The sequence below is a fragment of the Arachis ipaensis genome, chromosome B1 (assembly GCF_059453495.1).
Source record: "Arachis ipaensis isolate K30076 ecotype BB chromosome B1, ASM5945349v1, whole genome shotgun sequence".
Classification (NCBI taxonomy): Eukaryota; Viridiplantae; Streptophyta; class Magnoliopsida; order Fabales; family Fabaceae; genus Arachis; species Arachis ipaensis.
This window is the reverse complement of record NC_142436.1, coordinates 141,726,101-142,014,458: the sequence shown is the minus strand read 5'-3', so window position 1 is coordinate 142,014,458 and position 288,358 is coordinate 141,726,101. Positions and strand designations below refer to the sequence as shown.

General features: G+C 34.8%; 19 protein-coding genes, 4 long non-coding RNA genes and 8 pseudogenes across 40 annotated transcripts; 24 read left to right on the top strand and 7 right to left on the bottom strand.

Annotated features, from left to right (window-relative positions):
• The first annotated feature begins 6,826 nt into the window (after nucleotides 1-6,826).
• LOC107637260 (polyadenylate-binding protein RBP45) lies at nucleotides 6,827-10,897 on the top strand. Its single transcript, XM_016340694.3, has 6 exons — nucleotides 6,827-7,360; nucleotides 7,806-8,274; nucleotides 9,894-9,949; nucleotides 10,024-10,154; nucleotides 10,248-10,344; nucleotides 10,432-10,897. The coding sequence occupies exons 1-6, from the start codon at nucleotides 7,085-7,087 to the stop codon at nucleotides 10,603-10,605; spliced, it is 1,203 nt and encodes a 400-aa protein (XP_016196180.1). The 5' UTR covers nucleotides 6,827-7,084; the 3' UTR covers nucleotides 10,606-10,897.
• A 1,091-nt stretch (nucleotides 10,898-11,988) lies between these two features.
• Nucleotides 11,989-13,548, bottom strand: LOC110263208 (uncharacterized). Its single transcript, XM_021104167.2, has one exon. The coding sequence runs from the start codon at nucleotides 13,409-13,411 to the stop codon at nucleotides 12,158-12,160; it is 1,254 nt and encodes a 417-aa protein (XP_020959826.1). The 5' UTR covers nucleotides 13,412-13,548; the 3' UTR covers nucleotides 11,989-12,157.
• A 2,836-nt stretch (nucleotides 13,549-16,384) lies between these two features.
• LOC110263212 (uncharacterized) lies at nucleotides 16,385-17,206 on the bottom strand. The gene has a single exon (XM_021104182.2). The coding sequence runs from the start codon at nucleotides 16,998-17,000 to the stop codon at nucleotides 16,566-16,568; it is 435 nt and encodes a 144-aa protein (XP_020959841.1). The 5' UTR covers nucleotides 17,001-17,206; the 3' UTR covers nucleotides 16,385-16,565.
• Nucleotides 17,207-20,243: 3,037 nt separating this feature from the next.
• Nucleotides 20,244-21,706, top strand: LOC107637270 (uncharacterized). 2 transcript variants are annotated; one of them, XM_016340711.3, is made up of 2 exons: nucleotides 20,244-20,595; nucleotides 20,694-21,706. In XM_016340711.3, the coding sequence occupies exons 1-2, from the start codon at nucleotides 20,374-20,376 to the stop codon at nucleotides 21,429-21,431; spliced, it is 960 nt and encodes a 319-aa protein (XP_016196197.1). In that variant the 5' UTR covers nucleotides 20,244-20,373; the 3' UTR covers nucleotides 21,432-21,706. The 2 variants fall into 2 exon arrangements, with proteins under 2 accessions (XP_016196197.1, XP_016196189.1); XM_016340703.3 differs by having other exon boundaries at nucleotides 20,682-21,706.
• A 45,207-nt stretch (nucleotides 21,707-66,913) lies between these two features.
• LOC148578682 (uncharacterized) lies at nucleotides 66,914-67,469 on the bottom strand. The gene is made up of 2 exons (XM_088501248.1): nucleotides 67,413-67,469; nucleotides 66,914-67,318 (listed from the first exon to the last, which is right to left on the bottom strand). Exons 1-2 carry the CDS (start codon nucleotides 67,467-67,469, stop codon nucleotides 66,914-66,916), a joined length of 462 nt encoding a protein of 153 aa, XP_088357374.1.
• A 2,332-nt stretch (nucleotides 67,470-69,801) lies between these two features.
• Nucleotides 69,802-73,125, top strand: LOC107613509 (uncharacterized). The gene is made up of 3 exons (XM_016315546.1): nucleotides 69,802-72,005; nucleotides 72,090-72,387; nucleotides 72,694-73,125. The coding sequence occupies exons 1-3, from the start codon at nucleotides 69,802-69,804 to the stop codon at nucleotides 73,123-73,125; spliced, it is 2,934 nt and encodes a 977-aa protein (XP_016171032.1).
• Nucleotides 73,126-77,240: 4,115 nt separating this feature from the next.
• On the top strand, nucleotides 77,241-78,316 carry LOC107637251 (protein S40-6). Its single transcript, XM_016340686.3, has one exon. The coding sequence runs from the start codon at nucleotides 77,415-77,417 to the stop codon at nucleotides 78,042-78,044; it is 630 nt and encodes a 209-aa protein (XP_016196172.1). The 5' UTR covers nucleotides 77,241-77,414; the 3' UTR covers nucleotides 78,045-78,316.
• A 4,743-nt stretch (nucleotides 78,317-83,059) lies between these two features.
• On the top strand, nucleotides 83,060-87,170 carry LOC107613502 (uncharacterized). Its single transcript, XM_016315533.3, has 6 exons — nucleotides 83,060-84,187; nucleotides 85,090-85,764; nucleotides 85,846-86,036; nucleotides 86,185-86,391; nucleotides 86,469-86,529; nucleotides 86,604-87,170. Exons 1-6 carry the CDS (start codon nucleotides 83,987-83,989, stop codon nucleotides 87,168-87,170), a joined length of 1,902 nt encoding a protein of 633 aa, XP_016171019.1. The 5' UTR covers nucleotides 83,060-83,986.
• A 1,046-nt stretch (nucleotides 87,171-88,216) lies between these two features.
• PRXR1 (Peroxidase superfamily protein) lies at nucleotides 88,217-89,807 on the bottom strand. Its single transcript, XM_016340677.3, has 4 exons — nucleotides 89,536-89,807; nucleotides 89,277-89,465; nucleotides 89,019-89,184; nucleotides 88,217-88,932 (listed from the first exon to the last, which is right to left on the bottom strand). Exons 1-4 carry the CDS (start codon nucleotides 89,758-89,760, stop codon nucleotides 88,505-88,507), a joined length of 1,008 nt encoding a protein of 335 aa, XP_016196163.1. The 5' UTR covers nucleotides 89,761-89,807; the 3' UTR covers nucleotides 88,217-88,504.
• Nucleotides 89,808-93,775: 3,968 nt separating this feature from the next.
• LOC107637231 (Met-10+ like family protein / kelch repeat-containing protein) lies at nucleotides 93,776-100,368 on the bottom strand. Of its 2 annotated transcripts, none has more exons than XR_002348398.2 (9): nucleotides 99,564-100,368; nucleotides 98,894-99,290; nucleotides 97,400-98,596; nucleotides 97,138-97,267; nucleotides 96,494-96,739; nucleotides 96,170-96,305; nucleotides 95,173-95,249; nucleotides 94,464-94,570; nucleotides 93,776-94,341 (listed from the first exon to the last, which is right to left on the bottom strand). XR_002348398.2 is itself a non-coding variant. In XM_016340668.3 (9 exons), exons 1-9 carry the CDS (start codon nucleotides 100,312-100,314, stop codon nucleotides 94,235-94,237), a joined length of 3,138 nt encoding a protein of 1,045 aa, XP_016196154.1. In that variant the 5' UTR covers nucleotides 100,315-100,367; the 3' UTR covers nucleotides 93,776-94,234. The 2 variants fall into 2 exon arrangements, 1 of the variants encoding a protein (XP_016196154.1); XM_016340668.3 differs by having other exon boundaries at nucleotides 96,494-96,729; nucleotides 99,564-100,367.
• Nucleotides 100,369-100,465: 97 nt separating this feature from the next.
• On the top strand, nucleotides 100,466-103,003 carry LOC107613496 (uncharacterized). Its single transcript, XM_016315520.3, has 2 exons — nucleotides 100,466-100,728; nucleotides 100,851-103,003. Exon 2 carries the CDS (start codon nucleotides 100,888-100,890, stop codon nucleotides 102,850-102,852), a length of 1,965 nt encoding a protein of 654 aa, XP_016171006.2. The 5' UTR covers nucleotides 100,466-100,728; nucleotides 100,851-100,887; the 3' UTR covers nucleotides 102,853-103,003.
• Nucleotides 103,004-104,801: 1,798 nt separating this feature from the next.
• On the top strand, nucleotides 104,802-108,018 carry LOC148578681 (phosphoribosylaminoimidazole-succinocarboxamide synthase, chloroplastic-like; the record flags this gene model as incomplete). The annotated part of the gene is made up of 12 exons (XM_088503146.1): nucleotides 104,802-105,047; nucleotides 105,222-105,323; nucleotides 105,419-105,548; nucleotides 105,915-106,007; nucleotides 106,095-106,183; nucleotides 106,551-106,631; nucleotides 106,959-107,048; nucleotides 107,140-107,229; nucleotides 107,368-107,418; nucleotides 107,498-107,544; nucleotides 107,818-107,875; nucleotides 107,959-108,018. Coding segments are annotated over 12 exons (1,137 nt in total), but the record flags the coding sequence as incomplete, so codon positions are not given.
• Nucleotides 108,019-108,577: 559 nt separating this feature from the next.
• On the top strand, nucleotides 108,578-114,081 carry LOC107624686 (glutathione transferase GST 23-like; annotated as a pseudogene).
• A 52-nt stretch (nucleotides 114,082-114,133) lies between these two features.
• On the top strand, nucleotides 114,134-137,824 carry LOC148578679 (uncharacterized; annotated as a pseudogene).
• LOC148578680 (uncharacterized) lies at nucleotides 124,807-126,052 on the top strand. The gene is made up of 2 exons (XM_088502096.1): nucleotides 124,807-124,924; nucleotides 125,013-126,052. Exons 1-2 carry the CDS (start codon nucleotides 124,807-124,809, stop codon nucleotides 126,050-126,052), a joined length of 1,158 nt encoding a protein of 385 aa, XP_088358222.1.
• A 6,974-nt stretch (nucleotides 137,825-144,798) lies between the features above and the next one.
• On the bottom strand, nucleotides 144,799-151,645 carry LOC148578678 (phosphoribosylaminoimidazole-succinocarboxamide synthase, chloroplastic-like; annotated as a pseudogene).
• LOC148578677 (uncharacterized) lies at nucleotides 151,365-155,845 on the top strand. Of its 3 annotated transcripts, none has more exons than XM_088501993.1 (7): nucleotides 151,365-151,675; nucleotides 151,805-151,938; nucleotides 153,042-153,140; nucleotides 153,248-153,362; nucleotides 154,138-154,272; nucleotides 154,887-155,123; nucleotides 155,531-155,845. In XM_088501993.1, exons 2-6 carry the CDS (start codon nucleotides 151,835-151,837, stop codon nucleotides 154,995-154,997), a joined length of 564 nt encoding a protein of 187 aa, XP_088358119.1. In that variant the 5' UTR covers nucleotides 151,365-151,675; nucleotides 151,805-151,834; the 3' UTR covers nucleotides 154,998-155,123; nucleotides 155,531-155,845. The 3 variants fall into 3 exon arrangements, with proteins under 3 accessions (XP_088358119.1, XP_088358118.1, XP_088358117.1); XM_088501992.1 differs by having other exon boundaries at nucleotides 151,366-151,675; nucleotides 154,887-155,064; nucleotides 155,527-155,845; XM_088501991.1 differs by having other exon boundaries at nucleotides 151,366-151,675; nucleotides 155,527-155,845.
• Nucleotides 155,846-157,367: 1,522 nt separating this feature from the next.
• LOC148578676 (uncharacterized) lies at nucleotides 157,368-159,811 on the top strand. The gene is made up of 2 exons (XR_015902540.1): nucleotides 157,368-157,816; nucleotides 158,095-159,811. It is a non-coding gene; the product is annotated as an uncharacterized LOC148578676 (long non-coding RNA).
• Nucleotides 159,812-166,102: 6,291 nt separating this feature from the next.
• LOC148578674 (uncharacterized) lies at nucleotides 166,103-182,721 on the top strand. 2 transcript variants are annotated; one of them, XR_015902542.1, is made up of 6 exons: nucleotides 166,103-166,414; nucleotides 166,587-166,677; nucleotides 167,797-167,881; nucleotides 167,989-168,103; nucleotides 182,287-182,516; nucleotides 182,612-182,721. It is a non-coding gene; the product is annotated as an uncharacterized LOC148578674 (long non-coding RNA). The 2 variants fall into 2 exon arrangements; XR_015902541.1 differs by having other exon boundaries at nucleotides 166,544-166,677.
• On the top strand, nucleotides 173,442-180,246 carry LOC148578675 (uncharacterized). Its single transcript, XR_015902543.1, has 2 exons — nucleotides 173,442-177,578; nucleotides 177,751-180,246. It is a non-coding gene; the product is annotated as an uncharacterized LOC148578675 (long non-coding RNA).
• Nucleotides 182,722-189,293: 6,572 nt separating the features above from the next.
• Nucleotides 189,294-195,923, top strand: LOC107624680 (phosphoribosylaminoimidazole-succinocarboxamide synthase, chloroplastic). Of its 12 annotated transcripts, none has more exons than XM_088501986.1 (14): nucleotides 189,294-189,661; nucleotides 191,583-192,013; nucleotides 192,351-192,669; nucleotides 192,843-192,944; nucleotides 193,040-193,169; nucleotides 193,536-193,628; nucleotides 193,709-193,797; nucleotides 194,169-194,249; nucleotides 194,578-194,667; nucleotides 194,759-194,848; nucleotides 194,983-195,033; nucleotides 195,115-195,161; nucleotides 195,438-195,495; nucleotides 195,579-195,923. In XM_088501986.1, exons 3-14 carry the CDS (start codon nucleotides 192,355-192,357, stop codon nucleotides 195,636-195,638), a joined length of 1,206 nt encoding a protein of 401 aa, XP_088358112.1. In that variant the 5' UTR covers nucleotides 189,294-189,661; nucleotides 191,583-192,013; nucleotides 192,351-192,354; the 3' UTR covers nucleotides 195,639-195,923. The 12 variants fall into 12 exon arrangements, with proteins under 12 accessions (XP_088358112.1, XP_088358107.1, XP_088358116.1 ...); XM_088501981.1 differs by having other exon boundaries at nucleotides 192,344-192,669; XM_088501990.1 differs by having other exon boundaries at nucleotides 192,310-192,669; nucleotides 195,128-195,161.
• Nucleotides 195,924-196,197: 274 nt separating this feature from the next.
• Nucleotides 196,198-216,675, top strand: LOC148578673 (glutathione transferase GST 23-like; annotated as a pseudogene).
• Nucleotide 216,676: 1 nt separating this feature from the next.
• LOC148578672 (uncharacterized) lies at nucleotides 216,677-218,698 on the top strand (annotated as a pseudogene).
• Nucleotides 218,699-220,867: 2,169 nt separating this feature from the next.
• LOC148578671 (phosphoribosylaminoimidazole-succinocarboxamide synthase, chloroplastic-like) lies at nucleotides 220,868-223,870 on the top strand. The gene is made up of 11 exons (XM_088503145.1): nucleotides 220,868-220,978; nucleotides 221,074-221,203; nucleotides 221,570-221,662; nucleotides 221,750-221,838; nucleotides 222,206-222,286; nucleotides 222,615-222,704; nucleotides 222,796-222,885; nucleotides 223,024-223,074; nucleotides 223,155-223,201; nucleotides 223,476-223,533; nucleotides 223,617-223,870. Exons 1-11 carry the CDS (start codon nucleotides 220,868-220,870, stop codon nucleotides 223,674-223,676), a joined length of 900 nt encoding a protein of 299 aa, XP_088359271.1. The 3' UTR covers nucleotides 223,677-223,870.
• A 367-nt stretch (nucleotides 223,871-224,237) lies between these two features.
• Nucleotides 224,238-240,551, top strand: LOC148578670 (glutathione transferase GST 23-like; annotated as a pseudogene).
• A 52-nt stretch (nucleotides 240,552-240,603) lies between these two features.
• On the top strand, nucleotides 240,604-264,714 carry LOC148578668 (uncharacterized; annotated as a pseudogene).
• LOC148578669 (uncharacterized) lies at nucleotides 251,280-252,525 on the top strand. Its single transcript, XM_088502095.1, has 2 exons — nucleotides 251,280-251,397; nucleotides 251,486-252,525. Exons 1-2 carry the CDS (start codon nucleotides 251,280-251,282, stop codon nucleotides 252,523-252,525), a joined length of 1,158 nt encoding a protein of 385 aa, XP_088358221.1.
• Nucleotides 264,715-266,697: 1,983 nt separating the features above from the next.
• On the top strand, nucleotides 266,698-268,373 carry LOC148578667 (uncharacterized). The gene is made up of 5 exons (XM_088503144.1): nucleotides 266,698-266,920; nucleotides 266,987-267,136; nucleotides 267,296-267,708; nucleotides 268,021-268,207; nucleotides 268,267-268,373. The coding sequence occupies exons 1-5, from the start codon at nucleotides 266,698-266,700 to the stop codon at nucleotides 268,371-268,373; spliced, it is 1,080 nt and encodes a 359-aa protein (XP_088359270.1).
• Nucleotides 268,374-269,492: 1,119 nt separating this feature from the next.
• LOC148578666 (phosphoribosylaminoimidazole-succinocarboxamide synthase, chloroplastic-like) lies at nucleotides 269,493-278,533 on the bottom strand (annotated as a pseudogene).
• On the top strand, nucleotides 278,248-282,728 carry LOC148578665 (uncharacterized). Of its 2 annotated transcripts, none has more exons than XM_088501978.1 (7): nucleotides 278,248-278,563; nucleotides 278,693-278,826; nucleotides 279,930-280,028; nucleotides 280,136-280,250; nucleotides 281,026-281,160; nucleotides 281,775-281,952; nucleotides 282,417-282,728. In XM_088501978.1, exons 2-6 carry the CDS (start codon nucleotides 278,723-278,725, stop codon nucleotides 281,883-281,885), a joined length of 564 nt encoding a protein of 187 aa, XP_088358104.1. In that variant the 5' UTR covers nucleotides 278,248-278,563; nucleotides 278,693-278,722; the 3' UTR covers nucleotides 281,886-281,952; nucleotides 282,417-282,728. The 2 variants fall into 2 exon arrangements, with proteins under 2 accessions (XP_088358104.1, XP_088358103.1); XM_088501977.1 differs by having other exon boundaries at nucleotides 281,775-282,013.
• A 1,554-nt stretch (nucleotides 282,729-284,282) lies between these two features.
• Nucleotides 284,283-286,743, top strand: LOC148578664 (uncharacterized). Its single transcript, XR_015902539.1, has 2 exons — nucleotides 284,283-284,725; nucleotides 285,004-286,743. It is a non-coding gene; the product is annotated as an uncharacterized LOC148578664 (long non-coding RNA).
• Nucleotides 286,744-288,358: the final 1,615 nt, after the last annotated feature.

The window sequence follows — 288,358 nt, the reverse complement described above, 5'->3', positions numbered from 1 at the left end:
ACCTCCCTAGGTTACCCTTTTTATATTATGTCTTTCCTTTACTTATCTTTCCCTTTTACAATTTTAAATTTCAGAATTCGCCTAAGTGACAATCTCGGGTACTCTTTCCCACCATAGACGGAGGGTTTTAACGAGGCCCAACCATCAATAAAATTCCATTAAGCTATTTCCATCTTCTTTTTCCTTTTTAAAAGTGTCCCAAATACAGAACAAAAACACGGCCACCACTGGGGGACCGATCACCCCCCAGGCCCGAAATACGGATATCCATGAAAAACCGACCTCGCGACGGTCCGCTCACCCCAAACAAAGGAAACAAAATAAAAAATAGAACAGCTTAAAACGGAATACAAAAAGAGGCCCGAATGGCCCAAAAATCATTAAACGAAGTTTAAAACTACGAGTTCACGGTTACACGGCCCACGGCCAACCAAATACCCAAAGCAAAAACCAAGTTCAAAGCAAATTCAAAATACAAGATATAAAACTACTCAAGGTCGACAATTCGGCCATCATGGACGGTCTTGAAAGCCCCCATCACAGACACGTCCACACCCGGAGCCAACACCAAGGCCTGGGCCCTAATCGTCTCCTCGGTGGCAGCGATCGCACCCTTAGCATCAACCAACAGCTCCGTCTTTTCTTTCTTCAGGGCAGCAACTTCGGCCTTCAAAACTTCCAGCTCGCCAAGAAGCACAGCAGCCTGAGAACCCGCGTCAGAAGCCCGTCGCCGCTCCTCGCCCAGTTGGGAAAGAAGCGAAGTCTCGACCTCGGAAAGACGGAGGATCTCTTCCCCGGCTTCCTCGAAAGACTTCACTGCCTTCTCCTTCGCTACCTTGGCAGCCTCGAGCTGCTCTTTCAACTTAGCCACCTCAGCTTGCGAATGACGGAGCTTCTTGTCCAACAAACCAACCTGAGCCATAACGGGCTCAGCCTTCCGAACAACAACAGCAGATCGGAGGAGGGCACGATACACCGACTTAGCCTGGAACGAAACATCACAATCATCAAAAAACGGCTCTGTACCAGGCATCAAGTGCTGATCTATGAACCCCGAAGCATCAAAACATCGATCCATCACACTGGGCACAGCACCCTCCTCCTCAAAAGTCTCGCTGCTAGGTTCCTCAGGCCTCTTTCTCTTCTGAGAAGCCTCGGCATCCGTGACCATGACGACTTCAGGCGAATTCACGGGACCAGGCGAAGCCCGAGCGTCAGCCCTCACCCCCGACGAAACCACCTCCTAAGAAACAGCCTGAGAGTCCACGACGGGATTAGAGACAGGGGTAGCAGGAGACGACGATCCCTCCTCCCGACCCATCGCCGCCTTCAGCCGCGCCAGGGAAGTCAAATCACCAGCTATCTCAACTGAAAGAAACCAAAGAAAATTCAAGTTACAAAAACGGAAAAACAAACGTGAAAACCGAAAAAGAGACAGCCACACACCAATATACGTCCAACAAGCCTCAGGGTCCCCCATGACGTCTCGAGGATTTAACGAGCGCTCGCCGAACAAATGCCACAAGACACTGGCAATGTCCTTATCCTCGGGAGACAAACCATCATAAGTAACCTTAGTCAAAACCGACGGCCCGGCACGGAAATTCCAATAGGTCGGAAACCGGCGCACGCCCTCTAACGACAACCAAAATGGATGATGCCCCTGGGCGGGGCGCACTTTAAAGTACTCTCTCTTAAAACCATGGAAAGAGTCTTCAAACAAACCAAAAATACGGCGATGAGGCTGAGCCCGGAACAACATATACCCTTTCTTATGCTTCCCCTCCTTAGACGGAAGAGTACATAAGAAAAGAAAAAGGAAGACAGGAACAGAAACCGGAAGATCAAGATATTGACACACAAGCTCAAAAGTTCGAACGGCTGCCCAACTATTCGGGTGAAGCTGAGACGGGGCCACGGAACACCGACTCAGCAACTCCTGAACAAACGGCGAAAAAGGAAGCCGCACGCCGAGCCGAGTGAACATCGACTCGTAAGCCCACATCCAGTCCGGCACAGTGGGCGAATGGAGGTTCAAGTAACAAACGCGCTCGTCGGCATCCGGGAGGACGAGCTCATACTGCCTCTCCTCATCACCACCACCACAAATCGCCCCCTGATCACGGAGCCTTTGAAGATCATCCTCCGTCATCCGTGACGGAACGCCCCACACATCGCTACTCACCCAAGTGTAGCGAGTGGGGACGCCCCTAGAAGGGGCTATCGGGGCACCCACACCCTCACTTCTCCGCCGGTGCATACCTAAAACAGGGAGGAGCACCACCATCAGCCTACTAACCCTACGCAGAAGCAAAAAAAAAAAAAAACCTACCACGACTACCAACACGGCGGTGCTCAGCCCCTTCAAGACACGAAAACCACCACCCAAAACAAAAAAACGCAGCACAAAAAGGAAAATGGCAAGAACAATGCATGGCAAATACAGAACAACGAACATCACAAGAGTGAAAAACAAGAAAGAACAGAGAAAAACCAACCTGACAACGCAGAAAAAGCCTGAGAAAAAGCTGAGAAACAGAAGCTCCACCTCAAAGCAACACCGAAAATGCCACACAAAAGAAGAATAGTTTCCTTCAGAAGAGAGAGCGAAAAGTGAAATGAAACGAACGAAGGAAGTAAAGAGGAAAACCAAAACGGTTTTTAAAAGGGACAGCGAAAGACACAAATAGCCCTAAGCAATAAAGGCGCGTAGGGGCAAAAAAGGAAAACGTCCCCTCACATTAAATGCCCCCTCGAAAAAGGAAACTAATAAAGTATGCCTCGAAGAACGCAACGGATGCAGTGGACACAGAAGAGTCGCGTCAGACCAAAACGGATAGACGAACCTTCAGCGCGATCATCAAAGCCAAAGCCGAGATACCGACCTCCCTGCGAAGAACCAAACGACCGCCCGAGAAAAAAACTGAAGACCAAGCCCGCGGTCAAAGCCACATCTCCCAGCGACAGACCGACCTTGCTCGCTCTCCCGCTGCGGGGGCAACTGTTACGGATCCGGCCCTCGGATCCCGGACCCAAGGGTAGACCCGAACCCGGCTTCACGGGTCCAAACCGCCTCTCTTCTAGAAGGCCCGAAATCGGCCCTCTAGAACTCCTTACCGACTTTCGAAATCGAACGTCTTCCCTATCTTGGCCAAACAAGATAAGATAAGATAACTCCCATCACCTATAAATAAGAGGACCCAAGTCCCTACAGGTATTCATCCATTCCTCACACCTTATACCTCTCAGATCCATTCTGACTTGAGCGTCGGAGTGTCTTTGCAGGTACCTCCCCCCACTGCTTCAGTCAAATAATCCGGCATCCGCCTCGACCCGCAAGTTTCCGATCCATCTTTCAACCCGTACCGAAGACTTCCGGTACAGAAACAAATTATTTTTTTTAAAAAAAATATAATTTGCGAGAGAGTTGAATTGATTTTTTTTAATTTTCAATTTTTAAAAATATTATTCATTTGGGAAAATTAACCAAGAAAAAATTGTTGTTTGTAAATTCAGTTAACTATATATACATAAATAACAAAATTTTACTATTTTTGTATAATTCACATCACCAATTATCATATTAAAATAAAAAAAGTGATAATTTGGTAATGTAAAAAAAAATCTGATATATCATGGAATTTAATTTATATAAAATGTAAATTAGTTGAGGTCAAATCAATATTTTTTTTGGTGACTGAAATAAATTAAACAAAGAAAAACAAAACAAATAAAATAAAGAACTGCCTGAATAAAGGGACAGTCCCGTTCAAGACTACTCTTAAACTCCTCCCAAGGTGAAAGAAGCTCCACATGCGAAAGTTGTAACTTCATCGCCATCTTTGCCATAGTATCTGTCACCGTGTTTGCATCTCTCATAATCAAACGAAAGTCAACCCGCCAATTCCAATGCATGATATCTCTTATTTTGAGTACCAGTGGATCAATAAACCCAAAACCATCTTGAGTAACAAGATTAAATGCTTCCACACAATCCGTCTCACAAATAACATCTCGTTGACCCACATCCCAAGTTAAGAGATATCCTCTCCAAATAGCAAACAATTCCCCTTGAAGAATACTATTACTTTCAATCATTCCTAAACACCCCATTTGCCAGCTCCCATTACAATCTCTAATAACACAAGCAAAACCAACACTATCACCCGAACCAAAATAACTAGCATCACAATTAATCTTAAAAGTACCAATAGATGTGGGATTCCAAAAACCATTTAGAGTAGAGGGAAGGGACATACGTTGTAATTCAAAAATATTCCTAAGCTCCTTTTCTGAAGTTAATGCCAGACAAATCACTTTTTCTGGAGGCCAAGTTTCATGGGATTAAAGATGTCATTATTCCTTGCTCGCCATATCCACCAAAGTCCCGAAAAGAACTTGAACGGATGTTCTCTGCTATGATACAAGAACCAGTTCTTCAAATCCAAAGGATGACAAGAAATATCCAACCTATGCCAGACAAGCTGAGCTTTTAGACAATCCCGAATACAATGTAAAACCGATTCCTGGCTAGAAAGACATCTTGGACACCTATCCGATGACGACATCCCTCTTCTAAAGCGAAAACTTGCAGTAGGAAGAGCCTCCTTAAGGCACAACCAAGCCAAAAACTTATGCTTTCCGGAACAAGCTGACGCCAAAGCCAAAGCCAATTCTCCCGCTCCTCCCAACCAAACAGCTGCTTACACAACCACAAGTAACCATTGCATGAGTCATAGACTTTGGCAGCAGACCCACTCCAATACCAACCCACTTCCGGACCTGCTTGTTCATCTGGATTGTAAGAGAGAATATTATCTTTCAAATTTTGAGATAAAGGAGAATAAAGAGTATCCAAATGCCACCTACCAACCGACCAAATATCCTATATCCGGAGATTCAAATCAGAAATGTGAACATAATCCATCTCATTAGATAACCGTCCTTCTCTCCTCCAGCTAGAAAACCAAAAATTCTGGTTCAAATCTCCAATACACCAAGCAAACCCATCCTTCAACACTTCCCAAGCCTTGCAAAGACACCTCCAAATGGGAGAGTCCTTGTTCTTAGGATAACTAAAACAGTCATATAGAGATGATCGGTATTTGGCATCCAACAATTGGACCCATAGCTTGTTTGGCTGCTAGAAAAAAATCCAAACTAGCTTCCCAAGAAGAGCAATATTTACACAATAAGGATCTCTAATGCCCAAACCTCCATATTTTTTTGGAGTAACCAGTACCTTCCAACTAACAAGATTCAATCCTCTTCCATCAACTTGTCCTTTCCAAAGAAAATTCCTCATCATAGACTCCAATTTACTAATGATTCCTTTGGAAAAAATAGAGACCTGCATCTGGTACGTGGGAATAGCAGCAGCAACAGAATTAATCAAGCAGAGCCTACCAGCTCGATTGAGTAAACTTCCTTTCCAGCTTACTAGCCTACTCCGAATCTTATCCAGGACACCATTGAAAGCTGAACGAGTCACCCTAGAATGGCTAAGGGTAACTCCAAGATACTTGCCCAAGTCCTGGACAAATCTGATAGAGGATACCCCAGTAAAAACCTCTTTCCTTATTGCAGAGACATTCTTGGAGTAAAGTGCTTTAGACTTCTCGACATTAATCTTCATCCCAGATGCTTTGCAAAAAGTCTCTAAAACTAACATCACATTTTGCACTTGTCTCTTTGTAGCTTTACAGAACAGAAGCAAGTCATCCGCAAACATTAAGTGGGATATTCTTGGTCCCCCTCTAGAAATAGCAACCGGCTCCCACAAGTCCAAATCAACCTGATGACTAATAAAGTATGCCAATCGCTCCATACACAATACAAAAAGATAGGGTGACATAGGGTCTCCTTGTCTAAGACCTCGGCTAGGAGTAAAGCCCTTCAGACGACTCCCATTCCAAAGAATAGATAAGGAAGAAGCAGTGACACAATTCATAATCAAATTAAGTGTAGAATAGGAAAACCAAAGCTTTTAAGGGTATGAGCTAAAATCTCCAGTCAACTCTGTCATAAGCTTTCTCCAGATCAATCTTAAAGGCCAGTGTGCCTTTCTTTGATTTAGTCTTCTTCATAAAGCGGAGGACTTCTTGAGCAATAATGATGTTGTCAGGAGTTCCTCGTCCCGGAATAAATCCTCCTTGAAGAGGACCAACAATCTCCGCAAGATGAGGACGAAGCCTATTAACAAGGACCTTCGTGATGATCTTGTAAACTACATTGCAGAGACTAATCAGCCTGAAATCTTTCATAGATACCGGTGATTCAACCTTTGGAATGAGAACCAGTAAAGTCTCCAACATTCTCGGATCAAGAGGAACACCAGAGAATGCCTGCTTAACCATCTTCCAAACATCAAGACCAATGATCTCCCAATATTCTTTGAAGAAAAAAGCTTGAAACCCATCAGGACCCGAAGCTTTAAAAGAGTTCATGTGAAAAACAGCTGCTTTGACTTCCTCCATAGTAACTGGTGCCGTAAGGTTATTACAAGCTTCCCCATTCAGAGAAAGAAGAGGCACATCACCAAGGCAATCCAAATCAACATCATCCAAATGACAGAATAAGTTTTTATAGAAAAACTCTGCTTCTTGACTCAGAACTTCTAGATCAGTTTCCGGTCAAATCAATATTTAAAAGTTTAAAAGTAATTTTAATTAATTTACTTTAACTTTGTTTCTCTACTAATCTATTATGTTATCATTTTCAATAATTACAAGGAAAAAAAAAGATACACTTGAAGATTCTCCGTGTATCAAAAGAAAAGAATTTATATATATTCTTGGCTTCTTGCCATAGAATATTTTTCCAACCTGTAGAAGGTTTATTTCCGAAATATATAAGATTAACGAAATTGAATGAATTAAATTGAGAAAATTGTGCGAAGGGTAAGATAGAAAGTAGAAAGAGAACCAGCCACACGTCACGGACGGGGTTAGGGTTTGAGTCTCAACCACTCTTTAAAGCACACACCCATTCGAGAAACTCACTCTCTTCCCCCTTTTTTCTCTCTCCATCTCTCTCTCTCTCTCTCTCTCCTCTCAAGAATTCCAGATTCAAGCACAGGAAGAAGATGATGCAGCCCGGACCTGGCATGGCTCCTCCACCCAGCATGGCCCAGCAGCCCAACCAGCAGTACCAGCAGCAGCAGCCATACATGATGATGCCTCCGCAGGCCCAGCCACCACAGATGTGGGCCCCCTCCGCCCAGGCTCCGACACAGTCCGTGCCTCCTTCCCAGCCCGTTCAGCCCGCCAGTGCCGATGAGGTCCGAACCCTGTGGATCGGTGATTTGCAGTACTGGATGGATGAGAACTACCTCTACACCTGTTTTGCTCACACTGGCGAGGTATATATAACGTCTTTCTCTCTTGTTTTGCGTTTTTGTTCGTACTTTTCTTTCTGTGTCTTGAAATCGCCCTATCCGTTGTTGTTACTTTTATGTACTACAATTTCTATGCCATGCTTTTATTAATTTATTATAATTATTTTAATCGGCCGTGTTAATAGAATAGGGATTTGTTTTTCGTTTATGTGAATCAGAACGGGTAGATTTATATTCTTTTGATGTCAATTATAGGTCTTTTTTATTCCGATTTGGGTTTTGGTGTTTTGAAGCTCCATAATCTTATGAATCTTGGTTTAATTCTTTTAAAATTGTCCATCCCGTAGAGATTTTGATTAGCTTTGATTTTGTTTAAACAGCGTTTTGTTTAGATGGACTATATGTGTCGTTACTCATTATATTGTGTGTAAAAATGATAAATTAAGGTTATATATTTGTATGGTTGCAGATGGCATCTGTTAAAGTAATTAGGAATAAGCAAACTAGTCAATCCGAGGGTTATGGGTTTATTGAGTTTACAAGCCGTGCTGCTGCTGAGAGAATACTACAAACATTCAATGGCACCATTATGCCAAATGGCGGGCAGAATTTCAGGTTGAACTGGGCAACCTTTAGCGCTGGTGAGAGGCGTCATGACGATAGTCCAGATTACACTATATTTGTTGGAGATTTGGCTGCAGATGTTACGGACTACCACCTTCAGGAGACATTTAGGGGTAGATACTCCTCGGTTAAGGGGGCTAAAGTTGTAATTGACAGGCTTACTGGGCGGACAAAGGGCTACGGTTTTGTTAGGTTTGCAGATGAGAGTGAGCAAGTTAGAGCTATGACGGAAATGCAGGGCGTTCTTTGTTCAACAAGACCCATGAGGATTGGACCAGCATCTAATAAAAACCCAACCACACAATCCAACAAAGGTTTGTCTGAGTTGTTGTGTTCTGGCCATTTTGCTTCAAATTCTTACTTGATATTCTGCCTACAGAAAAGTTTGAGATGTTTTCCTTCATATGCCAAGATTGAGTTGGATTTAAGGCTTTAAGTATCTAGTTATCTTTCATGTGTGGATCCTTTATGTTAACACCCTTCAACTAATGATTAATTTCAGTTACGCTCTTGAAGATATACAGTCCAAACACATTTCTTCCTGTAGTTTCCTTTAAAAATTTGGGCAAAATAAATGATATAGAATAATAAAATCTTATAGAACTCCTGTTGTCTCGAAGCAGGGTGTCGAGAGGCTCTGTCATCCCGGAGCCTGGAACTGATTTCAGCTGAAATGGTTACCATTTTAGTGCATGGCCTTGTGTAGGTCAGTTATCCGTTTATGTACCGCGAGTTATTTTTGGTGGCATTTTCTTTTCCGCCTTCATTTCGCCACTATTCTAATTATAGTTTCTTCATTTCATTTCGTTGGTTTAGTTCTTAGCCCAGTTACATTGTGCAAGTTGTTTTTACTTATATTATAAGTCCACCATTCTTATTCTTCAGTCCATTACTTTAATTCCTTTTACTTTACTGGAAGAACTAGTTCTTTTAATTTCTTCTATAGCTTTCTTTCCCGTATTCAAGAGCAGATCTTGTTTACTTATTTGTATTTCTTTGTTCTTCTATTTAATGCCAAATGATTAAGCTTTACCTTCTCCAGCCATGGGAAAAATGGTCAGGTGCTAGTATTTACTGCTTTAATTTTCTAGGAATGCATTATGCATTGTGGTATCTTGTGGTTTTTAGTCTTGGTGTTTAGGTGTTGTCTCCATTCCATCCTTTTCTATTGCTCAGCACGATGCTATGCAATTAAAGTTTTTATTTTCTCTATATTGTGCAGTCTGTCAGCTTTAACGTATAAGTCCATAACTACAGGTCACTTGTAAAGTAGTTTTTATATCCTACACAAGCATTCACAGCCTCCTTTTCCATTTTGTTCACTCTACTCTGGCAATTTACTAAGGCTATTTATCTCTTACCTAAATTTTTAGAGAGATATATATATATTATACAATGCGATGAGGATTAATGCTTGTTAATTGTCTTTTTTTTTTATAGTATATAGTTGTGTTGGATTTAATAATTAAATATCCGAATGCTAGGTTTTGTGTGTTTTATTTCTATTTATGCATAGTTGTATTTGAAGTTGTGTGGTGTATGTAGGGATCGAATCATTTGATTTTGTATTTGTTGTTTATCAATATAAGCACTCAACTGAATCTGTTGCTTATGTTGTTGGTGTTAGTTAAATGTTTTAACTTTTCCCATCTTAAGGGTTGTTCTGCATGTAAGCCACCAGTAAGTTTGTTGATGTTATAAACTATATCTACATATTCATATTTTTTGAATAAATAAAGGGGCACCATTAAATTCATTGTTCATTAGTAATAGCCAATCAATATACTTTTCTTCAAAGCTGTGCCAATAAGTTGTGCCATTTATCACTAGAGGTTGTTTGGTCTGCTTTTGTTTTGGGTGTCGTACTGAATTCTATCCTTCTTTCCCTGTGTTTATGTGGTTCATCTTCTTTACTTGTAATTTGAACATGCAGCTTCATACCAGAATCCTCAAGGGGCACAGAACGAGAATGATCCAAATAATACAACTGTGCGTACTTCTTTGCAATATACAAACCACTCTGCTTACTTATTGTTTTCTGATGTTTTATTTTTTTGTTGCAGATTTTTGTTGGCAATTTGGATGCAAATGTTACAGATGATCACCTGCGACAAGTCTTTGGGCATTATGGAGAGTTAGTTCATGTGAAGATTCCATCCGGCAAGAGATGTGGGTTTGTGCAATTTGCTGACAGGTATTTGATGTTGGGTACTTTGGTATTTGTGGAGCGTGAAATTATTTTTTGCATAAGAATCTCTTGACTGTGATATGATTTTTAATGCATCAGGAGTTGTGCTGAAGAGGCACTGAGAGTGTTGAATGGAACACTTTTAGGTGGCCAAAATGTTAGGCTTTCATGGGGACGGAGTCCTTCAAACAAACAGGTAATAAAACTTGCCTATAATTGTTGTCTTAGCTGCATGTGTCGTAATTTGTTGCTGATTTTGATTCATGAACTTGCATAATTTCAGACTCAGGCCGACCCAAACCAGTGGAATGGTAGTGGATATTATGGATATGCACAGGGCTATGAAAATTATGGTTATGCTCCCGCTGGGCAGGACCCCAACATGTATGGAAGCTATCCAGGGTATGCAAATTACCAACCTCCTCAGCAGCAGCAGCAACAAATGGGATATAGTTAAGAAGCCAAACCCAGCTTCTATTTTTCTGTTACCAACTTGCCATTATGTATCCCTATAATACTTATTTTCAGTGCTTCTATGTTCGTGGAAAACCAGTCAACTCTGTTCCCTTTTTAATTTTTCCTTCTTTTTTCTTCTGGTTAGTTATCTATGGTTGCTATATTAAGATTTATATTTGTTGCAAACCTTGTGTATCAAATCATGCTTGGAGAGTACTTATTTACATTGAATGGTTAGTTCCCATTCTTCTTCTGTCGAGCATAAATGATAATTTGAAAATTCACTTCTAAAATTTATTTACATTGAAAGGAAACTCATAATTATTACTCAAACCATAACCTTTTAGAACATAAAATTGTGTTATAACAACATGGATTATGACTTGGGCCAACTATTGTCGTGTGATAAAATTCCAGCATATTAGGTTGTTGAGGTTTTATTGAGAAGTTTTGTTAAAGTCTGTTATTAGGGTAATACATGTTGCATTTTACGCAAGTTACGCTTGTATTAGTCCTCGTATGGTTGGTTTGAAATCTGTTTTTATAATTTTATATGCTTCATTTCTTTATTTCATAACTTCTCAAGCTGTCTAAAGAGTGGAGGAAGAATAGTGTCTAACTTTTTATTTTCTTGCCACCCATTTCCTCCAAGACACTAAAAAGACGATTTCATGGAGCATGTTGACATGATTAGAATGGCAATTATGATGCTTTTTTTTTTTGGTCTTATACAATACACACCAACTCACAAACATACACTCCTACTACTAACATGGGTTCTATAGTCCTCATTGAGGATTCAAACCTGGGTGCAGCTCCGAGTGAGGCAGGTGATGCTGCCATTGATCCAAGGCTTGGCTGCACGATTATGATGCTTAATTCAGCTTCCAAACGGCCAAAAAAACTAATCAAAGGCCCAGTTGGCGTGAACTACTAACATAAGAACGCACCAATCAAAATGAGCAATAACTTCTATTTTCTTGAAAGTTGGTAAAGTAGTATAGCGAAGAAGTTGATAAAATAGTAAAGTGAGGAATTAATCACTCTTAAATTAAGATAATAGGATACACATTTTATGTAAGTTACAAAATTAACAATAATTAATTTTTCATTTTATCACTTTACCAATTTTCTCATTTTAGAGGATCCAAATTCTAATCAATTCGAATAGTTTGTTATTAAACGATAGTATTTGATCATACTTGTTACATTTATTTTGCCTAATCTGTCCAAACGTATGCCAGACTTTATACTCCCAACACTTGCCACTTACCATGTAGTTTTCTAATATCAGTAGTATAATGTCACCAGATAACAAAAGATCACTGCAAAGAAAAACAAACTTATTCGACAAAGTAGTAGCAGAACAGGAATAGAACAAATAACCAATATGAAAGAAATAAAAAATAAATAAAAGAAAACAAATTCAATCAAGAATACTTGAAATTCTTGAAGCCATGCATTTGAAAACTCTACTCGATTTCAAAACTGTTAAATCTGATGACCAAATTAACCATGGTATACCACCTTCTCCATCCTTTCCTTTGCATTAACTAAGTAGGCTGATTCACGTCCACCTTACCAATGGCATCAAAAGCACATCCTTCAGATGAAGTCTTGATCTCTTCAGATACCATGGATTTTGGTTGGCTGCTGTCAGGGGCATGGTTTGATCCAAGTCCAACCATATCAATACCATTTCCAACACCTGTGTTTGATTTTCCATTTGAATTTGAGGAGTCTATTAAGCTCAACATCTCAGTAGTAGCAAGCTTTCCCACCATATCTTGTAGTCCTTCGGTTTTCGGCGAGGCCTGCTTCTCCATGAAGCTGTGAACCTGTTCAGATGGCATGGATTCAGCAGGGCTTTTGTTGAGTTCAATCTCTGATGTTTTATTCATCTCATCACGAATCGGCTCATTCAGCTGGGAAGGCATAGTAGTCTGCTGTGCAGTTTGAGTTTCAATTGTTGGAAGAAAGATGATAGGTTCAGATGCTGGCTTTGGATCTTGATCTTCTGTTGCTCCTCCATCAGCACCTGATTCTTTTACATCAGTTGAGGTATCAATCTGATGCAATGTTTCGTTGTTCCTAACAGGATTTTCACACTCAAAATTTGACACCATAGAAGAAGATTGATTCTGATATCCAGGCTCTGATATTACCTGAGGATTCCCTCCACCAGGAACAGAAATATCATTCTTGGGCAACTCGACCGCAACTGCCATAGCAGAGGCAGATTGATTCTCAAGTGAAAGTGGATTCTCAATTGGCAGCACTTGAGGATTGGGCAGATGCAACTCTGCCTCCTCCTCAGAAGGTTGCTTGCTGCATTGTGCTGGTGAAGGAATGTAATCATCTGTCAAAGTCTGTGGTGGTAAAGGAACATAATCATTAGTCAGAGTTTGCGGATTAAGAACTGGAATTGGAATTGGAATTTCTTTCCTTTGGATCATTCTAACTTGAGGAGCCACATCATTTTGTGCAGTGATAGGAACAACTTGGCCAGGAAGAAAAACAAGACCTCTTAACTGAGAATCAGAATCTGCCACCTTAACATTAAGCAGATATCCGGCACTGAAAGAGCCTTCTATGACGCCGGTTACCACCTTCCCCACCATTGCATCGCTATGATCGTTAGCTGTAATTCCAGCGCAAACTTGGCTGGAATTCATGACATTTTCAGAAGGAGGCATTGCCGGCATGATCTCTCCTTGAACTGCACTTTCTTCTTTCCGTGGCCGCCCACGTTTTCTCTTCATTGGAACACTTGATGGATACCCTGAAGCTTGGTTCTGCTGATTCATCTTCCACACACTCAAATTTCTCCAAAATTCTCTCCTTTCTGAAAATCATTAAGGCGTAAAATAAAACCAATCAAGGAGGTAACTCACTCTTCAGATTCAAAGAAACTTTTAGGCACGAAAGATAAATATTTCTTTACAAATCGCAAATTCTTGATATTTGAATGAAATATAACACACGATAAAAGAAAGAATCTGTGCGCATCTAATACATGAGGTACAAATACAATGGAGCTGCACTGAGAAATCACGAGCAAAAAATGAAAAATCACATTCTACTTCAACGATCAGAGGACAGAACACATGGAAAAATATAATTAAAAGAAAAAAAAAAGCGTTAAAGTTGTTTTTTTTTTTTCTCCTTAGATGCAAATGCGATCAGAAAACACGGGGATACTGTAATGTAACTAACACAAGCTACCTTGTTCTTGAATTATAAATGATTGAATTAGATTTGTTTGGAAACGAAAGCATGAATGAAAGGGAAAGGGAAGGAAGCTAATGAATAAAGATGTTTGTTCTGATTTTGGATTTCAGTCACTCTCTTCTGTTTCTGTTTCAATCCTCAGGCTGCAGTTCCAAGCTGCTGGGAAGGAGACACAACTGAACCCTCCACGTGGCTTGGTTTACAAATTTTTACTTAATATTATGGAATATAATGATGATAATAATTTTCTACTATGTACTATCTGTATTGTAATAAAGTACTAATAATATACGTATTTTTTAGAATTTTATATTCAATTCTTATTTGTCTTCTTAAATATTGAACTAAATTTTTTTTAACGTTTTGTTATATTTTACTTTCTATCATTCAATAATATATTTATTTTATTTGTTTTAAAATTTTTGATAATATATTGATAGTAGGAATAAAGTGGGTTATTTTTTCCGGTGTTGACTTGACCAAGCAATCGAAGAATGTGGAAATCATCACACTATTAGTTTTCTCAACTCTACCATGCACCTTCACCTCACAAAAAGAACTGCAGGATTCTCCTTCATTCCATGGTTGTGTTTTGCGAATTGCACTTTCAATTCATAGTTTCATACATGTCCTCCAACCATATGTATTATTCATTTCTATTTCATGAATTTTCAAGCAAATTTATATCAGTAGTATTTCAAATTAATTCTTAAAAAAATTTTAGTGGCATTTTATTTTAATTTATTAAACAAATTAATTCTCACATTAAATTATATATCTATTATATTTAATTTTTTATTAAAATTTGTTGTGAGAATCGATTAACCTAACAAAATAAAATATTTAAAATTAATTGATGATCAAAATTTGTTAATTAAAAACTAATTTAGCTAAGAATTTAATTAACATTTGTCTTAAAATTATATATTAAAATTATTATTAATAAAAAAATTTAAATTTTTACTTTAATAAATAAATAATAGATAAATTAAAAATTTAAATTTGAGTAAAGTATTGTTTTTGTCCCCAACGTTTAAATCGTCCTATTTGTATCCCTAACGTTTGTAAAAGTGATTCAATATTATGCTACCGTCAATTACACATCATGAGCGCTTTAGTTTGAGTTTTAAAAATCTCTTCTTGAAGTTAGAATACAAATGTCTGGGATAGAATCAATGATCTACTCCGAAAAATAGCTCATCAAACGTTGAAACTAATTCCTACAACATTTACATACATAATTGAATCTAAACACAAATAGTGGGTATAATATTAAAATCGAACACATTCAAGTGAAACCTAATTGAGAATGAATACATCCAAGTGAGAATAATCGAAAAATATAATCTGATTTGTTAGTATAATTGATAGTAAGATAACATTGAATCACTTATAAACGTTAAGGATACAAATAGGACGATTTAAACATTAGGGACACAAATAGGACTTACCCCAAACGTTGGGAACAAAAACGATACTTTACTCTTTAAATTTTATATTTTTTATGCACATTTTTTTAATTGGTATTAATAATATGGAAAAAAATTTAAGGTAGAATATATTATTTTTTATCAGCATTTTAACTATTAATTCAATTTAACAATTCAATAACATATTTTTAATTTATACTTTTAAACTTTACTGATTAACTATCGATCAAAAACAATAAATTCTACTGCTCGAAAAGCATTCTTCATTAATATGTGCACTTAGAACAGAATCACAGTATTCACACATTGTTTAAAAAAATTGTTGTTTACTTATACTTTTCTTTAAAATATTACGCAAGTAAATTGAAATTTGAGTATACAGGGACACGGCATATGGTCAAATTCTTATACATCATGTGTCGATATTTCTCGTTCAATGCTTTTACTATAGTGGGTCGTTTGACTTGACTCAGTTACTAATGTATAGAGTTCTAGTCCTCACACAACAACAGTATACCAAAATCAAACTAATGAAAGGGACAATACCATTATACATATGTATTATATTATCCTCCTCTCTTCCATATTGATGCCAGTACACTAATATAGATAGTAAGATGGATCCCCAAATATACATATAATAAGTTCTGAAAAGGAATGTTCCTGTCTTGCCTTCATACCCCAACATTAAATAATAATGGTATAGTAGTGCACGGAACATCTTTGATATGGTCTCTTTTCTCTAATCTCAATCCGGATATATATAGTTAAGTAGTTAACAGCGGCTTGTATACGCAGCATATACACATACACATAAACATTACTTTAAAGATATAATAACATTGGCTAATTTTGACGGCTTCTAGATTTTTGCATCAGCTGGTTGAACACATGATGAAAGAAAATTAAAGATCACTTCACTTGCGGCATTATTGATAATTAATAACTAATACAATTACATTGTCTCAAATTTACAACCATTTTTTTATCTCTATCTTACATGAAAATACATAAGTTATGAAAAATGCAGTTGTTTAATTTCTTAAAGGGAGTGCTAGGTAAACAATGACTATTTTGAACAACATGAACAACCACCAATCAAATAAAAACACACTACACTTCTAAATTACCCACCTAAATCTTAATATTAAAATAACCATCCGTACACCTAGTAAAATAAACATTCGATATATCTATTATTCACATTATTTAATATTTTCATTGTCTGCCTGTACTTTTCCATTTCTTAATTGTTATTTTGTACACGAAAAAAAACAAAGAAAAAAAGATGTAAAGCATACTATCTCTCCTCAGGAATACTCTCAAGCTGAGGCTTCCATGGTGTGTTTATGTGAAGAGAATCATCACGAGCCTTTAACAGCCTCAGAAGAACTTGTTCTGCAGAAGATCGATGCTGCAACTTCCCTTTATTGTGTTCTTGTATAGTAGTAGACGTATCATCACCCAACAATTTAGCCAAGTCTTTCTTGGAGATCCTAATCTTGATCCTGCTACCATTGTTATTGTTGTTATCGTTACATATAGTTGCTCCCAACTCACGAAACAGCTTCTCCTTCTCGGCTCTTCCAATACTCAACACTTGACCTTCATCAAACACCTTCTTTGATCTCCTCTTTATGTTCACCGTATTCATCTTCTTAGGGTTCAAATCACTCCAATCCTCGCCTCCCCATTCCGTTGATCTCGATGTTGCATTGCAGCAATAATTCCCCATAGATAAGATAGGATAATTGAGGGCTCTCTCTAGTTTGTGTATATATGTAACTGTTTACGTTAACTTTATAGAAATATGATTGATTGATTGATTAAGATAATGAACCTCTCTCTATGTGCTTTGATCTGTTATTTAACCCTGATGATATCCAAGTTATGATGGAATGAAATATTTGTGAGGTGGAAAGTTTGATATTTATAGGGTGCGTGGCATGAAGAGATAGAAATGGTGATGATAAAATGTTGACTTTTATTTAACGGAATTGGTTAATATGATTGAATATATTATTATTACATGTGGTGGCTCGCTCTGTTATGTTGTTGTAAGAACTTAGAACTAGTCTAATATCTATCTATGTTATATATATGCGTGCACGTGCATATCTATTTGCATGGAGCAGCCACAGAAGAAGACTGCTAGAAGAGGGGCCTCAATTTGTTGACCGAAGAAGTTATAGTCATTCTAGCCAAATCAGCCATGTGGGAACAATCAATTAATTTTGATGAGTTGTTATTTTAATGGGGATTTTGTGTGAACTGTGGCGCCTTTAAGGAGGACTAGGACTAGGGAACAACTGAGTGTGTCAGTGTGTGAAAGAGCATAGCCGAATGGTATCTTGACTGGGATAATTATCTTTCCCATTTCCTTTGATTAATTCCATAATTTTTAATCATTTTCCTTATCTTTTAGTTTAAGGAATTATCGCTTCTCTCCTATCCTACTCTTTCGCATTGTTTGGATTAATGGAAATTAAAAAGAAAGAAAATGCAAAGAAGGAAAACAGAAAAAAAAAATTATTTTTCATTGATTGGATTAGGGTTGTACATGGGTCGGGTGAAATCGGATTTGATGTGATTCAGATCCGGCCCGAAATATATACGGGCCTATTTATTAGACCCAAATCCAGCCCTAAATCCGATGAAACCTATATACTTTCGGGCCACGATTATACCGGGTAAAAACCGAGCCATTAACATTACGTTACCTTGATACCTTTTTATAAGCTAGCATGTGAAAATATCCAAATTTTCAAGACTCTAACCATTATTTGACATGGTAAAATTCACTTAGAAAAATATAACAAGAACCAACTCTTCTCTAAAATTAAAGCATAACCATAATCAATACTAATATTGTCTAATAACACCAAATATTTAAATCAATATAAATAACACAATATTATACATTAGTCTAAAATCTTATGCATTTAAACATAAAACATTAACTTATAGTCTTATAATAACTAATAACACAAAATATTAAGGTTTACAATACTTAAATTCCACATAAGAATAGCCATCATCTATTACTAATAACACAAAATATTAATTGTGTATGATGACCGGGTCACCGGGCCGACTTCGGGTGACCCGAGCTATGTCCCAGACCCGATCCGAAATAATGACCGGGTCTATTTTTGAGACCCTTACTCGACCCTAAACTCGGTAAAATCACACCAAAATAGCCCCTAAAATATTCGGAGCCGGACCGGATCTTCGAGTCGGGTCGAGCCATACACACTCCTAGATTGGATGAGAATGAAAATTGGAAGAAAAGGAAAAACAGTGGTGTGGGGTCCACCCTAAATTTTCTTTCCAAACTTGCGATAAAAACAGTTGGTAATTCTAAAATAAAAGTCAAATTACCAATTTATCTATGGTGTTAACATTAAAAACAAAAGAAAAATGAAGAGTATTAATGTAATTTCACTTGGTTATGATTTTTTTCTCCTTTTTTTCACTCATTTTCTCTTCATTATCTAAACAACATAAAAAAAAAATTTTTTTCTTCTCATTTTTTTTTTTCTTTTCATTTTCTTTTCTCTCATTTTTCATCTTCCATCCAAACAATACCTTAAGTTACAATTAACATAGAAAATATTGATCAATTGTTTACTATAGAATTACTTTTTTTTATTTTTATTTTTTAAAAATTTGATATTATAATTTAGAGTTTAAATTTTAGAATTTTAAAAAAATAGTAGATATTGACTAAAAGAAATAAATTTCCTAGTTAAACTCTTATTTTTAAAATGAGAGAATAATTTGTTTGTATTTTGTTTTTGGCACTTCTATTAAATATAAATTAAAAAATTATTCATTTACAAATAACTGAATTTTTTTTTTTTTAAACAAGCACATCGTACCTTAGAAAAATTAAAGCATTGTATTATTTAAAAAAAGACAACTTAGTATAAATTGTGAAATAATTATTATAATAGAACTAACTATTGAAATTATAAAGGGGAAATTGAGGGAACAAATTATGGATACTAAATTATTGTACTTATTATTTTTACTAGTTTACTACATGAATATTAATTTCTGTTATTCTAAATATATTTTTACGTGTGTTAAAATTTTAGGAGACAATTATTCATAAAAGTGAGAGATGAATGGTTGAAAGTACCTTTGTATGTTGTTCTGTTTTAATGCAAGTGTCATTCAGTCATACATTAATGTTGGAACTTGGAATAATCAAACAAAGAGAAAGAGGTAGCAGTGGATCAATGTCAAGCCAACCTGCATGATTATTGAGTACTACAATTGAATTCAACTATGCTGAATTGCTGATGCATCATGCATGCACGCAAGTTTTAATTAAGGGGAAAATCCCGCATTTAAGAAAAGAACGTGCAAAAACAACGTTACGCATATAGTTACACATATAATAAGTTAATGCAGAAATTTCTGTACACTTGTCACGACTCTTTACTATATATCTTCGTTAATTTAGTGCATAAATTAAAATTCAAGTAATTCTAGACGACTATAAAAATTTATTGTTTTTATTCATCAGTTAACTATTAATATTTAAAAGTGTGAAATAAAATATGTTGTTAAATTATTAGACTAATAGAATTAGACTAAAGGAATTGAATTAATGGATAAGTGATGATCAAAAATAATAAATTCTAATGAACTAATAACATTGGTTTTACAATTTAGAGTAACAAAATACCAAAGTTAAATAGTAATTAATAAATTCTGAAAGTAGCAATAAATTGAAAGGAGTGGCACAACCATAAAACGCCGCTGATACACTTGATCTATACATTACTTTCAAGTGAGTGGTTAAGTGGTTATTCATGTTAGGTTGATTCATCATTATGTTCTAACATATGATCCTGGATTTTAATGCAGTCAATTATATGTCACACTCAGTTTTGGCGAGTTTATATTATGTCCGCATCACATATAACCTCTTGTATTAAATTTTCCATCTAATATAATAACGTCTTTTGAGGGGGAGGGTGTCTTAAAAGCAGGTAAAATGGTGCTACTCTGTTTAACTTTTAAAACCTTTCATAAACTCTTCAGATTCCAAGCACCTGCCACTTATTCTTTTTTCATTTTCACTCACATAAAATGAAATGAACTCCTTCGGCGGGACCCACACTCCGGCGATCCCTCGCCGCCGGAAACACGAAAACTCACTCTTCGGAAGATGGTCATGCAATATACATCATGCTAAAGCCAATGCTTCTCCCGTCACCTTCCGCCACCGCTCCCCAAAACCCGACCTCTCTGCCAGGAAGCTCGCCGCAGCGTTATGGCACTTCTGCTTTCTCGAGGTTTCTGGTCTTGACTGCAAGGTATTATGCTATTCGAATTCGATTCCTAATTACTTTCCTTAGATTTATCCTATATATCTCTACTCAATTACTTCAATTGATACAAGCATGTTATGAAGGAAGATAATTGGGGTTTGAGAAAGTCGAATAAGGTGGCTGCTAAGATTGTTGAAGAAAGAAAAGCAACGAGTGACTCTGTTGTCTCTGCTTTGCTATCAGAGATGCTTCGAGCTCAAAGCTGCATCGATAACCTGAAAGCCGAAAACAAATCGTCTAAGAAGAAATTGCAACAATTGGCAGGTGAATTAGAGGAGAAGTTGGGAAGGGAAAGGAGAAGTAGAGAGAGGATGGAGAAGATGAATGCGAGACTGGTACATGAGCTTGCCAAGGCCAACCTATGCGTTAATCAAATTAGGATACGCTATGATGAGGAGAGAAAACAAAGAGAATTGATTGAGCAAGTTTGCAATGAATTGGCTATGCAGATTGGAGAAGACAAGGCTAAAGTCGAGCGATTACAAAGCGATTTCATGAAAATTCAGGAGGAATTTGAACAAGAGAGGAGCATGTTTGAAATGGCCGATCTGTGGCGCCAAGAAAGTATTCAGATGAAGCTGGCTGATGCAAGAATCTCCCTTGAAGACAAGCATAATCAGATGCTCAAGTTGGTGGATTATCTGAACAGTTTCTTAAGATCAAAGGGTGTTGAAAAGGCAGATGAGGAATTCAGAAGAGGCTTGGTTAATGAGCCAGTGATTAAAGTAGATTCCCCTCCCAATCTTAATGCTCTTTTTTCATCTACCATCCACATTGTAAGCCTTGATAATGAAGACCAACAACAGCTGCTGCTTCGTTGACTATCTGACACACAGAGTGAATCAAATTCCATTCACTTGTTTCCTCTTGCAGCTTCCACTTTTTCAGATTTGTTGAAAATAAATATATTTGTCCTTTGATCAGTTGTAATCATGCTAGAGTTATAGCAGACAGCATGCATGGCGAAATTTGTGTCCTGCTGATACTTTTCTGTAAAACCAAAACATTATGTTTTCTCTTTTGCCATAGCAATCAGTATTTGTTATTTGGAATCATGTCATGCATTATCTTGATATATAATGTGTTTAATTCATTATCAATGGCTGCAAAGAAACATTTTGATGGTAATTGGAAGATATTGTGGCAACTAGCACCGTTTTAAGTAAAAATAAACACATGGGAAGTAGGAACAAGCATCATCAATGATTCTAACCAAATTTTAAATGGAAAAATGCATCTTTTTCCAGAGAACAAGCAAGAGATTGAATGATGAACTTTGACTTATTAAGTAAAAGCTCATAGTAGTTTCTACCAAGAATCTTGATGGACATGAATGTAGCATTATTCCTGATGATGCGCCTATAATTTCTGCTATTTTCTTTGCTGGCATGTATGTATGGTTCTTTAGGATGGACCCAATTACTCTGCTTGGTCTTGCTACCATGCCGTGTGAGCCCCACAAGGGACAATTTTTCTTGTGTGCGTCTATTTACCATGTTGATATTAAAACGTTCTTCAAAGTAAAATTCGTGTTAGATGGATCCTAAATTGCTGAGCATCATATTAGGAACTTAAAAAAGGCCAAGGTAAATGATTACGATATTGCACAACGTAACTGAAGAGAGAATTAGGGGACTTCTTTATCTCTTTTTCTGTTTTGGATTCCAAGGGGAGCCCTCGTAAGTCGTAACCAAGTCCAACAATCTATTCACAAAACTATAGAACCCAGATACCAACCCCAAAAAACGTAAACAATAGAATCCAGATTAAAAAAAAAAGCTTTAAAAAAACTTCATTGGAACTTGCAAGTTTGCTTCATCCGCATTGTTTGGTTAAGTGAAACGTGTTTGAAATTTATGAAGGGTTGTTCTTTTTTATCGATGTAGTCTTAGCTTTCTCCATTATTTTGTATTTTAAGTAACCGTGTTGTTGATGAGGCTTATTATTCCAAGAGTAATGTTAGGGAATCAATTTTTTTAATTAATATTAATTAATTTTTTAAAAAATATTGTATTTATTTTAAATTTAAAATTATAAATTATAAATTATAAATTTTATATTTTAAAGTATAAACTCCAAAAAAAGTTAACTCATGCTAATTAACTAAAAGTTGATTGATGTAATTTTCCTTATTTGAATATATCAAGATCACATATGGATGGTGAAATGTCTATCTTACGTGTACATCAAATTTAACTATTAAAATTAGTTATTAGAATAAAATATATATTTGAATATAAATGCACATTAAAAATAAATTAAACTACATATATATTTATACATAAATATACTAATGACTGATTTTAGTATATGAATAACAATTTTAATTGTAAAAATGTTTTATTTTATATTCTACATAAATATGTACGAATGTACGGTGATATTTAAATTTTGGTCTTTCTTTAATTCTAATATATATACATGCAAGCTCTTAAACTTTGTTAGATATCTCACAATACATTTGGAGAATCAAATAATGCAAATATTGTAAATACTTCTAAGTATTGTTGTCAAACTCAGAAATTTATATTTCTAGGTGATGAAGTTGATTCGGACTCAACTTCGTTTGTGGATAGATTTGGCCGTACCAGGATAGATTCGGACAAATTCGTTCAAACTCGCGAGAGAGTGGGCAAGTGAATTATGCGTCGTTTTCACTTCCACTCTTTCTTTTATCCTTTGTCACTTTTATTTGGCCGTTGAATTCGTACGTTTCTACCGGCGTTCATCACGGTGCTGCCATTCCCACATCTACTCTCTCATCCTCCCTTGTTACTCTTCTCTTTCCAGAGCAAGCTTCTACAACAATTTGTCGTTTCACTATCATTACCAACTCCATTCTCTATTTCTTTGTACTCGTCATCTCTGTTCGCACGGGATGTGTACAGTTATTCGCCACTGCGCCTCCTTCTTCTTAGTGAAAATTGACTTTTTTATTCTTTTTCGTTCATCCATTCTTTTTCGCTACTTTTGCTTCTACATCAGTAGTATAGCCACGCTCCTGTTTTATGTAATTTTTTTAAACAAATTATTGCTATTAGCCTATGCCTATTTCAATTTATAGATTTACGGTTATAGATTATTATTTGTAATTTGTATAAATTATGGTCCATGGTTCTTATTTGTTAGTTTATAGTTGTTATTAGTTAGTTAATGATTTTAAATTTTAATTATATATGACTATTTGAATGATTTTGAATTGGTTAGACATTTTTTGAAAACTTTGAAAATGTTGGTTAAAGAACAGATCTTCAATTTCTAATGTTTTTTTGTTCAGAAGTATTTTTTATCTTCTGAGTTTAGGAATTACTTGAACAAAGTTGTAGAGAGTAGGTTAGAAGGTTAGAGACACGATGTTGTCGATATCTTCCTTTTTTTTTTAAGAAAGAAGCTCAACACATCAAGTCGAGCGTACAATAACAAACGAACCAAGTAAACCATAAACTAAGCTATCCAACTCCAAGTAAGACTACTGTTTATTCCATTGTCATCTCCGGCATTGCCATCAACAACAAAAAGGATCTACACCTAACCACTCCTGATAGTTCATGAAGGACATATGGATGACCTCAACAACCCCTTTTTCTTTGTTCTGAAAAATCCTTCTATTCCTTTCTAGCCAGATGTTTCAGATAATCGCACAAAAATCCATCAACCACCTCTTGTGCTCCTCCTTGCTAGCTGATATCTCAGTCCAACTTATAAAATGTTCCTTCAGCGTCCCCGGGCATGACCATTGCCTTCTAACGAATGCTAACCAAGCACACCAAACCTGCCAAGAAAAATCACAGCCAAGGAACAAGTGGTGAACATATTCAATACTCTTGTTACAAAACACACATAGAATATCTTCCTGGTGGATGACTCCCAATCGACTCAGCCTCTCCTTCGTATTAACCCTACCAGTCAATACAAACCAGACAAACAGTTCAACTATTGGTGGGACTAAACCTTTTCAAATTGTCCTTGTAAAGTTGTAGCTTGTTATATCCTCTTGAAGGTTGTCCTCCTGTAGTACCTGCATAAAAAATTTAGTAGAAAAGACCCCTTGTTTATCAAATTTCCATACAACTTGATCCTCACTACTGTAAGCCAGTTTGACCAGTCTTAATACCTCATGCAATTGGTTCACTAGATCCAACTCCCATTAGAATAGCTCTCACCTCCATTGGAAGTTCCATATCCACTCAACCCCATCCCAAAACCCGCAATCCCCTATAAAAGATCCTCTTTGGTTTGAGACTGAGAAAAGCCTCGGAAACTAGACTTTCAAAGCACCACCACGCAACCAGACATCCTCCCAGAACTGAGTCCCTCTTCCATCACCAACCTCCATAGCCAGCCCAGTGATTATCTTCTGTCTTACTTGCTGACTCGTGAATTGTATCTGGCAGATATCCTTCCAAGGGCCCCCTTGCTAGGTAAAGTCTGAGAGGACAGCAAGACATCTGGGTTAAGGTTATTACAAGCACAAACCACCTTCTTCCACAGCGGGCAATCCTCCTTTGAAAAGTGCCACCACCACTTAAAGAGAAGGGCTGTGTTCCGTAGCATGGCATCCCCAACACCCAACCCACCGAATTTTTTGGGCGCCTGCACCACCTCCCACCTTACCAATGCCATACCATTCCTACCATCCTCCTTACTCCATAAAAATCTTCTTTGTAAGGAAATAAGCTTATCCGTAACAGCCTTTGGCATCCTATACAGACTCAAATAATATACAGGGAGACTATTCAGTACCAATTTGATGAGTACCAATTTACCGGCTTTATTAAGAACCTTGGCTTTCCATAGGCTGAATTTTTCCTCCACTTTGTCCACAATTGGCTTCCAAGTCTTCACCAACCTTGGATTAGCTCCTAGCTGGATCCCCAAATATTTTATTGGAAGGGCGGCTTCCTGGCACCCCAGCACGCAGCACATACGTTGAACTCACTGAGCCTCACAATTAACAGGAATCAAGCTTGATTTATCAAAGTTGATGCTTAACCCCGACATCAACTCAAAACAGCAAAGTATTCTCCTGTAGTTCTTCACGGTCTCTTCCTCTTGGGGGCAGAACAGAATGGTGTCATCTGTAAACTAAAGATGCGACAGCTCAATATGATCTCTACCAACCAGTAGCGGAGAAATTTGCCCGTTTCTAACTGCCTCCTCAAGCATTCTATGTAGGACATCAACAACGAGGATGAACAAGAAAGGAGACAGTGGATCACCTTGTCGTAGGCCCCTTTCCATCTTAAATGGCTGAGAGGGCGAACCGTTTATCAATACTGACATAGAGGCAGTACTTACGCACTCCATAACCCACCCTCTCCACCTTCTTCCAAATCCCATTTTCTGTAAAACAAGATCCACGAAGCTCTACTTAACTCTATCATATGCTTTCTGGAAGTCTAACTTTATTATCGCCGCTTTCTTCTTTCTCTGTTTTAGCCATTGAACAGTTTCGCATGCAATGAGTGCCCCGTCATGTATTTTCTGCCCCTTAACAAATGCACTCTGTGTCTCACCTACAAGTCGTGGCATTATTGCTCGCATTCTCCTGACCATCATCTTTGATATGACTTTGTACACACACCCGACCATACTAATAGGCCTGAGATCTTTGATTTTCTTTGCTCCAGTAAACTTAGGGGCCAGCGCAACCCATGTGAGATTAGCATCCGCCAGTAATCTGGAAGACTGGAAAAATTCCAATACCGCTCCCGTGAATTCAGGACCAATTTCTTCTCAATACTTCTTTATGAAGTTCATGTTGTAGCCATCACTACCAGGCACCTTAGATGAAACACAATCCCACACTACTTCTCTAACCTCCTCAGAAGTTGGCTGTATCTCCAGAGCCATAGCATCATCCTCACTGATTCTCTCCACCAGACCGTCTCTAAACCCCACGAATGGCGACTTCTCCTGATGATACAAGTCTTTGTAAAAGTCCCTAATCGCAATCTTGATTCTAGCTTGATTCCTTATCAACCTTCCATTAATGACCAGTGCATCAACCTTGTTGTTCCTCCTTCTCGCCGAAGCTATGTTGGTGATATCTTCCTATTTCGAGTTTATCATTCCCAATGGTGAGGGTGTTCCTGCAAAGATTCCGTCACTCAAGTTAGCATAGGTCGCAAGAAGAACTAAGTTAGAGATCATACCTTAGTACACGTATTTGAAATAGTGCATATATTGTGAGGTTATGATGTTATGAGCGTCTCTTATGTGGGTTGCTCTTTTCATAAAATGCTTGATGTCTTATTCTGGTCTCCCTTCGTATGATGCTCTTAGGCCTTTATATAGTTAATATCGTAACATCCTCCTTTAATAATAGAATGATGGTTACAATGTAAGAATTAACCTCATAAAATTGGGTTATTAGACATTAGAATGAGTTATGAGAAGTTAATGTTCTCTTTGTTACATATGCTTTGGAATCCGAAAGAATACTTAATCATCAAACTGGTTCCTTAAAACTTCTTATACTCTTGAACCGGGTTCTTAGTATTGGGCTTATAGAAATATTCTAGAACAGATCCCCAAAGCATCTCATCCTTTAAGGTGGAGCTTTTTATTTTGCTTACCTTTTTTTTATAAAGTCTGAACTCTGACCATAACTTCTATCAATCGTAGGTTATCACCTCGATTTATGAGTTTGGGAATTAGATTTTTTTTTCTTTTTTTCAAAGTTGCATATTGTGATTCTTGGATCAAGAGTCGATGCTTCTACTCTTTGAATGTCGAAATGATTTTCTTGAATTTTTTTTATTTGGATTCATAGACTTCCCGTAGTGGGTACTCCCAACTCGTAGCTTATACTTGTAGGCTCGAGCTCCGAGTTTTTGAGATTCCGATAAAGACATATCAAAATCAACAATTATTAAATTTACTATGTATGAAATAAAAACTCAATCATAAAAATGTTGAGTTCAAAATAAAAAAATTATTTCTCTTAAAACAATTGCTTGATGAATTTTTTCATTTAAGTGCAATCTATATAAGTAAAACTTTTTCCGATCTAAAGCAATTATTTTGACAATTGAATGGTGGATTTTTCTAATTTAGATTAGTTGACTCATAAATTTTTTCAATAAAAAATTATTCAGAGGTTATTCCTTTATTTTTACCATAATTTTTATTTTAATATTTTTTTAAATAATAATATACTTTAAAATATTTTATAAAAATTTAAATAAAATAAATCATACATTTATGCATCTAAGTATGAAAGTAGTTTGGCTTCAAGGAGCTTAATTAGGATTTTCAATCTTTTTTTCTCTTAATAGAGAACAAATTTTCGTTTTTTGACTTTGTAAATTTCGATCACTAAATGTTAAGTAATGTTTCTTGTGGTAAATTTATAAAAATAAATTTCGATTTCTTGCTTCACAACTTTAAAGTTGTTACTAAGTCTCCAAATCATTGACCATTTTGGTTTAGCAATTCTAAGCATTTAAAGCGTAAAGTGATATGGTCACAAATTTAAATTTGTAAATATTTTCATCTCTTTGGTGAAATTTTTGTATTATGTGCTTTAATGCTTATTTTTTTTTACTATGTATTTTATGTTTTTTTTTCTACATTATTCATCTTGTAAACATGTGTTGTACTGAACTCATCTCGGGGTAGATCTTAGAACAAAGAGAATGTAACAAGCGACGTGTCCCGACAGACGACGCCATTATTCAGAAGTATTTTTGCTCTTCCAAGTTTAGGTGTTACCTGAACAAAATTATAGAGAGTAGGTTGGAGACACGATGTTGTCGACATCTTCCTATTCCGAGTTGTTAATTCTCCGAGTTCGTCATTCCCAATGGTACGGGTGTTCCTGCAAGGACTCCGATGCTCAAGTTACCATGAGTCACAAGAAGAACTAAGTTAGAGATCATACCTTAGTACACGTATTTAAAATAGTGCATATATTGTGAGGTTTGTAATGTTATGAGCGTTTCTTATGTGGATTGCTCTTTTCATAAGCTACTCTCATCATAAGATGTTTGATGTCTTATTATGATCTCTTTTCGTATGATGCTTTTAGGTCTTTATATAGTTAATATTTTAATATTCTCCTTTAAAAGTAGAATGATGGTTACAATATAACAATTAACCTCATAAAATTAGGTTATTAGACATTAGAATGAATTATGAAGAGTTAATGTCCTCTTTGTAACATATGCTTTAGAATCCAAAAGAATACTTAATCATCAAACTGATTTGTTAAACTCTTTAACCCAGTTAATGTCCTCGTGTGTTAATTTAAATTTTGTTAAATTTAAATGTTTGGATTTAAATGATTTTTATTTTATGTATAACATAATATTTTTATTTTAAAAAAATTGATAACAATAAATTCGTACGAATTTATGAATCGACTTAACGAATAACGAATCGAATCTAGATAACTTCTATGAGTTAAACTCGCAACTCACATGTGACAGTGGACACGCACCAGGACCCCACACACGAGTATCCTCTCTTACTAATCCAATTTTGTCACGGACACAGAGATGATAATTGGTAAGCATGCACATCACTAAACCAGTTAAATTACTTAAATATCTAACATTCATAAATGCATTGGCATGTTAATTAAGGAAATGATCGTATTTATTACTTATTATGTTTAATTTGCTGACTGAGATGATTAATAAGTACCTGTATTCTATGTTCTGCTATTGGCATATATATATGAACCTAATTTATGGAAAGTAGCAGCAGTTGGCAACTAATTTATGTATAGACAAGTGCATGCATGCATGAGCAATAATGTATGTTTTTAAGACAGATATGTACTTTTTTAACTTGGCTTTGAATCTACATTGTTATTAGGGATAAGTGCACAACCAAGCGTTTTTTTCCTTCTCGCGGCATCCTTAAATTTGATTCAATAAAAATTAATCCGGCACAAATTAAAATTATTTTTAAGAATTTATTATTGATCAATAAATGGCATATATATGCTTCAATTGTATCGGACTATAATAACACTAATAACATAATATTGGCCAACGATGCAAAAATTTTGTGGGGGCTCTAAAATATTACAACAATAAATTTTTTGACAGATATGGATATACCGTTTAAAATTGTAATTATATACATGTATAAAATAATTAAAATTATATATAAAAAATATATTAATCAGGAATAAATTAATATTTTTTACTGTAAGAAATTTGAGCACAGATAATTTTAATTGAGAATATAAATTAAGTTAATATCCATCAAATATTGGATTAATTTGACAAATTATCCAAAATGTTCTACAAAACTACCAAATGAACTACTTAAATTATGGATTCATTTATATCTCTTATGGTTAAATTTATATTCCCTCAAATTTTGGTTAGAAATAGTAATTTTTTCTACTCTGTAGTCTGTAATAATGAAAAGTAAATTTATAATTGTCCTTATCTCTTTGTTTTCAAAATGGTAAGTTTTCTTTTTATTTTTTCTTCGTAGTTTTTGCTTACAATGCAAGTGTTGTTGGGACTCTTAGAATATAATTAGGATCAATTAGGATCAATTAGTATTATTTAGTATATCTGAATATTTATTATAAGAGATTACGTCTTTATTATTATGATTCTCTTAGTACCTATAAATACCCTTTTATATTGTATCATTCTAGACAACTTGATTACACTCAATAATACACAAATCCTTTCTCCAGTCTAGTCTCTTATTTCTAACATGGTATCAGAGCAATGTTATCCTCCTTGAAGAGGATAGGTTGTTTTCCTCGTAGTTTTTGTATTTTTTTTTCTATGACATTCTTCTTTTCCTTTTGTCACTCTTTTGATGGTTTTTCACCTCATCGACTAGCCTATTTTCTCTGTTTTGTTTTTTTCTTTTGAGTCGTATGATCAAACACCATTGTCATCCGCTGCTTACCTATTCTCATGAAGAAATCATATAGTTTTCGCTCTCCTTCGACAGTTCTGTCTGCGTTCTCTCGTGGCAGTTCCGTCTGCATTCTCTCGTGGCAGCTTCATCTGTGTTCTCTCGTGGCAGTTCCATTTGCATTCTCTCGTGGCAGTTTCGTCTGCGTTTTCTCGTGGAAGATTCGTCTGCGTTTCCTCTATGTTTCCTTGTGGCAATTCCGTCTGCATTTTTTTCTGGCAGTTTTGTCTGCACTTCTTTCAAATAGCAGCAATTTCGTCTGCGCTTCCTTCAGACAAGCGGCAGTTTCGTCTGCGCTTCCTTCAGACTAGCGGCAGTTCCGTCTGCACTTCTTTCAGACAAGCGGCAGTTCCGTCTGCGCTTCCTTCAGACAAGCGGCAGTTTCGTCTGTGCTTCCTTCAGACTAGCGGCAGTTCCGTCTGCGCTTCCTTCAGATAAGCGGCAGTTCCATCTGCGCTTCCTTCCGACAGTTCCATCTGCACCTGTTTTATCAATTTATGCAGTTTTTTCCTCTTTATTTCGTGGTTTTAAATAAGTTTCAAACTCAAGTTGTCACTTGAGTTTGAGGGGGATGTTAGAATATAATTATGATCAATTAGTATTATTTAGTATATCTGAATATTTATTATAGGAGATTACGTCTTTATTATTACGATTCTCTTAGTACCTATAAATATCCTTTTATAGTGTATCATTCTAGAAAACTTGAATAGACAACTTGAATAAACTCAATAATATACCATCATTTCTCAAGTTTAATCTCTTGTTTCTAACAGGGACATTGGATAAAATTGTCATTAGTGAAAACTTCTAAATTTTTTCTCTTTAATAAGGCACATTTCAAATACAAAGAAAACTTCAACTATTTAGTTTTTCCATAAAATATTTATTTAATAACCACTTTATTAACTAGAAATTGTGGAATAAGTTTACTTATTATAATTTTTGTGGATATATTTTTTTTAAAACTAGAACAGTACAAGCAAGATTATATAAGTATTAAAATAAAGAAATTCTACATAAGTTTAAAATAAATAATATTGATAGATAAATAATATGTTTTAATTTCTTTTTTCAACAAACTCTAGAAGAAAAAAAGCAATAATAATTTCATTTATATTTAGAAAAGTAACCTTTAGTTTAGTAATTAACTATTTAGCTAGCTAGTATTACAACAGTTTACTATTAGCACTTCTTAATGATTTCTTTAATTGGGTTGATTTATTTATTTATAGTTTCGATATTAGATTAAATTTAACAAAATGGTTATTATTGTATATATGTTAAGTTTAATAAAAGAATTTTTTAACATAAAAATCAACAACAAAAGTTATATTTTAGAATATTTACCCATTTTAATCCCCAAAAAATTTCGGACTAGACACTTTAGTTCTTAATTAAAATTAATTATTCGATTAATCCCTAATAATTAATTCTGTCAGTCACTTAGGTTCTTTGTTCCATCAACTCTAACGAAGGACAAAATAGTCTTGGCAACTCTAATAGGGGACAAAATGGTTCCCGACCCCTCTGTTCGAAAACGACACTATTCTCTCCTAATTTCTATCATATCTTGCATAATCGTAACAGTCTAACACTGCAACTTCAAGTTAGACAATGCATACTTTGCAACTTCAATGTTCACAAGAAGAAAAATCCTCAATTTGTTCTCAACCAATTCATACTCAGGAAACTAATAATTATGTCTCTCAAGTATTTGTCGTCTTCAATAATAGATCCCATGAATCTAGACCGCAAGTTGGATTTGTTAAGTCTATCGCCGTTGCTGCCATCTCCCTCCTCCTCTTCTCTATCATCTTCATGGCCATATTGTCCACCAATCTGATCGCTTCCTTTAGCTTCCTCTCCGAACTAATGTTCGGTAGTCGTTTCAGTTTTCATTGAGCAGCGATGGCAACATTGCTCACTGTACTGATAGCTTGGATGTAAGGTCAAAGCTGTCTGCTAGTGTGGACTCCAGGAGAGAAGTAATGAAACACTCAGGGTCCATTCGAAATGAGAATTTGTATATGATGTCAAAGGAGAATCTTCTAATGATATCCTAATGTCCAACAATCTACATTGTTAGCTGGAGAGTGGAGAAATATGTGCCATTGGGATAGTTTGTTGAACTTGGTCTTAAGGATGTGGTGGACGTTGTCGGGGTTGGAGGTGATGCTGTTATCGAGGACGTAGAGTTGGATGCTTTTGGTGGGTGAAGTGCAAAGGAGGTGGGAGTACCAGTCACAGAAATTTGAGAAGTGTGTAGTCCATGACAGGTGGAGGTAGATGCAACACGCGTGGTAGTTACACTATGACTTGATCTTGGAGTTAAAGAGGAGAAAGGAAAAGATAGAGAAGAAGATTGTGAAGGTGAAGAAGGAGAGTATGAATGTTAGGGTTATGCAAGATATGATAAAAATTGGAGGAGAACAGTATTGTTTCGAACAGAGGGGGTCAGGGACCATTTTGTCCCCTATCAGAGTTGTCAGGGACCATTTTGTCCTCTATTAGAGTTGATAAAGTAAAAAACCTAAGGCTACGTTTATTTTTGTGGACAGGACACAGAGACATGGATAATACATATGTAAAACGTGTTTGGATAGAGAGACATGGATACTGGACACAGTGTCTTTGGGACACTTTTTTTCATTTTTGTGTCCGCTTCTAAGCGAAGGACACTGATGGACACGGAAATAGGAAATAGACACGTGATTTTTAATGAAAATTTTTCTCTTTTGTCCATAGTTATTTTTCATTATTTTCCTATTACCCCTTTTTATTATCTTATGAAAAATCCTAACCTAAATTTTTCTGCATCGTCGTTTTTAGGTACTTTCTCTTCTTCTTGATCTTTCTTTCTATTCTTCGTCTTCTTCTTGCTCTTTCTGTCGTCGTCTTCTACTTCGTTTTGTTCTTCCTCTTTTTTCACTTCTTTCACAATAATATCTTCTTCTTGCTCTCTGTTTCTGTCTCTCTTTCTTCTTTTTCCTTATTCTGTATCTTCTTTTTTCTTTTTGATTCTTTTCTTGGTTTTTTTTATCTGCTTCTCTCTTCTGATTTTGTATCTTGTTATCTTTTTTTTATTTTTTATTATTTTTTTGTGTAGTTAATCTAATAGCCAATTACTGCTTGTTCTTGTTACAATTTTTGAAAGCTTGTTCTTCTCTTTATCAGTCACATAATCAGGAATTACTCTACCTCTCCCCTTATTGCTTCTTATTTTTGTTTTTATTTTTCTATTCAAAAGAATTTTGTTCTTCTTTGTCTTCATGTTTTTCGTTTTTAATTTTTTATGATTTTTCAATCTGAAAATCATTTAAGAAGAAGAGCTACATTCTTTTCTTTGATAGAATCTTAAATGTTTACAATAATAATGTGAATGAATGAATGAAAAAATTGTTTTGAATTTTAATATGTTAATGTATTTTGTTAATAATAAAAGAATGAATGAAAAAATTGTATTGAATTTGTCTCTTATTATTAGTTTGAACTAAAAATTAAAATAATTAGTGAGTTATGTTGTTGTGGCTATGGCTGTTGTGCTTATTGTTGCTGATAATTTTTAGTATGTGTTAATTATATAAGTTGTTTTTTATGTGTTGATTCGGGAAGAATAGAACCATTGGATCGCTCTGAGCAATTTAGACGATTTTTTTTTATGATTCAGGCTGAGCTTGAAGCAGTTACGATATTAGTTTTGATGTTTGTATTTTTGTATTTGAAAAATAGGAGAAGATGACATTTGTTGATTAGAAATAGAGAAATTAATACTAATTCCTTAAGACAGAATGTATTAAACCGCATAATAGGAGGGGGCGATAGAAATTATATTTAGGAATTAAGGATGAGCGTAGATGCATTAGAAATATTATGTGAGTTACTAAAAGTTCAAGGTGGATTAAGAGATGAATGTCGTGTAAGTATACCTGAGCAAGTGATTACGTTTTTAATAATATTAGCTCATCATACAAAGAATTGCACGCTTCAAGTTAGATTTTATAGGTCAGAAAAAATAATAAGTAGGTATTTCAACAAGGTGTTATCCTCGGTCATACGTTTCCAAAGTTTATTGTTTGCAAAAGTTGTTCCTATTCCAGATGATTGCATAGATCCCAGGTAAAAATGGTTCAAGGCAAATGTAGTAAATAATTGAGGTAGTGATTTTGTATAATCTATAATTTTGTATAGAATTAGTCTTGACACTTCAATTTCTTTAGTTTAGGATTGTCTAAGAGCATTAGATGAAACATATATAGATGTGACTGCCCCTGAAAAAGATAAATCAAGATACCGAATAAGAAAAAGTAAGATATCAACTAATGTCCTAGGCGTAGGCAATCGAGATATGAATTTTGTTTACGTACTTAGTGGATGGAAAGGATTCGCTTCAGATTCAAGAATCCTTAGAGATGCCATTTCATGTCGTAATGACCTTAAGATACCAATTGGTATGTAAGTCTTAATTTTTAGGTAACAAAAATATTTTAATATTTTTAGTTCATTCAAATTCCTTAGTCCTCATAATGTATCTCTTTTGATTTATGGAAAATTATTATTTAGTGGATGCAGGTTATACTAATTGCAAGCAATTTCTAGCACCATATAGGCATACTCGATACCACGTACAAGAATGGGCTCATGGTAGAAATACTCCTAGGAATTTTTGAGAATATTTTAACAAGAAGCACTCTTCGGCTAGAAACATTATTGAGCGCTGTTTTGGTTTATTGAAGAAGATATGGACAATTTTGAGGAGTCCTTATTTCTACAAAATTAAGTCACAAAATAGAATAATTATTACTTGTTGTCTACTGTAAAACTTTATTCGGCTTAATATGGAATTCGACCCTGAAGAAGACACACTACTTGAAGAGGAGCAAGTGCTTATTGGAGAGGATCATGGTGGTAATGAAGATGGTGATGATGACATGATTGAGAGTGTAGAGGGCAGCAATGATTGGACTGCTTGGCGAGATGATACACGAAAACTTGTCTCTCAACAAATTTCTACTGGCAAGTGCACCAGATTGTCGTCAAGTAAAAACTCACTGTAGAGTGAGGTCGAATCCTACAGGGATTGGTTGGTTGATCAACGTTAATTGGAGAAATGTTCTAGTTGAACTGAATCAGAATTGAATTGGTGTTGCAGAATTTAAATTGGCAAAAAACTTAAAGAGCAAGAAATATAAATGAACAGAAATTAAATTGCAAAATGTAAAGGGCAGAAAGTAGAATTCAGGAAACTAAAGTGCAGAAACTTAAATTACAAGAAATTAAAAGGGAGTGGGGTAATTGAACATCAATTTAAACAGCAAAATGTAAAAGAGAATAGGAAGATTAGAAAAGGGGGATTCATTAGGCTTTAGGAGATATTGAATTCTCCGGATCAAATCATTTTCATCTCTTCCTCAATCAATGCATTCATTGACTTTGCTTGGCAATCTTAGGTGATTGGATCCCAATGTCTTGGCTCACCAATCTCTCTAAGCTTGAACAATTGCCCAATGTCTTGATTTAATTGCTCATGGGAAGAGATGAAGTTTGGTCACTGATTATACCACACAAATTCATAGATCAAAGTATTGGTAGGATTACATGTCACGATATCCATCCAACCCCCAATCTAATCCAATGTGAGAAAGAATTTCTAGCATGATTTCCTCATCCCTCTCTCAAGGATCAGAGAAAACCCAATTATGAATAGCTTCTCTGTCAAGACAACTATCCAATTGAATTAAGATCGAAAACTTTCTAACAAAATCAAGAGAAAAGATAGAAGAAGAAGATGAAAACTATTATTGATCCATTGAATTTACAATAGAGCTCCCTAACCCAATGAAAGGGGTTTAGTTGTTCATAGCTCTCAGAATGGAGAGTGAAATTAAAAAGTACATTGCAGAATTAAAGTGAAAAGTGCAGAGAAAGTAAATGGTGCAGAGAGTACAATTTCAGATCCAATCCATCCCCCTCTTAACTTAAACTCTAAGCTATTTATATAATTTCTTTCATTGATCTTCAAGTCTCTTGGATTTGGCTTTTGGCCTTTACTGAAGTGGGTTGAAGTGGCTCCAATACTGTTGAGAAGAGAATGGCTTAATTGCAGAGAGTTCTGGTATCAACGTTGGAGTCAACATTTTCAGAAAACGTTGAGCCAAACGCTCTCTTAAGGAAAATTGGAATCTGGGTGTGTTGAGCAATGTTTGACTCAACATTGGGCCACCAACATTCGCCTGGTCACGCGTATGCATGGGGTACGCGTGCACGTGGATGGCCATTTTTGCCATTCCATGCGTGCGCGTCACCTTTGCGTTCGCGTGGTTGGGACGAATGCACGCCCATGACGCGTACGCGTCGATGCAATTTTCCCATTTCCAGATTTTGAAAGCTTTTCAAAGACGTTAGACCCAGCGTTGGGCTGAGAACGTTCCCTCCAACGTTGACATACCCACGCGTGCGCGTCACCCACGCGTGCGCGTGGATTGTCAAACTTCCATGCTCACGCGTACGCGTCGCCCACGCGTGCGCGTTGGTGCCAATTTTCAAAACTCCAGATTTAAATGTTTTATCGCGCACGTTGGCCTCAACGTTGGATCAACAACGTTACCTCCAATATTGGCCTATCCACGCGTGCGCGTCTCCCACGCGTGCGCGTGGATCATCAAAATTCCACAATGCACGCGTTTGCGTCACCCACGCGTACGCGTGACAGTTAATATTTTTAATTTCCAGAAAGTAAACTGTATTGAAAAACGTTGGGGGTAACGTTGGCTCACCAACGTTCCTTCCAACGTTGGCACCAGATTTTGCAGATTGTAGCATTTGCCCTCTTCCAACATTTGAGGCAACGTTGGTGGGCCAACTTTAGCCACCAACGTTGCTTCCTTTCCTCTTTTTCATGGCTATTCTTCAACTCCTTTCCATGCCTTCCTACACCTATCATCAACCAATGCATGCATCAAAGCCTTGCTAAAATTATGAGAGATTGCATCATTCTTAGCACACAACTAATTATGGCATAAATCTCATGAAAATACATCAAATTAATCATGTTTGACTGGTTTAAAGTATACATGAACCTTTAACCCAAATGCTTACTTATAGTTCAAGAAAGTGCATAAAACCTAATGAAATCAAAAGAAAAAGGCTAGTGAAACTATCCTAAGATGCCTTGGCATCACGAGACAATTTAGCAAATAAAATGTACAACGAGTGGATGAATTCACAAATTAATTAGTTAATTTATTTGTCATATGTGTATTTTATTGAAATATTTCAATTTGTTTGGTTGGAAATTTGTTGTAAGAGCCAAATGTAAAACTTTAATTATGTGAACTACATGTAGCAATTTATTAAATATATTATATTTTATAAGTTATTACAATGATGACATCATGTATATGCAATGTTTTTTTGAATTTTGATTGAGTTAATCTAGATTATAGGGACAAATAGACAGATATGTCTGGACTGACGAAGAGACAGAGATATTTGTCAGTTTTATGGAGGAGCTTGTCATTGAAGGAAGAAGAGCTAATGCGGGTCCGTTTAGACTTGGATCTTTTGAAAATCTTGCTACAAAAATGAATGAGAAATTTTTAGGTGGTAGCTTTCAAATAAGTCATTGCAAGAATAAGGTTAAAAGGCTAAAAGAGAAGTATCAATTTGCAGCTGACTGGCAGCCTGTAGCGATTTTAGATGGGATGATGTGAAGCAATGTGTGGTTGTGGATAATAAAGAGATCCTAGCTGCATATTTGAAGGTTAGTTTACTAGTTTGAATTTACTAAATTATTTATATTCTGTTCAACATCTATTTCTGTCATTCTATGATATTTTTGTAATTCCTTTTCTTAGAAACAAGAACAAAGGTTGTATACTCCAAGGAAGCCCTTTTCCCTGTATCCGCGTTTGGAGAAAATATTTTGTAAAGAAAGAGCAAGTGGAGTGGATGTTGTAAGTGACAATGACGCTGAAGAAGAAGTACAAAAAGATAGAGATGAAGAAATGGATGACGATGAATTTTTTATGTTTAACTCAAATCATGATTTTAGTGAATCTCTTCCCCAACAATTTAATTATGTGGCTTCATCTTCTGAGAGAAAACAAGGAAAGAAGTCACATTCATCTAAGGCGACGAAGGACACCAACATGATGAAGGAGCTAACTGAGACCCTAAAATATGTGTTTGATCAATAGAGAAAGCGTTTGGATGCATTTGCTCAGGCTATGATAAACACTCATGAAGAAAAAAAGGTTGGTGACATGCTTAGCGAGCTTGGCTTTACAGATGATGAAATTATTTCGATTGCACTCAAGTTCTCCACAAATCCTCAACTACTAGAGAAAACCTTTTGGTCATTAGGACATAATCAGAAAGCTAAATTTGCCAGAGCTATATTGTATAGTTAGAGTTAGAGTTAATCTCTTTTCAAGAAATAAATTACTGAAATTAGTATTATTTTTTATGTGTAATTTGTGTGTTAGAATGTGACATGTGATATATTTAGTTATGTGGTTCTAATTTAATTTTTCAATTGAGTTTTTGTTAGTGCAGATTTCTAATGCAGAATTTGATTTTATGTTAGTGCAGAATTTAGAATTTTGTTTCAATTTTGCATTGAGTTTATAGTGCAGAATTTTGATGCAGAAATTGGTTTATTAGTGCAGAAATCTAATTTTTTATTAAGACAAAATTTGGGATTAGAAATTGGTTTAGTTACAGTATAAATCTAATTCTATGTTAGTGCAAAATTTTGACATAAATTAGTGCATACTTGATGCAGAATTTAGTTTAAGCACAAGTTGTTCATGTTCTCTCCAGGCAGCCATTGGCGGTTGCTGCATAATTCTCTAGCAAGTAGATAGTTGCTGTAACACCCCTTTAATTACCAGCTTTGGTTGGTGGTTAGTTTCGGCTTCATCTATCGTTGTAGTGTATGGTTTCATTAATTTTATGATATCAATTTAATTTTATTTTGATCGAGTTTTTAATCTTGTATTCAGTTTGATCCTTGGGAAACATGATTCTTTCATCAATTCTCTCTGAGCATCATAGTTAACCATGGATCAATTTAATATTTCTATATATACTCCTCCAACTATTTAATATTTCTAGTGAGAAGATTTCATGTATTTGATTGCATGTGATTGTCATTCTTTACAAGCCTGAATAAAATGAATCTTTTATGACCATGATAAAACAAAGTACAAATAATTTATTATTTAGAATTCATATTTTAAGTAGTATTTTCCAATTGTTTTTTAACCCAAGAATCATAATCTTGTAGCATCTGCTGATACAGGTATCATGGCGAATGATTTTGTATAAATCTGCAAAACACAAATGAACACAAGAAAATATATTAAAATATAATTAATGTAACACCCTAATATTCAAATCCTTATACTCGAGTCATAAGTCAATAATATAATGGTGGTACGACTCTCAGGTGGATCTTTAATACATAAATATAAGTATAATTGAGAGGAGTATTAATCGAGAAGTCTGAAAAGAGTAAAAATAAAATTGCAAAGTCGTATCACTCACGTATCGACAGCTAAAAGTTAAAGCGTGAAGTCGAAAGCGATATACAGATAAAGGTATAAAGGAGAATAAGAGAAAGACATTATATAGATATATAACATAAGTAAATAGCCACTAGTCGCGACCCGCGAAGTTTAGGCCGGCTAGGGTACAGTATAAAAGCAGTTTGACAACCATATCTCCTAATCTCTCCCAAAAGAAACATAGGAGCCTCTATAGGCAAATTTTCAAAAGAGTTCAATACATAATATAAGCTTTTCAAATAAAGGTGCAGAGATTCTAAGCAAAATATAAAGTAGAGAATATAAAGATCTTCGCCTTCTCTCAGATGAACCACAGCTTACTTCTGAGCACCTGGACCTGTATCTGAAAAGCAAGAGATATATACGGAATGAGAACCCCCGACCCATGGGTTCCCAGTACGGTAAAAGTGCCAAATAAATACAATGCATTGTAATAAAAACTCACTAAACATCCTAAACCTCCTTTCACCAAATATTCATCCTATGTTCTCGCTAATCCATGAATAGGCATCTGTCATAAGGGAATGCTAAATCTAATTCCTCTTCCTCATGCTTCCCAACTTATAACCCTCCAACAAATCAGAATCAAAATCATAAGCCAAACCATCACCAGTTATTTTATCTCAGCAATTCTATATCAATACTTCACATCCTCACCTGGAGCAAGTGAAATCACTTCACTGCGCCTACCTAGGGAGCTCAAAATATCTCATTCTCTACCTGGAGCAAGTGAAATCACTTCACTGCGTCTACCCAGGAAACTCAAATTATCTCATTCAATAATTGTCATTTTAAATTAATCATATCATTATTCTATTTCAACAAGAACAGCCCTCAGCGTCAATCGACACCAGCATGAGGGACCTCTCAGTTGTACAAACACAATCAATACAGACAAGTAATACACAATTAAGGTACAAGTAGAACAGATAGCATATAGTCAGGTAACATAGCATATATGATATAGCAATCCAAACAAATAGGCAAACCCAAACAATTCAAACATATGCAAATGATGTATGCATGCCCTATGCCTGATGATATCATCTGTCGGTTATATAGCCAACCTGACACGTCCTAGTAGCTAACCATGGACAGAAACACCCATCGCGGAACAAGTAGGTTTGAGCTACAACCCCCTTGCTACTACCCGCTCAACCCAGAGCCAGTAGAACAACCACTACTGCGGCTACTACCTAGGCGGGTGTTTAAAAGCTCAACTTGAAGCGAGTGGAATCACCACTACTGCCGCTACTACCCAGGCGTCACAATATCTGACCTGGAGTAAGTGGGACGAACCACAACCCTTGCTACTATCCAGGCGTCACAATCTCTAACCTGGAGCAAGTGGTACGAACCACAACCCTTGCTACTACCCAGGTATCTCAAACATTGATCTGGAGCAAGCGGGACGAACCACAATCCTTGCTACTACCCAGGTATCTTAGGCATTCATTCATTTATTCCAAATCAATCATCATTATTATCGAATCTCAAACACTAACTTGGAGCAAGTGGGACGAACCGCAACCCTTGCTACTACCCAGGTATCACAAATAGACATTCATCCATAATCACTCTTCATTATTATTAATTCTCAAACAATGACCCGGAGCAAGTGGGACAAACCACGACCCCTTACTACTACCCAGACATCTCAAATATACATTCATTCCAAACTCCATAATTAAACTCATTTATCATAATCCTCCTTCCTCATCTCATACCCAAAGTAAGTGGACAACGCCACTGCCTACTACCCGGGGTCACACGTCACATTCAACATTTTTCATCATTATTCATTTACCACATTTATTCACTAATCATATATGCATCTCCGGCATACTCGCCGCATGTTCAATCTTTCTCAATCAATCATAATCATTTAATCATTAATCATCTACATGTACATACTCAGCCATAATCCAATGCTTATCACAGCCATCTGGCTCATAACATACACAACACTTGCACCATCATCCTCAGTAATTCATACAATCGTCATTACTAATCATTCATCATTGATTCTCACTTTACTTCATCCACAAGTTACCACATGTCCTAACTTCTTTTCATTACTAGGCATACTATAAAGATTTAGGACTTAGAGAAAGAAAATGGAGACTTAGAAGTCTGAAATTCGGCTTTAAAACTCAAAAATCAATTTCTGCCGAAAACAAGGTCACGTGTGCGCGTCGCCCACACGCACGCGTGGAAGGTTGAAAAAGTAGAGTGATGCATGCGCGTCAGCCACGCGTACGCGTGGGTGCGTTTTGTGCTTTTCGCACAAAACCAGCACAGTACCCGCGCAACTCTCTGGATTTTCTACGAGGCATTCACATCAGTGCAGCGATGCGTACGCGTCGGCCAGGCGCACGCGTGGGTGAGTAAAAATCGAGATTGACGCATGCGCGTCGGCCACGCGTGCGCGTGGAAGTACGATATTCCAAAGTTTTTGCTAAGTTAAAGAGCTGCAGAATTACATTTTCATACCCCAAACTTCCAACACACATAACTTCTTCTACAAAATTTTTTTTCATCCATTTCTAAACCGTTGGAAAGATCGTTGAATAAACTTTCATAAAAATCTAATTTTGAAGAAATCCAAACTTTGTGGTCCGAGTTACAGACCACCAAAATTGGTCAAAAATCAGTTTCTACCCAAAAATAGAAATCACCAATTTTCCAATGTTCACAAGTCAAATTCATTTCCACTTATCCAAATGGCCACAACCCAACCACATCCACATAATTACACTCAACCAAAATTAAACCTACCTCATCTACATAATTTCATCCAAAACTATCAATTTCCACACCTCAATTCCTCAAACCTCATTATTCAATAATCAAACAAATTATTCACACATTTAATATCTAAAATCCATCCAATCTCTTATATCATCACACAATACACACATCAACTTACCTTCCTTATCTCTTCCTGGCCTCCGGTCCAAAATTCACGGCCTCCGACCCAAATTCACAATTTAAATGCATATTTCACAAACCAATACTCATTATCCGATTCATCAAATTCTCAACACACCAAACATACAATTCATACAATTCTCAATCAAATCATTAATTTACATTACATATCAACTATGCATATTAGTACCAACCATTTACACAATCCAAACTTAATCTTAGGGGCATCTAGCCTAGGAATTCTCATCACACCATACGGTACTTAAATGAAACTTAAACCGTACCTCTTGTAGCCAAAATATTTGAGCTTCTTCTTCTTGAGAGTCTCCACCAACCCTTAACTCCAAGCCTTATCAAGGCCCCATAAGCAATATCAATCTTCCAATTGTGCACAAAAATCACCCAATACTCTAACATAATCAATTTTTACACTTATACTCAACCTAGGGTTCATGAAATTGATAAATCATAAGGGTTAGAAGGTTCCTTACCTTAACCTACAAAATTGGTTGATGGAACTCACCAATGGCTCATACTAGAGTACTCCTAAACAACCAAAATCACAAGATTTTCTCAAAATCCAAACCAAATTTGAATTTAAAGAAAAAAACAAAAATTAGGCAGAGGACAATGAATTACTCACTACAAAACTTAAATAGAATCGAAAAGGATAAGAAGAGGAATGCGTGGCCACAAACGGCTCGTCAATTGGAGTTCTGGATCAAAAGTTATGGTGATTTGAAGTTTGATGGAGTTATGATTTTCTCTCTTCTTCCTCTCTTCTCCAAAGCTGCGCCCCTACCCTCTTTTTTTAGGGTAAATGAGCTGAAATGCTCATAAGTAATGTTTATATATGTTGGGTCTTGGGCCCGGTTCACTTGGTTTAGTCCGTTGGCCCAATTTTGGGCCAAAACCTTTAAGATTAGAGTTTTAAATCGTATTTTAAATATTTCTATCTTTCCAAATTATAAATTCTTATTTCTTAAAATTATTCACTTCTAATTAATTTTCTCAGCCGCAGTACCAAACAGATCGCAACCGGTACTGCCGGTCAAATTTTCAGTGCGCATTTTTATTCAAAAAACTATGTTTTCCAACTCAGAAAAATTCACTGAGTCCAAATATCATATTTAAATTATCAAATTCCGATTGCTAAATTTTCTAACCATATTCGCTCCTATTTAATTTATTATTGAGTAAAGTATCGTTTTTGTCCACAATGTTTGGGGTAAGTCCTATTTGTGTCCCTAACGTTTACATCGTCCTATTTGTATCCTTAACGTTTATAAAAGTGATTCAATATTATCCTACTATCAATTATACTAACAAACCAAATTATATTTTTCAACTATTCTCACTTGGATGTATTCATTCTCAATTAGGTCTCACTTGGATGTGTTCGATTTTAATATTATACACACTATTTGTGTTTAGATTCAATTATGTCCCTAGAAAAGTGAACTATGTAAATATTGTAGGAATTAGTTTCAACATTTGATGAGCTATTTTTTGGAGTAGATCATCGATTCTATCCCAGACATTTGTATTCTAACTTCAAGAAGAGATTTTAAAACTCAAACTAAAGCACTCATGATGTGTACTTGACGGCAGGATAACATTGAATCACTTTTACAAACGTTAGGGATACAAATAGGACGATTTAAACGTTAGGGACACAAATAGGATTTACCCTAAACGTTGGGGACAAAAATGATACTTTACTCTTATAATTAATTACGGTTTGATAAAGTTTTACAATTAATATTATAATAATTTTGATTGCAAAATGTTGAGCTATATAGTATATATGTGGGAGAAAACATCAAATTCCAACTATGAAGTGAGACCAAGACATTTTGAAGTAAAACTTTGATACAAGATCTATGTTTGGTCCATCGCAACTGTGTTTGATTCACAAATGAGCAATTCTTATAATGAAAATTCTTTAATCAACCTAAATACTATGGGCCAAATAGTGCATATTCTTATCCCATAAAACTCATACATAATAATTGATATACGATAATGAATATAGAAACCATGCCAAAGATTTTGCATTGTTCTTATAAAATACAATGTTGCTCTGGTACTTGAAGGGTGAAATAAAAAATATTATATCAATTGAGAAATATGGGTTGAACAACTATTCATTCTTTTTCAGTTGCAAGATTAATTTGCAAAAAATTGAGAGTAATACCAAATTTTGCTCCAATACAGAACCAAAAAGTGTGTTATTGGAGTAGGATCATTTAACTCAAATATCAAATTCATTGCTTTGATAAACTCATAATTAACTGGAAATCCAACTAAAATTATCATATAAACATAAATATCAATGTAAGGCTTTTCCATCTAATTTAGTAGTATAACTAATCATCAACAAGAACAACAGAGTCAATTTTCAATCACCAAAAAATAGAGGACAATTGAATCCAAGCATAAATAGAGTTCGACAATTGTATTCAAAATCACCTTAAAAAGCATTTGGGGCTGCTCATGATGACATAATCGTTAAACTTAAACGTGTTCCTTTTTTTTTTTCGTAGGAACAGTACAATGAGAATTGAGAACAATCATAGATAGTTAAAGAGATGTATTATACAGTATATTGTAATATATGGTTCAAATTTTCATGTTAAAATTGTGAACAATGAGCAATTGAGAAAAAGAATAATCGAAAAGGGAGCTTTCCGAAACCCTAATTTCCTTTCTCAAATAAACTTTTTCCTGACATGTTTCGTTTAAGGTTTAGGAAAAAACATCAATTTACTTGTTTTTTTTTTTTAATCAAATCAAGGGTTTAGAAACATATTGTGCAAATCTAATGAAAATCAAGCAGGATAGAATTTATAAAGAGAAGATTCAGAACAAGAGCCAAGAGGAGAAAGAAGAGAGACTGAGTTGGGAAAAACAGAAAACGAGTTAGAAGCGGCGCAGGAAACGGACAACGTCATGCAGGTGGAACAAGATTCATTCCTCCACCGTTCTTGGGGAAAAGTTAGGGCGGCAGCCAAGGAGTACAAGATAGAGACAGAGATAGTAAGAGGTGGGTATGAAAGTTAAAATTAGATAGGTATATTTTAGTAATTTTACATTATGTTTTAGTCTTGTTTATATTTATCAAAACATAATACTAGACATTACATTAGTGTCTTGTCCATTATATCCAAACATAATGCATAAAGAGTTTAGTGTCTTTGTCTTAATATTATGTCATGCCATGTTTACAAAAATAAACGCAGTCTAAGTGACTAACGGAATTAATTGTTAGGACTAATCGAATAATTAATTTTAATCGAAATTAAAGTGTCTCATAAAAAATTCTTTGAGAAATAAAATGGATAAATATTTTATATTTTATTATAGAGGATAATGTTAAAGAACTAACTAAATTTATTATTTTTGGTGAACAATTAATCATCAATATTTAAAAATATAAATTAAAAATATATTATAAAATTATTAAACTAAAAAAATTTAAATTAATATAATTAAAAATAATTATATAAATAATAAATTTTAATAGTCTACCAATAATATTTTTTATTATAAGAATAATTATATATATATTATTTAATTTTTTTTTTTACAAATTTTGAGTGGGACAAGTGCCCGTCCCCTTTGCACTTGGGTCCGCCCTGCTACCCAATATATCAAAAGATCATAGATGGATATTCCATCATTGATTTGATTTTAGAATATCTTTTACTTTGTGTGTTTTTAGAGTATTATTTTTTTATATTTTTAAAAAATAAATTAATTTAAAATTAAAATTTATATTATAATTTATTTATAAAATAAAACTGATATTATCTTAAAAATATGATATTATTTTAATGAATAATTAATAAAATTTTATTATTTCTATAACTATGTTGATGAAATAATTTAAATTAATATATATAAAATTCTAATTGAATTAATACTAAATATTGAAAAAACAAATTTTGATTTTAGTTTTAAATTATTGTTTATGATATATATAGTTTCATAAATATTTTTATAAAATTCAAAATGAAATAAAATCAGAACTACCATAAAAAATGCTCTTATATGTTCATTGCAAGGACATGTTTTATGGATCAAGGACAATATCAACGATAATTAAAATAATAAATAATTAATAAATAATATACATGATGACAAGTAAATGTTATTATTTTTTATTAGTATTTAACTAACAATAATTATATCCATATTTACAAATATTTTGTACATAAAAAATATATAATTTATATATGTATATTTATTAAAATTTTATACATATAAATTAATATCGTATGTATCCATATTTTTCAAAATTTATATATATAATTAGTAAATTTTATTTGTTAATTAAAAAAATTTAATATTTATGTTGACTAAATAATGACAAAAAAATATTAAAAATTATTTGCCTAAGAGTTTTTCTTAAATAATTCCATTGACTATAACAATAATATAGAGAGACCTTGATTGTTGAATTTTGATGAGCCTTAGCTTAGTACGTGAATGGTGACCTTTTAATGACATTTTTTTTAGAGGAATGTTAGGTGGCAGCAATTTTAGTATTTTGTAATTATTAATTGGTCATTAATAGTATTTTTAATGGTGTGAGATTATATATAATGATGAGAAATCACTTACTTTTATTTTGATGGTTAAGTACTTGGTTAGAAAACACAAAAATTGCTGTTTCCTATACTTTTCTTTTTCTTATATATCTACACTGATGAGATTCCACTCATTTTTGTTTTAATTTTATATGGCAAATAAAGAGAGTGGTGAATCACAATAATACAATGCTTCTCTTCATGATTGTACCATAGTCCATAGCCCCACCTGATAATGATGATCGAGAAGTGCGCTTGCCCCACTACACTATTCTCCATTCTCCATAACCACACACACACACACACACATATATATATATATATATAACTCTCTACACAGTCACGTACATGCAAAGCACTGCTCTTGCTACAGAGTAGAGTACAACATATATTCAACCATCATAGAGCAAAAAATGTTCACGTTATTTATTTATTTTCTATGATTATTGTAGCAGCAACTAACTCTTGCAGAAACACAAAATTGATTGAAGTTTCGGTTAACTATCACACCTAAAGAAATGATCAATACTTAATTAGCTGACACATACATACAGCTAAAACACGAGTGCATCAATGCCAGTTGCTTGTTACATGATATATATATCGAAAAGGACACTGTACCAAACAACATTTTCTCAGCTGCATAACATCATCATCATTATTATTATTATTATTATTATTATTATTATTATTATTATTATTATTATTATTATTATTATTATTATTATTATTATTATTATTATTATTATAGCTTGATCCATGTAATTATATTAAGTCAAATGAATTCAGGTCATAATTAATATTTGTTGATTTGATGTTTAATTATTATCAAGAGGGTGATGAAGATCAGAGACTATAAATATTGATGTGCTACTCTAACCAACTGGCTACGCGACTTTGTTAATGGGTCCATGGTTAATTGTGGTGTATGTGTTTCTTTTCTTATCAGTAAGACAAAAAAAAATAAAAAATACAAGTGTTATTCTTTAATAATGCTTTAACGCCATTTTTCTTTTCAATTAAAAGAAAACAAAATATTTCTAGATGATTAAATGGTATAGTCTATAAGATTCGGAGTTGTACTAAGCTAGAGTTTATATGTTTCAATGAACATTATTGATGATAAACGCAACCATGCTGTTACCACTGAATTTTTGGCGCAGAAATAATTAGGGGCCGAAATGTATGTGCAAGTGGTGGAATCCATTGATAGGGACTCATTTGGCTATATTTGGCGGGAACATGGCCTAGCTAACAGAATTTTATTTTATTTTATTTTTATATAGTATTTCATGTTTTATATTTATGTGTACTAAAAAGAAAATTCAATTATGATTTATGAAATGACCCCTCTGGAATCTTGAGAATGGATGGATACATGGATTATTAGATTATGGATATGTATGTAGATCCAAGTTCAACTTTATCATATATAGAATCCAAGATTATATATTCACAGTGTGATGAAGATAAACCTTATCATCATATTATAGAGAAAAGGCTGTCGTCAAATCCAATTAAATATAGTTAATAAGATTTAAATTTATCAGTATACAATCATGCACCTTATTACTTGATTATATGTTATACAATCATGCACCATATATTACTAGTGGTCCTCATCCATGGAAGAATCTCTCTGGACCTTAATTAATGTCCTGTAATGGATTGCTAAAGCTATAGATGTTTACCAATGCCATATATATCTGCATACCAGTACATGAAAATTAAAGTACCAACTGTTTAAACTGGTTTTCTTTATAAGTATCCATGAGTTATTCATTACACAAAGTGAATTAATAATAACAACAACAATTACATGTGTGTCAAAGTGAAGTCCTACTTGTGAATCATTCAATCCATTCCACTTGCAAAGTTTGTTATGTATGGATTGACTATTCAGCAGCCAACCTAACAAATTAACAAGGGACTGTGTATCCTAAGATGTGGGATAATATAATTTGAAGAGTGTTAGTATACAGCAAATTTTGTGATTTGTAATTATTAATTAGTTAACATGAATATTTTTAATGGTGTGAAATTATTCATTTTTTTTTATAGATAAGTGTTGACCAAATTTTAATAAAAGTGTTGGCCTATAGACTTTGTCAGATAATCTTACCAAAGTGGGGACATGCCATAGTCATTGTTCAGCCGCCAGTGCCTAATTTATTTTTGTTTTTTCTTTTTTAAAATGATATTATTGAATTTACCCAAGCCCATTCAGTTATTTAAGGTTGAGGCCATACTAACCAGAAAAACAACATAGAAATCATGAACCTCCAAAAAAGACAACAAAGGAAAAGTGCTTTTTGCAACTTTAACCAATTACAAATACAAAGTGCATTGATCATGGGAATGGGTGACGGGGAATTAAAGAACAGCATAGGATGCTTGGTTGCACTTATGTATTGTCCTCCCCCATTCAACCATTTTTCGTGTGGGTCCTAACTTGGTCACAGTGAAACTCATACATGACCCACTTAACAATCTAAGGCCCAACAATATTTGCTATAACTTCCAATCATACATTCAAAATCGGCAGTTATAGACACAGTGACCCCCCTTCCCTCCTCCATCAGTGCAGAAAGCAACACCGTACTCCAACATACACATCCGCAACCACCATTATAAGCGTGTTGGCGATAATGGTAAAAGGAGCTTTACTGATTTGTACTGGGCCTGAGCCCAAGCCCGTCATCCTATACCTTCATTAATAGCATTCACTCTTATATAGTAAAGATCGGTAAATTTATCCACTCATTTTGAAGATAGAAATTCTCTAATTATATTACTATTATGACATTGTTAGTTGTTTGTTTTTTCAATCGAGAATAGGAGAGTGGGTCCCACACCGAGAGCGATACGTAATTCTGAACCGCCGAATGTGGGTTGCTATATCTTAGTAGTGATATATATTGACAATATAAATAGGTCATGGAAGATATATCTTAAGTAGCTACATGAGAAGTGGGATTAGTTTAACTCTAATCATAACGGCAACTTACCTAAACCATCAATTATATGGGTAGAGGGATGCTGTCATTATCGCCATAATCATTTTCTTAAATTATTTTCAGTATTGATTTTTTAAAATTCACAATTTATGAAGAAAATAATTTTAAAAATTAAAATATAGTCATTTTTTACGTTTATTTAAACAAATAAATTAATTAATTATTTGACTATTTTAAATTTATTTAATAATAATCTTTTATAACCTTAGCTTATTTTCACTAAAATAATTAGAACCTATCATAGTGTGCCATGGTGGCAATATAGTGACAGGACATGGCGTCTCTAGTGCAAGAATCTTACACGTGGTGGGATGTTAGAGGACGTAGAACATGATAGTTGACACCCCCTTCTACCCACGTGGAGGGGTTGTCTTGCTTGGATGCATTTCACGTACTCTTCATATCTACAAAAATCAATCAATTCTGTCATGAATTTAGTTTTCTATATCTATTTTAATGGTCTCAATAGCTTTGTAGTTAGTTGATTAATGTATGTATATTTAATTTTATATCTCGACTACTAACAGCAGTTGTCGTTAGCTTGTATTTTAGAATAAAGAATGTTATATAATTAGTAAAATTTAAATAGGAAAAGCCCAGAGACCAACAACTTTTTCAAATTCTGGCCAGCATATAACAAGTAAGGAAAAGTGAGTTATTGGATGAAATTTCACACCAATCTCACACCATTAAAATCATTATTGATGACTATTTGATGATTATAAATCACAAAAGTTGCTGGCCCCTAGCATTCTTCAATTCTAATAATTTTTTAATTTTTTTTAGAATATCTTATTTATATTCTTAGTTTTACGTGAAATGTACTTAATTTATGCCAAAATGAGTTTAAAATAATAAAAATTATACCAACTCTTAAAGAATATCCTCAATTCAAATTGGAAAAACTTCTGCTAGTTACGAAAATAAATGTGAGTGATATTGATGATTATAAGACGTACAAGTTAAATAATATCTTTCTTCTATTATTGTCGTTTCATGAATGTAGACATGTACATGTACTCATCTCTTGTCACCCATAATTTATTAATCACTTTTTATTTTATTTTATCTCCTCGTGAAACAAAATATACTTATCAATCTTTATTTCATGGTTTAGTGACACACACTATCTTTCAAAATAATTAAAATGATATTAACACTTTTTTCTGGTATAGTTGTTTGTATTATGAATCAAACATTTTGCATTTATATATACGTGTTTTACATATAATCAATGTGTTAGAATTAAACAATTAATTAAATAGTAAAATATAAATTGAGTATTATTTGTAATATTGAATAAAAAAGCTCTTAGGTCCAGTTTGGGTAAACAATTTAATTAAGTTACTTTTGAATAAATAACTTAAATAATAAATTATTTTGTGTTTAATTTTTTAGTTCTAAAAGTACTTATTTTAAGAGAAAAGTGATAAAAAAAACTTTTTATTACGAGAGAAGTTATTTTTTTTAACTTCTCCTTAAACACCAAAATAGCTTTTTAGAAAATTGCAATTTTATTTTAAAAATTGTACCAGATATTAATACTGCACCTTTTTATAAGTTAAAAATTAAAAAAAAAAGTCACTTATGAATCTATCCAAATAGGCCCTTAGTCTCTTAGAGGCGTCAATTTCACCAAATGCAATAATTATTCATCAAAATTTAGAAAGGTTTAATTTGTAAGTGATTGTCCCATTAAAAAATGGGATTTGGATTCTCTAAAGTTAAAGTTTGAATTTCACTTTAGAGAGTAAAGTGTGATCTCTCACCATTTATTTTATAGGTGAAACCAAAAATAAATATGAGAGAGAAACCATTCAAGGATATAATATCACACTTTAACCTCTAAAGCACAAATTTAAAATTTAGAGAATCCAAATTCTTAAAAAATGGATCACATGAGAGCAATAGTTCAATATGAGAATGGGAAAATAAAATCTACAATGTTAAATACTTAAATTTTATACAATACAAAATTATTGCATTTTTTCAAAATAATCATGTGATCATCATACATTTAGTGACGACTGTTAACTTTAATTTAACCATTTGTTGTATAATTAATTAGTTATGAGAAAGTATAGGAAGTTAATTCTTGTATAGCAGATTTCAACTACTTTTTTTCTTAAAACATTTTTTTACCATTTCATTTTCTGCACTCATATTTATCAAGATCTAACTTAAATTATATTCCAAAGTCCAAACACATATTCATCTCTCTCATAGTTTTCAACATTTTATTATTTCACTTTCAGATATTCTTTCTAGTTGAATTTTAGATTTTTTTTTAGTATGTAGTTTTGGATTTTTATTTAATATTAATGTAAACAAAAAATAATTTTTTGAAGCAAAATTTGCTAATATTAACATATAAATAATTGATTTTTTTAGTTGGTCTCATTAGTTATATATTTGCCTCTCACCTTTCATTATAATTGGTGCTCTCATATATATGATAGCTTTCCTCTAAATGGTCCAAACTGTATTATGTTAAAATTAGATATTTCTAAACCTAAATTAATTCAATTTACATGATCACGGTATATATAGAAGTTTCAAAAACTAATAATGTCCGTCTTTAAAAATGGTAATAAAAGAATTAATATTATACTTGAGTAAAGTATAACCTAAAGAAAGAAAGTTCGTATAAGTTGACTAATGAATGGTTTAGAGATATTCTAGATAATCCTCTTGGGAATAGTTTTGAAATAGGCGATATTTCATTGGACAGCACATAAATCTCCACCACCACCACCAAGTATAATTTCTTGTTATATTTATTTCAAATTTCAGAATTCAGCATGGCAGAAAATGAGTGAAGGCGAGCCTCAGAAGTCAATTCAAGTAACTATAAGTGGAAACGAAAAATAAATCCTTTTATGCTAATTATAGCGACCAACGACTAAAATGGAAACTTAATTGAAGAAACACACGTCATATATATGGCGGAGTGGGCATATTTTTCTGAATAACCAATGAACTACACAAATAGAATAAGGCCACTAAATTGTAATAAAATCTTTATCATATACATGTATGTAACAGATTCTGACAATACAATGGCTAAAATAAATAAATAGAAGACACCGAATATTTAAGAATGAAATATATTTAAAAAAAAGCTTAAAATTATGTTATTAATTAAAATTTTGAAATAGATAATTGGCCATGTATTTTTTGTTGTGTTATCAATTAAAGATTGCCTTTTTACTTTTTAAGAGACTACAAAAATGTAACTCTTTCGGGATATTTTGTTTTCGAATTTATCCTTTCATATTTTCAAAAAACACGATTAAACTCCATTTTTGAGATTTTTACTCATTTTTATATCAATAAAAAGTTTTTAGCTGTATTTAGGGTATATTTGCTTTTGACAAAAGTTAAAATTTTAAAAAAAGTTTTGATAAACTAAATAGAATAAATTTATTAAAATCAGTTTTAATTTTTTTTATTTATATAAAGAAATCTGGTAGTAAAAGAAACGAAAACGCAACCTTAATTAGCATTTTTCATAACATTCTTCAATGGAAAAGTCTAAGGGCCAGCAATTTTGTTAAATTCTGGTCAGCATGTAACCAGCAAAGAAAAGTGAGCCATTGGATGAAATCTCACACCAATTTTACACCATTAAAATCATTATTGATAACTATTTGATGACTACAAATCACAAAAGTTACTGACCCCTAATATTGTTCTTCTTCAGTTAATGGGTTTGGATTTCATATGGTTAGCGTAAAACAGATGATTTTGAGGATTTTTTTGATAAATAATTTAATTATTTTATTTATCAATATATAATTTATTATGTATTTATTAATTTATATTACATTGATTTATCTTATTTACCTGATAAATAACATTTGTGTATTATTATAAAAAAATTACGATTAAAATAATATTAATTTAATTTTTATTTTTATATTAATCTAATTTTTTAAAATTATATCTTAAAATTAGTGATTTAAAATTGTGCATTTAAAATTAGTATATTATTTTTTTAAAAACTAATCCATTTAAATTAATATTAAAAAAAAGTATATAAAAAATAGATCAAACTAAATTTATTTAAATTTAAAAAAAAAAAACTAAGATGGTATGTGTTCAGGTTCCATAATAAAAAAAAGGATCCCGCTAGAGAGACAATGGATTATTTATACAATGTGTACAATGGGTTATTGAGTTAGAAAATGAACATCCTCCTTACTATATAGAATAACCATCCGAGTACTAGCGATAATAAACATCTTCCCAAAAATATTATACTTTACTATCGAACTCTTGACCTTTCGGATCTAGCGCTCTAATACCATGCATGATACCACTCATCCCAAAAGCTTCAACTGATGGATAAAGATAACACTAATGATTATATCTTTAATACTCGCTAAACCTCCATTATACACATTGTATAAATATTCTATTGGCTCCTCATACTTTCCCTAAAAAAATGCAGTAACTCAATCGTTTAGTACGTGATCAGGGATAGATAGTCATTATATTAAAAGTAGGAGAAACAATCATGTTTCACAGCAAGTTTTCAATTTCCATTCTTGATATTCTCTCATCGTGGAATTTCTCATCTCTAATACTCTCTCAGCCTTTATTTTATCTAACCATGATGGAAATTAAATCATATACGTTAAATTATTTAAGTTGTGATTTTAATAGTTTGATGAACCAAAAAAAATTGAGAGATATAAAAAAATAAGTTATTCTTGTTTTGAGAAGAATAACAAATTTTTTACAAAAAATATATGTTAAATTATTATACTTTATATATTATGTACTCTTTATGTACTCTCATTATAAAAAAATACAAATAAATTTATATCTACTATTAATAAAAATATATAATCTAAATAACAATAATCTTTTAATAAATTACAAATTTTGAATAAATTATAATTCTATAAAAAAAAATATAATACTTTAAATATGAATATTTAAATATATTTTTCACAGAAAATGAAGACAATATTTTTAAATGTATAAGTGGGGCTTCATCAAGAACGAATACTCTTTTATCAAGAACATACCCTTCACTAAGCTCGTTCCTTCTACAAGAACACCTTGGATTCCTCATAACTAGCATTGCAGGAGTGGGTACCATTCTCCTGTTCCTGTTGAGGCATGTGTTAGCCGAACAAAGGCAAGACTCGTTATAGAATTTCAGGCAATCTCTCTAATGTACTTTTATAACGGTAGGGTCCGTGAAAAAAAATTTTACATTTTAATTGTTAATGATTTGATAAATTAAAAAGGATTAAGAAGGAGAAAAAATAAATTTTTATTATTTTAAAAAAAAATAAAAATTAAAAAAAAATTGTTGAGTTATTATATTTCATATATAAATTTTTTTTAATGTTTTAATTTTTACATGTAATTTTTTATCCTTGTAAAACCTTACTCTTTTTTTACGTACTCTTTTGAGTACTAATTTAAATGAGTTAATTTTTAAGAAAATTGATATCATTTTAATCGTATTTTTTTATAATAATATACATGTCTCGTTTACACTATAAATGAAATAAATCAATGTAATATAAATGAATAAATATACTACAAATTATATATTTTAGTAAAAAAATAATTAAATTATTTATTTTAAAAAATCCCATAATTTTAATGATGCATACATACAAATACCGTTGGACCGTTTTTTTTTGTAACTGAAATAAATTAAACAAAGAAAAACAAAACAAATAAAACAAGGAACGGCCTAAATAGAGGGACAGTCCCGTTCAAGACTACTCTTAAACTCCTCCCAAGGTGAAAGAAGCTCCACATGCGAAAGTTGTAACTTCATCGCCATCTTTGCCATAGTATCTGCCACTGTGTTTGCATCTCTCATAATCAAATGAAAGTCAACCCGCCAATTCCAATGCATGATATCTCTTATTTTGAGCACCAGTGGATCAATAAACCCAAAACCATCTTGAGTAACAAGATTAAATGCTTCCACACAATCCGTCTCACAAATAACATCTCGTTGACCCACATCCCAAGCTAAGAGATATCCTCTCCAAATAGCAAACAATTCTCCTTGAAGAATACTATTACTCTCAATCATTCCCAAACACCCCCTTTGCCAGCTCCCATTAAAATCTCTAATAACACAAGCAAAACCAACACTATCACCCGAACCAAAATAACTAGCATCACAATTAATCTTAAAAGTACCAATAGATGGGGGATTCCAAAAACCATTTAGAGTAGAAGGAATGGACATACGTTGTAATTCGAAAATATTCCTAAGCTCCTTTTCTGAAGTTAATGCCAGACAAATCACTTTTTCCGGAGGCCAAGTTTCATGGGGATTAAAGATGTCATTATTCCTTGCTCGCCATATCCACCAAAGTCCCGAAAAGAACTTGAACGGATGCTCTCTGCTATGATACAAGAACCAGTTCTTCAAATCCAAAGGATGACAAGAAATATCCAACCTATGCCAGACAAGCTGAGCTTTTGGACAATCCCGAATACAATGTAAAACCGATTCCTGGCTAGAAAGACATCTTGGACACCTATCCGATGACGACATCCCTCTTCTAAAGCGAAAACTTGCAGTAGGAAGAGCCTCCTTAAGACACAACCAAGCCAAAAACTTATGCTTTTTCGGAACAAGCTGACGCCAAAGCCAAAGCCAATTCTCCCGCTCCTCCCAACCAAACAGCTGCTTACACAACCACAAGTAACCATTGTGTGAGTCATAGACTTTGGCAGCAGACCCACTCCAATACCAACCCACTTCCGGACCTGCTTGTTCATCTGGATTATAAGAGAGAATATTATCTTTCAGATTTTGAGATAAAGAAGAATAAAGAGTATCCAAATGCCACCTACTAACCGACCAAATATCCTGTATCCGGAGTTTCAAATCAGAAATGTGAACATAATCTATCTCATTAGATAACCGTCCTTCTCTCCTCCAGCTATAAAACCAAAAATTCTGGTTCAAATCTCCAATACACCAAGCAAACCCATCCTTCAACACTTCCCAAGCCTTGCAAAGACACCTCCAAATGGGAGAGTCCTTGTTCTTAGGGTAACTAAAACAGTCATATAGAGATGATCGGTATTTGGCATCCAACAATTGGACCCATAGCTTGTTTGGCTGCTGGAAAAAAGTCCAAACTAGCTTCCCAAGAAGAGCAATATTTACACAATAAGGATCTCTAATCCCCAAACCTCCATATTTTTTTGGAGTAACCAGTACCTTCCAACTAACAAGATTCAATCCTCTTCCATCAACTTGTCCTTTCCAAAGAAAATTCCTCATCATAGACTCCAATTTGCTAATGATTCCTTTGGGAAAAATAGAGACATGTATCTGGTACGTGGGAATAGCAGCAGCAACAGAATTAACCAAGCAGAGCCTACCAGCCCGATTGAGTAAACTTCCTTTCCAGCTTGCTAGCCTACTCCGAATCTTATCTAGGACACCATTGAAAGCTGAACAAGTCACCCTAGAATGGCTAAGGATAACTCCAAGATACTTGCCCAAGTCCTGGACAAATCTGATAGAGGATACCCCAGTAAAAACCTCTTTCCTTGTTGCAAAGACATTCTTGGAGCAAAGCGCTTTAGACTTCTCGACATTAATCTTCATCCCAGATGCTTTGCAAAAAGTCTCTAAAACCAACATCATATTTTGCACTTGTCTCTTTGTAGCTTTACAGAACATAAGCAAGTCATCCGTAAACATTAAGTGGGATATTCTTGGTCCCCCTCTAGAAATAGCAACCGCCTCCCACAAGTCCAAATCAACCTGATGACTAATAAAGCATGCCAATCGCTCCATACACAACACAAAAAGATAGGGTGACATAGGGTCTCCTTGTCTAAGACCTCGGCTAGGAGTAAAGCCATTCAGACGACTCCCATTCCAAAGAATAGATAAGGAAGAAGCAGTGACACAATTCATAATCAAATTAAGTGTAGGAATAGGAAAACCAAAGCTTTTAAGGGTATGAGCTAAAAACCTCCAGTCAACTCTGTCATAAGCTTTCTCCAGATCAATCTTAAAGGCCAGTGTGCCTTTCTTTGATTTAGTCTTCTTCATAAAGTGGAGGACTTCTTGAGCAATAATGATGTTGTCAGGAGTTCCTCGTCCCGGAATAAATCCTCCTTGAAGCGGGCCAACAATCTCCGCAAGATGAGGACGAAGCCTATTAACAAGGACCTTCGTGATGATCTTGTAAACTACATTGTAGAGACTAATCGGCCTGAAATCTTTCACAGATACCGGTGATTCAACCTTTGGAATGAGAACTAGTAAAGTCTACAACATTCTCGGATCAAGAGGAACACCGGAGAATGCCTGCTTAACTATCTTCCAAACATCAAGACCAATGATCTCCCAATATTCTTTGAAGAAGAAAGCTTGAAACCCATCAGGACCCGGAGCTTTAAAAGAGTTCATGTGAAAAACAGCTGCTTTGACTTCCTCCATAGTAACTGGTGCCGTAAGGTTATTGCAAGCTTCCTCATTCAGAGAAGGAAGAGGCACATCACCAAGGCAACCCAAATCAACATCATCCAAATGACAGAATAAGCTTTTATAGAAAGACTCTACTTCTTGACTCAGAACCTCTGGATCAGTTTCCCACACTCCATCCTTGAGAAAAAGGCCATGAATCTTATTACGCTTCCTTCGCGCAAGAGTTTGAATATGAAAGAATCTTGTATTCCTATCCCCGAACCTTACTCACTGCTCTCTGGACTTTTGGAACCATAGGAGCTCTTCTTGCACTAGAGTATTATTATAATCATCAAGCAACTGTTGCTCTTTCTGAAGCAAATAAATACTATCCACCACTTCCAAACGCTTTTGTAAATAATTAATCTGCTACTCTAATTCACATTTCTTAACAAAAATGTTACCAAATACCTTCGAGTTAAACTCTAGTGAATTCTTCTGTACTTCTGAAAGCTTGCCATGAATTCCTCTATTACCAGACCACCATGACTGGTTCACAATATCCCTATATCCAGGATGAGTAGCCCAAGCAGCAACAAATCGGAAAGGTCGATTCCCTTTAGGCTGAGGACGACCTTTACAACGCACCAGAATAGGGCAATGATCAGACTGAAGCCTATTTAAAACTTCTGCATAAGCCTCTGGAAAGATAGATAACCAACTACTATTTATACAGACTCGATCAAGCTTTTTTGCCACATCAACATAATTTTTCACCCTCCTGTACCAAGAAAACTGCCTCCCAATAGTCTTCAGATCAAACAAACCACTATCCCCTAATGAAGTAGCAAACATGTCGGCTCTTTGATGAGAAAATTGACAGCCCTTAGATTCATGAGAAAATTTGACTTCATTAAAATCACCAAGAACAATCCAAGGTCCTTGAAAAACCATGGATTGTGCAACAAGATAATTCCAAAGGAGAACCCTTTTATTAAATTGAGGACTGCCATAAATACCACTACACCTCCAAATTAAATTATCAAAGTGAACCTCAACAGTAACACCCTGATCAAAAGCATCAATGAACTTACAACAAACACCCTTCATAGAGGATAGAAATCAAATACCTCCCTTATGCCCCTCTGCTTCTACTATACCAATAGAGTGATACACCAACCTTTCCCAAAATAATTTTAAATGCTGAAAAGGGGAGTGAGTTTCAACCACAATAAAGAAAACAGGTCTAAATTTCCTAACAAGTTCCTTACAATGCACCCGGGCTAACTTATTAGAAGCACCCCTAATATTCCAAATAATCATATTTAAACTATCCATAAATAATAGGGACAGAATAAATAAGAACATAAACTCTAAACAGAATCACCAACCTCAATAGGTGGTTTGTCCTGCGGTACTGGCACACTCTGATCCTCAATAATTGCCACCTTTGGACCTCCTGACACTGCACCTGCCATGCTTCCATCTACTAAGGTTTCCTCCATTGTGCCACCATTTTTATCAACTGGCGAGTTCTGCAAGGAGGAAGGCCGAGGACGCTTCCGTAGAGAGATTCCACGACGTGCATGAGTTCTGCGCGATGGAGATGGCGCAATTTCATGTTTTTCTCGCTTCCCTATCCTAATGCCAATTGATTTGCCTCCATCACCATGCAAATTGGGCCTTGGAACCCTTTTCGAACCAAACTTGTGCTGCTTTCCATCTTGGTCCTTCAAACCTGATGACTGGCCCATTGTGAATTTTTCCTTACGCAGCACTTGTTGCCAGCCCTCTCCATCATCCATGCATGCCTCATTAACATGACCATCAGGTACGTGAGGAGCCAATGATCCCGTAACTACATCCTTCCCTTTAACAACTCCTAATTTCTCACCCAAATTACGAGGATTCTCACCCAAATCACGAGGTTCTGATTCAGCCTCTTGTTGAATCTCATGATTGTTGTGTGGCACTAATGTCGGGGCTTCATTATTTTTTTCATCACCAAAGGAATTTTCGTTTCCTTCCAAGGACTCCTTCTCCATGCACAACGATTTATCATGCCCATACCGTTCACAAGTAGCACAAATCAACTGTAAACTCTCGTACTCCACTTCATAAGTCACACCCTCCACTATAATATGTTTGATTACAGGCAAATCAAGATTAATTTGAACACAAGCTCGGGCATATTTTCCTCTTTCTGCAAGCTTAGTAGCCAAATCTACTTTCACCGGAATCCCTATTGCAGAAGCAATTAGCGCATTGCTTGTTCCTGGTAGCACCAAATTGGAAGTCCCGAGACTCGAATCCATACCAGCGTTGATCCAAAGGATTTTTCGCATGGCCTAAAATCCACATCCCATGACTTTACTGTAACATAGTGACTGTCTATCAACCACGGACCACCAAGAATGACTTTCTCACGATCCGCAGCAATATCAAATTTAACCAAAAAATATCCAAACCCCACATCCAACAAATCAAACCCTCCTTTGATGCGCCATACTATCCGAAGCTTATGCATGAGAGCCGTGTAGCCATAATGTTTATCTAGCACCTTGATCACGATGGCTTCCTTATAAGGTTCAGCTAGACAGCTCTTTGCCTCCTTGGTAAGACTGACACTTGGTGGACGAGAATCACCCTGCTTACCTGTCACCGGCGCGATACCATCACCCTACTAATGCAAAGGCCTTAGACTTTTCTGCACCAATGACTTTATCTCTAAAAGAGACCTTGGATGGCTTTTCTAACCCCTCTCGAGAAGAACCCTCCTTAACACCGGATACACACCCACCCACGCTCTCCCCCTTATCTCTTCCGATGGCATGGCCATCTTCCTCACCGTGTTTCACCCTCAACCGCTCGCCCCCGCTCTCTCCTTCTCTCATTCTCCTTGAGTACGTACTCTTTCTCTGCTAGGGTTAACTAATTTGTTACTTTAATTTAATATTACAAAATTTAATACCGTTGGACCGTTTGATCTTAGTGTCATGTCAAGTGACTACTAAAAGTATTTAATTTGTGCTTGTTTTTTATTGGATGGTATGTATTAAAAGGTGAAGTAACATGAGTGGAGCGTAAATATACACTCCAACTACGTTATGGGTGTGTTTGTGAAATGCGTTGGAGAGGATAAAATGCGTTTCAGTGCTTTAAACGCTGTTTTTTCATGTTTGACAACTTTTTTCTCTGAACGCCAATGTAATTCTGCATCCCAAAAGCTCGTTCACTGGAAGCAAGAAATTATAGATTCTGCGTTTACTCAACGTACGTTTAGGTTGTTGCTAGTTATTATTGGTTTTTCCATAATTTTTTCTAAATAAATACGGAGAATATTAAAACAATTATTCTAATTTTTGTGCACTGTTTATTATTTTAATTTTTTATAATATATATTATTGTTCCTATTAAAAATATTAAATTAAATAAAAAATTAATTATAAATAATAATAAAAATATAATTTGTAAAAAATTAGAACCTAAAATAATAATTAAAATAAGATTATTAAGAGTACTTAAAAAGAGTACTAAAATATGTTATTTTATATATTATTTTTAATTTAATAAATAAATATTAATTTTTACTATAAAAAAATACTTAAAAAGTTGTCAATTTTTATATGTTATTTTTAATTTTATAAATAAATATTAATTTTTATTATAATAATAAAAAATTATAATATACTAAAATAGAGTACTATAAAAAAATATTATATAAAAATACTAAAAAATATATAAAAAGATTAAATATACTTAAAAAAATAATATTATAATTTAATATTATATTTTTTAATAATTAATTAATTATTTATCTAGAAGTGATTTTAACTAATATTATCCAAACAATATTTATTTTATCAAAATCAATTTTAGTAAAAATTGCCAAACATAAATCATGTTGGCATAAACTCACTTTTAACCAAAATCAATTCTACAAAATCACTTCCATTCAAACTCCAGTTTGCCCAACATGAATCTAAAGACACACTAAACGTTTTTGTGTTTCTTTTTTCCTTTTTTTTTGTCTTTTTCGTATTTTTCTTACTTCTTCTTCTCATCCTTCTTCTTTGTGTTCTTCCTCTTTTTTCGGGTTTCTCATTATTCTTCGCGTATTTTCTTTTTATCGTTCTTTTATTCTTTTATTGTTGTTGCTGCATTTTTTTCTTTTCCTGCCTCCTCCTATACCTAGTAATTTTGCATCATTATACATTTTTTTGTTTGATTTTTTTGTTGTTTTTATTCTTGTTAAAAGAGTAAATGAGGAGGTAAAAGAGAAGAAGAAAAAATGAACAAGAAAAGAAAAAAAATATGGTAATGATAAAGAAGAAGAAGGAAGAGGAGGAGTTTTGAGTTATTATTAAATAATTTTAGTGCATTCTGGATTTAAATAAGGTGAATTTTTTGTTTGTGGTGATTTTGAATTGAGTTTGTTTGTGTTGTCATCATTAAGTAAATTTCGGTGCATTTTTCATTTAAATTTCAGTTTATTCTAAATTTAAATAAGGTGCACTCTTGGTTTGAACTTGTTTTGAACTGGGTTTATTTATGTATCATCATCATTAAGTAATTGCAGTATATTTTGGATTTAAATAAGGTGTACTTTTTATTTGAACTTGTTTTAAACTGATTGTGTTTGTGTGTCGTCATCATTAAAGAATTTTGGTACATTTTAGATTTGAATTTTTATACATATAAAAAGAAGATAACGATGACGATAATAATGATAATTAAAGAGAAAGATGAAAAAAAGAAGAATGAGAAAAAAAAAGCAACAACAACTTCTTCTTCTTCAAGTGTGTTAAAAGTCATCCAAATTTTTGAAACAAACTGACACAAAAAATACCGAAAACTTATAAGCACGACACCGAAAACAATTCTATATTATACCAAATTGAGTTTCAAAATGCACCGAAAATACTATTAAATGTAACATAAATAGATTCATCGAAAAAAAAAACAATTGAAAACTCTTACATTCCATTCAAATTCAAACTTTCAACCATGAACACTGATTTTTACCAAAAAAAAAAAAAAAATTATTTAACTCGTAGACAAAACAACTACACAAGCATCAACTACTAACGAAATGCATTAACTAAAAACGAACCAAACCTCATCTCCTTGATTTGATTCAAAATAATAATTCAATTTCCTCTGATTAAACTGATCTTAACTTACATTATTTTTGAACGAAAAATCTATATGAATTTAATTTTATTGCTTGATTTTACCGTCTGATCGAAAACGAATTCAGATCAAACAACATTCATTCTAAAAGCAAAAAATTATAGAGAAAGAGAGCCAAAATAGGCAGAGAACGCGTAGAAATAAAAAAAAAATAAAATTTGTAGAGAATGCAGAGAAATCAAACAAAAAAAAAACCAAATTTGCAGAAAATATCGAGAAAGAAGCCGTTTACGTTAAAAATCTGTTACACGTTAGGGAGCGTGTATATAAATAACTTGGTTAAACTTGGTTGGACAAATCTCTTAGTTGTAGAACATTATTCTATTTTTTTGTTAATATATGTTAGAGATATAATTATTTATGTTGCCTTTTTTCTATTCGTTTAAGTTTTTAAGAGAAGTAATTTTATGATATAATATTATAGCTCTATATTTAAAATGTTTAGAGTTCTATTATTGGTTAATCTTAAAAGAGAAAAAATAGCATCAGACAAATAAAAAAATTATAAAAAATTAAGCAAATGGGTTAAATACGATTTTGGTCTTTAAGGTAAGAGTTGAAATTTTTTTTCTTCTCCAATCTTTTTTTACTTACAAAATCATCCTTAAGATTTAACTTAATTTTAAAATCGTCCTTTTTACTAAAATTTTATTTTTTATTATTAAATTACCCTTGATTAAAAAATATATAATAAATATATAAAAAAAGAAAAAAACGGGTTAAATGGGGGAAGGGACCACCAGGGGGAAGAAGAAAAGGGACGGAATCACGAAGGGGAAAGGGCTCCGCGGGGGGGGGGGGTTGTTGCCGCCGTTGAGCCGCGTTGTGATACTGGACTCATCGTCACCGTTGAGCCACTGTTGCTGACCGCGAAGAGAGAGAGAGAGAGGGGGGGAGCGATACGCGAGCTGAAGGGATTCGTGTCCTCCACTGCCACGGTGCTTCGGGTCCTCGACCCTCACCACTCTACTCGTCGCCCTCCTTGCCGCTCGTCACTGCTTCCCGCATCCTCGTCGCTGCTCCACGAATCTCACCGTTCGCCGCTGTTCCGCTGGTCCTCCCCACTCGCTGTGCTGAATTGTGACTTGATCTGTAATTTCTGTTGACGTTGCTTGTAGCTGTTGTGGTTGAACTAGTAAATTGAAATCCGATCTTCCTCTTCTTCTTCTTCTTCTTTGTTGTGAAATTTTGTTGTAAAATTTGCTGTGCAATTTCTCATTGCTTGTTGCTTAGTGATTCTAATTTGGCCTAAAATATAAGATCGAGTTTGTCTATTGATGGTATGGGTTTTGAATATGTTGATGTTGCTGCAATGTCATATTCTGTTGATTGGGTGAATCTCTGCTTTTGGTTTGGCTTGAATCTGGAATATGGAAATCACTGAATAGGGATGAAGAAGATGAAGAAACAGAGAGGAGATGACGAAATTGTGATAAGGTGAGGGTATAATTGTTCAAAGGACGATTTTAAAATCAAGTTGAATCTTAGGGACGATTTTGTATGTCAAAAAAAAAAATTGGGGACAAAAAAAATTTTAAATCCGTTCTACCTTAAGGACCAAAATCATACTTAAACCTTAAGCAAACCCATATGAGACTCTTGCTTAAAAAACATATTAAAAATATATTTATATTATATTTTCTTATCCACTTAAACTAAAAAAAAAGTTGTTTTATGGCAATATTTGCTCATCTTTTATCTAAATTTTGTTCCAATGATAGATATAAATTATTTAATTAGTTTGATAACGTACGTTTTAAAGTATTTATTTTACATATGTATTTATCTATTAACTATAATTAATATATTTGATCATATATATAATATATGTTTAATAAATTTTAATTTATTATTGAATTATTTTAAACATTTCTAACTCTCTTAAATTACTTCCTTTTAATTTTGATAAGATATTTATTCTAAAACAAAAATTATACATATAAAGGCTGAAAATGTCTTGATTTCTAAAATATTCTTTTTTAAAAAATTAATATAATTAATTTCTATTTCTTAAAACTATTTGGTATTGGAAATAAAGATAATAAATACCACTTATATGTATATGCAAACTAAAAATGTTTTACTCTAATGGAAATGAAAAATGTTTTGCTATGTCACTACAACAAAATCGCCATTTAGCGGTGGTTCCTGGAGCCGTTTAGCGGCGGTTTTGAACCGCCGCAAAACATTTCGCGGCGGTTCTTGGGAACGCCGGAAGATAGGGGCGGCAAAACAGATTGCGGCGGTTTTAGTCAACCGCCGCAAAATGGCGTTTAGGTTTGGCGGCGGTTAGTAACCGCCGCAGTATGGAAAGGAAAATTGCTAATAACAAATTTGCGGCGGTTACAAACCGCCGCTAAATGTCGCGTAGGAAAAAAATTTTTATCCTTTTGCGCCGCCAAATTTAAATTTTCCATTAAAATTTTAAATTTTCTACTATTTTGACAAAGAATGCTTATTAAACTTTAATTTTTTTACTTTTTAACTAATTTAAACAAATTTAAACCAAGTAAAACAGCTCAATTAACATAGCAAACCAGATTAAAGTTATGCAAACATAACATATATAACGAAATTGTCATAATATCATCCAAAATAAAGTAACAAAGCTCAAGTTGGATAAAATAAGCCTAACTTACTAAACCAACTTAAATGTAAAAGGTATCCAAAATCATTAACTGAAATTCAAGATTTTTGTTGCGGGTTATGATTTCCAGATGAAGATGGCCCTGCGCATGACGAGTCCGGTGTACCGCCCACAAAAGCCAGCTCTTCAGCAATTTCAGCTGGCAAACTACCTCCTAACTGTTGGACTACATATCCCAAGACCTTATGTATTGACTGTCTCTTCGCCCGCTCTTCTTCTAACTTAGCCGTCAATTCTGCAATCATCCTCTTATCCTCTTCATTAGACTCTGCAGAACCCGACGGTTGTCCAGCAGCGTTACCAAAGACTTGGGTGGGACATGGTCCAGCACCTAGGGCACGAACTCTTCCTGGGTGCTCCTTTCCGAGAACTTGTGCTAGCGAGTCATTCTGTGAAATGTGCTTAGAGGATCCATCCTGCCTCTCAACATTTGCAATTGCTTCCTACAAATATACAACATTGGAAAGGAAGAAGTTAACAGTAGTACCATATATACAGTAACCTATATATTGCTTCAAATTTTCAAACATGACTTACACTAACAACACGCGCATCAGGGTGGATATACGAGCCATCTCTTTTCATATGAGTCATGATAAACAACTCTCCTCTACCAACGGGCCTTCCTTGCTCTCTCTCCTACATCGTTGATATTGACACAATTTAGTAAACAACAACATTTTCCAAGAAGTTTAATCAAAATCTTAATGCAAATGATGACTTATTACCACTTCATCTTTTTTTCTTGCCAAGGTTTTGGAGCCCCCAGTATGTGTGTAAAGTTGCTTGCTCCGATTTAAAGTGTTCTGTTTACACTTTTTCTATGAACAAATAACAAAACAAATGCAGATGAGAAAGATATGATGAATATCAACTATAAGGGAATTACTATGTATACACATGTTTTTATGTGGAAATAATAAAATATACCAAGGCTTACTTGCGTTTCCTCATTTAGGCGATAGTCAACGAACTTTTTCCAATCATTTTTGTCTATTCCTTTCTGGTGATGTTGAAGATTTTCCTCATAAGTCCTTATTTGTTTGTAACACCTATGAAACAAGTGGTGCCTTGAATCCTTCCAGTTCTTTCCTATTCTCTTCAAAATATCACGCTTTATTTTTCCTCCGGCATCGTCCTCATAGTAAAAGACCCGCTGCAATTAGTTTACATTGTCATTAACGAAGACCAACAAACAAGTATAAGATTGATATATTTAAGACATGCCACAACCATTACAGGCTAATTTAAATTGTTGAAGTATGACACTCAAATCCAGTACAAGCAGTCGCAATTACGTATAAATGAGAAGTGTTTAAATGATGATGTGAAAAACACAATATAAAAATTTTTCTAACCATATAAATTACCCATGAAAAATACCTAAAAAAAAAAAACCGAAAACTAAAATTGCTTAAATTGTAAAAGCTTAAAGTTCTACCTTAAGCATGTCGTACGCATGATCCCTCTTTGCTTTGCTCACCAGCTTCCAACTTTCTAAGTGTATGGGGAACCGGGAATAATCCGCACCCAAACTCCCTATGAAACCACTCAGTAATCCTGCCGCCTGACCAATCGGTTGCAGCTCACTGTTAAACTGGAGTACTATCTTCGTATTGGAAGGGAGGCCTATAGCCTCCTTCATGCTCAGCTTAGAAACTTTTCTCACACCGTCCTCTAAGAAGTGTATGGGAAACAAAATTACTCTCTAATCATTGCATAAAAGAAAAATAGAAGTAAAGGACTATAAAGATCACTGTTTACAAAAATGGGAGGAAAAAATGTTTACCGATAACAGTAACTTCCCAGAAATCTGTATCTTTGGCTTTCTTGTTGTTATGCTGACCTTCGACTTCCTGGGCAGCAAACAAGTCGTCGATGTGGTCATCAAACGACGGAACTTCATCCGCTTCTGGGTCGTAATCATCATCCCCTAATCTATGATCAGCCACTTCCACGCGACGCCGAGTCTCTATGTTGTCTGGTGGAGTTTGAGGGTCATCAGCAGTACTCGATTATGCATTCCTATGATCGATGCGGGGTGCACGAAACGGTTCATTCATACGGGTTGCCAGAGCTTTATTAGCTAAGGATGATATCGGAGGAACCCTGTCACGTGGCTCCTCCCGTGATGTCTGAGCTCCTCTAGTTGTGGTCCCAACCTTAACGCAATGTGAAACCATTTGAAATTATATCTTAGAAAACGAATTAATATTGAGAATTATTTTATTTCATATACTAATAATTTTGCTGGGAGAAATAAAAAAATAAAAAAATAATAGAATAAAAAATAAAAAATAATTTAAAATAATCATACGGATATCAAAATAGTAAAAAATTCATAAAACCAACAACATAGTAAAAAAGAATGATAAACTTAAAAAATAAAAAAAGTTAATAGAATAATAAAACTAGTGATAATTTAAAATATTGAATATAAAGTTATTAGGCATAAAAGTTTTTTAGCCATTAACATTATACGAAAGACATTAGTTACACACTGTGCACTTTAAAGTACATAGACAAACTTTAAATAATAACAATGCCAAAACCATAAAAAATAATAATAAGACTATATGTGGTCCTATTTTAGGAGACTATTATTCGCCATAATTTCCCGTATGACAGTAAGCGAAGGAAACACGTTTTTAATATTTTGCAAACCATTTTATATCTCATATCAATTGAAATTCGCTAAAACTAAGTTGCTTGCTAAAACTATATCGTCATAATTCTGATGGATGCAAAATTTTACCTTATTGTTTTCTCATCTTTTCTTACGTCACTATTAATTAGTTCGCTTTATTTTGATACGAAACTAGATATTGATAAAACCTGGATTTCAAAATCACGGAATAGTGTGGAATATAGGCAAGGACTGAATCATTTTTTAGACTTTGCGTTTGCGAATGCATCCTCTGATGGCATGATAAAGTGTCCATGTCCTAAATGTGGGTTTCAACTTATGCAAACAAGAGAGGATGCATACAACCATCTGTTGTTACGACCATTTCCCCCTGGATATACTATTTGGGTGCGTCATGGTGAGAATCCGGTTGAAGAGAGTCCTAGATTGGGACGAGTAGATGACAATCTGATACCCCAAGTGAATCCAATGCACCAAATGGTCAATGAGGCCTTCAATTTCACGATACAACATGAGAGTGAGGATATCACAACACTCGAACATGCAGAAGATGATGAAGACGTGTTACCGAGCTTGTATGAAGGTCCAAGTCGCGCGGCGCGGAATTTTAACGATCTACTGTCAGATGGAGAACAGGAGTTATATCCCGGATGCTCAAAGTACTCCAATTTATCGTTTTTAGTGAAGCTTTATCATATCAAGTGTATGTGCGGTGTGAGTGACAAGGCAATGACAATGATTCTTGACTTACTGCGGGACGCATTCGAACAAGCAAAACTTCTGAATACAATGTATGAAGCCAGGAAGACAATAAGAAAGCTGGGTATTGAATACACCAAGATAGATGCTTGTCCAAATGATTGTATGCTGTACCGAGGTGATGATGCAAACCTGACAAGGTGCAAGAAATGTGGGTGTTCAAGATGGAAGCAGAAGACTAAAAAGGGCTCTATTCTTAGGCTCAACGTACCAGTGAAGAGAAATGGAAAACCTATAGCAGCCAAAACCCTTCGTTACTTTCCCCTCATACCACGACTACAGCGGTTATTCATGTGCAGCAAGACATCGAGTGATATGTTATGGCATTCACAGGCGTCTAATAACGATAGTTTCCTTAGGCATCCAAGGGACGCTGAAGCTTGGAAAAAGTTTGACGCAAAGTATACTAATTTTTCGGCGGATCCGCGCAATGTTTGTCTAGCATTGGCGAGCGATGGATTTAATCCCTTTGGGAATATGAGCACAAAGTACTCCATCTGGCCTGTGATTCTTATTTCGTATAATCTACCACCCTGGATTTGCATGAAGCAGACATCTTTCATCCTATCCACGCTTATTCCTGGGCCGAAAATGCCAGGTAACGACATAGATGTTTATTTGCAGCCTTTGATAGATGAGTTGAAGCAATTATGGGATGGCGTTGAAACCTATGATGCTAAAGAGGGAAACACTTTCAAGATGTGTGCGGCACTGATGTGGACTATCAGTGACTTTCCAGGATTGGGAAACCTATCTGGCTGGAATACGCACAGTGGGTTAGCCTGTCCTACGTGTAACTTGGATGCTAAGCCACATCGGCTGAAAGACAGTCAAAAATGGTGTTTCATGGGCCATCGACGCTTTTTAAATCAGGGACACAAATACAGACTAGACCGGAATAGATTTGACGGGCAGGTCGAAGGTAGAGATCCGCCAAAGAAGTTATCTGGAACAGATGTATTGAGGCAACAGTCCAATGTACACGTTTCATTTGGGAAGAGTTCAAGTGTGACATCCAAAAAAAGACGCAATGGCCAGGATGTGGATGAAGATGACTCGCATTGGAAGAAGAAAAGTGTATTCTTTGACCTACCGTACTGGGAGGATCAGATGTTGCGTCATAACCTCGATGTGATGCATATAGAAAAAAACGTGTGCGACAATGTAGTCTTCACTATCTTAAACGATAGCGGCAAATCTAAAGACAATGTTAAAGCTCGCAGAGATTTACAATGCATGGGTATAAGGCCTGAATTATGGCCGGGAGAAGGTGGTAAATATCCTTCTGCAATATTTGCGATGTCGAATTCACAGAGAGATGTATTCCTGAAGACTTTGCAGAATGTGATTTTTCCAGATGGTTACTCTAGCAATGTTGCTCGTTGTGTTGATTTGCGACAACGCAAGTTATCTGGGTTGAAAAGTCATGACTGTCATATTCTGATGGAACAATTACTCCCAATTTTAGTGAAGAATGCACTTCCGAGTCCGGTGTCCAATGTGATTGCAAATTTGTCGTCATTTTTCCGAAAACTTTGTGGGAAAGCCATAAACCCTATGCAGCTTGCTGAGCTTCAGAATCATGTTGTGCAAACCTTGTGTCAGATGGAAATGATTTTTTCTCCATCCTTCTTCACCATCATGGTTCACCTCACCGTGCATCTCGTTGTTGAAGTTACTCTTGGTGGACCAGTACATTATAGGTGGATGTATCCAATAGAAAGGTTAGCTATTTGATAAATCCCTTTAGTACATCTAGTTCAATTAATTATGTATATACTAAGCGTTTCATTGTATTTTTATAAAAGGTATTTAGGACGTCTGAAGCAATATGTTCGTAATAGGGCACAACCGGAAGGCTCAATTGCAGAAGGCTATTTATCTGAGGAAATCCTGATTTTCTGTTCTAGGTATTTGGATAACATTGAGACTAGAATCAACCGACCAGGGCGAGTTGATGATGAGCCCGTTGACCTTCGTCATAATTCAGGGGAAAGTATGTTCCCAGCTATTGGAAAGGCATTAGGGGCTGTATCGCATTTCGACCTCAGTCCAATGGAAAAACATCAAGCTCATCGTCATGTGCTAGTCAACTGCGATGCCGTGGTTCCGTTCCTTGAGTAAGTATACGCATGTAATTCTAAAATACCAATATAACTCTTTTCTCCCAGTGACTAGTTAGACTAATTTTCTTCTCTCCAATAAAGTACATTTAGGGAAAACACAAAGCGAAGCTTGCGTCATCAGACAAGGTCGCAAGTTAAGATAGATAGTGTCGTCCATGCAGAATTTCCTCACTGGTTTAAGCATAAGGTTGACAAAATATTAACTTGACCAATGATTTTTTAGCCTGGAGTTAGTACTAAAGGAAAACCGATTTTAATATAAAGCATGAATATTATGTGGTTCCAGGTTCTTATGGAAAGTACGCTTCAATCGAAAGACCTGCAGTTGCTTGCGTGCGGTCCCATGATTCAGGCCAGACGTTTTTGGGCGTATAATGTTAACGGGTACAAGTTTAGAACTATCTCAAAGGAAAACGAGATGAAAACACAAAATAGTGGAGTATATGTATCATCTAATACAAGAAGTTATGCAAGCATGCGTGATAATAGAGTGGCTGTTGGTGGTGTTCCGTATTACGGAAAAATTGTAAACATAATTGAATTAAATTATAGTTGTTCCTTCACAGTGGTATTGTTCAAATGTGTTTGGGCTGATACCACTACCAGTAGAGGCATCAAACAAGACCATTTGGGGCTTACCAGCGTTAATTTCTCTCGTCCAATACACACTGGTAATCGTGAAGAAGATGAACCGTACATATTGGCATCAGAGGCTTAGCTTGTATATTATGTGGATGATGAAGTAGCTAAAGAATGGAGTGTTGTGGTTCATGTGAAACCAAGGGATTTGTATGACATGGGAGAAGAGAATGAAGAAGCTGAAGTTGGTTTTTCACCACAGCCAGGGTTGAACATGTCAGCGGAAGGTGACATTGGAGATTTACTGTTGAGAAGGGAGGAAGATATAGAAGACCTCATAGAAAATGCCTCAGAGAATTTCGATGATGTCGCGTAATGCATTGTATGATGCATTTTAATGTAATTTAAAAATGATATTTCTGTCATAAACTAAGTTAAATAATCTTAGCGTACTACGTTATTTTCTTTGGTAACTTTATACTTGTGTAGTTTTTTTTTTTTGCAGTTAAATATTTATGTTATTGTGAATTTAGATGAGTAAAAGCAGACTTTTTGGTTCTTTCAACGATTTTAATACGAAAAAGTTAGTTTACGTTAAATCAATAAACCTTCTACAATTGTTTTTCTTAGGGTTGCATTTTTCATAATCTTGCTATGTACTAAGCAATATAATTTCAGTAGTGTTACGTTTTGAAAACAATAGTGAACATAACATGACGGTGGAACAGGATCGATAAAAAATGAGGACTTTTCGTCATCCTCTGCAAGCACAACAGTTGTTATAGAGCTTCTGTTTAAGAAAATTGCCCAAACTACTAACAAGGGTGATGGTAATTGTCGAATATACTGTGTTTAGTTTTAAAATTGTCTTAGCATCTTGTAGTTTGGTTTTTTTCCTAAGTCAGAATTTAATGACTCCAGAGTTCTCAATTTCTTCTATGTATACTCATTCTATTATGTGCATGTTGATATTTTCAGTCTTACCTGAATATTCCGGAGAAATAGTTCCTGACAGTCTAGATGGAAAAGAGTCTGATTCAGAAGACATTTTAGATGATGTATCCTCTGTCGCAATCGATAGATCCATGCAGTTTTATCTGAATAAGGTTCCGGATGAAGAGGAAGAAACTTTAGAAGACCAACAAGATAAACAAGATGATATACATGTTAAGAAAATGTGTTTTGATCTGAATAAAATGCTATGCTATGGAGATGAAATATCAGATCCTCTAAAACGTGAAGCCCATAGATTCATAACAGAGTATTTTTCGCCGGGTCAATACGATGTTGGAGAGAAATTTTGATCTTTTAATATAACAGTTACGCTGATTTCCTTAGTTTAATGATTTGGGTCGCAGTTGTACGTGTTTATTCTTGATTTAGGGTTAGTAAGCCATAACTTCAAAAAGGAGTAAATTTGATTCATGCTCTCTAGAACTTTGTTTTAACTTCATAAATATTAGAGTTTGATTGTATTTTCTTCTTTTACATCCATGATTGAATGCAGTTTTTAAATGCTAATAACATCATCAAGAAAAATCTTATTGGTAAATTTGTTCACATGAGTTAACATATATAGTTTACAAGTAACTTGTGAATATATTTAACGTAAAACAAATGTAGAAAAAGTGTTACGAGTTTAAATAACAATGATTTAAACATAAGTATCTTCAGTTAGTAATCGTTACTTAAATAGATTATACATAGATGGTTATTACTAAAGACAACAATGGAATATGTGGTAATACGCATTTTGCGGCGGTTTATACGTAACCGCCGCAAAATGCCTAACAAGAAGTCACCGGCGGACATATCGTGGTGTTTTTCAAAAAGATGCCACGAAATGTTAATCTGACCGGCAATATAGCAGCGGTTTCAAGAAAACCGCCGCTAAATGGCAACATGATATCAATATAGCGGCGGTTTGTAACCACCGCTAAATGTCGGCCTGATTGCAGCCCCAACCTTTAACCGCCGCTATATGTGCCGCAATTTGTCTTTTCGCGGCGCATTCACAAAACCGCCGCAAAAAAACCGTCACTATCTTAAGGATTTGTTGTAGTGTGTATAACATTTTATCAACGACTTTGTTACGGTAACTATTCACATAAAATATTTATACATAACCATAATAATAATTGAGAATTATTAAAAAGTTAATATATTTGATAAAGATATTGGCTTTTAGTATTTTTTAATCTGATAAGTCAAAAATTAATTCAAATAAACACTCAATTTTATAAAAGATTTAAAAATATTTAACAGATCTATATAAATTATACTTATTATTCACATGAGTCATTTTATTTACTGAAAAATAAAAATGAAACTTATTTATTTGAAAAGATCACCCACTTTACTTCTGCAGTACTTAAGAAATTAGTCATTAAACTTTTAACCTAATGAATATTCTAATACAAAAAAAAATTAAAGTATAAAATATTAATAAATTATAGTTCAAATAACATCATTTTTCTATAAACATTTGATTACCGCTCATCCACTACTCTAACATGAAATAACTCTTCATATTACAAGAAAAACTTTCTACTATTACAAATGACAAAAGTCGAGTAATAGTCAAATTATTATCTATTTCAAATATCTTAGTCAACAAATTGAATCCTTTGTCTAAAATAGTTTAGACCTCACGACTAGACCTATATTCAATATAATTTCAGGTATTATCCGATAACAATAATATATATTTATATTTGAACGGTGATTTTGACATAAATATATTTTGCATTTTTGGTTGTATATACATATCGTTAACAAATTTAAATTTGCTAACTTAGTAATTGTTCAATTAGTATCACCTGAAACAGGGATGGTTCCAATTGTGGGGCAAGTATTTTTATTATAATTTAAAATTTTTTAAGTAGTATATAATAATAATATTTATTTGTCTTTTTTAAATTATTAAATTTGATCTTATAATAATTTTTTATTCAATTTTTAGTATTTAATTGTCAATTTAAAAATTTTATATTTGATACTTATTAAAATGATAAATTCTCATATTTAAATAAAATTAGTGTTCTTTTTTAAAAATCAATTCAAAAGAATATTATTTATCTTCTTTTGAAATTAGTTTTAATTTTCGCGTAGCAACTATATTAATTGAAAGAATTTTTCTAACTATGAATATCAATAAGAATCGACTTCTAATTGTGTTGGGAAGTGAATTTCAGAATAATTATTTAATAATAATATATTTTAAAAATATAAAACCTAAAACAATAGAATTTTAAATTATATATTATTATTTAAATTTCTATTTTAGTGTTTTAATTTGTATATTAAATATTTTAAAGGCTAATCGTATTTTACAATAACAAAATATAATTATAACAATAATCATGCTATATATACATAAAAAATAACTATCCGTATAAAATATATATTGAAATATAAAATACACATTAAAAATAAATTAAATAACACATATATAAATATATAGTAGTTAATAGATAATTTAATATTTAATTTTTTATGTACATATACTATTTTTATTATAAAAATTATTGTCATTATATAAATTTTATCCCCTCTATCAAAATTTTCTGATTCATCACTCACCTAAAGTAATTAGATTCTATTTTTCACAACTCGATTTTGAATTTCTTGTAACACAAAGCATAAATAACTTTAATTTGAGTTAATTGATCGCATATATGTAATTGTTAGAACTTAGAAGAGTATGCAACTGGATTAGCTCAAATGCAAATAGCGTCTTTTGGATTTTGTTTTTGAGAAGAGATTTGTACTTTTCATGGACGTTTTATAACTAAATTTAATTAAATTTTTTTACAATTATTTTTCTATGTTCACATTTTTTACTTAAGATATTATTTCTTAAAAAAATAAAATAAAAAATTATATTTTTAACCTATTTTTTTATGCAAATTTTTTTGAATTAATTTATTTATATATAAATAATTTAATTTATTTTTAATATATATTTTATACAAATAAATAATATAATAATTAAGTTTTTATATATATTGAATATTAAAATATTATTTATATATTAAAATTAATCATTAAAATTAATTATTAATATATTTATATATAAATATATATATATATATAATTTAATTTATTTTTAATATATATTTATATTTTAACATATATTTTATATTAAAGGGATGATTTTAGTCTACATGTAACATAATAAATATAAAAGAGATGATTGGGAATATATAGGAGGGGAAATGCAGACAAAATGCAGGTGAAACTCAAATTGAAATGAAATTGTAAGAAAGAAAACGCTATAAATATGGAGGCAGGAGGAAGCAGAAAGCTTATGCCAAAACCAAGCCAGGTTAGAAGGGGTAAGGTAAGAAGGTTGCATCGCTCTCATCCCCAAAACCACTTACTACCACCACCATCCACCCTCTTGGCTTGGTTTATTGGCTTCGCTACATGGCCAAAGGCCGCAAGCTCACTACCGCGCGAAGCGACCGCTTCCTCGCTGCCACAACCACCTACTCCCACGTCTCCACCGCCTCCGAAACTTCCGAGTTCCGGGAAGAGGACATCTGGTCCTCGTCGGAGGATCGTGACCGCCACCTCACTCTCTCACATGACGACTGGGAGCCACGCGCCTCTCCCCGCCGCAGGGAGGGCCACTCGCACCACCGCCACGTGGGAGGACTCTCCCTCGCGTTCGAGGACCCCAAGGCCGGGACAAATAATGGCGCCATGACTGCTACCTCCTCCTCGAGGATCGTGCACCAGTACCGCGCGCAGCACGACGCCGTTTCTTCGCGTCGGGGCCGCCACGTGGCGGCGTCTGCGCCAGTGAACGTGCCGGATTGGAGCAAGATACTCCGAGTGGATTCGGTGGAATCGCTGCACGAGATGAAAGATAGTTTTGACGACGAAGACGACGACGACGGCGATTCTGAGATGGTTCCACCGCACGAGTACTTGGCGCGCAGCCGGAAGATGGCGGCGAACTCAGTTTTTGAAGGAGTGGGTCGCACGTTAAAGGGCCGCGACATGCGGCGGGTTCGCGATGCCGTTTGGAGCCAAACCGGTTTCTACGGCTGAACCGCCACGCATAAGGTGGTGAATTGGACCAATTTGCGGTTGAGTTGATTAATATTAATATATTAATATCACTAATCAGGTTTAATGGCTGGTGCTGTGTTAATTTAAAAATTTTGGCATAGTATTAAAAATTGTTGTGGTTAAAATTGGATGAATGAGTTTTGTTGTGGACTACTTGTGGTTCAACAATCAACCCTACGGCCAGTGAGCCTAAACTTATATTTGGATATTGAAGTTCTATGAAGAATCAAGACCGTCTTGAACTAGTACCACTTTAATCTCATCTTGAAAATTAATTATGTGTTGTTGATCCAAGCTGATGGTTGTTTGAATATTAATTATTAAATAAATAGTATTTTAGGATTGGATGAGAACGAGACAAGCGTGAAGGAATGAGGCCGAAGCATCCTCTAATAAACTAAAGAAAGTGTTCAATCAATAGAACTTTGGGTGGTTGGTTCTTATTGCAAATAATCAGAATCACATAAATTCGTACACTATCACTTTTCAAAACAAGGACCTAATTTTATTTGGTTTTTGATTCAACGGGCTAAAGTCACCCGACCAGTCCATTAGGACCATTATTTGTTCAGGGAATTAGAGCATGTTACTTTAGTTGTTTTTACTATAAATATAATAACTCAAAAAAAAAAAAAACTGGATTCGAGAAATTAAAGACACAATAATACATATTACAAGACTTAGTTTAAGTGATTGTTTGAATTGATTAAACGTATGTCCTTAATTTTATCCTAAGAAATGGTGTGTATACTAAATTACTAATGTGGTAGTTGACTTATAGGAGATACATCATACATGCAAAGACTTTGGCTTGAAATCCACAAGGGTTCCATAAAAATGCAGTGAAATGAGAGAATTGTCTTTTCTCTTCGGTAAGTAAAAATCATATGTTCTAACTTCTAAGTACTGTTCGCTCCGATCCATTGCATTAATGCAAACACTAGACTCTAGCAACAGTATTCTGTGATATCATTTTGTTGAAATTGAATGTATATATAATAAACTAATAATAATAATATAACATGCTGTGTGTCAAAAGTAATAATTAATAAATGAAAGATTTAATGCAAAAATTCATTAATCTTTTAACATAATTTTGATATATTGATAATATAAAATATTTTACACAGTCATAAAATTATATTCGTTCTCTTAAATAATTATTCACGTAGTTAACATAAAAATTAATTATTTTTGTTGATGTAAAATTAAATAATTAATACATATATAAAATTATTTTATAAAGACCGTGTATCAAAATTAAATTCTAAAAAAAAAAAAGATAAAACTTGTTAGGAGGTTCTCATAAACATTAAATCCAATTTGATCCAAAAATATTTGTGGACAAAAAAAACGGGTGGCCCACTGAGAGAGGAACAGCAAATGCTTTTAATGGAAAAGGGATGGATGGCGCCACTGGATGGTTACTGGTTAACAAGGGTCCAAGAATGAGAGTGAGCCATATTAAGAGACTGAGTGACAAGCCATTGGTTGCACCTCTTTTAGCATGAAAACGACGCAACTCTTCTACGTTGGGCTCATAACTCCTGTCCCTTTTGGACCACTGGTTTTGTAGAATTGGTGCCAAAGTATGATTGAGATTTTAATTTGTTATTTATAATTTGTGCTACTCTTAGAAATCTATATCACAATCATCGGTCCTTCTATTCCGATAAGCACAGAATGTTTTGACCAATGGAAGCAAAGACGACCCTCTTACTCTCTTTTTAAGGTGGACCATGTTTAAACAAACTACTCTTTATTACATAAAAAAAATATGATTCTTGTATGTTAATTTGGTTTGTACTTGAACCAAAATTTTCATGTTTTAAATATTAGATTCTTTACGAACCATCACATGTAAAATACTTGTAGTTATGCAATTAATTTTACTGTGGAAGTCAAGGAATTCAATAGTTAAGGCTTTTTCTGGTCATCAATAATTCAATACTCATTACTAACTAATTAGTACTATGTCTTTTATGTTTTTTTGGACTGGGTTAGTACTATGGACACCTGAATGAAAAATAAAAATATGGGCCTCGTCCCAGAAATAATTGACCTGCAATTATGATGCCCAACTAAGGCCCTAAATAGTGGAATTCTTTAGTGTTGGGTGTGTGAGTGTATAATATGAACGTATTCGTGATGTAATTCTTAAAATTAGGAGTTCCAATCCATCTAACAAAAAAATTAAAAATTCTCCTGGGACTATATAATAATGTAGAGTGGATTAAAGATTCAGATAGGGTGGCAACACTACCCAAACCCGCGGGTACCCACTCCGCCCCTACCCGTTCGGGACGGGTAATTACCCGTCCCCGCACCGGGACGGGTTTTAACGGGGCGGGTTCTTGGGCGGGGCGGGGCGGAGTCGGGTTTAGGTTAAACCCGCCCCGGTATATGTAATATATATATAAATATATATTTTTAATATATAATATATGTAACATATATAAAATAATTAGTAAAATAATTATTAATATTATATCATATATAAATTTTTACTTTAATTTATATTATGTATGTAAATGGTGGTTATATAATTTTTAAAATTTTATTTTATTTATTGGATTTAATAATTATAGGGGCGGGGCGGGTACCCGCAGGGGCGGGTTAGGGTTTAATATTTTATTACCCGCGGGTAGGATGGAGCAGGTTTTATGCGAGTTTTTTGTCAGGCGGGGCGGGGTCGGGTAGAGCAAAAACCCACCCCTACCCGCCCCGTTGCCACCCCTAGATTCAGAAGACTGGTCAATAACGGTTTCGTTAGGTAAAAAAAGATTTTTGTAAACAATGTGAACAATAAATTCTAAAATTAATTCAATAAAGTAAAAAAAATACTCCACTTCAAATTATCTCCTAAACCTTAACATTAGAATAACCATCTACACACCTAGTGAATTGAACATCCAATCATTGTTAACTGTGCATGAATAAATCGAATCAAAAGAATAACCATCCAATTAAAAATAATGAACATAATCATTTGCATACCTATTAAATTGAATATCAGACATATCTATTGTTCATATGGTTTAGTATTCTCATTGTCTACCTGTACTTTTTCGGGCACCAATACCGTAAACTACTTCAAGAATCTCTTTGAAGATCATAATATTCTCATCGTGCTTTATACGGAGAATGTTAGAATATAATTAGAATCAATTATGATCAATTAGAATTATTTAGTATATCTGAACATTTATTATAGAATATTACGTCTTTATTATTACGATTTTTTTAGCCCTTATAAATATCCTTCTATATTGTATCATTCGAGACAACTTGAATAGACAATTTGAATACTCACAAACCTTTTTCCTATTGCTCTCTTTCCTCTTTCTAACATGGTATCAGAGCTATGGTATCCTCTTTGAAGAGGATAAGTTGTTTTCCTTGCGGTGAAATTACCGTAGCTTTTGCATTTTTTTTCTATACTTTTTCACCTCACCGACTAGCCTATTTTTTCATTTGCGCTTCCTTCAGACAAGCGGCGTTGTTTTAAATATGTTTCAAACTCAAGTTGTCACTTGAGTTTGAGGAGGATGTTAGAATCCGCAACCTCTTAATTAAGTATGGGGAGACTATGCCATTTAAGCTATTACTCATTGGCTAGTATATGTGAATATTTATTATAAAATATTATGTCTTTATTATTACTATTGTCTTAGCCCCTATAAATACCCTTCTATATTGTATCATTCCAAACAACTTGAATAGACAACTTGAATAATACACAAATCCTTCTTCCAGTTTAATCTCTTGTTTCTAACAGAGAAGACTTATACCCCGTTAGCAGAGGAAATTTCAAGAGGATATATGAGCAGTCTAATGTTGAGGAAATCCAGAAGGCAATCTTCAACATTGGATCATTGAAGGCCCCTGAACCTGACGGATATCCTGCTTTGTTCTACAAAGAATTCTGGGGCTCCGTCGGAAGCAAGGTGGTTGACATGATAAGGCAAGTTTGGATGAACCCTGGTATGATCCAGCACTACAATCACACTCTCATTGCACTCATTCTAAAAAAGTGATCACTTCAAGACAAAGAAAAAAAGTATTCTCACTTTATCACCAATAAGCTCACTAATTCATTTAAATAAGTATCGAGAATTTGAATTATGTCTTGTCCATGCAATAATTTATTGATCAGTAACAAACTCTTAAATAACACTCCAACGTGTGACAAATTAATTATTGAGCTGTTGAATTGAAAAATATTATTAAAAAAATAGTGATAACTTGATTACTAACGTATTATCTGGTGGAAAATTATATACTGTGATATAATTCAAGAAATATTTTGGTTACTAACTTATAATCTGATATACAATTATATTTGGTGTTAACTTGATGACATGATTCCATACTCCATTTCTTGGGGTAACCTCAAAGCAAACTGGGCACAATGTCTGTTGTCTCCTCTTAATTAAGTAATGAAGGATAAATGGTATCCAATGTTTTTACTACATACCAAGTTAATAATGTTATATGCACTACTTTTGTATACACATTTTTTTGTATAGTTTTTATTTTTGGCATTGAAAGTGATTGATAAAAAATTAAAAAGTGAAAATAGATAAAATAATTACTACTATACCATAAAAAAAATATACGTACCAAAAAATGTGTATAAAAAAGCAAGTACAAATATCATTTTTCTTAATATTCGTGACAAAATTTGTATTAAGATGACAACCATATTCAGGTTGCTCATCCGCCCCACGTGACGTTTCTTTCTTTAATACACCCCTACTATTAGTCTATTACGCATCCCACTGAGTTGCATATATTATATATTATATATATATATATCAGTATATGCATGCACGTGTGCATACCGGTTCTTCCAATAATTTTTGTGCCCCAAAAACCCCAGAAATCATTCATTGTTTTATATATACAGGTATTCTGTTGTTATACAGAGACCTACTTACACGCTGTCTCTTTTGCATCTTGAAATAGCCAACACAACAAAAGGATCAATGAAGTAAGTGCACAAAGTATGGCTAAATAATACACTATCAGAACAACAATGTAATAATAAATGGGAAGGCTGCCTCGGATGCTAATAGAGTGCTGTTAAACTGGGATACAGCAGCCTCAGGCTTTCAAAACAAGACAATGAATGCAACTACATGTTTAATTAAAAGATGAAGGCTGAGTTGTCATTAATTGAGAGGTTAATGCTTTGCCAAAAGAAAATTGAAGGCGGCAACAAGCAATAAGGTTTTATTATTTTATATAACATGATTTGTAGTGCCCTTGGATTTTGAAACAAGAACTCCAAAACAAATACTAGCTACTATAGTATAGTATAATACTGAGTGAAAACTAAAAAAAAAAAAAAGATTGAAATGGAAGAAACCTTGAAAAAGAATTTGGTTTGTATGTAAAACCAGCTACTATCACATACACATGAAAAAGCAACTCCCCAACATTTTGCTTTTCTACAATCAGAAGTTAATAGCAATTTTTGTGGCACAAAATACAATGAAAGGAGAGAGAAGCCGCACGTGGTAACGCTAAAAGGCACCATTTCCTTGCATTGATATCATTGCCAATTTCCATTCTCCTCTCTTCATTCACTGACTTTGATTTCATTAGTCTTCTTTCTCGGTAGAGTGAGAGTAAAACCTCTTCTTAATATCCATGTTTTACTTCCCTTTGCCTTAGGCTGAACTTTTGTGCTTTCCAATGCTCTTTTAACAATCAAATGATCCAATATTTTAGGGTCCATTCTTCATGCCAAGTTGCAACCGTGAACCATTAGGAATTATATCTTCTATATACTATATAATGGTGGAAGATTTTGTTATTGGAAACATTTTAAAGTTGAAGTTTTGATTAGAGGGCATATCTCGTTTTTTGGAATCCAAAACCCAAGTGTTTCAGATAAATTATTAACATAAATCTCAATGGTAGAACTGCAATCCTGTTCAAGCTTGGTCAATGCCTCGGCATTGTGTGTAATAGAGCAAGAAGTTAAGGGAGAGAGTGTCAATGTTGTTGCTGAGATTTCAGCTGAATTAGAAAGAGAAAGGCAGAAGAATTCAGAGCTTATGAAGAGAATATCAATGCTGGAAGCTCAGCTAAGAGAAAGAAACATGGAAACTCAAGTACGATATTACTTTTTTATTTTTGACTCTGCATTTTTTGCTTGTACTTAGCGCTATGTTATATATATATCTATGCATGATAATTCATAATTTCCTACATTGGTTAAACTCCCTTTATGTATTATATGCTACAATAGGGATATCATAAGGCATTAATGTTGTTGAATTATTGATTGCTACTTCTTTAACCAACTGAAACCTTTTAGCTGTAAGATTAAGGCACCATGATCAATTATCCTACTGAGTGAGGAGGGATGGTAAATTAAAAAATTAAAAATCAAGTGTTCAGTTAATATTCCTTGATGATTGAACTTTACTTCAGTTTTATTATTAAAAGGTGGAAATTATTTTATCGAGGATAAAGTACTAAATTAGCCCCCTACGTTTGGGCGTAATCCTGTCTTGGTCCTTAAAGTTTAAAGTGTCCTATTTGAATCCAAAAAAGTTTCATTTAGTCCCACCGGAGGTCCAAGATAAATAATTAACAAAATGTTCTACATGACAGCAAAATAAGAATAAGAACAAGGTCGATAATCTAGAGAATAAGTACAAGTTTCAGAGGCACAAAATCAACCGTGGATGCATCAATACATTTATTTATCATTTTTCTTATAATTAAAATGAAATATTTTCTATAAAACTAAAAAAAATGTTAAATAACGGTTGATTTTGTACCTCTAAAGCTTGTACCTATTCTCCAAATTATCGACTTTGTTCTTATACTACTGTCATGTAGGACATTACGTTAATTATTTATCTTTTGACCTCACGGTGGGACTAAATTGAAGCTAAATAAAATTTTTTTGGATTCAAATAGGACATTTTAAACGTTAAGGACTAAAACAGAATTACGCCAAAACGTAAGAGACCAATTTAGTACTTTACCCTTTTATTGATATCAGGAAAGTCATCATCAACATGCAGGTGCAGCAAGCTCAAAGAAATCCAAAAGGCAAAGGATAGAACAAGCAACTGATGAAGAAGAGAAAAAGAATAATGTCAAAAGTGAAATGGCTTCACAGTACAGACCTGGCATTGAACCAGCAAAGTGCTTAATCAATGAAGCAGACTCTGAATCTGTTGCAGATTTCAATGAAACAGATAGTGATGATGACTGTGATGATAATTATGATGATGATAGAGTTAGTCAAAGACATGAAGAAATTGAAGGCATTACTGAAACTGTTAATGAAAAAAAAGGTTACTTAGCTAGTTATGTGAAACAAGAAGATCATGAAAATCAAAAGAGAAATCATTCGGAGAAGATAGAAATCAAATCACAAGAAGGCACAAAAATTAGAGAGACTGAATTTGAGGTACTTTCATCAAGATTCATCATACATAAATCACAGAACAAAAAACCTCAGAAGGTGGCTTTTAGCCCAAAAGAAGTTAAGAGGATAATAGAGTCTGAAGCCCTTTTACAAAAGAATGCTCAGTCCCACACAATAAGGAAAATCATAGTTTTTTCATCCCTTGGCATAAGACATGGCTGTGAAGATATGTATGAGCTGGACTTGAAGCATTTTAGCATTTTGAATAAAGGAGAACCATATGTATCACCAACAAACCCTGGGGTAAGAGATTGAAATCAGTTTTCAGTTATTTCCATAAATTCAATAGTGTAATATTGATGCATACAACATATTTTCTTGCAGGAGCATGTTTTATATGAGAATCCTAGTGTTCGGAGAAAAATCTTTTATCCAAATCGAGAGAACCCTGTGTTGTGTCCTGTCCAGATACTTGAAGAAGAAAATGCCATGCGTCCATGTGATCCTAGCTGTCCTTCATGCTTATTCTTGTGCATTAAGTATGGTGGAAGGACAAGAAATCTTCCACAAAATGAGTAAGTTTTTTCTTGTTGATCTCAGAAACGTGTAGGTGAAAACTTATAGTTGTTTTTATATAAAGTTAATAGTTGAAAATCGTTAGATGATTCATCTAACAGTTTAGAGTTTAGGGTTTAGTATTGTAGTATTGGATTGATGTGGCAGGTATGTGAGGCAGCGCATGGGAAGAAACAAATTGAAGTCATTTGGGCCAGTTATGTGCCGAATGGGAATGTTGGTTCATATTAGAAGTGGAAGCTTCTTCTTCAAGGCACTTGGTATCACACTTCTGTTTATGGCAGGATTTCCTGATGATCTAGTTCAGAGAGAAACCAAATACCACAACTTAGACTTGCTTCACAAATATTACAGGTTTATCAAAATCATGAAACAGTATATTATATAGTTTCACTTTCTTCATCTAACAAATATAATGGTATCCATGACAGGACTGATGAGGATGCTGATGGGGAGCAGCTGTTTCTTCCAATTCCAATTGCATGTGACAATGTGAAGTAAAAAACTCTAATAATAGTTACTTACATAATGCATTAACATACTCTAATATGGTCTTGTCCTTGCAGGGAAGCCAAAATCCTGAAAACTTGACTAGAAAAACAGTTGCTGCAAAATCCAAGGGGAGAAAGAACACTAGTGATATCTTCAAGCCTTATAGTTCTCAAAATGCCCCATCATATCATCAACAATTAGCAGCACCAAGTCCAGCACAAACTCAATTTGCAATGGCAGCATTTCATTCTATCCCATTCCCATCTCAGATTTCCCAAGATTCTCCTCATCACATGCCAAATCCAATTCTTGCCACTGGTAATCACAATTCATATTATATGCTGCCACCACAACCAGCAAGTACTATTGTACCTGTGATGTATTGGCCTCCACCAAATACATATCTTCATGGACACTATCCTTCCACATATGGATACCAGTTTCTTCCTTGTGCTGCAAGTTACATGCCATTCCACACAACACAACCTAATTACAATCACCCCAGCTGCAGTTCCACCTTACCAAAGTTGTTAGAAGGTGGTGGAAAGAATGATTTAGCCTCCGAACAATGTGACAGCGATACTGATAGCACTGAGGACCATGATGCAAGTGCAACTGCTTCAATGACATTCCACAAATGATTCATTCCGTTGGAAAAATAATCATTCGCATATGGTTGAAGTACCATGATGCATAAGCTTTTCTGTGCAGCTTGTAACTCAAACCTTACTTGTCTTATTTATCATCATGGAAATAATTTTCAACTTTTCTCACTTTGTCCTAATAATCACTGACACAACCTATATCACACACATACACACATATATATAGGTTGGTCAGCTCATAACATCTTGCAGTCAATGGGTTGGGATAATTAAAATGTTACAATATTTTGTGGTCCTGACCCAACAAAGAAAATACGAAGTTATGTATACTTCTTAAAAATTGAACACTAGACACAGTCATACAGCTATGTAATTTAACGAAATGAAAGTCCATATCTAAGTTATTTGCAGCAAAAGGATTTCTTTAAGTAGTAATGTTAATTTGATGTTATGAGTGGAACAGTGGAATGTTGGGCCACCTGAACGATGATGGTGATTCCATTTTCTTGCTTGCACCGCTCTCCTAAGTCCTAAGTCACTTTCGAGTTTTGATTAATGCATTTAGCAGTGGGTCCACTACACAATCAAGGTTGGAAGATTCTTCATCTATGATGTATCCTGTTTTGTTTGTTTTCTTTCCTTAGTTTCCTACCAACTGCCAATAATGTAGTTCACTCCTAACTAAAAATATGCATTTATTATTTTAATACTATCACTGTATTTTTATGATAGGTATTAGGATAATATTAATCATAATTTATTTTTGTTCTGTTAAATTAAATTAGGTAGACTTAATTAATACAAAAATTGAATGTATAACATTAATACATCATATTAAATATTTTAAGTAAATAATCACTGTTGATTATTCTACCCGCCCTTGATTCTGGTGCATTTAATACTGTTAATTAAAACTTGTTGAATTTTATAAACTTCAAATATAAGCAACAAATTTGGAATCTTATGCTTCTTTTGCCCTTTTACCGGTACGTCTTTTTCTTCGTCCTTATCCGCAGTGCTGACTGTAGCATATAACAATGGAAGCTACGCTTGTATACTACAATAATGAATAAGCATGAAAGGGAGCGAGAACTCATAGCACATACATTGAACTGTGACTGCCACGCACCCATGCCATGCCATGCCATGCATCATCACATACATACACATACACATACACATACACGACAGGCCCCACATCACATGCATACATTATCATTATCATCATCATCATCATCATCAACATAGCTATTACCCACTATCTTTATTGAATAAAGAAAGAAAGAAAAGCATCTAATTTGTGCAGAGATCTTGAGACACAGCAGCAACAGCAGCAGCTTATTATTTTCACAGAATTAGGCTTAAGAAAGCTAAGGCTCGTCGTCGGTGGTACGGATCTTGTTGGCAAGATTGCACTGCTTTCTAATCTCACCTTTAGAGCCAGTGAGAGGGTTGTTCTCAGACAGAATGGTAATGGCTCTGGAGAATTCCTTGAAGAAATAGTCCTGACTCTTAGCCATTTTCTTCACAAAAGGCTTAGTCCTTTTGTCATGGGCCAATTGGTGATCCACCAGCAAGAGCCCCTTGTTGTCCAAGATGTTCCTGTAGTAGTTGTTGTCCAGAACCATGGGGGTACCACGGTCATTTCTCACATACTGTACGGCCTTTGGGTCCGGAATGGAGTCCGGGCACTTCTTCAGCATGTGCGGCACATGCTCTGGGTTCAGCGCTGAGTCTACCTCCGGGTACAAACGGTGCACCAACTTCACGCAGTGGGTTCGCCCAACGCTGTGTGCTCCTGTGTCACGTTTAACACAATAATCAACCATAATAATCGATTATTAACTCAACATAATAAAATAGAGCATAGTACTAGTTAAATACCAAGTAATGCAACTACGCCGGGAGTGTCGATTCCCATGGCGCCAAACTTATCGAGAACGGAAGAAATGGATTCATTGTGGTCTGGAAGGTACTGTTCAACGACCTCAGCTCTGCTCCTTCTACCATCCCTTCTTCCTGTTTTTAGAGGGATGTAAGGACCTCCTAGCTGCAAAGATTTGTAACTTGGATGTAACTAACAAAAAGGAAGCAAGAATGACAAAGAAAGAAAGAAGAAAGAAAGAATTAAAGAATTGTTACAGAAACAATGCCATCTCTGGCAGAAAGGACAAGGATATCAGCACAGGAAACAACTCCAGGGCACTCTCTCTCCACGGCTTCCTTGATGGTCTCAATGTACCTGAAGTTCCTCAGCCCGAAGCTTCGGTCAGTCTCCTTCTCAGACAAGGTTCTTCTTGTGGAGTCCAAAAGCAGCGATGCATCACATCTCTGCTCTCATAAAACAAGTGTAATTAGTTATGGAAATTGGAAAGGCTGATAATTGATGATCGATTATTACCTGAACAGCACAGTCATGGAAAATGTTCCTGAGCCAGGAGAATGCAGTGTTCTTGTGGCGCTTGTAGAGAAGCTTCACTTGTTCTTTGATGATGTCTTCAGCCTGAGGGCATGTCTCCTTGTAGAAGTTCATAACAAGGCCAGGATCATCTTCTTCGGCAAAAGCCAGTACTGCTGAAAAGGATACTAAAGCTAAGAAGAAGAGGAAACAAGTTTTGGGAGCCATTACTCTTCACTCTCACTCTCTCCGATCCCACTAAAGAGTAGTGACCTACTTTCACTGCTTTCTCTTCTCCTTCTTAAATAACAATAAGACAGATAAATCTGCTAATAAATTACACTACTCTGTCAAGGCTTTAATGAGTTTTTTTTTATTATTATTTATTATTACGGTAATATTAAAAAGACAAACAAATAAATAAAATTTATTTTATTTAATATTTGTTAATTATTATAATAATAAATAAATATTAAATAAAATAAATTTTAACTATTATTTATTAATTTGTTTGGTTACCAAACATTGGTTATTATTATATGAAAGGTGCCTTGGATTGTGAATTTCCGTTATTATTATTTATGAAAGGTGCCTCGGCTTGTGAATTTGATGCCATGTAATAATGATCAAACGCTCGGTGGGACTTCTTATCCTATTTTCGGGTTTGGGTTTAGTTAATAAATGCTTTAAAAATATATGTTAAAGTTATTATTAAGGTTTATTTAGTTAAGATTATAAATTGAAAATGTTCTTATTGAAAATACAAAAAGTTTAAATTGTATTTATTCTGTGTCTATTAAATAAAAATATTTAAAACTTTTACTAATGATAAGTTTATTATGTGTCTTAAAAGTATATATTAGCTAAATTTTTATGAAAAAGTATGAGGAGACAATGTATGTTTTATACAATGTGTACAATGGAGTTAATTTAAAATTAAAATTAAATTATAGGCAACTAATTAATTATTCTATGCCTTTCTCATAGAGTCTTGTCGGTACATTAACGTCACGGTTACCAATCGCTATCGAAAATCGCGCCATTTCGACTAGCGTTGTCGCACAGGCCACCGCCAAGGGAGGACGCGCATATTGTGTGGGTCGAACTAACGGCACCGCAACAACCCAGACGTTCAGCGGTGTGTGCCTTCTTCCCGACACCATCCTCACCTCCTCTGATGCGCCTTCGCTTTCTCTCATTCCTTCAAGTCTCTTCTCACCGATGATACCACTCTGCTTTTGTCATAACTAGTCATTTAAAATTATGTTTCACCACAATAATAGTTTCTTCTGTTTATTCATCTTCTTTTTCTATTTTAATGGTCAATTTAGGATGGTCATTTTAGTAGGTATGCAGATGGTTATTTTATTTTTATGTAGATAATTATTTTGATTAGATTGAGTTTAGTTATATATAATTAAAATATGTTAGATGTTCAATTCATTAGGTATGCGGATGATTATTTTTATCCTTAAGTGGATGTTTATTTTTATTAAGGGTGAGTGGCGTGTGGCAAGCCAAGTAGCGACGTTGAAATGGGATGATTATTGATGAAGGTGGAGTGGCCATCGGTTGAAAAAGAAGAGAGTATTGCAGGATTTGTTATTTTTTTGAAATAACAAACTTGATTTTTTAAAAATTTGAAATTTGAAATCGGAGAATTTGAAATTTGAAATTTGATATGAAATAATTGAATAAAAGTTTTTAAATTTATTATTTCGTAGGTAATTTTCATTTTTAACTCATATTGGGCTAAATAAGCAGCCCATTGTACACATTGTATAAATACTCTATTGACTTCCTAGTGGGACTCAATTTTTATTATTAATAGGAATTTTTGTATTTCTATCTTAATAAATGAATAATAAATATATTAAATTTAAATTTTACGTTCTTTTTGTACAAACTCTTTTAATTAATAATGCTTTGAAGTTATACTGATATTTTTGAAACTAAAAGAAAAAAAAAAAAAAAGGCTCCAGTGGGTTTTTGTGAAGCACTTACAGTGTTAGGCTCATTTTTTTTGATATTGAAAACCTGTGTGTGTTATGCTTTATTATGGACACTAGGGGTGCATTACAGCCATGTGGGACAGCTTTACTTCAATCTTAGAAGAGAGAAAACGTACCGTCCGTTTTCTTTGAAAAAAATTTTTGGTGTTACAAATCGGACGGTCCGATTTGTAGAAAAAAATTTTTGAATTTTGGACATTGAAATCGGACCGTCCGATTTCAGAAAATTTTAATTTTTTTTATCTTGCAAAATGCAAATCGGACCGTCCGAATTTAGTATAATATGAATATTTTAACGATCCAAATACAAATCGGACCATCCGATTACTCACCCCATTTTCAGATCGTCCGATTTAGTTACCCTGACACCATACACCAGTATTGCACCCATGTACTCCATAATAATGTCTCACACCATTCCTAGCCCCATAACAAAAATAAAAAGCGACAGTGTTACACAAAGTGCTGAAAACAATGGCTCATGAATGATGTGAAGAGTTCACTGTACCTTATTATTATGGGTTTTTGTGAAGTAGTATAAATAAATAAAGTCAATTCTATGATATGGTGTTTAAATTATCTAAATTATTTTTTAATAAAGTAAAAAAATTAAATATTTAAAATTTATTAAATATTAACTAGTTATTTATTTTGGAAATTTAAATACCATTTGTAAAATACCATAACAATCATCAATAAATAAATAGCATGAAGCTGTTTTCATGCATTCAAAATCAATAAAGCCGAGAAATTACAAAATTATTTCTACAGGCTTGATTTAGTGAGACCATGTTATTCCTTACCAAGTTACCATTATTGCTTAAAAAATAGGTGACTCAATGCAACTATGCAAGCACATTCAGTTTTCAAATGCAGAGTATTGGATTTACTTTACACGCTACGCGGGTGATGGTGTCTTTATTTTAATTGGGATCTTGAGACAAGGAATCAACTAGTATTATTTTAAGCCACAGTAGGATTCAACTGGATGATTAAGATATGAGCAGGGACATGGATGTAAATACAACAGCTCAGAACACAGGAGCCTTTATCCCAGTTCCAATGGCAAGCTCATAGAAGACGTGAGTGAGGACTGAAGAACCATCTAAAAAGGGAAGCAGAAGAAAAGTGTCATCACTCCTAACTCCTAAGCCTGTAAGCCACCCATAACGCGGTCACGTTGACAAAAAGATGGGATTCCCAGAATAGGAGGCGGCTAAATTTGGTGGCTGATGGCGCAGGTTTAGCTTGCTGGCTGCGAAGCCGTAGCAGTAAGCCGTTTTGATCACCGACAATCTCTGTGCAAATAATCAATGGTGTGGGACACCTCATCACACTCATCACCAAAAGTCGCTATTTCCACTTCCACACTGCCTTTCAACTCGGGAAAATGCCACTGTATGCTCTTTTATTTCAAGCGATAAAAAACGTATTTGTCAGATAACTTGACCTTATATGCTCGTAATCCTATATAATGTTGGAAAAATTTTAAATGTTTTTAAAATATTATTTAATAGTTTTAATCGTTAATTTTAATTATAAAAATTATATATAATATATATTAATTAAAATTAATGGTTAAAAATTTAAAACTACGGAAATATAATCATTTGAAAGTTTTTTATATTGTATACTTTATGCAGTTTTCAGTTTTGTGACATGAATATGATGAAACGAAAATTGCAAGATAAGGTTATTCGTGGACTGAGTTGATTGGATACACGTTTTGTTATTCAATTATTCATTGACAAAATGTAAAGAAGGTGTTGTGTCTAAAATCAGGGCCCCAAACTTACATGCACAAGTAGACAACTCATTCATTGCCGGGAAGGAGATAAGCCAAAAATATGAGCTAAGAATACTGCCATCAGACGTAACTACTAACTACGGAAACCTTACTCTCAAGTCTTAACAGTTAACACATCACAATTCACAGCTTTTGAGGACTATCTTCTATACGTAAAAACATGGTTATATATTGAGCCTAGTCGTTCGCTCCGAAGGAATACCAAACCTTGCACGGAAAATTTATCACCGACGGCGACGAGTGTTACAAAGAAGTTATGGATAATTGGATTGCGATCTACTTTTTTTTTTTCTTTTGATCTAGGATAGCGCTAGTTTTGGTTGAATACTGAGATACTATTGGCGATTTGACGTTATACCTACCTATTGGACCCATTGTCCAACTTTATTGTACAGACATGAATGAATTATGTTGCAACAATATCTTGGGCCTAACAACGGAAATTTGGGCTTTAACATGGGCCAAACTCTGCAGTAGAAACATTTTTGACGTACTACCAGAGAATCCAGATCAAAAGAAAAAAAAAATTGACACAAACCTTATATCAATAAAAACCACAAACCAAAAACAGAGAAAACAGTACAACAATTTGGTGCAGAAAAAGATTCCCTCCCCTCTTCTCCCTCCTTTGATGGATAGGATTAACCATTCTAGAACAACAAACTGTATACTGAGAACAAGATGAATAACAGTTACAACATCAACTGTAACACTGTAACTCTAGAAGTATGCAGAACCTGTAATGAGACACAAGTATGCCAATGCATGCAACATCTGCCAGTCTGATAATTGTTAAAGTTGAACATATTATAGCAATTGCTTTTGCTATCCGCACTGATTGCATGAAGAAGGCAGTTTTAAACCTCAGACCACGTCCCAATAGCTATCTTCTGATCTGTCTGCATCTTACATCTGCAACGACATGGCGAATGTGTGGAGCATACCATTTCACCCTCTCTACATGTTCTATTGAAACCTCCCAACAATAACCTGTGGAAAATCATAATGGTGTCGGGTAATCAATATTAGTTCCAGAAATTACATCATCATTTTTGCATTGAGACAAGCTCACTGTACATTTATTTTCCTTTTTGTAATGAAGAAAGGTCTACCTTCAGATCTAGCAATTTCATCTATGGACTTCAACACATGATCAGTCCACTGACGTTCTTCAGTGTCCTTTGTATTCCCATGGACGTGTAATATTCCACCATCTCTCCTGCAACATTGATTTCACGAGAAAGAGTGAAATTAGTTACCAATGGCCCACAAGTGAATCTGAGCTGAATTAAGCTAGCTATTTATGCAATGTAAAGATTTTTCTTGATTGTTCTATACAAATTTTATTACCCCACAGCACAAGTAAAACAGAAATTCTATATGTTTTTAGCTATATGCAATTTTCCAGATGCATAAGTTTCAATCATGCAATTGATAAGATGACAGATGAACCTAAAATTTAGTATCATTATGAATAGAGTTGGTGAATAAGAACTGCTTGGGAATCAGGACGTGCATACATCATCTTAGATAATTTGTATTCATACAATACTTTATTTATTGGATAAGAACGATAAAGTATTTCATAATCAAATTCAAACTGAATGAATAACTTAGCAGCTAATTAGACAGTTTCTCCCTCATTTCATTCATACCTTGATACATAAATAATATGGCAATATTTTAAAGAGAAATATCAACAACTTAAGAAAATTAAGTTTAAGAGCAGGGAACATAGTCCCACGGTCATTTCAATGTCAACCATCCTGGATAATCATTTTGTGAGAAGAATCAAGGCAACGAAAGCAATCATGCAATTACCTTAAAGCCCTGACAGCTGTGACCCAGCTACACTCGCTAGATGGAAGGAGACCAAGAGATACTCTATCAGCCATGTTCTGTAAGCAAAAAAATAGTTTATTGAGTGTTTACAGTGACTCATTGAAAAAGGTAAACAGTCAATGGACCACTAGCCACATGTTTATTCCTTTGATTAATCTTTTCATCCAGCAAAGCTGATTTTACTAAATCTTTTCAAGTAAAAAAGAGAAGATATTTTTGATATGTAAAAATAAAATTAAAGTTACTGTAACAATCATCCCCTGGTATCCTCTGCACAATTTTCTTCCCTTCATCTTCATTCAGAAGAGTATCTCTGATAATATGTCAAAGAAGTGCTTATTTTGTCTTTTTCTCAAGCTAACTATAAATTATCTTCACCGCTAAACCTAGAGCTTGTTTGGGTGAGCTTCTAAGAAAAGATCTTTTTTCGAGTTATCTTTTTTTAAAAGATCTTATGAAAAAGTAAAAGTAATTTTATATTTGGATATCTCATGCAAAAAGATCTTTTTATCTATCAATTATGTTTGGGTATAACAATATAAAAGTACTTTTTTGTTTATTTATTACATGAAAAACATCTTTTTTTAAGGAAAAAATATCTTTTAAGAAAAGATGTAAATTACAGCTTCTCAAAAAAGATGTTTTTTTTTTTATTTTTCTAGTGCTTTTACTTTTACTACTAGAAATTTACCAAATACGCTAAAAAATAAAAAAAGATATTTTTTCATTGAAAAAATATATTTTTTTAACAGAATAATGACGCTCAAACAAGCACAAAAAACAGATCCTCTCTTTTTTTTTTGGGTCATTAGACATGCGATTCTAAGAATAAAGCAAACTATTATAGAAGATTTTTTCAGTTGCTTGTCTTTATTTCCAAATTTGATCCTCACTTGATGTAGTGAGTTGAGACTATAGTATTGAATTATCAGGAGAAGAAAAAATAAAACGAAAAATAAAATAAAATACTATATACCTTGGGGGCCATAATTCGATTATCTCCCTCAAGCACGATACAACGGTCAGCTACAGAGTTAGCTTGTAGATTATGTTTGAGTGCTTCTACCGCATGGGGATTCCACTCACATGCATATACAAGTTTTGCATGGGCCCTGCATAAGACCATGCAATCACACTATAAATAAACACAGGTTAACATAAATAATATTAGAGGGAAGAAAAAGAACCCAAGGAGGTTAAATAGTATTTTTCTCAAATAATACCCCAAACCCTAAGACAGCAAATATTAGAAGAGATTCTGTATAAAACAATGGCATGCCAGTACCAAAACACAGAATACCTGACAAGAAAAGGCAGCACAAAGTAGCCAATGCCAGCAAAGAGATCTACTATAACCTCATCTTTACAATCTAGCCTGGCCATCCGGAGCTTCTCGGATAGATTGCCCCATGAGAACATGCACTTTGTAGCATCAAAAGAATAAAGTATTCCATTTTCTCGATGATTGACCCAACCATTATCTCCAACAAGAATTTGCAATTTGCTATCTCTTGTACCAGTAGCAGCAACAGGGCCCTATCATACACTATTTACTAGTCATTTCAAGATATTTTTTTTCCCATTCCAAAGATCAATCACTACATAGATATTTAATAATAAGGACTGTAAATTCACTACCCTTAACTGAAACTACATACAATGATGATTTAATACAATTTTTAAGAGAAAAATGCCACATTTAGCCTTTATAATCCATTTTCTGTTGGTAATTTCAGTGTTTTCTATATCTGTGAAAGTCATATCAGGAAATCCTTATCCTTGACATAAATTTTATGCATGCCACTTCAAGAAGATATCTTTACAAAAAGGGAAAATAGAAGAAAGGATCATATGCATGGAAAATAATAAATCAGTAGGATGAAGTTCGTGGAAGAAAAGGCAAGAATATAATATTTATGCATTTTTCATGCATGTATGATTTACTTGGCGAGCAAGACGATGGGCCTTAAGTGATTTGGCAACAATGGGCCAAAGCTCCTCTGCGATGGAGTCCCACAAGGAATCCTTGAAAGAAGCCGCTGGAACTATGACAATATCTCCAAGCCGATCCCACCTATAAGTCATAAAAGATTACTAAATAAAATATACAAAATTAGAGGAAGCACATACAAGAACAAAAGACATAAAAGCACAAAAATAACTGTGAAGATAGCGATCATTAGAGAAACAATTTTAATGAAAGAACCTTGTTGGCAATTCCTCTAGAAGCGATTCCGGTAGGCCTTTATGTTTAATCAAAGATGTTACAGCTTCATTCATCACTTTCAAAGGGGACTTAGCAGCTTTTCTTACTTCAACAACCTCGTCTACCAACATAATTGCACCATATTCAACAAGAAGATTCAATCCTTCAGAACAGGACAACGCATTTAACGAGTATCCATCTCGATTATGTGGTTTTGAGAAGAGAAGTTCATTATTTCCATCAATTGCATCAGCTGAATGATGAATCCTTTTATTAAATAAAGTAACAAATCCCTTACGAACAGGAAAACGGATATGCATTCCACCCTCTTCAGAGCATGCCTTCCTCCCCAAGTCTAACCATCCAAATTTCTTCAATATGTCCTTCCCTGATTTGGCATATTTCTTTTCTAGTTGCAGGACATAATGTGATGCAATCTTCTGACTTTGGTTACTCAAACAAAGTAAGGCACCATTAAGATCTGATTTTTCATTTCCCAATACATTTGGTGCATGTACAGGTTGGGATCCTTTAGAATGTTCAATCATATTCCCGTTTGTCCGTTCCCTCTGTATATTCATATGGTTGTCCTGATTCTTGATGGGCAAAGGTTCATCATGTGAACATGTTACATGGAGCAAGTTGACTTTTGCTGGCTCACTAAACTTGGTTCCAAATGCATAGCATGCTGCACCACCACCAACAATAACAAGGTCATTGCCAACAACGTTAGCTGTACTACGCACAAACAAATCTTTACCAACAGAATTAAGGGTAACATGCTTCCATAGACGAAGCTTCAAATCAAGTAAAGCTAACTCCTGACAATTTTGTCTGACTGGGCAACCACCAATAATGCCAAGAAAATTTTTATTCACAAACATTGAGTGTGAGAACCTAGCATGTGGAATCCTTCCAGCAGTCTTTTCCTTCTTCCACTGACACTTCTGAACATCAAATCTATATAAATCTCCAAGTGCTTTCCCACCAGTGTATCCACCAAACATATAAATCTGAGAATCAGATGCCACCATTGCATGAGAGTGGCGTGCACAAGGCAAGTCCCCACTAACTGGTATCTCTTTCCATTGTAAATTTTGTGTGTCAAGAATATAAAAGGAAGAAAATATAATATCGGTGTCAAGTCCTCCAAATACGTAGATATTCGAACCCACCACAGCTGCAGCATGACGATGTCTATACAAAAAAACATTCACCTTACACTGTTAAAATACAATGAAAATATTGTTGCCAAATCAAGCTACAGCAAACATGTTGATATACAACTTAGAGATTCAACAAGTTGTAATGGACAGAATTATAATATATGATTCCATAACATATAAACCATAAACAATTATCCTGAATAATCTATATCAAGCATTCCCGCCCCCCCCCCCCCCCCCCCAAAAAAACAAAACTAGACAGTTGCATCATAACTGGCTTTCATTTGAACTGGAGAAGGTACAATAAAAGAAAACTGTAAATAATTACCTGGGAGGAAAGACACTACCGCCACATTGATGTAACCTCCAATAATTCTTAGTTGTATCAAGGATCCATACATCACTCAGAATTTTATCAGGACCAGTCCGACCTCCAATCACAAACATGCAATCTCCAACCAAGGAAGCTGTATGGCCTAGTCGTGGGGATGGAGACTCACATGCAGGAGTGCTGATCATTTCAAGATTGCCAGAACATGGATCAAGCAGCAACAAATCATCTCTTCTTGCATGTCTCCCTGGCCCTCCAAAGCCACCAAATACAACCACCTTGCCATTATCCAATGCACAAGCTGAATGGCCCCATAGAAAAAGTTTCTCCACTGGTTCACCAACAACTTCAACATGTGTAACTGGCACATTACAAACAGGAGAACCAACAAATCCTGCCAACCATTCAAAGATTCAGACTTTTTGATTGATATTTAAATGGAAAGTTGTCCTGCAATCAGATACATATCAATATGTATCAGTATAATTACCCACGCATTTCATTACCATATGATATTAATCATAAAGTTAATATATCTATAAATGTGGTGCTACAAAACATAAGCAAACAGCAGCAGCAACATGATATTCTAATCAACAAGTTCAACAGTTTAAGCCACCAAAGTGAACGGTTTCATCAAATACCATCATACTGAAATATCAAATACCTGAATAGGTGTCTCCATTCTCGGTTCCTGACCGAGACTCATCCTCAACTTCATAATGATCACAATTTGGCAGTAAATGGTTACCGATATCCGCAACCACAGGTCCTCCTCCAAAACCATTGGAATGCTGCAACACTGCAAGGAACCTCTCAGTTCTGTTCCTATTAGCTTCCATCTTGTCGTTTGCGACCTGAACAAGATACCTAACATACTCAGGGTTCACCATAATCTTGCCAGTGTCCCCTAACGGCACCTCCAACCGTATCGAACAGCGAATCGCTATGATTACACGCTTGCTGGCGTTGGTGATGCCAGATTCCCTGAAACCACATGATATTGCGAGCCACACCAGCGACTGAGCGGAAGAAAGATCTTTGCACTCGACGGCGATGATGAGGGGCTCGAATCTGAAGACGAGTTCGGAGGGAACGGGTGAAGACTGAGTTGACTCGGAGGTGGGGAAGAGGAGGGAAAGGAGGGAGTCGGTATCGGCAGGATCGTGGGAAACGAAGAGCCAGGTACCGCCTCTGGCTTTCTTCTTGGGAAGCGTTGAAACGGCGTCGTTTTGAAGAGGCTGAGAGAGGATTGAGATTCTGCCGGAGCAGGAGCTTGTAGTGAAGTAGAAAGGGTGGTTGTTGAGTGCATTGATGAGAGGTATTATTGGAATGTCCAAACTGCCCTTTGGAGACTTGTCGTGCTCGGTTGAGTTCAACGATGATAGTGTTGCCGCTTTTCTCTTCTCAAACTCCATGCTTGCTGCTCAGTCTTCAGCTGTAACTGTAAAATGTAAACCCACGAAAAACCTCTTATGAAGAAGATTGAATCATCTCCTTATTGGGCTCAGTTTATGGGCTTCACTATTCAAGGCCCAATAAAAGAGAAAACTCTAGACTTCAGTCAATAACGTTGTTATGAAATTGTTATGGACTCAGGGGTCTTCGCTTGATGCTTTCTGCCGTCGTCTGCAGCTTGGTTCGTGATACACCTTTGTCCTTTCTTCCACTGCGCTGACCACCTGTGACGGCCTCTGCCGATTCTCTTACGCGTAGCGTTTTCTTTTGTCTGGATTGTTTCCGGTGGAGTGGGTGTGCCCAGCCCATTTCCTTGACCAAAAGAAAAAAAAGAAGAGCTCACTCTTTTTTGGCGGTAGAAGGAGCTTCTCAAGGTAATTCCTCAGCTAAAATTTAAACTTTTACTTCTTCCCTATTTTATATTTTTATATTCCTTAGTTTCATCCATTCTGCATTTTCTCTGTAAAGGTTTTTTTATAATTATTTTAATAAACAGTGTGCGCAGTATTTGGCTGGCTATTCGATGAAGTGGTATGATTTTGAGTTTCTTTTCATCCAAAAGTCGTAACCTTTTGGCTCGAGCTTTTCATTCTGGTAAGCGTTTCTTAAACCCAAGTTCTGGAGATATTGTTTTCAGAGCTATTTGTGTTAACTTGAAGCATAGGAGATGGAGTGTGTTGGAGCGACTATCCCCCAAGCTCACCAGCTCCTTGGTGAGCCGAGTTGTTTGCGAGTTCCAGAACTCGCCACAGTTGGCTTTAGATTTTTATAACTGGGTTGGAGGGTTGTTCCCTCACTCATTAGATTCCTGTTGCACTTTGGTTCATGTGCTGGTGAAGTCAAGAAGATTTGATGAGGCATTATTTCTTCTGAGAAACTTGATTACTGAAGAGGGCACTCCTCCATTGATGTTGTTGGAAGTATTGATAGAGAGTTATGGAAGATGTTGCTCTAGTATTGCGGCTTTTGATGCATTGGTGAGGGCTTGTACTCAGGTTGGGGATACTGAAGGTGCTTATGATGTCATCTATAATTTAAGGAGCCGGGGTTGTTTCATTACTATTCATGCTTGGAATAATTTCCTAAATCACTTGGTGCAATTGAATGAAATCGATAGGTTTTGGAATTTGTATAGAGGAATGGGTTCTTTTGGTTACATGGAAAATGTGAATACTTTTAATTTGGTTATCTATGCTCTGTGTAAGGAATGCCGACTAGTGGAAGCTATTTCAGTGTTATATAGGATGATGAAGGGTGGAATTTTCCCCAATGTAGTCTCATTTAACATAATCATAGACGCGGCTTGCAAGATTGGCAACTTGGGTCTTTTCTTGAAACTTTTTAAAAAGATGACCATGATGTCAGGGGATTTTGTTTGGCCCAATTCTGTTACTTACAACTCCATAATCAACGGATTCTGCAAGAATGGGAAATTATTACTTGCAGAAGAGATGCTTCATAAAATGGTCAAGACAGGTATAGAGCCGAGTGTTCGAACATATGCTACTTTGATAGATGGTTATGCTAGGTGGGGAAGTTTGGAGGAGGCACTGAGGCTCTGTGATGTAATGGTGGAAAGGGGATTGGTCCCTAATAATGTTGTTTACAATTCGATTTTACATTGGTTTTATCGTGAAGGAAGTATTGAGGAAGCTTCTTTGCTACTAGCTGACATGATTGATAAGCATATATGCCCTGATCAGTACTCTTATGCAATCCTTACCAAAGGCCTTTGCAGAAATGGATATCTGACTGAAGCTCTTAAGCTTCATAGCCAGATTTTAGAACATAACCTAATACAGGATTCTTTTTCTCATAACATACTTCTTAACTATATATGCAAAAGGAAAAACATGGCGGTAGCCAAGCAACTATTGGGCAGCATGATTACCCGTGGCCTGGCTCCTGATGTTTATACATACGGAACTGTGATTGATGGATATTGTAAACTAGGTAACACAAACGACGCGCTTCAAATTTTTGATTGGATGATAAAGATGGATGAGAAGCCTAACTTGACAATATACAATTCTGTCATTAATGGTCTGTGTAAAATGGCCTCAATAGATGCTGTAGAATACATAGTTGATGAATTGCGAAAGAGAAGATTATTTGATGCAACGACCTTTAATACCTTAATTAGTGGATATTGCACTGGCGGACAGATTGATAAAGTGTTTAATTTGATTATCGAAATGAAGAGCTTGGGAATTTCTGCGAATAGAGTCACGTATAATACACTGATAAACCTTCTCTGCAAGTGTGGTTGCGAGGAAGAAGCAAAAGAATTGATGAAGATGATGATTGTCCAGGGTATTCATCCTGATTTTGTAACATACACTACACTTGTTACTCACTTCATCAAGACATGTAGTCCTGATGAGGTGATTGCATTGCATGACTACATGATTCTAAAGGGAGTAGTCCCTCACCAGAAAACATATGATACCGTTGTAGCACCACTTCTTTTAGAAGAAGGAAGAAAGAAAAAGTCATAATACATGTATAGCAGTGTAAAAGGTTGTTCGGTCTCACAGTTTGTCACTTTTCCATTTTTTTTTTTTAACATTAACAGATCATACCATTCATTCTTTGGTGTACCAACCACATTTCTGTCAATTCATGTTATTTCATTTTAATTTTGATGTCCTACATTAGCTTATCTTTTCTTAATTATATATTGTACACTGGAAGTGCATTTTGCTAATTTTTGATACATAAATTGATATGCAGCTTGATTTATTATGTATGATTTATAAATAAAAATATATTTTTTGAATAGTCTCAACAAACCAATTGAGGTAACATAGCTCTTATTGCTGGATTTTGATTCTTGAATAACGTCATTTTTTTTTTTAGCCATTCATTAATGTAAAGAGCCTTCTATATTTATGCGCTTAGCTGGAGGATTGTGAGCCAGTGAGCCACTGTATTTTCTATGGGAAAAATATATTTATATTCTTTGATGTTAGAAACTTAGAATATTTACTCGATAAAGTAGAATGTAACAATGATGAGGGATTTAAATAATTTATACAAGCATGATTCCTTTTTCATAAATTTATCAAAAAGAATAGGTCACATTTCAGATAATAAAATTATAGTATATGTTAATATAATTACCGCTGATAGCAGTTATTGCAACATTTAGACATTTTTAAAATAAGATAAAATTAGAGAAAAATAAAAATTAGCCAATAAGTAGTCAACATGCATTTTGGACGTACAGTTCTAAAAATTCGAGTGTGTAGTTTTTGGAAGTTTTAGATGTGCAAACTTTACATAAATAATTATAAACTAGTAACTATGCATAATAGAATAAAATGACAGTTATAACTAACTCAGATATAATCACATTCTGAGATGTAGTAATTCTAAAAATAATCGCTGCATATTTATTTTTGACCTGGTAATAGTAGGAAAGCATAAATTGCTGAAAGCCTTTGAACAAAATTACACAGATCTCATGTAAACCAAAATAAGAGCACACCACATGTATTAACTAGTTGATTCTAGCTACTAGCTAGGTCTGGCTGTATTAATAAGAGTCAATTACACAGTATAACAAAATGATCATAATTCATAAGGTCATGCATGAGACAATTAACATAGGCTATTAAATGCACAACATACAAGCTTAACCTACTCTCTCTCTCTCTCTCTCTCTCTCTCTCTCTCTCTCTCTCTCTCTCTCTCAATTGAACAAGTTATTTAAAGATTAGATTTCACTTAATTTTTTTTCAAGTTAATTTAAGTGAATCTTTATGAAGCATAAAGTTTTAGTGCTAAATTTTAATTGTTTTTAATATTTGCATTTTTTTATTTCAAACATCTTATTTTATTTAATTTTAGTTTTGTTAAAATTAATTTTTTTCCCAACATATTCATTTTTCTATTATTATTATTTTCTTTTAAATAACAGCAACAATCATAATTATAGGAACCATAATGGTAATTAGTGTTTAATAGTAAAAATAATAGAAGAATAATAAAAGAAAAAAATAATATTCCGAGAAAAGATTTAAAGAATAAAAAAATGTTTGAAAAAATATTTAATTTTAATTAAAATATAAAAATATGGCAATAAAATCTAGAAACAAAATAAAACTTAACCCAAAACTAACAAAAGGACAACAAAGAATAGTTTACCCATAAATTAATGCAAATAGGGAATTTGCTGGATTTCTGATTTTCTGATTTCATGAGTTAATTTTATTGATGGTTAATTTATTTAATTTATTGAATGCTGGAAAGATTCTGAATTCAATTTAATTTTCATTCTGAGTTTGGAATTGGATTCAATTTAGTTTTGAGTTGTTTATGTGTTGAAAAAGTGGCGTTATTCTTTACAATAAAGGGTACCTGAAGCCTACAGTGCGATGAGTGAATCCATGTTTATGGCTGTTGCGTTAAACCCTCCCAAAAACCCTTCAAAATCAACCTCACACCCGCTCTTCCGCCTCCCCCAACCTCCTCCGCACTCACTTTCAAACCAAACAACAATTTCGCCACACTCTCCGCCGCCGCACAACCACAACAACAAGAACACGCCCCTCTGCTCGACACTCTTCGCAACAGCACACGCAAGAACCAAGTGCTCCAATCCATCAGAACCACCTCCCCCTTCAACTGCCTCTCCGAAACAAATCTTCACCATACGGTTCCTGCCCTCACCTCCAAAACCAGGGGAAAGGTGCATATTTCCTTCTTTAATCCCTCTCCAATTTATCTACTCCTTAATACAAATGAATGGAAGTTGAGATTTCTAGTAAAATTGCAACAGTAATATAAAAGCAAAAACATTGTACTAAAAAAAAAATCATTTGAAAAATTGATGAATTTGGTTACTTGTGGTCTTATGGCACAGGTTAGAGACATATATGATAGTGGAGAGTACCTTGTTTTGGTTACTACTGATCGCCAAAGTGCATTTGATAGAATTCTTGCTTCAATTCCCTTCAAGGGACAGGTTTTGTGTTCTTATTCTCTATCCTTGTTCTTTGTATGAACAGTTTACTTGGTTGATCATGGATCACACTCAATGTTCTTTATTCCCACTTGCAGGTTCTTAACCAGACAAGCTTGTGGTGGTTTGAGAGAACCCATCATATAACTGCTAATGCCGTTGTGTCCACTCCTGATCCTAATGTTACCATAGCAAAGAAATATTCTGTTTTCCCTGTTGAGTTTGTTGGTGAGTATTTTGTTAATTGGTATTTTGGATTGGTGCTTGCATACACATTTTATCAAATGATTTCAATGGCTATGAATTGGCATATATGTTTGGTATAAGTTGTGGAGGAGGAGTTAGTTTACTGGAAATGATAGCTTGAAAAGTACGATAGAAATAGAATATATTTTTCCGAAGCAACTGGGATAGAAGTAAACATTGCAGTAATCATTAAGTGCTCTACGTTTATTCACGCTACCCAAACTTCAACATGCTATGCTCATTCTTTATTCATGTTGCTATCAATATTGTCAAAATATTTTCTTTACAAAAGCGGAGATGAGGATTCCAGAAACTGTTTGTTGACACTTTATTACTGTTGGTTTGTAGCTAGAGGGTTTGTGATCGGAAGTACTGATACTTCATTATGGACAGTCTACAATAAAGGCATCCGGAACTATTGTGGCAATGCCCTCCCAGATGGTGAGGTCCCTATATTTTTTGTTTTGCATTCTTACAATTGTTTGTCTCTTTATTTAATAGGCTATAATGTTATATAACACATAACAGGTTTGGTTAAAAACCAAAAGCTGGCTGAAAATATACTCATACCTACAACCAAAGCTGCAGATCATGATGTTCCTGTAACTCCAGATGAGGTATTATTCCTTGTACTCTCATCTGCATCTATCTTTTCAATACAATTAGTTACAGTGAAAGACTAGTTTTAGAGACCAAAGGAATGAATAGGCAGATCAAATAATGTTGCACGAATAAGAAATAATAGGTAGATCTATCTTATTATGATGTTTTTTTCTTCCTTCTTTTTTTAAAAAAGACAGAGTCAATGTTTTTCTTCATGTGGATAAGATTATTTTCTTAAGAACCTAGTTCATATCATACAGTACATTTGCTTCTTGATACTAGTGAGGTTATGATTAATGATGGATAATATTTTTACTATTTTTTAATAGTTTTCTTTTATCTAACCTTCTCAATTCTTTTTATAATCTATTTCCCTTGCAGATTATAGAAAGGGGATTAATGACAAGAGCTGATTATGAGGAAGTCAGCAAAAAAGCTTTAAGTCTATTTGAATACGGTCAGGTAATTAAGCATTTTATCATGTCATTTGTAAATTTTGTGAATGAAAAAAAATAACAACATGCCTTCTCAATGTATCCCAAGACAGTAACGACACATTCTCAATGTATGTGCTATCTGTTATTTGGATTATAGAGATGAATAGATGGTGTACACTTATTTTTCAATGAAAATTTCTAACTTGTCCATGTATTTTTTTCAATAATGCCTTACTGGAACAAAAGTATAAATACCATCTCCTTGTGATGAGTGGAAAGCTTATCTTTATTATTGTTGTGATGCAATTTGACTTTTGACATTGGCTTGCTTTGATAAAATTTGAATTTCCAGCGTGTGGCTTCAGAACATGGCCTTATATTGGTTGACACAAAGTATGGATTTGGGAAGGCAGAGGACGGTTCAATTATGTTGACTGATAAGGTTCAGTGAATCCCTGATGTTTATTAGATTCTGAAATGCACTCCACACAATTTATGAATATAGAATAAGGTTTCATTTTTGAAAATTATAGGTGCACACTCCTGATCCAAGTAGATATTGGATTGCCAATTCTTATCTTGAGCGCTTTCAAAATGGTTTGGAGCCTGAAAATGTTGATAAGGTGCTCTATATATTTTATTTTTTTGCTTAAAGGTTTAGGAATATGTTAGCTTATTCTAAATTACTAGTTTTTGTTCTCTTCATTCATAAAATATGGACAATTAAATAATCTGTTGATTTTTAAAAAATAAATTTTTAGGAGTTCTTGAGGCTGTGGTTCAAAAATCACTGCAACCCTTATGAAGATGAGGTATTTTTATTTTATGCTTGTAATTAACTAGATGTATGCTTTAATAAGGTTTCAAATCACACTAACGAATCTTGTTCAGGTTCTTCCTGAAGCTCCTGAAGATCTTGTTTGCGAATTGTCTTGGCGGTATTTCTAAACTTCCTCCTTTTTTTCCACTTGATATGAGCTTCTTTGTGATAAATACACAGATAAATTGCCTATAGAATCATGTGTTTCTTGGTTTTAGGAACCAGAATTGCTTGAATTAATCATTCAATTTTTACACAAGGATGCTTCAACCATGGTTTTGGTTGCATGGCACGTCTGTCATGTCTAATCCTCATTCAAATAGATCTATCTGCTGCTTTATTTCTCCAAACCAACGTGTAATCTTATCGTTATACTAATTCTGTTGGACAGATACATTTTCTTGTATGAGACTATAACAAAATCAAAGTTTGAGGTGCTGCAGTCTGAGGTAATCCATATGTTTCAACATTTTGTTTTGGCTATCTATTATCTGATAAAGTCATAGGAATATAACTCCATTTCCTTTTGCAGGAGCCAATACATGAGCAAATATCACGAAATGTTGCATCTGCACTAGCATCTTTGAAGTAGCTTGGGAATGTCGAGACTTTTTCAATTATGTATTCTATAGACCCCTTTCTGAGGATATATTTAAAACTTACAAGCAGCAGAAATTCTACCAAGAAGTGTTTTTTTAAATAAAAGAAATTATATAAATAAAGCTTAAAACCAAAAGACAGATGAACATTTAACTCATAGAAATCATGCTTGGTCTTTGCCAATTGCGCCATGTATTTAACTTGTATACTTGTCAACCAAACCGATGTCTTTGGCACACATTGTTACTGAATAACGAATGATGAATAGTTCATTAACTTATGTCACATTGCTCTGGATCTTTCTTTCTTCTTATACTCTCTCTCTTCACATGAAGTCTCAGGGAATATTGCTCTGCTTCTTTGCTTGGTAATATAACTATGATCAATCATCTTTGTAGTTTAGGGAATTTTTTTATCTTAATTTTTAAGGTTAAATAGGCATATTTTGAAGGATAGCAAAGCCATCCTTTTTTTTGGGTATTGATATCAAAGTCATCTTTATTCAATTAGTTTTCCTTTTGGATTAACAAATTAATTGAGAAGACAAAAAGATGGATGGAGATTCAGTGAACTTAATAGGATTTTGGGGTAGTCCAGCTGTTCTAAGAGTGAAGTGGGCACTAGCAGTTAAAGGAATAGAGTGCCAATATGTGGAAGAAGATCTCAGCAACAACAAGAGTGACATGCTCCTTAAATACAACCCTGTCTACAAAAAGGTACATGTTCTTGTGCACCAGGGTAAGCCCCTTGCTGAATCACTACTCATTCTTGATTATATTGATGAGACTTGGAAGCAAAACCCTCTTCTTCCACATTCTCCTTATGAAAGGGCCTAGGTAAGATTCTGGTCCAAATTCGTTGATGACAAGGTAAGAGAGTTGCAACTCCATATTTAGTATCAATCATTTATAGAACTGAGAAAAATAGTTTTAGAGACTATTATGAATTATCAAATCCTCTGAATCATTTAGTTACTAAAAACACTAAAAGCATTTATTTTTAGTAAAGATATATTCAGACACAAAATATAGAATTTTTCTGTGTGTGCTATGAGAGCAGATAAATGCTCATACTCTTGACTATTTATTGTCTTAGTTTGATGTTAGTTTTTTTTTATTAATATTTTTATTTTACCTGTAATGCTTATGTGCAAGACAATTAATTAATGAGAGCAAGAATAATGATTTATTCTCCATACACTTAAGAATAACTCCAAAATATAGAGACAAAAATATGACCTAAAATTGTGTCTCTGTCTTTATTACTAGATTTTAGACATATTACAAATTGCACAAATTTCTATAAATAAGTGGTTATAATTAAATGTGGAGTCAAAATTGTGTACTTCACAAAGATGATAGAATTTCTTATTACAAATGAAGGATAATTTTAAAAAATGTTACGTATTTATTCATGAAAAATCAGCTTTATGTATATATATATATATATATATATATATATATATATGTTATCAGTCTAAAATCAGTCCAAGCATTTTGAACACAATGATGCACCATGTAATTAAGATCATTGGATTATGTTAAAAAAAATTCAACGGTTGAGATGATATTAATTTAAAACTTTTTAAAAATTAAATCAAAGGATATAATATGTTTCAAAATTCTAAAAAGACCCATCCTCTTCCTTAGAGTAAAACAAAACCCTCCCTGCCTGTCTGCTGATCTGGGTAAGGCAGATTAAAACGAAATCCTACTCTGTCTCTGTGTGCTATTCTGGGAAATGCTTCCTTGGACGAATGCCGACGACATCATCCCGAATGCCAGCGTTACCAATGTTAGTGCCAAGAATGCCATGACACCGATGTTGTCGAGGACAATGGTGAAGGGGAAGAGCAAGATTACATGGTTTAGGTGACAAGAAGACACGGATGGGGATATAATCATGTGTTACTGTGGTCATTGACGCCCCGTTGGTGGTTTCGAGCTCCTTCTCGAATCTCGTAAGAATTTTTTCAATGCCAATTTCTGAGAAATCACTTGTTAGATCTCAGTAGAACTACACTCAAGATTGTAATTACTATAATATAGAAAGCAAATTCAACAAAATCACAATTGCAGATTGTACGATAACAATTTTTTGTGTGCAAAGATTTAATTCTGGAAATTTTATGCTATATTACTGGAAGAAGGTTTAAAATAAGAATTTACATAGTACTTGCATTCAATTTCTGATTATGTGGATATAAAAGGGAGCTTCATGGGTTGCAATTTTGTTGATTTTTTCATTATGATTCTATTGTTTGTAGAAGACGTTAATTACTTTATTGTGATTTTTCTCCTTTGTGTTAGAATAAATTGTAAATTTCTATGATTACCTACCTGCCTTGTTTCAATAGTTAAATATGAACAGTTAAATATGACAGCAAAACTATTCTGGTCAACTCCTTTGAGCCTTGCCATGGAAATTTGAAAGTCCACTACTCTTGAAATATATCCCCTCTGACCATTATGTCCCAAATGCTTCTTACTATTCAGAGAACTAGGAAAAATAACTAAATGCATGAGCATTAAGCTTGGTTCAGTATTCTCTCATTTTGACTTATTGGCTTGTTTTTACTTTTGTGTGGTTTAGGTCTATTAAACTTCTAATTTGGTGAGTCTAAGTTAAGTCCATGACAATAGAGGCATCAGAATCAAGAGTGAAATTTCATTCACCAATGGAGATTGGGAGCAGGTGGTCATAAAACCTTTTAGCATATTTTTGTTTCATTCTACTAATAAACTTTTGGCACAGCTGGAGCCTGAATTCCAACCACCAATATCAGAAGTGGTTCAAGTCTTAGTACGGTTGGTGCAGCGAGCCAACATGAGCAGGCAAACTACATTTGGATCTGATCAAGGAGGATCCAATTGAGGGAGTGATGTACCCGCCATATATGATGATATGTGAATGGGAACATAATCCTTGTGTCATTCTTGAAAAGAAATGTAGTTATCACTATCTTCTGATGTACTAAGAAAATGGATGAAAGAATGTCTCAATTGTTATTTTATTGAATAATTTTATTTTATTTGAGCTAAAGAGTTCAGTTTTGTTATTAGTGAACCTAGATGATTCTTTTTGTTCCATTTTTTATTTTTTATTATATTGAATTGGTTGTTTATAATGTTATGTGTATAGCTGAATTCAATAAATTTGGATAACTTTTTTCTTTGGCCAAGAAACTTGCTCTTTTTTCCTTGTGAAAATCATATTGGATTTCTTGCAACTTTGAGGTTGATATCTGAAGAATTATTACTTTCATGCATATATATTAATGACATCTTCCAAATTTTTTAGCTATATTCTTTAGGTTTTCATATGGTTAGTAGCTTTGGTTTAGACGAATCTTTGACAGACATAAAACTTTCTTGTCATGAAATTGTACTTGAAAAGCTTTTGATTATTGCATAACTGATTTGAATGGCAATTTAGCATGGCATAAAGCTTCGATGGTTGAATTGGAGGTAAAATATTAACCAAAGTTTTCTTGATATGGTGTAGGATGTAAGATCAAAACACAAAAAAATCATACAAAACTGTATATTGTAAGTATAAAAAGAATGGTTAAGTTTCTTCATCAATTTTTCATCATTTAGATTCCACGAAGGATTCAATATAAAGCAATATTGAAGACTTGCAATATGATTAACTAAAAGTCTAAAATAAATTATTCATTCATCGGTAACAACTTAATGTATAAAAAACTACTTAAAAGCAATTCGGAAAAGAAAATATCAATGATACATCATACTTCATCCAAATTATACTAGCATCAAATCTTATAAAAGAAGACAGCATGGTCAAAAGGCACCACCAGAAAGCGGCCCTTTTAGGCACAATAGTGTGTATATGATTTTCCTAGAAGAATTTCAAAAGCTTCTATATTTTTTACCGATCCTACTTTCACCCTGCTATTATACACAAATGCAAAATTAGATCTCATTGTAGATAGATAGCTAGAAAAATGCAAAACTACAAAATAGGAGAGAAAATAAACATATTTAGCATAACCATTAAAAAGCATTTTTCAATTTTGATCAAGTATCGACCCCTTTTTAAATGTCATCTTCACATGAAGTCCTTCTTGCTTTGTTGTCCCTATCCCAATATGCAGGCATGTATTTGTCAAGAGATAGTTTCCCACTAAATGATTCAAGTGGCTCTTCTAACAGAAGACCGCTGTAATGTTGCTGCATCTACAAACTCGTGTCCATGACCATGTCACCGTTCAGTATACAAAGAACCTTGAATAAACAAGTAGAAACAATTTTTGAAACAGTTAGGCACTTAGGCAGAGAACACAACCTCAAATGTCAGAGCTTCTATCCTGTCCTATAAATATTCTGCCCTGTCAGAGATCCGACTACTATGGAAAGAAATCCATAGGAATAATCTAGTTCCAAATTACACATTTTGGTACACTGCTAACTTTGCTAACAAATTTTGAACTACAAAAAATTATTAAGAATATGTTTATTATATAAATCAAATACAAGATTGAGTCAGGCCAGTTCAAAATTATTCTGTTACATCACAAACGGACCAGGCATAATTTTAAAGAAACATAAACAAAGAAATTTAAACTCTTCTTTGATTGATGCAATGGATGGTTCTGCTCCGCCTCATCATCATCATTTGCCCCTAAGATTTAAGAGACATAAACACAGAAATTGAACTAGAACATCATGAACAGAAACATAAACACAGAAATTGAAATACCAAAATTTTTTAACCCTCATAAACAGAACCCAAAAAAATTCAAACAACCAAATAATCAGAACAAAACAAATAATTGAATGAAATGAATGAAATAAACTCATAAAAAATAATAAGTACAACAAAAAAACAATTGAATGAATTCAACGAAACAGATTCATACATCAAGAACATAAAAGGAACAAAAAAAAATGAAATCAATCAATGAAGCAAATTCATATATACCTAAGTCTGAGGCTCCATTGAAACTCTGGAAGTAGAGCACCACAGCGCTGACGACGATGCTGACTCGCTGAGACCCACGCCACCACTCTGAGGCTGAAGACGAATGACGCGAAGAGAGAAGAGAGATACTGAGAATGAATGAGACAATGAGGTACTGGGCTGAGGAGATGTAGAAAAATATCACAGCTTCTTTCCACCATTTTTTTTAATCGCTTTAAGTTCTTAATTGAAAAATTCTATGCAATTGACAAATCTAGGAACTCATTAATCAAACCCTAAATCAACTTCCAAACACAACTCACACTATTAACTCTACATTGACAAGTAAAAATATGATTTTACTTTTCATAACATCGAAAAATCAAGTTAGAAATGAAGCACAATGTTGAGAGAGGAAACCTGAATTATAGCTCCAATTGAACAGAGCAGAGCTTCAGGCGGCGGCGGCGGTGAAGAAAGACACAGTCACGGTGGCAGAGGATGGAGAAAAATGTGGACTTAGGGTTGAATGGAGTGTGTACGAAGAGAAGCAAAAACGAAAGGAATTTGTGGTAAATGTAAAAAAATAATAATTACTATTAAACTCCCATATGAGGCATATTTATAAATTATTATTTGTGCACATCAGAAAAGCTCAAAAGAGTTGATAGACAGACACTGTTTTCAGTATATATTTGTATTCTCATATGTATTATATGCAAGTTGTTGATTTAGTGGCTATTTTTTGTGGACACGAGTTAATTTAATTGTGTGTGACTTTTAACTCTTCACAGTGTATGCCAACGGTTGTGGCAGCATTTTCCAATGTAGGAGAAGAGCAACAGAAGGCGGCAGAAGAAGCTCGAGAGAATCTGAAGAAGCTTGAGGTTGGACTTGAGGGAAAACGCTTCTTTGGAGGTGATAACATTGGCTTTGTGGACATTGCTATTGGCTGGCTTCCATACTGGATCGGAATAGTTGAGGAAGTTGTGGCCATCAACCTTATTGATGCAGAGTAATGCCTAAGCTTTACTCATGGTTCCATGCTTTTATTGACATTCCAATTATCAAAGAACTCATGCCTCCTCGGCATAAATTGCTCCATAACACCAAGGCATTCCTTCAAGCGTAGACATCATCCCCTTTGAAGGGTATTTCCATTCACATATCGTATATTATATGTGATGCCATCTTACCAAGTTTATTGTTAGGACTAAAACTAGAACAACTAAGAATTAAAGAAGAATGTAATAAAAAAATGTCATTAATTCTTAGTTGTTCCAGAACTCGCCACAGTTGGCTTTAGATTTTTATAACTGGGTTGGAGGGTTGTTCCCTCACTCATTAGATTCCTATTGCACTTTGGTTCATGTGCTGGTGAAGTCAAGAAGATTCGATGAGGCATTATTTCTTCTGAGAAACTTGATTACTAAAGAGGGCACTCCTCCATTGGTGTTGTTGGAAGTATTGATAGAGAGTTATCGAAGATGTTGCTCTAGTATTACGGCTTTTGATGCATTGGTGAGGGCTTGTACTCAGGTTGGGGCTACTGAAAGTGCTTACGATGTCATCTATAATTTAAGGAGCCGGGATTGTTTCATTCTTATTCATGCTTGGAACAATTTCCTAAATCACTTGTTGCAATTGAGTGAAATCGATAGGTTTTGGAATTTGTGAAGGTTGTGGTAGGCTTAGAGAAGGGGGGGTTGAATCTATGCCTTCCTTTTTAGTTGCTGTTATGACCCTTTAAAACAAACTTTCAATTCTGATTCTGTTTGTACTTAGAAGCAGAAATTTATGAGATAATTTATTTTTGTCTCATGAATATCAGAAAACAGAACACAGCAGAGAAGAGAGAAGCTAACACCAGCATGTATTCTGGTTCGGTTGCCTTGTGCTATGCAACCTACATCCAGTCTCCTCCACAACAGTGAAAGAATTTTCACTATAGTTAATAGTATTACATACACCAATTTCACAGGATTGACCCAATCCTTTCACACTCAAGTTCTAACCTAACTTGACATTGGCTATGCTAATACCTAACTATTTCACTCTTAGTGCTAACCCAACTAAGAAAGGGATACCTCACAGGTACAAGATACAAGACATAAACATACCTAAAGAAATCTGAAATAACTCTAGGCTTTTCTCTCAAGTATATCACTCAGCCTTTTTTCACTCATGGCTTTTACTTGAGCTTTCTCACAATGCCTTTTCTCACAAGAAATTACAGAAAGATAAACTTAGAAAAGTACATTACAATCAGTAAAACATGAAGGAGATTGACTTCATCAGCAGCCTCTTTGCTATGTGCAAAACCAGATTCGCAAACCTCAGATACAGTTCTTTAGTATTGGCCGAATGCTTCTTTTAAAGAAAGCATTATCCAAGTAGAGGAACTTCTTTGCAGAACTCTATTCTCACACTCTGGTTTCCTCTCCTTAGTTTTTGAGTGAACAGCAAACCTCTTTTATCTCCTTGCATGTTGCTGGGTTCTTCTTCCAAGGTCAACACCTTGAGCCTTGAACTTCACCAACCCACAGATTCACTTTTTCACCTTATTCCCCAGAGTAGAAACTGTTCTTCTGACTTCCTCACCTTGACCGAAAGCCATAAAGCAGCAACCATAGAAATCTTCCAATGGTCAACTTGATCTGAGCCCTTGAAAACCAACTTGGTCCCCAAGTCATGTTTAAGACCGTGGATACACAGCAGAGAAGAACAGAAATCCTCTTTCCCTTGTATCCCATTTCGGATAGAACAGAGAGTTGGGAGGAAGAGAAGAAACCGATTTGCATGTATGAGGAAATGGTTTACCTTTGATTTCTTCTTAAGCTTGATTTGGCTTGAACTTGTTGATTTAACATTCTGTCTTTCAAGCTTAAACCTTCTCTCTCTTGCTTCTTTGGTTACTAGCTTAGGGAAGAAGCTCTTTCTCTCTTTCTTACTTTTCTGAGTTTCTGACTTGACTGAGATAGAGAGGAAAGGAACGTTTATTTGGTGAAAGCAAGTGAGAGGGAATTGAAATTCAATTCGGGCTTGGATCGGGTAGTGATATGCTTGGCCCGTTTTTTATTTCTTTGGCTTCTTTCTTTGCTTTTCCTCGGGGTCTTAATTTTGTTTTCAGCCCACCATCCTTACTGATTGCTTTTCATTCCATTTGGGCTATGGAATTTTGGCCTGCAACAATAAACAATTAGTAATAAGTAAATATAATTAATCAACACTAATTATTTATTTTGCCCAAAAATAATGTTTGTCATCACTAATTAATTTGGTTAATTTCTTAACTCAACAACCTCCCCCTTGATGACAAACATGGTTTAAGCAATAATAAAAAAGAAATGAATTTGAGTAAGTTTAGAAACTCCCTTTGATTTTTGTCATTTGCTATTGTGTTGCTCCCCTTTCCTTTTCAAGATTAGCTCCCCCTTGATTTATGCCTCCTCTTTGTTCCTGTTTTATTTACACTTAAAGAGACCACAATGAAGAGCTATACACATTTATCTAAGGGATATCAGATAAGCAACACTATATAATCAGCCCAACATCAAGCTAATATCAGTAGCAAAAGGGATTCAGCATGTGTAATCAAGTTTTAATGCACCTATTTTCTTACTCCCCCTTTTGTCATCAAGGGCGGATAATCAACAAAAACAACAATACAAATCCTGCAAGAAAAGGTTAGATCACAGTCCAAAGTTCTAACTAACTAACAACAGTGCAGCAGTATTTAGAGTTATTACAGTCATCCAAGATAAAACAGTTTAATAGTAGCAAAATAAAACAGAGTTCATGAGACAAAAAGAGAGCAGCAGCAGCAGCAGCAAATTTCATGAGACAAATCCTAGGCATCAAAACCATTCCCCTTCGAAACAGCTTCTTCTTCAACATCAGTGGCAATGTCTTCATCCTTTTGAAGATTATCAATGAAGGTCATGAGCACAGCCACCCTATCCCTTGATTTTTTCAGAAAGTTCTCATGCTTGCTAGCTAGCTTCCTTTGTTTCTTACTCATGGCAATCATGTGATTTGATTGGGAAACAAACTCTTGAGCGATATCCTTGACCACATTCAGCAGAGCAGATTTCTTCCCAGTAGAGATGGAAGTACCCTCGGTGGAAGGAGGAGGAGAGTCATCTGGAATGAACTCTTCATCATCATCATCTAGAACCACTCTCTCAAATCAAGTTGGTCTCTTTTGCTGTTTCACTAAACCACCCCCTTTTAGGTATGAATGTCTGTTTTCATAATCCTCATTTGACAGGTCAACACCAAAATTCTCAAATATGCAACTTAAAAACATGCCATAAGGTAGTGCTTTATCTTTCTCACTTCTAACAGAATCAAACATGTATCTAGCCATCAAATAGGCAAAAGAGATTTCTGTTTTAGTGATTAGGGCATACAAAACCAGTATGTCTGTGTAAGATACCCTTTGATATGAACCACTTTGAAGAAGTAAAATGTGGTTGACAATTCGGTGCAACTGAGCACGTTCATATCCTAGGGCTTTGTGAGTGGGTGTGATGCCATCAATTAAGAAAACATGTTCACAGATATGAGCCAAAGCATCATGGTAAGAAATACCAACTCCTTCATCCCACTTTACAGACGTGTAAGCACACGGCCCAACATCAGTGTACTTCAAAGAATCACTGACAGTTTCATTATTCAAAATAATGTCTCTGCCCTTAACATAAGAATGCACACTTCCTTCATGGTAAGTCATGTTTGCATAAAATTCTTTGACTAACTAAGGATATATAGGTTTTTTGATTTTGAAAAGGTGATTCCAGTCTAAAAATTCCAAATTTTCAACAAAAGGAAAACCTTTCTTTTTCAAATCAGGTAAATTCGCAAGAAAGGAGGGACATAGAGTACGATACTGAATAACTCCCTTATAAAAATCGTGGTTCATGGCAGATTTGAAACGATGGGGTTATAGTCTGAGTGAGATGTCATGTAGTGTGATTTGTGAGCAAAAGGATCAATGTCTGGTTCTCTAACATATTTGAGAGGGCGATGAAGGTTACCTCTTTGTGAGCGCACAGGAACAGACCTTGACTTAGGTTTTGCTGTCTCAGGAACAGGTTCTTCAACAGCAGAACGCTTACCCTTGGATGAGCCAGGTTTCGAAGAGCTTGGTTTGGATGGCGTTGCCTTAGGTGGTGGCGTAAGTTTGGCAGGGGCAGGGTACCTTGGTGTGGTCTTGGTTTGCGCCATGGGAGCAGTGCGAGGAGGAAAGGTAGGAGGAGATGGTGAAGGTGTGAAGGTTCTATCTTGGGAGCGAGTTGAAGGCTTGGATGGAAGTTTATACACCTTTTCACGAGGAGGCTTGTGTGCTATGATTTTCTTCCTCATTTGGTGGTTATTTGGTTTAAGAAGAAAAAGAGTAATGAGGGTAGTGGTAAGAACCGAAGGGATAGAGAAGGAGTTATGGAGGGAAGAGAGGGAGTGTTGGTAACCGTACCCAAAAGTAGATTTCCAAAACCATGCAACTGCATCACCATTTGAAAAGACTTGAAAAGACATGACCTTATAAAAGAAAGATTTGATTTGATTTTAAAAATAAAGAAATTTTAAATTTTAAATTTTTGAAATCCTTAAAAAGAAAAAATTAAATCAAACTGAAAAGCCTTTTTGAAAAAAAATTAAAATAAAACTTTTTCAAAAAAAATTAATCACACAGGCCAACAAAAATTATTAACCAAAAATTGTAACATTCATATTTGGGCCCAGAGATGGTTGGACTTAAGGAAACACATTTGGACCACTCATGATCTGAATTTTGAAGTTGGCCCAGATTGAGTTTCACTTGAAACGAGCCCAGAACACGCTGATTTGAAGGAAATATTCATCATCTGCCCAGAATTATCTCATACCTGTTTATGAGACAAAAAGCTCCAGCAAATACATCAGTATTTTTCAAATAAAGAATCATAACTCAAAATTCCTAGACAAGTCCTAAGCATGCAGAATCTATCCTCAGCTAATGGTTTTGTAAAAATATCTGCTAATTGCTCCTCTGATTTAACAAATTGAATACTAATATCCCCTTTTTGGACATCTTCTCTTATTGAGTGAAATTTCACTTCAATATGCTTAGTCCTAGAGTGTAAAACTGGATTTTTAGAAATATTAATAGCACTCATATTATCACACATCAAGGGAATATTTTCAGCATTTAGTTTGTAATCAGCAAGCTGTGTTTTTAACCATAGAAGTTGAGAACAACAAGAAGAAGCAGCTATATACTCAGCCTCTGCAGTGGATAAGGCCACAGTTGGTTGCTTCTTACTTGACCAAACATTTAGGGACTTTCCAAGGAAGCAACATAAACCTGAAGTGCTCCTTCTATCAACTCTATCACCAGTAAAATCTGCATCACAATAACCAACTGCAGAAAAATCATCAATCTTAAGATACCAAAGACCAAAATTGGATGGGCCATGAACATATCTAATGATCCTTTTAACTGCAGAAAGATGTGACTCTTTTGGTTTGGATTGGAACCTAGAACACAATTCAACACTTTGCACAATATCGGGTCTAGAGGAAGTTAAGTACATAAGAGAACCAATCATTCCTCTATACCTAGTCTCATCAACATCTTTCTCAGTTTCTCCCTTATCTAATTTTGAATTAGGATGCATGGGAGTTCCCATAGGTTTGGCATTTTTCATACCAAATTTCTTAACTAATTCCTTGGCATACTTTTCTTGATAAATGAAAATACCTTTTTCAGTTTGTTTAATTTTTAGCCCCAGGAAAAAATTAAGTTCACCTATCATACTCATGTCAAATTCACTTGTCATGAGTTTTCCAAATTCAGAACAAAGGGATTCATTAGCTGATCCAAAAATAATGTCATCAACATATATTTGGACTAGAATAAAAGAATCATTAGAATTCTTGATAAATAGAGTTGTGTTAGTGGTGCCTCTTTGAAAACCATTTTTCAAAAGAAATGAGCTAATTCTCTCATACCAAGCTCTAGGAGCTTGTCTTAAACCATAGAGAGCTTTTGATAATTTGAAAACATGATTAGAATGCTCTTTATTTTCAAAACCAGGAGGCTGCTCCACATACACTTCTCTATCTATCACACCATTCAAAAATGCACATTTCACATCCATTTGATATAATTTAAAACCACAAAATGCAGCATAAGCTAAGAGAAGTCTTATGGCTCCCATTCGGGCAACAGGGGCAAAGGATTCATCAAAGTCTATTCCTTCTTCTTGGTCATATCCTTGTGCCACTAGCCTTGCCTTGTTTCTTGCAATGCTACCATCTTCTCCCAACTTGTTCCGAAATATCCACTTGGTTCCGGTCACTTTCTTTCCACTTGGCCTTGGGACCAAAGTCCACACTTAGTTCTTTTTAAACTCAAGAAGCTTATCCTCCATAGCTTTAACCCAAGAAGGGTCACTAAGGGCTTCCTTGACATTTTGAGGCTCTATTTGTGAAAGAAGGGCAATGTTTGATCCTTCATTTGCCTTTCTAGTGGAGGACCGTGTTTGCACTCCATGAGAGACGTCCCCAATGACAAATTCCTCAGGATAATTCTTCAAGAATCTCCATTCACGAGGTCTGGTGGACTTGGAGGCAGATTCAGTTACCAAGGGATTCTGGGTGCTGCTGGCTTCAGGGTATCCTTCAGATTCGTGAGACAAAATAGAATTGTCTCTTAAATTTTTAGCAACAGCAGTTTCTGGTTCAGCTTGAACAGAATTTCCATTCTCTTGATTTTGCACAGTTTCAACTTCCTTTTGTGCTTGATTTCCTGCATCACAATCTTCCAAAATGCTTTGTACCAAGTTAGTATCACAAAATGTAACATGTATGGACTCCTCAATAATTCTATCATCTTGATGATAAACCATATATGCTTTACTAGTTGTGGAATATCCTACAAACAAACACTCATAAGCCTTTGGATCAAATTTACCCAAATTTTCTTTGTTATTTAAAACAAAATATTTGCATCCAAAGATGTGCAAGTAATCTAAGTTTGGTGGGTAGCCTTTCCAAAGTTCATAAGGGGTTTTCTTCATAAATTTTCTTATGATTGTTCTATTCAAAATGTGGCTAGCCGTGTTAACCGCTTCAGCCCAAAGGAATTTTGGAACATTACTTTCACAAAGCATAGCTCTTGTTATCTCTTGTATGATTCTATTTCTTCTTTCCACAACACCATTTTTGTTGTGGTGTTCTTGGACAAGAGAAGTTGTGAGATATTCTAAATTCCTCACAAAAGGATTCAAATAAATTATTTTCAAATTCAGTTCCATGATCGCTTCTTATAGAAGAGATTTTCAAATCCTTTTCATTTTGAATTTTCTTGCAAAAAGGTTCAAAGGCCGAAAAGGCTTCATTTTTGTGTGCAAGAAATAAAACCCAACCAAACCTAGTATAGTCATCCACAATTACTAAACCATAATGTTTACCACCTAGGCTTTGAGTTCTTGTTGGACCAAATAAATCAATGTGTAGCAACTCAAGTGGTCTTTTAGTAGAGATGTCTTCCTTTGGTTTAAAAGAACTTTTTATTTGTTTTCCCATTTGGCAAGCATACAAGTGATGTCTTTGTCAAACTATATCAAAGGAAGACCTCTTACTAATTCTTTCTTTACAAGTTTGTTTATTTGAAACATACTTGCATGGCCCAATCTCTTGTGCCATAACCACTTTTCAGATTCTTTAGAGTGAAGACAAGCTACATTTTGATCCTTTAGTTCATCAAGAGTAAGTCCATACATATTATTAAAACGTTTGGCAACAAACATCATTTCATTTGTCTTTTCATTAACAACACAGCATTCAAGTCTTTTGAAAACTACCAAATATCCTAAGTCACACAGCTGACTTATACTCAAAAGATTGTGCTTCAAACCACATACCAAAAGTACATCATCAATAAAAGTAGATTGTTCATTACCTACTTTTCCAACAACAATGATTTTACCTTTACCATCATCTCCAAAGGTCACAAAACCTCCATCATACTTATTTAGTTTGATGAAGTAGGTTGACCTTCCAGTCATGTGCCTTGAACATCCACTATCCATGTACCACATGTCCTTTTTGTTCTTGGATGCTAGGCAAATCTGCATGAAGAGTTTCAAGTAGCCTTAGGTATCCAAATTAATTTGGATCCTTTGAAGTTAATCCATCTTCGTTGCCCAAGTGCATTGAAATCACAAACAACATGGTAAACTTTATTTCCTATAACTCTTTTTTCAATGAAGCATTGTGCATATGAGTGACCAATTTTCTTGCAATCGACACAATGATTTTCTGATGTGTGTCGCTGAAATTGGGGTGAGTTATATTGCTTGAAATTATTAAAGTGTTGAAATTTTCTGATTTTTGGAGGAGATGCATTCCTTTTGACAAATTGGTTTTTCTTAAAGTTATTCCTCTTTGCAAAAGCATTTTCACCAGAATTTCTTTGAACATTTTTACCTTTCAAAAATGAGGTTTTGTTGTAAAATGGTGGTTTCTTGAAAACAGTCTCATTTTTCGAAATGTAACCCAAACCTGGCCGGTTTGAACTCATATCAGTTCTTGGTAAAGGTTCAGTTTCACTTGTGTATACTTCATCAAATTTTTCTTCAAAAGTTGAAACATATCCTGTTCCAAGGGTTACCTGAAACTGGAGGTTGATCTCGGGTGAGATCTTCTGTACTGGTCGGTGCTGACGTGTCCGGCTGGTAAGTGGCGGCCAGAGCTGTCGTGTCCGACTTGTTGGACTGACTGCACTGCTGATCCTTTGTCACCGGAGGGTGGGGGTACCTGAAAGAGACTTCGATGCTTAAGTTAGCATGGGTATTAAACAGGTTTTATGTAGAATCAGAGTATGAGTTATACCTGGGTGCTCCAGTATATTTATAGTAGTGTGGACTGACCTTTCCGATAAGGTAAGTTAGTTATCTTATCTTATCTTATCTTATTTTGAGTGAAGTCAGCTTATCTTCAAGGGAACTGCCTTTATCTCTATAGGCTTTGGATTGCCTTTGGATTTGGGTCGTGTTCCTCTATTTGGGCCCTTTACTGGGGCCGAGCTCTTTGAGAAGAGGTCGGCTAGTCGGACCTGAAGAGGTCGGTCGCCATGTCGCTAAACATCCCGGGTCGGACAGCTCGACCCAGGGTATGAACAGTGCCCCTGCTTGAGCTCGGTCTTCTTTTTTGAGGTCGAGTCCTTGACTTCGGTCCTTCTCTAGCGAAGCCGAACTCAAGCATTTTAGTCGATTTTTTCCTTCTGTAGAATCTTTTGAATGTAGAACGTTTTTCTTTAAAAGCGCCCGCTTTTATATCAGCGCTTTTGGAAACGTATGAGGGTTTAATACTTTCATTAATTAGCATTAATTGCCCCGTTTTCCTTTGAAGCTTTATTTTGATTTTTGAAAACCCAGAAACGGTTTCTCTTCTTTGGTCTTTTGTAACTTCTTCACATTTTCTTCCTTTGTTCTCTCGCTCTCTGTTTCTTGCCCTTGTTTCTGCTTTTTCTTGCGTTGCGGCGTCGCTCGGCGAATTTTCTAGGCAGCTTCCATTTTTATGCCTCCTTCTTTCCTTCGAAGCTTCTTCCTTCTCCAGGTGAGTTCCATTCGTATTTTCTTTCTCTTTCGCTACTTTGGCTTTGTGATCAAGTTTTGATTTTGCTTTAGAGAAAGTTTGGATCTTTCTGTTTTGTCGCACCTAATTGTTATGTGTTCTAGGAGTTCCTTCATCTTCTGTAAGATCCTTTTTGCCTTTCCTGTTACTTGATGCCTTTTAGGGCTTTTGCATGTTCTGTTGTTTCTGTCTGATACCAATAACCAGAGAATCTGCATCTTTTTCTCATTTTGTTTGAAGATTGCTTTTGTCTGATTCTGAAAAAGGTTGCATCTTTGGTGGTTTCTTCTTGTCGTGCCTTGATGTTTAGGGATGCACTCTTGCTGTTTGCCGTCTTCTTTTCTTGTTTGAGAGGTGCTGGGATGCGAGTTATAGATTTTTTCCTGAGAACCTTGCTTTGTTACTGCCTCCAAAGGATGCCCCAAGATTTTTGGTTTGGGTCTTGGGGTTTTCCTTTTCTGCTTGTTTGACTGTATTGTTTTGATTGAGTTGTTTTATCCCTTGTCCGAGATATTTTTAGTAATCCCCTCTCTTTTTCTTATTTGTAGGATTAGTTGGCCTCATGTCTTCTCGCAATAACATTGTCGAGATGTCTTCCAGAGTTCCCGGGGGATGTCCGATTGGCTGGACTCCCTTGTCTTGATGTGTGTTTCTGTTGTGGATGCTGAATTTTGCATAAAGCTGAGGAAGCGTCATAGGATTTGTGGTAACAGTGCCTAGGAGAGGGATTACGAGCTTGTTGCTCCTGATTCTGATGAGAGGGTCTGTTTTCCGACCTCCATCGAGGGGGAGCGTCCCTTCTTCTATGCCTATGAACATTTCTTCAGCCAACTGGACATTACTTTTCCTTTTACTACTTTTGAGACCGATCTGTTGTGGTCGTGTAATATTACCCCATCACAGCTTCACCCGAATTCCTGGGGCTTTATCAAAATTTTTCAGCTACTTTGCCAAGAGTTAGGTGTAACGCCTTCTCAGACTCTCTTCCTTTATCTGTTTGTTTCTGCCAAGCCTGGTGGTTCTTCGAAAAAAAAACTTCCTGGGTTTCTTTCAGGTCTGCCCAGGGCCATAAAGTGTTTGCTATGTATGATGAATCCTTTAAGGATTTCAAGAATTACTTTTTCAAAGTTCGTGCTGTCGAGGGGCCCGTCCCTTTTTTCTTGATGAAAATGATGAGCCCTCTTTTCCTCTGGAGTGGCAGAAGGATGCGAGAGTGTCTCGCTATACTTGGGAGATGCTTGACGATGTTGAGCGTGCCTTTGTTGTTGTCCTTGAGGATTTATGGGGGGCACCACCCCATCTTGATACCAAAAGGTTTTTAAATGACCTATCCCTGGTCCGGGCTGTTTTGGGTATTTGCCTGACTTGTTTCTATGCTTGTTTCTTAGTTTGACTTCCTTATCTTGTGATTGTAACCTTTTACTGCGGCTGATTTTGCAGAGATGTCAAAAAACAATGACTCCATGAAGGCCTTCAAGAGGGCAAAGAAGGCGACTGCTGCTCAAAACATTTCGGCCAAGGCGACCGGGGAGGGATCCTCCCAAGTGCAAGTGAAACCGCCTGTGCCGAGTTCTCCTGGCCCGAGGAAAGTGATCCACACTCCTCGAGTTCGTCTGACTGACCCTCCACTGACTTCTGCCTCTAGCTCTGGTGCTCCTCCCAACAAGAAACAAAAAATAGCTGAGCCTTTCAACCTTGATGCTCCTGACCTTAATGCAATTGAATTTGTGGATCAGCAAATCGGTCCCTACGGTGTCCTTCCTATGGACGATGTGTCGCTCCTTCGCCATCTGGACTTTATAACTCGAAGTAGTGTTAGAATGGTGTATATGGGGGCTGCCCTATACCGGACTGCTCAAAATGTTCCTCTCCATGCCACCAAAGCCTTTATGGAGGAGGCTAAACAGGAGTTTGATCGTATAAAGGGCCTGAAGGAAGAGCTTGAGGTAAAGGTAGCTAAGTTGGAGAAGGATTTGGAGAATGAGAAGGCAAGTTCCATCTCTCTGGCGGTTTCTGTGAGGCTGGCCGAGGACACGGCTATGAGACATAAGGACAGTTATGTGACATCTTATCGGGAGGTGATGCGCCTGAGGGAGGAGTTGGAGAATGCCCGAGCTGATTACTCCGAGCTCCAAGGTCATCTTGTTGGCAGTGTAACTGCTGCCTATGAGAACCTGAAAGAGCAGGTTCGGATTATTGCTCCCGAGGCCGATCTCACTCTCTTCAGCCTGGATAACGTTGTTAGGGATGGTAAGATTGTCCCTGATGATGAGGATGATGATGATGTCGAACCGTTCCCTGTGCCTTCTGCCAAGGTGTCAGCTCCTACTGTTCCTCCTGCCGAGGTCGGCCCTCCTGCTTCTGATCCTGACTACCAGATTTTAAACCGGGACGATGGTACGGTAGATGCTGTGCCTATTCAGACTCGCCCTCCTTCTCCTTATCCTAATGCTGCCAAGAAGGCTCCCGATGTTTGTTGATTTCTCTCTGGATATTTGTGCAGCTGGCCCGGCTTGTGGACTCTTAAACTTTTATTGTTTTGCCGACACTTTCTAGTTGCTTGTCTAGCAACTTTTAAAAAACAAAAGTAGCTTGCTAGCTTTTTGAGGTAAATTTTGGTGGCCTCTGAAGCTTTATAACTTTGTAGATTATATCATGCTTTTTTGCGCTTAACTTGGTATCTCTTCTGGTTTCTGAGAGTGTTGGAACCTTGCGGCTCGGCCTCTTTGGATTGCTTTGTACTTTATAGTTTGTAGCTTGGATCCTTTGAGGTTGTGGCTGTGTGGGTCCAATTTGTTTTTCGGTTTTCTCGATCCATAACCGATTTCTTCAAGTTGGTCCTCTAAGTTATTTTGGTAGTCCTCTTTTTTGGACCTTTGTCAGGTCTCTTTCAGGGACTACTTTTATAACTTGTTTGGTAGTAGGCCGACTTCTTTACGTCGTCCTCTTCTAAGTTATTTTTGTAATCCTCTTTCTTTGACCTTTGTCAAGTCTCTTTCAGGGATTACTTTTATAACTTATTTGTTGTAGGAGACCGACTTGATCTCTTCTAAGTTATTTTTGTAATCCTCTTTCTTGGACCTTTGTCAGGTTTCTTTCAGGGATTACTTTTATAACTTATTTGTTGTAGGAGACCGACTTAATCTCTTCTAAGTTATTTTTGTAATCCTCTCTTCTAGGAGGTCGACTTTTTTGCGTCGTCCTCTTTCTAAGTTAATTTTGTAGTCCTCTTTTTTGGACCTTTGTCAGGTCTCTTTCAGGGACTACTTTTATAACTTTTTCATTTTGGGCCGACTTTGTCATGTCAGGCCCTTCTAAGTTAAAGTAATCCTCTTTAATAGGGTTGGCCAGACCTCTTTCCAGGGTTTACTTATAACTTGGGCTGACTTGGTCCGACTTCTTAACGTCGGCCAGTCTTTAAGTTATTATTTAGCAATCCATAAGACCTCGCCAGGTTCTTTTTTGGATAACTTTCGATAACTTCTTATATTATTCTGTGTTCATCTTTGCCGATTTGTAGAAGGTGGTTGCTATCTTTAGATCGTCTTTTAAGTGAATTGCGTTTTCACCTTTATCGGACGATTTTCTTTATCGTGATCGTGCAGTGAAGTTGTTTTTTCACTTTATGCCGATCTGTTGCTTTATAATCAGACGATGAATGCTTTAGATTAATGCGTCTTGAAAACTTGTAGAATATCTAAAAATATATTTTATTTAAAGGAAAGTGCAAATATATACATATGGGATTTTTTCATCCCTTTAAGCCGGATAGTGTCTGAGTCTCACTTGGTGCCTCATTAAAAAACCTTTTCAGGAAAAAGAGTGCATCCAATAATGAGATCTTTTACTTTTTCTAGCTGTAGTACCTTCTTAGGTTGCAGGCGTGCCATGATCTGGGAAGCTCTCGTTCGTCGAGTTCGGACAGTCTGTAGTAGCCCTTCCCAAGTACTTCTACAACTCGGTAGGGTCCTTTCCAGTTTGCTGCCAACTTTCCTTCTCCTGGTCGGGTTGTGCCTATATCATTTCGAATTAGGATGAGATCATTCTCCACAAAACTTTTCGGCACTACCCTTTGGTTATATCTGGAGGCCATTCGACGTTTTAGCGCTTCTTCCCTGATTCGAGCTCTTTCTTGGATTTCAGGTAGTAGGTCGAGTTCTTCCCTCTGAAGTTGAGAGTTGGCTTCTTCATTGTAGTGGACTACTCTGGATGACCCTTCCTCGATCTCTACTGGGATCATTGCCTCCACTCCATATGCTAGTCGAAACGGTGATTCGTTTGTGGTGGAGTGTGGCGTTGTTCGATATGCCCATAGGACTTGTAAAAGTTCTTCGGCCCAAGCTCCCTTTGCATCTTGCAGTCTCCATTTCAACCCAGCCAATATGACTTTGTTGGCGGCTTCGGCCTGTTCATTGGCTTGAGGGTGTTCGACGGAGGTGAACTGGTGCTTTATATTCAAGTCGGCTACTAGTCTTCTGAAGCCTGCGTCTGTGAATTGAGTGCCATTGTCTGTGGTGATGGAGTATAGAACCCCGAACCTCGTGACAATGTTCCTGTATAGGAATTTTTGGCTTCTTTGAGCGGTGGTGTTGGCTAGGGGCTCTGCCTCGATCCATTTTGTGAAATAGTCTACCCCTACTATGAGGAATTTAACTTGTCCTGATCCCTGGGGGAAAGGTCCGAGAAGGTCAAGTCGCCATTTTGCAAATGGCCAAGGTGAGGTTACGCTGATGAGCTCTTCTGGCGGGGCGATGTGAAAGTTGGCATGTTTCTGGCATGGTGGACATGTCTTTACAAATTCTGTAGCTTCTTTTTGTAGAGTTGGCTAATAAAATACCGCCCGGAGTACTTTTTTGGCAAGAGCTCGTGCTCCGAGATGATTGCCACAAATGCTGCCGTGTATTTCTTCTAGCACTTCCCTTGTGTTGGAGGTCGGCACGCATTTTAGTAATGGTATTAAGATCCCTCTTTTGTACAGAATGTTGTTTATGATGGTGTAGTATTGCGCCTCCTTTTTTAACCTTTTTGCCTCCTTTTCTTCTGTGGGCAGTGTTTCTGCTTTGAGGTAGTTGATTATGGGGGCCATCCATCCTTGGTCCTGACTTGTTATGGCTAGGGATTTTTCCTCTCCCGAGATTGACGGGTTCTGTAGCATTTCCTGGATGAGGCTTCTATTGTTGCCCCCTGGTTTGGTGCTGGCTAGCTTCGAGAGTGCGTTAGCTTGGGCATTTTGTTCGCGGGTATGTGGCAGATCTTATATTCCCTGAGATGTCCGTGCTGTTCCTTGGTTTTATCCAAGTACTTTTTCATGGTGGGGTCTTTGGCTTGGTAGCTCCCTGTGATTTGTGAGGTGACTACTTGCGAATCGCTGAAAATGTTGAGTTTATGAGCTCCGACCTCCTTAGCCAGCTTCAAACCATCTAGTAATGCTTCATATTCCGCTTGGTTGTTTGAGGCCGGGAAACCAAATTTGAGGGAGAGCTCGACTTGGGTTCCTTGGTTGCTTTCTATTATCACACCTGCGCCGCTTCCAGTCTTATTCGAAGAGCCATCCACGTAGAGATTCCATTCTGTAGGGGTTTCCAGGGTATCCGTGAATTCTACGATGAAGTCGGCCAGATACTGTGACTTAATGGCCGTCCGAGCTTCATATTGGAGGTCAAACTCGGATAACTCAACCGCCCATTGTAAAATTCTGCCTGCTAAGTCTGCTTCCTGCAATATTCCTTTTATAGGCTGGTTAGTTCGAACCCTAATGGTGTGAGCCTGGAAGTACGGGCAAAGTCGTCGAGATGTTATAATGAGGGTGTAGGAAAACTTTTCTATTTTCTGGTAATTCAACTCGGATCCCTGTAGCGCTTTAATAATGAAGTAGACGGGTTGTTGCCCACTTTCGTCTTCTCTGACTAGTGCTGAGGCTATTGCCCGGCTTCCTACTGCGAGATATAATACGAGTGGTTCTCCTTCTCGTGGCCGAGATAGGATGGGTGGCCGTCCTAAGAATTCCTTGAAGTTTTGGAAGGCTTGTTCACATTTTGCTGTCCATTCGAACTGCTTTCCCTTCCTTAAAGTAGCATAGAGATCTTATTGCTGACCCTGCTAAGAACCTGGATAGGGCGGCCAATCTCCCGTTGAGTTGCTGTACTTCTTGGACACAGATTGGGCTCTTCATGTTGAGTATGGCTTGACATTTATCCGGATTTGCCTCAATTCCTCTTTGTGTTAGCATAAAACCTAAGAATTTGCCCGCTTCTATTGCAAAGGTGTATTTTGCAGGATTAAGTCGCATGTCATGCTTACTTATAGTGTCGAATACTTAAGCCAGGTCGGACAATAGTGTCTCTTCGCTTTGTGTCTTTATTAACATGTTGTCTACATAGACTTCCATGATTTTTCCGATGTGATTTGAGAAGACTTTATTCATTAGCCTTTGATAAGTAGCTCCTGCGTTCTTGAGACCGAAGGGCATCACAATGTAGCAGTAATTTGCTTTTGGTGTCAAAAACGAGGTTTTTTCTTGATCTGGTGGATACATGGGGATTTGGTTGTATCCGGAATATACATCCATAAACGAGAGGTATATATATCCGGATGAAGTGTCTACCAGAGCGTCGATACTTGGGAGTGGATAAGGATCTTTTGGGCAGGCTTTGTTGAGATCGGTGTAGTCGGTGCACATTCGCCACTTCCCATTTGATTTTTTCACCAAGACGACGTTAGCTAGCCATAGTGGGTACTTTACTTCTCTTATGAACCCTGCCTCCAGTAGTGCTTGTACCTGTTCTTTCACAGCTTGGGATCGTTCTGGCCCAAGTTTTCTTCATCTCTGCTGTACCGGCCGAGATCCTGGATAGACCGCTAATTTGTGGCACATTAGCTTGGGGTCTATGCTTGGCATGTCTGCGGCTTTCCATGCGAAGAGATCAACATTGTCTCGTAATAATTGTACCAGTAATTCTTTCGAGTCTCCTTTTAGGATCGTACCGATGTTAGTTGTTTTGTCCGAGGTGTCTCCGATCTGAACCTTCTCTTTCTCACCTTCTGGCTGCGGACGGAGTTCTTCTCATCTCTAAACTCCGCCAAGCTCAATTGCATGAAACTCTTCTCCTCTGCCTCTAAGGTTTAGACTTTTGTTATAACATCGGCGCCATCTTTTGATCTGCTTTTATTGTGGCTATCCCCTCTGTAGTCGGGAATTTCATGCATAGATATGGAGTCGAGACTATTGCACCGAGTTGATTTAGTGTTGTCCGACCTATGAGAGCATTGTAGGCTGAACTCACGTCGACCACAATGTAGTCTATTTTGAGTGTCCTGGATTGGTTCCCTTTTCCGAAGGTTGTATGTAATGATATGTATCCCAGTGGTTGTACCGGGGTATCTCCTAGTCCGAACAGACTGTTCGGGTATGCCCTAAGCTCCTTGTCTTCTAGGCCGAGTTTGTCGAAGGCAGTTTTGAATAAGATGTCGGTGGAGCTCCCTTGATCTATTAATGTGCGATGGAGATTGGCGTTTGCTAGTATGATGGTGATGACCATGGGGTCGTCGTGCCCCGAGATGATACCAGATGTGTCTTCTTTAGTGAATGTGATTGCAGGGATGTCGGGTGCTTCCTCCTTTCCCTCGACATGATATACTTCTTTGAGATATCTTTTACGAGATGATTTGGAGATTCCTCCCCCTGCGAATCCGCCGTGTATCATGTGGACGTGTCTTTCTGGTGTACGAGGTGATCGTGTGGTTCGTCTGGTATCTTTGTCCCTTCGTCTCTTTCTTTGATCATCATCTCGGGTTGCTAGGAACTGATCTAGTTTTCCTTCCCTCACCAATTTCTCTATGATGTTCTTCAAATCGAAGCACTCGTTGGTGGAGTGCCCTCACACTCGATGATATTCATAATACTCATTCCGGTTTCCTCCCCCTCTTTTGCCTTTGAGTGGCCGAGCTGGTGGTATTTTCTCCGTATGGCAGACTTCTTTATATACGTCGACTAGGGATACCTTGAGAGGGGTGTAATTGTGGTATTTTTTTATTTTCTCCCCTTGCCGATCTTCTTTCCTTTTGGATTCCTTGTCTTTGTCTCGGCAGGGGACCCCTGATTTGGAAGTTTCTCCTAACCGAGCATTTTCTTCCATGTCGATATATTTTTCTGCTAGCTCCTGTACTTCGTCTAAGGAGGTAGGGTACTTCTTTGATATAGATTGGCTAAAAGGTCCTTCTCGTAGGCCGTTGATGAGTCCCATGATGGCGGCCTCTGTTGGCAAGCTTTGTATGTCCATGCATGTTTTGTTAAATCTTTTCATGTAGTTGCGGAGGCTCTCCCGATCTCCTTGCTTGATCCCCAATAAACTGGGGGCGTGTTTGGCCTTATCTTTCTGGATGGAGAATCTGGCTAGGAATTTTTTGGCCAGGTCGTCAAAGTTTGAGATAGATTTTGGAGGTAGGTTATCAAACCATCTGATTGTTGTTTTTGTAAGAGTTGTTGGAAAAGCTTTGCAGCGAACTGCATCTAAGGCGTCGGTGAGGTACATTCTGCTCCTGAAGTTGCTGAGATGATGATTGGGGTCTGTAGTGCCATCATACAAAGTCATATCCGGGAGTTTGAAGTCTTTTGGAATTTTGGTTTTCATGATTTCCCTGGTGAATGGATCTTGCTCCTTGCGTGAGTTTTCCTCAGGAGTGGTCCGAGGAGCTTTTGATTTGAGGTCGGCTTCTAATTGCAGTAGTTTATCTTCCAATTCTCGACGTCGCCGTACCTCTCTTTGTAGATCCTTTCCGACCTCTCGTTGTTGTTGAGTTTCTTTTTCAAGTTGCTTTAAACGGTCTTGAAGTGCTTCTATTACCCCCGGATTTGATGAGTTTTTGTCCCCGTTGGATTCTGGAGTATCCTTTAATGTAGTGTCCGCGTTCTTGTGCGGTGTTCTGTTTTCCAGATCTGAATCGTGGTCATTGTCATGACCGTCTGCCATGGTGTTAGGATGACTTCCAGGTTCCCTGGCAACGGCGCCAATGTTCCGAGGGTTACCTGAAACTGGAGGTCGATCTCGGGTGAGATCTTCTGTACTGGTCGGTGCTGACGTGTCCGGCTGGTAAGTGGCGGCCAGAGCTGTCGTGTCCGACTTGTTGGACTGACTGCACTGTTGATCCTTTGTCACCAGAGGGTGGGGGTACCTGCAAGAGACTCCGATGCTTAAGTTAGCATGGGTATTAAACAGGTTTTATGTAGAATCAGAGTATGAGTTATACCTGGGTGCTTCAGTGTATTTATAGTAGTGTGGGCTGACCTTTCCGATAAGATAAGTTAGTTATCTTATCTTATCTTATCTTATTTTGAGTGAAGTCAGCTTATCTTCAAGGGAACCGCCTTTATCTCTATAGGCTTTGGATTGCCTTTGGATTTGGGTCGTGTTCCTCTATTTGGGCCCTTTACTGGGCTCTCCTGTAGATTTGGCCAAGCTCTTTGAGAAGAGGTCGGCTAGTCGGACCTGAAGAGGTCGGTCGCCATGACGCTAAAAAAATGAGGTTTTGTCGTAAAATGGTGGTTTCTTGAAAACAGCCTCATTTTTCGAAATGTAACCCAAACCTGGCCGGTTTGAACTCAGATCAGTTCTTGGTGAAGGTTCAGTTTCACTTGTGTATACTTCATGAAATTTTTCTTCAAAAGTTGAAACATATCCAATACCCGATTTGTTTGGTATGGATTTGGTATTTGATGAAGAAGCCACAAATTTTATAGAAGAAGTATTGGAAACTGCATCTTCCTTGGCTATGTAGCCTAAACCAGATTTTTCAAATAATGGTCTTTGACTTGCAAGTAATTTGTCCAAGTTACTAGAACTTTGAGCAAATTTTGCTAAGTCACCATTCAGCCTTTTAATCATATCATTTAATATTTCATTTTCAGCAATTAACTCATGAGAAGGATCCACAATGTGCTTTCCTTTTAATTTTTCAAGTTCAGATTTCAGAAATCTGTTTTCTTCAATGATGTCCAAAGCACATTCAGTTTTTTTCACTTTTTCTTTTAAAAAATCATTTTCAGCTCTTAACACATCTCTTTCAGATCTGCATTCATTGTACTTGTCAAACAATTTTGAGGTGTTTAAAGTGAGATCATCAATAATAGCATGTAAATCCTCAATGGTCAAATCATAGTAATTTATCTCATCAAGATTGTTGTTTCCAGCCATGAAGTAATCTTTGTCATCTCCTTCAGATTCTTCTTCTTCATTTGAGTCGTTCTCAAGATCCTCCCAAGCTGCCATGAGTACTCTCTTCCTTTCTTTCTTTCCTTTGTCCTCCTTTTTGAGCTTTGGACAGTTTAGCTTGAAGTGTCCAGCCTCCTTGCAGTGATGGCACGTCACCTTGCTCAAGTCGAGCTTGTGCTCCTTTGAACTTGAACCCTTGTATTTGCCCTTGTTCTTCATCATCCTTCTAAATCTCCTAGCAAAAAACAAAAGCTCGTCATCTGAAATACCATCACTAGACTCACTCTCTTTTGGTTCTATTTGTGACTTGAGAGCTATTCCCTTTTTCTTTGAGTTTGTGTTTGTGTGTGTGGCTTCATAGGCAAGGAGTTTTCCTCTCAGCTCATCATAGGTTATGGGATTTATGTTGTTACTCTCGGTTAGGACAGTGGCAGTATTTTCCCATTCTTTTGTGAGGCTTCTAAGGAGTTTTCTCACCAAGATTTGTTCTACATAGTTTGTACCCATAGCATCAAGGTTGTTGATTATAATTGAGAATCTCTCAAACGCTTCATCAATGCTTTCTCCATCCTTCATGCTAAACATCTCGTACTCTTTTCGCAGCATATCAATCCTCGTTTCTTTGACTTGTTTAGTGCCTTCGTGTGTAACCTGGAGTTTTTTCTAGATTTCTTTGGCTGTCTTGCATCTAGACACCTTCCGGTACTCTTCAAAACTGATAGCACAGTGAAGAAGGTTGATTGCTTTAGCATTCAGCTCTATCTTCTTCTTATCATCTTCATTCAATTCAGCTTCTTCTTTTGGAGTCACCACTCCATCAGCATTTGTTTTTGTTGGGATCTTGGGACCACTCACAATAATCTTCCATATGTTGTAGTCAATGGATTGGATGAAAATCCTTATCCTTTCTTTCCAGTAGGAGTAGTTCTTCCCGTTGAAGAAAGGTGGCCGGTTGTTTGACTGGCCTTCAGTGAGGGTGTAGGCAACTGTGGTTGTGCCCAAGTTGTTCGCCATTGGATCTTTGCTCTAAGTGGTTAAGCTTGATTCTTGAGACCTTAGCTCCTGATACCAATTGAAGGTTGTAGTAGGCTTAGAGAAGGGGGGTTGAATCTATGCCTTCCTTTTTAGTTGCTATTATGACCCTTTAAAATAAACTTTCAATTCTGATTCTGTTTGTACTTAGCAGCGAAAATTTATGAGACAATTTATTTTTGTCTCATGAATATCAGAAAACAGAACACAGTAGAGAAGAGAGAAGCTAACACCAGCATGTATCCTGGTTCGGTTGCCTTGTGCTATGCAACCTACATCCAGTCTCCTCCACAACAGTGGAAGAATTTTTACTATAGTTAACAGTATTACATACACCAATTTCATAGGATTGACCCAATCCTTTCACACTCAAGTTCTAACCTAACTTGACATTGGCTATGCTAATACCTAACTATTTCACTCTTAGTGCTAACCCAACTAAGAAAGGGATACCTCACAGGTACAAGATACAAGACATAAACATACCTAAAGAAATCTGAAATAACTCTAGGCTTTTCTCTCAAGTGTATCACTCAGCCTTTTTTCACTCATGGCTTTTACTTGAGCTTTCTCACAATGCCTTTTCTCACAAGAAATTACAGAAAGATAAACTTAGAAAAGTACATTACAATTAGTAAAACATGAAGGAGATTGACTTCATCAGCAGCCTCTTTGCTATGTGCAAAACCATATTCGCAAACCTCAGATACAGTTCTTCAGTATTGGCCGAATGCTTCTTTTAAAGAAAGCATTATCCAAGTAGAGGAACTTCTTTGTAGAACTCTATTCTCACACTCTGGTTTTCTCTCCTTGGTTTCTGAGTGAACAGCAAACCTCTTTTATCTCCTTGCATGTTATTGGGTTCTTCTTCCAAGGTCAACACCTTGAGCCTTGAGCTTCACCAACCTATAGATTCACTTTTTCACCTTATTCCCCAGAGTAGAAACTCTTCTTCTGACTTCCTCACCTTGACCGAAAGCCATAAAGCAGCAACCATAGAAATCTTCCAATGGTCAACTTGATCTGAACCCTTGAAAACCAACTTGGTCCCCAAGTCATGTTTAAGACAGTGGATACATAGCAGAGAAGAACAGAAATCTTCTTTCCCTTGTATCCCATTTTGGATAGAACAGAGAGTTGGGAAGAAGAGAAGAAATCGATTTGCATGTATGAGGAAATGGTTTACCTTTGATCTCTTCTTAAGCTTGATTTGGCTTGAACTTGTTGATTTGACATTCTGTCTTTCAAGCTTAAACCTTCTCTCTCTTACTTCTTTGGTTACTAGCTTAGGGAAGAAGCTCTTTCTGTCTTTCTTACTTTTCTGAGTTTCTGACTTGATTGAGATAGAGAGGAAAGGAACGTTTATTTGGTGAAAGCAAGTGAGAGGGAATTGAAATTCAATTCGGGATTGGATCGGGTAGTGATATGCTTGGCCCATTTTTGATTTCTTTGGCTTCTTTCTTTGCTTTTCCTTGGGCTCTTAATTTTGTTTTCAGCCCACCATCCTTGCTGATTGCTTTTTATTCCATTTGGGCTATGGAATTTTGGCCTGCAACAATAAACAATTAGTAATAAGTAAATATAATTAATCAACACTAATTATTTATTTTGTCCAAAAATAATGTTTGTCATCACTAATTAATTTGGTTAATTTCTTAACTCAACAATTTGTATAGAGGAATGGGTTCTTTTGGTTACATGGAAAATGTGAATACTTTTAACTTAGTTATCTATGCTCTGTGTAAGGAATGCCGACTAGTGGAAGCTATGTCAGTGTTATATAGGATGATGAAGGGTGAAATTTTCCCCAGTGTAGTCTCGTTTAACATAATCATAGACGCGGCATGCAAGATTGGCAACTTGGGTCTTTCCTTGAAACTTTTTAAAAAGATGACCATGATGTCAGGGGATTTTGTTTGGCCCAATTCTGTTACTTACAACTCCATAATCAACAGATTCTGCAAGAATGGGAAATTATTACTTGCAGAAGAAATGCTTCGTAAAATGGTCAAGATAGGTATAGAGCCGAGTGTTCGAACATATGCTACTTTGATAGATGGTTATGCTAGGTGGGGAAGTTTGGAGGAGGCACTGAGGCTCTGTAATGTAATGGTGGAAAGGGGATTGGTCCCTAATAATGTTGTTTACAATTCGATTTTACATTGGTTTTATCGTGAAGGAAGTATTGAAGAAGCTTCTTTGCTACTAGCTGACATGATTGATAAGCATATATGCCCTGATCAGTACTCTTATGCAATCCTTACCAAAGGCCTTTGCAGAAATGGATATCTGACTGAAGCTCTTAAGATTCATAGCCAGATTTTAGAACATAATCTAATACAGGATTCTTTTTCTCACAACATACTTCTTAACTATATATGCAAAAAGAAAAACATGGCAGTAGCCAAGCAACTATTGGGCAGCATGATTACTCGTGGTCTGGCTCCTGATGATTACTGTAAACTAGGTAATACAAACGATGCGCTTCAAGTTTTTGATTGGATGATAAAGATGGATGAGAAGCCTAACTTGACAATATACAATTCTGTCATTAATGGTCTGTGTAAAATGGCCTCAATAGATGCTGCAGAATACATAGTTGATGAATTACGAAAGAGAAGATTATTTGATGCAACGACCTTTAATACCTTAATTAGTGGATATTGAACTGGTGGACAGATTGATAAAGTGTTTAATTTGACTATGGAAATGAAGAGCTTGGGAATTTCTGTGAGTAGAGTCACGTATAATACACTGATAAACCTTCTCTGCAAGTGTGGTTGCGAGGAAGAAGCAAAAGAATTGATGAAGATGATGATTGTCCAGGGTATTCGTCCTGATTTTGTAACATATACTACACTTGTTACTCACTTCATCAAGACATGTAGTCCTAATGAGGTGATTGCATTGCATGACTACATGATTCTAAAGGGAGTAGTCCCTCACCAGAAAACATATGATACCATTGTAGCACCACTTCTTTTAGAAGAAGGAAGAAAGAAAAAGTCATAATACATGTATAACAGTGTAAAAGGTTGTTCGGTCTCACAATTTGTCACTTTTCCATTTTTTTTAACACTAACAGATCATACCATTCATTCTTTGGTGTACCAACCACATTTCTGTCAATTCATATTATTTTATTTTAATTTTGATGTCCTACATCAACTTATATTTTCTTAATTATATATTATTGTACACTGGAAGTGCATTTTGCTAATTTTTGGTATATAAATTAATATGCAGCTTGATCTATTATGTATGATTTATAAATAAAAATATATTTTTTGAATAGTCTTTAACAAACTAATTGAGATAACATAGCTCTTATTGCTGGATTTTGATTCTTGAATAACAACTTCATTTTTTTTGTTTTAGCCATTCATTAATGTAAAGAACCTTATATATTTATGCGCTTAGCTGGAGGATTGTGAGCCACACTGTACTTTCTATGAGAAAAATATATCTATATTCTTTGATGTTAGAATATTTATTGGATAATGTAGAATGCAACAATGATGAGGGATTTAAATAATTTATACAAGCATGATTCCTTTTTCATAAATTTATCAAAAAGAATAGGTCACATTTCAGATAATAAAATTATAGTATATGTTAATTTAATTACAGCTAATAGCAGTTATTGCAACATTTAGGTATTTTTAAAATAGGATAAAATTAATGAAAAATAAAAATTAGCCAATAATTAGTCAACATGCATTTTGGATGTATAGTTCTAAAAATTCAAGTGTGTAGTTTTTGGAATTTTTAGATGTGCAAACTTTACATAAATAATTGTAAACTAGTAACTATGCATAATAGAATAAAATGACAGTTATAACTAACTCAGACATAATCACATTCTGAGATGTAGTAATTCTCACTGTCCTATCATCTTAGAGTACATGAGGCAGAGAGGAGGTCCAAGGCCGTTCCGAAGCCTAGATTCATGGTTTACTCATGCAAGCTTTCTTAGCTTCGTGAAGGAGGAGTGGAGAGGTTTGGGGGAGATGCAGTTCACTGACAAGTTGAAGGCTTTGACAATCCTATTAAGGAATTGGCATAAGACTAATTTTGGGGACATGGACAAGAAGATTACGAAGTTTGAGGAAGAAATCAAGAAGATTGATGACTTGGTAAGCAATGGCGTGTATGATGGAACGATGGAGGCTAGAAGAAAGGCGTTGGTTACTTGCTGTGAGAAGTGGTATGTCAGAAAAGAAGTCCATTGGAAACAGATGTCCCGGTCACGTCAAGCAAAGGAGATGGACAAAAATACATGATACTTTCACAACATAGCCTCAGCAAGACGGAGGAACAATAGGATTGATACATTGATAATAGACGGTAGACTGGTGAGGAACCAAGCTAGAATAAAAATTGCTATCAAGGAGTACTACAAAGATTTATATCGCCAGGAAAATTCCCCTATGCTGAGCTTCAGAGATGGTTTGGTAAGTAGGATAGAGCAGAAAGATGCTGTAAAGTTGGAGGTGATGCTGACAGCTGAGGAGATCAGGGAAGCTGTGTGGGATTGTGAGTCTTCTAAGGCACCAGGGTGCGATGGGTACAACATGAATTTTGTTAAGAGGTGTTGGGGCGAGATTGGGCCTGAATTCACGGCTGCAGTGCTGGGGTTCTTTCAGACGTCAAGGTTGCCAACAGACTCTAACATCACTTGGGTGGCGTTAGCACCAAAGTTCATAGGGGCAAAGGAGATTAAAGATCTGCGACCTATCAGCATGGTAGGATGCGTTTACAAGGTTATTTCCAAGGTGCTGGTCAAGAGGATAAGACCAGTGATGCCAGCATTAGTAGGGGAAACTCAGAGTGCGTTTGTAAGGGGTAGGAAGATACATGATGGGGGCACTTATCGCATGTGAAACAGTAAATTGGCTTAAAGTGAGAAAAAAGGAGGCGGCCCTAATCAAGCTAGACTTCCAAAAGGCATATGATAGAGTCAAGTGGAGCTTTGTGGACATAGTACTGCAAAAAATGGGGTTTGGCCATAAATGGAGATCGTGGGTTATGGAGTGTGTCTCCACAGCGTCTATGTCGGTTCTGATAAATGGGTCACCTTCCAAGCCATTCAAGATGGAAAGAGGTCTGAGACAAGGTGACCCGCTTTCTCCGTTCTTATTTGTACTGGTTGTGGATGTTTTACATCGGTTGGTGGGAGAGGCAGTCAGGAGTGGGCGGATATCACCTTTGTTGATCGGTAGGGATAGTGTAGCTCTGTCACATCTTTAGTTTGCTGATGATACGATTCTGTTTTGCCCACTAGAGGAGGACACTATCAAGAATTACAAGCGGCTATTGAGATGCTTTGAGTTGATGTCAGGTCTCAGTATTAATTTTGACAAGTCGAGCTTGATTCCGATAAACTGTGAAGAACAATGGATCCAGAATATGTGCCAGTTGCTGGGGTGTAAAGGTGAGACCCTTCCAGTTAAATACTTGGGTATCCCCTTACGAGGAAATCCGAGGTTAGTGAAGACCTGGAAGCCTATAATAGACAAAGTCGAGGAGAAGCTCAGTCTATGAAAAGCTAAACTTTTGAATAAGGCTGGGAAGTTGGTTCTGATAAAATCAGTCTTAAATAGTTTGCCTGTGTACTATTTGAGTTTGTTCAAGCTGCTGAAAGCTGTTGCTGAGAAATTGATTTCACCGCAAAGGAGGTTCTTGTGGAGTAAGGATGATGGTAGTAATGGAATGGCATTAGTCAAATGGGAAGTGGTGCAGGCCCCGAAAAAACTAGGCGGGTTGGGAGTTGGGGATGCTATGGTTCGTAACACCGCTATGTTGTTTAAGTGGTGGTGGAGGTTTGCTAAGGAGGATTGCCCATTGTGGAAGAAGGTGGTTTGCTCCTGCTATAATCTGAACCCCTATGAGATGCTGTCAACTCAAGTGTTACCTATTAGAGGAGGACCGTGGAAGGATATCTGCCATCTACATATAGTGAATGACCATATAAAGGATAAGATGATTACAGGCTTGTCTATGGAGGTTGGTGATGGGCGTCGTACGCGGTTTTGGGAGGATATTTGGTTGCTTGGTGGGCCTCTAAAAGAGCGGTTTCCCAGGCTTTTCTCTGTTTCAAACCAACGTGGATCTGTTATAGGGGATTGTGGGTTTTGGGACGGGTTAGAATGGATTTGGAACTTCTAATGGAGGAGAGAGCTCTTTCAATGGGAGTTGGGCCTACTGGGTCAATTACATGAGACATTGAGACCTGTGTAACTAGTAGTTAACAGAGAGGATAGGGTAGTATGGAAATATGAGAGACAAGGAATTTATACAACTAACTCATTTGTTCAGGTTTTGCAGGAAGCGATACTCCCGGAGGAGGTGACAAGCTACAGCTTTACAAAGACCATCTGGAAAGGGTTAGTTCCCCCTAGAGTAGAACTATTTGCTTGGTTTGTCCTACTGGGTAGGGTGAATACAAAGGAACGGTTAAGCCGGTTGGGGATCATTAATCAGGACAACAACGTCTGTGTTCTATGTAATAAGTATGCGGAGCACGTGCACCACTTGTTTCTATGCTATGATTTTACTTGACAGGTGTGGAGTGCTTGGTTAGCAATGATTGGACAACAATGGTCTGTTGCAGGGTCAATGAGAGAACATTTTTTGAGTTGGACAGAGGGACCAAGAAGGAGAGAGGATAGAGAGCAACGACTGAGATGCTTCTGTGCGATCGTTTAGAATATCTGGCTAGAGAGAAATAGAAAGATCTTCCAGAATAAAAGCAAAGGTGTTGAAGATATCACTCACATGACTGTGTTGAGCCACAAAGAGTGGAGTTGTGTAGATCCCTTTAGTTGTTGATGGCAATGCCGGAAATGACAAGAAGCTTCTTTTATTGGTACTATGTTTATTTTATTTGATTGTTAGCTTCTATTTGACTGCTCCACTGTATTGTGTTGAGCTCTTTCTTTTCAAAAAAAAAAAATCGCTGCATGTTTATTTTTGACCTGGTAATAGTAGGAAAGCATAAATTGCTCAGAGCATTTGAACAAAATTACACAGATCTCATGTAAACCAAAATAAGAGCACACCACGTGTATTAACTAGTTGATTCTAGCTACTAGCTAGGTCTGGCTGTATTAATAAGAGTCAATTACACAGTATAACAAAATGATCATAATTCATAAGGTCACGCATGAGACAATTAACATAGGCTATTAAATGCACAACATACAAGCTTAAGTGAATCTTTATGAAGCATAAAGTTTTAGTGCTAAATTTTTATTTTGGTTTTAATATTTGCATTTTTTTTATTTCAAACATCTTATTTTATTTAATTTTAGTTTTGTTAAAATTAATTTTTTCCCAACATATTCATTTTTCTATTATTATTTTCTTTTAAATAACAGCAACAATCATAATTATAGGAACCATAATGGTAATTAGTGTTTAATAGTAAAAATAATAGAAGAATAATAAAAGAAAAAATAATATTCTGAAAAAAGATTTAAAGAATAAAAAATGTTTGAAAAAATATTTAATTTTGATTAAAATATAAAAATATGGCAATAAAATCTAGAAACAAAATAAAACTTAACCCAAAACTAACAAAAGGACAACAAAGAATAGTTTACCCATAAATTAATTCAAATAGGGAATTTGCTGGATTTCAGATTTTCTGACTTCATGAGTTAATTTTATTGATGGTTAATTTATTAATTTGTTGAATGCTGGTGCGATTCTGAATTCAATTTAATTTGCATTCTGAGTTTGGAATTGGATTCAATTTAGTTTTTATTGCTTATGTGTTAAAAAAGTGCCGTTATTCTTTAGAATAAACGGTACCTGAAACATGCAGTGCGATGAGTGAATCCATGTTTATGGCTGCTGTGTTAAACTATCCCAAAACCTCCTTCAAAATCAACCCCACACCCGCTCTTCCGCCTCCCCCAACCTCCTCCACACTCACTTTCAAACCAAACAACAACATCCCCATACTCTCCGTCGCTGCACAACCACAACAACAAGAACACACCGCTCTGCTCGACACTCTTCTCAACAGCACACGCAAGAACAAGTGTTCCAATCCATCAGAACCACCTCCCCCTTCAACTACCTCTTCGAAACAAATCTTCACCATACAATTCCCGCCCTCACCTCCAAAACCAGGGAAACGGTACATATTTCTCTCTTTAATCCCTCTCCAATTTATCTACTCATTAATACAAAAGAATGGAAGTCGAGATTTCTGGTAAAATTGCAACAGTAATATAAAAGCACATAACATTGTACTAAAAAAATCATTTAAAAAATTGATGAATTTGGTTACCTATGGTCTTATGACAGAGTGCATTTGATAGAGTCCTTGCCTCAATTCCCTTCAAGGGACAGGTTTTGTGTTATTATTCTCTATCCTTGTACTCTGTATGAACTGTTTACTTGGTGCTTAACTAGACAAGCTTGTGATGATTTGAGAGAACCCAATATATAACTGCTAATGCCGTTGTGTCCACTCCTGATCCTAATGTTACCATAGCAAAGAAATGTTATGTTTTTCCCGTTGAGTTTGTTGGTGAGTGTTTTGTTAATTGGTATTTCGGATTGGTGCTTGCAAACACATTTTATCAAATGATTTCAATCGCTATGAATTGGCATATATATTTGGTATAGGTTATGGAGGACGAGTTAGTTTGCTAGAAATGATAGCTTGAAAAGTACGATAAAAATAGAATTTCCCAGAGCAACTGGGATAAAAGTAAATATTGCAATTATCATTAAGTGCTCTAAGTTTATTCATACTACCCAAACTTCAACATGCTATGCTTATTCTTTATCATATTGTTCTCAATTTTATCAAAATATTTTTTTTACAAAAGCAGAGACGAGGATTATAGAAACTGTTTGTTGCCACCTTATTACTTCTGTAGCTAGAGGGTTTATGACCGGAAGTACTATACTTCATTATGGACAGTCTACAATAAAGGCATCTGGAACTATTGTGGCAATGTCCTCCCGGATGGTGAGGTCCTTATATTTTTTGTTTTGCATTCTTACAATTTTTTGTCTCTTTATTTAATAGGCTATAATGTTATATAACACATCACAGTTTTGGTAAAAAACCAAAAGCTGGCTGATGAGGTATTATTCCTTGTACTCTCATCTGCATCTATCTTTTCAGTACAATTAAAGTTACAGTAAAAGACTAGATTTAGAAACCCAAGGAATGAATAGACAGATCAAATAATGTTGCAGGAATAAGAAACAATAGGCAAATCTATCTTATTATGTTGTTTTTTTCTTTTTTTTTTAAGGCAGCGTCAATGTTTTTCTTCTTCAGGTGGATAATATTATTTTCTTAAGAGCCTAGTTCATATCATACTGTACAGTTGCTTCTTGATACTAGCGAGGATATGATTAATGATGGATAATGTTTTTACTATTTTTTAATAGTTTTCTTTTATCTAGCTTTCTCAATTCTTTTTATAATCAATTTCCCTTGTAGATTATAGAAAGGGAGTTAATGACAAGAGTTGATTATGAGGAAGTAAACAGAAAAGTTTTAAGTCTGTTTAAATACGGTAAGGTAATTAAGCATTTTATCATGTCATTTATAAATTTTGTGAAATGAAAAAAGTAATGATATGTCTTCTCAATGTATCCCAAGACGGTAACGACACACTCTCAGTGTATGTGCTATCTGTTATTTGGATTATAGAGATGAATAGATGGTGTAGACTTATTTTTTAGAATTGTCGGTCTGTTGCACTGGATCACTTCTAGTTCAATGAAAATCTCGAACTTGTCCATGTATTCTTTTCAATAATGGCTTACTGGAACAAAAGTATAAATACCTGGTGATGAGCAGGAAGCTTATCGTTATTATTGTTGTGATGCAATTTCACTTTTTGACATTGGCTTGCTTTGATGAAATTCGAATTTCCCACGTGTGGCTTCAGAACATGGCTTTATATTGGTTGACACAAAGTATGAATTTGGGAAGGCAGAGGACGGTTCAATTATGTTGATTGATGAGGTTCATTGGAATCCTTGATGTTTATTAAATTCTGAAATGTACTCTGCACAATTTAAGAATATAGAATAAAAGTTTAGTTTTTGAAAATTGCAGGTGCACACTCCTGATTCAAGTAGAGGATTGCCAATTCTTATCTTGAGCGCTTTCAAAATGGTTTAGAGACTGAAAATGTTGATAAAGTGCTCTATATATATCAGTAACTTTATTTTCTATGTAGAGTGTATTATATTTTATTTTTTGCTTAAAGGTTTAGGGATATGTTATTTTATTCCGAATAAGCTAACATATCCCTAAATCTTTAAGCAAAAAATAAAATATAATGCACTCTACATAGGAAATAAAGTTATTGATACAGATAGAGCACCTTATTAACATTTTCAGGCTTCAAACCATTTTTAAAGCGTTCAAGATAAGAATTGGCAACTTAATATCTTCTAAAACGAAACTCTATTCTATATTGATAAATTGTGTGGAGTGCATTTTAGAATCTAATAAACATCAGGGATTCTAATGAACCTCATCAATCAACATAATTGAACCATCTTTTGCCTTCTCAAATTCATACTTTGTGTCAACCAATATAAGGCTATGTTCTGAAGCCACTGGAAATTCAAATTTCATCAAAGCAAGCCAATGTCAAAAGTCAAATTGCATCACAGCAAGAATAATGATAAGCTTCCCACTCATCATAGAGAAATGCAATTTATACTTTTGTTCCAGTAAAGCATTATTGAAAAGAATACACGGACAAGTTCGAGATTTTCATTGAACTAGAAGTGATCCAGTGCAACAGACCGACAATTCTGAAGAATAAGTCTACACCATCTATTCATCTCTATAATCCAAATAACAGATAGCACATACATTGAGAGTGTGTCGTTACTATCTCGGGATACATTGAGAAGGCATGCCATTACTTTTTTTCATTTCACCAAATTTATAAATGACATGATAAAATGCTTAATTACCTGACGGTATTCAAAAGACTTAAAGCTTTTCTGCTGACTTCCTCATAATCAGCTCTTGTCATTAATTCCCTTTCTATAATCTGCAAGGGAAACAGATTATAAAAAGAATTGAAAAAGTTAGATAAAAGAAAACTATTAAAAAATGGTAAAAATATTATCCATCATTAATCATATCCTCACTAGTATCAAGAAGCAATTGTACTGTATGATATGAACTAGGCTCTTAAGAAAATAATATTATCCAGAAAAACATTGACGCTGCCTTAAAAAAAGACGAAGAAAAAACAGCATAATAAGATAAATCTGCTTATTGTTTCTTATTCTTGCAACATTATTTGATCTGCCTATTCATTTCTTGGGTCTCTAAATCTAGTCCTCCACTATAACTTCAAATATATTAAAAAGATAGATGCAGATGAGAGTACAAGGAATAATACCTCATCTGGAAGTACAGGAACATCATGATCTGCAACTTTGGTTGTAGGCGTGAATATATTTTCAACTAGCTTTTGGTTTTTTACCAAACTTGTTATGTGTTGTATAACAATATAGCCTATAAAATAAAGAGACAAACAATTATAAGAAAGCAAAATAAAAAATATAGGGACCTCACTATCGGGAGGACATTGCCACAATAGTTCCGAATGCCTTTATTATAGACTGTCCATAGTGAAGTATTAGTCCTTCCGGTCACAAACCCTCTAGCTACAAACCAGCCGTAATAAGGTGTCAACAAATAGTTTCTAGAATCTTCATCTACACTTTTGTAAAGAAAATATTTTGATAATATTGACGGCAACATGAATAAAGAATGAGCATGGCATGTTGAAATTTGGGTAGCATGAATAAACTTAGAGCACTTAATGATAATTGCAATGTTTACTTTTATCCCAGTTCCGAGAAAACATAATCTATTTCTATCATACTTTTCAAGCTATCATTTCCAGCAAACTAACTCCTCCTCCACAACCTATACCAAACATATATGCCAATTCATAGCCATTGAAATCATTTGATAAAATGTGTATGCAAGCACCAATCCGAAATACCAATTAACAAAACACTCACCAACAAACTCAACAGAAAAATAGAACATTTCTTTGCTATGATAACATTAGGATCAGGAATGGACACAACGGAATTAGCATTTATATGTTAGGTTCTCTCAAACCAACACAAGCTTGTCTGGTTAAGCACCTACAAGTGGGAATAAAGAACATTGAGTGTGATCCATGATGAACCAAGTAAACAGTTCATACAGAGAACAAGGATAGAGAATAAGAACACAAAACATGTCCCTTGAAGGGAATTGAGGCAAGGACTCTATCAACGTAACTAGAACAAGGTACTCTCCATTATCATATGTCTCTAACTTGTGCCATAAGACCACAAATAAGCAAATTCATTAATTTTTTAGATGATTTTTTTTAGTCAATATTTTCTGCTTTTATATTACTGTTGCAATTTTACCAGAAATCTCGACTTCCATTCATTTGTATTAATGAGTAGATAAATTGGAGAGGGATCAAAGAGGGAAATATGCACCTTTTCCCTGGTTTTGGAGGTAAGGGCTGGAACTGTATGGTGAAGTTTTGTTTCGGAGAGGCAGTTGAAGGGGGAGGTGGTTCTAATGGATTGGAGCACTTGATTCTTGCGTGTGCTGTTGAGAAGAGTGTCAAGTAGAGCGGCGTGTTTTTGTGGTTGTACGGTGGCGGAGAATGTGGGGAAGTTGTTGTTTGGTTTGAAAGTGAGTGCGGTGGAGGTTGGGGCAGGCGGAAAAGCGGGTGTGAGGTTGAGTTTGAAGGGGGGTTTTGGGAGGGTTTAACGCAGCAGCCATAAACATGGATTCACTCATCGCATTGCAAACTTTTTAGGAGTATTGACCTACTTTCCAAGGTTGCAAGAACCAAACCGGTTATTGAACTGATCGAGTGATAGGTTCAATGGTTCAACTGGGATCGAACCGTGATTGAACCGATTTGCTTAAATATACAATAAAATTATTAAAAATTCAATATATAATTTCATTTATTCAAATTTAATAATTTCTAAACTAATTTCAAAATGTCCGTAATTTATCATTAAAAGTTCACAAAATAAATCTTTTTAATTAATTTCTAAGTTTCAATCAAGTAATAAACAATAACTTCTAATAATCTAGTAATCAATAACTTTTAATAAGAGTATCATTTCCATCTCACATAAAAGAACAGAACAGTAAAAATCCTCTAACCAAGAATCATACATTCGTAACACAAAACAAAGTTCAATTCAATCACAAATTCTTAAATCTGTTGAATATAACATAGCCAAAGCATATAATCATATTTAGTTTTTGGGATTCTAATCCATTAATCAGCAACATGGTTCTGACTTCTAAATCCAAACTAAACAACAACAAAAACTAAATTGAATCCAATTCCAAACTCAGAATTCAAATTAAATTGAATTCAGAATCACACCAGTATTTAACAAATTAAATAAATTAACCATTAATAAAATTAACTCACGAAATCAGAAAATCAAAATCCAGCAACAATATTATTTCAGAAAATCAGCAACATTATTTCAAAAAATCAGCAACACAGAATAAGCAAAATTTAACAAAATCAGTAATTCAGAATCATTATCTCAGCAACTCAGAATCAACATTATTACAAAACAAACAAAAATATATTGAAGCAGTAGTGTTAGCCGGCGGCGATGGAGGAAAGGAAGTGGCGGCGACGGAGGAATGAGAAGTGACGGCGACGGATTTGAGCTCGAACAGAGAGAGCGAGAGAGAGCTCGAAGAAGGACATTGAGCTCGGACAGAGAGTGAGAGAGAACGGTGAGACCTCAACACAGAGAGAGAGAGCACAATGAGACCTCAACGCCATGAGCTCAACACGGAGTCGCAGACCTTCGTGCGACGGCGACGAGACTACAAGAAAAATACCCATTCAGCCACATTTTTTTAAGCTACATTTGAAAAGCGTAGCCTATTTATAGAATAGGCTACGCTTTTCTCCGTGTTACCTTTTTATAAGAGAAAAGGAAACACAATTGTGGCATCGTTTAAAAAGTGTAGCCTTAGGTATTATAGAAATCACTTATAAGGCGTAGCCGTATGATGATATCTTTGGGTGCACTTTTCGTATCAAAGAGAGCGCTTTTAGAGAATAACTTATTTGTTAAGTTTTGGGTGCACTTCAAAAGTGATGCCTAATGTATCTAGGGGATGTGATTTGATACTCCAAAGTTGTTTGGAGTTTTAGTGCTCTTTAATTAAAAGTAAGAGAAAAAACTTGTTTGGAGTTTTAGTGCTCCTTAATTAAGAAGAGAGAGAAGAATCATCATTTTTTTCCCAAAGATAGTATGTTATATTTCATTAATTATTGAAAAATGAAATACAAAGATGTCCAAAGGCAGGACAACATAATAAAAGGTGAGGATTTCCCAAAAACACTACACTGAAGGCATTCATCCAACGGTGCGTGGTCGAAAAACGAAGAAAAATCTTAAAGAAGAAAGAATGATAAATCAAATTGAATGCAACTAAGAGCTTGCCTCATGGAGATGATGACCTAAACTGGGAGTTCTTTGGACATAGCTTGCTAGAATGGCAGACGGCATAGAAATAGAACCTTCAAAAATCAACTGGTTGCAAGCTTTCCAGCAGTTCCAGCAAATAATGGCAAGTAATTGAGGATTACGGTCAGCATTCTTCAACGAGTTAAGTATCTCTGTTGATGCAGTCCACCATGTCCAAAAGTCGTTAGGACTCTGAGGGAGAAGACAGTCACGAAGATAACTCTGAGACCATACGTCTTTAATTCTAGAGCAATCGATCAAACAATGAGTGACTGTTTCCATTGCTTCATGACAGCATGGGCATATTGGTGATATAGATGAGATGTGGTGATGAATCTGAGCAAGCACCGGAAGTCGGCCATGGAGAGCTTTCCAGATAAATAGTTTAATTTTGTGAGGCAAGTTCAACTTCCATAGATCAATCCACGGCTTTTTTTGCTGCATATAATTAGGGCAAAGCTCCAGAGGCGGATGGTAAAATAAATAGCCAATTCTGTAACCTGAAGCTGTATCATATTGCTTGGATTTGTTCAAATTCCATTGCAATTTGTCCCTGCTCTGCTGAATTTTAACTGACAAAATCTTGTTTGCAACGTCTTGGGAAAATAAGCAATAAATTATTAAATTCTATTTGGGTTAAATTTTTTGTTTTAATTTAAATTTATTTTATTTTTAGATTGACATTAAATTATTATAAAATTATGATAAAAATAAAAATTTAAAAGAATTAAAAGGACATAATACTCTTATTATTCTAAATTTTTTTTATTTAAACAAGCATATTCGTATTATTTTTTTAAAGCGGTTAAATATGATTTTTAAATATCTCAACAAAAGAGATAGATATATGTAATCTTTCAAATTAATAATACTAGAGTGTATATATAAGTACATAATATCTGAAAAGATTAATAAATCTTACCTAAAAAATATAGTTAGAGATATTTTTTACTTAAGATAATAAAAATAATACGAATAGAAAATGACGAAGGATATGTAACGTTAAACAAGACACCGGTGACGGTAGTACAACGGTGATAGATTTGGTTAGAAGTGAGATTTAAGTAAGAGAGCTACGAGGTAAAATAAATATAAAGGATTTTTTAATTTAAAGCAGAAGAGGTAAAATAAATATAAAAAAATAATGAAAATTTTAATTGCAAAAAACTAATTTGAAAATAAAAATATATGGAGTATTGATTTATTAAATAATTAAAAACTTTATACACGGTTGATTCACCAAACTATTAGGAAGTATTGTAAACATAATCGTATTAAAAATAATATGAGTATATTAATTTTTTAATTTATAATTAATAATTTTATATAGTTATTTTTTTAAATCGAATAAATATAATTAATCATATGAATATAATAATATGAATACGTTTATTTTTATTAAATTAAATTAAGTTATTAATGAAATTATATTTATTTAACCTTTAATTTAAAATTTTTATAATTTAAAATTTTAAATTATGTGAATAAAATTAGATTAAATAAAAATTAAAATATACCAGTATGATTTAGATCGTACTGGAATGAGTTTATGAAATTCTAAAACAAAATAAATCTTAAAAGATAAAAATAAAAAAATTGTTATGAAAAACAATAATTTTTTATTTTATTTCAATAAAAAAATTAACACTAATAAAACACTAATTAAGAAAAAATGTTGCTTAATAAGTAAAGATGGAAGATTAATATTTTATTATTATTTTATAATTTTTATTTAAAAGTATAATTTTATGTTAGTGTTAATTTTTTAAATATTAACTTTAAAAAGTATAATTTGTTGGCATTAATTGTTTGATGATGTTATCAATATATAATAAAGACTCTATTAATAGAATACTTGTTAAAAAATTGTGCCAACATATATTACAATATTGATAATATAAAAAAATTTTAAAACTCCAAACATGAGGGAGTATTCTAACATCCACCTCTATCTAGAAGCAAAAACTTGACACTTCGGTAAATTTTTTTCCTCTTTTTACCTGAAAGCACACTCAACTCACACTCGGTGAAATTTTTTTCGTTTCCCTCCAAAGCTCATCACTCACCTCCAAAGCCCGAAGAAAACACTTTCAAAGAGCTCACCTACGCTAAGATCGAAAACCCTCTCGCTATCGCCATTGACCGTCTTCGCCCCCCACTCACCACATCGCTGCACGCACTCACCACATCGCTGCACACACTCACCACTCGACCGTCGCTCCTTCTCGACCCTCCTGCACTGATCGTTGCTGCGCCGCCCTCACCATCGTCGATCTCTGCGCTTCTCATCGTCCTCTCTGTGCTCACGTCGTTGATTAGGTATGTATTAATTTCTATTTGGTTCTGAAATTTGACGGGGTTTAGGGTTCCGATTTTAGAAACCGGTTTCTGCTCGGTAATCACAAACACAACAACTATGCTCTTATTTGTTTCTTATATTTCAATTAGAATGTTGAAATTTGAGAGTAAACCAAGTTGATGCATGAGCCAGATACGCTTGGAGCTGAACCCCTCGAAGAAGAGTTAGGTGTGACACTTCCAAAGGATGCATTCGAACTGATTTTTGTTTTTATCCAAGAGTGGTAAGTGGTGTCTGCTCTCTGCTGCATTACTTTAGTTTTGTCTCCGTATTGATTCTGTTTTTATTTTTTATTTTTTTAAGTTGATACGTTTATAAGCATGATTAGGATGATTAAGATAATGAAACTTTGCCTCCTTTTGTTTGCCTATTTTTGCCATTGTTTTTAGGTAAAACTGCAAGCATTATATAAAATTAAAATGAGGCGTCATTTGTGTTACTGTCGTGAAAGCATATCAGCTGAATATGAAAACAGGAAAAAAACCTAAGAATTCTCTTTATCTTCTAATTAAAGACTTAAATAAGCATCATCTCTAATGATATCTCTTAGGATCAATTAGTCGGAATAGTAAAAAGATTTCACTCCCTATCTAATATTTGAAGATGTTGGTAATAGGTCTTAGCTAAGATCACCATTACACACAGATAGATCATAGATGCTTTGAATTTTAGTGATAATAGCCAATTAAAATGTGTCAAAAAAATAACAGCAAATGGGAAAAAGGGAAAAACTTGGTCCTAGAATGTATAATACTGTTATTTGATGAAGCACAGTGGAAATAGGAGTTTTATTAACCAAGTTTTGAGTTACATATGGATAAAAACAGCTGTATAAATTCTTATGTAGCTTCTCATTCTTGTTGCAATTAAACGGCCATTCCTTAGAAAAAGAATTGTAATGTGTTATTATTTAATTACGCATCCAGTGAAAATAATAATTGTGCAGAAATTTCGTTAAAATTAAAGGGTTACTATAAAACTAATGAGAGTGAATGAATAAAGTAGGAAGAATTGGACGGAAATATTTATCTGTGCTGCTGCGGTCTCCAGCCTGTTATCCGCTCTCCTAAAATTATTTGATTCTGAGTACTCAGCCCCCTACTAATTAATAACATGGTAGGGTAGGGTTCCACTGTAACTTTCCTCTTATTTCCCCCTGTATTGTCGTTTCTTTTAAATACTATATATAGTTAGTTAGTCCTTTATGGAAGACATGCATAACTTCCTCCAAAGCTTCCAGAAATTTGATTCCTTGCCTACTACTACTACTATAGTACTAATTGTCAAGCATTTTTTGTGTTTTTGTTAATTTCTTTTTCTCCAAAGCGAATTCAATGCAGCTGCCACTAAGCTGCAGAAGGTTTATAAGAGTTACCATACCAGAAGATACTGGGCAGATTGTGCTGTGGTGGTGGAGGAACTATGGTTAGTTTTTCATGAAAACATGCCTTTTTTTTGTTGGTGCGCGCTAGGTGTTTGATTAAATTTCTATCTTATACATGTAAATAATTGAATGTTTTTGAATGATGAAGGTGGAAGGCATTGGATTTTGCTGCTCTTAAAAGGAGTTCAGTTTCATTCTTTGATGTGGAGAAACAAGAATCTGCTGTGTCAAGGTGGGCAAGGGCAAGAACAAGAGCAGCTAAGGTATGTTTTTTTTCAATTCATCATGATTAAATTCCAATATAAAAACCAGGCTGCAGCTAACCCAACCAACAACACTAACTTCATCTAGTTCTCTTCTTAATCTTAATTAATTTGATGTGATGTTTGAGAAGTGCATCGAGATTGCTCAGAAGTGTCTTGATGATGTACATGATGTTGTCCTTGATAGTTATTCAGATGATTGTTACTAAGAAAGTTTAGGAAAATTTTCTTTTGGCATGCATCAACTTCAGCTTGCTCTTTATTTTTGTTATGCCTCTGTTTTGTTAATAGTTTAAGGATCAAGAAAGACATGATATTAATGTATTAACAACTGGTACCTAACATGGAACAAAACAGCAAAACAGAATGGAAGAGTGAATCAAGATGATCTCACTCAATTTACTGATATAGATGAAAGGTAATTCAAGAAAGAAAAGATAAAGGCTGTGATGGTATCCAAATTGTTGTGGTTCTTTTTTTATTTTTATAATTGTGAATTAGTTTAGTCATTTTCACATCCACTACAACAAAAAGATAAAGTGATCTGACTTTTTAACTTGCTTCTAACTTTATACCCGTGTCAAATGGGAAGCAGCCCAGTATTTCTTTCTACACTCCATGTGATGGAATCTATCTTTCTAGCTAGAACGAGTTCTTATGGATTTTGTGCTGGAGTTGTAGATTTTCTATTCTTGATATTAGGTTTCTTTGTTTTCTCTTTTCAATTAGGATATTGTGAAAAGCTTATTTTTGGTTTTATAATGTAACTGTTTAGGATGCTGGTTTCAATCGTAATCATTCCAGTGAAGTTTCTTCTCCAGTTGTTGGGCACCTTCCAGGTTATATGGACTATCGAGTAGGAATGAGACCACAGATCCCTGTTGAGAGAAAATGGGCCCTCGGGCTTCAGGTGCAGTGTTTTACTTGGCTATTTAGTAGTATTTACACAACTGGATTCAATGATACGCAGTTTCTATTTCGCTTGTTTTATTCAGTTGATGCCATCAATAAATAATGAATTAATGATGATTTCTTGCTGTTAGAGGAAATAATAATTTTATAAATGTCTGTGATTGTCTAACTGGTTCCAGATCTCTGGTTAGTTTAGTGAATTAGAATTATTGATTAAATGTGTTCATTATATAATTCATTGCTTGTTGTCTTTATCGTGTTTAGTTGTTGTCATCAGACGATTGACGGGTTATCTGATATGCAACCTCTTAATGCACATTGCTTAGGTTTTTCAATGCATATAGAATTTGGTTTTGTCAAATTCAGAAAAGTTTCTGGTGACATTCTAAATTATTGGTAATGTCCTAACCTACTACAGCATTTAAGTCTTGACTATTAATTGTAGTACTACACTGAGTTATTAACCTTGATCCTATCACACTCCTCAATGTTGTTGCCGTAACTTTGCCTTTCTTTCTTTGATTTTCACATATGAATAGTATGTTAATATTGTTTAGCTTTGAAGATTGAAACTCTGAGCGATTCCTAATTTTGTTTGTATCACTGCTGCAGGCCATGCAATTGCTGCAGGTGCAATTGTCTTCCCTCCATCAATCAAAATGGAGGAGGAGGATCTGTTTCAGTTTCTCTTGTCTTCAATCAAAATGCGTGCTGCCAAGATAGAGACGACTTCGGAATCTGCTGCATTCTTCCAAAATTCTGCACTTGTTCTTGCCCCAGTTATCCCAGTGTACTCTCGTTACTGTTGTGCAAAGTCCTTTCGGAGAAGTGCTTTCTGCTGTTTCTGTTGTTAGTATTTCAAATTATATTATATTGCTTGCTCAATTTGCAATTCTGATATAGTTAGAGTATAAATAATTATGATTGCTAAAATTTAGTGCTCATTTATTTTAATGCCTTTGTCAAGTTTGTGAATCTTGCTGATTAGTAACTGTCTTTTGCTTCACTCCTTATCATGCTTTCAAATTAAAGAATCAAGTTGCATAGGCTTTTATTTTATTTTCTCTATTTTCAGTTTCTATTTGATGCAAAAGTGCATGGTGTTGCTCTGTATTTGTACAACATTTGTTTTCTGCAATTGATTTTACACTGCCATGTTCCTAGAATTCATGACTTTGATTTAAGAACCCTTGTGGTTTGGTATAAAATGGCACATTTCTTTATGTTAAGTGTCCTTTTATTTTGTTTTCAGCTAGATAGCAATGAGTATATTTGGTGGAAGGCTAATGCTAGAGAGACAAAGGAAGAACTAATTGATAGAGAGCGTAAGTTCCTCGATTAGTTTATTGATAGAGAGCGTAAGTTCCTCGATTAGTTTATTTCTGTTTACGAAGACTTTTGTTGCTAATTGTTTACAATTATATAAACAGCAGTGTATTATAGATGTGCTAAGGAATAACTCTATTCATTTTGTAGAAGCTAATTTAATTTTACTTTTTTATTTTATTTTAATATGAGATGTATGAATATTCAAAATTATAATCATTCCAATATTTTTGGTTCATTATAAATATATTTGTTTAAGCATAATTTTTATTATTTGAAGAATATTATATAGTATTATTATGTATTTATTTTTATTTTATATTTGACTAATTTAATTAAAAATGCACAATTATATATATAATCATATTACTAAATATTAGATTATAGAAAAAAATTATTAGAAAATATATATATATATATATATATATATATATATATATATATATATATATACAGAAAATAAAAAAAAAACAATAAAGGATCTAAGGATTAAAGAGTGAGACAACACAAAAACATTTGTTTATATAGTATTTTTCTTAAGTTATATGACTAGCACTAAGATTTATTCATATATCTTATAACAGTTTTATTTTAATAAATCCTTCACCCGAGGAGAAGGGTTCGGCGATGGCTGAATATCGAAGAGGGTTTAGGGTTGGATTTTTGAGTTCTTTACTTCTTTTCTAGTTTTCAGAGCGAGAAAGGGCCAAAAGGTATCAAAGAGGGGATTTTGATTTCTGAATGTTTTTTTTAAGGAAAAAATGATAGTGATTGGAGGACTTTGGTTCTAGACCGGTAACACTCCAAAAATCGGGTTGGTCTAAGAAGAAAGAAAGATCCAGAGCAATGTGACATAAGCTAATGAAATATTCATCATTCATTGTTCAGTAACAATGTGGGCCAAAGACATCGGTTTGGTTGACAAGTATACAAGTTAAATACATGGTGCAATTGGCAAAGATCAAGCATGATTTCTATGAGTTAAATGTTCATCCGTCTTTTGGTTTTAAGCTTTATTTATATAATTTTTTTTATTTAAAAAAACACTTCTTGGTAGAATTTCTGCTGCTTGTAAGTTTTAAATATATCCTCAGAAAAGGGTCTATAGAATACATAATTGAATCCTATGACTTTATCAGATAATAGATAGCCAAAATGAAATGTTGAAACATATGGATTACTTCAGATGACAGCACCTCAAACTTTGATCTTGTTATAGTCTCATACAAAAAAATGTATCTGTCCAACATAATTAGTATAACGACAAGATTACACGTTGGTTTGGAGAAATAAAGCAGTAGATAGATCTATTTGAATGAAGATTAGACATGACAGACGTGCCATGCAACCAAAACCATGATTAAAGCATCTTTGTGTAAAAATTAAATGATTAATTCAAACAATTCTGATTCTCAACCAAAAAATACATAATTCTATAGGCAATTTATTTGTGTATTTATCACAAAGAAACACATATCAAGTGGAAAAAAAAGAAAAAAATTTTAGAGAAATACCGCCAAGACAATCGCAAACAAGATCTTCAGGAACTTCAAGAAGAGGATGAACAAAATTCATTAGTGTGATTTAAAACCTTATTAAAGCATGCAATCTAGTTAATTATAAGTATAAAATAATAATTGTTAGACCAGTCCTATACCAGTAATTAACAATTGTTAGACCAGTCCAATTTTTAGAATGTTATTGGTTTAAAACCAAAGGCCTCCAAACGCGCTTGTTTTTATTTTTTCATTAAAAAAAAAACAGATTCAGAAATCAAAATCGCACTTTCTCCCTCTGAATACTTGGAAAGAAATATAGAACTCAAAAACCCAACCCTAAACCCTCTTCGATACCCAGCGACCATCCCACTTCAGAGTTCAAATTTATCGCCGAACTCTTCTCTTCGCGTGGAGGGTGCTGTTGCCGCCGGACGAAACCGACTGTGGTGCCGACGTCGTTTGTGGAACTGTTCTCTTCGCGTCGTTTCTCTTCTTTCGCCATCGCACGAAGGTCTGCAACTCTGTGTTGCGCTCGTGGTGTTGAGGTCTCATTGTGCTCTCTCTTTCTCTGCATTGAGGTCTCGTCGTTTTTCTCTCTCTGTCCGAGCTCAACGTCCCTCTTCGAGCTCTCTCTGGCTCTCTCTGTCCGAGCTCAAATCCGTCGCCGTCACTTCTTATTCCTCCATCGCCGCCACTTTCCTTCCTCCCAAACCGCCGGTAAGCACTGCTGATTCTGAGTTGCTGAGATAATGATACTGAATTACTGATTTTGTTAATTTTTGCTTATTCCGAGTTGTTGATTTTTGGAAATAATGTTGTTTCTGATTTTCTGAAATAATATTGTTGCTGGATTTCTGCCTGATTTCATGAGTTAATTTTATTGATGCTTAATTATTTAATTTGTTGAATGCTGGTCTGATTTTGAATTCAATTTAATTTGAATTCTGAGTTTGAAATTGGATTCAATGTAGTTTTTGTTGCTGATGTGTTTTCAGTTTAGTTTGGATTCTGAAGTCAGAACCATGTTGCTGAGAAAGTGACGGCGACGGAGGAATGAGAAAGTGACGGAGACGGATTTGAGCTCGGACAGAGAGAGCTCGAAGAGGGACGTTGAGCTCGAAGAGAGAGAACGATGATACCTCAACGCAGAGAGAGAGCAATGAGATCTCAACACCACGAGCTCAACACGGAGTCGCAGACTTTCGTGCAACGGCAACGAGAAGAGGAACGATGAGAAGAGGGCCATTCCACAGGCGACAACGGCACCACAATCGGTTCCATCCGGCAACAGCACCCTCCACCCGAGGAGAAGGGTTTGGCGATGAGTTTGAGATGGGATGGTGGCTGGGTATCGAAGAGGGTTTAGGGTTGGGTTCTCTAATGAAATTACGAGGAGAATAACACTATTGGAAGGACACGTACGATAAAAAAGATAGCTGGATGGACAATTTCAATCCCATGCTGAGATTTCTGGATATTTTACTATCCCAGACTCGCTTATTGATCCGAGAAGCCTACCAAAGGTTCAAAGCTGAAGATTCTCGCAGGCATTGTCAAAGATTTGATTCAAGAAGTATTATGTCTCACTGTCTTAATGATTACAAGCACTGAACTCCAATGGAAGCAAGAAAGTGAACAAGAATTGGCCTTAAGAAAATCCAAGCAACGGATGCACATCCTCAAGAGCTACCTTGATGAACTCAACAATGAATCCTACTTTTCTGGTGAAGAGGAAGAGGAATCATCTTATGAGTTTACCTCTGATACCAAAAAATATCTCTATGCTACTGCTGTTGAAGTTGAGTTTTTAAGAGACTTTTTTTTATCTCCTATTTTATTCTGCTGAAAGATGACCTTAATAACCTTTAATTTTCTTTGGATTACTAGGACTTTATCTCTGGTGTAGGTGCTTTTAATTTTCATCCTTGATGACAAAAAGAGAGAAATTAAACTAATTTATGACTTATCAAATGTTTTGCTTGAATTTTGTTTTGCTTATATTATTCTTATGATGGATTATTCATTTATCTTATGGCATTAGCACACATAGACAACGAGAGCTAGCTGGTTGCATTATCAGGGAAGTTATCTTTATCCTGTCACTCTGATTCAGTTTAAAAGTGTTCGTCATCAAAGAGGAGATTGTTGAGTCAAGCATTGTCATAACTACCTTGATAATGACAAACATTTAATTTTGCCTAAATTGACTAACTTTCTATTTCATGTTTTGCAGGTTTTGATATCAGGAAATCATGATCAAGGACAAAACAACAAGCATACAATATTCCACAACATATCAAGCACAAAAAAAAAAAAAAAAGATGTTGCACTTATTGTGAAGTAAAACAAGGAAGTTCTCCTCAATCAAGCCAAACGGTCTATGTCAGATTGTATGCAACGGCTGAAGGAACAAAAGAGAATATTCTTTTTAAGGAAGAAAGCAACAAATAGTTTGCATATCCAGCCAATGAAGCTCGAGTTTTCTTCTTTATTCTTGAGTGATTTATGGTAAAAATTGGACGTAGGTCTCAGTGAATAGGAGACCAAACCATGCTATATATCCTGGTGTCAACCTATCTCTCTTTCTCTCTTCTGTGTTACGAGATAAAATTAGAAATAATCTCTTGTTTTTCTAGGTTATGTATAATCTGTAAAAGTTACTATATATTGTGTTTTCTTAATTCAATTCCCCTCTCTTAAGTCACTAGAAAATTTTCAGAAATAATCTCTTTTGGAGTTTGGTGTGCGTTTGATTTTCTATTGGCCATCCCCAATATTAGATAAGGCTGGTGAAACAAAAAGAATGTGTTTGGATCATGATTCATACTAGTTTTATTAGTTTTAACCGAGAAAGACCGATCTAGTTTAGGGTAAAATCCAATTGTCTTTAGCAAACTGGTCAAAAATTGTCACAAAAAAAAAAAAAAAACTGGTCAAAAATTAAAAATTTGGGTAACTGATTTACTGACCTAGTTTTTAATGATTAAACGATTTAAAATAATAAAATATAATTTGTTTAAGAATATATATTTATATATAAATATATTATTTTATTATATTTGATTTAGTCTTAATTAAATCTCAGTTAAACCTTAAACTTTGAAATTTTTAACTCTATTAGTTCCATGATTGGCTCAATTTTAATTTCAAAATCTTGGTTTGGATAAAACTTGTAAACCTAGATTGAGCTTTACTGGAAAAATACAATTGATGGAATTAATAATTTCTTACTTTTTCTATCATTGTAAAGATGTTGAAGTGTTAGAAATATAATATTAATATGTTAGTCGATATAAAATATTTAATATTTGACGTATATGTGCAGCATAGTAAATAAAATTTAATATTTGAATTGAAAATTTTTTATTCTCTCTTTTAAGAATTCTAATTTTCTTCGTACTAATTATCTACTCTCTAGCCTTTTATATTCGTAATATTTTTATTTGTAGAACTTTTTTTTTTATGTTACATTATCCAAAATAAGCATGTTTATTTATGAGCAGTGTTAGATATACAAGTGATATTCAACTAAGTCTAAACAATTTAGGTGTCAACATAACAAGAACTTGCTAGGTGTTAAAATAAGGATTAAAGAGTGAGACAACACAAAAACATTTGTTCATATAGTATTTTTCTTAAGTTATATGACTAGCACTAAGATTTATTCATATATCTTATAACAATTTTATTTTAATAAATCCTCCACCTGAGGAGAAGGGTTTGGCGATGAATTTGAGCTCTGAAATAGAATGGTGGCTGAATATTGAAGAGAGTTTAGGGTTGGGTTTTTGAGTTCTTTACTTCTTTTCTAGTTTTCAGAGCGAGAAAGGGCCAAAGGGTATCATTCTGAATGTTTTTTTTAAATGAAAAAATAAAAATGACGGCGTTTGGGGGACTTTGGTTCTGAACCAGTAACACTCCAAAAATCGGACTGGTCTAACAATTGTTAATTATTGGTTCGACCGGTTTGTATACCATTTTTTACCAGACAGTTTTTATCCTTACCGGACCGGTAAAAAAATCAGTTAATCCGATCAAATCGTCCAGTCTGATTTTTTAGAACCATGCTATTTTTGTCTCCAACAAATTCTAGATTAGACATTTAAATCCCCAAATAAATTTAATTAGCTTATTAATCCCCAACAATTCATTTGGTAAGTCACATTGGTTTCTAACCCATTTTGCTCCGCCAACTGTTAACAGAACTATCTTATTTATCACGGTAAGTTATCACGCATACATAAAAGACAAATTGATTTCTACGCCTATTTGTGCACAAATGACACTCTGTTTCCTTCAATATTGCTCCTATTCTCCATGATCCTAACCATTATTTTGAAACAAATTCTTTTCCCAATTTAGGTATGTGATTGGTGAACATTGCGACCCTTGAAAGCTCGTCAACTCCATGTCGCCTACGAGAAAAAAAGTGTTAGTGATGATTAAAGCATTAATTGTGTATCAAATGGAGGAAGAAATTGAAAGGCTAAAGAAGAAAACTTAAAACGTCATTGTGGAGCATATACCATTGTCATAGAGTCTAGCATACAAAGAACCCAAAAAGATCATTCTTTAGTTGTCCTTAATTCAAGGTAATAATGTTATTGATTGAATTGAACCTTTCGTTAGTTGAATTGAAGTGATATTCAAGTCTTGGAGAACCTGATATTGTTTTAATTACTTGCAGCCTTATTGGGAAAAAAATTGCACATTGTGACTTCTTCACTATCATCCTCCTTAAAACTTAAAAGTGGAGGCCTATATTTCATGAGAAATTGCAACATTAGAAAATTCCATATCTCCAGTTGTACTATTGTTTTCTTCTTCACTACTACTTAAGATCACATTATTTAAAATATAATGATCGAAAAATAAATAAAGCTCATCTCTATCCTTGTTCTCCTTCTTGTTGTCACACATTTTTTTAATCTCCTTGTCTCCATAGATAGTGTGAAATCCGGAATTCAAGGTAAATAGCTTTCGGGTTAAATCAGTATATTTGTTTGTATGCATGATAACTAATATCTTTAAAAAATTTCTTCAAATAAAAAAAATTCACCAAGTTAACATCTAGGAAAAAAAAAACTTAACACTGTCATTTATGTAATGTAGTATCTTTTTATTGTCATTCACAAAATTCTCTCCATATTAAAAAAGAGGAACCACGAGCTTAGTCATGAAAAATGGTAAATATCAATATCACAAGGTCAAACGCAGCTCATAAATAATAGTTTTTTCTTTTTTAATACTTTTAGATAGCGTTTGTTTCCTAAAACTGGGATTGAGATTGGGGACTGAGTATTGTGTTTGGTGACTAGAGATTAGAAATAAAATTTCAGTTCCGACACAAAATTTCAGTCCCTTTAATACCTCCAGAAAATTGGGACATACGGGACTAAAATTTCCGGGGACGAAGATTGAAACTTTTATAACATTTCTTTTCAAAAATATTCTCATTTAACTTTTTAAATTACAAATCTACTATTCAGCCTCTATATTTATCTTAAACTAAACATGATATTGATAACACGTTTTGAGTAAACTCAGAGAAAAGTAAAGAACTGAATATCAATTGCACTAGGTGCAGAGAATTAACGTGTTTACAAGGCCAAGTACTTCTGCATTATATGCAGAGTTGTGTACAATAATAATGTGTACTTGGCTCCGTTTGGTTAGTGGGTGGAGATAAATAAGACACAGACACAAATATACAAAATGACATAGACACAATGACACATGAAATTTGAGAACTTGTTTGGTACTCAAGGACATAACACTATATGTAATTTATGATTCTAAGAAAATGACAATGTTATCCCTACCACAAACCATCAACACCACTTTTTTACCATTATTTCAATTCAAATTACTACCATTAAAATCACCATAACCACCTCTCTACCACCATTTCAAAACAAATTATAACTATTAATAATAACAAATACAGAATAAATAAAAAATTCAGATCCAATCTAATTTAATATATAAACACAATTTTAAATCAATATTTAAATAAAAAAATAATATATGAATTAAAAAAAACAGAGAACTAAATGGATCTGACAACGAGAAAGAGAGGCGGAGGAATTGTAGAAGAGAACCGGAGGCGAAATTGGAAGAGCAATATTCCCTGAGACTTCATGTGAAGAGAGAGAGTATAAGAAGAAAGAAAGATCCAGAGCAATGTGACATAAGTTAATGAAATATTCATCATTCATTATTCAGTAACAATGTGTGCCAAAGACATCGGTTTGGTTGATAAGTATACAAGTTAAATACATGGCGCAATTGGCAAAGACCAAGCATGATTTCTATGAGTTAAATGTTCATCTGACTTTTTGGTTTTAAGCTTTATTTATATAATTTCTTTTATTTAAAAAAACACTTTTTGGTAGAATTTTTGCTGCTACATAAAAATAATGTCATATACTAAAACTTTGTTTTTTAAACATGACACATTTAATGATTTCAAAAATCATAAACATTAATATTTCATTATTTATATACATCACATTTGAAACTTAAATACACAAAAAATAAAACTTAACAATAAGTTCTTTACATTATTTATTTGCATGGATACTTAACAATCTCACATATTAAACTATTCCATCATTAATCAAATGACCAATATTTCCTTCAGGATCTTCAAAGAAATCAGATACATCATAATGAGTGGTGGAATTTTTAGCATCATTTGAAACAAAATTTGTTTCGTTTCCTTTGTCATCCTTTTTCAAAGATGCCTGGTAAAGATCGACTAGGTGCCTTGGGGTACGACAGGTATGTGACCAATGACCCTTTCCACCACAACGGAAACACTTATCATCTGTTGATTTATTTTGCCCAATATTTCTTTCTTTATCCCACTTCTGGTAAGATCCTCTCTTTTGAACATAATTCCTTTTCCTTCCATAATTTTTCTTGTTATTAAAAGATTGCCATTTACCTCTTCTGGGGTAATTTGCCGCATTTATTTCAGGAAATGGGGCGGCGCCAGCTGGGCGCTTCATGATTTTTCAAGAGCAACTCATTGTTGCGTTCAACAACAAGAAGGCAAGAAATTAACTCGGAATATTTTTTAAACCCTTTTTCTCGATACTGCTGCTGCAGGAGCACATTCGAGGCATGGAAGGTTGAGAAAGTTTTCTCCAACATATCATGATCAGTTATCTTTTCTCCACATAATTTCATTCGTGAGGTGATTCGAAACATTGCAAAATTATATTCATTTATGGATTTAAAATCCTGTAGACGCAAGTACGTCCATTCATATCGGGTTTGAGGAAGTATCACCGTTTTTTTATGATTATACCTTTCTTCAAGGTCTTTCCAAAGATCTGTAGGATCTTTTAATGTGAGATATTCATTTTTCAATCATTCGTCAAGATGACGACGAAGAAAAATCATGACCTTGGCTTTATTCTTCTGGAATGCATTATTTTCAGCCTTAATGGTATCTCCAAGATCCATTGAATCAAGATGGATTTCAGCATCTAATATCCATGATAAATAATGGTTTCCAGAAATATCAAGAGCATTGAATTCAAGATGAGAGAGCTTCGACATAATGAAAATTTGTTACCTGAGTCTTCCTAAATTTTGATAAGAGTCTCGTGCTGATAACGTGTTGTAAAATAAATAAAAGATATACTACATATAAAATAGAGATGTGTAAATAGAAGACTCTAGTATTAATATAATTAGCTCAATAAAATTATTCTTTTATTTATATGCAGTAATAAAAGAAAGAGAGAGAAAACTATTAGTAGTGACTCAAGAGAGAAAATAGTATTTTATTATTTCTGTGTATATTCCCTTTGCCTCAGTACATGTATTTATAGGCACATAAAGTTTACGTTTCAAACTTCTTCATTCTAAGAATTTATTTCCTTCAACATAGGAAAAATGTGTTTCTCAGTTCTCATGAATGGACATCCATCATCCTTATCTATCCATGTCACAACATAAGCTATTGTTTAAATTTAAACAATATTTTTTTCTATGTATCAATTATTTTCTAGATATCTATACGTATAAACATTTTATTAACATTATTTTTGAGAAAATTTCTTAGAAATATGAGGTTTATACATTTAGATATATTAAACTATTAACGTATTAAAATTTTAAAATAAAAATAAATTTCATTTTAGAATGTAGAATAATAATTTTTCATTTTTCCCTTTTGAAAAATATTGTCAAACACCCATCTACTAAAATTAATATTCATTTCAAGATGTCTCTTTTAAAAATAATTTTTTGGATTCAAATTTTGTAATTTTTATAATTAATTTTATTTACTAATATTAGAAATTCAAAATTTAAATTTAATTATAAAAGACTAATATATGAAAAAATATTTAAATGAATTAAAGTAATTTTTTAATTTTCAAAACAAATAAAAACATCTTTAATTACATGAATCCATTTTTCTTTTGTTAGGACACAGATCATTCAAAATTTTGGTAATTTGTTAGACTATTTTTTTATTCCTCTATTTTACACTATATTTATTTTCACTCCTTTTTTTATACCATATTTAAATGTTACTATAAAAAATATTAATGAATATAATAAAATAATTATTCAATAATATTTTTTATAATACTTACTAATATGTTTTATTGTACTTATTAATAATTTTTATAGTATAATAAAAATATGATATAAAATAGAAGAATAAAATATTGTGTATGTTAAAAGTATAATAAAAGTATTAACGAGTTCTATAAAAGTTTATTAATAAGTATTTATAATTTAAATATAAATATTTTTTTATAGTTTTACAAGAATAATATATTAATTGCTTAATAATTTTATCAATATGCATTAAAAATTCTATTAATATAATGTCTTCTAAAATACTGTGCCAATATATATTATAATAATATTAATAAAAAGAAATTTTAAAATTCCAAACAACAGTGGAGTATTGTAACATCTACTCTAGAGGCAAAAACTTGACGCTTCGTAAATTTTTTTCCTCTTTTTACGTGAAAGCACACAACTCACACACTCGGTGAAATCTTTTTCCTTTCCCTCCAAAGCTCATCACTCACCTCCAAAGCCCGAAGAAAACACTTTCAAAGAGCTCACCATCGCGAAGATCGAAAACCCTCTCGCTATCGCCATTGACCGTCTTCGCCCCCCACTCACCACATCGCTGCATGCACTCACCACATCGCTGCACACACTCACCACTCGACCGTCGCTCCTTCTCGACCCTCCTGCACTGATTGTTGCTGCGCCGCCCTCACCATCGTCGATCTCTGCGCTTCTCATCGTCCTCTCTGTGCTCACGTCGTTGATTAGGTATGTATTAATTTGTATTTGGTTCTGAAATTTGACGGGGTTTAGGGTTCCGATTTTAGAAACCGGTTTCTGCTCGGTAATCAGAAACACAACAACTATGCTCTTATTTGTTTCTTATATTTCAATTAGAATGTTGAAATTTGAGAGTAAACCAAGTTGATGCATGAGCCAGATACCCTTGGAGCTGAACCCCTCGAAGAAGAGTTAGGTGTGACACTTCCAAAGGATGCATTCGAACTGATTTTTGTTTTTATCCAAGAGTGGTAAGTGGTGTCTGCTCTCTGCTGCATTACTTTAGTTTTGTCTCCGTATTGAATCTGTTTTTATTTTTTTATTTTTTTAAGTTGATACGTTTATAAGCATGATTAGGATGATTAAGATAATGAAACTTTGCCTCCTTTTGTTTGCCTATTTTTGCCATTGTTTTTAGGTAAAACTGCAAGCATGATATAAAATTAAAATGAGGCGTCATTTGTGTTACTGTCGTGAAAGCATATCAACTGAATATGAAAACAGGAAAAAAACCTAAGAATTCTCTTTATCTTCTAATTAAAGACTTAAATAAGCATCATCTCTAATGATATCTCTTAGGATCAATTAGTCGGAATAGTAAAAAGATTTCACTCCCTATCAAATATTTGAAGATGTTGGTAATAGGTCTTAGCTAAGATCACCATTACACACAGATAGATCATAGATGCTTTGAATTTTAGTGATAATAGCCAATTAAAATGTGTCAAAAAAATAACAGCAAATGGGAAAAAGGGAAAAACTTGGTCCTAGAATGTATAATACTGTTATTTGATGAAGCACAGTGGAAATAGGAGTTTTATTAACCAAGTTTTTGAGTTACATATGGAGAAAAACAGCTGTATAAATTCTTATGTAGCTTCTCATTCTTGTTGCAATTAAACGGCCATTCCTTAGAAAAAGAATTGTAATGTGTTATTATTTAATTACGTATCCAGAGAAAATAATAATTGTGCAGAAATTTCGTTAAAATTAAAGGGTTACTATAAAATTAATGAGAGTGAATGAATAAAGTAGGAAGAATTGGACGGAAATATTTATCTGTGCTGCTGCGGTCTCCAGCTTGTTATCCGCTTTCCTAAAATTATTTGATTCTGAGTACTCAGCCCCCTACTAATTAATAACATGGTAGGGTAGGGTTCCACTGTAACTTTCCTCTTATTTCCCCCTGTATTGCCGTTTCTTTTAAATACTATATATAGTTAGTTAGTCCTTTATGGAAGACATGCATAATTTCCACCAAAGCTTCCAGAAATTTGATTCCTTGCCTACTACTACTACTATAGTACTAATTGTCAAGCACTTTTTGTGTTTTTGTTAATTTCTTTTTCTCCAAATCGAGTTCAATGCAGCTGCCACTAAGCTGCAGAAGGTTTATAAGAGTTACCGTACCAGAAGATACTGGGCAGATTGTGCTGTGGTGGTGGAGGAACTATGGTTAGTTTTTCATGAAAACATGCCTTTTTTTTGTTGGTGCGCGCTAGGTGTTTGATTAAATTTCTATCTTATACATGTAAATAATTGAATGTTTTTGAATGATGAAGGTGGAAGGCATTGGATTTTGCTGCTCTTAAAAGGAGTTCAGTTTCATTCTTTGATGTGGAGAAACAAGAATCTGCTGTGTCAAGGTGGGCAAGGGCAAGAACAAGAGCAGCTAAGGTATGTTTTTTTTCAATTCATCATGATTAAATTCCAATATAAAAACCAGGCTGCAGCTAACCCAACCAACAACACTAACTTCATCTAGTTCTCTTCTTAATCTTAATTAATTTGATGTGATGTTTGAGAAGTGCATCGAGATTGCTCAGAAGTGTCTTGATGATGTACATGATGTTGTCCTTGATAGTTATTCAGATGATTGTTACTAAGAAAGTTTAGGGAAATTTTCTTTTGGCATGCATCAACTTCAGCTTGCTCTTTATTTTTGTTATGCCTCTGTTTTGTTAATAGTTTAAGGATCAAGAAAGACACGATATTAATGTATTAACAACTGGTACCTAACATGGAACAAAACAGCAAAACAGAATGGAAGAGTGAATCAAGATGATCTCACTCAATTTACTATATAGATGAAAGGTAATTCAAGAAAGAAAAGATAAAGGCTGTGATGGTATCCAAATTGTTGTGGTTCTTTTTTTATTTTTATAATTGCGAATTAGTTTAGTCATTTTCACATCCACTACAACAAAAGATAAAGTGATCTGACTTTTTAACTTGCTTCTAACTTTATACCCGTGTCAAATGGGAAGCAGCCCAGTATTTCTTTCTACACTCCATGTGATGGAATCTATCTTTCTAGCTAGAACGAGTTCTTATAGATTTTGTGCTGGAGTTGTAGATTTTCTGTTCTTGGTATTAGGTTTCTTTGTTTTCTCTTTTCAAATAGGATATTGTGAAAAGCTTATTTTTGTCTTCTCAATTAATTTGTAAATCCAAAAGGAAAACTAATTGGATAAATATGGCTTTGATATCAATACCCGAAAAAGAAGGATGGCTTTGATATCTTTCAAAATATGCCTATTTAACCTTAAAAATTAAGATAAAAAAATTCCCTAAACTACAAAGATGATTGATCATAGGCATATTACCAAGCAAAGAAGCAGAGCAATATTCCCTGGGACTTCATGTGAAGAGAGAGAGTATAAGAAGAAAGAAAGATCCAGAGCAATGTGACATAAGTTAATGAAATATTCATCAGTCATTATTCAGTAACAATGTGTGCCAAAGACATCGGTTTGGTTGACAAGTATACTAGTTAAATACATGGCGCCATTAGCAAAGACCAAGCATGATTTCTATGAGAGTTAAATGTTCATCTGTCTTTTGGTTTTAAGCTTTATTTATATAATTTCTTTTATTTGAAAAAACACTTCTTGGTAGAATTTCTGCTGCTTGTAAGTTTTAAATATATCCTCAGAAAGGGGTCTATAGAATACAGAATTGAAAAAGTCCCGACATTCCCAGGCTACTTCAAAGATGCCAGTGCAGATGCAACATTTCGTGATATTCGCTCATGTATTGGCTCCTGCAAAAGGAAATGGAGTTATATTCCTATGACTTTATCAGATAATAGATAGCCAAAACGAAATGTTGAAACATATGGATTACCTCAGACGACAGCACCTCAAACTTTGATTTTGTTATAGTCTCATACAAGAAAATGTATCTGTCCAACAGAATTAGTATAACGATAAGATTACACGTTGGTTTGGAGAAATAAAGCAGCAGGTAGATCAATTTGAATGAGGATTAGACATGACAGACATGCCATGCAACCAAAACCATGGTTGAAGCATCTTTGTGTAAAAATTGAATGATTAATTCAAGCAATTCTGATTCCCAAAACCAAGAAACACATAATTCTATAGGTAATTTATTTGTATATTTATCACAAAGAAGCACATATCAAGTGGAAAAAAAAGGAGGAAGTTTTAGAGAAATACTGCCAAGATAATTTGCAAACAAGATTCATTAGTGTGATTTGAAACCTTATTAAAGCATGCAATCTAGTTAATTACAAGTATAAATTAACAATTGTTAGACCAGCTCGGTTTTTGGAGTGTTACCGGTTCAAAACCAAAGGCCTCCAAACGCGGTCGTTTTAATTCTTTCGTTAAAACAAAAAAATAGATTCAGAAATCAAATCCCCTCATCGATACCTTTGGCCCTTTCTCTCTCTGAAAACTTGGAAAGACGTATAGAACTCAAAAACCCAATCCTAAACCCTCTTCCATACCGAGCCACCATCCCACCTCAGAGCTCAAATTCATCGCCGAACCCTTCTCCTCGGGTGGAGGGTGCTTTTGCCGCCCCGTGGAACTGCTGTTGTCGACATCACTTCTCATTCTTCCGTTGCTGCCACTTTCCTTCCTCTGTTGCCGCTGGTAAGCACTGCTGTTTCAATATATTTTTGCTTGTTTTGTAATAATGCTGATTTTGAGTTGCTGTGATAATGATACTAAATTACTGATTTTGTTAATTTTTGCTGAGTTGCTGATTTTTTGAAATAATATTGTGCTTGTTTGGTGGCCGTTATTTTGATAAAAAAAGATCTTTTTTCAATGAAAAAAGGATTGAAAAAAGATCCTTTTTTGGCGTGTTTGGCAAATTTCTAGTAGTAAAAATAAAAGCACTAGAAAAAAAAACATCTTTTTTGAGAAGATGTAATTTACATCTTTTTTTAAAAGATCTTTTTTTCTTAAAACAAAGATGTTTTTCATGTAATAAATAAACAAAAAAGTATTTTTATATTGTTATATCCAAACATAATTGATACATGAGATACCCAAACATAAAATTACTTTTATTTTTTTCATAAGATCTTTTAAAAAAAGATAACTCGAAAAAAGATCTTTTCTTAGAAGCTCACCCAAACAAGTCCAATGTTGCTGGATTTCTGATTTTCTGACTTCATGAGTTAATTTTATTGATGGTTAATTTATTTAATTTGTTGAATGCTGGTGCGATTCTAAATTCAATTTAATTTGCATTCTGAGTTTGGAATTGGATTCAATTTAGTTTTTGTTGCTTTATGTGTTGAAAAAGTGGCGTTATTCTTTAGAATAAATGGTACCTGAAGCCTGCAGTGCAATGAGTGAATCCATGTTTATGGCTGCTGCGTTAAACCGTCCCAAAACCTCCTTCAAAATCAACCCCACACCCGCTCTTCCGCCTCCCCTAACCTCCTCCGCACTCACTTTCAAATCAAACAACAACTTCCCCACACTCTCCGCCGCCGCACAACCACAACAAGAAGAACACGCCGCTCTGCTCGATACTCTTCTCAACAGCACACGCAAGAACCAAGTGTTCCAATCCATCAGAACCACCTCCCCTTTCAACTACCTCTCCGAAACAAATCTTCACTATACAGTTCTCGCTCTCACTTCCAAAACCAGGGGAATGGTGCATATTTATCTCTTTAATCCCTCTCCAATTTATCTACTCATTAATACAAATGAATGGAAGTCGAGATTTCTGGTAAAATTGCAGCAGTAACATAAAAGCACATAACATTGTACTAAAAAAATCATTTGAAAAATTGATGAATTTGGTTACTTGTGGTCTTATGGCAGAGTGCATTTGATAGAGTCCTTGCCTCAATTCCCTTCAAGGGACAGGTTTTTGTGTTCTTATTCTCTATCCTTGTTCTTTGTATGAACTGTTTACTTGGTGCTTAACCAGACAAGCTTGTGATGATTTGAGAAAACCCAGTATATAACTGCTAATGCCGTTGTGTTCACTCCTGATCCTATTGTTATCATAACAAAGAAATGTTATGTTTTTCCGGTTGAGTTTGTTGGTGAGTGTTTTGTTAATTGGTATTTCGGATTGGTGCTTGCATACACATTTTATCAAATGATTTCAATGGCTATGAATTGGCATATATATTTGGTATAGGTTGTGGAGGAGGAGTTAGTTTGCTGGAAATGATAACTTGAAAAGTACGATAAAAATAGAATATATTTTTTCGGAGCAATGGGATAAAAGTAAATATTGCAGTTATCATTAAGTGCTTTAAGTTTATTCATGCTACCCAAACTTCAACATGCTATGCTCATTCTTTATTCATATTGTTCTCAATATTATCAAAATATTTTCTTTACAAAACAGAGAGGAGGATTTTAGAAAGTGTTTGTTGCCACCTTATTACTGCGGTCTAAAGGGTTTGTGACCGGAAGTACTAAACTTCATTATGGACAGTCTACAATAAATGCATCTGAAACTATTGTGGCAATGCCTTCCCGGATGGTGAAGTCCCTATATTTTTTGTTTTGCATTCTTACAATTGTTTGTCTCTTTATTTAATAGGCTATAATGTTATATAACACATCACATGTTTGGTAAAAAAAACCAAAAGTTGGCTGATGAGGTATTATTCCTTGTACTCTCATCTGCATCTATCTTTTCAATACAATTGAAGTTACAGTAAAAGACTAGATTTAGAAACCCAAAGAATCAATAGACAGATCAAATAATGTTGTAGGAATAAGAAACAATAGTCAAATCTATCTTATTATGCTCTTTTTTTCTTTTTTTTTAAGGCAGCATCAGGTGGATAATATTATTTTATTAAGAGCCTAGTTCATGTCATACCGTACAATTGCTTCTTGATACTAGCGAGGATATGATTAATGATAGATAATGTTTTACTATTTTTTAATAGTTTTCTTTTATCTAGCTTTCTCAGTTCTTTTTATAATCAATTTCCTTTGTAGATTATAGAAAGGGAATTAATGACAAGAGTTGATTATGAGGAAGTCAATAGAAAAGTTTTTTAAGTTTGTTTAAATACGGTAAGGTAATTAAACATTTTATCATGTCATTTATAAATTTTGTGAAATGAAAAAAGTAATGATATGCCTTCTCAATGTATCCTAAGATGGTAACGACACACTCTCAATGTATGTGCTATCTGTTATTTGGAATATAGAGATGAATAGATGGTGTAGACTTGTTTTTTAGAATTGTCGGTCTGTTGCACTGGAACAAAAGTATAAATACCTGTGATAAGCAGGAAGTTTATCGTTATTATTGTTGTGATGCAATTTGATTTTTTGATATTGGTGTTGCTTTGATGAAATTTGAATTTCCCGCGCGTGTGGCTTCAGAACATGGCTTTATATTGGTTAACACAAAGTATGAATTTTGGAAGGCAGAGGACGGTTCAATTATGTTGATTGATGAGGTTCATTGGAATTCTTGATGTTTATTAGATTCTGAAATGTACTTTGCACAATTTAAGAATATAGAATAAAGTTGTTTTTGAAAATTGTAGGTGCACACTCCTGATTCAAGTAGAGGATTGCCAATTCTTATCTTGAGCGCTTTCAAAATGGTTTGGAGCCTGAAAATGTTTGATAAAGTGTTCTATATATATATATATATATCAGTAATTATATTTCCTATGTACAGTGCATTATATTTTATTTTTTGCTTAAAGGTTTAGGGATATGTTATTTTATTCGGGATAAAATAACATATCCCTAGACCTTTAAGCAAAAAATAAAATATAATGCACTCTACATAGAAAATAATGTTATTGATACAGATAGAGTACATTATCAACATTTTCAAACTCCAAACCATTTTGAAAGCGCTCAAGATAAGAATTGGCAACCCAATATCTTCTAAAACGAAACTCTATTCTATATTCATAAATTGTGTGGAGTGCATTTTAGAATCTAATAAACATAAGGGATTCCAATGAACCTCATCAATCAACATAATTGAATCATCTTCTGCCTTCCCAAATTCATAATGTGTCAACTAATATAAGGCTATGTTTTGAAGCTACTGGAAATTCAAATTTCATCAAAACAAGCCAATGTCAAAAGTCAAATTGCATCACAGCAATAATAACAATAAGTTTCCCTCTCATCATAGAGAAATGGTATTTATACTTTTGTTCCAGTAAGGCATTATTGAAAAGAATACATGGACAAGTTCGAGATTTTCATTGAACTAGAAGTGATCCAGTGCAACAGACTGACAATTCTGAAGAATAAGTCTACACCAACTATTCATCTCTATAATTCAAATAATAGATAGCACATACATTGAGAGTGTGTCGTTACTATCTCGAGATACATTGAGAAGGCATATCATTACTTTTTTTCATTTCATCAAATTTATAAATGACATGATAAAATACTTAATTACCTATTCAAAAGACTTAAAAGCTTTTCTGTTGACTTTCTCGTAATCAGTTCTTGTCATTAATCCCTTTCTATAATCTGCAAGGGAAACGGATTATAAAAAGAATTGAAAAGGTTAGATAAAAAAACTATTAAAAAATAGTAAAAACATTATCCATCATTAATCATATCCTCACTAGTATCAAGAAGCAATTGTACTGTATGATATGAACTAGGCTCTTAAGAAAATAATATTATCCAGAAAAACATTGACGTTGCCTTAAAAAAGAAGAAAAAAACAGCATAATAAGATAAATCTGCCTATTGTTTCTTATTCTTGCAACATTATTTGATCTGTCTATTCATTCCTTGGGTCTCTAAATCTGGTCCTCCACTATAACTTCAATTGTATTGAAAAGATAGATGCAGATGAAAGTACAAGGAATAATACCTCATCTGGAAGTACAGGAACATCATGATCTGCAACTTTGGTTGTAGGCGTGAAAATATTTTCAACCAGCTTTTTGGTTTTTTACCAAATTTGTTATGTGTTATATAACGTTATAGCGTATAAAATAAAGAGAAAAACAATTGTAAGAATGCAAAACAAAAAATATAGGGACCTCACCAACGGGAGGACATTGCCACAATAGTTCTGAATGCCTTTATTATAGACTGTCCATAGTGAAGTATCAATCTTTCCGGTCACAAACCCTCTAGCTACAAACAGCCGTAATAAGGTGTCAACAAATAATTTCTAGAATCTTCATCTACACTTTTGTAAAGAAAATATTTTAATAATATTGACGGCAACATGAATAAAGAATAAGCTTGGCATGTTGAAATTTGGGTAGCATGAATAAACTTAGAGCACTTAATGATAACTGCAATGTTTACTTTTATTCCAGTTCCGGAGAAATATATTCTATTTTTATCATACTTTTCAAGCTATCATTTCCAACAAACTAACTCCTCCTCCACAATCTATACCAAACATATATGTTAATTCATAGCCGTTGAAATCATTTGATAAAATGTGTATGCAAGCACCAATCCGAAATACCAATTAACAAAATACTCAATAGAAAAACAGAACATTTCTTGCTATGATAACATTAGGATCAGGAGTGGACACAACGGCATTAGCAGTTATATGTTGGGTTCTCTCAAACCACCACAAGCTTGTCTGGTTAAGCACCTGCAAGTGGGAATAAAGAACATTGAGTGTGATCCATGATAAACCAAGTAAATAGGAATTGAGTTAATGACTCTATCAACAGTAGTAACTAGAACAAGGTACTCTCCATTATCATATGTCTCTAACCTGTGCCATAAGACCACAAGTAAGCAAATTCATTAATTTTTTAGATGATTTTTTTTAGTCAATGTTTTCTGCTTTTATATTACTATTGCAATTTTACCAGAAATCTTGACTTCCATTCATTTGTATTAATGAGTAGATAAATTGGAGAGGGATCAAAGACGGAAATATGCACCTTTCCCCTAGTTTTGGAGGTGAGGGCGGGAACTGTATGGTGAAAATTTGTTTCGGAGAGGTAGTTGAAGGGGGTGGTTCTAATGAATTGGAGCACTTGATTCTTGCGTGTGCTGTTGAGAAGAGTGTCAGGTAGAGCGGCGTGTTTTTGTGGTTCTACGGTGGCGGAGAGTGTGGGGAAGTTGTTGTTTGCTTTGAAAGTGAGTGCGGTGGAGGTTGGGGGAGGCGGAAAAGCGGGTGAGGTTGAGTTTGAAGGGTGTAACGCAGCAGCCATAAACATGGATTCACTCATTGCACTGCAAACTTTTTAGGAGTATTGACCTATTTTCCAAGGTTGCAAGAACTGAACCAGTTATTGAACTGATCAAGTGATAGGTTCAACTGGGATCGAACTGTGATTGAACCGATTTACTTAAATATACAATAAATTTATTAAAAATTCAATATATAATTTCAGTTATTCAAATTTAATAATTTCTAACCTAATTTCAAAATGTCCGTAATTTATCATTAAAAGTTCAGAAAATAAATCTTTTTAATTAGTTTCTAAGTTTCAATCAAGTAATCAACAATAACTTCTAATAATAAAGTAATCAATAACTTTTAATAAGAGTATCATTTCCATCTCACATAAAAGAATTGAACAGTAAAAATCCTCTAACCAAGAATCATACATTCGTAACACAAAACAAAGTTCAATTCAATTACAAATTCTTAAATCTGTTGAATATAACAGAGCCAAAGCATATAATCATATTTAGTTTTTGGGATTCTAATCCATTACTCAGCAACGTGGTTGTGACTTCTAAATCCAAACTAAATAGCAACAAAAACTAAATTGAATCTAATTCCAAACTCAGAATTCAAATTAAATTGAATTCAGAATCACACCAGCATTCAACAAATTAAATAAATTAACCATTATTAAAATTAACTCAGGAAATCAGAAAATCAAAATCCAGCAACAATATTTTAGGAAATCAGCAACATTACTCCAGAAAATCAGCAACACAGAATAAGCAAAAATTAACAAAATCAGTAATTTAGAATCATTATCTCAGCAACTCAGAATTAACATTATTACAAAATAAGCAAAAATATATTGAAGCAGCAGTGTTTGCCGGCGGCGATGGAGGAATGGAAGTGGCGGCGACGGAGGAATGAGAAGTGACGGCGAGTGATTTGAGCTCGAACAGAGAGAGCGAGAGAGAGCTCGAAGAGGGACGTTGAGCTCGGACAAAGAGTGAGAGAGAACGATGAGACCTTAACACAGAGAGAGAGCACAATGAGACCTCAACGCCACGAGCTCAACTCGGAGTCGCAGACCTTCGTGCGACAGCGACGAGACTACAAGAAAAGTACCCATCTAGCCACATTTTTTTTAGCTACATTTGAAAAGCGTAGCCTATTTGATAGGCTACGCTTTTCTCCGTGTTGCGTTTTTATAAGAGAAAAGGAAACACAATTGTGGCATAGTTTAAAAAGTGTAGCCTTAGGTATTATAGAAATCACTTATAAAGCGTAGCCGTATGTTGATATCTTTGGGTGCACTTTTCGTATCAAAGAGAGCGCTTTTAGAGAGTAACTTATTTGTTAAATTTTGGGTGCACTTCAAAAGTGATGCCTAATGTATCTAGTGGCAAAAACTTGACACTTCGTGAATTTTTTTTTCTCTTTTTACCTGAAAGCACACTCAACTCACACATTCAGTGAAATTTTTTTCCTTTCCCTCCAAAGCTCATCACTCACCTCCAAAGCCCGAAGAAAACACTTTCAAAGAGCTCACCATCGCGAAGATCGAAAACCCTCTCGCTATCGCCATTGACCGTCTTCGCCCCCCACTCACCACATCGCTGCACGCACTCACCACATCGCTGCACACACTCACCACTCGACCGTCGCTCCTTCTCGACCCTCCTGCACTGATCGTTGCTGGGCCGCTCTCACCATCGTCGATCTCTGCGCTTCTCATCGTCCTCTCTGTGCTCACGTCGTTGATTAGGTATGTATTAATTTGTATTTGGTTCTGAAATTTGACGGGGTTTAGGGTTCCGATTTTAGAAACCGGTTTCTGCTCGATAATCACAAACACAACAACTATGCTCTTATTTGTTTCTTATATTTCAATTAGAATGTTGAAATTTGAGAGTAAACCATGTTGATGCATGAGCCAGATACGCTTGGAGCTGAACCCCTCGAAGAAGAGTTAGGTGTGACACTTCCAAAGGATGCATTCAAACTGATTTTTGTTTTTATCCAAGAGTGATAAGTGGTGTCTGCTCTGTGCTGCATTACTTTAGTTTTGTCTCCGTATTGAATCTGTTTTTATTTTTTATTTTTTTAAGTTGATATGTTTATAAGCATGATTAGGATGATTAAGATAATGAAACTTTGCCTCCTTTTGTTTGCCTATTTTTGCCATTGTTTTTAGGTAAAACTGCAAGCATGATATAAAATTAAAATGAGGCGTCATTTGTGTTATTGTCGTGAAAGCATATCAACTGAATATGAAAACAGGAAAAAAACCTAAGAATTCTCTTTATCTTCTAATTAAAGACTTAAATAAGCATCATCTCTAATGATATCTCTTAGGATCAATTAGTCGGAATAGTAAAAAGATTTTACTCCCTATCTAATATTTGAAGATGTTGGTAATAGGTCTTAGCTAAGATCACCATTACACACAGATAGATCATAGATGCTTTGAATTTTAGTGATAATAGCCAATTAAAATGTGTCAAAAAAATAACGGCAAATGGGAAAAAGGGAAAAACTTGGTCCTAGAATGTATAATACTGTTATTTGATAAAGCACAGTGGAAATAGGAGTTTTATTAACCAAGTTTTGAGTTACATATGGATAAAAACAGCTGTATAAATTCTTATGTAGCTTCTCATTCTTGTTGCAATTAAACAGCCATTCCTTAGAAAAAGAATTGTAATGTGTTATTATTTAATTACGCATCCAGAGAAAATAATAATTGTGCAGAAATTTCGTTAAAATTAAAGGGTTACTATAAAACTAATGAGAGTGAATGAATAAAGTAGGAAGAATTGGACGGAAATATTTATCTGTGCTGCTGCGGTCTCCAGCCTGTTATCCGCTCTCCTAAAATTATTTGATTCTGAGTACTCAGCCCCCTACTAATTAATATTTTATATGCTCTTATTCACAGAATTAATATTTTCTTTGGTTATTTAATGATGACGCACATGTATGTGTGTGAAAAAAAAAAAAAAAAACTACCCTGCTGTGTTACATTTCTTACAATGATATTTGCTTTTAATAATGTTGATTTCTCTTATGAAATTACGAGGAGAATAACACTATTGGAAGGAGGTGGTACGACAAAAAAGATAGCTGGATGGACAATTTCAATCCCATGCTGAGATTTCTGGATATTTTACTATCCCAGACTCGCCTATTGATCCGGGAAGCCTACCAAAGGTTCAAAGCTGAAGATTCTCGCAGGCATTGTCAAAGCCTTGATTCAAGAAGTATTATGTCTCACTGTCTTAATGATTACAAGCACTGAACTCCAATGGAGGCAAGAAAGTGAACAAGAATTGGCCTTAAGAAAATCCAAGCAACGGATACACATCCTCAAGAGCTACCTTGATGAACTCAACAATGAGTCCTACTTGTCTGGTGAAGAGGAAGAGGAATCATCTTATGAGTTTACCTCTGATACCAAAAAATATCTCTATGCTACTGCTGTTGAAGTTGAGTTTTTAAGAGACTTTTTTTATCTCCTATTTTATTCTGCTGAAAGATGACCGTAATAACCTTTAATTTTCTTTGGATTACTAGGACTTTATCTCTGGTGTAGGTGTTTTTAATTTTCATCCTTAATGACAAAAAGAGAGAAATTAAACTAATTTATGACTTATCAAATATTTTGCTTGAATTTTGTTTTGCTTATATTATTCTTATGATGGATTATTCATTTTTCTTATGGCATTAGCGCACATAGACAACGAGAGCTGGTTGCATTATCAGGGAAGTTATCTTTATCCTATCACTCTGATTCAGTTTAAAAGTGTTCGTCATCAAAGAGGAGATTGTTGAGTCAAGCATTGTCATAACTACCTTGATAATGACAAACATTTAATTTTGCCTAAATTGACTAACTTTCTATTTCAAGTTTTGCAGGTTTTGATATCAGGAAATCATGATCAAGGACAAAACAACAAGCATACAATATTCCACAACATATCAAGCACAAAAAAAAAAAGATGTTGCACTTATTGTGAAGTAAAATAAGGAAGTTCTCCTCAATAAAGCCAATGGTCTATGTCAGATTGTATGCAACGGCTGAAGGAACAAAAGAGAAAATACTTCTCTCCATCAACAGTAAACCGAATTCTCTATATATGAATATTCTTTTTAAGGAAGAAAGCAACAAATAGTTTGCATATCCAGCCAATGAAGCTCGAGTTTTCTTCTTTATTCTTGAGTGATTTATGGTAAAAATTGGACGTAGGTCTCAGTGAATAGGAGACCAAACCATGCTATATATCGTGGTGACAACCTATCTCTCTTTCTCTCTTCTGTATTATGAGATAAAATTAAAAATAATCTCTTGTTTTTCTAGGTTATGTATAATCTGTAAAAGTTATTATATATTGTGTTTTCTTAATTCAATTCCCCTCTCTTAAGTCACTAGAAAACTTTCAGAAATAATCTCTTTTGGAGTTTGGTGTGCGTTTGATTTTCTATTGGCCATCCCCAATATTAGTTAAGGCTGTGTGAAACAAAAAGAATGTGTTTGGATCATGATTCATACTAGTTTTATTAGTTTTAACCGAGAATTGATTATTAGACCGATCTAGTTTGGGGTAAAATCCAATTGTCTTTAGTAAACTGGTCAAAAATTTAAAAATTTGGGTAACTGATCTACTGACCTAGTTTTCAATGATTAACCGATTGAAAATAATAAAATATAATTTGTTTAAAAATATATATATTTATATATAAATATATTATTTTATTATATTTGATTTAATCTTAATTAAATCTCAGTTAAACCTTGAACTTTGAAATTTTTAACTCTATTAGTTCGATGATTGACTCAATTTTCAAAATATTGGTTTGGATAAAACTTGTAAACCTAGATTGAGCTTTACTGGAAAAATACAATTGATGGAATTAATAATTTCTTACTTTTTCTATCATTGTAAAGATGTTGAAGTGTTAGAAATATAATATTAATATGTTAGTCGATATAAAATGTTTAATATTTGACGTATATGTGCAGCATGGTAAACGAAATTTAATATTTGAATTGAAAATTTTTTTTCTCTCTTTTATAAATTCTAATTTTCTTCATACTAATTATCTACTCTCTAGCCTTTTATATTCGTAATATTTTTATTTGTAGAACTTTTTTTTTTTTTTATGTTACATTATTCAAAATAAGCATGTTTATTTATGAGCAGTGTTAGATATACAAGTGATATTCAACTAAGTCTAAACAAATTTAGGTGTCAACATAACAAGAACTTGCTAGGTGTTAAAATAAGGATTAAAGAATGAGACAACACAAAAACATTTGTTCATATAGTATTTTTCTTAAGTTATATGACTAGCACTAAGATTTATTCATATATCTTATAACAATTTTATTTTAATAAATCCTCCACCCCAGGAGAAGGGTTCGACGATGAATTTGAGCTCTGAAGTGGAATGGTGGCTGAATATCGAAGAGGGGTAGCGTTTGTTTTGAGGTACTGAGACAAAAATCGGAAGATTGAGATTCAATATTATGTTTGTTAGTTCAGAGACTGGTACTAAAATTTCTGTCTCTGTCCCAAAAATTTTAGTATTTCAGTACTTTCAAAAAGTAGAGACACAGAGGACTAAAATTTTTAGAGATGGAGACTGAAATTTTAATAATATTTTATATCTAAAATATTCTCATTTCAATTAATTAATTTCAATTTTACCCTTGTGCAAATTAAATTAGAGTTTTATTCTTATTTCAATTCCTGTCTCCCACTTTGTACCAAATAGAATACTGAAATTTATTTCAATCTCTGTCTCTTAGTCTCAGTCTTTCCGTCTCTGTCTCTCCACCAAACGCTACCGGGTTGGGTTTTTGAGTTCTTTACTTCTTTTCTAGTTTTCAGAGCGAGAAAGGGCCAAAGGGTATCAAAGAGGGGATTTTGATTTCTGAATGTTTTTTTTTTTAAATGAAAAAATAAAAATGACGGCGTTTGGGGGACTTTAGTTCTAAACCGGTAACACTCCAAAAATCAGGCTGCTCTAACAATTGTTAATTACTAGTTCGACCGGTTTGTATACCATTTTTTACCAAGCAGTTCTTATTCTTACTGGACCGGTAAAAAAATCGGTTAATCCAATCAAATCGTCCGATCTGATTTTTTAGAACCATGCTATTTTTGTCTCCAACAAATTCTAGATTAGACATTTAAACCCCCAATTAAATTTAATTAGCTTATTAATCCCCAACAATTCATTTGGTAAGTCACATTGGTCTCTAACCCATTTTGCTCCTTCAACTCTTAACAGAACTATCTTATTTATCACGTTTAAGTTATCGTGTCAGACGTTAAATATCACGCATGCATAAAAGACAAATTGGTTTCTAGGCCTATTTGTGCACAAATGACACTCCGTTTCCTTGAATATTGCTCCTATTCTCCATGATCCTAACCATTATTTTGAAACAAATTCTTTCCCCAATTTAGGTATGTGATTGGTGAACATTGCGACCCTTGAAAGCTCGTCAACTCCATGTCGCCTACGAGAAAAAAAGTGTTAGTGATGATTAAAGCATTAATTGTGTATCAAATGGAGGAAGAAATTGAAAGGCTAAAGAAGAAAACTTAAAACGTCATTGTGGAGCATATACCATTGTCATAGAGTCTAGCATACAAAGAACCCAAAAAGATCATTCTTTAGTTGTCCTTAATTCAAGGTAATAATGTTATTGATTGAATTGAACCTTTCGTTAGTTGAATTGAAGTGATATTCAAGTCTTGGAGAACCTGATGTTGTTTTAATTACTTGCAGCCTTATTGGGAAAAAAATTGCACATTGTGACTTCTTCACTATCATCCTCCTTAAAACTTAAAAGTGGAGGCCTATATTTCATGAGAAATTGCAACATTAGAAAATTCCATATCTACAACGTTATCATCTCTAGTTTTACTATTGTTTTCTTCTTCACTACTACTTAAGATCACATTATTTAAAATATAATGATCGAAAAATAAATAAAGCTCATCTCTATCCTTGTTCTCCTTCCTGTTGTCACACACTTTCGGGTTAAATCAGTATATTTGTTTGTATGCATGATAACTAATATCTTTAAAAAGTTTCTTCAAATAAAAAAAATTCACCAAGTTAACATCTAGGGAAAAAAAAACTTCTTAACACTGTCATTTATGTAATGTAGTATCTCTTTATTGTCATTCACAAAATTCTCTCCATATTAATAAAGAGGAACCACGAGCTTAGTCATGAAAAATGGTAAATATCAATATCACAAGGTCAAACGCAGCTCATAAATAATAGTTTTTTCTTTTTTAATATTTTTAGATTGCGTTTGTTTCCTAAAACTGGGATTGAGATTGGGGACTGAGTATTGTGTTTGATGACTAGAGATTAGAAATAAAATTTCAGTTCCGACACAAAATTTCAGTCCCTTTAATACCTCCAGAAAGTTGGGACATACGGGACTAAAATTTCCGGGGACGAAGATTGAAACTTTTATAACATTTTTTTTTTCAAAAATACTCTCATTTAACTTTTTAAATTACAAATCTACTATTCAGTCTCTATATTTATCTTAAACTAAACATGATATTGATAACACGTTTTGAGTAAACTCAGAGAAAAGTAAAGAACTGAATATCAATTGCACTAGATGCAGAGAATTAACGTGTTTACAAGGCCAAGTACTTCTGCATTATATAAATGCAGAGTTGTGTACAATAATATTGTGTACTTAAAGTAACAACCTCAACAAACACTTCTTGATCTTGATTTTCTAATTACTGCTATCCTACTTCATTTATATCACTTACACCCCCCTCAAACTTTGGGGAAGTAAATTGCTGACCCGAAATTTGACTTTAAAACCATCAAATAATCTGGCAGATAATGGTTTTGTTAATACATCTACTATCTGATCAAGGACAGGAATGTTAACTACATATAATTCCTTCTTATTAACCATTTCCCTCAACGAATGTTGGTCTAATTCCAGATGTTTGCACCGGCTGTAAAGTACTGGATTTGCTGCTAATGTACAGCGCTCTAATTGTCGCAGTAGATCGTTGGCACTACCAATTGTGGAACTCCAAGCTCAGTAAGAAGCTGCTGCAAAGAGACCATCTCTGACTGCACAGACGTAAGGCCACAATATTTTACCTCACTGCTACTATGACTCACTTTTGACTGCTTGTGACACTTCCATGAGATGAGGTTTGTCCCTAAGTATACACAATAGCCTATTATAGAACGTCGATCATTGAGATCACTGGCTTAGTATGCATCTGCAAACTCCAACAGTCTATAGTCAGTATAGCTGGAAAATAAAATTTCATACTTACCGTTCCTTTCAGGTACCGCAAGATTCTTTTCACAGCCTTCCAGGGATTGTATGTTGGGTTATGCATGAACTGTGACACCCTATTCACAAAGAATGCAAGGTCAGGCCGTGCCATTGTCAAATATTGAAGAGCTCCTACTATAGAGTGATACTGTTGCAGATCATGACACGGGTCGGAGTCATTTGCATAGAGCTTCAAGTTTGCCACCTTTGGTGTAGGCATCTCGCTTGCATTTTCCATGTTTGCTTTTCGAAGAATCTCTAAAGCATATTTCTTTTGTGACAAATGAAATTTTCCACCCTGCAAATGTGTGAATTCTATTCCAAGGAAGAAACTAAGATTTCCAAGGTCTTTAAGAGGAAAGATTTTGTTTAATTATTGTATTAAGTACTGAATTTCACTTGAATTATTTCCTGTTACCACTATGTTATCGACATATATAAGCATGTAAATTACTGATTTTGCAGTTTTCTTACAAACAATGATACATCAGAGTGAGTACTTACAAACCCAAACCTTATCAATGTGTCCCTTAATGTGAGATACTAGGCCCTCGGTGCCTGTTTTCAACCGTATAATGCTCTATTCAACTTGCAAACAAGGTTAGGATTCGAATCCTCATAACCTTGTGGCTGTGTCATAAAAATCTGCTCAATCAAAACTTCATTTAAAAATGTGTTATTAAAATCAAATTGATGCAAGACCCATCCTTGAGTGATAGCTGAAGTCAAAACAATCCTTGCTGAAGAGGGTCTTATTACAGGTGAGTAAATTTGCTCATACTCTATGCCTTCGACTGATGCAAAAACTAGACGAGCTTTGTATCTTACTAGCTCTCCTTTTGTATTTCTTTTGATAGCGAATACCCACTTGCTTCCAATTATGTTTGCATTGGGTGGTGAATTAACTAAAGTCCACATATTGCATTGGTTTAATACCCTGAACTCAGCATCCATAGCATCCTTCCAATGAGGAGTTTGGATTGCTTGTGTGACTATTTTGGTATTTGTTGAAATAGATCAATCTCATTATGTGCATAATATGCTTTTGGTTTGTAAATACCAAGTTTAGACCGTGTTACCATCTTGTGTGTGCTTGTGGTGGGTTGTTGATGTTGAATTGAGTGGAAATCAAGTCTTTGGTCAATAGCCCCCTGAGAAGCACTACGTGAGGTACTGTCTTGTGATATGTGCTCATGATTTATATATTGAGTTGATCCACTTCCACCTAAAGTCTCTTCAATTGGTAGAGAATTAGTTGTCACATCATGTGGTGAACTTTGATTTTGTGAAGTAGGCACAAATTGATGTGTGGAAATGGAAGACACACTGTAATAAGAAGCTATAGAATTCATAGCTGCAGAATTAGTGTTAGTATTGTAGCTAGAGTGATTTAAAAACAACTCATTTTGTGGAAGAGAATCATATACACCTTTCCATTTTTATTCATACACTTATATCCACAAAATTGAGAATCATAACCAAGGAAGAGACATTTCTCATAACTATATTCAAGTTTATGCTTATTGTATGGTCTTAGTTAAGGAAAGCAAGAACACCCAAAGACATTTATCAAACTAATCTAGTTTTCTTTGATATAATTTTTCATATGGAAAGGTGTAGTTAAGCACAATAGTAGGTAGCCGATTCATCAAGTAAACAGCAGTTCCAAAAGCATCCTCCCAAAATTTTATAGAAATGGAGGATGTTGCCAATAAAGATAAGCCAATCTCAACAATACTTCGGTGTCTCCTCTTTACAATATCCTGTTTTTAGTGTGTATAGGGACAAAAAAGTCTATGTTGTATGTATACCATGCCGAGATAAGAAGGTAGTGAAAGAATTTGACACAAACTCCACCATTATCCATTTGTAAGGCTTTAATCTTGTGGTCAGTAAGGGTTTCAATCTGATTTCGAAAAGTTTGAAAGACATTAAGTGCCTGTGACTTATTAGTTAGGAAATATACAAAAGTATACTTAATTGAAATATCTACAAAACTAATATAACATCTCATTCTATTTCTAGAGATGATTGGAGATGGCTCCCATATGTCAGTGAAAATTAACTCCAAAGAATTGTTATACATAGTATGTGAAGCATTAAAGGGCAAAGCATGATGACGGACATAGATGCCAAACATCCCCAGGTCCAGGCTGATGCACCTGCTTACCATCCACAAATGCCAGAGATCCAGTCCGATGCCCCAGCTCACCATGCACAGATGCCAGAGATCCAGGTTCAGGCAACGGATTATCAGGCATAGTACGTGGTCGACTTGAATGAGCCGGCAGATAGTCTGTATGACACCTGGTTCACCATGGGAGAAACGTCCCAATCTATATTTTGTGTCTGAATATATCTTTACTAAAAATAAATGCTTTCAGTGTTTTTAGTAAATAAATAATTCAGAGGATTTGATAATTCATAATAGTCTCTAAGACCATTTTTCTCAGTTCTATAAATGATTGATACTAAATATGGTGCTGCAACTCTCTTACCTTGTCATCAACGAATTTGGACCAGAATCTTGCCTGGGCCCTTTCATAAGGAGAATGTGGAAGAAGAGTATTTTGCTTCCAAGTCTCATCAATATAATCAAGAATGAGCAGTGATTCAGCAAGGGGCTTACCCTGGTGCACAAGAACAGGTACCTTTTTGTAGACAATGTTGTATTTAAGGAGCATGTCACTCTTGTTGCTGAGATCTTCTTCCACATATTGGCACTCTATTCCTTTAACTGCTAGTGCCCACTTCACTCTTAGAACAGCTGGACTACCCCAAAATCCTATTAACTTCACTGATCTCCTTCCATCTTTTTGTCTTCTCAATTAATTTGTTAATCCAAAAGGAAAACTAATTGGATAGAGATGACTTTGATATCAATACCCGAAAAAGAAGGATGGCTTTGATATCCTTCAAAATATGCCTATTTAACCTTAAAAATTAAGATAAAAAAATTCCCTAAACTACAAAGATGATTAATCATAGTCATATTACCAAGCAAAGAAGCAGAGCAATATTCTGAGACTTCATGTGAGGAGAGAGAGTATAAGAAGAAAGAAAGATCCAGAACAATGTGACATAAGTTAATGAAATATTCATCATTCATTATTCAGTAACAATGTGTGCCAAAGACATCGGTTTGGTTGACAAGTATACAAGTTAAATACATGGTGCAATTGGCAAAGACCAAGCATGATTTCTATGAGAGTTAAATGTTCATCTGTCTTTAGGTTTTAAGCTTTATTTATATAATTTCTTTTATTTAAAAAAACTTCTTGGTAGAATTTCTGCTACTTGTAAGTTTTAAATATATCCTTAGAAAGGGGTTTATAGAACACAGAATTGAAAAAGTCCTGACATTCCTAGGCTACTTCAAAGATGCCAGTGCAGATGCAACATTTCGTGATATTCGCTCATGTATTGGCTCCTGCAAAAGGAAATGGAGTTATATTCCTATGACTTTATCAGATAATAGATAGCCAAAATGAAATGTTGAAACATATGGATTACCTCAGACGACAGCACCTCAAACTTTGATCTTGTTATAGTCTCATACAAGAAAATGTATCTGTCCAACAGAATTAGTATAACGACAAGATTACACGTTGGTTTGGAGAAATAAAGCAGCAGGTAGATCTATTTGAATGAGGATTAGACATGACAGACGTGCCATGCAACCAAAACCATGGTTGAAGCATCTTTGTGTAAAAATTGAATGATTAATTCAAGCAATTCTGATTCCCAAAACCAAGAAACACATAATTCTATAGGCAATTTATTTGTGTATTTATCACAAAGAAGCACATATCAAGTGGAAAAAAAAAGGAGGAAGTTTTAGAGAAATACCGCCAAGACAATCGCAAACAAGATCTTCAGGAGCTTCAGGAAGAACCTTAACAAGATTCATTGGTGTGATTTGAAACCTTATTAAAGCATGCAATCTAGTTAATTACATTCTGAAAACTAGACCGAACCGGCCGGTCTGACCGGTTTAACCGCAAACTGGTGACTTGTACGGTTCGGTTCAACATCAAAAATCCCCAGAATCAAAACCATTTTCAAATTGCTGAACCGGTCGAGAACCGGTCGATCGGACCGAACTGGGACCTGGCCGATTTTTTTATTTTGCACAAAAACGCCAAAACGCAGCCGTTTAGCATTCAGTAAAACACCCCTAACCCTACCAACCCTAACTCCCTCCAACTCTCCAACAGCGCAGCACACACTCCCTCTCTCGTCCCTCCCATCATCCTCGAGCTGGCCGTTCCTCTCAACACCGGCGAGCTCAATCCCTCCCTTTCGTTCAGCCGCCGGACTGCTCCTGACGCCGTCGCCGGTTGGAGCTTCGAAGCACAGTCGGTCCCTCACTCAGCTAACATCTCAGACTCTCAGCAGTGGAAGCACAGTTGCCGAGCTCGCCTCCTGCCTCCGTCGCGTAGCTTTGTTCCTCCGTCGCAAGCTCTGCTCCACCGTCGCCACCAGCTCTGTTCTTCTAGGTATTTTACTATTTTTTTTTAACAATAATTGTTGAATAATCTCTAAACTTGTTATGGCCTTATTGGTTGAATAATTGTTAATTAATCTATGAATTCTTAGGCTGAATAATAGGTTGAATAATGGTTGAATATTGTTAATTAATAATTTTGAATTTGTGATTTACTGATTTTTCATTTTTCTTCTTCAATTATTGTTGTCTGTGGTTTAGGATTGATAATTTGTAGTTCTATTGTCTTTAATTTCTATTTTGAATTTTAGTTTTTATAGTGATTGACTGATTTTGTTTGATTCTGTTATGGTTCTACTTCTGTCTTTCGATGTTAATTTTTTTTTTTGTTGTATACCTGTTGCTGTCCTTGAGAGCATAGTTGTAAGAACTGGACCGGACCGGCCGGTTCGACCAAAAAATCGGTGACTGGTCATTTGGCCAGTCCGGTTGAGTAAATCGACCGCATAAAGAACAAAACCGGAGAGAACCGTTTGAACCGCCTGGTTTTGGATTAAAACCGGCAAACCTGTGATTTTGTGAAACCCGGCCGGTTCGGAAATCTTTTTTTTTTTTTTTTCTTTTCTTTTCTTGCCGAAAACGCTGTCGTTTTGTTTCTTTAAAAAAAGAGAGAAAAAGCCCTAACGCTGCCTAAACGGCTACCCCAATCCCCAGTACCCCTCCCCTGACCCCTGGACCTGGAGGCTGGAGCTCTGGAAGCCTCTCTTCCTCACCTCATCACACCAACAATCTCGAGTCTCAACTTCTCGAGTCTCTTCCTCCCCTCATCACACCAACACTCTCTTCCTCGCAGTCTCTCTCAGTCTCGAAGGTTCTCTTCCTCTGCTTCGTCTCGCCGGCTTCACAGTGTGTCCGAGTACGTCGGGTTCGTGGCTCCGCGTCTCTCGTCATCGTCGTCGCGTCTCCTGCGTCGCTGCTGCGGTGCTACCTCTCCGTCGCGTCTCCTCCGTCGCTGCTGCTGTGCTGTCTCTCCGTCGCCGGAATCTGCCTCATCCAGGTTGGTCTCCAAACTGTGAAATATGTTCTCTGTTTTTTTTAGTTATTTAGTTGGATTTTAATTTGATGAAGGGAGTGAATAACTGATAGGTTAATGGCAGATTGTTGATTATGTATATATTGTTGAGTTATACTTGTTATATTGTTGAACTAGTTAATGACAGATTGTTGATTTTTTTTTTCTGATTCGTAGTGGGTATAGTTGTTTTTGTTGATGTAACATTGCTGTGCCAGAATCTGTCTCATCCAGATTGGTCTGCAAACTAGATTTTAATTTGTTGAAGGGAGTGAATAACTGATAGGTTAATGGCAAATTGTTGATCATGTATATATTGTTGAGTTATAACTTGTTATATTGTTGAACTAGTTAATGGCAGATTGTTGATTTTTATGTTGATGGTGCCTTTAATAATAATGTTGCTGCATAGTGTTGGAAAATTTATTGTTAGTTTTGAAATTAGAAAAAAGAATCAATAGTATAATGTGATTTTGAAAGGCTTTTTAAGACTTTAATTTGAATAAGGTGACCATATATATGAACTAAAACTATATGACAAGGATAGGATTATTATTATTATTACCTGCTATAAGTTGGATGAACATGCCATGATGGTGAATTCAGGAGTGATTGAATATTGTCCGAGAACATTAATTCAATTGTAGTAGTACAACTAATTTTAAAGATTATTATTTTTATTGTGTCAAATTAAGATACTATTGATGATATGTATTTTAAATTTTTCAAATTTTTTACTATTTTATATTTTTTATTTATGTGGGACCAGTTTTATCGGTTTAACTAGCGATTTATCGGTTGAACCAGTAAATCAGTAAACCAGTAGCCTAACCGGTTTGATGACCGGTTCGGTTCTTACAACTATGCTTGAGAGTTGAGAACTTGAGATTATTGAATTGTTGTATTTGGATATTTGGATACTGTAAAGTGCATTTGTGCATATTCCAAATGAATTAGAAGAGAAGCTGGTGAATAAGGTTTTAAATTGTGAAATCATATGTTGTTGCTTGAATTTTAGAAGAAAGAGCAATGTAATGTATTCCTATTTATGATTCCATAAGACCAAGGTTAAATTAACAATTCAAGTGGAGTTGAGTTTTGTTTATGAGTAATTAAATGCACGAAACAAGAATAGGATTGCTAATTAAATTTGGAATTTCTGATTAGTGACTTGTTAAGCTGCTGTTGTTGTTATGCTGCTGTTTTGTAATGGTTGTTGTTGAATGCTAAAAATGGAAATCAAATCAAATGCTGGTTGTTGCTGAATGAGTAGGTAGCTACCTGCCAATGCCATATATAAATAAACTAATGAATGATGATGATGGTAGTGGAAGGAGAGTCAAAGTGTATAGGTAGTTGGTGATATGTTATGCTTTCTTATTCAATGACTACTTGTTATGTTGATACCTCAACTTGGAAACAACACTAGATCCCGTTTATGGCTTGCTCAGCAAGAAGAATCTGTTGCTAAGAGAGCTCTCTTACAACAGATGAACGCAACGCTGCCTAAGATTAAACCGAAAAGGTCATCTTGCAAGGTTCAGGTTCATGTTCAGTTAGCATAATACCACAGAATGATCAACATTTTCTATCTCAACATTCTTTTGAAATTGATAATCCTTTGTCTCCTCACTCTCCTGACATTTCTAAATTAGAATAAATTAGAATCTGAGGTGTTAAGTGATCCTGTTAACCCTCAAAGTCAAAATTTAATATTTAGATATTTCTTTTTACTATTTAACTTTTGAGTTTGTATTTTGATAAGATCATATGAATTTGGTTGATGATTTTTTGTGTAGTGTTTTAAATTTGGAAAATATTTTAGGATGTTTATTTATAATTTATTTATTATTTTATTCTATAACGGTTTTTTCGGTTGAACCATCGGTTGGACCGGTTGGACCAGTAAACCAGTGAACCAGTGACTAGAGCGGTTTGATGATCGGTCCTGTTTTTAGAACCTTATTTACAAGTATAAAATAACAATTGTTAGACCAGCCCTATGCCAGTAATTAACAATTGTTAGACCAGCCCGGTTTTTGGAGTGTTACCGGTTCAAAACGAAAGGCCTCCAAACGCCGTCTTTTTTATTTTTTCATTAAAAAAAAACAGATTCAGAAATCAAAATCCCCTCTTTGATAGATACCCTTTGGCCCTTTCTCCCTCTGAAAACTTGGAAAGAAGTATAGAACTCAAAAACCCAACCCTAAACCCTCTTCGATACCCAGCCACCATCCCACTTTCATCACCGAACCCTTGCCGCCGGGTGGAACTGCCGTTGTCGCCATCACTTCTCATTCTTCCGTTGCCGCCACTTCCCTTCCTCCCTCGCCGCCGGTAAGCACTGCTGCTTCAATATATTTTTGCTTGTTTTGTAATAATGCTGATTCTGAGTTGCTGAGATAATGATACTGAATTACTGATTTTGTTAATTTTTGCTTATTCTGAGTTGCTTATTTTCTGAGATAATATTGTTGCTGGATTTCTGATTTTCTAATTTCATGAGTTAATTTTACTGATGGTTAATTTATTTAATTTGTTGAATGCTGGTGCGATTTTGAATTCAATTTAATTTTCATTCTGAGTTTGGAATTGGATTCAATTTAGTTTTTGTTGCTTATGTGTTGAAAAAGTGGCATTATTCTTTACAATAAACGGTACCTGAAGCCTGCAGTGCGATGAGTGAATCCATGTTTATGGCTGCTGCGTTAAACCCTCCCAAAACCCCCTTCAAAATCATCCTCACACCCGCTCTTCTGCCTCCCCCAACCTCCTCCGCACTCACTTTCAAACCAAACAACAACTTCCCCACACTCTCCGTCGCCGCACAACCACAACAACAAGAACACGCCGCTCTACTCGACACTCTTCGCAACAGCACACGCAAGAACCAAGTGCTCCAATCCATCAGAACCACATCCCCCTTCAACTGCCTCTCCGAAACAAATCTTCACCATACGGTTCCCGCCCTTACCTCCAAAACCAGGGGAAAGGTGCATATTTCCTTCTTTAATCCCTCTCCAATTTATCTACTCATTAATACAAATGAATGGAAATCGAGATTTCTAGTAAAATTGCAACAGTAATATAAAAGCAGAAAACATTGTACTAAAAAAAATCATTTGAAAAATTGATGAATTTGTTTACTTGTGGTCTTATGGCACAGGTTAGAGACATATATGATAGTGGAGAGTACCTTGTTTTGGTTACTACTGATCGCCAGAGTGCATTTGATAGAATCCTTGCTTCAATTCCCTTCAAGGGACAGGTTTTGTGTTCTTATTCTCTATCCTTGTTCTTTGTATGAACAGTTTACTTGGTTGATCATGGATCACACTCAATGTTCTTTATTACCACTTGCAGGTTCTTAACCAGACAAGCTTGTGGTGGTTTGAGAGAACCCAGCATATAACTGCTAATGCCGTTGTGTCCACTCCTGATCCTAATGTTACCATAGCAAAGAAATGTTCTGTTTTCCCTGTTGAGTTTGTTGGTGAGTATTTTGTTAATTGGTATTTCGAATTGGTGCTTGCATACACATTTTATCAAATGATTTCAATGGCTATGAATTGGCATATATGCTTGGTATATGTTGTGGAGGAGGAGTTAGTTTGCTGAAAATGATAGCTTGAAAAGTACGATAGAAATAGAATATATTTCCCCGGAGCAACTAGGATAAAAGTAAACATTGCATTTATCATTAAGTGCTCTAAGTTTATTCATGCTACCCAAACTTTAACATGCTAAGTTCATTCTTTATTCATGTTGCTATCAATATTATCAAAATATTTTCTTTACAAAAGCGGAGATGATGATTCTAGAAACTGTTTGTTGACACTTTATTACTGTTGGTTTGTAGCTAGAGGCTTTGTGACCGGAAGTACTGATACTTCATTATGGACAGTCTACAATAAAGGCATCCGGAACTATTGTGGCAATGCCCTCCCAGATGGTGAGGTCCCTATATTTTTTGTTTTGCATTCTTACAATTGTTTGTCTCTTTATTTAATAGGCTATAATGTTATATAACAGGTTTGGTAAAAAACCAAAAGATGGCTGCAAATATACTCACACCTACAACCAAAGCTGCAGATCATGATGTTCCTGTAACTCTAGATGAGGTATTATTCCTTGAACTCTCATCTGCATCTATCTTTAAAATACAATTAGTTACAGTGAAAGACTAGTTTTAGAGACCAAAGGAATGAATAGGCAGATCAAATAATGTTGCAAGAATAAGAAACAAAAACAATAGGTAGATCTATCTTATTATGCTGGTTTTTTCTTCCTTTTTTTTAAAGAAGACAGCGTCAATGTTTTTCTTCATGTGGATAATATTATTTTCTTAAGAGCCTAGTTCGTATCATACAGTACAGCTGCTTCTTGATACTAGTGAGGTTATGATCAATGATGGATAATGTTTTTACTATTTTTTAATAGTTTTCTTTTATCTAACCTTTTCAATTCTTTTTATAATCCATTTTCTTTGCAGATTATAGAAAGGGGATTAATGACAAGAGCTGATTATGAGGAAGTCAGCAGAAAAGCTTTAAGTCTATTTGAATACGGTCAGGTAATTAAGCATTTTATCATGTCATTCGTAAATTTTGTGAAATGAAAAACAATAATGGCATGCTTTCTCAATGTATCCCAAGACAGTAACGACACATTCTCAATGTATGTGCTATCTGTTATTTGGATTATAGAGATGAATAGATGGTGTACACTTATTTTTCAATGAAAATCTCTAACTTGTCCATGTATTCTTTTCAATAATGCCTTACTGGAACAAAAGTATAAATACCATCTCCTTGTGATGAGTGGGAAGCTTATCTTTATTATTGTTGTGATGCAATTTAACTTTTGACATTGGCTTGCTTTGATGAAATTTGAATTTCCAGTGTGTGGCTTTAGAACATGGCCTTATATTGGTTGACACAAAGTATGAATTTGGGAAGGCAGAGGACGGTTCAATTATGTTGATTGATGAGGTTCAGTGAATCCCTGATGTTTATTAGATTCTGAAATGCACTCCACACAATTTATGAAAATAGAATAAAGTTTCATTTTTGAAAATTGTAGGTGCACACTCCTGATTCAAGTAGATATTGGATTGCCAATTCTTATCTTGAGCGCTTTCAAAATGGTTTGGAGCCTGAAAATGTTGATAAGGTGCTCTATATATTTTATTTTTTTACTTAAAGGTTTAGAGATATGGTAGCTTATTCTAAATTACTAGTCTTTGTTCTCTTCATAAAATATGGACAATTAAATAATCTGTTGATCTTTAAAAAATAAATTTTTAGGAGTTCTTGAGGCTGTGGTTCAAAAATCACTGCAACCCTTATGAAGATGAGGTATTTTTTATTTTATACTTGTAATCTACTAGATTGTATGCTTTAATAAAGTTTCAAATCACACTAACGAATCTTGTTTAGGTTCTTCCTGAAGCTCCTGAAGATCTTATTTGCGAATTGTCTTGGCGGTATTTCTAAAACTTCCTCCTTTTTTTTTTTCCACTTTATGTGCTTCTTTGTGATAAATACACAAATAAATTGCCTATAGAATTATGTGTTTCTTGGTTTTCGAAACCAGAATTGCTTGAACTAATCATTCAATTTTTACACAAGGATGCTTCAACCATGGTTTTGGTTGCATGGCACGTCTGTCATGTCTAATCCTCATTCAAATAGATCTACCTGCTGCTTTATTTCTCCAAACCAACGTATAATCTTGTCGTTATACTAATTCTGTTGGACAGATACATTTTCTTGTATGAGACTATAACAAAATCAAAGTTTGAGGTGCTGTCGTCTGAGGTAATCCATATGTTTCAACATTTCGTTTTGGCTATCTATTATCTGATAAAGTCATAGGAATATAACTCCATTTCCTTTTGCAGGAGCCAATACACGAGCGAATATCACGAAATGTTACATCTGCACTGGCATCTTTGAAGTAGCCTGGGAATGTCGGGACTTTTTCAATTCTGTATTCTATAGACCCCTTTCTGAGGATATATTTAAAACTTACAAGCAGCAGAAATTCTACCAAGAAGTGTTTTTTTAAATAAAAAATTATATAAATAAAGCTTAAAACCAAAAGACAGATGAACATTTAACTCTCATAGAAATCATGCTTGGTCTTGCCAATTGCGCCATGTATTTTACTTGTATACCTGTCAACCAAACCGATGTCTTTGGCACACATTGTTACTGAATAATGAATGATGAATATTTCATTAACTTATGTCACATTGCTCTGGATCTTTCTTTCTTCTTATACTCTCTCTCTTCACATGAAGTCTCAGGGAATATTGCTTTGCTTCTTTGCCTGGTAATATGACTATGATCAATCATCTTTGTAGTTTAGGGAATTTTTTTATCTTAATTTTTAAGGTTAAATAGGCATATTTTGAAGGATAGCAAAGCCATCCTTCTTTTTCGGGTATTGATATCAAAGTCATCTTTATCCAATTAGTTTTCCTTTTGGATTAACAAATTAATTGAGAAGACAAAAAGATGGAAGGAGATCCAGTGAAGTTAATAGGATTTTGGGGTAGTCCAGCTGTTCTAAGAGTGAAGTGGGCACTAGCAGTTAAAGGAATAGAGTGCCAATATGTGGAAGAAGATCTCAGCAACAAGAGTGACATGCTCTTTAAATACAACCCTGTCTACAAAAAGGTACCTGTTCTTGTGCACCAGGGTAAGCCCCTTGCTGAATCACTGCTCATTCTTGATTATATTGATGAGACTTGGAAGTAAAACCCAGACCTGGAAGCAAAACCCTCTTCTTCCACATTCTCCTTATGAAAGGGCCCAGGCAAGATTCTGGTCCAAATTCGTTGATGACAAGGTAAGAGAGTTGCAGCACCATATTTAGTATCAATCATTTATAGAACTGAAAAAAATGGTCTTAGAGACTATTATGAATTATCAAATCCTCTGAATTATTTAGTTACTAAAAACACTGAAAGCATTTATTTTTAGTAAAGATATATTCAGACACAAAATATATAATTTTTCTGTGTGTGCTATGAGAGCAGATAAATGCTCTTACTCTTGACTATTTATTGTCTTAGTTTGATGTTAGTTTTTTTTTTATTAATATTTTTATTTTACCTGTAATGCTAATGTGCAAGACAATTAATTAATGAGAGCAAGAATAATGATTTATTCTCCATACAGTTAAGAATAACTCCAAAATATAGAGACAAAAATATGACATAAAATTGTGTCTCTTGTCTTTATTACTAGATTTTAGACATATTACAAATTGCATAAATTTCTATTAATAAGTGGTTATAATTAAATGTGGAGTCAAAATTGTGTAGTTCACAGAGATGATAGAATTTCTTATTATAAATGAAGGGTAATTTTTAAAAAATGTTACGTATTTGTTCATGAAAAATCAGCTTTATGTATTTGTGTATAAATAAAAAATATATATATATTATTATCAGTGTAAAATCAGCCCAAGCATTTTGAACACATCTGATGCACCATGTAATTAAGATCATTGGATTATGTTAAAAAAAATCCCACGGTTGAGATGATATTAATTTTTAAAACTTTTTAAAAATTAAATCAAAGGATATAATATGGTTCAAAATTCTAAAAAGACCCCTCCTCTTCCTTAGAGTAAAACGAAACCCTCCCCACCTGTCTACTAATCTGGGTAAGGCAGTTAGGCAGATTAAAACGAAACCCTACACTGTCTCTGTGTGCTAATCTGGGAAACGCTTCCTTGGATGAATGCCGACGACATCATCCCGAATGCCGGTGTTACCAATGTTAGTGCCAAGAAGGCCATGACACCGATGTTGTCGAGGACAACGGTGAAGGGGAAGAGCAAGATTACATGGTTTAGGTGACAAGAAGACACGGATGGGGATATAACCATGTGTTACCGTGGTCATTGACGCCCCGTTGATGGTTTCGAGCTCCTTCTCGAATCTCGTAAGATTTTTTCAATGCCAATTTTTGAGAAATCACTTGTTAGATCTCAGTAGAACTACACTCAAGATTGTAATTATTATAATATGAAAAGCAAAATCACAATTGCAGATTGTACGATAACAATTTTTTGTGTGCAAAGATTTAATTCTGGAAATTTTATGCTATATTACTGGAAGAAGGTTTAAAATAAGAATTTACATAGTACTTGCATTCAATTTCTGATTATGTGGATATCAAAGGGAGCTTCATGGGTTGCAATTTTGTTGATTTTTCATTATGATTCTATTGTTTGTAGAAGACATTAATTACTTTATTGTGATTTTCCTCCTTTGTATTAGAATAAATTGTAAATTTCTATGGTTACCTACCTGCCTTGTTTCAATAGTTAAATCTGAACAGTCAAATATGATAGCAAAACTATTCTGGTCAACTCCTTTGAGCCTTACCATTGAAATTTGAAAGTCCACTACTCTTGAAATATATTCCCTCTGACCATTATGTCCCAAATGCTTCTTACTATTCAGAGAACTAGGAAAAATAACTAAATGCATGAGCATTAAGCTTAGTTCAGAATTCTCTCATTTTGACTTATTGGCTTGTTTTTACTTGTGTGATTTAGGTCTATTAAACTTCTAATTTGGTGAGTCTAAGTTAAGTCCATGACAATAGAGGCATCAGAATCAAGAGTGAAATTTCATTCACCAATGGAGATTGGGAGCAGGTGGTCATAAAACCTTTTAGCATATTTTTGTTTCATTCTACTAATAAACTTTTGGCACAGCTGGAGCCTGGATTCCAACCACCAATATCAGAAGTGGCTCAAGCCTTAGTACAGTTGGTGCAGCGAGCCAACATGAGCAGGCGAACTACTTTTGGATCTAATCAAGGAGGATCCAATCGAGGGAGTGATGTACCCGCCATACATGATGATATGTGAATGGGAATATCATCCTTGTGTCATTCTTGAAAAGAAATGTAGTTATCACTATCTTCTGATGTACTAAGAAAATGGATGAAAGAATGTCTCAATTGTTATTTTATTGAATAATTTCATTTTATTTGAGCTAAAGAGTTCAGTTTTGTTATTAGTGAACCTAGATGATTCTTTTTGTTCCATTTTTTATTTTTTATTATATTGAATTGGTTGTTTATGATGTTATGTGTATAACTGAATTCAATAAATTTGGATAACTTTCTTCTTTGGCCAAGAAACTTGCTCTTTTTCCTTGTGAAAATCATATTGGATTTCATGCTCTAAAAAAATAGCGAGGATGAATGGATTGATAACGTGGAAGAACTGAAGGAGCTCGGAGTATCCTTTTTCAAATCTTTATATGCTCCTAATAACTACAATTTATTTTTACCTGATTTTCCTGTCACAGGTAAGTTCCCTAGGCTGACTGAGGCTGAGTTAAACCATTTGAGCAGAAATATTACCCATGAAGAAGTTAAACATGCTGTGTTCAATATGGGAAGCTGGAAGGCGCCAGGAAGTGATGGACTGCCAACAAAATTTTTCCAGCATTCCTGGGACATTGTATCTGATTCGGTGGTGAATTGGGTGCATATGATCTTTAGAAATCCTGAGAATATAGCTGGAGCAAACCAAACCTTAATTTCTATCATTCCTAAAGTTCCCTCACCTGAAAACTTTGCACAGTTCAGACCTATCAGTCTTTGTAACGTCTGCTATAAAATTATTACTAAAGTTATTGCAGAAAGAATAAAGGCACACTTGGGGTACATTGTCTCTAACACCCAGGCTAGTTTCATCCCAGGAAGAATTAGTGCAGATAACATTCTGGTAGCACAAGAGGTGATCCATACTATGAGGATGAGAGCTAGTGGTAAAGGACTCATGGCAATCAAAATAGACTTGGAGAAGGCCTATGACCGTCTAAATTGGAATTTTATCATTGACACTCTCAAAGATATTGGCATCCCGAAGAATATTGTGAATGTTATTCACTTCTGCATCTCCTCCCCCACTATGAGTTTGCTTTGGAATGGTTCTCCATCAGAGACTTTCAACCCAATAAGAGGCATTAGACAGGGAGACCCCTTATCCCCTTATCTTTTGTCCTATGTATTGAAAGACTCTCTCAACTAATTAACTCCTTAATAGAGCAGAAAAAATGGAAACCTATCAAGTTGACTAGGAATGGTCCTCATCTATCTCATCTTTGTTTTGCAGATGATCTCGTTCTTTTCGCGGAAGCAAGCAAGGAGCAGGTTCGAGTAATCAAGGAAGCTTTGGAGACCTTTTGTAAAGCTTCTGGTAAGAAAGTCAGCCCTAGCAAATTCTGCATCTTTTTCTCCAAGAATGTTAATCACAACAGAAGAGAGGAGCTCAGCAAAGATCTTGGTATTCCGCTAACCAGCAATTTAGGAAATTACCTCGGCGTACCGCTCATCTACGAGAAGTGCGAAAAACACCACTTTCAACCAATTCTAGACAAGATGCAGGCCAAATTGTCAAGTTGGAACATGAAAACCCTTTCTCTTGCCGGAAGATGCACCCTTGTTCAATCGGTTTTGTCTACCATTCCGAGCTATACTATGCAAACAATGAAGATGCCTAAGGAGGTCTGTAATAAAATTGATAAAATGTGTAGAGACTTTCTCTGGGGATCTAATGTAGAGAACAAGAAAATTCATCTTTTGAATTGGGATACCATTTGCCAGCCAAAGGAATTAGGAGGGCTAGGATTGCGGAAGGCTCAAGAATCCAACGACCTTTTTCTCATGAAATTAGCTTGGGGGCTGGTGCATAATGAACAAGCTCTCTGGGTGAAAGTAATGAAAGCGAAGTATAGTTGCGGGGACAGCCTTATTCCAAAGGTTACTAAAAAAGCGAAGTGCTCTAATGCTTGGAGAGGTATTGTTAAAATTTGGGACCGATTTCAAAGCAATTTAATCTGGAGGATTGGAAATGGAAGAAGCATTAAATTCTGGAAAGATCACTGGATTCCTGGTATCTCAGATCTGAGCGAGTTATCGATGGAATAGATCGGGGAAGACAGAGCTGACGAGGATTTAGCAACCTATGCTACGACGGAAGGATGTTGGAATTGGGAGAGGTTAGCTCAGCTAATCCCAGAGGAGATTATCGTTATGATTCGTACTGTTAAAGCTCCCCACCACTCCCTCGGACCGGATTCCCTAGGATGGCTACCAAAACCTCAGGGCAGTTTCTCTATCAAATGAGCCTACAAAAGCTACTATGTTGAAGATAGGGACTCAGACCAGATTTATAGAATTTGCTAGAAAACCAGGGTTCCCCAGAGACTGAGAACCTTTGCTTGGCTCCTAAGCCATAACGCGCTGCTAACTAATCTAAAAAGAAGTGTTCGGGGGCTTACCGATAATGATTGCTGTCCGAGATGCCCGAATCTTGAAGAGAGTCTGCTCCATGTGCTGAGGGACTGCCCATACGCCCAAGGCATTTGGATGAGCAACTCAAATAGAGACCTGCAGGACCCTTTCTTCAGCCAGAATCTCCAAGACTGGCTCTACGATAACCTGTCCAGGACTTCTCGCACTAGCTGTGGGACTTCATGTCCCACTTTCTTTCTCACTTCTTGTAATATTATCTGGCGGAAAAGAAATGAATTAATTTTCAATCAAGATAACATCCCTTTTGAAAGAGTAATCCCAGAAATTAGAGGGGTGGCCAGAAACTATGAAGAAGCGTTAGACCTTACAGAGAGAAGCATCAAAACCTTCAGAGTGACAAACTCGATCCTTATTGGTTAGAAGCCACCGGAAGCGGGCTGGAGCAAACTTAACGTTGATGGCTCGGTCCTGCAAACTTCAAATTCTGGCTCGTGTGGCGGCATTCTCAGAGATTCGAACGGCCTGGTTATGGCAGGGTTGATGATGAACATTGGAAAGGTAACCATTACTAAAGCAGAACTTTGGGCAATCTACACAGGTCTTAAAATTGCAATTGATATGGGAATGGAGAAGGTACAAGTAGAGACAGATTCTACCTGTGCAGTGAATCTGTTGCAGCATGCATCTACGGACCTCCATAATAGCACCTCCCTCATCCGTGCAATTAAAGAGCTCCAGGCAAATCCAGGTGACTTCCGAGTGAAACACGTCTTGAGAGAAGCCAATTTTAGTGCCGACGTTCTAGCCAAGCATGCCCATAATCTTCCGGCAGGGCTCCACCATTTTGTTTTGTCTCTCCCCTTTCTTGTTCCAACAATTGAAGCTGATAGGAGGCAACGAGTGTTTGCGAGAATAGTAAATGGCTAATTAGTTTTCTTGTTTTGGGCCTCTATCCCCCTTCTCAATAAAAAAATTAATGACATCTTCCAAATTTTTGAGCTATATTCTTCAGGTTTTCATATGGTTAGTAGCTTTGGTTTAGACGAATCTTTGACAGACATAAAACTTTCTTGTCATGAAATTGTACGTGAAAAGCTTTTGAGTATTACATAACTTATTTGAATGGCGATTTAGCATGGCATAAAGCTTTGGTAGTTGAATTGGAGGTAAAATATTAACCAAAGTTTTCTTGATATGGTGTAGGATGTAAGATCAAAACACAAAAAAATCATACAAAATTGTATATTGTAAGTATAAAAAGAATGGTTAAGTTTCTTCATCAAATTTTCATCATTTAGGCTCCACGAAGGATTCAATATAAAGCAATGTTAAAGGCTTGCAATATGATTAACTAAAAGTCTAAATAAATTATTCATTCATCGGTAACAACTTAATGTATAAAAAACTACTTAAAAGCAATTCGGAAAAGAAAATATCAATGATACATCATACTTCATCCAAACTATACCAGCATCAAATCTTATAAAAGAAGACAGCATGGTCAAAAGGCACCACCAGAAAGCGGCCCTTTTAGGCACCATAGTGTGTATATGATTTTTCTAGAAGAATTTCAAAAGCATCTATATTTTTTACCGATCCTACTTTCACCCTGCTATTATACACAAATGCAAAATTAGATCTCACTGTAGATAGATAGCTAGAAAAATGCAAAACTACAAAATAGGAGAGAAAATAAACATATTTAGCATAACCAGTAAAAAGCATTTTTCAATTTTGATCATCAAGTATCGACCCCTTTTTAAATGTCATCTTCACATGAAGTCCTTCTTGCTTTGTTGTCCCTATCCCAATATGCAGGCATGTATTTGTCAAGAGATAGCTTCCCACTGAATGATTCAAGTGGCTCTTCTAACAGAAGACCGCTGTAATGGTGCTGCATCTGCAAACTCGTGTCCATGACCATGTCACCGAACATTATACGAAGAACCTTGAATAAACAAGCAGAAACAATTTTTGAAACAGTTAGGCACTTAGGCAGAGAACACAACCTCAAATGTCAGAGTTTCTATCCTGTCCTATAAATATTCTGCCCTGTCAGAGATCCGACTACTATGGAAAGAAATCCATAGGAATAATCTAGTTCCAAATTACACATTTTGGTACACTGCTAACTTTGCTAACAAATTTTGAACTACAAAAAATTATTAAGAATATGTTTATTATATAAATCAAACACAAGATGAGTCAGGCCAGTTCAAAATTATTCTGCTACATCACAAACGGACCAGGCATAATTTTAAAGAAACATAAACAAAGGAATTTAAACTCTTCTTTTATTGATGCAATGGATGGTTCTGCTCCGCCTCATCATCATCATTTGCCCCTGAGATTTAAGAGACATAAACACAGAAATTAAACTAGAACATCATGAACAGAAACATAAACACAGAAATTGAAATCAAAATTATAAAAACAAGAGTAAAGTATCGTTTTTGTCCCCAACGTTTGGGGTAAATCCTATATGTCCCTAACGTTTAAATCGTCCTATTTGTATCCCTAACGTTTGTAAAAGTGATTCAATGTTATCCTGCCGTCAATTACACATCATGAATGCTTTAGTTTGAGTTTTAAAAATCTCTTCTTGATGTTAGAATACAAATGTCTGGGATAGAATCGATGATCTACTCCGAAAAATAACTCATCAAATGTTGAAACTAATTCCTACAATATTTACATAATTTACTTTTCTAGGGACATAATTGAATCTAAACACAAATAGTGGATATAATATTAAAATCGATCACATCCAAGTGAGACCTAATTGGTAATAAATATATCCAAGTGAGAATAATTGAAAAATATAATCTGATTTGTTAGTATAATTGATAGTAGGATAACATTGAATCACTTTTATAAACGTTAAGGATACAAATAGGACGATTTAAACGTTAGGGACACAAATAGGACTTACCCCAAACGTTAGGGATAAAAACAATATTTACTCTAAAAACAAATACCAAAATTTTTTAACCCTCATAACTAGAACCCAAAAAAATTCAAACAACCAAATAAACAGAACAAAACAAATAATTGAATGAAATGAATGAAATAAACTCATACAAAAAACCTTAACAAAAAAATAAGTATAAAAAAAAAATAATTGAATGAATTCAATGAAACAGATTCGTACAGCAAGAAGATAAAAGGAACAAAAAAAAAATGAAATCAATCAATGAAGCAAATTCATATATACCTAAGTCTGAGGTTCCATTGAAACTCTGGAAGTAGAGCACCACAGCGCTGACGATGATGCTGACTTGCTGAGACCCACGCCACCACTCTGAGGCTGAAGACAAATGACGCGAAGAGAGAAGATAGATACTGAGAATGAATGAGACAATGAGGTACTGGGCTGAGGAGATACAGAAAAATATCACAGCTTCTTTCCACCAGTTGAACAGAGCAGAGCTTCAGGCGGCGGCGGCAGTGAAGAAAGACGCAGTCACGGTGGCAGAGGATGGAGTGCGTACGAAGAGAAGCAAAAACGAAAGGAATTTGTGGTAAATGTAAAAAAATAATAATTACTATTAAACTCGCATATGAGGCATATCTATAAATTATTATTTGTGCACATCAGAAAAGCTCAAAAGAGTTGATAGACAGATCCTGTTTTCAGTATATAAACCCGTGCCATGCACGTGAGAAAATTAAAATTAAAATTTTAAATTATTCTATTAAAATTAATTTAAATTGTAATAATTTAATTAATAAATAAATAATATGATGTGCATTGTTCGTGTTTTTTAAATATAATATTAAATGTATTAACTCAAATGTAGCTATTAAGTGTATAAAAATTATGTTTGAATTATGAATTTTTTAAATGAAACAAGTGTAATAGTCCGTGCCATGCACGTGATAAGATTGAAATTATAATTTTAAATTCTTTTGTTAAGATTAATTTGAATTATAATAATTTGATTAATAAAAATGTAACATATTATGTATTGTTTATTTTTTCTTAATCTAGTATTAAATGTATTAACTCTAAAATAGTTATTAATTAGTTTTAGTAATTTACTTTTTTCAATAAATCAAACATATATACTCAATGTGACCATAAATAACCTAGTAATATTTAGACCCACCAAAAATTTTTTATATGTTGTTTTACTGTCAAGTAAGAACATATCAAAATCAGCTCAAAATAAATAATAAATTATTAGAGAATTCTAATGCACAAAATTCTCTAATAAACAATAAATAATTTAAACCCACCAAAAAATAACTCAACACTTTTCTTTGATACCTGCAAAACATATACCTGAAATAATATTATATCAATGTTAGTATACAGTTTTACAATCATCGACCGTATTTACTATACGTGACTCCCTCTTAAAAGTTATTCTACATACGTGTGTAGTCGAAAGATAAATTACTGGACTTTATTTTATTTTTCTAAATTACTATAATTATGCATTATTCATTAAATGCTACTTGTAATATAATTATAATAAAGATATTTTTCTAAAATAAATTTAGAAGAGAGAATAGTGCTTTTATTTTGGAGGAAAAATGAATTCATGAGGAATTGACACTTCACTTTTATTAGTTGATAATGTATTAAATATTAATTTTATATAATTATAATAAAGATATTTTCCTAAATTAGTATAATCATGCATTATTCGTTAAATGTTAATTGTAATATAATTATAATAAAGATATTTTTCTAAAATAAATTTAGAAGAGAAAAAAGTGATTTCATTTTAGAGAAAAAATGAATTCATGAGAAATTGACACCTCACTTTTATTAGTTGGAGGAAAAATCCAATTTTATATATTTCTCGTTATTATATATTTTTCTCTAATCATATATCCACTGTTTTCTTTCCTTCGTTTCAGCATTTTAAATCTGGGTTTAACTTGTCGTAGTTCTCACTTCTCAATCATTCTATTAGATGTAGTTGATAACTATTGAAATTCTTTGATTAACATAGGAGAAAAATATATTATTATATGATAGAATTAATATGAGTATATTTTGTTATTAAATACACAAAGTTAATGTAAAATAAAAGTACACATAAAAAAAGCAAAGAAAATAAAATTAAAATAGCAAAAATGATAAAAAGATTATTTTTACAATTTGTTTTGTCATTTTTATGTATAGAAGATTAGAAAATAATAAACTTTTGACTAAATTAATTTTGTATTTGTTGTATTCAAATTAAATAAGTAATAAGTTATATTATTTTAATTTATTCCTTAAATTTATATATCATAAAAATCAAATCAATATACATAATTTTAAATTGTGTGATACTTAAATATCTAATCAAATCAATTAGTTGATATAATTAATGCATCATAATGAATTGTATTTAATGAGTTAAATAAAATAAATTAAGAAACATTCTCAGAAACATGCTACGTTGATTCTATCATTAAATGTAAAAAATCGATTTTTATATAATAGAATCGATAATATAATAGACGGGAGAAAGAGAAAGATAAACATTTTAGATCTTAGGTTGTTTCATTTGGATGTTGTAATATGGGTATCACATTATTTTACTTATTCTACCCTATGGACCTTTTTGCAACTTTATTTCAGTATTAATAGAATTTCACTACCTTTTAGTAATAAATTAAAATCCAAAATAAAATTGAAAAAAAAAAGTAAAGAATATAAAACTATTGATTGAAATTTTATTTTATTTTTTGTTATTATAACAGGTATTTTTATTTAATATACCAACATCGTACAAAATTAATCGTAAAAAAAGTATAAAATATAAATAAATATACTGAATTAAGAAATAAAATTATATTTGTTATCTCATTTTTACTTTTAGCAGCACAATAGAATATCATGTACTCAACATAATTTAAGATGTAAATTATAATTAATTATACTTTTTATTTTAAAATATTTAAAATTAATCTTAATATAAATAAAAATAATTTATTATATTAAATAAATTAATAGAATAATATAAGTTAGCTATTTTTTTTTATTAATTTTGTTATTTTTTTCTGACTACCTTTAAAATTACAACTTTTTTTTTAAATTTGACCGTGAAATAAAATTAGAGTTGTTGGTCTACACCATTAAAAAAAATGATACTATGCGATTACATTTCTACATATAACATGTTCCTAAATTTTTATATGCTAAACTTAAGATTTTGTATTTCTTTGTTTATGCCATAAATAAGTATTATTTACAATGATTCGTATTGATTTAAAAGCTTAAAAATTTTTGTACGTATTAATTTTATATTTAATATTAAAACATGAAAATTTACTATGTTATTTTGCTATTAATGTTTGTAGTATTACATTATAAAATATAAAAATTAAAATAATTATATATAGCTTAGATGGATTGAACTAAAAATAAAAATATAAAACAGAATTGTATTATTAAATTTTAGTAATTTTAATTAGTTAATAATATAAAATAAGATAGAAGTGACTATTTATAATTGAATAGTTTTGTTTGATTAGATTAAAAAAATCGAAAAACACTCTAAATAAAAAACCAAATTAATTTTAATATTAAATTTATTAATATAATTTTAATTTTATATAATAATTAGATAATAAATTAGTAAAAGCAAATGGAAGGATGGCTTTAATTAGTATTTGATAAAATATTCCTTTAGAATAATTAAAAAAAGTAAAAGTATGATTTATTAAAAATAATACATTTTTATGTTTAAAATACATTTAAATAAAATATTTAGAATAACATAGCTTCATGAATATTAATCATTAATCAATTATGAACTAACATAAAATTATAATATGATTTATTGACAAAAAATAATCAATAATTAATATTAATAAATATAAAAATCATCTAAACACTTTGATTAAAAATATGAGTGGTTAATTATCATTTATTATTAATAATATTTTGTTCATAACTAAAACTAAAAATATAATTATTCAGATTTAGATTTTAGAAGAATAAACGTATAAGTAACAAATAATCTATTTTATCATGCATATTATAAATTAATGAATTAAACTAACTAATATAATAAATTATAATTAATTAATTGGTATAAATTATAATAAATTATATGATATTTAAAAAAAATAAAATGAATAAGAAGAAAATAAAAAGAAATAGAAGAGATAAAAGACTACAATAAAATAAATTAAGTGTGAGAATTTTATTTTTTTTTTACAAATTTTATATCACATCCGTTTCAATAATAATAAATAAAAATACATCAACTTGATATCTAAGAGAAAATGATGCGATAAAATCATAACACAGTTCTAAAACAAAAGTTTAAATTAAACCATAATATCATTGCACAACACAAATTGAAAGTAATTTCACACTATAATATACCACACAAACAGGTAAATGACTTAAGCTTAATTACGGAAATTTTTTTATTTATGCATACATGATAACACCATGGTCTATAAATGCTTCATGGATAACATATCATATATTGCTCTGAATGATGAACACGGGAGTTGAAGAGTGTGTGGTGGTTTGTATCCACGATAGTTGATTTCTTGCGACGACGCCTCATAGGAAGAAAAAGAATTGTTGTAAAAGCTACCTAATGAAAGAGTAATTGATAAATGAACGATATTTTCTTCTAGCATATATGGTCTTTTATAGTGGTAAAATAAAAATGGAAGGAATAAAATTTTATATTTTTATACTCGGAATAGAATTTCATATTTATCGTAATAAAATTAAATAACTAATCAGTTATAATTCATGTATTTAAATAAATAAAATAAATTAAATAAAAATATTTTTAAGAATTAATCAAATCAGTTAGTTGATACAAATAATTAGTATAATTGATTTTATTTGATTTATTGAATTCAAAAAAATAAATTAGGAAATAATTGATTTAATTAATTACTTGATATAATTAATTTATTATAATTGATTGGATTTAATAAATTAAAAAAATAAATAGGAAAACATATGACACAATGATTTTTTAAACTAAATTAATTTGTATTTATTGTATTTAATCATTATAAGTAACGAATCATCTATGTTATTATGTACCTTATAAATTAATGAAATAAAATAATTGATATAATAAATTACAATTATTTGATTGATATGAATTATAATAAATCGTGTGATATTTAAATATCTAATCAAATCAATTAGTTGATATAATTAATTTACTGTAATAAATTGTATTCAATGAATTATAAAAAATAAATTAAGAAACACGCTCAAAAGTAGTGACGAATCCAAAAATTTTAAATAGTGGAGATAAACATATAGCATATAAAAATAATAAAAAATATTTATAAATATATCAAAATATATAAAAAATAAATAATATAAAAATATTAAATATTAAATAATTTTTATGTAATCATTATCAATATTAATTTATTGATAAATAATAATATGGTTATTAATTTATCTTTCTGTAAATTAAATATAATAATAATAATAAATAAAATTAATCAAAATATAAATAAGTTATCTTCTAATCAATAATAAAAGTGAAATATATTTTTTTATGAATTATATACAATAAATGGCATTTTAAATAAATGATATTTTTTTATGTTATATTTTTTCAATAAATGATATCACGGGTAATTATCATTATCATATATTATTATTATTATTATTATTATTATTATTATTATTATTATTATTATTATTATTATTATTATTAAAATGATTAAAAGTATTTTTAATTGATAATTGATAAGTAGTTTAATAATGCATTAAATATTGATTTGATATAATTATAATAAAGATATGTTTCTAAATTAGTATAATTATGTATTATTCATTAAATATTAATTATAATATAATTATAATAAAGATATTTTTTATAAAATAATTTAGAATAGAGAATAGGAAAGTTCATTTTAGAGGGAAAACGGAGTCACGAGAGATCGATACCTCATCTTCATTAGTTGGGGGAAAACCCAGTTTTAATATATTAAGTAGATAGATTATTCCATTTAAAATATTTAAATTATGATTTCAATCATAAATTACAATTATGATTTAAAAAATTTTCTTTGATATAATATTACATTTTTTTCTCCACTTTATTATTAATATATTGATATTGCAAGTCTAAATTATAGTATTTTACTGAATCTTGACTGAAAAAAAAAATAGTTACGTGTTTCTACCATTTAATTTATTTAATACACCATGTACTAACACTAACGGTATTTTTTTTAAAAAATATATTGATAAAAATAGATATAATGTAATTACAAATATAACATAAATAAATGCGAAACCAATATGTTACCAATATCTTTGTTAAATTTTATAAATTAGAGAATAAATTATATATTCAGTTACTCAGTGATCATATAAATGATCAAGTAATTGGATTGTAAATTGATCTCATAGTATACATCTTATTTTTTTCTCATTTTTGAATGAAAGCGAGAATTAAGAGAGTAAGTAGTAATACATAAAGAAAAAAAAATTTGCACCACAACACATAATTATTACCAAAAGAAATATTCATATTAAAATATTAAAATTTTACATACTGCAAATCATGAAGATCAATCACAATGTACTGGTCACTTCTCTCTATTTTTGACCATGATATAAGTTTTTCTTTTCCACTCAGGAGTCCAATAACATCTAATTGAACAAAAAAAATTGAATTAAAAGTACCAAATTAAGGACAAATGAGTGAATAATATAAGAAATTATAACTTCGTACGTGTATAAAATAAAGAGAATTTACTGATTTATTTTATTTTAAACGATAAAACTAACAATAGTATATTAATAAAAGAATATACCTTTTAAAAAAGTCACAATACAATTTCAAATATTTTCATAAATAAACTGTTAAAATTTTGTTATCAATAAAATGATATTATTATACAATTTTTTGGCAAAATTTAAAATCAAAAGGAAAATAATTTTGTGTGGGTTAATATAAACTCTTAAAATATATTTTGCACGTGTGTACAGTCACAAGATATATTCTGCTTGATTTCTCAATCTCAAAATTTGAAAAGACATAGACCTTCCTTTTTACCAATTCATTCTCAAATATTTTTATCAAATAATTCTTGATTGAACAATGAATTTTATCGTACTGCAAAATAAATTAAATATAAAAGCTATTAAAAAGAATTGTCTTTAACTTGTGAAATGGTGTACTAATAAAATTAACTTAAAATATGAACTACAAATAGTTATAAGAATTAATTTTGATGCACTAACAGTGTAAAGTAGTTTTATACGTGCATCCAATTACGTAATGACACATCAATAAAAATAAATACCTTTCACATTGACCGCGTGAATGGTCATCCAAAAAGAACAGATGTGATTGCACGACTGTGTAAAACGCTTTACACTGTCAGTACATCGAAATTAAACTTTATTTATAAATTGAACTTAGCATTACTTGAAAAAATTTAGTAAATGAATCAACTAATCTTATCATCTATTAGAACTATTTCTATGTAAGCCGTCTTGCTCTTGTCAAACTTGGATTAGACTTTCTATAGGCTTATAATTATTGTCTTTATTTTCCATAATTTCTCTTCGTATAATCTACTATAGGTGATACTATTGATAGAATCATAGTCAATCGTCATTAGCATGGAAAAAAAATAGAATAAAGACTATATCAAAATTATAAATTTTTTAAATGATAAACATGAAAGAAAATTTACTATTGCTTATTATATATACTAATAATATGTCAAAAATTTTAAAATATACTAATAATACTAATAGTTTAAGGATAATTGTACTACAGTTATAATAAATTTAGTTATTACTCTAAATAAATAAAATAAATAATATATTTGAAAACCAAAGAAAAAAATATTAGCCGTAATTATGTTTGGAATGTTCCTATATTTTTTTTTGCTTGCCATTCTTTCACCGCAATGTTAGATCAAAGAAACTCTAAATTTGAAATATAATAATAAATATGTCATGTGATAGAAAAATAATAAGCTAAAAAGAAATATATATATATGTTATTGCTATATAGGGAGCCGATACACAAAGATATGTTATCGTAATAAAATATCACACTATGAATAATTATATTTGTCAAGTAAATTTATTTATACTCTATATCTATTATATTATTTTATGTAAAATTAAAATCTACTCTTTTAATTTAATATTATATATATATATATATATATATATATATATATATATATATATATATATTTGCTTCCAATATTTTTCAAAATTAAATTGAAATTATGTCTAAAGTCTTAACATGGTAAACGGAATATAATTAATATATAATATTTTAATAATTAAATACCAAAAATAAGTTAATAAATAACAATAATTAATACCTAAATATCATATCATATATATATATATATATTTATTTATTTATTTATTTTTGATATTGTCCAAAATTAAATTAAAATTATGTTCAAAATCTTAATACCGTAACGGAATATAATTAATATATGAAAAATTGTTTAATAATCCATGCCATGTACATGATAATAAATTGTTCAATAATTTGTACTATGCATGTGATAAGGTTAAAATTATAATTTTAAATTATTTTATTGAAATTAAGTTGATTGTAGTAATTTGATTAATAAAAAAGTAACATGTTATGCGTTTATTTTTTCTTAATCTAGTATTATATGTATCAACTCTAATATAGTTATTAATCGTTTTTGTTAATCTACTTTTTTTCTAAATTTATGATTTAAAATAACAATTATAAATATTAATAATTAAAGAAATTATTATATTATAATTATTTACGTTTTATTCCCAAAATTAAAAACATACTATTCTTTTTTTATTTAATGGTTTTTTTATTTGTACTACCAGTATATATTGATCGATTAGTCAATAAATTTTTTATTCATAAGATACATTTACTTATTTTATTTATATAATTTTAAATATTTCCTTATTTAAGTGTACATATATATTAAGTCACATATATTAATTATTTTTTTATTTTTTTATTATAAATATTTTTTTTAGCCTACGATCATTCAATGATTTTGTTATTCTATTAATACCATCATACGCATAATAATATTCATAAATCATACTAATTTTTGTATTTATTTATATGTATATATATCAATTGTTTAGTTAATAATTTTTTTATTTTTAGAATATATTTATTTTGTTAAATAATTTTAATGTTTAATTACTCTGTTGGTCCTTATAGTTTCGCGAAATTTTCAATTAGGTTCCTATACTTTTTTTCCTTTTAATTGAGTCTTTGTACCAATTTTTTTTTTTAATTGGGTCCCTACACTTTTTTTTTCTTCTATTTAGGTCCCTATACCAATTCTTTTTTTTTTTTAGTTGGGTCCCTATAAAATTAAGCCAATTACTACTAAGAGGGACTTAATTGAAAAAAAATTAGTGCAGGGACCCAATTAGAAAGAAAAAAAGTATAAGAACCTAATTGAAAATTTTATGAAACTATAGGGACCAACAGAGTAATTAAACCTAATTTTAAATACTTCTTTATGTAGTTTATATATCTATATATATAAATTGTATGTAAATATATTTAAATCATATATATTAATTTTTTTATCATAATTAATTTTTTTGAGTCTATAATTATTCGATAATTTTTTTTATTCTTTATTATTAATGTTGTAATTTTCATAAATTATAATAATTTTTTATTTATCTATACATATATAATAATTTTGTTATATAATTCTAAATATTCATTTATAACACACATATATATATTAATTGTACATATAAAAATTTAAGTCACATATATTAATTATTTTTTTGTTATGATTTTATATATATATATATATATAATTATTTTTTTTCTAATCAAATAATAATTTTTTATTTTTTATACCCATTCATCCCCTCCAATCTCTTTTTATATGCATGACTAACAAATTTTTTTTAATGGTGATATTTTAAAAATTTTTCACGTATTTTTATATATTAGCAAGAAAGCAAAATCACGTATTATGACTCTTTTTTTTCACGCCTTAATCTTAATTAATCAATCTTGTGTCCACACAATATAATTAAATTTTTAATCATTCTAATCTATTGATGAATTATATTTCTCTTAATAATTACATTACTAATCTGAAATAAAAAAAAGGTGATACATATATCCAAAAAAAAAAACAAACTTAAAAATAAAAAAAAAAGAAAAAAATTTCATATTAAAAAGTTTAAAAATAACATATCCAAAAAGAATAGTCATAATATATAAATTGAGACAACAATTTAAATTTCTCTAAAACTAATTTAATCAAATAATACCAATATTAGAACTAAATTACTTAAATAATATTTAATCTATTCTAATCCTTAAATACGTATAGATTAGAGTTATTCTCGTAACAACCAACCGAAATAACATCATACGATCGAACACACAGAATCCGTACAAATTTAGACTATCTTCTTGTTAAAATTGTCAAACTAAATTGACTTTTATTCTCTTCAATAGTATTACATTAATGCACCAGAAAGCCGGTAGTTTCTGAAAAAAATCACAATATGTTATAAAATTATTTTTAATACAAAAAGCTTAATAGAAGAAAATTTAAATATAGTACCAATATTTGAATTGCATTTTCAAGGTTAACACAAATTTTTCGAAACTGAACCTAAATTGAGGAAATTCAATCTCATTATATGCTCCACTTCAAATATTTTCGGACAAACGTAGAAAACATGGAGGGGATGTGAGTTGAACTTGACCTACAAAGCTCCTTAGAAACAATTGGCCAATCAAAGAAGAATAATAGATTAGAAAAAAAGAATGCTTTGATTCTTAGATTTAGACTCACTAACCACAAAGAAACACTATATATAGCCTTTAGTAGTACAAAAATAATTATAGAAATTAATTATTGCAATATCAATTTACCACTATGAACATTAGTAACATATTTATGGCAATTAGAATTATAAATTTATGTTTAATTTTTTATATAATTATAATTAGGATATTTTTCTAAATTAGTATAATTATGCATTATTCATTAATTTCTAATTGTAATATAATTCTAATAAAGATATTTTTTAAAATAAATTTAGAAGAGAGAATAGTATATTTATTTTGAAAAGAAAATAAATTCATGAGAAATTGACACCTTACTTTCATTAGTTAGGGAAAAATCCAATTTTAGTATATTAAGTAGATTATTTTATATAATTATAATAAAGATATTTTTCTAAATTAGTATAATCATGCATTATTCATTAAATGCTAATTGTAATATAATTATAATAAAGATATTTTTCTAAAAATAATTTTAGAAGAGAGAATAATGCTTTCATTACATGAGAATAGTACTTTTTAAAAATAAATATATTTTTTAAAATTAGTATAATTATGCATTATTCATTAAATACTAATTGTAATATAATTATAATAAAGATATTTTTCTAAAAATAATTTTAAAAGAGAGAATAGTGCTTTCATTACATGAGAATAGTACTTTCTAAAAATAAAGATATTTTCCTAAATTAGTATAATTATGCATTATTACTTAAATGCTAATTATAGTATAATTATAATAAAGATATTTTTATAAAATAAACTTAGAAGAGAAAATAATGCATTCATTTTGGCAGAAAAATAAATTCATGAGGAATTGACGCCTCACTTTCATTAGTTGGGGGAAAACACAATTTTAATATATTAAGTAGATAAAATTTTAATAATAATACACGGATAATTGAAATAGTTTATATACAGGTTTTTCAAGTTATTATTATTATTATTGGATAATAAATAAGAATTATAATTATATCAATATTTTTAAAATTAATATAATTAAAATGACTAAAAATATTTAAAATTAATTTGCGTTATTAATATCATAAGATTTGATCATTTTATGATTAGAATAAAATATTTTTATCATCATTACCACGACCGGTGCCATTATCATATCATTATCATATATTATTATTATTATTATTATTATTATTATTATTATTATTATTATTATTAAAAGTATTTTCAATTGATAATTAAAAAGTAGTTTAATAATGCATTAAATAGTGATTTAATATAATTATAATGAAGATATATTCTTAAATTAGTATAATTATGTATTATTCATTAAATATTAATTATAATATAATTATAATAAAAATATTTTTTATAAAATAATTTAGAATAGAAAAAAGTGTATTTATTTTGGAGGGAAAACGGAGTCACGAGGGATCGACACCTCACCTTCATTAGTTGGGAAAACCCAATTTTAATATATTAAGTAGATAAATTTGTATTCTCATATGTATTATATGCAAGTTGCTGATTTAGTGGCTATTTTTTGTGGACACGAGTTAATTTAATTGGGTGTGACTCTTAACTCTTCACAGTGTATGCTAACGGTTGTGGCAGCGTTTTCCAATGTAGGAGAAGAGCAACAGAAGGCAGCAGAAGAAGCTCGAGAGAATCTGAAGAGGCTTGAGGTTGGACTTGAGGGAAAACGCTTCTTTGGAGGTGATAACATTGGCTTTGCGGACATTGCTATTGGCTGGCTTCCATACTGGATCGGAATAGCTGAGGAAGTTGTGGCCATCAACCTTATTGATGCAGAGTCAATACCTAAGCTTTACTCATGGTTCCATGCTTTTATTGACATTCCAATTATCAAAGAACTCATGCCTCCTCAGCATAAATTGCTCCATCACACCAAGGCATTCCTTCAAGCGTAGACATCATCCCCTTTGAAGGCTATTTCCATTACATATCGTATATTATATGTGATGCCATCTTACCAAGTTTATTGTTAGGACTAAAACTAGAACAACTAAGAATTAAAGAAGAATGTAATAAATAAATGTCATTAATTCTTAGTTGTTCCAGAACTCGCCATAGTTGGCTTTAGATTTTTATAACTGGGTTGGAGGGTTGTTCCCTCACTCATTAGATTCCTGTTGCACTTTGGTTCATCTGCTGGTAAAGTCAAGAAGATTCGATGAGGCATTATTTCTTCTGAGAAACTTGATTACTGAAGAGGGCACTCCTCCATTGGTGTTGTTGGAAGTATTGATAGAGAGTTATCGAAGATGTTGCTCTAGTATTGCGGCTTTTGATGCATTGGTGAGGGCTTGTACTCAGGTTGGGGCTACTGAAGGTGCTTATGATGTCATCTATAATTTAAGGAGCCGGGATTGTTTCATTACTATTCATGCTTGGAACAATTTCCTAAATCACTTGTTGCAATTGAATGAAATCGATAGGTTTTGGAATTTGTATAGAGGAATGGGTTCTTTTGGTTACATGGAAAATGTGAATACTTTTAACTTGGTTATTTATGCTCTGTGTAAGGAATGCCGACTAGTGGAAGCTATTTCAGTGTTATATAAGATGATGAAGGGTGAAATTTTCCCCAGTGTAGTCTCGTTTAACATAATCATAGACGCAGCATGCAAGATTAGCAACTTGGGTCTTTCCTTGAAACTTTTTAAAAAGATGACCATGATGTTAGGGGGATTTTGTTTGGCCCAATTCTGTTACTTACAACTCCATAATCAACGGATTCTGTAAGAATGGGAAATTATTACTTGCAGAAGAGATGCTTCGTAAAATGGTCAAGATAGGTATAGAGCCGAGTGTTCGAACATATGCTACTTTGATAGATGGTTATGCTAGGTGGGGAAGTTTGGAGGAGGCACTGAGGCTCTGTAATGTAATGGTGGAAAGGGGATTGGTCCCTAATAATGTTGTTTACAATTCGATTTTACATTGGCTTTATCATGAATGAGGTATTGAGGAAGCTTCTTTGCTACTAGCTGACATGATTGATAAGCATATATGCCCTGATCACTACTCCTATGCAATCCTTACCAAAGGCCTTTGCAGAAAAGGATATCTGACTGAAGCTCTTAAGCTTCATAGCCAGATTTTAGAACATAACCTAATACAGGATTCTTTTTTTCATAACATACTTCTTAACCATATATGCAAAAGGAAAAACATGGCGGTTGCCAAGCAACTATTGGGCAGCATGATTAGCCGTGGCCTAGCTCCTGATGTTTATACATATGGAACTGTGATTGATGGATACTGTAAACTAGGTAACACAAACGACGCGCTTCAAGTTTTTGATTGGATGATAAAGATGGATGAGAAGCCTAACTTGACAATATAAAATTCTGTCATTAATGGTCTGTGTAAAATGGCCTCAATAGATGCTGTAGAATACATAGTTGATGAATTGCGAAAGAGAAGATTATTTGATGCAACGACCTTTAATACCTTAATTAGTGGATATTGCACTGGCGGACAGATTGATAAAGTATCGAAATGAAGAGCTTGGGAATTTCTGCGAATAGAGTCACGTATAATACACTGATAAACCTTCTCTGCAAGTGTGGTTGCGAGGAAGAAGCAAAAGAATTGATGAAGATGATGATTGTCCAGGGTATTCGTCCTGATTTTGTAACATACACTACACTTGTTACTCACTTCATCAAGACATGTAGTCCTGATGAGGTGATTGCATTGCATGACTACATGATTCTAAAGGGAGTAGTCCCTCACCAGAAAACATATGATACCGTTGTAGCACCACTTCTTTTAGAAGAAGGAAGAAAGAAAAAGTCATAATACATGTATAGCAGTGTAAAAGGTTGTTCGGTCTCACAGTTTGTCACTTTTCCATTTTTTTTTTTTAACATTAACAGATCATACCATTCATTCTTTGGTGTACCAACCACATTTCTGTCAATTCATGTTATTTCATTTTAATTTTGATGTCCTACATTAGCTTATCTTTTCTTAATTATATATTGTACACTGGAAGTGCATTTTGCTAATTTTTGATACATAAATTGATATGCAGCTTGATTTATTATGTATGATTTATAAATAAAAATATATTTTTTGAATAGTCTCAACAAACCAATTGAGGTAACATAGCTCTTATTGCTGGATTTTGATTCTTGAATAACGTCATTTTTTTTTTTTAGCCATTCATTAATGTAAAGAGCCTTCTATATTTATGCGCTTAGCTGGAGGATTGTGAGCCAGTGAGCCACTATATTTTCTATGGGAAAAATATATTTATATTCTTTGATGTTAGAAACTTAGAATATTTACTCGATAAAGTAGAATGTAACAATGATGAGGGATTTAAATAATTTATACAAGCATGATTCCTTTTTCATAAATTTATCAAAAAGAATAGGTCACATTTCAGATAATAAAATTATAGTATATGTTAATATAATTACCGCTAATAGCAGTTATTGCAACATTTAGACATTTTTAAAATAAGATAAAATTAGAGAAAAATAAAAATTAGCCAATAAGTAGTCAACATGCATTTTGGACGTACAGTTCTAAAAATTCGAGTGTGTAGTTTTTGGAAGTTTTAGATGTGCAAACTTTACATAAATAATTATAAACTAGTAAGTATGCATAATAGAATAAAATGACAGTTATAACTAACTCAGATATAATCACATTCTGAGATGTAGTAATTCTAAAAATAATCGCTGCATATTTATTTTTGACCTGGTAATAGTAGGAAAGCATAAATTGCTGAAAGCCTTTGAACAAAATTACACAGATCTCATGTAAACCAAAATAAGAGCACACCACATGTATTAACTAGTTGATTCTAGCTACTAGCTAGGTCTGGCTGTATTAATAAGAGTCAATTACACAGTATAACAAAATGATCATAATTCATAAGGTCATGCATGAGACAATTAACATAGGCTATTAAATGCACAACATACAAGCTTAACCTACTCTCTCTCTCTCTCTCTCTCTCTCTCTCTCTCTCTCAATTGAACAAGTCATTTAAAGATTAGATTTCACTTAATTTTTTTTCAAGTTAATTTAAGTGAATCTTTATGAAGCATAAAGTTTTAGTGCTAAATTTTAATTGTTTTTAATATTTGCATTTTTTTTATTTCAAACATCTTATTTTATTTAATTTTAGTTTTGTTAAAATTAATTTTTTTCCCAACATATTCATTTTTCTATTATTATTATTTTCTTTTAAATAACAGCAACAATCATAATTATAGGAACCATAATGGTAATTAGTGTTTAATAGTAAAAATAATAGAAGAATAATAAAAGAAAAAAATAATATTCCGAAAAAAGATTTAAAGAATAAAAAATGTTTGAAAAAATATTTAATTTTAATTAAAATATAAAAATATGGCAATAAAATCTAGAAACAAAATAAAACTTAACCCAAAACTAACAAAAGGACAACAAAGAATAGTTTACCCATAAATTAATGCAAATAGGGAATTTGCTGGATTTCTGATTTTCTGATTTCATGAGTTAATTTTATTGATGGTTAATTTATTTAATTTATTGAATGCTGGAAAGATTCTGAATTCAATTTAATTTTCATTCTGAGTTTGGAATTGGATTCAATTTAGTTTTGAGTTGTTTATGTGTTGAAAAAGTGGCGTTATTCTTTACAATAAAGGGTACCTGAAGCCTGCAGTGCGATGAGTGAATCCATGTTTATGGCTGTTGCGTTAAACCCTCCCAAAAACCCTTCAAAATCAACCTCACACCCGCTCTTCCGCCTCCCCCAACCTCCTCCGCACTCACTTTCAAACCAAACAACAATTTCGCCACACTCTCCGCCGCCGCACAACCACAACAACAAGAACACGCCCCTCTGCTCGACACTCTTCGCAACAGCACACGCAAGAACCAAGTGCTCCAATCCATCAGAACCACCTCCCCCTTCGACTGCCTCTCCGAAACAAATCTTCACCATACGGTTCCTGCCCTCACCTCCAAAACCAGGGGAAAGGTGCATATTTCCTTCTTTAATCCCTCTCCAATTTATCTACTCCTTAATACAAATGAATGGAAGTTGAGATTTCTAGTAAAATTGCAACAGTAATATAAAAGCAAAAACATTGTACTAAAAAAAATCATTTGAAAAATTGATGAATTTGGTTACTTGTGGTCTTATGGCACAGGTTAGAGACATATATGATAGTGGAGAGTACCTTGTTTTGGTTACTACTGATCGCCAAAGTGCATTTGATAGAATTCTTGCTTCAATTCCCTTCAAGGGACAGGTTTTGTGTTCTTATTCTCTATCCTTGTTCTTTGTATGAACAGTTTACTTGGTTGATCATGGATCACACTCAATGTTCTTTATTCCCACTTGCAGGTTCTTAACCAGACAAGCTTGTGGTGGTTTGAGAGAACCCAGCATATAACTGCTAATGCCGTTGTGTCCACTCCTGATCCTAATGTTACCATAGCAAAGAAATATTCTGTTTTCCCTGTTGAGTTTGTTGGTGAGTATTTTGTTAATTGGTATTTTGGATTGGTGCTTGCATACACATTTTATCAAATGATTTCAATGGCTATGAATTGACATATATGTTTGGTATAAGTTGTGGAGGAGGAGTTAGTTTACTGGAAATGATAGCTTGAAAAGTACGATAGAAATAGAATATATTTTTCCGGAGCAACTGGGATAGAAGTAAACATTGCAGTAATCATTAAGTGCTCTACGTTTATTCACGCTACCCAAACTTCAACATGCTATGCTCATTCTTTATTCATGTTGCTATCAATATTGTCAAAATATTTTCTTTACAAAAGCGGAGATGAGGATTCCAGAAACTGTTTGTTGACACTTTATTACTGTTGGTTTGTAGCTAGAGGGTTTGTGATCGGAAGTACTGATACTTCATTATGGACAGTCTACAATAAAGGCATCCGGAACTATTGTGGCAATGCCCTCCCAGATGGTGAGGTCCCTATATTTTTTGTTTTGCATTCTTACAATTGTTTGTCTCTTTATTTAATAGGCTATAATATTATATAACACATAACAGGTTTGGTTAAAAACCAAAAGCTGGCTGAAAATATACTCACACCTACAACCAAAGCTGCAGATCATGATGTTCCTGTAACTCCAGATGAGGTATTATTCCTTGTACTCTCATCTGCATCTATCTTTTCAATACAATTAGTTACAGTGAAAGACTAGTTTTAGAGACCAAAGGAATGAATAGGCAGATCAAATAATGTTGCAGGAATAAGAAATAATAGGTAGATCTATCTTATTATGATGTTTTTTTCTTCCTTCTTTTTTTAAAAAAGACAGCGTCAATGTTTTTCTTCATGTGGATAAGATTATTTTCTTAAGAACCTAGTTCATATCATACAGTACATTTGCTTCTTGATACTAGTGAGGTTATGATTAATGATGGATAATATTTTTACTATTTTTTAATAGTTTTCTTTTATCTAACCTTCTCAATTCTTTTTATAATCTATTTCCCTTGCAGATTATAGAAAGGGGATTAATGACAAGAGCTGATTATGAGGAAGTCAGCAAAAAAGCTTTAAGTCTATTTGAATACGGTCAGGTAATTAAGCATTTTATCATGTCATTTGTAAATTTTGTGAATGAAAAAAAAATAACAACATGCCTTCTCAATGTATCCCAAGACAGTAACGACACATTCTCAATGTATGTGCTATCTGTTATTTGGATTATAGAGATGAATAGATGGTGTACACTTATTTTTCAATGAAAATTTCTAACTTGTCCATGTATTCTTTTCAATAATGCCTTACTGGAACAAAAGTATAAATACCATCTCCTTGTGATGAGTGGAAAGCTTATCTTTATTATTGTTGTGATGCAATTTGACTTTTGACATTGGCTTGCTTTGATAAAATTTGAATTTCCAGTGTGTGGCTTCAGAACATGGCCTTATATTGGTTGACACAAAGTATGAATTTGGGAAGGCAGAGGACGGTTCAATTATGTTGACTGATGAGGTTCAGTGAATCCCTGATGTTTATTAGATTCTGAAATGCACTCCACACAATTTATGAATATAGAATAAGGTTTCATTTTTGAAAATTGTAGGTGCACACTCCTGATCCAAGTAGATATTGGATTGCCAATTCTTATCTTGAGCGCTTTCAAAATGGTTTGGAGCCTGAAAATGTTGATAAGGTGCTCTATATATTTTATTTTTTTGCTTAAAGGTTTAGGAATATGTTAGCTTATTCTAAATTACTAGTTTTTGTTCTCTTCATTCATAAAATATGGACAATTAAATAATCTGTTGATTTTTAAAAAATAAATTTTTAGGAGTTCTTGAGGCTGTGGTTCAAAAATCACTGCAACCCTTATGAAGATGAGGTATTTTTATTTTATGCTTGTAATTAACTAGATTGTATGCTTTAATAAGGTTTCAAATCACACTAACGAATCTTGTTCAGGTTCTTCCTGAAGCTCCTGAAGATCTTGTTTGCGAATTGTCTTGGCGGTATTTCTAAAACTTCCTCCTTTTTTTCCACTTGATATGAGCTTCTTTGTGATAAATACACAGATAAATTGCCTATAGAATCATGTGTTTCTTGGTTTTAGGAACCAGAATTGCTTGAATTAATCATTCAATTTTTACACAAGGATGCTTCAACCATGGTTTTGGTTGCATGGCACGTCTGTCATGTCTAATCCTCATTCAAATAGATCTATCTGCTGCTTTATTTCTCCAAACCAACGTGTAATCTTGTCGTTATACTAATTCTGTTGGACAGATACATTTTCTTGTATGAGACTATAACAAAATCAAAGTTTGAGGTGCTGCAGTCTGAGGTAATCCATATGTTTCAACATTTTGTTTTGGCTATCTATTATCTGATAAAGTCATAGGAATATAACTCCATTTCCTTTTGCAGGAGCCAATACATGAGCAAATATCACGAAATGTTGCATCTACACTAGCATCTTTGAAGTAGCTTGGGAATGTCGAGACTTTTTCAATTATGTATTCTATAGACCCCTTTCTGAGGATATATTTAAAACTTACAAGCAGCAGAAATTCTACCAAGAAGTGTTTTTTTAAATAAAAGAAATTATATAAATAAAGCTTAAAACCAAAAGACAGATGAACATTTAACTCTCATAGAAATCATGCTTGGTCTTTGCCAATTGCGCCATGTATTTAACTTGTATACTTGTCAACCAAACCGATGTCTTTGGCACACATTGTTACTGAATAACGAATGATGAATAGTTCATTAACTTATGTCACATTGCTCTGGATCTTTCTTTCTTCTTATACTCTCTCTCTTCACATGAAGTCTCAGGGAATATTGCTCTGCTTCTTTGCTTGGTAATATAACTATGATCAATCATATTTGAAGTTTAGGGACTTTTTTTATCTTAATTTTTAAGGTTAAATAGGCATATTTTGAAGGATAGCAAAGCCATCCTTTTTTTTGGGTATTGATATCAAAGTCATCTTTATTCAATTAGTTTTCCTTTTGGATTAACAAATTAATTGAGAAGACAAAAAGATGGATGGAGATTCAGTGAAGTTAATAGGATTTTGGGGTAGTCCAGCTGTTCTAAGAGTGAAGTGGGCACTAGCAGTTAAAGGAATAGAGTGCCAATATGTGGAAGAAGATCTCAGCAACAACAAGAGTGACATGCTCCTTAAATACAACCCTGTCTACAAAAAGGTACCTGTTCTTGTGCACCAGGGTAAGCCCCTTGCTGAATCACTGCTCATTCTTGATTATATTGATGAGACTTGGAAGCAAAACCCTCTTCTTCCACATTCTCCTTATGAAAGGGCCTAGGTAAGATTCTGGTCCAAATTTGTTGATGACAAGGTAAGAGAGTTGCAACTCCATATTTAGTATCAATCATTTATAGAACTGAGAAAAATAGTTTTAGAGACTATTATGAATTATCAAATCCTCTGAATCATTTAGTTACTAAAAACATTAAAAGCATTTATTTTTAGTAAAGATATATTCAGACACAAAATATAGAATTTTTCTGTGTGTGCTATGAGAGCAGATAAATGCTCATACTCTTGACTATTTATTGTCTTAGTTTGATGTTAGTTTTTTTTTATTAATATTTTTATTTTACCTGTAATGCTTATGTGCAAGACAATTAATTAATGAGAGCAAGAATAATGATTTATTCTCCATACACTTAAGAATAACTCCAAAATATAGAGACAAAAATATGACCTAAAATTGTGTCTCTGTCTTTATTACTAGATTTTAGACATATTACAAATTGCACAAATTTCTATAAATAAGTGGTTATAATTAAATGTGGAGTCAAAATTGTGTACTTCACAAAGATGATAGAATTTCTTATTACAAATGAAGGATAATTTTAAAAAATGTTACGTATTTATTCATGAAAAATCAGCTTTATGTATATATATATATATATATATATATATATATATATATATATATATATATATATATATGTTATCAGTCTAAAATCAGTCCAAGCATTTTGAACACAATGATGCACCATGTAATTAAGATCATTGGATTATGTTAAAAAAAATCCAACGGTTGAGATGATATTAATTTAAAACTTTTTAAAAATTAAATCAAAGGATATAATATGTTTCAAAATTCTAAAAAGACCCATCCTCTTCCTTAGAGTAAAACAAAACCCTCCCTGCCTGTCTGCTGATCTGGGTAAGGCAGATTAAAACGAAATCCTACTCTGTCTCTGTGTGCTAATCTGGAAAATGCTTCCTTGGACGAATGCCGACGACATCATCCCGAATGCCAGCGTTACCAATGTTAATGCCAAGAATGCCATGACACCGATGTTGTCGAGGACAATGGTGAAGGGGAAGAGCAAGATTACATGGTTTAGGTGACAAGAAGACACGGATGGGGATATAATCATGTGTTACTGTGGTCATTGACGCCCCGTTGGTGGTTTCGAGCTCCTTCTCGAATCTCGTAAGAATTTTTTCAATGCCAATTTCTGAGAAATCACTTGTTAGATCTCAGTAGAACTACACTCAAGATTGTAATTACTATAATATAGAAAGCAAATTCAACAAAATCACAATTGCAGATTGTACGATAACAATTTTTTGTGTGCAAAGATTTAATTCTGAAAATTTTATGCTATATTACTGGAAGAAGGTTTAAAATAAGAATTTACATAGTACTTGCATTCAATTTCTGATTATGTGGATATAAAAGGGAGCTTCATGGGTTGCAATTTTGTTGATTTTTTCATTATGATTCTATTGTTTGTAGAAGACGTTAATTACTTTATTGTGATTTTTCTCCTTTGTGTTAGAATAAATTGTAATATGGTTACCTACCTGCCTTGTTTCAATAGTTAAATATGAACAGTTAAATATGACAGCAAAACTATTCTGGTCAACTCCTTTGAGCCTTGCCATGGAAATTTGAAAGTCCACTACTCTTGAAATATATCCCCTCTGACCATTATGTCCCAAATGCTTCTTACTATTCAGAGAACTAGGAAAAATAACTAAATGCATGAGCATTAAGCTTGGTTTAGTATTCTCTCATTTTGACTTATTGGCTTGTTTTTACTTTTGTGTGGTTTAGGTCTATTAAACTTCTAATTTGGTGAGTCTAAGTTAAGTCCATGACAATAGAGGCATCAGAATCAAGAGTGAAATTTCATTCACCAATGGAGATTGGGAGCAGGTGGTCATAAAACCTTTTAGCATATTTTTGTTTCATTCTACTAATAAACTTTTGGCACAGCTGGAGCCTGAATTCCAACCACCAATATCAGAAGTGGTTCAAGTCTTAGTACGGTTGGTGCAGCGAGCCAACATGAGCAGGCAAACTACATTTGGATCTGATCAAGGAGGATCCAATTGAGGGAGTGATGTACCCGCCATATATGATGATATGTGAATGGGAACATAATCCTTGTGTCATTCTTGAAAAGAAATGTAGTTATCACTATCTTCTGATGTACTAAGAAAATGGATGAAAGAATGTCTCAATTGTTATTTTATTGAATAATTTTATTTTATTTGAGCTAAAGAGTTCAGTTTTGTTATTAGTGAACCTAGATGATTCTTTTTGTTCCATTTTTTATTTTTTATTATATTGAATTGGTTGTTTATAATGTTATGTGTATAGCTGAATTCAATAAATTTGGATAACTTTTTTCTTTGGCCAAGAAACTTGCTCTTTTTTCCTTGTGAAAATCATATTGGATTTCTTGCAACTTTGAGGTTGATATCTGAAGAATTATTACTTTCATGCATATATATTAATGACATCTTCCAAATTTTTTAGCTATATTCTTTAGGTTTTCATATGGTTAGTAACTTTGGTTTAGACGAATCTTTGACAGACATAAAACTTTCTTGTCATGAAATTGTACTTGAAAAGCTTTTGATTATTGCATAACTGATTTGAATGGCAATTTAGCATGGCATAAAGCTTCGATGGTTGAATTGGAGGTAAAATATTAACCAAAGTTTTCTTGATATGGTGTAGGATGTAAGATCAAAACACAAAAAAATCATACAAAACTGTATATTGTAAGTATAAAAAGAATGGTTAAGTTTCTTCATCAATTTTTCATCATTTAGATTCCACGAAGGATTCAATATAAAGCAATATTGAAGACTTGCAATATGATTAACTAAAAGTCTAAAATAAATTATTCATTCATCGGTAACAACTTAATGTATAAAAAACTACTTAAAAGCAATTCGGAAAAGAAAATATCAATGATACATCATACTTCATCCAAATTATACTAGCATCAAATCTTATAAAAGAAGACAGCATGGTCAAAAGGCACCACCAGAAAGCGGCCCTTTTAGGCACAATAGTGTGTATATGATTTTCCTAGAAGAATTTCAAAAGCTTCTATATTTTTTACCGATCCTACTTTCACCCTGCTATTATACACAAATGCAAAATTAGATCTCATTGTAGATAGATAGCTAGAAAAATGCAAAACTACAAAATAGGAGAGAAAATAAACATATTTAGCATAACCATTAAAAAGCATTTTTCAATTTTGATCAAGTATCGACCCCTTTTTAAATGTCATCTTCACATGAAGTCCTTCTTGCTTTGTTGTCCCTATCCCAATATGCAGGCATGTATTTGTCAAGAGATAGTTTCCCACTAAATGATTCAAGTGGCTCTTCTAACAGAAGACCGCTGTAATGTTGCTGCATCTACAAACTCGTGTCCATGACCATGTCACCGTTCAGTATACGAAGAACCTTGAATAAACAAGTAGAAACAATTTTTGAAACAGTTAGGCACTTAGGCAGAGAACACAACCTCAAATGTCAGAGCTTCTATCCTGTCCTATAAATATTCTGCCCTGTCAGAGATCCAACTACTATGGAAAGAAATCCATAGGAATAATCTAGTTCCAAATTACACATTTTGGTACACTGCTAACTTTGCTAACAAATTTTGAACTACAAAAAATTATTAAGAATATGTTTATTATATAAATCAAATACAAGATTGAGTCAGGCCAGTTCAAAATTATTCTGTTACATCACAAACGGACCAGGCATAATTTTAAAGAAACATAAACAAAGAAATTTAAACTCTTCTTTGATTGATGCAATGGATGGTTCTGCTCCGCCTCATCATCATCATTTGCCCCTAAGATTTAAGAGACATAAACACAGAAATTGAACTAGAACATCATGAACAGAAACATAAACACAGAAATTGAAATCAAAATCATAAAAACAAATACCAAAATTTTTTAACCCTCATAAACAGAACCCAAAAAAATTCAAACAACCAAATAATCAGAACAAAACAAATAATTGAATGAAATGAATGAAATAAACTCATAAAAAATAATAAGTACAACAAAAAAACAATTGAATGAATTCAACGAAACAGATTCATACATCAAGAACATAAAAGGAACAAAAAAAAAATGAAATCAATCAATGAAGCAAATTCATATATACCTAAGTCTGAGGCTCCATTGAAACTCTGGAAGTAGAGCACCACAGCGCTGACGACGATGCTGACTCGCTGAGACCCACGCCACCACTCTGAGGCTGAAGACGAATGACGCGAAGAGAGAAGAGAGATACTGAGAATGAATGAGACAATGAAGTACTGGGTTGAGTGATGAGTTATTTTGGTGAAAAATAAATTTCTCCCAAAACACACGAATCTAACCGGCAAGTGTACCGGGTCGTATCAAGTAATAAAAACTCACGGGAGTGAGGTCGATCCCACAGGGATTGAAGGATTGAGCAATTTTAGCTTAGTGGTTAATTTAGTCAAGCGAATCAAGATTTGGTTGAGTGTTTTGTGACTTGCAGAAATTAAATTGCATGGAAGTAAAGAGAACAGGGAATTAAAGTGCTGAATCTTAAAGAACAAGAAATTAAATGGCAGAAACTTAAAGTGCAAGAAATGTAAATGGCTGGAAATGTAAAGGGGATTGGGGATTGGATTTGCAGAATTTAAACAAAGGAAAGTAAATAGCATCAAACAGAAGAGTAAAAGAGAATTGGGATTGAATCGGATATGAAGCAGAAAAGTAAATGAACATAGAAAGCAGTAAACAGAGAATTAAAATGGGAATTTAGATCTCAGGACCCAGAGACTAGAAAACCAAGTCTAGATCTCAATGCCTTCCTAGATCCAACAAGAACAATTGTAAGGGAATTGTAAATTGCAAGGAAAGTAGATGAGAATCAAGTAACAGAAACGGAAATTCAAATTCAGGAAATAAAGCAGAGAGATCCAAGGATGAGATTGAAACAGAATTTCTCCAATTCTCCAACCCAAGATCCAAGACAATTGTAATTGAAATTGAAAACAATAAAACTGAGAGGAAGAGAAGTGAATTCTCCTTCCCCAAGACAAAGAAATTAAAGATCACTCAATATCCAAAGCTCTCCGAAAACTATTATGAAAATTCCAAAAGAAAGCTCCCCGAATAACTTGAATTCTATCCTATTTATACACTTTCTTCAATTGATCCTCAAGCCTTGAGTTGGGCCTTTGCTCTTGGTGGAATTGGGTTGAAAGAGGCCTTGGTTGATTGCTCTTGGAGTTTGGAGAAGAACCAAAGTGAACCAATTGAACCGGGTTTGAGTTTTGCAAAAGTTGGAGCTGAAGTTGGAGCTAAAGTTAGGGGTCTAACTTTGGCTCCAACTTTTCATAGCAGCCCACATAATTTGCTGCCATCAACGTTGGTGCCAATGTTAGGGGTCTAACTTTGACCCTAACGTTGGCCTTGCCTTGTGTGCTTGTGGCGCCAACGTTAGCCTCCAAGTTAGGGGGCTAACGTTGGCGCAAACGTTGGCCCTTCTCCCTTTGTAATTCATGTGCCAACGTTAGCCTCCAAGTTAGGGGGCTAACGTTGGGGCTAACTTTTGCTCCTCTTCCTTGAATATTTATGTGCCAACGTTAGCCTCCAAGTTAGGGGGCTAACGTTGGCGCAAACGTGGGATGGCCAGAGAGGAAATTTCAAGTTCCAATGTTAGCCTCCAAGTTAGGGGGCTAACGTTGGGGCTAACTTCTTGCTTCCTGGTTCAATTTCACTTATTCCATTGTCCTCTCTTCACTCCTAGCCATTCCTCTTTGCTTCAACCTTTCTCCAAGCTTTCTTCACCTATCATTAATCAACCAAACTCATCAAAGCTATGCTCAAAATCATGAGATATTCAATCTTTCATAATATGCAACAAATATAGCCTAAAACCTCATGAAATGACATGAATTCATATATGGTTAGTTCAATCAAGGGAAACATGAAAATCTACTCAATTCGCTTGCTTGTAGCTCAAGAAAGTGCATAATTCTAATGAAAACAAAAGAAAAAGACTAGCTAAAATAGGCTAGGATGACTTGTCATCACAACACCAAACTTAAAGCTTGCTTGTCCCCAAGCAAGAAATGATTTATTGAGAAGAAAAGATGAAATGGAAGAGGATGTTCATGCTAGCAGAGTATTATTGATAGCTCATGGGGTTTTGTGCGGATATGCAAATACTCACTTCTTATTGACTCCTAGGCCTAGAAAATCTCCTTCAAGCTTCAAGTAACATGCTGCTATGATCTCTCTTTATTCTTTTATCCTTGGTTATTACATTGTTCAAAAGCTTTATTTGAGTGTCATGTGTAGCAAGTTCATTTCCTTTTCTTTATACTTGACACATTATTCACTAAAGACACTTGGCTCACATTCCATCTTAGAACATTGATGCCCAGCACCTCTTTGGGCTACTAAATGCCTTGTAGTTAGGTTGCTCTTGATAGTGGACTTTCAGCTGATGATCCCAGGTTAGTTAACCCAAGTCACCAAGTGTTGATGCACTCCAAAGAGCTTACTAATCCAAGCAGATCCTCATACAAAGACACCACAGGCATATATTCTAAGGTTCAAGCTATTGGTGTCCAGCTTTGTTTCCTTTTTGTTTTTCTTTTGTTCTACCACTTTCTTTTTTTTTCTTTCTTTTTGTTTTTCTTTCTAACCAAGGATTTTTTTTCATTCGATTGAGATTCATAGACAGTAGCTACTTTCTACTTGAGAGGAGGTATCCTAGTGCTCTTTATTCACTAAAAGTGAGCTTATACAATCACACACATACCACCATTTACTTTTATTCTACTTCTATCTAACAGAGACTATCTTGCTTCATATTCAAACATTTCTTTTATTGAACTTAAAAATGCAGGGGACAAAACATGCTTCTAGTCAAGTGAAAGTAAACATACAAGCACACATAAAATAGCCTACTTATTCTAAAAGAAATTTGAATTCTGTTTGAAATAAATGACCACTTTAATAAGACATCAACCAAAAGTATTTCTCAATAGCAAAGGTCAAGTGTGGATACAACCTATTGGTTTGCATTTCCTTTGTTCTTCTTTTAGTTGTGCTCCTTTTTGAGTCTTGATGCATGGTACCTTCACTTGGTGGTTAACCTCCAGACTCAATTCCTTGCTACTTCTTTTGATTCAACAGGTTAACTCTGGGCAAATTCTTGTGTCCTTGCTAAAGGTTATGAAATTGAGACTAAACAAAATAGTTAAGTTGTTGAATAATCTGTTTGATTGTTTGGAACTAGCAATGTGCAGGAAGTTATAATATAATTTTAGATGAAGTTTTGGTGGAACACCAAACTTAGCATCCTGCATTCTCCCTTAGATTATCTTTGGTGTGCAACACCAAACTTAGCTCCTTGCAATACATAACAATTATCCAACACTCTTATTGAAAAAGTTATGAAAAGAAAACTACCTCGGGTTGGGTTGCCTCCCAACAAGCGCTCTTTTATTGTCACTAGCTTGACATCTTTCAATGCTTTTTAAGAGGGCTGTAGGTATTGAACTTCTTTTTCCTTATCCCACTGTCCTTCCAAGTACAGCTTTGCTCTGTGACCATTTGCTGTGAATCGATTCTTTGTTGCTTCATCTAGCAGTTCAATGCTCCCATAAGGAAAAACCTTTGTCACCAAGTATGGACCAGTCCACCTTGACTTCAGTTTGCCAGGAAAAATCTTTAGCCTTGAATTATACAGGAGCACTTGCTGTCCTGGCTTGAATTCCTTCTTTGTGATTTTTTTGTCATGCCATCTCTTAGCTTTTTCCTTGTATATCTTAGCACTCTCATAGGCCTCTATCCTGAATTCATCTAACTCATTTAATTGCAGCAACCTTTTTTCTCCTGCAGCTTGAGAATCAAGGTTGAGGAATTTAGTGGCCCAAAAAGCTCTGTGTTCAAGCTCTACAGGAAGGTGGCAGGATTTGCCATATAATAGCTGAAAAGGTGACTTGCCAATAGGAGTTTTGAAAGCTGTCCTGTATGCCCATAATGCATCTTCTAGCTTCCTAGCCCAATCTTTTCTTGTACTCCCCACTGTTTTCTCTAGGATCTTCTTTAACTCCCTGTTTGCTAGTTCAGCCTGGCCGTTAGTCTGAGGGTGGTAAGGTGTAGCTACTTTATGGATTACTCCATATTTGTGGAGGAGCTTCTCCATCTGTTTGTTGCAAAAGTGACTCCCACCATCACTGATAAGACCCTTGGGCACTCCATATCTTGTGAAAATGTGCTTTTTAAGGAATTGGAGGACAATCTGTGCATCACAAGTGGTAGTAGCTATGGCTTCCACCCACTTTGAGACATATTCTACTGCGACCAAGATATATTTGAAAGAATAGGAAGGGGGAAAAGGCCCCATGAAATCAATTCCCCACAGATCAAATAATTCCAGTTCCAAGATGAAATTTTGAGGCATCTCATTCCTTCTTGTTAATCCCCCTGCTTTCTGGCATTCATTACATTGGTGGACATATTCTCTGGCATCCTTGAAAATAGTTGGCCAATAGAAGCCGCTCTGCAATATTTTTGCAGCTGTCTTCTCTGGGCCAAAGTGTCCACCATAAGCTGAACCATGACAGTGCCACAGGATATCCCTCATTTCACTCTCAGGGACACATCTTCTAATTACTCCATCAGAACATCTCTTGAACAGGAAGGGTTCATCCTATAAGAATTTCTTCCCCTCATTGATTAATCTCTTCACTTGTTGCTTGGAAAAGTCTTGAGGTATCTTTCTTCCCACTTTGTAGTTTGCTATGTCAGCAAACCAAGGTGCTTGCTGAATCTGCAAAAGGTACTCGTCTGGGAAGCTTTCGTTAATGGGCTGAGATGCTTGTTGAATTGTTTCATGTGGTAACCTCGACAAATGGTCAGCAACCCAGTTTTCAGTGCCCTTCCTGTCTCTTATCTCAATGTCAAATTCTTGTAAGAGCAATATCCACCTGATAAGTCTTGGTTTAGCATCCTGTTTTGACATCAAATACTTTAGTGCAGCATGATCGGTATAAACCACAACTTTGGATCCTACTAGATATGATCTAAACTTATCAAATGCATAGACTACAACTAGCAAATCTTTCTCTGTTGTGGTGTAATTTCTTTGGGCCTCATTCAACACTTTGCTTGCATAGTATATGACATGATGCAAATTTCCCTTCTTTTGCCCAAGTACAGCACCGATTGCAAGGTCACTTGCATCACACATGAGTTCAAAAGGCAATTCCCAATCTGGAGGTGTGATGATTGGTGCTGTTGTGAGTCTATTTTTTAAAGTTTCAAAGGCATGCTGGCAGTTTTCATCAAAAACAAAAGGGTTATCAAGCATTAACAAATTACTCAAAGGTTTGGCTATTTTTGAAAAGTCTTTGATAAACCTTCTGTAAAATCCGGCATGCCCCAAAAAACTTCTAACAGATTTCACATTAATTGGTGGAGGGAGTTTTTCTATGATCTCAACTTTTGCCTTATCAACCTCTATCCCTTTTCTTGAAACTTTATGGCCAAGAACAATTCCTTCGGGTACCATAAAGTGGCATTTTTCCCAGTTCAAAACTAAATTAGTTTCTTGGCATCGTTTTAAGACAAGGGTTAAATGGTTTAGGCAAGCGTTGAAATTATCACCAAAAACAGAGAAGTCGTCCATGAAGACTTCTAAAAACTTTTCGACCATATCAGAGAAAATGGAGAGCATACACCTTTGAAATGTGGCCGGGGCGTTGCAAAGCCCAAAGGGCATCCTCCGATACGCAAAAACTCCAAATGGACATGTAAAGGCAGTTTTCTCTTGGTCCTTGGGGTCCACCGCGATTTGATTATACCCAGAATATCCATCCAAAAAGCAATAATAGGCATGGCCGGCCAACCTTTCCAGCATCTGATCAATGAATGGGAGAGGGAAATGATCCTTCCTGGTGGCATCATTCAATCTTCTATAGTCTATGCACATCCTCCACCCAGTCACTGTTCTAGTAGGGATCAACTCATTCTTCTCATTGGTGATGACCGTCATTCCTCCTTTCTTTGGTACAACTTGAACCGGGCTCACCCATGGGCTGTCAGATATTGGGAAGATTATCCCTGCATTCCACAACTTCATTACTTCCTTCCGGACAACTTCCTTCATTGTGGGGTTCAGCCTTCTTTGCGGTTGAACTACTGGTTTGGAATTATCTTCCAAGAGGATCTTATGCATACATACTGTAGGGCTGATTCCCTTCAAGTCATCAATGGTCCATCCTAAAGCATCTTTGTGAGCTCTGAGTACGTCCAGAAGTTCTCCTTCTTCCTTCTTTGTCAGGGATGAACTAATGATTACTGGGAGGCTCTCCGATGTGCCAAGGAATGCATATTTGAGATGGGTGGGTAGAGGTTTCAGTTCTTGTTTTCGTACATCTTCCTTCTTATCTTGTCTTTCATCTTGCTTAGTAGAGGTCTCAGCCACTTGTTCCTCTGTTGCCCCTTGATTTCCTTCTTGCTTTTGAAAATTTTCTTCCAATATTTCTTCCACCAAACTGTCTATCATATCCACTCTTACGTAATCCTCTTGCTCAGGAGCGTTTTGCATTGATTTGAACACATTTATGACCATTTGTTCATTATGGACCCTGAAGATCATTTCCCCTTTTTCTACATCAATGATGGCCCTTGCTGTGTGTAGGAAAGGCCTTCCCAGAATGATTGAGCTGTTTCCCTCTTCTTCAGTATCCAAAATTACAAAATCTGCTGGGAAAATAAACTCCCCAACCTTTACCAATAGATTTTCCACAATTCCCGTGGGTGTTTTGATTGATCTGTCGGCCATAACTAATGACATCCTGGTGGGTTTAAGCTCTTCTATAGCAAGTTTTCTCATCATTGAGAGAGGCATTAAGTTGATGCTGGCACCAAGGTCACATAAAGCCTTGTTGAGAATTACTCTGCCAATGGTGCATGAGACCACAAAGCTTCCAGGATCCTTGAGTTTTGGTGGAATGCCCCTTTGAATCAAATCACTGCATTCCTCGGTGAGTAACACGGTTTCTTTCTCAAGCCAACTTCTTTTCTTGTTGATAAGCTCCTTCAAGAACTTGGCATACAGAGGCATTTGCTCCAGTGCTTCGGCCAAGGGAATATTGATTTCTAGCTTCTTGAAAGTCTCAAGGAACTTGTGAAAATGCTGGTCCTTGGTTTCTTTGTTAAACCTCTGGGGGTATGGTAGTGGAGGTACAAATGTTTTCTCTCCTTGTTGCTTTTGATTCTTGGTTGGCTTTTCAATTGCTTCATTCTCCTTTTTTTGGATTTTTGGTTGTTTCTCCTCTGCTTGAGTTTGCTTTGAGGCTTCCTTGCTTGCCATTTCATCATCGTCCTTGGTTTCCTCTGTGTGTGTTGGCTCTTCCTCTTCCATTGGTCTCTTGCTGCTTTCTACTTGCTTCTTAGTGGTGTCATTGTTGCTCATCAATGTTCTCCCACTCCTCAATTGTATTGCTTTGCATTCCTCCTTGGGATTTGGGATTGTGTCACTGGGCAGTGAGCTTGAAGGCCTCTCAATAGAAATCTGCTTGGAGATTTGTCCCATCTGTCTCTCTAGGCTTTTCAGAGAGGCTTCCTGATTCTTGGTTACCATTTCCTGGTGTTTCATCATTTTTTCTATCATGGCCTCCAAGTTAGTGATTCTTTGGGCTTCAGGTGATACTTGAGGTGGGTTATGAGATGTGAGTGGTGGATGGTAGGCATTTTGGGTGGTGGGTTGGTTATGAGATTGGTATTGGTTGGGATTGGGGTAGTTGTTTTGAGGTTTTCTGTAGGGGTTTTGGTTAGTCTGCTGCTGCTGGTTGTGGTTTTGGTTGCTTCTTGGGTTGTTTTGGTTTGAGCTCCTCTGCCATGGTTGTTGGTTTTGGGTATGATTATCTCCCCATCTGAGGTTTGGGTGATTCTTCCAGGATGGGTTGTATGTATCACCATACACCTCATTTGGTCCTTGGTTGTGCATATACTGTACTTGCTCTTGTGGTTGTTCTTCTTGAGTTTCTTCACTCTGTCCCCATGTGGTTGATGGTTGACTGGTGTTAACTGCTGCAACTTGGAGGCTATCAATCCTCTTGGTCATTTGCTCAAACTGTTGTTGAATTTGCTGCTGTATTAATTTGTTTTGAGCCAGGATTGAATCCACTCCTTCTAGCTCCATTACTCCTCTCCTTTGTGATGGTTGGCGGCCTCTTTGGTGAGCAAAGAAATATTGGTTGTTGGACACCATATCAATGAGTTCTTGAGCCTCTTCTGCAGTTTTCATGAGTTGTAAGGACCCTCCGGCTGAATGATCCAAAGCTTCCTGGGATTTCAGAGTTAGGCCTTCATAGAAGTTCTGCAGCTTCTCCCACTCATTAAACATGGCAGGAGGACATTTCCTGATCAGAGCCTTGTATCTCTCCCATGCCTCATAGATGGGTTCAGCCTCCATTTGTGTAAATGTTTGTACCTCAGCCTTTAACCTTATAATCCTCTGAGGTGGATAGAACTTGGCAAGAAACTTGGTTACCAAATCATCCCAGTTGTTGATGCTATCCCTTGGAAAAGATTCCAACCATTGAGTGGCCTTGTCCCTGAGAGAAAATGGGAATAGCATCAGCTTGTAACTGTCAGGAGGCACACCATTAGTTTTGACAATGTTGCATATCCTCAAGAAAGTGGATAAGTGTTGATGCGGGTCTTCAAGTGGTCCTCCACCAAATGAGCAATTGTTCTGAACCAGAGTGATGAGTTGTGGCTTGAGTTCAAAATTGTTAGCATTGACATTTGGAGCTAAGATGCTGCTTCCACAATGTCTAGGATTTGCAAAGGTATAGGAGGCCAAAACTCTCCTCTGGGGTGGGTTGTTATTGTTGTTGTCTGCTCCACCAGGTGGATTTGTTGAATGTTCCTCCATATCTTGGAATTCCTCTTCTGATTCCTCTTCTCCAACTATGTTTTTCCCTCTTTCAGCCCTTCTTAATCTCCTGAGAGTTCGTTCGTCTTGTTCATGAAAGGTTGGAGTAACTCTTCTTGTCCCTGACATGCAAACAAGACATATAACTCAACAATGGAACACACAGTGATACTCTTCAGTGTCCCTGACATGCAAACAAGACATATAACTCAACAATGAAACACACAGTGATACTCTTCAGTGTAGTCAGTAGAGACAAAACTTCAAACAGTTAGCGTGTTAGTTAACAATTAAAGAAAAAGTGCTTGATCTAAACTACCACCTCACCTAATCATTGTCAATCTAATCAATCCCCGACAACGGCGCCAAAAACTTGATGAGTTATTTTGGTGAAAAATAAATTTCTCCCAAAACACACGAATCTAACCGGCAAGTGTACCGGGTCGTATCAAGTAATAAAAACTCACGGGAGTGAGGTCGATCCCACAGGGATTGAAGGATTGAGCAATTTTAGCTTAGTGGTTAATTTAGTCAAGCGAATCAAGATTTGGTTGAGTGTTTTGTGACTTGCAGAAATTAAATTGCATGGAAGTAAAGAGAACAGGGAATTAAAGTGCTGAATCTTAAAGAACAAGAAATTAAATGGCAGAAACTTAAAGTGCAAGAAATGTAAATGGCTGGAAATGTAAAGGGGATTGGGGATTGGATTTGCAGAATTTAAACAAAGGAAAGTAAATAGCATCAAACAGAAGAGTAAAAGAGAATTGGGATTGAATCGGATATGAAGCAGAAAAGTAAATGAACATAGAAAGCAGTAAACAGAGAATTAAAATGGGAATTTAGATCTCAGGACCCAGAGACTAGAAAACCAAGTCTAGATCTCAATGCCTTCCTAGATCCAACAAGAACAATTGTAAGGGAATTGTAAATTGCAAGGAAAGTAGATGAGAATCAAGTAACAGAAACGGAAATTCAAATTCAGGAAATAAAGCAGAGAGATCCAAGGATGAGATTGAAACAGAATTTATCCAATTCTCCAACCCAAGATCCAAGACAATTGTAATTGAAATTGAAAACAATAAAACTGAGAGGAAGAGAAGTGAATTCTCCTTCCCCAAGACAAAGAAATTAAAGATCACTCAATATCCAAAGCTCTCCGAAAACTATTATGAAAATTCCAAAAGAAAGCTCCCCGAATAACTTGAATTCTATCCTATTTATACACTTTCTTCAATTGATCCTCAAGCCTTGAGTTGGGCCTTTGCTCTTGGTGGAATTGGGTTGAAAGAGGCCTTGGTTGATTGCTCTTGGAGTTTGGAGAAGAACCAAAGTGAACCAATTGAACCGGGTTTGAGTTTTGCAAAAGTTGGAGCTGAAGTTGGAGCTAAAGTTAGGGGTCTAACTTTGGCTCCAACTTTTCATAGCAGCCCACATAATTTGCTGCCATCAACGTTGGCCTTGCCTTGTGTGCTTGTGGCGCCAACGTTAGCCTCCAAGTTAGGGGGCTAACGTTGGCGCAAACGTTGGCCCTTCTCCCTTTGTAATTCATGTGCCAACGTTAGCCTCCAAGTTAGGGGGCTAACGTTGGCGCAAACGTTGGTGTCCAGGGGAGATCTTCTCAAGTTCCAACGTTAGCCTCCAAGTTAGGGGGCTAACGTTGGGGCTAACTTTTGCTCCTCTTCCTTGAATATTTATGTGCCAACGTTAGCCTCCAAGTTAGGGGGCTAACGTTGGCGCAAACGTGGGATGGCCAGAGAGGAAATTTCAAGTTCCAACGTTAGCCTCCAAGTTAGGGGGCTAACGTTGGGGCTAACTTCTTGCTTCCTGGTTCAATTTCACTTATTCCATTGTCCTCTCTTCACTCCTAGCCATTCCTCTTTGCTTCAACCTTTCTCCAAGCTTTCTTCACCTATCATTAATCAACCAAACTCATCAAAGCTATGTTCAAAATCATGAGATATTCAATCTTTCATAATATGCAACAAATATAGCCTAAAACCTCATGAAATGACATGAATTCATATATGGTTGGTTCAATCAAGGGAAACATGAAAATCTACTCAATTCGCTTGCTTGTAGCTCAAGAAAGTGCATAATTCTAATGAAAACAAAAGAAAAAGACTAGCTAAAATAGGCTAGGATGACTTGTCATCACTGAGGAGATGTAGAAAAATATCACAGCTTCTTTCCACCATTTTTTTTAATCGCTTTAAGTTCTTAATTGAAAAATTCTATGCAATTGACAAATCTAGGAACTCATTAATCAAACCCTAAATCAACTTCCAAACACAACTCACACTATTAACTCTACATTGACAAGTAAAAATATGATTTTACTTTTCATAACATCGAAAAATCAAGTTAGAAATGAAGCACAATGTTGAGAGAGGAAACCTGAATTATAGCTCCAATTGAACAGAGCAGAGCTTCAGGCGGCGGCGGCGGTGAAGAAATACACAGTCACGGTGGCAAAGGATGGAGAAAAAGGTGGACTTAGGGTTGAATGGAGTGCGTACGAAGAGAAGCAAAAACGAAAGGAATTTGTGGTAAATGTAAAAAAATAATAATTACTATTAAACTCCCATATGAGGCATATTTATAAATTATTATTTGTGCACATCAGAAAAGCTCAAAAGAGTTGATAGATAGACACTGTTTTCAGTATATATTTGTATTCTCATATGTATTATATGCAAGTTGTTGATTTAGTGGCTATTTTTTGTGGACACGAGTTAATTTAATTGTGTGTGACTTTTAACTCTTCACAGTGTATGCCAACGGTTGTGGCAGCATTTTCCAATGTAGGAGAAGAGCAACAGAAGGCGGCAGAAGAAGCTCGAGAGAATCTGAAGAAGCTTGAGGTTGGACTTGAGGGAAAACGCTTCTTTGGAGGTGATAACATTGGCTTTGCGGACATTGCTATTGGCTGGCTTCCATACTGGATCGGAATAGTTGAGGAAGTTGTGGCCATCAACCTTATTGATGCAGAGTAATGCCTAAGCTTTACTCATGGTTCCATGCTTTTATTGACATTCCAATTATCAAAGAACTCATGCCTCCTCGGCATAAATTGCTCCATAACACCAAGGCATTCCTTCAAGCGTAGACATCATCCCCTTTGAAGGGTATTTCCATTCACATATCGTATATTATATGTGATGCCATCTTACCAAGTTTATTGTTAGGACTAAAACTAGAACAACTAAGAATTAAAGAAGAATGTAAAAAAAAAATGTCATTAATTCTTAGTTGTTCCAGAACTCGCCACAGTTGGCTTTAGATTTTTATAACTGGGTTGGAGGGTTGTTCCCTCACTCATTAGATTCCTATTGCACTTTGGTTCATGTGCTGGTGAAGTCAAGAAGATTCGATGAGGCATTATTTCTTCTGAGAAACTTGATTACTAAAGAGGGCACTCCTCCATTGGTGTTGTTGGAAGTATTGATAGAGAGTTATCGAAGATGTTGCTCTAGTATTACGGCTTTTGATGCATTGGTGAGGGCTTGTACTCAGGTTGGGGCTACTGAAAGTGCTTACGATGTCATCTATAATTTAAGGAGCCGGGATTGTTTCATTCTTATTCATGCTTGGAACAATTTCCTAAATCACTTGTTGCAATTGAATGAAATCGATAGGTTTTGGAATTTGTGAAGGTTGTGGTAGGCTTAGAGAAGGGGGGGTTGAATCTATGCCTTCCTTTTTAGTTGCTGTTATGATCCTTTAAAACAAACTTTCAATTCTGATTCTGTTTTTACTTAGCAGCAGAAATTTATGAGACAATTTATTTTTGTCTCATGAATATCAAAAAACAGAACACAGCAGAGAAGAGAGAAGCTAACACCAGCATGTATTCTGGTTCGGTTGCCTTGTGCTATGCAACCTACATCCAGTCTCCTCCACAACAGTGGAAGAATTTTCACTATAGTTAATAGTATTACATACACCAATTTCACAGGATTGACCCAATCCTTTCACACTCAAGTTCTAACCTAACTTGACATTGGCTATGCTAATACCTAACTATTTCACTCTTAGTGCTAACCCAACTAAGAAAGGGATACCTCACAGGTACAAGATACAAGACATAAACATACCTAAAGAAATCTGAAATAACTCTAGGCTTTTCTCTCAAGTGTATCACTCAGCCTTTTTTCACTCATGGCTTTTACTTGAGCTTTCTCACAATGCCTTTTCTCACAAGAAATTACAGAAAGATAAACTTAGAAAAGTACATTACAATCAGTAAAACATGAAGGAGATTGACTTCATCAGCAGCCTCTTTGCTATGTGCAAAACCAGATTCGCAAACCTCAGATACAGTTCTTTAGTATTGGCCGAATGCTTCTTTTAAAGAAAGCATTATCCAAGTAGGGGAACTTCTTTGCAGAACTCTATTCTCACACTCTGGTTTTCTCTCCTTAGTTTTTGAGTGAACAGCAAACCTCTTTTATCTCCTTGCATGTTGCTGGGTTCTTCTTCCAAGGTCAACACCTTGAGCCTTGAGCTTCACCAACCCACAGATTCACTTTTTCACCTTATTCCCCAGAGTAGAAACTGTTCTTCTGACTTCCTCACCTTGACCGAAAGCCATAAAGCAGCAACCATAGAAATCTTCCAATGGTCAACTTGATCTGAGCCCTTGAAAACTAACTTGGTCCCCAAGTCATGTTTAAGACCGTGGATACACAGCAGAGAAGAACAGAAATCCTCTTTCCCTTGTATCCCATTTCGGATAGAACAGAGAGTTGGGAGGAAGAGAAGAAACCGATTTGCATGTATGAGGAAATGGTTTACCTTTGATTTCTTCTTAAGCTTGATTTGGCTTGAACTTGTTGATTTAACATTCTGTCTTTCAAGCTTAAACCTTCTCTCTCTTGCTTCTTTGGTTACTAGCTTAGGGAAGAAGCTCTTTCTCTCTTTCTTACTTTTCTGAGTTTCTGACTTGACTGAGATAGAGAGGAAAGGAACGTTTATTTGGTGAAAGCAAGTGAGAGGGAATTGAAATTCAATTCGGGCTTGGATCGGGTAGTGATATGCTTGGCCCGTTTTTTATTTCTTTGGCTTCTTTCTTTGCTTTTCCTCGGGGTCTTAATTTTGTTTTCAGCCCACCATCCTTACTGATTGCTTTTCATTCCATTTGGGCTATGGAATTTTGGCCTGCAACAATAAACAATTAGTAATAAGTAAATATAATTAATCAACACTAATTATTTATTTTGCCCAAAAATAATGTTTGTCATCACTAATTAATTTGGTTAATTTCTTAACTCAACAACCTCCCCCTTGATGACAAACATGGTTTAAGCAATAATAAAAAGGAAATGAATTTGAGTAAGTTTAGAAACTCCCTTTGATTTTTGTCATTTGCTATTGTGTTGCTCCCCTTTCCTTTTCAAGATTAGCTCCCCCTTGATTTATGCCTCCTCTTTGTTCCTGTTTTATATTACACTTAAAGAGACCACAATGAAGAGCTATACACATTTATCTAAGGGATATCAGATAAGCAACACTATATAATCAGCCCAACATCAAGCTAATATCAGTAGCAAAAGGGATTCAGCATGTGTAATCAAGTTTTAATGCACCTATTTTCTTACTCCCCCTTTTGTCATCAAGGGCGGATAATCAACAAAAACAACAATACAAATCCTGCAAGAAAAGGTTAGATCACAGTCCAAAGTTCTAACTAACTAACAACAGTGCAGCAGTATTTAGAGTTATTACAGTCATCCAAGATAAAACAGTTTAATAGTAGCAAAATAAAACAGAGTTCATGAGACAAAAAGAGAGCAGCAGCAGCAGCAGCAAATTTCATGAGACAAATCCTAGGCATCAAAACCATTCCCCTTCGAAACAGCTTCTTCTTCAACATCAGTGGCAATGTCTTCATCCTTTTGAAGATTATCAATGAAGGTCATGAGCACAGCCACCCTATCCCTTGATTTTCTCAGAAAGTTCTCATGCTTGCTAGCTAGCTTCCTTTGTTCCTTGCTCATGGCAATCATGTGATTTGATTGGGAAACAAACTCTTGAGCGATATCCTTGACCACATTCAGCAGAGCAGATTTCTTCCCAGTAGAGATGGAAGTACCCTCGGTGGAAGGAGGAGGAGAGTCATCTGGAATGAACTCTTCATCATCATCATCTAGAACCACTCTCTTAGATCAAGTTGGTCTCTTTTGCTGTTTCACTGAACCACCCCCTTTTAGGTATGAATGTCTGTTTTCATAATCCTCATTTGACAGGTCAACACCAAAATTCTCAAATATGCAACTTAAAAACATGCCATAAGGTAGTGCTTTATCTTTCTCACTTCTAACAGAATCAAACATGTATCTAGCCATCAAATAGGCAAAAGAGATTTCTGTTTTAGTGATTAGGGCATATAAAACCAGTATGTCTGTGTAAGATACCCTTTGATATGAACCACTTTGAAGAAGTAAAATGTGGTTGACAATTCGGTGCAACTGAGCACGTTCATATCCTAGGGCTTTGTGAGTGGGTGTGATGCCATCAATTAAGAAAACATGTTCACAGATATGAGCCAAAGCATCATGGTAAGAAATACCAACTCCTTCATCCCACTTTACAGACGTGTAAGCACACGGCCCAACATCAGTGTACTTCAAAGAATCACTGATAGTTTCATTATTCAAAATAATGTCTCTGCCCTTAACATAAGAATGCACACTTCCTTCATGGTAAGTCATGTTTGCATAAAATTCTTTGACTAACTAAGGATATACAAGTTTTTTGATTTTGAAAAGGTGATTCCAGTCTAAAAATTCCAAATTTTCAACAAAAGAAAAACCTTTCTTTTTCAAATCAGGTAAATTCGCAAGAAAGGAGGGACATAGAGTACGATACTGAATAACTCCCTTATAAAAATCGTGGTTCATGGCAGATTTGAAACGATGGGGGTTATAGTCTGAGTGAGATGTCATGTAGTGTGATTTGTGAGCAAAAGGATCAATGTCTGATTCTCTAACAGATTTGAGAGGGCGATGAAGGTTACCTCTTTGTGAGCGCACAGGAACAGACCTTGACTTAGGTTTTGCTGTCTTAGGAACAGGTTCTTCAACAGCAGAACGCTTACCCTTGGATGAGCCAGGTTTCGAAGAGCTTGGTTTGGATGGCGTTGCCTTAGGTGGTGGCGTAAGTTTGGTAGGGGCAGGGTACCTTGGTGTGGTCTTGGTTTGCACCATGGGAGCAGTGCGAGGAGGAAAGGTAGGAGGAGATGGTGAAGGTGTGAAGGTTCTATCTTGGGAGCGAGTTGAAGGCTTGGATGGAAGTTTATACACCTTTTCACGAGGAGGCTTGTGTGCTATGGTTTTCTTCCTCATTTGGTGGTTATTTGGTTTAAGAAGAAAAAGAGTAATGAGGGTAGTGGTGAGAACCGAAGGGATAGAGAAGGAGTTATGGAGGGAAGAGAGGGAGTGTTGGTAACCGTACCCAAAAGTAGATTTCCAAAACCATGCAACTGCATCACCATTTGAAAAGACTTGAAAAGACATGACCTTATAAAAGAAAGATTTGATTTGATTTTAAAAACAAAGAAATTTTAAATTTTAAATTTTTGAAATCCTTAAAAAGAAAAAATTAAATCAAACTGAAAAGCCTTTTTGAAAAAAAATTAAAATAAAACTTTTTCAAAAAAAATTAATCACACAGGCCAACAAAAATTATTAACCAAAAATTGTAACATTCATATTTGGGCCCAGAGATGGTTGGACTTAAGGAAACACATTTGGACCACTCATGATCTGAATTTTGAAGTTGGCCCAGATTGAGTTTCACTTGAAACGAGCCCAGAACACGCTGATTTGAAGGAAATATTCATCATCTGCCCAGAATTATCTCATACCTGTTTATGAGACAAAAAGCTCCAGCAAATACATCAGTATTTTTCAAATAAAGAATCATAACTCAAAATTCCTAGACAAGTCCTAAGCATGCAGAATCTATCCTCAGCTAATGGTTTTGTAAAAATATCTGCTAATTGCTCCTCTGATTTAACAAATTGAATACTAATATCCCCTTTTTGGACATCTTCTCTTATTGAGTGAAATTTCACTTCAATATGCTTAGTCCTAGAGTGCAAAACTGGATTTTTAGAAATATTAATAGCACTCATATTATCACACATCAAGGGAATATTTTCAGCATTTAGTTTGTAATCAGCAAGCTGTGTTTTTAACCATAGAAGTTGAGAACAACAAGAAGAAGCAGCTATATACTCAGCCTCTGCAGTGGATAAGGCCACAGTTGGTTGCTTCTTACTTGACCAAACATTTAGGGACTTTCCAAGGAAGCAACATAAACCTGAAGTGCTCCTTCTATCAACTCTATCACCAGTAAAATCTGCATCACAATAACCAACTGCAGAAAAATCATCAATCTTAGGATACCAAAGACCAAAATTGGATGGGCCATGAACATATCTAATGATCTTTTTAACTGCAGAAAGATGTGACTCTTTTGGTTTGGATTGGAACCTAGAACACAATTCAACACTTTGCACAATATCGGGTCTAGAGGAAGTTAAGTACATAAGAGAACCAATCATTCCTCTATACCTAGTCTCATCAACATCTTTCTCAGTTTCTCCCTTATCTAATTTTGAATTAGGATGCATGGGAGTTCCCATAGGTTTGGCATTTTTCATACCAAATTTCTTAACTAATTCCTTGGCATACTTTTCTTGATAAATGAAAATACCTTTTTCAGTTTGTTTAATTTTTAGCCCTAGGAAAAAATTAAGTTCACCCATTATACTCATGTCAAATTCACTTGTCATGAGTTTTCCAAATTCAGAACAAAGGGATTCATTAGCTGATCCAAAAATAATGTCATCAACATATATTTGGACTAGAAAAAAAGAATCATTAGAATTCTTGATAAATAGAGTTGTGTTAGTGGTGCCTCTTTGAAAACCATTTTTCAAAAGAAATGAGCTAATTCTCTCATACCAAGCTCTAGGAGCTTGTCTTAAACCATAGAGAGCTTTTGATAATTTGAAAACATGATTAGAATGCTCTTTATTTTCAAAACCAGGAGGCTGCTCCACATACACTTCTCTATCTATCACACCATTCAAAAATGCACATTTCACATCCATTTGATATAATTTAAAACCACAAAATGCAGCATAAGCTAAGAGAAGTCTTATGGCTCCCATTCGGGCAACAGGGGCAAAGGATTCATCAAAGTCTATTCCTTCTTCTTGGTCATATCCTTGTGCCACTAGCCTTGCCTTGTTTCTTGCAATGCTACCATCTTCTCCCAACTTGTTCCGAAATATCCACTTGGTTCCGGTCACTTTCTTTCCACTTGGCCTTGGGACCAAAGTCCACACTTAGTTCTTTTTAAACTCAAGAAGCTTATCCTCCATAGCTTTAACCCAAGAAGGGTCACTAAGGGCTTCCTTGACATTTTGAGGCTCTATTTGTGAAAGAAGGGCAATGTTTGATCCTTCATTTGCCTTTCTAGTGGAGGACCGTGTTTGCACTCCATGAGAGACGTCCCCAATGACAAATTCCTCAGGATAATTCTTCAAGAATCTCCATTCACGAGGTCTGGTGGACTTGGAGGCAGATTCAGTTACCAAGGGATTCTGGGTGCTGCTGGCTTCAGGGTATCCTTCAGATTCGTGAGACAAAATAGAATTGTCTCTTAAATTTTTAGCAACAGCAGTTTCTGGTTCAGCTTGAACAGAATTTCCATTCTCTTGATTTTGCACAGTTTCAACTTCCTTTTGTGCTTGATTTCCTGCATCACAATCTTCCAAAATGCTTTGTACCAAGTTAGTATCACAAAATGTAACATGTATGGACTCCTCAATAATTCTAGCATCTTGATGATAAACCATATATGCTTTACTAGTTGTGGAATATCCTACAAACAAACACTCATAAGCCTTTGGATCAAATTTACCCAAATTTTCTTTGTTATTTAAAACAAAATATTTGCATCCAAAGATGTGCAAGTAATCTAAGTTTGGTGGGTAGCCTTTCCAAAGTTCATAAGGGGTTTTCTTCATAAATTTTCTTATGATTGTTCTATTCAAAATGTGGCTAGCCGTGTTAACCGCTTCAGCCCAAAGGAATTTTGGAACATTACTTTCACAAAGCATAGCTCTTGTCATCTCTTGTATGATTCTATTTCTTCTTTCCACAACACCATTTTTGTTGTGGTGTTCTTGGACAAGAGAAGTTGTGAGATATTCTAAATTCCTCACAAAAGGATTCAAATAAATTATTTTCAAATTCAGTTCCATGATCGCTTCTTATAGAAGAGATTTTCAAATCCTTTTCATTTTAAATTTTCTTGCAAAAAGGTTCAAAGGCCGAAAAGGCTTCATTTTTGTGTGCAAGAAATAAAACCCAACCAAACCTAGTATAGTCATCCACAATTACTAAACCATAATGTTTACCACCTAGGCTTTGAGTTCTTGTTGGACCAAATAAATTAATGTGTAGCAACTCAAGTGGTCTTTTAGTAGAGATGTCTTCCTTTGGTTTAAAAGAACTTTTTATTTGTTTTCCCATTTGGCAAGCATACAAGTGATGTCTTTGTCAAACTATATCAAAGGAAGACCTCTTACTAATTCTTTCTTTACAAGTTTGTTTATTTGAAACATACTTGCATGGCCCAATCTCTTGTGCCATAACCACTTTTCAGATTCTTTAGAGTGAAGACAAGCTACATTTTGATCCTTTAGTTCATCAAGAGTAAGTCCATACATATTATTAAAACGTTTGGCAGCAAACATCATTTCATTTGTCTTTTCATTAACAACACAGCATTCAAGTCTTTTGAAAACTACCAAATATCCTAAGTCACACAGCTGACTTATACTCAAAAGATTGTGCTTCAAACCACATACCAAAAGTACATCATCAATAAAAGTAGATTGTTCATTACCTACTTTTCCAACAGCAATGATTTTACCTTTACCATCATCTCCAAAGGTCATAAAACCTCCATCATACTTATTTAGTTTGATGAAGTAGGTTGACCTTCCAGTCATGTGCCTTGAACATCCACTATCCATGTACCACATGTCCTTTTTGTTCTTGGATGCTAGGCAAATCTGCATGAAGAGTTTCAAGTAGCCTTAGGTATCCAAATTAATTTGGATCCTTTGAAGTTAATCCATCTTGGTTGCCCAAGTGCATTGAAATCACAAACAACATGGTAAACTTTATTTCCTATAACTCTTTTTTCAATGAAGCATTGTGCATATGAGTGACCAATTTTCTTGCAATCGACATAATGATTTTTTGATGTGTGTCGCTGAAATTGGGGTGAGTTATATTGCTTGAAATTATTAAAGTGTTGAAATTTTCTGATTTTTGGAGGAGATGCATTCCTTTTGACAAACTGGTTTTTCTTAAAGTTATTCCTCTTTGCAAAAGCATTTTCACCAGAATTTCTTTGAACATTTTTACTTTTCAAAAATGAGGTTTTGTTGTAAAATGGTGGTTTCTTGAAAACAGTCTCATTTTTCGAAATGTAACCCAAACCTGGCCGGTTTGAACTCATATCAGTTCTTGGTAAAGGTTCAGTTTTACTTGTGTATACTTCATCAAATTTTTCTTCAAAAGTTGAAACATATCCTGTTCCAAGGGTTACCTGAAACTGGAGGTTGATCTTGGGTGAGATCTTCTGTACTGGTCGGTGCTGACGTGTCCGGCTGGTAAGTGGCGGCCAGAGCTGTCATGTCCGACTTGTTGGACTGACTGCACTGCTGATCCTTTGTCACCGGAGGGTGGGGGTACCTGAAAGAGACTTCGATGCTTAAGTTAGCATGGGTATTAAACAGGTTTTATGTAGAATCAGAGTATGAGTTATACCTGGGTGCTCCAGTATATTTATAGTAGTGTGGGCTGACCTTTCCGATAAGGTAAGTTAGTTATCTTATCTTATCTTATCTTATTTTGAGTGAAGTCAGCTTATCTTCAAGGGAACTGCCTTTATCTCTATAGGCTTTGGATTGCCTTTGGATTTGGGTCGTGTTCCTCTATTTGGGCCCTTTACTGGGGCCGAGCTCTTTGAGAAGAGGTCGGCTAGTCGAACCTGAAGAGGTCGGTCGCCATGTCGCTAAATATCCCAGGTCGGACAGCTCGACCCAGGGTATGAACAGTGCCCCTGCTTGAGCTCGGTCTTCTTTTTTGAGGTCGAGTCCTTGACTTCGGTCCTTCTCTAGCGAAGCCGAACTCAAGCATTTTAGTCGATTTTTTCCTTCTGTAGAATCTTTTAAATGTAGAACGTTTTTCTTTAAAAGCGCCCGCTTTTATATCAGCGCTTTTGGAAACGTATGAGGGTTTAATACTTTCATTAATTAGCATTAATTGCCCCGTTTTCCTTTGAAGCTTTATTTTGATTTTTGAAAACCCAGAAACGGTTTCTCTTCTTTGGTCTTTTGTAACTTCTTCACATTTTCTTCCTTTGTTCTCTCGCTCTCTGTTTCTTGCCCTTGTTTCTGCTTTTTCTTGCGTTGCGGCGTCGCTCGGCGAATTTTCTGGGCAGCTTCCATTTTTATGCCTCCTTCTTTCCTTCGAAGCTTCTTCCTTCTCCAGGTGAGTTCCATTCGTATTTTCTTTCTCTTTCGCTACTTTGGCTTTGTGATCAAGTTTTGATTTTGCTTTAGAGAAAGTTTGGATCTTTCTGTTTTGTCGCACCTAATTGTTATGTGTTCTAAGAGTTCCTTCATCTTCTGTAAGATCCTTTTTGCCTTTCCTGTTACTTGATGCCTTTTAGGGCTTTTGCATGTTCTGTTATTTCTGTCTGATACCAATAACCGGAGAATCTGCATCTTTTTCTCATTTTGTTTGAAGATTGCTTTTGTCTGATTCTGAAAAAGGTTGCATCTTTGGTGGTTTCTTCTTGTCGTGCCTTGATGTTTAGGGATGCACTCTTGCTGTTTGCCGTCTTCTTTTCTTGTTTGAGAGGTGCTGGGATGCGAGTTATAGATTTTTTCCTGAGAACCTTGCTTTGTTACTGCCTCCAAAGGATGCCCCAAGATTTTTGGTTTGGGTCTTGGGGTTTTCCTTTTCTGCTTGTTTGACTGTATTGTTTTGATTGAGTTGTTTTATCCCTTGTCTGAGATATTTTTAGTAATCCCCTCTCTTTTTCTTATTTGTAGGATTAGTTGGCCTCATGTCTTCTCGCAATAACATTGTCGAGATGTCTTCCAGAGTTCCCGAGGGGATGTCCGATTGGCTGGACTCCCTTGTCTTGATGTGTGTTTCTGTTGTGGATGCTGAATTTTGCATAAAGCTGAGGAAGCGTCATAGGATTTGTGGTAACAATGCCTAGGAGAGGGATTACGAGCTTGTTGCTCCTGATTCTGATGAGAGGGTCTGTTTTCCGACCTCCATCGAGGGGGAGCGTCCCTTCTTCTATGCCTATGAACATTTCTTCAGCCAAATGGACATTACTTTTCCTTTTACTGCTTTTGAGACCGATCTGTTGTGGTCGTGTAATATTGCCCCATCACAGCTTCACCCGAATTCCTGGGGCTTTATCAAAATTTTTCAGCTACTTTGCCAAGAGTTAGGTGTAACGCCTTCTCAGACTATCTTCCTTTATCTGTTTGTTTCTGCCAAGCCTGGTGGTTCTTCGAAAAAAAAACTTCCTGGGTTTCTTTCAGGTCTGCCCAGGGCCATAAAGTGTTTGCTATGTATGATGAATCCTTTAAGGATTTCAAGAATTACTTTTTCAAAGTTCGTGCTGTCGAGGGGCTCGTCCCTTTTTTCTTGATGAAAATGATGAGCCCTCTTTTCCTCTGGAGTGGCAGAAGGATGCGAGAGTGTCTCGCTATACTTGGGAGATGCTTGACGATGTTGAGCGTGCCTTTGTTGTTGTCCTTGAGGATTTATGGGGGGCACCACCCCATCTTGATACCAAAAGGTTTTTAAATGACCTATCCCTGGTCCGGGCTGTTTTGGGTATTTGCCTGACTTGTTTCTATGCTTGTTTCTTAGTTTGACTTCCTTATCTTGTGATTGTAACCTTTTACTGTGGCTGATTTTGCAGAGATGTCAAAAAACAATGACTCCATGAAGGCCTTCAAGAGGGCAAAGAAGGCGACTGCTGCTCAAAATATTTCGGCCAAGGCGACCGGGGAAGGATCCTCCCAAGTGCAAGTGAAACCGCCTGTGCCGAGTTCTCCTGGCCCGAGGAAAGTGATCCACACTCCTCGAGTTCGTCTGGCTGACCCTCCACCGACTTCTGCCTCTAGCTCTGGTGCTCCTCCCAACAAGAAACAAAAAATAGCTGAGCCTTTCAACCTTGATGCTCCTGACCTTAATGCAATTGAATTTGTGGATCAGCAAATCGGTCCCTACGGTGTCCTTCCTATGGACGATGTGTCGCTCCTTCGCCATCTGGACTTTATAACTCGAAGTAGTGTTAGAATGGTGTATATGGGGGCTGCCCTATACCGGACTGCTCAAAATGTTCCTCTCCATGCCACCAAAGCCTTTATGGAGGAGGCTAAACAGGAGTTTGATCGTATGAAGGGCCTGAAGGAAGAGCTTGAGGTAAAGGTAGCCAAGTTGGAGAAGGATTTGGAGAATGAGAAGGCAAGTTCCATCTCTCTGGCGGTTTCTGTGAGGCTGGCCGAGGACACGGCTATGAGACATAAGGACAGTTATGTGACATCTTATCGGGAGGTGATGCGCCTGAGGGAGGAGTTGGAGAATGCCCGAGCTGATTACTCCGAGCTCCAAGGTCATCTTGTTGGCAGTGTAACTGCTGCCTATGAGAACCTGAAAGAGCAGGTTCGGATTATTGCTCCCGAGGCCGATCTCACCCTCTTCAGCCTGGATAACGTTGTTAGGGATGGTAAGATTGTCCTTGATGATGAGGATGATGATGATGTCGAACCGTTCCCTGTGCCTTCTGCCAAGGTGTCAGCTCCTACTGTTCCTCCTGCCGAGGTCGGCCCTCCTGCTTCTGATCCTGACTACCAGATTTTAAACCGGGATGATGGTACGGTAGATGCTGTGCCTATTCAGACTCGCCCTCCTTCTCCTTATCCTAATGCTGCCAAGAAGGCTCCCGATGTTTGTTGATTTCTCTCTGGATATTTGTGCAGCTGGCCCGGCTTGTGGACTCTTAAACTTTTATTGTTTTGCCGACACTTTCTAGTTGCTTGTCTAGTAACTTTTAAAAAACAAAAGTAGCTTGCTAGCTTTTTGAGGTAAATTTTGGTGGCCTCTGAAGCTTTATAACTTTGTAGATTATATCATGCTTTTTTGCGCTTAACTTGGTATCTCTTCTGGTTTCTGAGAGTGTTGGAACCTTGCGGCTTGGCCTCTTTGGATTGCTTTGTACTTTATACTTTGTAGCTTGGATCCTTTGAGGTTGTGGCTGTGTGTGTCCAATTTGTTTTTCGGTTTTCTCGATCCATAACCGATTTCTTCAAGTTGGTCCTCTAAGTTATTTTGGTAGTCCTCTTTTTTGGACCTTTGTCAGGTCTCTTTCAGGGACTACTTTTATAACTTGTTTGGTAGTAGGCCGACTACGTCGTCCTCTTCTAAGTTATTTTTGTAATCCTCTTTCTTTGACCTTTGTCAAGTCTCTTTCAGGGATTACTTTTATAACTTATTTGTTGTAGGAGACCGACTTGATCTCTTCTAAGTTATTTTTGTAATCCTCTTTCTTGGACCTTTGTCAGGTTTCTTTCAGGGATTACTTTTATAACTTATTTGTTGTAGGAGACCGACTTAATCTCTTCTAAGTTATTTTTGTAATCCTCTTTCTTGGATCTTTGTCAGATCTCTTTCAGGGATTACTTTTATAACTTGTTTGTTGTAGGAGACCGACTTCGTTATATCGATCTCTTCTAAGTTATTTTTGTAATCCTCTTTCTTGGATCTTTGTCAGATCTCTTTCAGGGATTACTTTTATAACTTGTTTGTTATAGGAGACCGACTTCGTTATATCGATCTCTTCTAAGTTATTTTTGTAATCCTCTTTCTTGGATCTTTGTCAGATCTCTTTCAGGGATTACTTTTATAACTTGTTTGTTGTAGGAGACCGACTTCGTTATATCGATCTCTTCTAAGTTATTTTTGTAATCCTCTTTCTTGGATCTTTGTTAGATCTCTTTCAGGGATTACTTTTATAACTTGTTTGTTGTAGGATACCGACTTCGTTATATCGATCTCTTCTAAGTTATTTTTGTAATCCTCTTTCTTGGATCTTTGTCAGATCTCTTTCAGGGATTACTTTTATAACTTGTTTGTAGGAGGTCGACTTTTTTGCGTCGTCCTCTTTCTAAGTTAATTTTGTAGTCCTCTTTTTTGGACCTTTGTCAGGTCTCTTTCAGGGACTACTTTTATAACTTTTTCATTTTGGGCCGACTTTGTCATGTCGGGCCCTTCTAAGTTAAAGTAATCCTCTTTAATAGGGTTGGCCAGACCTCTTTCCAGGGTTTACTTATAACTTGGGCTGACTTGGTCCGACTTCTTAACGTCGGCCAGTCTTTAAGTTATTATTTAGCAATCCATAAGACCTCGCCAGGTTCTTTTTTCGGATAACTTTTGATAACTTCTTATATTATTCTGTGTTCATCTTTGCCGATTTGTAGAAGGTGGTTGCTATCTTTAGATCGTCTTTTAAGTGAATTGCGTTTTCACCTTTATCGGACGATTTTCTTTATCGTGATCGTGCAGTGAAGTTGTTTTTTCACTTTATGCCGATCTGTTGCTTTATAATCAGACGATGAATGCTTTAGATTAATGCGTCTTGAAAACTTGTAGAATATCTAAAAATATATTTTATTTAAAGGAAAGTGCAAATATATACATATGGGATTTTTTCATCCCTTTAAGCCGGATAGTGTCTGAGTCTCACTTGGTGCCTCATTAAAAAACCTTTTCAGGAAAAAGAGTGCATCCAATAATGAGATCTTTTACTTTTTCTAGCTGTAGTACCTTCTTAGGTTGCAGGCGTGCCATGATCTGGGAAGCTCTCGTTCGTCGAGTTCGGACAGTCTGTAGTAGCCCTTCCCAAGTACTTCTACAACTCGGTAGGGTCCTTTCCAGTTTGCTGCCAACTTTCCTTCTCCTGGTCGGGTTGTGCCTATATCATTTCGGATTAGGATGAGATCATTCTCCACGAAACTTTTCGGCACTACCCTTTGGTTATATCTGGAGGCCATTCGACGTTTTAGCGCTTCTTCCCTGATTCGAGCTCTTTCTTGGATTTCAGGTAGTAGGTCGAGTTCTTCCCTCTGAAGTTGAGAGTTGGCTTCTTCATTGTAGTGGACTACTCTGGATGACCCTTCCTCGATCTCTACTGGGATCATTGCCTCCACTCCATATGCTAGTCGAAACGGTGATTCGTTTGTGGTGGAGTGTGGCGTTGTTCGATATGCCCATAGGACTTGTAAAAGTTCTTCGGCCCAAGCTCCCTTTGCATCTTGCAGTCTCCGTTTCAACCCAGCCAATATGACTTTGTTGGCGGCTTCGGCCTGTCCATTGGCTTGAGGGTGTTCGACGGAGGTGAACTGGTGCTTTATATTCAAGTCGGCTACTAGTCTTCTGAAGCCTGCGTCTGTGAATTGAGTGCCATTGTCTGTGGTGATGGAGTATAGAACCCCGAACCTCGTGACAATGTTCCTGTATAGGAATTTTTGGCTTCTTTGAGCGGTGGTGTTGGCTAGGGGCTCTGCCTCGATCCATTTTGTGAAATAGTCTACCCCTACTATGAGGAATTTAACTTGTCCTGATCCCTGGGGGAAAGGTCCGAGAAGGTCAAGTCCCCATTTTGCAAATGGCCAAGGTGAGGTTACGCTGATGAGCTCTTCTGGCGGGGCGATGTGAAAGTTGGCATGTTTCTGGCATGGTGGACATGTCTTTACAAATTCTGTAGCTTCTTTTTGTAGAGTTGGCTAATAAAATACCGCCCGGAGTACTTTTTTGGCAAGAGCTCGTGCTCCGAGATGATTGCCACAAATGCTGCCGTGTATTTCTTCTAGCACTTCCCTTGTGTTGGAGGTCGGCACGCATTTTAGTAATGGTATTAAGATCCCTCTTTTGTACAGAATGTTGTTTATGATGGTGTAGTATTGCGCCTCCTTTTTTAACCTTTTTGCCTCCTTTTCTTCTATGGGCAGTGTTTCTGCTTTGAGGTAATTGATTATGGGGGCCATCCATCCTTGGTCCTGACTTGTTATGGCTAGGGATTTTTCCTCTCCCGAGATTGACGGGTTCTGTAGCATTTCCTGGATGAGGCTTCTATTGTTGCCCCCTGGTTTGGTGCTGGCTAGCTTCGAGAGTGCGTTAGCCTTGGAATTTTGTTCGCGGGTATGTGGCAGATCTTATATTCCCTGAGATGTCCGTGCTGTTCCTTGGTTTTATCCAAGTACTTTTTCATGGTGGGGTCTTTGGCTTGGTAGCTCCCTGTGATTTGTGAGGTGACTACTTGCGAATCGCTGAAAATGTTGAGTTTATGAGCTCCGACCTCCTTAGCCAGCTTCAAACCATCTAGTAATGCTTCATATTCCACTTGGTTGTTTGAGGCCGGGAAACCAAATTTGAGGGAGAGCTCGACTTGGGTTCCTTGGTTGCTTTCTATTATCACACCTGCGCCGCTTCCAGTCTTATTCGAAGAGCCATCCACGTAGAGATTCCATTCTGTAGGGGTTTCCAGGGTATCCGTGAATTCTGCGATGAAGTCGGCCAGATACTGTGACTTGATGGCCGTCCGAGCTTCATATTGGAGGTCGAACTCGGATAACTCAACCGCCCATTGTAAAATTCTGCCTGCTAAGTCTGCTTTCTGTAATATTCCTTTTATAGGCTGGTTAGTTCGAACCCTAATGGTGTGAGCCTGGAAGTACGGGCAAAGTCATCGAGATGTTATAATGAGGGTGTAGGAAAACTTTTCTATTTTCTGGTAATTCAACTCGGATCCCTGTAGCGCTTTAATAATGAAGTAGACGGGTTGTTGCCCACTTTTGTCTTCTCTGACTAGTGCTGAGGCTATTGCCCGGCTTCCTACTGCGAGATATAATACGAGTGGTTCTCCTTCTCGTGGCCGAGATAGGATGGGTGGCCGTCCTAAGAATTCCTTGAAGTTTTGGAAGGCTTGTTCACATTTTGCTGTCCATTCGAACTGCTTTCCCTTCCTTAAAGTAGCATAGAGATCTTATTGCTGACCCTGCTAAGAACCTGGATAGGGCGGCCAATCTCCCGTTGAGTTGCTGTACTTTTTGGACACAGATTGGGCTCTTCATGTTGAGTATGGCTTGACATTTATCCGGATTTGCCTCAATTCCTCTTTGTGTTAGCATAAAACCTAAGAATTTGCCCGCTTCTATTGCAAAGGTGTATTTTGCAGGATTAAGTCGCATGTCATGCTTACTTATAGTGTCGAATACTTGAGCCAGGTCGGACAATAGTGTCTCTTCGCTTTGTGTCTTTATTAACATGTTGTCTACATAGACTTCCATGATTTTTCCGATGTGATTTGAGAAGACTTTATTCATTAGCCTTTGATAAGTAGCTCCTGCGTTCTTGAGACCGAAGGGCATCACAATGTAGCAGTAATTTGCTTTTGGTGTCAAAAACGAGGTTTTTTCTTGATCTGGTGGATACATGGGGATTTGGTTGTATCCGGAATATACATCCATAAACGAGAGGTATATATATCCGGATGAAGTGTCTACCAGAGCATCGATACTTGGGAGTGGATAAGGATCTTTTGGGCAGGCTTTGTTGAGATCGGTGTAGTCGGTGCACATTCGCCACTTCCCATTTGATTTTTTCACCAAGACGACGTTAGCTAGCCATAGTGGGTACTTTACTTCTCTTATGAACCCTGCCTCCAGTAGTGCTTGTACCTGTTCTTCCACAGCTTGGGATCGTTCTGGCCCAAGTTTTCTTCATCTCTGCTGTACCGGCCGAGATCCTGGATAGACCGCTAATTTGTGGCACATTAGCTTGGGGTCTATGCCTGGCATGTCTGCGGCTTTCCATGCGAAGAGATCAACATTGTCTCGTAATAATTGTACCAGTAATTCTTTCGAGTCTCCTTTTAGGATCGTACCGATGTTAGTTGTTTTGTCCGAGGTGTCTCCGATCTGAACCTTCTCTATCTCACCTTCTGGCTGCGGACGGAGTTCTTCTCATCTCTAAACTCCGCCAAGCTCAATTGCATGAAACTCTTCTCCTCTGCCTCTAAGGTTTAGACTTTCGTTATAACATCGGTGTGCCATCTTTTGATCTGCTTTTATTGTGGCTATCCCCTCTGTAGTCAGGAATTTCATGCATAGATATGGAGTCGAGACTATTGCACCGAGTTGATTTAGTGTTGTCCGACCTATGAGAGCATTGTAGGCTGAACTCACGTCGACCACAATGTAGTCTATTTTGAGTGTCCTGGATTGGTTCCCTTTTCCGAAGGTTGTATGTAATGATATGTATCCCAGTGGTTGTACCGGGGTATCTCCTAGTCCGAACAGACTGTTCGGGTATGCCCTAAGCTCCTTGTCTTCTAGGCCGAGTTTGTCGAAGGCAGTTTTGAATAAGATGTCGGTGGAGCTCCCTTGATCTATTAATGTGCGATGGAGATTGGAGTTTGCTAGTATGATGGTGATGACCATGGGGTCGTCGTGCCCCGAGATGATACCAGATGTGTCTTCTTTAGTGAATGTGATTGCAGGGATGTCGGGTGCTTCCTCCTTTCCCTCGACATGATATACTTCTTTGAGATATCTTTTACGAGATGATTTGGAGATTCCTCCCCCTGCAAATCCGCCGTGTATCATGTGGACGTGTCTTTCTGGTGTACGAGGTGATCGCGTGGTTCGTCTGGTATCTTTGTCCCTTCGTCTCTTTCTTTGATCATCATCTCGGGTTGCCAGGAACCGATCTAGTTTTCCTTCCCTCACCAATTTCTCTATGATGTTCTTCAAATCGAAGCACTCGTTGGTGGAGTGCCCTCACACTCGATGATATTCACAATACTCATTCCGGTTTCCTCCCCCTCTTTTGCCTTTGAGTGGCCGAGATGGTGGTATTTTCTCCGTATGGCAGACTTCTTTATATACGTCGACTAGGGATACCTTGAGAGGGGTGTAATTGTGGTATTTTTTTATTTTCTCCCCTTGCCGATCTTCTTTCCTTTTGGATTCCTTGTCTTTGTCTCGGCAGGGGACCCCAGATTTGGAAGTTTCTCCTAACCGAGCATTTTCTTCCATGTCGATATATTTTTCTGCTAGCTCCTGTACTTCGTCTAAGGAGGTAGGGTACTTCTTTGATATAGATTGGCTAAAAGGTCCTTCTCGTAGGCCGTTGATGAGTCCCATGATGGCGGCCTCTGTTGGCAAGCTTTGTATGTCCATGCATGTTTTGTTAAATCTTTTCATGTAGTTGCGGAGGCTCTCCCGATCTCCTTGCTTGATCCCCAATAAACTGGGGGCGTGTTTGGCCTTATCTTTCTGGATGGAGAATCTGGCTAGGAATTTTTTGGCCAGGTCGTCAAAGTTTGAGATAGATTTTGGAGGTAGGTTATCAAACCATCTGATTGTTGTTTTTGTGAGAGTTGTTGGAAAAGCTTTGCAGTGAACTGCATCTAAGGCGTCGGTGAGGTACATTCTGCTCCTGAAGTTGCTGAGATGATGATTGGGGTCTGTAGTGCCATCATACAAAGTCATATCCGGGAGTTTGAAGTCTTTTGGAATTTTGGTTTTCATGATTTCCCTGGTGAATGGATCTTGCTCCTTGCGTGAGTTTTCCTCAGGAGTGGTCCGAGGAGCTTTTGATTTGAGGTCGGCTTCTAATTGCAGTAGTTTATCTTCCAATTCTCGACGTCGCCGTACCTCTCTTTGTAGATCCTTTCCGACCTCTCGTTGTTGTTGAGTTTCTTTTTCAAGTTGCTTTAAACGGTCTTGAAGTGCTTCTATTACCCCCGGATTTGATGAGTTTTTGTCCCCGTTGGATTCTGGAGTATCCTTTAATGTAGTGTCCGCGTTCTTGTGCGGTGTTCTGTTTTCCAGATCTGAATCATGGTCATTGTCATGACCGTCTGCCATGGTGTTAGGATGACTTCCAGGTTCCCTGGCAACGGCGCCAATGTTCCGAGGGTTACCTGAAACTGGAGGTCGATCTCGGGTGAGATCTTCTGTACTGGTCGGTGCTGACGTGTCCGGCTGGTAAGTGGCGGCCAGAGCTGTCGTGTCCGACTTGTTGGACTGACTGCACTGTTGATCCTTTGTCACCGGAGGGTGGGGGTACCTGCAAGAGACTCCGATGCTTAAGTTAGCATGGGTATTAAACAGGTTTTATGTAGAATCAGAGTATGAGTTATACCTGGGTGCTTCAGTGTATTTATAGTAGTGTGGGCTGACCTTTCCGATAAGATAAGTTAGTTATCTTATCTTATCTTATTTTATTTTGAGTGAAGTCAGCTTATCTTCAAGGGAATCGCCTTTATCTCTATAGGCTTTGGATTGCCTTTGGATTTGGGTCGTGTTCCTCTATTTGGGCCCTTTACTGGGCTCTCCTGTAGATTTGGCCAAGCTCTTTGAGAAGAGGTCGGCTAGTCGGACCTGAAGAGGTCGGTCGCCATGTCGCTAAAAAAATGAGGTTTTGTCGTAAAATGGTGGTTTCTTGAAAACAGCCTCATTTTTCGAAATGTAACCCAAACCTGGCCGGTTTGAACTCAGATCAGTTCTTGGTGAAGGTTCAGTTTCACTTGTGTATACTTCATGAAATTTTTCTTCAAAAGTTGAAACATATCCAATACCCGATTTGTTTGGTATGGATTTGGTATTTGATGAAGAAGCCACAAATTTTATAGAGGAAGTATTGGAAACTGCATCTTCCTTGGCTATGTAGCCTAAACCAGATTTTTCAAATAATGGTCTTTGACTTGCAAGTAATTTGTCCAAGTTATTAGAACTTTGAGCAAATTTTGCTAAGTCACCATTCAGCCTTTTAATCATATCATTTAATATTTCATTTTCAGCAATTAACTCATGAGAAGGATCCACAATGTGCTTTCCTTTTAATTTTTCAAGTTCAGATTTCAGAAATCTGTTTTCTTCAATGATGTCCAAAGCACATTCAGTTTTTTTCACTTTTTCTTTTAAAAAATCATTTTCAGCTCTTAACACATCTCTTTCAGATCTGCATTCATTGTACTTGTCAAACAATTTTGAGGTGTTTAAAGTGAGATCATCAATAATAGCATGTAAATCCTCAATGGTCAAATCATAGTAATTTATCTCATCAAGATTGTTGTTTCCAGCCATGAAGTAATCTTTGTCATCTCCTTCAGATTCTTCTTCTTCATTTGAGTCGTTCTCAAGATCCTCCCAAGCTGCCATGAGTACTCTCTTCCTTTCTTTCTTTCCTTTGTCCTCCTTTTTGAGCTTTAGACAGTTTAGCTTGAAGTGTCCAGCCTCCTTGCAGTGATGGCACGTCACCTTGCTCAAGTCGAGCTTGTGCTCCTTTGAACTTGAACCCTTGTATTTGCCCTTGTTCTTCATCATCCTTCTAAATCTCCTAGCAAAAAACAAAAGCTCGTCATCTGAAATACCATCACTAGACTCACTCTCTTTTGGTTCTATTTGTGACTTGAGAGCTATTCCCTTTTTCTTTGAGTTTGTGTTTGTGTGTGTGGCTTCATAGGCAAGGAGTTTTCCTCTCAGCTCATCATAGGTTATGGGATTTATGTTGTTACTCTCGGTTAGGACAGTGGCAGTATTTTCCCATTCTTTTGTGAGGCTTCTAAGGAGTTTTCTCACCAAGATTTGTTCTACATAGTTTGTACCCATAGCATCAAGGTTGTTGATTATAATTGAGAATCTCTCAAACGCTTCATCAATGCTTTCTCCATCCTTCATGCTAAACATCTCGTACTCTTTTCGCAGCATATCAATCCTCGTTTCTTTGACTTGTTTAGTGCCTTCGTGTGTAACCTGGAGTTTTTTCTAGATTTCTTTGGCTGTCTTGCATCTAGACACCTTCCGGTACTCTTCAAAACTGATAGCACAGTGAAGAAGGTTGATTACTTTAGCATTCAGCTCTATCTTCTTCTTATCATCTTCATTCAATTCAGCTTCTTCTTTTGGAGTCACCACTCCATCAGCATTTGTTTTTGTTGGGATCTTGGGATCACTCACAATAATCTTCCATATGTTGTAGTCAATGGATTGGATGAAAATCCTTATCCTTTCTTTCCAGTAGGAGTAGTTCTTCCCGTTGAAGAAAGGTGGCCGGTTGTTTGACTGGCCATCAGTGAGGGTGTAGGCAACTGTGGTTGTGCCCAAGTTGTTCGCCATTGGATCTTTGCTCTAAGTGGTTAAGCTTGATTCTTGAGACCTTAGCTCCTGATACCAATTGAAGGTTGTAGTAGGCTTAGAGAAGGGGGGTTGAATCTATGCCTTCCTTTTTAGTTGCTATTATGACCCTTTAAAATAAACTTTTAATTCTGATTCTGTTTGTACTTAGCAGCGAAAATTTATGAGACAATTTATTTTTGTCTCATGAAAATCAGAAAACAGAACACAGTAGAGAAGAGAGAAGCTAACACCAGCATGTATCCTGGTTCGGTTGCCTTGTGCTATGCAACCTACATCCAGTCTCCTCCACAACAGTGGAAGAATTTTTACTATAGTTAATAGTATTACATACACCAATTTCATAGGATTGACCCAATCCTTTCACACTCAAGTTCTAACCTAACTTGACATTGGCTATGCTAATACCTAACTATTTCACTCTTAGTGCTAACCCAACTAAGAAAAGGATACCTCACAGGTACAAGATACAAGACATAAACATACCTAAAGAAATCTGAAATAACTCTAGGCTTTTCTCTCAAGTGTATCACTCAGCCTTTTTTCACTCATGGCTTTTACTTGAGCTTTCTCACAATGCCTTTTCTCACAAGAAATTACAGAAAGATAAACTTAGAAAAGTACATTACAATCAGTAAAACATGAAGGAGATTGACTTCATCAGCAGCCTCTTTGCTATGTGCAAAACCATATTCGCAAACCTCAGATACAGTTCTTCAGTATTGGCCGAATGCTTCTTTTAAAGAAAGCATTATCCAAGTAGAGGAACCTCTTTTATCTCCTTGCATGTTATTGGGTTCTTCTTCCAAGGTCAACACCTTGAGCCTTGAGCTTCACCAACCTACAGATTCACTTTTTCACCTTATTCCCCAGAGTAGAAACTCTTCTTCTGACTTCCTCACCTTGACCGAAAGCCATAAAGCAGCAACCATAGAAATCTTCCAATGGTCAACTTGATCTGAACCCTTGAAAACCAACTTGGTCCCCAAGTCATGTTTAAGACAGTGGATACATAGCAGAGAAGAACAGAAATCTTCTTTCCCTTGTATCCCATTTCGGATAGAACAGAGAGTTGGGAAGAAGAGAAGAAACCGATTTGCATGTATGAGGAAATGGTTTACCTTTGATCTCTTCTTAAGCTTGATTTGGCTTGAACTTGTTGATTTGACATTCTGTCTTTCAAGCTTAAACCTTCTCTCTCTTACTTCTTTGGTTACTAGCTTAGGGAAGAAGCTCTTTCTCTCTTTCTTACTTTTCTGAGTTTCTGACTTGACTGAGATAGAGAGGAAAGGAACGTTTATTTGGTGAAAGCAAGTGAGAGGGAATTGAAATTCAATTCGGGATTGGATCGGGTAGTGATATGCTTGGCCCATTTTTGATTTCTTTGGCTTCTTTCTTTGCTTTTCCTTGGGCTCTTAATTTTGTTTTCAGCCCACCATCCTTGCTAATTGCTTTTCATTCCATTTGGGCTATGGAATTTTGGCCTGCAACAATAAACAATTAGTAATAAGTAAATATAATTAATCAACACTAATTATTTATTTTGTCCAAAAATAATGTTTGTCATCACTAATTAATTTGGTTAATTTCTTAACTCAACAATTTGTATAGAGGAATGGGTTCTTTTGGTTACATGGAAAATGTGAATACTTTTAACTTAGTTATCTATGCTCTGTGTAAGGAATGCCGACTAGTGGAAGCTATGTCAGTGTTATATAGGATGATGAAGGGTAAAATTTTCCCCAGTGTAGTCTCGTTTAACATAATCATAGACGCGGCATGCAAGATTGGCAACTTGGGTCTTTCCTTGAAACTTTTTAAAAAGATGACCATGATGTCAGGGGATTTTGTTTGGCCCAATTCTGTTACTTACAACTCCATAATCAACGGATTCTGCAAGAATGGGAAATTATTACTTGCAGAAGAAAAGCTTTGTAAAATGGTCAAGATAGGTATAGAGCCGAGTGTTCGAACATATGCTACTTTGATAGATGGTTATGCTAGGTGGGGAAGTTTGGAGGAGGCACTGAGGCTCTGTAATGTAATGGTGGAAAGGGGATTGGTTCCTAATAATGTTGTTTACAATTCGATTTTACATTGGTTTTATCGTGAAGGAAGTATTGAGGAAGCTTCTTTGCTACTAGCTGACATGATTGATAAGCATATATGCCCTGATCAGTACTCTTATGCAATCCTTACCAAAGGCCTTTGCAGAAATGGATATCTGACTGAAGCTCTTAAGATTCATAGCCAGATTTTAGAACATAATCTAATACAGGATTCTTTTTCTCACAACATACTTCTTAACTATATATGCAAAAAGAAAAACATGGCAGTAGCCAAGCAACTATTGGGCAGCATGATTACTCGTGGCCTGGCTCCTGATGTTTACTGTAAACTAGGTAACACAAACGATGCGCTTCAAGTTTTTGATTGGATGATAAAGATGGATGAGAAGCCTAACTTGACAATATACAATTCTGTCATTAATGGTCTGTGTAAAATGGCCTCAATAGATGCTGCAGAATACATAGTTGATGAATTACGAAAGAGAAGATTATTTGATGCAACGACCTTTAATACCTTAATTAGTGGATATTGAACTGGTGGACAGATTGATAAAGTGTTTAATTTGACTATGGAAATGAAGAGCTTGGGAATTTCTGTGAGTAGAGTCACGTATAATACACTGATAAACCTTCTCTGCAAGTGTGGTTGCGAGGAAGAAGCAAAAGAATTGATGAAGATGATGATTGTCCAGGGTATTCGTCCTGATTTTGTAACATACACTACACTTGTTACTCACTTCATCAAGACATGTAGTCCTAATGAGGTGATTGCATTGCATGACTACATGATTCTAAAGGGAGTAGTCCCTCACCAGAAAACATATGATACCATTGTAGCACCACTTCTTTTAGAAGAAGGAAGAAAGAAAAAGTCATAATACATGTATAACAGTGTAAAAGGTTGTTCGGTCTCACAATTTGTCACTTTTCCATTTTTTTTAACACTAACAGATCATACCATTCATTCTTTGGTGTACCAACCACATTTCTGTCAATTCATATTATTTTATTTTAATTTTGATGTCCTACATCAACTTATATTTTCTTAATTATATATTATTGTACACTGGAAGTGCATTTTGCTAATTTTTGGTATATAAATTAATATGCAGCTTGATCTATTATGTATGATTTATAAATAAAAATATATTTTTTGAATAGTCTTTAACAAACTAATTGAGATAACATAGCTCTTATTGCTGGATTTTGATTCTTGAATAACAACTTCATTTTTTTTGTTTTAGCCATTCATTAATGTAAAGAACCTTATATATTTATGCGCTTAGCTGGAGGATTGTGAGCCACACTGTACTTTCTATGAGAAAAATATATCTATATTCTTTGATGTTAGAATATTTATTGGATAATGTAGAATGCAACAATGACGAGGGATTTAAATAATTTATACAAGCATGATTCCTTTTTCATAAATTTATCAAAAAGAATAGGTCACATTTCAGATAATAAAATTATAGTATATGTTAATATAATTACAGCTAATAGCAGTTATTGCAACATTTAGGTATTTTTAAAATAGGATAAAATTAAAGAAAAATAAAAATTAGCCAATGATTAGTCAACATGCATTTTGGATGTATAGTTCTAAAAATTCAAGTGTGTAGTTTTTGGAATTTTTAGATGTGCAAACTTTACATAAATAATTGTAAACTAGTAACTATGCATAATAGAATAAAATAAAAGTTATAACTAACTCAGACATAATCACATTCTGAGATGTAGTAATTCTCACTGTCCTATCATCTTAGAGTACATGAGGCAGAGAGGAGGTCCAAGGCCGTTCCGAAGCCTAGATTCATGGTTTACTCATGCAAGCTTTCTTAGCTTCGTGAAGGAGGAGTGGAGAGGTTTGGGGGAGATGCAGTTCACTGACAAGTTGAAGGCTTTGACAATCCTGTTAAGGAATTGGCATAAGACTAATTTTGGGGACATGGACAAGAAGATTACGAAGTTTGAGGAAGAAATCAAGAAGATTGATGACTTGGTAAGCAATGGCGTGTATGATGGAACGATGGAGGCTAGAAGAAAGGCGTTGGTTACTTGCTGTGAGAAGTGGTATGTCAGAAAAGAAGTCCATTGGAAACAGATGTCCCGGTCACGTCAAGCAAAGGAGATGGACAAAAATACAAGATACTTTCACAACATAGCCTCAGCAAGACGGAGGAACAATAGGATTGATACATTGATAATAGACGGTAGATTGGTGAGGAACCAAGCTAGAATAAAAATTGCTATCAAGGAGTACTACAAAGATTTATATCGCCAGGAAAATTCCCCTATGCTGAGCTTCAGAGATGGTTTGGTAAGTAGGATAGAGTAGAAAGATGCTGTAAAGTTGGAGGTGATGCTGACAGCTGAGGAGATCAGGGAAGCTGTGTGGGATTGTGAGTCTTCTAAGGCACCAGGGTGCGATGGGTACAACATGAATTTTGTTAAGAGGTGTTGGGGCGAGATTGGGCCTGAATTCACGGCTGCAGTGCTGGGGTTCTTTCAGACGTCAAGGTTGCCAACAGACTCTAACATCACTTGGGTGGCGTTAGCACCAAAGTTCATAGGGGCAAAGGAGATTAAAGATCTACGACCTATCAGCATGGTAGGATGCGTTTACAAGGTTATTTCCAAGGTGCTGGTCAAGAGGATAAGACCAGTGATGCCAGCATTAGTAGGGGAAACTCAGAGTGTGTTTGTAAGGGGTAGGAAGATACATGATGGGGGCACTTATCGCATGTGAAACAGTAAATTGGCTTAAAGTGAGAAAAAAGGAGGCGGCCTTAATCAAGCTAGACTTCCAAAAGGCATATGATAGAGTCAAGTGGAGCTTTGTGGACATAGTACTGCAAAAAATGGGGTTTGGCCATAAATGGAGATCGTGGGTTATGGAGTGTGTCTCCACAGCGTCTATGTCGGTTCTGATAAATGGGTCACCTTCCAAGCCGTTCAAGATGGAAAGAGGTCTGAGACAAGGTGACCCGCTTTCTCCGTTCTTATTTGTACTGGTTGTGGATGTTTTACATCGGTTGGTGGGAGAGGCAGTCAGGAGTGGGCGGATATCACCTTTGTTGATCGGTAGGGATAGTGTAGCTCTGTCACATCTTTAGTTTGCTGATGATACGATTATGTTTTGCCCACCAGAGGAGGACACTATCAAGAATTACAAGCGGCTATTGAGATGCTTTGAGTTGATGTCAGGTCTCAGTATTAATTTTGACAAGTCGAGCTTGATTCCGATAAACTGTGAAGAACAATGGATCCAGAATATGTGCCAGTTGCTGGGGTGTAAAGGTGAGACCCTTCCAGTTAAATACTTGGGTATCCCCTTACGAGGAAATCCGAGGTTAGTGGAGACCTGGAAGCCTATAATAGACAAAGTCGAGGAGAAGCTCAGTCTGTGAAAAGCTAAACTTTTGAATAAGGCTGGGAAGTTGGTTCTGATAAAATCAGTCTTAAATAGTCTGCCTGTGTACTATTTGAGTTTGTTCAAGCTGCTGAAAGCTGTTGCTGAGAAATTGATTTCACCGCAAAGGAGGTTCTTGTGGAGTAAGGATGATGGTAGTAATGGAATGGCATTAGTCAAATGGGAAGTGGTGCAGGCCCCGAAAAAACTAGGCGGGTTGGGAGTTGGGGATGCTATGGTTTGTAACACCGCTATGTTGTTTAAGTGGTGGTGGAGGTTTGCTAAGGAGGATTGCCCATTGTGGAAGAAGGTGGTTTGCTCCTGCTATAATCTGAACCCCTATGAGATGCTGTCAACTCAAGTGTTACCTATTAGAGGAGGACCGTGGAAGGATATCTGCCATCTATATATAGTGAATGACCATATAAAGGATAAGATGATTACAGGCTTGTCTATGGAGGTTGGTGATGGGCGCCGTACGCGGTTTTGGGAGGATATTTGGTTGCTTGGTGGGCCTCTAAAAGAGCGGTTTCCCAGGCTTTTCTCTGTTTCAAACCAACGTGGATCTGTTATAGGGGATTGTGGGTTTTGGGACGGGTTAGAATGGATTTGAAACTTCTAATGGAGGAGAGAGCTCTTTCAATGGGAGTTGGGCCTACTGGGTCAATTACATGAGACATTGAGACCTGTGTAACTAGTAGTTAACAGAGAGGATAAGGTAGTATGGAAATATGAGAGACAAGGAATTTATACAACTAACTCATTTGTTCAGGTTTTGCAGGAAGCGATACTCCCGGAGGAGGTGACAAGCTACAGCTTTACAAAGACCATCTGGAAAGGGTTAGTTCCCCCTAGAGTAGAACTATTTGCTTGGTTTGTCCTACTGGGTAGGGTGAATACAAAGGAACGGTTAAGCCGGTTGGGGATCATTAATCAGGACAACAACGTCTATGTTCTATGTAATAAGTATGCGGAGCACATGCACCACTTGTTTCTATGCTATGATTTTACTTGACAGGTGTGGAGTGCTTGGTTAGCGATGATTGGACAACAATGGTCTGTTGCAGGGTCAATGAGGGAACATTTTTTGAGTTGGACAGAGGGACCAAGAAGGAGAGAGGATAGAGAGCAACGACTGAGATGCTTCTGTGCGATCGTTTAGAATATCTGGCTAGAGAGAAATAGAAAGATCTTCCAGAATAAAAGCAAAGGTGTTGAAGATATCACTCACATGACTGTGTTGAGCCACAAAGAGTGGAGTTGTGTAGATCCCTTTAGTTGTTGATGGCAATGCCGGAAATGACAAGAAGCTTCTTTTATTGGTACTATGTTTATTTTATTTGATTGTTAGCTTCTATTTGACTGCTCCACTGTATTGTGTTGAGCTCTTTCTTTTCAAAAAAAAAATCGCTGCATGTTTATTTTTGACCTGGTAATAGTAGGAAAGCATAAATTGCTCAGAGCCTTTGAACAAAATTACACAGATCTCATGTAAACCAAAATAAGAGCACACCACGTGTATTAACTAGTTGATTCTAGCTACTAGCTAGGTCTGGCTGTATTAATAAGAGTCAATTACACAGTATAACAAAATGATCATAATTCATAAGGTCACGCATGAGACAATTAACATAGGCTATTAAATGCACAACATACAAGCTTAAGTGAATCTTTATGAAGCATAAAGTTTTAGTGCTAAATTTTTATTTTATTTTTAATATTTGCATTTTTTTTATTTCAAACATCTTATTTTATTTAATTTTAGTTTTGTTAAAATTAATTTTTTCCCAACATATTCATTTTTCTATTATTATTTTCTTTTAAATAACAGCAACAATCATAATTATAGGAACCATAATGGTAATTAGTGTTTAATAGTAAAAATAATAGAAGAATAATAAAAGAAAAAATAATATTCTGAAAAAAGATTTAAAGAATAAAAAATGTTTGAAAAAATATTTAATTTTGATTAAAATATAAAAATATGGCAATAAAATCTAGAAACAAAATAAAACTTAACCCAAAACTAACAAAAGGACAACAAAGAATAGTTTACCCATAAATTAATTCAAATAGGGAATTTGCTGGATTTCAGATTTTCTGACATCATGAGTTAATTTTATTGATGGTTAATTTATTAATTTGTTGAATGCTGGTGCGATTCTGAATTCAATTTAATTTGCATTCTGAGTTTGGAATTGGATTCAATTTAGTTTTTATTGCTTATGTGTTAAAAAAGTTCCGTTATTCTTTAGAATAAACGGTACCTGAAACCTGCAGTGCGATGAGTGAATCCATGTTTATGGCTGCTGTGTTAAACTGTCCCAAAACCTCCTTCAAAATCAACCCCACACCTGCTCTTCCGCCTCCCCCAACCTCCTCCACACTCACTTTCAAACCAAACAACAACATCCCCACACTCTCCGTCGCTGCACAACCACAACAACAAGAACACACCGCTCTGCTTGACACTCTTCTCAACAGCACACGCAAGAACAAGTGTTCCAATCCATCAGAACCACCTCCCCCTTCAACTACCTCTTCGAAACAAATCTTCACCATACAATTCCCGCCCTCACCTCCAAAACCAGGGAAACGGTACATATTTCTCTCTTTAATCCCTCTCCAATTTATCTACTCATTAATACAAAAGAATGGAAGTCGAGATTTCTGGTAAAATTGCAACAGTAATATAAAAGCACATAACATTGTACTAAAAAAATCATTTAAAAAATTGATGAATTTGGTTACCTATGGTCTTATGACAGAGTGCATTTGATAGAGTCCTTGCCTCAATTCCCTTCAAGGGACAGGTTTTGTGTTATTATTCTCTATTCTTGTACTCTGTATGAACTGTTTACTTGGTGCTTAACTAGACAAGCTTGTGATGATTTGAGAGAACCCAATATATAACTGCTAATGCCGTTGTGTCCACTCCTGATCCTAATGTTACCATAGCAAAGAAATGTTATGTTTTTCCCGTTGAGTTTGTTGGTGAGTGTTTTGTTAATTGGTATTTCGGATTGGTGCTTGCAAACACATTTTATCAAATGATTTAAATCGCTATGAATTGGCATATATATTTGGTATAGGTTATGGAGGACGAGTTAGTTTGCTAGAAATGATAGCTTGAAAAGTACGATAAAAATAGAATTTCCCGGAGCAACTGGGATAAAAGTAAATATTGCAATTATCATTAAGTGCTCTAAGTTTATTCATACTACCCAAACTTCAACATGCTATGCTTATTCTTTATCATATTGTTCTCAATTTTATCAAAATATTTTCTTTACAAAAGCAGAGACGAGGATTATAGAAACTGTTTGTTGCCACCTTATTACTTCTGTAGCTAGAGGGTTTATGACCGGAAGTACTATACTTCATTATGGACAGTCTACAATAAAGGCATCTGGAACTATTGTGGCAATGTCCTCCCGGATGGTGAGGTCCTTATATTTTTTGTTTTGCATTCTTACAATTTTTTGTCTCTTTATTTAATAGGCTATAATGTTATATAACACATCACAGTTTTGGTAAAAAACCAAAAGCTGGCTGATGAAGTATTATTCCTTGTACTCTCATCTGCATCTATCTTTTCAGTACAATTGAAGTTACAGTAAAAGACTAGATTTAGAAACCCAAGGAATGAATAGACAGATCAAATAATATTGCAGGAATAAGAAACAATAGGCAAATCTATCTTATTATGTTGTTTTTTTCTTTTTTTTTTAAGGCAGCGTCAATGTTTTTCTTCTTCAGGTGGATAATATTATTTTCTTAAGAGCCTAGTTCATATCATACTGTACAGTTGCTTCTTGATACTAGCGAGGATATGATTAATGATGGATAATGTTTTTACTATTTTTTAATAGTTTTCTTTTATCTAGCTTTCTCAATTCTTTTTATAATCAATTTCCCTTGTAGATTATAGAAAGGGAGTTAATGACAAGAGTTGATTATGAGGAAGTCAACAGAAAAGTTTTAAGTCTGTTTAAATACGGTAAGGTAATTAAGCATTTTATCATGTCATTTATAAATTTTGTGAAATAAAAAAAGTAATGATATGTCTTCTCAATGTATCCCAAGACGGTAACGACACACTCTCAGTGTATGTGCTATCTGTTATTTGGATTATAGAGATGAATAGATGGTGTAGACTTATTTTTTAGAATTGTCGGTCTGTTGCACTGGATCACTTCTAGTTCAATGAAAATCTCGAACTTGTCCATGTATTCTTTTCAATAATGCCTTACTGGAACAAAAGTATAAATACCTGTGATGAGCAGGAAGCTTATCGTTATTATTGTTGTGATGCAATTTGACTTTTTGACATTGGCTTGCTTTGATGAAATTCGAATTTCCCACGTGTGGCTTCAGAACATGGCTTTATATTGGTTGACACAAAGTATGAATTTGGGAAGGCAGAGGACGGTTCAATTATGTTGATTGATGAGGTTCATTGGAATCCTTGATGTTTATTAAATTCTGAAATGTACTCTGCACAATTTAAGAATATAGAATAAAAGTTTAGTTTTTGAAAATTGCAGGTGCACACTCCTGATTCAAGTAGAGGATTGCCAATTCTTATCTTGAGCACTTTCAAAATGGTTTAGAGACTGAAAATGTTGATAAAGTGCTCTATATATATCAGTAACTTTATTTTCTATGTAGAGTGTATTATATTTTATTTTTTGCTTAAAGGTTTAGGGATATGTTATTTTATTCCGAATAAGCTAACATATCCCTAAATCTTTAAGCAAAAAATAAAATATAATGCACTCTACATAGGAAATAAAGTTATTGATACAGATAGAGCACCTTATTAACATTTTCAGGCTTCAAACCATTTTTAAAGCGTTCAAGATAAGAATTGGCAACCTAATATCTTCTAAAACGAAACTCTATTCTATATTGATAAATTGTGTGGAGTGCATTTTAGAATCTAATAAACATCAGGGATTCTAATGAACCTCATCAATCAACATAATTGAACCATCTTTTGCCTTCTCAAATTCATACTTTGTGTCAACCAATATAAGGCTATGTTCTGAAGCCACTGGAAATTCAAATTTCATCAAAGCAAGCCAATGTCAAAAGTCAAATTGCATCACAGCAAGAATAATGATAAGCTTCCCACTCATCATAGAGAAATGCAATTTATACTTTTGTTCCAGTAAAGCATTATTGAAAAGAATACACGGACAAGTTCGAGATTTTCATTGAACTAGAAGTGATCCAGTGCAACAGACCGACAATTCTGAAGAATAAGTCTACACCATCTATTCATCTCTATAATCCAAATAACAGATAGCACATACATTGAGAGTGTGTCGTTACTATCTCGGGATACATTGAGAAGGCATGCCATTACTTTTTTTCATTTCACCAAATTTATAAATGACATGATAAAATGCTTAATTACCTGACGGTATTCAAAAGACTTAAAGCTTTTCTGCTGACTTCCTCATAATCAGCTCTTGTCATTAATCCCCTTTCTATAATCTGCAAGGGAAACGGATTATAAAAAAAATTGAAAAGGTTAGATAAAAGAAAACTATTAAAAAATGGTAAAAATGTTATCCATCATTAATAATATCCTCACTAGTATCAAGAAGCAATTGTACTGTATGATATGAACTAGGCTCTTAAGAAAATAATATTATCCAGAAAAACATTGACGCTGCCTTAAAAAAAGACGAAGAAAAAACAGCATAATAAGATAAATCTGCTTATTGTTTCTTATTCTTGCAACATTATTTGATCTGCCTATTCATTTCTTGGGTCTCTAAATCTAGTCCTCCACTATAACTTCAAATGTATTAAAAAGATAGATGCAGATGAGAGTACAAGGAATAATACCTCATCTGGAAGTACAGGAACATCATGATCTGCAACTTTGGTTGTAGGCGTGAATATATTTTCAACTAGCTTTTGGTTTTTTACCAAACTTGTTATGTGTTGTATAACAATATAGCCTATAAAATAAAGAAACAAACAATTATAAGAAAGCAAAACAAAAAATATAGGGACCTCACTATCGGGAGGACATTGCCACAATAGTTCCGAATGCCTTTATTATAGACTGTCCATAGTGAAGTATTAGTCCTTCCGGTCACAAACCCTCTAGCTACAAACCAGCCGTAATAAGGTGTCAACAAATAGTTTCTAGAATCTTCATCTACACTTTTGTAAAGAAAATATTTTGATAATATTGACGGCAACATGAATAAAGAATGAGCATGGCATGTTGAAATTTGGGTAGCATGAATAAACTTAGAGCACTTAATGATAATTGCAATGTTTACTTTTATCCCAGTTCCGAGAAAATATAATCTATTTCTATCATACTTTTCAAGCTATCATTTCCAGCAAACTAACTCCTCCTCCACAACCTATACCAAACATATATGCCAATTCATAGCCATTGAAATCATTTGATAAAATGTGTATGCAAGCACCAATCCGAAATACCAATTAACAAAACACTCACCAACAAACTCAACAGAAAAATAGAACATTTCTTTGCTATGATAACATTAGGATCAGGAATGGACACAACGGAATTAGCATTTATATGTTAGGTTCTCTCAAACCAACACAAGCTTGTCTGGTTAAGCACCTACAAGTGGGAATAAAGAACATTGAGTGTGATCCATGATGAACCAAGTAAACAGTTCATACAGAGAACAAGGATAGAGAATAAGAACACAAAACATGTCCCTTGAAGGGAATTGAGGCAAGGACTCTATCAACGTAACTAGAACAAGGTACTCTCCATTATCATATGTCTCTAACTTGTGCCATAAGACCACAAATAAGCAAATTCATTAATTTTTTAGATGATTTTTTTTAGTCAATATTTTCTGCTTTTATATTACTGTTGCAATTTTACCAGAAATCTCGACTTCCATTCATTTTTATTAATGAGTAGATAAATTGGAGAGGGATCAAAGAGGGAAATATGCACCTTTTCCCTGGTTTTGGAGGTAAGGACTGGAACTGTATGGTGAAGTTTTGTTTCGGAGAGGCAGTTGAAGGGGGAGGTGGTTCTAATGGATTGGAGCACTTGATTCTTGCGTGTGCTGTTGAGAAGAGTGTCAAGTAGAGCGGCGTGTTTTTGTGGTTGTACGGTGGCGGAGAATGTGGGGAAGTTGTTGTTTGGTTTGAAAGTGAGTGCGGTGGAGGTTGGGGCAGGCGGAAAAGCGGGTGTGAGGTTGAGTTTGAAGGGGGGGTTTTGGGAGGGTTTAACGCAGCAGCCATAAACATGGATTCACTCATCGCATTGCAAACTTTTTAGGAGTATTGACCTACTTTCCAAGGTTGCAAGAACCAAACCGGTTATTGAACTGATCGAGTGATAGGTTCAATGGTTCAACTGGGATCGAACCGTGATTGAACCGATTTGCTTAAATATACAATAAAATTATTAAAAATTCAATATATAATTTCATTTATTCAAATTTAATAATTTCTAAACTAATTTCAAAATGTCCGTAATTTATCATTAAAAGTTCACAAAATAAATCTTTTTAATTAATTTCTAAGTTTCAATCAAGTAATAAACAATAACTTCTAATAATCTAGTAATCAATAACTTTTAATAAGAGTATCATTTCCATCTCACATAAAAGAACAGAACAGTAAAAATCCTCTAACCAAGAATCATACATTCGTAACACAAAACAAAGTTCAATTCAATCACAAATTCTTAAATCTGTTGAATATAACAGAGCCAAAGCATATAATCATATTTAGTTTTTGGGATTCTAATCCATTAATCAGCAACATGGTTCTGACTTCTAAATCCAAACTAAACAACAACAAAAACTAAATTGAATCCAATTCCAAACTCAGAATTCAAATTAAATTGAATTCAGAATCACACCAGTATTTAACAAATTAAATAAATTAACCATTAATAAAATTAACTCACGAAATCAGAAAATCAAAATCCAGCAACAATATTATTTCAGAAAATTAGCAACATTATTTCAAAAAATCAGCAACACAGAATAAGCAAAATTTAACAAAATCAGTAATTCAGAATCATTATCTTAGCAACTCAGAATCAACATTATTACAAAACAAACAAAAATATATTGAAGCAGTAGTGTTAGCCGGCGGTGATGGAGGAAAGGAAGTGGCGGCGACGGAGGAATGAGAAGTGACGGCGACGGATTTGAGCTCGAACAGAGAGAGCGAGAGAGAGCTCGAAGAAGGACATTGAGCTCGGACAGAGAGTGAGAGAGAACGGTGAGACCTCAACACAGAGAGAGAGAGCACAATGAGACCTCAACGCCATGAGCTCAACACGGAGTCGCAGACCTTCGTGCGACGGCGACGAGACTACAAGAAAAATACCCATTCAGCCACATTTTTTTAAGCTACATTTGAAAAGCGTAGCCTATTTATAGAATAGGCTACGCTTTTCTCCGTGTTACCTTTTTATAAGAGAAAAGGAAACACAATTGTGGCATCGTTTAAAAAGTGTAGCCTTAGGTATTATAGAAATCACTTATAAGGCGTAGCCGTATGATGATATCTTTGGGTGCACTTTTCGTATCAAAGAGAGCGCTTTTAGAGAATAACTTATTTGTTAAGTTTTGGGTGCACTTCAAAAGTGATGCCTAATGTATCTAGGGGATGTGATTTGATACTCCAAAGTTGTTTGGAGTTTTAGTGCTCTTTAATTAAAAGTAAGAGAAAAAACTTGTTTGGAGTTTTAGTGCTCCTTAATTAAGAAGAGAGAGAAGAATCATCATTTTTTTCCCAAAGATAGTATGTTATATTTCATTAATTATTGAAAAATGAAATACAAAGATGTCCAAAGGCAGGACAGCATAATAAAAGGTGAGGATTTCCCAAAAACACTACACTGAAGGCATTCATCCAACGGTGCGTGGTCGAAAAACGAAGAAAAATCTTAAAGAAGAAAGAATGATAAATCAAATTGAATGCAACTAAGAGCTTGCCTCATGGAGATGATGACCTAAACTGGGAGTTCTTTGGACATAGCTTGCTAGAATGGCAGACAGCATAGAAATAGAACCTTCAAAAATCAACTGGTTGCAAGCTTTCCAGCAGTTCCAGCAAATGATGGCAAGTAATTGAGGATTACGGTCAGCATTCTTCAACGAGTTACGTATCTCTGTTGATGCAGTCCACCATGTCCAAAAGTCGTTAGGACTCTGAGGGAGAAGACAGTCACGAAGATAACTCTGAGACCATACGTCTTTAATTCTAGAGCAATCGATCAAACAATGAGTGACTGTTTCCATTGCTTCATGACAGCAGGGGCATATTGGTGATATAGATGAGATGTGGTGATGAATCTGAGCAAGCACCGGAAGTCGGCCATGGAGAGCTTTCCAGATAAATAGCTTAATTTTGTGAGGCAAGTTCAACTTCCATAGATCAATCCACGGCTTTTTTTGCTGCATATAATTAGGGCAAAGCTCCAGAGGCGGATGGTAAAATAAATAGCCAATTCTGTAACCTGAAGCTGTATCATATTGCTTGGATTTGTTCAAATTCCATTGCAATTTGTCCCTGCTCTGCTGAATTTTAACTGACAAAATCCTGTTTGCAACGTCTTGGGAAAATAAGCAATAAATTATTAAATTCTATTTGGGTTAAATTTTTTGTTTTAATTTAAATTTATTTTATTTTTAGATTGACATTAAATTATTATAAAATTATGATAAAAATAAAAATTTAAAAGAATTAAAAGGACATAATACTCTTATTATTCTAAATTTTTTTTATTTAAACAAGCATATTCGTATTATTTTTTTAAAGCGGTTAAATATGATTTTTAAATATCTCAACAAAAGAGATAGATATATGTAATCTTTCAAATTAATAATACTAGAGTGTATATATAAGTACATAATATCTGAAAAGATTAATAAATCTTACCTAAAAAATATAGTTAGAGATATTTTTTACTTAAGATAATAAAAATAATACGAATAGAAAATGACGAAGGATATGTAACGTTAAACAAGACACCGGTAACGGTAGTGCAACGGTGATAGATTTGGTTAGAAGTGAGATTTAAGAAAGAGAGCTACGAGGTAAAATAAATATAAAGAATTTTTTAATTTAAAGCAGAAGAGGTAAAATAAATATAAAAAAATAATGAAAATTTTAACTGCAAAAAACTAATTTGAAAATAAAAATATATGGAGTATTGATTTATTAAATAATTAAAAACTTTATACACGGTTGATTCACCAAACTATTAGGAAGTATTGTAAACATAATCGTATTAAAAATAATATGAGTATATTAATTTTTTAATTTATAATTAATGATTTTATATAGTTATTTTTTTAAATCGAATAAATATAATTAATCATATGAATATAATAATATGAATACGTTTATTTTTATTAAATTAAATTAAGTTATTAATGAAATTATATTTATTTAACCTTTAATTTAAAATTTTTATAATTTAAAATTTTAAATTATGTGAATAAAATTAGATTAAATAAAAATTAAAATATACTAGTATGATTTAGATCGTACTGGAATGAGTTTATGAAATTCTAAAACAAAATAAATCTTAAAAGATAAAAATAAAAAAATTGTTATGAAAAACAATAATTTTTTATTTTATTTCAATAAAAAAATTAACACTAATAAAACACTAATTAAGAAAAAATGTTGCTTAATAAGTAAAGATGGAAGATTAATATTTTATTATTATTTTATAATTTTTATTTAAAAGTATAATTTTATGTTAGTGTTAATTTTTTAAATATTAACTTTAAAAAGTATAATTTGTTGGCATTAATTGTTTGATGATGTTATCAATATATAATAAAGACTCTATTAATAGAATACTTGTTAAAAAATTGTGCCAACATATATTACAATATTGATAATATAAAAAAATTTTAAAACTCCAAACATGAGGGAGTATTCTAACATCCACCTCTATCTAGAAGCAAAAACTTGACACTTCGGTAAATTTTTTTCCTCTTTTTACCTGAAAGCACACTCAACTCACACTCGGTGAAATTTTTTTCGTTTCCCTCCAAAGCTCATCACTCACCTCCAAAGCCCGAAGAAAACACTTTCAAAGAGCTCACCTACGCTAAGATCGAAAACCCTCTCGCTATCGCCATTGACCGTCTTCGCCCCCCACTCACCACATCGCTGCACGCACTCACCACATCGCTGCACACACTCACCACTCGACCGTCGCTCCTTCTCGACCCTCCTGCACTGATCGTTGCTGCGCCGCCCTCACCATCGTCGATCTCTGCGCTTCTCATCGTCCTCTCTGTGCTCACGTCGTTGATTAGGTATGTATTAATTTCTATTTGGTTCTGAAATTTGACGGGGTTTAGGGTTCCGATTTTAGAAACCGGTTTCTGCTCGGTAATCACAAACACAACAACTATGCTCTTATTTGTTTCTTATATTTCAATTAGAATGTTGAAATTTGAGAGTAAACCAAGTTGATGCATGAGCCAGATACGCTTGGAGCTGAACCCCTCGAAGAAGAGTTAGGTGTGACACTTCCAAAGGATGCATTCGAACTGATTTTTGTTTTTATCCAAGAGTGGTAAGTGGTGTCTGCTCTCTGCTGCATTACTTTAGTTTTGTCTCCGTATTGATTCTGTTTTTATTTTTTATTTTTTTAAGTTGATACGTTTATAAGCATGATTAGGATGATTAAGATAATGAAACTTTGCCTCCTTTTGTTTGCCTATTTTTGCCATTGTTTTTAGGTAAAACTGCAAGCATTATATAAAATTAAAATGAGGCGTCATTTGTGTTACTGTCGTGAAAGCATATCAGCTGAATATGAAAACAGGAAAAAAACCTAAGAATTCTCTTTATCTTCTAATTAAAGACTTAAATAAGCATCATCTCTAATGATATCTCTTAGGATCAATTAGTCGGAATAGTAAAAAGATTTCACTCCCTATCTAATATTTGAAGATGTTGGTAATAGGTCTTAGCTAAGATCACCATTACACACAGATAGATCATAGATGCTTTGAATTTTAGTGATAATAGCCAATTAAAATGTGTCAAAAAAAATAACAGCAAATGGGAAAAAGGGAAAAACTTGGTCCTAGAATGTATAATACTGTTATTTGATGAAGCACAGTGGAAATAGGAGTTTTATTAACCAAGTTTTGAGTTACATATGGATAAAAACAGCTGTATAAATTCTTATGTAGCTTCTCATTCTTGTTGCAATTAAACGCCATTCCTTAGAAAAAGAATTGTAATGTGTTATTATTTAATTACGCATCCAGTGAAAATAATAATTGTGCAGAAATTTCGTTAAAATTAAAGGGTTACTATAAAACTAATGAGAGTGAATGAATAAAGTAGGAAGAATTGGACGGAAATATTTATCTGTGCTGCTGCGGTCTCCAGCCTGTTATCCGCTCTCCTAAAATTATTTGATTCTGAGTACTCAGCCCCCTACTAATTAATAACATGGTAGGGTAGGGTTCCACTGTAACTTTCCTCTTATTTCCCCCTGTATTGTCGTTTCTTTTAAATACTATATATAGTTAGTTAGTCCTTTATGGAAGACATGCATAACTTCCTCCAAAGCTTCCAGAAATTTGATTCCTTGCCTACTACTACTACTATAGTACTAATTGTCAAGCATTTTTTGTGTTTTTGTTAATTTCTTTTTCTCCAAAGCGAATTCAATGCAGCTGCCACTAAGCTGCAGAAGGTTTATAAGAGTTACCATACCAGAAGATACTGGGCAGATTGTGCTGTGGTGGTGGAGGAACTATGGTTAGTTTTTCATGAAAACATGCCTTTTTTTTGTTGGTGCGCGCTAGGTGTTTGATTAAATTTCTATCTTATACATGTAAATAATTGAATGTTTTTGAATGATGAAGGTGGAAGGCATTGGATTTTGCTGCTCTTAAAAGGAGTTCAGTTTCATTCTTTGATGTGGAGAAACAAGAATCTGCTGTGTCAAGGTGGGCAAGGGCAAGAACAAGAGCAGCTAAGGTATGTTTTTTTTCAATTCATCATGATTAAATTCCAATATAAAAACCAGGCTGCAGCTAACCCAACCAACAACACTAACTTCATCTAGTTCTCTTCTTAATCTTAATTAATTTGATGTGATGTTTGAGAAGTGCATCGAGATTGCTCAGAAGTGTCTTGATGATGTACATGATGTTGTCCTTGATAGTTATTCAGATGATTGTTACTAAGAAAGTTTAGGAAAATTTTCTTTTGGCATGCATCAACTTCAGCTTGCTCTTTATTTTTGTTATGCCTCTGTTTTGTTAATAGTTTAAGGATCAAGAAAGACATGATATTAATGTATTAACAACTGGTACCTAACATGGAACAAAACAGCAAAACAGAATGGAAGAGTGAATCAAGATGATCTCACTCAATTTACTGATATAGATGAAAGGTAATTCAAGAAAGAAAAGATAAAGGCTGTGATGGTATCCAAATTGTTGTGGTTCTTTTTTTATTTTTATAATTGTGAATTAGTTTAGTCATTTTCACATCCACTACAACAAAAAGATAAAGTGATCTGACTTTTTAACTTGCTTCTAACTTTATACCCGTGTCAAATGGGAAGCAGCCCAGTATTTCTTTCTACACTCCATGTGATGGAATCTATCTTTCTAGCTAGAACGAGTTCTTATGGATTTTGTGCTGGAGTTGTAGATTTTCTATTCTTGATATTAGGTTTCTTTGTTTTCTCTTTTCAATTAGGATATTGTGAAAAGCTTATTTTTGGTTTTATAATGTAACTGTTTAGGATGCTGGTTTCAATCGTAATCATTCCAGTGAAGTTTCTTCTCCAGTTGTTGGGCACCTTCCAGGTTATATGGACTATCGAGTAGGAATGAGACCACAGATCCCTGTTGAGAGAAAATGGGCCCTCGGGCTTCAGGTGCAGTGTTTTACTTGGCTATTTAGTAGTATTTACACAACTGGATTCAATGATACGCAGTTTCTATTTCGCTTGTTTTATTCAGTTGATGCCATCAATAAATAATGAATTAATGATGATTTCTTGCTGTTAGAGGAAATAATAATTTTATAAATGTCTGTGATTGTCTAACTGGTTCCAGATCTCTGGTTAGTTTAGTGAATTAGAATTATTGATTAAATGTGTTCATTATATAATTCATTGCTTGTTGTCTTTATCGTGTTTAGTTGTTGTCATCAGACGATTGACGGGTTATCTGATATGCAACCTCTTAATGCACATTGCTTAGGTTTTTCAATGCATATAGAATTTGGTTTTGTCAAATTCAGAAAAGTTTCTGGTGACATTCTAAATTATTGGTAATGTCCTAACCTACTACAGCATTTAAGTCTTGACTATTAATTGTAGTACTACACTGAGTTATTAACCTTGATCCTATCACACTCCTCAATGTTGTTGCCGTAACTTTGCCTTTCTTTCTTTGATTTTCACATATGAATAGTATGTTAATATTGTTTAGCTTTGAAGATTGAAACTCTGAGCGATTCCTAATTTTGTTTGTATCACTGCTGCAGGCCATGCAATTGCTGCAGGTGCAATTGTCTTCCCTCCATCAATCAAAATGGAGGAGGAGGATCTGTTTCAGTTTCTCTTGTCTTCAATCAAAATGCGTGCTGCCAAGATAGAGACGACTTCGGAATCTGCTGCATTCTTCCAAAATTCTGCACTTGTTCTTGCCCCAGTTATCCCAGTGTACTCTCTTGTTACTGTTGTGCAAAGTCCTTTCGGAGAAGTGCTTTCTGCTGTTTCTGTTGTTAGTATTTCAAATTATATTATATTGCTTGCTCAATTTGCAATTCTGATATAGTTAGAGTATAAATAATTATGATTGCTAAAATTTAGTGCTCATTTATTTTAATGCCTTTGTCAAGTTTGTGAATCTTGCTGATTAGTAACTGTCTTTTGCTTCACTCCTTATCATGCTTTCAAATTAAAGAATCAAGTTGCATAGGCTTTTATTTTATTTTCTCTATTTTCAGTTTCTATTTGATGCAAAAGTGCATGGTGTTGCTCTGTATTTGTACAACATTTGTTTTCTGCAATTGATTTTACACTGCCATGTTCCTAGAATTCATGACTTTGATTTAAGAACCCTTGTGGTTTGGTATAAAATGGCACATTTCTTTATGTTAAGTGTCCTTTTATTTTGTTTTCAGCTAGATAGCAATGAGTATATTTGGTGGAAGGCTAATGCTAGAGAGACAAAGGAAGAACTAATTGATAGAGAGCGTAAGTTCCTCGATTAGTTTATTGATAGAGAGCGTAAGTTCCTCGATTAGTTTATTTCTGTTTACGAAGACTTTTGTTGCTAATTGTTTACAATTATATAAACAGCAGTGTATTATAGATGTGCTAAGGAATAACTCTATTCATTTTGTAGAAGCTAATTTAATTTTACTTTTTTATTTTATTTTAATATGAGATGTATGAATATTCAAAATTATAATCATTCCAATATTTTTGATTCATTATAAATATATTTGTTTAAGCATAATTTTTATTATTTGAAGAATATTATATAGTATTATTATGTATTTATTTTTATTTTATATTTGACTAATTTAATTAAAAATGCACAATTATATATATAATCATATTACTAAATATTAGATTATAGAAAAAAATTATTAGAAAATATATATATATATATATATATATATATATATATATATATATATATATATATATATATATACAGAAAATTAAAAAAAAACAATAAAGGATCTAAGGATTAAAGAGTGAGACAACACAAAAACATTTGTTTATATAGTATTTTTCTTAAGTTATATGACTAGCACTAAGATTTATTCATATATCTTATAACAGTTTTATTTTAATAAATCCTTCACCCGAGGAGAAGGGTTCGGCGATGGCTGAATATCGAAGAGGGTTTAGGGTTGGATTTTTGAGTTCTTTACTTCTTTTCTAGTTTTCAGAGCGAGAAAGGGCCAAAAGGTATCAAAGAGGGGATTTTGATTTCTGAATGTTTTTTTTAAGGAAAAAATAAAAATGATAGCGATTGGAGGACTTTGGTTCTAGACCGGTAACACTCCAAAAATCGGGTTGGTCTAAGAAGAAAGAAAGATCCAGAGCAATGTGACATAAGCTAATGAAATATTCATCATTCATTGTTCAGTAACAATGTGGGCCAAAGACATCGGTTTGGTTGACAAGTATACAAGTTAAATACATGGTGCAATTGGCAAAGATCAAGCATGATTTCTATGAGTTAAATGTTCATCCGTCTTTTGGTTTTAAGCTTTATTTATATAATTTTTTTTATTTAAAAAAACACTTCTTGGTAGAATTTCTGCTGCTTGTAAGTTTTAAATATATCCTCAGAAAAGGGTCTATAGAATACATAATTGAATCCTATGACTTTATCAGATAATAGATAGCCAAAATGAAATGTTGAAACATATGGATTACTTCAGATGACAGCACCTCAAACTTTGATCTTGTTATAGTCTCATACAAAAAAATGTATCTGTCCAACATAATTAGTATAACGACAAGATTACACGTTGGTTTGGAGAAATAAAGCAGTAGATAGATCTATTTGAATGAAGATTAGACATGACAGACGTGCCATGCAACCAAAACCATGATTAAAGCATCTTTGTGTAAAAATTAAATGATTAATTCAAACAATTCTGATTCTCAACCAAAAAACACATAATTCTATAGGCAATTTATTTGTGTATTTATCACAAAGAAACACATATCAAGTGGAAAAAAAAGAAGAAAATTTTAGAGAAATACCGCCAAGACAATCGCAAACAAGATCTTCAGGAACTTCAAGAAGAGAGTGAACAAGATTCATTAGTGTGATTTAAAACCTTATTAAAGCATGCAATCTAGTTAATTATAAGTATAAAATAATAATTGTTAGACCAGTCCTATACCAGTAATTAACAATTGTTAGACCAGTCCAATTTTTAGAATGTTATTGGTTTAAAACCAAAGGCCTCCAAACGCGCTTGTTTTTATTTTTTCATTAAAAAAAAAAACAGATTCAGAAATCAAAATCGCACTTCCTCCCTCTGAATACTTGGAAAGAAATATAGAATTCAAAAACCCAACCCTAAACCCTCTTCGATACCCAGCGACCATCCCACTTCAGAGTTCAAATTTATCGCCGAACTCTTCTCTTCGCGTGGAGGGTGCTGTTGCCGCCGGACGAAACCGACTGTGGTGCCGACGTCGTTTGTGGAACTGTCCTCTTCTCGTCGTTTCTCTTCTTTCGCCATCGCACGAAGGTCTGCAAGTCTGTGTTGCGCTCGTGATGTTGAGGTCTCATTGTGCTCTCTCTTTCTCTGCATTGAGGTCTCATCGTTTTTCTCTCTCTGTCCGAGCTCAACGTCCCTCTTCGAGCTCTCTCTGGCTCTCTCTGTCCGAGCTCAAATCCGTCGCCGTCACTTCTTATTCCTCCATCGCCGCCACTTTCCTTCCTCCCAAACCGCCGGTAAGCACTGCTGATTCTGAGTTGTTGAGATAATGATACTGAATTACTGATTTTGTTAATTTTTGCTTATTCCGAGTTGTTGATTTTTGGAAATAATGTTGTTTCTGATTTTCTGAAATAATATTGTTGCTGGATTTCTGCCTGATTTCATGAGTTAATTTTATTGATGCTTAATTATTTAATTTGTTGAATGCTGGTGTGATTTTGAATTCAATTTAATTTGAATTCTGAGTTTGAAATTGGATTCAATGTAGTTTTTGTTGCTGATGTGTTTTCAGTTTAGTTTGGATTCTGAAGTCAGAACCATGTTGCTGAGAAAGTGACGGCGACGGAGGAATGAGAAAGTGACGGAGACGGATTTGAGCTCGGACAGAGAGAGCTCGAAGAGGGACGTTGAGCTCGAAGAGAGAGAACGATGATACCTCAACGCAGAGAGAGAGCAATGAGATCTCAACGCCACTAGCTCAACACGGAGTCGCAGACTTTCGTGCAACGGCAACGAGAAGAGGAACGATGAGAAGAGGGCCATTCCACAGGCGACAACGGCACCACAATCGGTTCCATCCGGCAACAGCACCCTCCACCCGAGGAGAAGGGTTTGGCGATGAGTTTGAGATGGGATGGTGGCTGGGTATCGAAGAGGGTTTAGGGTTGGGTTCTCTAATGAAATTACGAGGAGAATAACACTATTGGAAGGACACGTACGATAAAAAAGATAGCTGGATGGACAATTTCAATCCCATGCTGAGATTTCTGGATATTTTACTATCCCAGACTCGCTTATTGATCCGAGAAGCCTACCAAAGGTTCAAAGCTGAAGATTCTTGCAGGCATTGTCAAAGATTTGATTCAAGAAGTATTATGTCTCACTGTCTTAATGATTACAAGCACTGAACTCCAATGGAAGCAAGAAAGTGAACAAGAATTGGCCTTAAGAAAATCCAAGCAACGGATGCACATCCTCAAGAGCTACCTTGATGAACTCAACAATGAATCCTACTTTTCTGGTGAAGAGGAAGAGGAATCATCTTATGAGTTTACCTCTGATACCAAAAAATATCTCTATGCTACTGCTGTTGAAGTTGAGTTTTTAAGAGACTTTTTTTTATCTCCTATTTTATTCTGCTGAAAGATGACCTTAATAACCTTTAATTTTCTTTGGATTACTAGGACTTTATCTCTGGTGTAGGTGCTTTTAATTTTCATCCTTGATGACAAAAAGAGAGAAATTAAACTAATTTATGACTTATCAAATGTTTTGCTTGAATTTTGTTTTGCTTATATTATTCTTATGATGGATTATTCATTTATCTTATGGCATTAGCACACATAGACAACGAGAGCTAGCTGGTTGCATTATCAGGGAAGTTATCTTTATCCTGTCACTCTGATTCAGTTTAAAAGTGTTCGTCATCAAAGAGGAGATTGTTGAGTCAAGCATTGTCATAACTACCTTGATAATGACAAACATTTAATTTTGCCTAAATTGACTAACTTTCTATTTCATGTTTTGCAGGTTTTGATATCAGGAAATCATGATCAAGGACAAAACAACAAGCATACAATATTCCACAACATATCAAGCACAAAAAAAAAAAAAAAGATGTTGCACTTATTGTGAAGTAAAACAAGGAAGTTCTCCTCAATCAAGCCAAACGGTCTATGTCAGATTGTATGCAACGGCTGAAGGAACAAAAGAGAATATTCTTTTTAAGGAAGAAAGCAACAAATAGTTTGCATATCCAGCCAATGAAGCTCGAGTTTTCTTCTTTATTCTTGAGTGATTTATGGTAAAAATTGGACGTAGGTCTCAGTGAATAGGAGACCAAACCATGCTATATATCCTGGTGTCAACCTATCTCTCTTTCTCTCTTCTGTGTTACGAGATAAAATTAGAAATAATCTCTTGTTTTTCTAGGTTATGTATAATCTGTAAAAGTTACTATATATTGTGTTTTCTTAATTCAATTCCCCTCTCTTAAGTCACTAGAAAATTTTCAGAAATAATCTCTTTTGGAGTTTGGTGTGCGTTTGATTTTCTATTGGCCATCCCCAATATTAGATAAGGCTGGTGAAACAAAAAGAATGTGTTTGGATCATGATTCATACTAGTTTTATTAGTTTTAACCGAGAAAGACCGATCTAGTTTAGGGTAAAATCCAATTGTCTTTAGCAAACTGGTCAAAAATTGTCACAAAAAAAAAAAAAAAACTGGTCAAAAATTAAAAATTTGGGTAACTGATTTACTGACCTAGTTTTTAATGATTAAACGATTTAAAATAATAAAATATAATTTGTTTAAGAATATATATTTATATATAAATATATTATTTTATTATATTTGATTTAGTCTTAATTAAATCTCAGTTAAACCTTAAACTTTGAAATTTTTAACTCTATTAGTTCGATGATTGGCTCAATTTTAATTTCAAAATCTTGGTTTGGATAAAACTTGTAAACCTAGATTGAGCTTTACTGGAAAAATACAATTGATGGAATTAATAATTTCTTACTTTTTCTATCATTGTAAAGATGTTGAAGTGTTAGAAATATAATATTAATATGTTAGTCGATATAAAATATTTAATATTTGACGTATATGTGCAGCATAGTAAATAAAATTTAATATTTGAATTGAAAATTTTTTATTCTCTCTTTTAAGAATTCTAATTTTCTTCGTACTAATTATCTACTCTCTAGCCTTTTATATTCGTAATATTTTTATTTGTAGAACTTTTTTTTTTATGTTACATTATCCAAAATAAGCATGTTTATTTATGAGCAGTGTTAGATATACAAGTGATATTCAACTAAGTCTAAACAATTTAGGTGTCAACATAACAAGAACTTGCTAGGTGTTAAAATAAGGATTAAAGAGTGAGACAACACAAAAACATTTGTTCATATAGTATTTTTCTTAAGTTATATGACTAGCACTAAGATTTATTCATATATCTTATAACAATTTTATTTTAATAAATCCTCCACCTGAGGAGAAGGGTTTGGCGATGAATTTGAGCTCTGAAATAGAATGGTGGCTGAATATTGAAGAGAGTTTAGGGTTGGGTTTTTGAGTTCTTTACTTCTTAGCGAGAAAGGGCCAAAGGGTATCATTCTGAATGTTTTTTTTAAATGAAAAAATAAAAATGACGGCGTTTGGGGGACTTTGGTTCTGAACCAGTAACACTCCAAAAATCGGACTGGTCTAACAATTGTTAATTATTGGTTCGACCGGTTTGTATACCATTTTTTACCAGACAGTTTTTATCCTTACCGGACCGGTAAAAAAATCAGTTAATCCGATCAAATCGTCCAGTCTAATTTTTTAGAACCATGCTATTTTTGTCTCCAACAAATTCTAGATTAGACATTTAAATCCCCAAATAAATTTAATTAGCTTATTAATCCCCAACAATTCATTTGGTAAGTCACATTGGTTTCTAACCCATTTTGCTCCGTCAACTATTAACAGAACTATCTTATTTATCACGGTAAGTTATTATGTCAGACGTTAAATATCACGCATACATAAAAGACAAATTGGTTTCTACGCCTATTTGTGCACAAATGACACTCTGTTTCCTTCAATTGCTCCTATTCTCCATGATCCTAACCATTATTTTGAAACAAATT

Excerpts from the sequence above, each read along its gene's own strand:
- LOC148578667 (XM_088503144.1), top strand. The coding sequence starts at position 266,698 with ATGGGGTTTGGCCATAAATGGAGATCGTGGGTTATGGAGTGTGTCTCC. Across the intron at positions 266,921-266,986 it reads GATATCACCTTTGTTGATCG|AGGAGGACACTATCAAGAAT; the intron begins GTAGGGATAGTG and ends TTTGCCCACCAG. Across the intron at positions 268,208-268,266 it reads CAACAACGTCTATGTTCTAT|GTGTGGAGTGCTTGGTTAGC; the intron begins GTAATAAGTATG and ends TTTACTTGACAG.
- LOC148578682 (XM_088501248.1), bottom strand. The coding sequence starts at position 67,469 with ATGACTCATATGAAAAGAGATGGCTCGTATATCCACCCTGATGCGCGT. Across the intron at positions 67,319-67,412 it reads CTGATGCGCGTGTTGTTAGT|GAAGCAATTGCAAATGTTGA; the intron begins GTAAGTCATGTT and ends GTATATTTGTAG.
- LOC148578680 (XM_088502096.1), top strand. The coding sequence starts at position 124,807 with ATGCTTGACGATGTTGAGCGTGCCTTTGTTGTTGTCCTTGAGGATTTA. Across the intron at positions 124,925-125,012 it reads CCTGGTCCGGGCTGTTTTGG|AGATGTCAAAAAACAATGAC; the intron begins GTATTTGCCTGA and ends CTGATTTTGCAG.
- LOC110263212 (XM_021104182.2), bottom strand. The coding sequence starts at position 17,000 with ATGGGGAATTATTGCTGCAATGCAACATCGAGATCAACGGAATGGGGA.
- LOC107613509 (XM_016315546.1), top strand. The coding sequence starts at position 69,802 with ATGATAAAGTGTCCATGTCCTAAATGTGGGTTTCAACTTATGCAAACA. Across the intron at positions 72,006-72,089 it reads TGGATGTATCCAATAGAAAG|GTATTTAGGACGTCTGAAGC; the intron begins GTTAGCTATTTG and ends TTTTTATAAAAG. Across the intron at positions 72,388-72,693 it reads TAGTCAACTGCGATGCCGTG|GTTCTTATGGAAAGTACGCT; the intron begins GTTCCGTTCCTT and ends ATGTGGTTCCAG.
- LOC148578677 (XM_088501993.1), top strand. The coding sequence starts at position 151,835 with ATGCATGAGCCAGATACGCTTGGAGCTGAACCCCTCGAAGAAGAGTTA. Across the intron at positions 153,141-153,247 it reads GTGGTGGTGGAGGAACTATG|GTGGAAGGCATTGGATTTTG; the intron begins GTTAGTTTTTCA and ends TGAATGATGAAG. Across the intron at positions 153,363-154,137 it reads CAAGAACAAGAGCAGCTAAG|GATGCTGGTTTCAATCGTAA; the intron begins GTATGTTTTTTT and ends GTAACTGTTTAG.
- PRXR1 (XM_016340677.3), bottom strand. The coding sequence starts at position 89,760 with ATGGCTCCCAAAACTTGTTTCCTCTTCTTCTTAGCTTTAGTATCCTTT. Across the intron at positions 89,466-89,535 it reads TCCATGACTGTGCTGTTCAG|AGATGTGATGCATCGCTGCT; the intron begins GTAATAATCGAT and ends TTATGAGAGCAG. Across the intron at positions 89,185-89,276 it reads CCAGAGATGGCATTGTTTCT|CTAGGAGGTCCTTACATCCC; the intron begins GTAACAATTCTT and ends AAATCTTTGCAG.
- LOC107637231 (XM_016340668.3), bottom strand. The coding sequence starts at position 100,314 with ATGGAGTTTGAGAAGAGAAAAGCGGCAACACTATCATCGTTGAACTCA. Across the intron at positions 96,730-97,137 it reads CCCATCGTCTTGCTCGCCAA|GGCCCTGTTGCTGCTACTGG; the intron begins GTAAATCATACA and ends AGTGTATGATAG. Across the intron at positions 96,306-96,493 it reads GTGCTGCCTTTTCTTGTCAG|GGCCCATGCAAAACTTGTAT; the intron begins GTATTCTGTGTT and ends GGTCTTATGCAG.
- LOC107637251 (XM_016340686.3), top strand. The coding sequence starts at position 77,415 with ATGGCCAAAGGCCGCAAGCTCACTACCGCGCGAAGCGACCGCTTCCTC.
- LOC148578669 (XM_088502095.1), top strand. The coding sequence starts at position 251,280 with ATGCTTGACGATGTTGAGCGTGCCTTTGTTGTTGTCCTTGAGGATTTA. Across the intron at positions 251,398-251,485 it reads CCTGGTCCGGGCTGTTTTGG|AGATGTCAAAAAACAATGAC; the intron begins GTATTTGCCTGA and ends CTGATTTTGCAG.
- LOC148578671 (XM_088503145.1), top strand. The coding sequence starts at position 220,868 with ATGGCACAGGTTAGAGACATATATGATAGTGGAGAGTACCTTGTTTTG. Across the intron at positions 222,287-222,614 it reads GTCTATTTGAATACGGTCAG|TGTGTGGCTTCAGAACATGG; the intron begins GTAATTAAGCAT and ends TTGAATTTCCAG. Across the intron at positions 223,075-223,154 it reads GCAACCCTTATGAAGATGAG|GTTCTTCCTGAAGCTCCTGA; the intron begins GTATTTTTATTT and ends AATCTTGTTCAG.
- LOC110263208 (XM_021104167.2), bottom strand. The coding sequence starts at position 13,411 with ATGAATCAGCAGAACCAAGCTTCAGGGTATCCATCAAGTGTTCCAATG.
- LOC107637260 (XM_016340694.3), top strand. The coding sequence starts at position 7,085 with ATGATGCAGCCCGGACCTGGCATGGCTCCTCCACCCAGCATGGCCCAG. Across the intron at positions 9,950-10,023 it reads ATGATCCAAATAATACAACT|ATTTTTGTTGGCAATTTGGA; the intron begins GTGCGTACTTCT and ends TTTTTGTTGCAG. Across the intron at positions 10,345-10,431 it reads GGAGTCCTTCAAACAAACAG|ACTCAGGCCGACCCAAACCA; the intron begins GTAATAAAACTT and ends GCATAATTTCAG.
- LOC107613496 (XM_016315520.3), top strand. The coding sequence starts at position 100,888 with ATGATTTTGAGTTTCTTTTCATCCAAAAGTCGTAACCTTTTGGCTCGA.
- LOC107624680 (XM_088501987.1), top strand. The coding sequence starts at position 192,355 with ATGAGTGAATCCATGTTTATGGCTGCTGCGTTAAACCCTCCCAAAACC. Across the intron at positions 192,670-192,842 it reads CCTCCAAAACCAGGGGAAAG|GTTAGAGACATATATGATAG; the intron begins GTGCATATTTCC and ends CTTATGGCACAG. Across the intron at positions 194,668-194,758 it reads CAATTATGTTGATTGATGAG|GTGCACACTCCTGATTCAAG; the intron begins GTTCAGTGAATC and ends TGAAAATTGTAG.
- LOC107637270 (XM_016340703.3), top strand. The coding sequence starts at position 20,374 with ATGAACTCCTTCGGCGGGACCCACACTCCGGCGATCCCTCGCCGCCGG. Across the intron at positions 20,596-20,681 it reads TTTCTGGTCTTGACTGCAAG|CATGTTATGAAGGAAGATAA; the intron begins GTATTATGCTAT and ends AATTGATACAAG.
- LOC107613502 (XM_016315533.3), top strand. The coding sequence starts at position 83,987 with ATGGTAGAACTGCAATCCTGTTCAAGCTTGGTCAATGCCTCGGCATTG. Across the intron at positions 85,765-85,845 it reads TATCACCAACAAACCCTGGG|GAGCATGTTTTATATGAGAA; the intron begins GTAAGAGATTGA and ends ATTTTCTTGCAG. Across the intron at positions 86,037-86,184 it reads AGAAATCTTCCACAAAATGA|GTATGTGAGGCAGCGCATGG; the intron begins GTAAGTTTTTTC and ends TTGATGTGGCAG.
- LOC148578665 (XM_088501978.1), top strand. The coding sequence starts at position 278,723 with ATGCATGAGCCAGATACGCTTGGAGCTGAACCCCTCGAAGAAGAGTTA. Across the intron at positions 280,029-280,135 it reads GTGGTGGTGGAGGAACTATG|GTGGAAGGCATTGGATTTTG; the intron begins GTTAGTTTTTCA and ends TGAATGATGAAG. Across the intron at positions 281,161-281,774 it reads AATGGGCCCTCGGGCTTCAG|GCCATGCAATTGCTGCAGGT; the intron begins GTGCAGTGTTTT and ends TCACTGCTGCAG.